This window comes from Camellia sinensis, chromosome 3, assembly GCF_055761805.1.
Source record: "Camellia sinensis isolate YWXY chromosome 3, ASM5576180v1, whole genome shotgun sequence".
In the NCBI taxonomy this organism is placed as follows: Eukaryota; Viridiplantae; Streptophyta; class Magnoliopsida; order Ericales; family Theaceae; genus Camellia; species Camellia sinensis.
This window is the reverse complement of record NC_138963.1, coordinates 131,520,385-131,808,742: the sequence shown is the minus strand read 5'-3', so window position 1 is coordinate 131,808,742 and position 288,358 is coordinate 131,520,385. Positions and strand designations below refer to the sequence as shown.

The 288,358-nt window shown below is 38.4% G+C and overlaps 3 protein-coding genes and 5 long non-coding RNA genes across 21 annotated transcripts; all 8 read right to left on the bottom strand.

Moving 5' to 3' along the window:
• Positions 1-7,642: 7,642 nt before the first annotated feature.
• On the bottom strand, positions 7,643-19,933 carry LOC114295119 (uncharacterized). Its single transcript, XM_082918406.1, has 13 exons — positions 19,859-19,933; positions 17,432-17,539; positions 16,901-17,024; positions 16,570-16,712; positions 15,990-15,992; positions 15,745-15,818; positions 15,519-15,607; positions 15,345-15,404; positions 14,733-14,783; positions 9,727-10,220; positions 9,368-9,585; positions 8,165-9,314; positions 7,643-8,065 (listed from the first exon to the last, which is right to left on the bottom strand). The coding sequence occupies exons 1-13, from the start codon at positions 19,931-19,933 to the stop codon at positions 7,643-7,645; spliced, it is 3,012 nt and encodes a 1,003-aa protein (XP_082774532.1).
• LOC114284769 (uncharacterized) lies at positions 11,483-52,706 on the bottom strand. Of its 4 annotated transcripts, XM_082920823.1 has the most exons (16): positions 52,576-52,706; positions 52,334-52,426; positions 52,140-52,178; positions 51,398-51,487; positions 27,144-27,237; positions 23,307-23,411; positions 23,089-23,164; positions 22,319-22,415; positions 21,317-21,396; positions 20,514-20,583; positions 19,859-20,419; positions 15,732-17,450; positions 15,519-15,587; positions 14,668-14,783; positions 14,534-14,570; positions 11,483-11,769 (listed from the first exon to the last, which is right to left on the bottom strand). In XM_082920823.1, the coding sequence occupies exons 3-11, from the start codon at positions 52,164-52,166 to the stop codon at positions 20,306-20,308; spliced, it is 753 nt and encodes a 250-aa protein (XP_082776949.1). In that variant the 5' UTR covers positions 52,167-52,178; positions 52,334-52,426; positions 52,576-52,706; the 3' UTR covers positions 11,483-11,769; positions 14,534-14,570; positions 14,668-14,783; positions 15,519-15,587; positions 15,732-17,450; positions 19,859-20,305. The 4 variants fall into 4 exon arrangements, with proteins under 4 accessions (XP_082776949.1, XP_082776950.1, XP_082776951.1 ...); XM_082920824.1 differs by lacking the exon at positions 52,140-52,178; XM_082920825.1 differs by lacking the exon at positions 52,140-52,178 and having other exon boundaries at positions 27,144-27,221.
• Positions 52,707-53,766: 1,060 nt separating this feature from the next.
• On the bottom strand, positions 53,767-73,183 carry LOC145822785 (uncharacterized). Its single transcript, XR_014364486.1, has 13 exons — positions 72,780-73,183; positions 70,836-71,001; positions 68,974-69,100; positions 66,713-66,776; positions 66,455-66,583; positions 62,594-62,698; positions 62,375-62,451; positions 60,354-60,480; positions 58,143-58,236; positions 57,882-58,010; positions 56,923-56,957; positions 53,988-54,092; positions 53,767-53,843 (listed from the first exon to the last, which is right to left on the bottom strand). It is a non-coding gene; the product is annotated as an uncharacterized LOC145822785 (long non-coding RNA).
• Positions 73,184-86,437: 13,254 nt separating this feature from the next.
• Positions 86,438-99,320, bottom strand: LOC145822784 (uncharacterized). Its single transcript, XR_014364485.1, has 4 exons — positions 98,698-99,320; positions 93,596-93,699; positions 87,355-87,387; positions 86,438-86,544 (listed from the first exon to the last, which is right to left on the bottom strand). It is a non-coding gene; the product is annotated as an uncharacterized LOC145822784 (long non-coding RNA).
• A 14,208-nt stretch (positions 99,321-113,528) lies between these two features.
• On the bottom strand, positions 113,529-169,312 carry LOC114278964 (uncharacterized). Its single transcript, XR_014364484.1, has 5 exons — positions 168,841-169,312; positions 163,317-163,420; positions 157,092-157,124; positions 156,182-156,269; positions 113,529-113,927 (listed from the first exon to the last, which is right to left on the bottom strand). It is a non-coding gene; the product is annotated as an uncharacterized LOC114278964 (long non-coding RNA).
• Positions 169,313-177,401: 8,089 nt separating this feature from the next.
• Positions 177,402-181,219, bottom strand: LOC114288751 (uncharacterized). Its single transcript, XR_014364483.1, has 2 exons — positions 180,344-181,219; positions 177,402-177,805 (listed from the first exon to the last, which is right to left on the bottom strand). It is a non-coding gene; the product is annotated as an uncharacterized LOC114288751 (long non-coding RNA).
• Positions 181,220-183,440: 2,221 nt separating this feature from the next.
• Positions 183,441-232,418, bottom strand: LOC114296333 (protein kinase and PP2C-like domain-containing protein). 11 transcript variants are annotated; one of them, XM_082920818.1, is made up of 13 exons: positions 231,845-232,416; positions 226,742-226,845; positions 221,725-221,828; positions 220,462-220,494; positions 219,569-219,656; positions 191,409-191,526; positions 190,155-190,321; positions 186,680-186,747; positions 186,333-186,544; positions 185,794-185,845; positions 184,182-184,728; positions 183,749-183,818; positions 183,441-183,640 (listed from the first exon to the last, which is right to left on the bottom strand). In XM_082920818.1, exons 6-13 carry the CDS (start codon positions 191,474-191,476, stop codon positions 183,448-183,450), a joined length of 1,377 nt encoding a protein of 458 aa, XP_082776944.1. In that variant the 5' UTR covers positions 191,477-191,526; positions 219,569-219,656; positions 220,462-220,494; positions 221,725-221,828; positions 226,742-226,845; positions 231,845-232,416; the 3' UTR covers positions 183,441-183,447. The 11 variants fall into 11 exon arrangements, with proteins under 11 accessions (XP_082776944.1, XP_082776947.1, XP_082776943.1 ...); XM_082920821.1 differs by having other exon boundaries at positions 191,483-191,526; XM_082920817.1 differs by lacking the exon at positions 221,725-221,828 and having other exon boundaries at positions 231,845-232,418.
• A 14,651-nt stretch (positions 232,419-247,069) lies between these two features.
• On the bottom strand, positions 247,070-288,101 carry LOC145822782 (uncharacterized). Its single transcript, XR_014364482.1, has 5 exons — positions 287,629-288,101; positions 282,107-282,210; positions 275,882-275,914; positions 274,972-275,059; positions 247,070-247,468 (listed from the first exon to the last, which is right to left on the bottom strand). It is a non-coding gene; the product is annotated as an uncharacterized LOC145822782 (long non-coding RNA).
• Between the last annotated feature and the right edge of the window lie 257 nt (positions 288,102-288,358).

Genomic DNA, 288,358 nt, shown 5'->3' with positions numbered 1-288,358 from the left:
TCCTTCTGACCATTCCACTAGTATTGTTACCAGTCACACTCAAATCCCTAGCTATAAGAAACCTTTCAGGTTTTTCAGCTTCTGGGCTGACCATCCTGAGTTCAAGATCATTGTGAGTGGGGTTTGGTGCAAATATGTTTAAGGGGTCTCCTTTGTTTAGAATTTGTTGTAAGCTTAGGTCTTTGAAGCCCCTCCTTAAGACTTTGAACAAAAAAGATTTTAGTGATATTTCATCTAGGGTCCTCTATGCTAGAGATGAGCTTGAGATTGCTCAAATCAAATTGAATAAGGACCCTTTAAGCTTGCAAAAACAGTCTTCTGAGCGGAATCTTTTTAAAAAGTATAGTGATCTTTGCAAAGTGGAGGAAAGTTTTGCCAAACAGAAGTGTAGAGTCCAGTGGCTTAGTCTTGGAGATAGGAATAGTAGTTTTTTCTTCAGGTCTGTCCGTAATAACATCAATAGGAATAGAATTAGTAGTGTCGTAAATGAGGTTGGGTGTCGCTTGACTAAATCTCAGGATGTTCAAGATGTAGTTGTGGAAGCTTTTAAAAACCTTTTTGGTGCCCCTTTTACAGATACCTATTCTGGTGGGGACAGGGTCAACCATCTAATCCACAGGAAGTTATCTACTGATCAGTACCATAATCTGTGTCTTGCTATCACTGATGAGGAAATTAAAGATGTTCTCTAGTCGCTCAATGCTAATAAGGCCCCGGGTCCTGATGGGTTCTCTGCTAGTTTCTTCCAAAAGTCTTAGGACATTGTTAGGAGGGAGGTTACTATTGTTGTTAAGTCCTTTTTTGAATCAAGGGAGCTCCTCAAAGAGATAAACAGTACTAGTATTGCTCTTGTCCCAAAAGTTCCAAATCCTAGTAAAGTCGGTGATTATAGACCTATATCCTGTTGCAATACCATATACGAACGTATTGCCAAAATTATTGCAAATAGGATAAAGGCTGTTTTACCCGATTTAATTGATCCTGTGCAATCTGCTTTCGTCCAAGGGGGGAGAATTGCCAATAACATTTTTCTCTCCCAAGAGCTGATGAGAGGTTACGATAGGAATTCCAATTCCCCTAGGTGTGCCATGAAAGTTGACCTTATGAAAGCTTATGATAATGTGAGATGGGATTTCCTTTTTGACATTTTGAAAGCTATGAATTTCCCGGTAAAATTCATAGGTTGGATTAAAGCTTGTGTGACTTCTGCCTCCTTCTCTATTAGTATAAATGGGAGTCTTTTTGGTTATTTTAAGGCTGAAAGGGGTTTAAGACAAGGTGATCCCATGTCCCCGTATCTTTTTGTGCTTGTCATGGAGGTCCTGGCTAGGATCACGGCTGAAAAGGCTTCTGATCCTTAATTCAAATTTCACTGGAGATGTAGTAAAACGAAGATTGTCAATCTCTGTTTTGAGGAATGATTTAATGATCTTTTGCAAAGGTGACATCAAATTTGTCCACCTTATCAAGGAAGGCCTTAATGAATTCCATAAACTATCGGGTCTTTCTCCTAATCCTTTGAAAAGTCATGTGTTCTTCTCGGGTTGCGAGAAAAAGCTTCGTGAGGAGATCTTGGGCGTCACTACATTTAAGGAGGGGCATCTCCCTGTGAGATACTTGGGAGTTCCTCTTATTCCTACTAGGCTTAAATCTAGTGACTGTCAAGGCTTGGTGTCTAGAATATCTGCTCGAATTAAGTCTTGGACTAATAAGGTGTTGACTTATGCTGGCAGAGCCCAGCTGATTAGTACCATTTTATTCTCTATGCAAGTTTATTGGTCGTCCTTATTTATCCTCCCTAAGAAGGTTATTAAGGAGGTTGAGAGCTTGTGCAGGTCTTTTCTGTGGACTGGTATTGAGCTTAAGAGCACTAGTGCTAAAGTATCTTGGGATAGAGTTTGTTCCCCTAAGAATGAAGGGGGGTTGGGTTTTAAGTCTATGGAGGTTTGGAATAGGGCTGCTATTGCTAAGCATGTGTGGGTCCTTCTTGCTGGGGGTGATCAGTCTATGTGGTGTCAGTGGGTGAAGTCCTACTTATTAAAAGGGAATAGTTTCTGGTGTGTTAAAACCCCCAGTGACCCCTCTTGGGTCTGGAGGAAGTTGCTCAATTTGAGGGTTGCCCTTTTTCCTCTCTTCAAATCTACTATTGGATCTGGTACCAATACTTTTCTCTGGTATGACAATTTGCACCCTTTGGGTTCTCTCTGGGCTAAATTTGAGGAGAGGATTATCTATGATATGGCCTTGCCCGTCAAGCTAAAATGAGTTCCATTGTTGACTCTTCTGGTTGGCATTGGCCTGTTGCTTCCTCCTGGGAGATTAGGGATTTAATTAGTAATACTCTAGCTAATTTTAATCCCTTTTACTTGTCCCCTAATAGACTGCTTTGGCTTCCTCAGAATGATGGTAATTTTACCATTGGGTCTGCCTGGGACCATTGGAGGCAAAAGTGGCCTAAGGTTGATTGGATTGGGCTCATTTGGGGGCCTCATACCATCCCAAAAGCTAGTTTTGTTGTTTGGATGGCCATCCTTGGCCGTCTAAACACTGGTGATAGATTGGTTCTATTTGGTCTTACTCATTCTCCTATTTGCCCTATGTACGGTCAAGTTGGAGAGGATTGTGATCATCTATTTTTTCAATGCCCTTTCTCATCTGTTGTATGGCAAGCTATAAAACATAAATGTAACTTGACTTGTGGTGGTACTGATTGGAACTGTCACTGAGGTGGCAAGGAAATGTAAAGGAAAATCTTTGGCTTCCATTATTAGAAAACTGAGCTTCTGTTGCACTGTGTACTATTTGTGGTTGGAAAGAAACAATAGAGTCTTCAACAAAGAAAATAAACCTGAAGAGATTGTCATTCAACAAATCATCCAGATGGTGAGATGTAGATCTATGGACCTCTCAAACATTAAGAAGTCCAGTAATGATGATTGGTTCCTCCATAAGTGAAACATTCCTAGTACCAATTGAGGATTGTGTGTGCTGTGTGCTGAGTGATTGTGAGCCTAAACAGAGTGTATTATTATATGAGAGTTACCATTTGTGGGTTGAGTGATGAGAGTTCTAAAAACCATCTACTTTTCTAACATTGTGTACTGTTTTGCAGATCCGACAAAGGAAGAGAGATGTGAGTTCAGTAAAATATGGGTTGAGTGGAGTGAGCTTCCTACATTGTGGGGTTTACTAATATATTTCTGCATATGTTTGATATTATTTGTTACAGGCACAAGAAATTCAAGCATCGAGTGGTGTGAGTTCAAAAGTTGTGGGCCAAGTGGTGTGAGAGTATATAATGAGTGTTGCGCTTTGTTATGGATGTTATATATTTGTGGGTTGAGTGATTCAGTTTATATATAAAATTAGAGAGTCTTAGATATATTCTTCAGATTGTGGTTGTTGTTTATAGTCTATTTCACTTTTTTTTTTTTTTTGGGGGGGGGGGGGTGAATATACTATTTCACTGTTGTGATTGGTCTATTTCAGGTCATTCTACAATGTATGAGGATCAAGATAAGTTTGAAGGCATCGTTGACCGTGCTGCATATCTGCGCCAGTCTCAATGCCTTGCATCTTTAGAGGATGCTTTTGTGTTTTCTATTTTACTTTCCAGTTTCAAAATAATGTATATGGAGTTTATATGGGTTTCTTCCTGTTTTGTTTTGGATTCCTTTCCTACTCTAGCGGGATGTGCTTGGGTCTATTAGGCACTATCTGCTTTTTGGATCTGGTTGGGTTCTTATGGTTTTGCTGGTGTACTTGCTCATATACAGGTTTCTTTTGTGGTGGTGGGACCTACGGCTTTTTGAGATCTATTGCTATGAACCTGCACTCAACGGGTTCCTTGTGTACAGTGATAGAATGGATGTCTTGGATGATTTTGGTTATCTCTTTGCTGTCTCTTCATGGCTGCACCGTTTAGAGTGCTTCTCTCAGTGGGTAGGATAAGTATGGTCCTCACTAAAACTCAACTCTCAATGGAAAATAGCAACACTCGAACCAGCTTGTAGCAAACTGCAAGATTAACAAACAATTAGGTAACACACAATATATACTCCCCTTCACTCAACCCATATTTGCTAGACTCACAACACTCAAAGTTCTTCTGCTTCCATCACAAGAATTCTTCTTCAAGATAGAAGTAGGCAGCCTCCATTTGCTCATAAACCAATTGTCATTAGAATGAGTTTTCAAATTGTTCATAGAAAGCATTCTAAATCGAATCATATATCTAATTTTACTGTTGGCACTCTTCCGGTGAAATACTTGGGTGTACCCTTGATTACTATGAAGCTTAAGGCTACTGATTGTCAAATTCTGGTTGACAGGATTACTAAGAGGGTCAAAAGCTGGACTAACATGCTCCTTTCTTATGCGGGTAGAGCTCAACTTATACAAACCATTCTTTTTTCTATGCAAGTATATTGGTCTTCTCTTTTTATCCTTCCTAAAAAGGTTATTAGAGAGATTGAATGTATTTTGAGATCCTTTCTTTGGTCTGGGGTTAAGCTGAAGAATCATAGTGCTAAAATTGCTTGGAAGGATATTTGTAAGCCTAAGAGTGAGAGGGGATTAGGTTTCAAAGATTTCGGTGTGTGGAACAAGGCGGCTATAGCTAAGCATGTTTGGTTCCTTTTTTTGGGGGGGGTGGGTTCGATGTGGTGCCAATGGGTTAAGTCTTACTTACTCAAAGGCAAGAGTTTGTGGTATGCTAAAATACCTTTTTTTTAGGTGGATAAGTCATAAAATAAAAGACAAAAAAACTTACACCACTACAAGGGGCATACCCCAGGCCCTAAGCCAAAGCACTATACAAGAAACAGGACCATGAGACTAAAATAAACAAACCAAAGCCGAAGGGGCCTTAACCAAACCAGTATAAACTGTTAAAACTGTTAACATAACATATCTAAGTGATCAAAAGGAAATAGAAAGAAAGAAAAAATAAAATTAAACTAAGGAACTCAATCATAGTAGAAAATAACCCAAAAAATGTGTTCATGGGCCGCATGAAGATTAGATGAGGAACATGAACACACCCATACAACTAGGTAACAAAAAGCCAAGAGTAACCAATCTGTTTTGTACCCCCGTGTACAGCCCTCACAGGTAGGCCATATACCAAAACAAACTAAGCAAAGCAACATAAAATAAAATCTTTCTTCACACAAAGAGGCGCCTCTAGCAGCCAACCATGCGAACACAGTCAGTTCCCCAACTCGAAGGAACCAAGGCTGAATCCTAAAACAGACAGCACCATCAGAAAAAGTACTGTTCTGCCACCCCATGCATCCCAAACAAAGCTTAGACATTATAGTATACCCTGTAAACAACAGATACCGAGACAAGATTATCAGGTCCACAAACCAATAATAACATGACAGGTCACATTTTACACCACACATATAGATGCTCACTACACTCAACCCACAAATATATAAGCTCACATCACTCAAGAAATATTGCTCCATATACCTGCAAAAATAACAAATACAGGAAATATATAGAAACATGTTAGTCCCTCTCAATATGGCTAGTAATATTGGGTTTGGAGTTAGTTTATTCCTCACACTATACTCAACCCTCATAAAATATGGCACACACTCAAGCTTCCCCTCGCATACCTATAACAATAACAAACATTAGGAAACCCCACATTGTATATGCTTACCATCACTCAACCCACAGTTTTTGAACTCACATCCATCTCAACAGATACAGCATGCTTCAACAGAGTATGAGGTAGTCTCCATGAGCTCAAGTACCATCTATCAGTATGGTGTGAATTCAAATTGGTAATATGCATTACCCTGAATCTAACCACGTCCACAATACACTTTATAATCACCTCTTCAAGGACCATATCCTTACTAAAGACTCTATTATTCCTAGCAATCCATAACTGGTACACAGTACAAGTAAAGGCAAGCTTGGTAATAATAGTCCCTAAAGACTTCCCTCTCACAGATTTAGCAATGAGCTAGACCAAGTCATTCCAAGGAATTGATGGCCAATCAACATTCATTTTACCTTTTACATAGGCCCAAACTCTTTTAGAGAAAGGACACTCAAAGAAAATGTGGTTGTGGTCTTCACATGGGTGTTGGCAGAAGACACACTCAGTAGATTGGGTCACACCCAAGAGTTTTAATCTATCTCCAGTGTTCAATCTACCAAGGATAGCTATCCACGCCACAAAACTCACTTTAGGGATGTTATGAGCCCCCCAAAAAATCTTAGACTAGTTCGCATGATCAAAATATTGCCTTAATGAGTGCCATGTAGACTGGATAGTAAATTTACCATTAGAAGCAGGGCTCCAACTAACATCATCTGACCCACCAGAAGGGAGAATGGTGGAAGGAGTACTAGCAATGAGGTCCATAAGCTCCCATGAAGAAGGGAAAGGCCACCTCCAAGTAGTCCCCTCCACAATCGCACTAACCTTAGCATCTAGACTCAAGGCAGAATCATAAACAATTCTAACCCCAAATCTATCCCACACAAATCCCATAGGGTGCTAGTTATCAAACCAAAGAGATACACTGGACCCATCTCCCACCCTATGTTTGATTAAAGGGTAAATGATGGGTCTAAGAGAAAGAATTTTCCTCCAAACCCAGGAGGGGTCATTTGGCACCCTAACTCTCCAAAAACTTCTACCTTTTAGAATATAAGATTTAATCCACAGGCACCACATAGATTGCTCACCCCTAGAGAAGAGGAACCAGATATGCTTAGCAATAGCAGCCTTGTTCCACACCATAAGAGATTTAAACCCCAAGCCCCCTTCATTCTTAGGGGAACACAATCTATCCCAAGACACCTTAGACCCATACTTCTTCAGCTCACAGCCAGACTAGAAAAAGGCTCTAAACAGAGTCTCTATGAAACAAATGACCTTCTTTAGAAGAATAAACAAAGAGGTCCAGAACACTTGCATAGAGAAAAGAACAAATCGTATCAGCTGGGCTCTACCAGCATAAGTGAGACACTTATTAGTCCAGCTTTTAATCCTCTTTGTTATTCTCTCCACAAGTTGAACACAATCAGTAGCTTTAAGTAGAGACTAAAGGAACCCCTAAGTACCTCACAGGCAAAGTGCCTTCACTGAAGTTACAAACCCTAAGAATCTCATCTCTTAAATTCTGTTCACACCCAGAAAAGAAAATGTGACTCTTATTAGGGCTAGGGGACAAACCAGACAAGTTTTGAAACTCCTCTAAGCCAGTTTTGATGGACTGGACAGTGAACACATCCCCTTTACAAAAGATCATCAAATCATCTGCAAAACATAAATTGACAAGTTTCGTTTTATCACACCTCCAATGGAATTTGAATTCGGGATGAGAAGCCTTCTCAGCCAAAATTCTAGAAAAAATCTCCATGACTATAACAAAAAGGTATGGAGACATGGGGTCACCTTGCCTCAACCCTCTCTCCCCCCTAAAATAGCCATGAAGACTCCCATTAATACAAATAGAATGTGTAGGGCTAGTCATACAAGCCTTTTATCCAATGGATAATATTATGAGGGAATCCCATAGCTGTTAGGACATCAAGAACAAAATCTCACCTAACATTATCGTAAGCTTTCATAATATCCACTTTCATGGCACACTTGGGAGTAGGTGATGATTTATGATAGCCCCTCATAAGCTCGTGAAAGAAAAATATTATCAGCAATTCTCCTCCCAAGGACAAAAGCTGATTGCACAGGATCAATGAGATCATGAAGAACAATTTTAATCCTATCAGTAATGATCTTAGAGATGCATTTGTATAGAGTGTTACAACATGAGATTGGTCTGAAGTCCCCCACTTTTTCAGCATTAGGGATCTTAGGAATGAGAGCAATGGAGGTACTATTCAATTCCTGAAGGAGCTCCCCAGATGTAAAAAAAGATTTAATAGCTTCAACAACCTCTCTCCCCACAACATCCCAGGCTTTAAAAAAGAAACCCGCAGAAAAACCATCAGGGCCAGGGACCTTATTAGCTTTTAGGGATTTGAAGGCATCAGTGATCTCTTTCTTAGTAACCTCCCTAGCAAGAGCTTGGTACTAAGCTTCAAACACTCTTTTGGTGACAAGGTTTCTATAGTGGTCCACAAAAGGCTTCCCAAACAGATTAGTGAATGAGTCCACAAAAGATTTATGGACCTCTTCACTTTTAGGCGCTCTAACCCCACTAGGAAGCACAACACTATGGATCCGACCCCTATTCACATTACCCTTAACAGTTCTAAAGAAGAATTTGGAATTTCTATCGCCCAAACCTAACCATTGGACACGGGATTTCTGATGAGCAAGACTTTCCTCAACTTTACTAAGATCTACATATCTACCATAGGCAGCCCTTTCCTCCTCTTGAAGAGTTAAATTCATCGGATCTTTATCAAGCTTAATCTGAGAATTAAGAAGATGATCCTTAGCAACTCCAACTCTGGTAGAAATCTCACTGAACTCCTTTTTGTTTAAAGCTTTCAAAATAGGTTTTAGAGTCTTAAGCTTTTGACAGACCCTAAACATAGGAGAGCCCCTGATGTATTTTCTCCAAACACCATGCACTCTAGGGAGGAACTCAACATGGTCAGCCCAAAAATCAAAGAACTTAAAAGGTTTTTTTAATTTGGCCTCCTCAGGACCAAGGTGTACAATCACAGGTGAATGATCAGAGACACCAAGAGGCAGGAAAAGAGCATACGAGTTGGGATTAACAGTTAACCACCTCTCGTTAACAACTCTATCAAGTTTTGAAGTAATAAAATTACCACCCCCGCGTTTATTAGACCAAGTAAACTGACACCCATTGTAACATAAGTCTTCCAACTCAGAATCCAAAACCAGATTATTAAAAGTATCATTAGCACTACACCAACCCTCCTTCCCCCCTATTTTTTCATATGAAAATCTAACAGCGTTAAAATCACCAAGGAAAATTGAGGGGTGATTAGCATGGCTGATAGCAATCTTTTTAAGATCACAAAAAAGAGGAAGTCTCAGCTCATGCTTATTTTCTGCGTACACAAAAGTAGCAAAGAAATTGAAATTACTCTCAAAAACAGTCACCTTTACAAAAATGAACTGGTTTGACTTTTGAACCACCAAAATATCACAAAAGTTTGAATCCCAACATATCCAAATTCTAGCTAGCAGATTTGGTTGTGAATTAGACAAAAATTTCCAATTTCTAAAGCTATGTTCAAAAAGTTTAGCTTCATTTTCCATTTTAATTTTTGTTTCCAAAACGCCCATGTTTCCAAAACCCTCTAACATTCCAAAAAGAGTTTTATAGACATGATAAAAATATCTAAATAAAAGAGAACACAACCAGACCACCACAAAAAGGACAACACTATTTACCTCTTTTTCTTCCTCTGGCTTCCTGAAGTTCTGCCAGAAGACTTCTGCTTAGTTGAACTACCCACCTTTGTTCCACCATCCCCTTTTCCTCCCTGTATCTCAGGTGAATTTGCCATCACTTCATCTCTTCCCGCTTGCTCAATACTTCTAATAAAGTCCTCTGCTACTGGATTTATGATTTTTGCAATCTCCACCACCTCAGCATGGAATGCAGCTATCTGATCTGTGGCTTTTTTGCATCAATCTCAGTATGGATAACAACCTCCTTACACTGGACTTCATTCACCCTGTCATTTTCCATTGTTGCAAATGCACTTGTTTCTTCGATATGGACATTGTGCTGATGGTTGGTAACCAACCTTCCTCTTACACTCATCCTTTAGTTTTGTCCAGCCCCCATCAAGTTCAACCCTTTCTTCAGTGATCTTCTGTAACTCAACAAGTTTCTCCACTTGAGCAGAGAGGTAGGTTTTAGTTTCGTGCCCAAGAACATGGCAGTGCAAACATCTAAAGGGTACACCTTGATACTCCACATGGATAGTAATAGACTCTTCACCACTAGTGATGACAAAACTGTCAAGGAAAGCAGAATCCGTAGGAATATTCACACATACTCTAGCAAAGGAAATTCGACTTCCTGAAGATGTAAGTTGATCCATAAACAAAGGTACCCCCACTGCACTAGCTATCCTACTTAAACCATCCCCATCCAAGTATTCCAGAGGAATATTGTAGAATTTCACCCAAATAGGGATAGTTTTCTTATCTTCCTTAGACAGCTTCATCATGCGATGCCACTGCTTCAGAATGAGAAGGAAACCTCCCACATACCATGGTCCTCCCTCTAAGACATCTATGCAACAATCCCGATTTTCAAACATGAAAAAAATAAAACCATCATCATTCTTCAAGATTTCCGCCAGACCCTTATTCTTCCACATATTGAGCGCGTTATTTTTAATTAGGATGTTAAAATACCTAGTGACCCCTCTTGGGTCTGGAGGAAAATTTTGTCTCTTAGGAAGATCATCTATCCTCTTATCAACTTTAAGACTGGTAATGGGGAGAATGTTTTTTTGTGGTTTGATAATTAGCATCCCTTGGTTCTCTTTGGGATAGATTTGGGCATAGGATTCTTTATGATACGGGTTTTCCTTATGATACCAAAGTTAGCTCCATTATCTCAAATTTTGCATGGAAATGGCCAACTGCTAACTCTTGGGAAATTAGGGAGTGGATCTCTTCCACTCCTCCAACATTTAGGCCTAGTAGTGAGACTCAGGATAGACCCTATTGGAAGCTTAATTCTGATGGGCTCTTTTCTATTCAATCTACTTGGGACTGTTGGAGGGATAAGGGTCCTAAAGTCCCTTGGGCTAATCTGATTTGGGGGCCTCTATTCATTCCTAGGGTTAGCTCTGTGGTTTGGCTAGCTATTCATGAGAGGTTAAATACTAGAGATAGATTGCAAATGTTTGGTCTTGTTTCTCAACCTATCTGCCCTCTTTGCCAAGCTCCTGAGGAGAATCATTCTCATCTGTTTTCACAACAAAAAACATATTTAGTGACCCAAAAATTTGTCGCCAAAAGTACAAATTTCGTCGCTAAAAGAATCGGCGACAAAATATACAATTGGTCGCCAAAGCCCTGTCACTAAAAATATTGACAACGAAATCAGAAATTATTACCGTATATAGACATTTAGCGACAAGCAAAATTGGTCGCCAAAACTCATATATTTTGTCGCTATAAAATTACAATTTGTTGCTAAAAGGTTAAAATTTGGATAGGCTTTGTAGTTTTAGCGACAAATAAATGCGTCGCCGAAAATACTATTTAACGACAAAATTAATTTGGTCGCTAAAAATCACGTTTTTAGCGACGAAAGTTTTGGTTGCTAAAAGTTCTTAGAATAACCACTAACTCTTAGCGACAAAAACAATATGTTGTCGCCAAATATATTAACAACGACAAAAACACCACCTGTCACTAAAATTCACTACACAAATTTTGATTTTAATAATTTTCCTGTTCAAAATAATCCAAAACACCTGTTTTCCTGTGCACAATATATACACAAATGTAATGTAAATAATAATACACCTGTGCAAGACATTCATACTAATTCAAAATTAACAGCTATGAAAAATCTCAATAAACATAATTACAATTCTCTGACAATCTAAAACATGCATACCAAAATACTTACAAACTACTAACATCAAACCCATAAATACATTACCAAATCCTATGTCAAAATATTTTCAAAAACACAAACTAAATATTTTGATGCTAAACATCTAATCTATAAATCATTTACCAAAATCCTATGTCCAAATATTTCCAAAAACACAAAATCAAATCTTCTGATGCAGCCCGAACTGTTTTCCACCATTGCCAATCTATCACATGAAAAAAGAAAACAATATTAGATTGACAAAAAAAAAAATCAATATGAATTTCATAATTTTGATTTTAATTTTGTAACGGAAAGTCCAATTAGGTGCTATTTGCTCATACAAGTCTATTTAGGCTTGAACAAGTTGCCCGTGCCAAGTTTCGGTGGTTTCAGTAGTCATTTTGCAATTTCGACCCCCGAACGGGCTTTTTAAGTCTTGTGTTTTACATTTTTTCTTGTAATTTTCTAACCGGAAATCCAATCGAGGTGCCGTTTGTTCCTACAAGTCTATTTAAGTTTGAACAAGCTGTCCATGCCAAGTTTTGGTGGTTTCGGTGATCATTTCGCAATTTCAGCGAAATTTCGGCTCCCGAACGGGCATTTTAAGTCTTGTGTTTTACATTTTTTCTTGTAATTTTCTAACCGGAAATCCAATCGAGGTTCTGTTTGTTCCTACAAATCTATTTAGGTTTGAACAAGCTGTTCGTGCCAAGTTTCAGTGGTTTTGGTGGTCATTTCGTAATTTTGGCCCCCGAACGAGACTTTTAAGTCTTGTGTTTTATAATTTTCCTTCTAATTTTCTAACCAGGGATCCAATCAAGGTCCCGTTTGTTCCTACAAGTCTATTTAGGCTTGAACAAGCTGTCCATGCCACGTTTCGGTGGTTTCAGTGGTCATTTCGCAATTTCGGTCCCCGAACGGGCATTTTAAGTCAGGTGTTTTACAATTTTCCTTCTAATTTTCTAACCGGAGATCCAATCGAGGTCCCGTTTGTTCCTACAAGTTTATATAGGCTTGAACAAGCTATCCGTGTCAAGTTTCGGTGGTCATTTCGCAATTTTGGCCCCCGAACGGGCATTTTAAGTCTTGTGTTTTATAATTTTCCTTCTAATTTTCTAATCGGGGATCCAATCGAGGTCCCGTTTGTTCCTACAAGTCTATTTAGGCTTGAAAAAGCTGTCCATGCCAAGTCTTGGTAGTTTCGGTGGTCATTTCACAATTTCGGACCCCAAACGGGCCTTTTTAGTCTTGTGTTTTACAATTTTCCTTCTAATTTTCTAACCGGAGATCCAATAGAGGTCCCGTTTGTTCCTACAAGTCTATTTAGGCTTTAAAAGGCTATCCGTGTCAAGTTTCAGTGGTTATTTCGAAATTTCGACCCCTGAATAGGCCTTTTAATCCTTGTGTTTTAAATTTTTCCTTACAATTTTTTAACCGGAAATGCAATCAAGGTCCCGTTTGTTCCTACAAGTCTGTTTAGGATTGAAAAAGCTGTCTGTGTCAAGTTTCGGTGGTTTCGGTGGTCATTTCGCAATTTCGGCCCCCGAACGGGCCTTTTTAGTCTTGTGTTTTACAACTTTCCTTCTAATTTTCTAACCGGAGATCCAATAGAGGTCTATTTGTTCCTACAAGTCTGTTTAGGCTTCAAAAGGTTGTCCGTGCCAAGTTTCGGTGGTCATTTCGAAATTTCGACCCCCGAACGGGCCTTTTAAGTCTTGTGTTTTACATTTTTTCTTGTAATTTTCTAACCGGAAATCCAATCGAGGTCCCGTTTGATCCTACAAATCTATTTAGTTTTAAACAAGCTGTTCGTGCCACGTTTCGGTGGTTTCGGTGGTCATTTCGTAATATTGGCCCCCGAACGGGACTTTAAAGTCTTGTGTTTTACAACTTTCCTTCTAATTTTCTAACCGGGGATCCAATCAAGGTCTCGTTTGTTCCTACAAGTCTATTTAGGCTTGAACAAGCTATCCATGCCAAGTTTCGGTGGTTTCAGTGGTCATTTCGCAATTTCGGCCCCCGAACGGGCATTTTAAGTATTGTGTTTTACAATTTTCTAACCGGAGATCCAATAGAGGTCTCGTTTGTTTCTACAAGTCTATTTAGGCTTTAAAAGGCTATCCGTGCCAAGTTTCAGTGGTTTCAGTGGTCATTTCGAAATTTCGGCCCCTGAACGGGCCTTTTAAGCCTTGTGTTTTACATTTTTCCTTATAATTTCTTAACCGGAAATGCAATAAAGTTCCCGTTTGTTCCTACAAGTCTGTTTAGGCTTGAAAAAGCTGTTCGTGCCAAGTTTCGGTGGTCATTTCGCAATTTCGGCCCCTGAACGGGCCTTTTTAGTCTTGTGTTTTACAACTTCCTTTCTAATTTTCTAACCGAAGATCCAATAGAGGTCTGTTTGTTCCTACAAGTCTATTTAGGCTTCAAAAGGTTGTCCGTGCCAAGTTTCAGTGGTTTTGGTGGTCATTTCGAAATTTCGACCCCCGAACGGGCCTTTTAAGCTTTTTGTTTTACATTTTTCCTTCTAATTTTTTAACTGGAAATGCAATCGAGGTCCCGTTTGTTCCTACAAGTCTGTTTAGGCTTGAAAAAGCTGTCCGTGCCAAGTTTCGGTGGTTTCGGTGGTCGTTTCGCAATTTCGGCCCCCGAACGGGCCTTTTTAGTCTTGTGTTTTATAACTTTCCTTCTAATTTTCTAACCGGAGATCCAATACATGTCCCGTTATTTCCTACAAGTCTATTTAGGCTTCAAAAGGCTGTTCGTGCCAAGTTTCGGTGGTTTCGGTGGTCATTTCAAAATTTCGGCCCCTGAACGGGCATTTTAAGTCTTGTGTTTTACAATTTTCCTTATAATTTTCTAACCGGAGATCCAATCGAGGTCCCGTTTGTTCCTACAAGTCTATTTACTAACATTGCAACACAGCCTTACTATGATTAAAACAAGTGATTAAAATATGAGATTTCTCATATATAATTCTAAGAGCATACCAACATCAACATAGATCCTCTTTGCTGCAGCCTTGATCTGTTATGTAGATGGAAAAAAGATAACAAGAAAAGGCAATAGTTGGTCAAGTTTTTGTACAATAAGAATATGAAAGTGAAGCTAAGTTTCAAACTACCTAATTAAAAAGTGAAGCTAAGAGGCATGTCAACCAAAGTTGAGTTTCAAAAGTCTCTTTAGAACCTGTAGATGGAAAACTGTTAAGAGGCATGTCAACCAAAGTTGTTAACCCACCTAGGGCAAACAAAAAAATGAAGACAGCAGTTAAGAGACATAGCTTGAAGAAGAAAATTCTGCAGGTGAGGAAATGAATAAAGTTCAACTTTGAGTGAGTATTTTTAACACTGACGGATCCTCTTGCAGAGCTTTTATGAACTATTACAACAAAACATAAATAATAAACTGAATTTTATTTTTAGTTTTACGATTAATTATAACTTCAAAGAAGCATTTCTTACCCTTGACATTAAAGCAAAAGAAACCAAGACACCACACATCAAATACCATAAATTATATCAGGAAGTGGAACCAAAACCATAAGAACAATAATATGCAAAAAGTCACAAGTCAGCTAAACTGATAAAACAGAAAACCAGTAAGAAAAAGAACAATTTGCAACCCAGGCATCACATCTTTATAGTTATATTTGTTTTACTAACACAAAGATACGAGAGAAAACAACAAATGAAGCTTCAGGTGCATTTGTGCTAATGCCAAATACTAATGCACCCAAAGAAGGCTTCAAAATAATTTGGAAAGCATACAACATGCAGTGGAATTCAAAAGAAAAATTACAAGTCAACAGGATAAATGTTAAATAAGACCTGGAAGAAGGTAATGAAGATAGAAGTGGAGCTGAATGAAAAGAAAGTATATCTAATATTCAAATAAATAATACTACAAAGGGGGAATAGCCAATAAATAAGAAAGTGCACAGGATCTGCCACATTCTGGTTTTAAGAAACTTACATTCAGATTCTTCCTCACTTTCATCATCACTCTCAACTTCCCATTCCGTAGATACAGCGTCAGAATCTGCTGCATTGATGAAACTGAAACTAGTAAAAAAATGATTAACAGTAGAGCTAAGAAGCAAGGACACAAGCACAAACAAAGACAGGATACAACATGTGCCACGCCAACATGGATATTTCATAAAATGCAAGACATGAGACCAAATACCTTAGTAGCTCACATGGAGTCTCTTGCCATAGAGAATAATAAATTGGTTAGCATCGCTGTCAACCGATGAACTTGAAAGAGCACATCCTATCCATTAAGAATGCCATTTTTAAATACCAAATGAAATCCAACAAGAAATAGATTCGTATCAAATAGTGTTACAAATATCTAGATGCACAAGAGTCAAAAAAAGAGCTCATCTCTAGTAGATATCGTGCCCGTCTGTAATAACCTAAAACCTGCCCACATCTTATTTACCTCCTGCACACATTAAACTAACATTTATATCTCAAGATTGTTGACACAGATTTAATCAATCAATCAACCAAACAGAGGAAGAAACGCAAACAGGACAGCCAAAGGCCTCATTTTAAAAGACAACAGATCCAAAGATCAAAAATCTGAAGAGGCCATGTCACAAACAGATCTGGGTAACCTATTTTTGGGCCCCACAAAAATGGATGACCCAGATCTATTCAACACTTACAAGAGCTCTAAGTACAAACAAAACAAGTCCAAAATCCCAAAATCCCTCTTTGAGACCTTGCCACAAACAAGTCCAGTGCATAACCAGAAACTTGTCAAAACCGCAACAACACAAAAGCTATGATGCTTGGATCATGAAGCAAACACAAACCCGCTTATCCTGAGCCTGATGCCTACAACCAACAACGCATTATAGTAAAAATAAAAAAATTAAAAAAAAATCAAGGATTCTAATATTCTTCCTTCAAGACAAAAAGGAATATTCTGCATGTAAAGAAAACAATTAATTATATCAAGCAAAGCTTGTTTGAAACAATAATACCCATCATAGAAACAAATACAGGGTACTTACAAGGCCCTTGTTCCTTCCACAGTTAATAAGTTCTCGGGAAAGATGACTTGTATCACAATGAGCAGAGAAGTTGACAACTTCCCACCGTTCTATTCGGATGGGGGTAAAGAGTTGCTTTAAAAGAATAAAACAAGAACAAGTAACTGCCAAATTAGTTCACAAAGTTCCTGAATTTAAGCAAAATAGGGAATGTAAAAGAATTATCAATTTCTGCAACCCTCCACCCTAAAGTTGGAAACACTTCTCTTCCATTATTATAACAAAACCAAGGGAATACCTTGTTAAAATTCCATCGTCCATTACGAGGTATGCAATCTTCGCCATTACCAACCTTCAACTACAAGATCAAACCTCAAGCCAAACACCACAAATAAAAACAACCAAAGGCTATCAGCAGCCACACCCAGATTCAGAGCATCACAGCCATCTGCAATATTTGTGTCTACTCTTTGCTGCTGAAAATAGTTTAGTTATTCAAATAAATAATAATAATAATAATAATAAAAAAAATAAAATGATAATGACTAGTGTTGTTTACTCCATCTAATAGAATTATAATTTTGCCCATGTACTAATTAAAAGTAAAAACTAATTAATGCCTAAGATACATAGGTAGATACATAGGTGAAATAACCAAACCATCTATGAGAATATAAAATATTGTCAAAAAGTATTAACACCATCACCTGAGGATTTCCATTCATACAATACTCATGCATTATCTATTTTGTCCACTCCCCTTTTGGTGCACGACCTGTGTGGAACACCAATGTCCTTTTTGTGCCAATCAAATTAGATCCTAACTTCACATTTCGTTCTTTCCCAGTGGCTTTCCAATAGCCAGATTCAGTTGCTCTCTTACTTTGTGAGCCATTTGGGTACTTCCTTCGACGAGAAGAAAAGAAGAACCATTATTCTCTGAAGGAATGACTGATTTAGCTGGCAATATATAAAAATCACTAACCATCCTCTGTTCACAATAAATAGGACTTTATATTCTTCAAACACAAAATAATGTATTAAAGCATGTGAACCACAAAATAAATACAAACAATGGCACTTAATACCCATAAAACAGTGAAAGTAAGGCATAATATCCAGAAGCCAATGCATAATTACTTCTATAAACATATCATTTTGTCCTATAGAAACCATACCACATGGGACACCTATAGATATAATGAAAATTCCAAGTCAATGTCATCATAAATAATTCTTATTAATATAAGTTGTAAAAGTGCATATTAGTATAAGTCTTATTAATATTAGTTCTCAAGTGTACTGCTTCACATTACTCACTGAAACCAAACTAGCGCAGGGGATGCCATTCAAACTAACATAAGAAAAAAATGAAAGTATAGACAATAGCTAGATACATAGGTGAAATAACCAAACCATTCACCAAAATCCCAAGAATGGTGAGAGAGGGGTAACGGTCTGCTAAGAAGAACAAAAAAAACAACGCTCTAACTTTTTCTAAGAATGGTGAAGATCTTTCAAGTTCCAATCTAGAAAAAAAGGGGGAAAACTTAGGGTTTTGGTTCGGGACCTTGAAATCGCCATGAGAGACAGAGAGAGAGAGGGAGATGGACAGATTGAGATAGCATTTGTAGAGTGAGAGACCTATGCCCATCTGTAGAGGGAGATGGACAATACAATGGGTTCTCAGTCCTAGTTAATTGCATTAGAGCATACATAAATAGGATAATTCTGGTACAAACAATACAATGGGTTCACTCACAAGATCACTCCATGCTTGAAGAAAAATCAATCAATTTCAAATTCATCGTTGATAAAAGTGCATTTAGTTAAAAATTTAAAAGAGCAACATATTCCAACAAAAGGGGGAAAAAATTTAAAAGACAGATTTTAATATATATTTAAAAGACAAATTTTAATCAATCCTAAAATCTGTCTCTACTCATATATTTAAAAGACAGATTTTAATATATATATATATAAAAATCGTTCAAGACAGATTTTAGGACTACAATCTATCATATATATATATATATATATAAATCCTTGAACACAGATTTTAGGACAACAATCTATCATATATTTATCATATACTCATATATATATATATATATCTGTCTTCAAAATATCAGAGAGAGAGAAGTGAATGCCATCGGTGAAAATCAATCGGTGGAGAGAGAGAGCGAGAGGAAGAGAGACGAAGACGAAAAGGAGGAGGAGGAGGAGGCGGTGTGAGAGTGAGGGGGAGGGGGAGGGGGAGAGGGAGAGGGAGACATACCTCTGTTTTGCGCCGCTTGAGGCTGTGGATTGAGAAAGAGTGAGAGTGAGAGTGAAAGGGAGAGGGAGAGTTAGAGCTTATTTGTTTATTCAATAAAAGGGTCGGTCCAGTCTTTAAAAAAAAATTGAAAAATGCAAAACGACGTAGTTTCGTTTGCAATTATTGGCGACAAAAATCCTTCGGTCGCCATAAGTACCGTTCATCTTTTCCGCGACTATTTCATTTCTATCGCCAAAACTTTACAATCGGCGACCAAAATTTCGTCGCTATATGTTAATATGGTCGTGAAAATATTTTTGGCGCTCCCGCCCCAAAAATTAATTTGGCGCCAAACCTTTTAGCGACTAAAAATCTTAACTCATTGCCAATAGTGTAATTTTTGGCGACTAACAATTAAATTGTCGCCGATTACATAAAATTGGCGACTAATTTCAGTTTGGATGCTAAAAAATGTCGCCAAAAATGTTTTTTGTTGTAGTGTTTCATTATTTTTTTCACTAAAGAATTGGGTAATTAATGATCATCATGCAATGATGTACAGATTCTTTCCCTTTTTTGGTGAGCATACCTCTTCCTAATATCTTCAAAGAAAAAAACGAAAAAAAAAAAATCAAATAACTTCATGGTGACATCATGACATGTGAGCCAAAGAAGTTCAAAACAGAGAGAGAGCTGTGATGAAAGAGCAAGTTGCATTACATGTATAAAACTAGGATTGTTGGATGGCAAACTAGAAGAGAATGATAATATGACTTCAACTTCATCAAGTAATGAAAGAAAACACTCAAGGAATGTGATGATGTTTGATAGTAACAAAAACTTCCCTTCCCTAGCTGTTATATATATTTAATTATTTACACATGTACATAACTTTTGGCAAGTTATGTAGAAAAAAAATGAATATTTAACAACCTTAATTTAAATCGCTTTAGTGTTTGTTTGATTCAACATGACTTGGATGGCAAAGCATACGTTAATATGATCTTTTGTGGGCATGGTCCCCAAAACAGGCATTTGTATAGCTTAAATCACCTGTAATATGAATAGAATGGGTGCCAACAACCATAGTTGACCGTTGACTCCAGCAATTTCTCCCCAAACATCCATTCTCCTAGCCTGTAATTAACAACGGGATCAAATGGTAAGAGTCATCTCAGACCTGTAGAGGAGAACAATTGCAATAAACATTATATGCCCACCAAAAAAAAGTTCTATCTGTATTTCGATGGGCCATAAAAAACTAACACAGATCGGCTAGAAGACAAAAACATGGTTATTGCAACTAGCAGAAGCAAAAGAACTCATTGAAGTTCTGCAAACCATGCAGGACGACAAGGTTTCACAAAGAGCACACAACCAAGTGCAGACACACACACAAAGTAGACTGCAGAAAGAACTGAAGATAATAAAGGCAAAAATGAAGCATGCACAGAAATTTGTTGGTGAAAGGAATTTTTTTTTTTTTTTTTCCCTTTTCAATTACACCTTCCCGAGTGCAATATGTGTACAAAGCCTTTGCCGTTGATATCTATTTTGTAGAAGCATTGCAACTCCTTGCATGATAGCCCATTGAAGGAACAATTGCACCTCTCTCTGCACAGTACATGTACAGTCTCACTCATTAAAAAAAAAAACAAAAACAAAAACAAAAACAAAATTTCAATATGCAGTTAAGAAGGATAATAACTTGCTTCTGGGTCTCCCAAGTGAGACTGATAAGTGCCATGGCCATTGCGAAGTAGGGATGTTTTATCCACCTACATCAGCACAAGTGCAAACATTAACATATTCTGTGGTTGTATGCATATTAATCTAGGAGGCAGATAAGAATCACAAAAAAAAAATCCAATGCATTTTCACATTTTCATCCAAGTTCTGACAGAATTCGGAAAATAAAGAGAATGAGCCTGCCAGTTGAATAAAAAGCATGATATGAGTCCAGTAATATTGAACATGGCAGAAATTCGCTGGAATTAGAATGTAGTTGCTGCTGCTGCTTATAAGAGAACAAGATACTGCCAGAAAAACTCAATTTAACAAAATTAAACATGTCTATTTGGAGTCAACTCAATGAATTCTTTTGCAACATGCAGCTCCATCTAGAGTAATATCCTCCTTTCATTATTGACAACCATTATTTTTTTCATATACTCTACCCTCTGTTCATTTTCTAATTCATTGCAATATGCAGTTTGACAACACACTGTATAAATTCATTTACTGAATATCATGCTATAATTTTAAGCATGGAAGTCAAAAGATTCTTCTGGCAACTCTATTTTATAGCATAAATTCATTGCCAGCAAAATTGCATATTCACTTTCCCTCCTGAAAGGCATGGGAGATGAAATTACTAATGTCTGACTATGAAAATATGTTTTAAAAAAATCTCAATCACAAATACACAAATAGTTTAAATGATGAAGAATAAAGGCAAGGCAATCTTAGCACAAAATTCAACTAAATGCATATAAGATCATATCAAATTACCATGGGCAAATATCACTTCCATTCACTCTAAGTATGTTCTCTCGCAAAGCCAAACCTGTGTAGAGAATTAACAACCATGCCTGAAAAACAAACTTACTTGTTAAGTCAACGAGAGATGGAAATAGCTGAACAAATGACCCAAGAGACATCAATGCTGGAAACACACTTAGAAACGATTTTTCAAATCTACATCAAAAAAGAAAACAAAAAAAAAATATATGTATGAAAGTCAGTAATGCCCTTCACTGCAGATTGAGTCCACAGTATCTCCGAAAGCATTCTTTTAGATCCTCCTTTTTGAAATTAAACATATGTGTTTAGTTGTCAAAATTTCCGTTAGGCTCAATTAGTTTCAGTACGAAATTACAATACCATATTTTGTTCCAACAAGGTCAGGAAGGTGCATAATAACTTTAAACATACAAAATAAGATGTGGCACCACATAAGCAACAAAATTTATTTCTGAAGTAGCATTGACAGGACAAAAATAAAATAAAACTACAATTATGAATACCAATATATGAAGGGTCTTTTTAACAAGTGTCCCGGGGACACGAAAAGTAGACCCAAATTTTTTTTTTTAAAACACAAGACACTTTTTATTAAATTCAATGCAGTTTTTATGGAAATTAATGCACTTTTTTAATTGTTTGACCTATTTTCAAGACACTCCTTTATTTCAATCCCAATATCCAGCACTTTTGGCATTTGTCATATACAAATATCTCGAGGACACAACAATTGCACGAATTATAACTAAGATCATTCCAATAAAATAAATTAAATATATCTTTTAAGAACAGAACCAAAAAGATGACATGAGGAACTTAGCATTAATGGGAAAAACTACAAATGCAAGACTGATGTTAGAGGAGGATAAGTTACCAAAATATTTGATATACATGTTTCATACTTCTTCTTTTCTACTTCTAAATCTGAAAATTCAGTCAAATAAAGAAACTAAACCCCAAGCAAAGAATCGTGCCAATTTCAAATCATACCTGAAGGAGAAATGTAGGGAAATTAGTTAAAAGTTTTCTCTTGTTAAGATTTCGAAAGTCCAGTGTAGCTTCAGCAACAACAGGGTCTAAAAGTTCACTGCAATCAAACATTGGAAGAGTGATTTTCAAATACGATTTATCATATGATATGCCATCATAAATAGAGAATAATTGTTAGATGAAATCATAATTTCTTTTTTTCCCCATAAATAACTTATTGTGAAAGAAGGACTACAAACATCTTTACCAGCTCAAACATGAATGAATGAATAGGGTCTTTTAATACGATGGACTCCTCCCCTCTTCAGGTGGGAAATTCTCCAAAACTGGTTTAAGACGTTGGCCAGTCACTTTAAAAACATTACCATTCTTGGGATTTTCAATTTGGGCCGCATGAGAAAAAACGGTTTTAACTATGAAACGGCCCAATCCATCTAAATCTCAATTTACCAGGAAACAAATGTAGTCTAGTTTTATACAAAAGAACCTTTTGTGAAGGATTAACAATTCCTTTTGAGAACAAACAATATTAACATTAAAAACATATCATATACAATGACACGGGGAGGACTAGTCAATCAACTAGATGCCCTTTTTTCTTCCAAAACAGCACACCTTTTCTGCTCCCTTATCAACAAAAATATCCAATCCTGCCTTTAGGCAATAGAAATATTATCCTTTATTCGATGAAAAGCTACAAACACAAGACCCTTGTGAGTAAAAAGGTATACATCTTATGTAGAGGGGTAGAAAATTAAGATAAAAATTACCATTTGTTTTGCTGAATTCGAGCAGCCCGAGCACCCTTGACAACATTGCGGTCAAATTTAGCCTTTTTGCTATTATCTAAGTCACCAAATATATATTTCATAAAAGGAACAAATAAAGAACAGAAGACGGATAGTAATTAAAAGGAAAAACAAATAAGTATTTGAAGACCAAAATCAAAATATTAAAGGACTGGAGGTACAATGAAATCTTATCTAACCTTTGAGAGAGGTTTTGTGGATGTTATGAGAAGATTTAGAAGCATACCGAGTCTTATGGGCCTTGTTGAGCAATTGATATTGGTGAAGGCTCAAATGTAGTTTTTCTACAAATTTAAATTAAATTCATTAAATCACAATTAAATACAAATTGAGAGAATGAATATAATATCCAAAATTCATAGAACTACTATGTAATTTTAAGCATTCATCACACCTCCCAACCAGCTTTATTGCTAGAACCTAGCAATTAGGGTGACTAAAATAAAATCAAAAAGTAAAATAAAAGCAACTCTAAATCACTTCTGCAAGAAATCACGATTGAATTTAGCACATGCAACAAGCCCTTAATCCAATAGGTTACCCCTCGTGGACGAGTAAAAGTCTCGTGAGGGTTTCCAAAGATGTTACCCACAAACATCCAAAAATTTCTTTACTAAAAGGATTTCTTTCATTCTCATGCCAAAGTTAAAGAACCAGCCATGAATTTCACAACCTTAACAAGATAATCAATCAAAGTTCAAGACACTAGCAGCAAATAAAGATATCTCATGACATTCAAAATTTGGAGTGTGTGAAAAAAGTTTAGCAAACACAAACACAACCTTAGCCTTAAAGTGAAATATAACCCAAATCTCTTTCTGAAACATGCTTCGACTCAAATCTCACAAGTTATTGCACTCAACAAATAAATCACTCAGAACATGGTGAAAAATTGCTCTCAATATATGTGAGTAGAACAATGTAAATCAAAGGCAAAATATCCCGCATACTAATTTTTTTTAAAAACGCTAATATGAAAGAATAAATAAATAGTCTAATGAATGGAATATCAAATACTGAGAATTAAAATTTCTAGAGAAATTACCCACAAACGTAAAAAAATTTCTTAAAAAGGATTTCTTTTGTTCTCATGCTAATGTTAAAGAACAAGTCATGAATTTCACAATCTTAACAAAATAATCAACCAAAGTTCAAGACACTAGCAGCAAGTAAAGATATCTCAAGACATTCAGAATTTGGAGTGTGTGAAAAAGTTTAGCCAACACAGACACAATCTTAGCCTTAAAGTGAAATTCTGAAACATGCTTCGACTCAAATCTCACCAGTTATTGCATTCAACAAATAAATCACTCAGAATATGGTGTGAAAATTACTCTCAATATATGCGAGTAGAATAATGTAAATCAAAGGCAAAATATCCCGCATACTAATTTTTTGGAAAAATGCCATAATAAAAGAATAAATAAATAGTCTCATGAATGGAATACCATATACTGAGAATTAAAATTACCATACCATCACGCCTATCCATCATGTCCACTTGTAAACTATACCACTCTCAAGATCAAATAGGACTTTTATTTGGTTGTAATGTTTGGGTCGAGGAATTACGAAAAAATAATAAAAACGCAAAGTTGAATAAAAAAATGGATGTCTGAGACATTATTGGCATAAAAATAAGCTCTAATCTGAGAGATTATTGGCATAAAAATAAACACAGTTAGAGCATTATTCCAAATGTTTTGCTCCTTTTGTTACTTTTTTTTTTTTTGTCTTTTTCAACTTCCTCCTGCTTTTTTTTTTCTTTTCGTTTTGCCCCCCCCCCTCTCGTTGAACACAATTTATTTCTTCTTTTTTTTCCACCTTCTCTCCTTTTTTTACATTTTTTTTTTTTCAAACAAATTTGCCATTGCCAAACTGAACTTACCCAACATACTACAAAATTGAAAAGAAAGTATGGGTTGTGGGGTTAAACAAAGAAAGGCTAACATAAAGGCTCAAATCGGTTTCTAATGAAGTAATAATAAAGGAAAGAAAAATAAATAAAAGGCTCAATGAAACAAAGATGGCCTAAACTCATCTCTCAATTCATGATCTCAAAGGAATAAAAGTATGGTAACAAATTGATTTATCCTCAACATTCAACCAAAATTAAGAAATAATGACACTAAACAAATTAATGCACTTCCAAAGAAAATTAAGAGTAGATGTATCACAACCCTCCAATAAAAGTTCAGCACAAAACTCGTAGGCTCAAAAAACTCCACTATCATTCTTCAAAATTTTCAAGTCATAACCACTAATCAACTAAAAATCATATTCATGTGGCTAAAGTGCAATGCAATGATTTCCAAATACGAACACATGGAATACTTTAACAAAGTAGCTAACATATCAAACTTCAACACAATTTCTTGAGTTAAAGCAATAAAATACTACAAGTATGCCGAATTACTCAATGCACAGAACAAAAGATTACCGTGCGCACTTTTTTTTTTTTTTTTCAAACAAAACAACTAACTCATTGTAGCAAGCAACATATAAATTCTTCTCAAGATAAGTATTTTCTCCCCCCAACCTGAACGATGCATTGTCCTCGAGGGAGTAAAAGTATGATAACAAATTGATTTATTCTAAGCCTTCAACCAAAAATGAAAAAATAATGAGACTAAACAATAAATTAATGCGTTTCCAAAGAAAAATTAAGAGTAGATGCATAATAACTCTCCAATAAATGATTGGCACAAAACTCACAGGGTTAAAAGTCTCCACTATCATTCTTCAAGATTTTCAAGTCATATCCACTTATCAATCATATTCATGTGGCAGAAGTGTAGGGCAATGATTTCCAAATATGAACACATGGAATGCTGTAACAAAGTAGCTAGCATATCAAACTTCAACACAATTCTTGAGTTAAAGTAATAAAATACCGCAAGTATGCCCAATCACCCAATGTATAGAACAAAAGATTACCATGAGCACTAATTTTTTTTTAAAAAAAAACAAAACAACTAACTCATAGCAGCAAGCAAATATATAAATTCTTCTCAAAATAAGTATTTTCTGCCCCTAACCTAAACGATGCATTGTCCTGAATGTAAAAAATAAAATCAAAAAGTATAGGAGATTACCTTAAATGATTAACCATGTCTATATGTGTCATTGCCTGCAAGGGGTTAGCGCCAAAAACACAAAGGAAAAAAAAAATACAAACGAAAAACTAACTGCTCCTAAAAGTAAAATTATTTTGAATAATATGCACAAACCGGTTCCTCAAAATAATTCTGATCAATTATTCTGAACAACTTTTTGAATGAAGTAAAGGAAGTTGGAATTGTCAATCTCTAATTATCTAAAAACTACGAAAAGTGAGTTTTTGGTTTCTATAACCCGTCACAACAAATGAAATACAAAATTCTAACAAAATTTCCACAAAAGAAAAGATTAAATTGCATAAGATAATACATGTATTAGCAGTTCGCTCTTTGCATGTTTTTTCCACATGAAACTATAAACAAAGTTTTTTTTTTTTTTTCCATTTCTTATTTCTTTCTCATACAAGATCCGCAGGATGCTTATCAAATACAGCCCGAATTATTGGAAAGGAATTTCCAAACCTCACACATATGTGGGAACACTGTAGCAATCAAAGTCAAATACTACATGGTATCAATATAAATAAATTATATATAACCACGTATATCAGTATAAGCAATTCCCCTATTTTTGTTTCATCGTAGTGTAACAGAAAAAGGCGTCAATTCAATACATTATGTAAACAAAAACATAGACGAACTACTCAATTCTCAATTCAACAGGACACCCAATTTTCAAACAACACAATTCAAATAATTTTGGTTGAAACTCATATTAAATTGTATGAATCGAATCGTGCATCATACAATTCTAACACCATACTAATTGGAACATGTAGAAGCCGTGTCAACAGAATAATTTTGATCTTTTACTTATGAAATACGATATCCATTTCCAAGAAATTGCAGCAATGTAAGTGAATTTATTCTTGAGTGACAACTGAGATTAGAAATTACCTGGTTGTCGACTCTGCCTAGATCGAATTGAAGATATGCAGGCACGCCCATCACCTTCTATCTCCACGCCCATGTCAGCTTCCAAAGAATGACGCTTTGCATCACAACATCGAAAAGGATAAATGAAAAAAATAAAAACCAAAAAAAACCTACGCCCAATTTAGTCTCCATTTCCAAGCAATGGCAGCAATGTAAGTGAAGGAATTCTTGAGTGATAACTGAGATTAGGTGGTTGTTGACACACTGTTCAGTTGAGGAATTCTTTAGTCTTTGTTAAAATCCACCTACTCTCCACCTACTTCACCCACTTAAACCTACTCCACTAAACCTAACCCACTACACCACTACCACCTCACCTACTCCACTAAACCTAACCCACTACACCACTACCACCTCCACTTCACCTACTCCTTACCTACTACACACTCACCCTCTTCTATATATAGGAATCATGAATCATTGTAATAGATATCAATATAAATCAATCAATAATACAATTCTCTATTTCTCTTTATACATTAAATTTCTACATGGTATCAGAGCAAGGTTAAGCACTTAGTATTTTTCGTTTCACCGGCGGGCGGCAACCTCGCCTTGGCCGCCCGCCGGACCTCAACCTATTCCGCTTATTTTCTACACATACCTTCCCATCACTGCCTAAATCCTCTCTCTTGAGGCCAATGTGAATTCCTCTTCTTCATAATCTGCACTAACTGTGGCATCTTTTCCTGGGGCAAACTCTGCAACCCAACACTCAATCTATGCTTCTCCTCCATGCTCATTTGCCTCTTGTTAGGATCCTTCGCCTTCGGCTTTGGTTTGGGCTTCGCCACAGCCTTGAGCTTCACTGCAGCTTTTAGCTTCACGGCAGCCTTCGGTTTCACAGCAGCTTTTGGCTTCGCAGCTGGCTTGGCCTTTGCCGCTGGCTTGGGCTTCACAGCGGCTTTAGCTTTTGGCGCAGCAGCTGTTGTCTTAGCCGGAGCCTTCTTTTCCTTTTTCGCTTTTACAGCCTTCGGCTTTGCTTCCCTCTGGTGGCTCCCCAGGTTCCACCTGAGCTGCATGATTCATTTATAGCTGCAATTGATAAGGGAAGTATTAGAACAATGCCCAATAGAAGTATGCCAGCTGCTCCTTACCCTACTCCTGGAGCACTATTAATAGGTGATGCTTTCAACATGCGTCATCCTTTAACTGGTGGAGGAATGACTGGAGCCCTGTATAAGGTGTTTTGTGCATCTCCTGATCAAGCAAGGATGGAAATGCGTGAAGCATGTTTTGATTATTTGAGCCTTGGAGGTGTGTGTTCAACAGGACTAGTGGCTTTACTCTCTGGTCTAAATCCTAGCCCATTGAGCTTGATACTCCATTTCTTTGCTATAGCCATATATGGTGTTGGCCGTCTCTTGCTACCATTTCCTTCCCCTAAGCACCTGTGGATAGCAGCTAGATTATTTTTGGGTGCATCGGCTATCATTTTTCCCCTCTTTCTCTCACATGGGCTTGTCCCCTCTCTCTCCTCCGTTTGATTTCAAAATCCATTATTTTTATTTATTTTCTCCAAACCACTTTCCTTATTTCCCCCATCTTTCATTTTGATTTCAAATATATTTTTATTATTTCTTTCTTTATTTTTCTTTCACATTATTTTTTAATCTTTTTCAAATTCCATTCATACCATATAGCTTTGCACACCAAACCATCTTTTATTCATCTCAGGGATCAACCCCGATCACAATTTTAACAAAAAAAAAAAAAAAAAAAAAAAACAACCACAACAACACAAACCACAATACCAACAGATTTGTTTTCTTTTCTGCAGACGGCCACCCACCGACCTACTCTGCCGCCGGTCTCTTCTTCTTGCCTCCGTCTTGGACAGTCCTTGACGGTGTTGCCTCCTTGTTTCCCACTCCACTGGGCACGATCACTACCCCCTGCTCCTCCACTCCAGCATATGGCGGCCTTCCAAATCGGAACATCACGGTGGCCTTCCGCTTCAGCTCCTTATTTTCCGCCTTTAGCACACTTATCTCTGCTCGCGCATCCTTATACATGCGTTGGAGCATAGCCAGTTGGGCGTTTAACTGCTGCACCTCATTTGTCCTACTCTGCAGCCGGTGCGACAAGTTTGTGACCGCAGTCATGGTTTCAACACAGGACTTCAATGTATACTGATTAGCTTCAATATCCGTTTGCACTGCCATTTTTTGCTCCACCGACCGCATCGGAAAGTTCAACGGAGCAAAACCAGAGGTGTTTGGTTGAGGTTCACTGGCCACCGCACTGGTTATCTCTCTTGTTGACTCGTTGAGGTCGGGAAAGAGAGTGAGCAGACCACGGGAAGAAGAGGCTATGTTCTAGGTAGCTGAACGGGAAGAAGAAGCCATGTTTTTGGGTTGCTGAGTGTTTCAGAGAAGGGTTGGTTACAGAATGTTACAGAGAACGAAGAGGTTTCAACTGGTTTGTTATGCTTCCAAGCCTCAGACTTCGCTTTGGTTTATAAAGACAGAGACGACGAGGCCGACACGCGCTCTGTCAATCACGTGCATCGCCGCGTGTCAGGCGCCCCTTTTGATGGCTCGACGCTTTCTGTCGGGCACGTCTTTTGATGAAGTGGGCGCGCCTTTTGATGGCACGCCTTTTTATGGATTGGACACGCCTTTTGATGGCACGCCTTTTGAAAAATTAGGCACACCTTTTGAGGGTGCGACTTTTACAAGGGTCCGACAAGACTCTGTAAACTGTCCCGACATTGATTCCGGTTAGCTCCTTTATGGGTCCGACAAGACTCTGTAAACTGTCCCGACATTGATTCCGGTTAGTTTCTATAAGGGTCCAGCAAGACTCCGTAAACTGTCACAACAACTGTCACAACATTGTCTGCTACAACGGTCCGACATGACCCCATAAACTGTCTTCTACATCGGTCTGACACCGCCATCCAGTGTCCTCTACACCGTTATGACACCACCATACAGTGTCCTCTACATGGTTATGACACCCCCATACAGTGTCCTCTACAACATTATGACACCACCATCCAGTGTCTTCACCAATGGTCTGACACGACCATACAGTGTCTCTTATCCTCTTCTATTTTTATGTATTTTCTTGTTTTGTTACTCTCTCCAAACTCAAGTTGGTTAGTTCCTATCCCCCTTGAGTTTGCGGGGGGCTGTTAAAATCCACCTACTCTCCACCTACTTCACCCACTTAAACCTACTCCACTAAACCTAACCCACTACACCACTACCACCTCACCTACTCCACTAAACCTAACCCACTACACCACTACCACCTCCACTTCACCTACTCCTTACCTACTACACACTCACCCTCTTCTATATATAGGAATCATGAATCATTGTAATAGATATCAATATAAATCAATCAATAATACAATTCTCTATTTCTCTTTATACATTAAATTTCTACAGTCTTCATCACTTGTGTTACTACTCGCTGCTCAGTTGCCAGTGAATAAAAAAAAGGTCTACATTTATCTCCCAAAAAACACGTGGATTTGTTATATATAGCCCAACAGACATCAATTATGTAGCAACTACCACCAATAAACTACTAACTTAACCCTATTTTTGTTTTTTCTTCTTTTTCTTTTTTTTTTTGGTTAAGTATGAAAGCCAATTTGTAGACATAAGCAGTAACTCAAAATTAAAATACTACTCATGCCAATTAGTTTCTCAATTTTTTCTTGACCCCAAGTTCTAAGGATTTGCAAAGCACACAAATTTCTATCCTAAAATGCCAATTGCTAAGGTTTAATTGTTCTGCAGGCTAGGCGTAAGCACTCTTTTAGAGGGGGTATTGCCTTTGGCATGTCATGAGCTTCATTGTAAATCCCCTTGTATGGCAATAAAACACTTACCCCTTAAAAAGCATAGCATGACGAACAATGCCTATGCGCCACAGAAGCTAAGAAAAGGAAAACTAACAAATATCAACTATATTCAATATTGGAAATGGAAAGAAAATAATTCTTCCAGGATATGGCTGAATTCTTTTGGATATCACAACTGTAAACATTTAGATTTAGTCAATACTATAGAATAGGAAAGTTTGTTAGGATCAAAATTAGTAGCTAAATAGTAGCTAATCAGTCCTCAGAATCAGTAGCTAATTAGTAGCTAATCAATTCCTAATTTTATGCCTTGTATCTCCTATAAATAGAGGTGCTATGTACATTGTTTAAATATGAGAATAAGAAATATTGTTCTTTCTAGCTTTCATGGTATCAAAGCTGAGGACTTATTCTCTGACCCTTCTGAGGTAATCCTAGAACCATCAAGCTGTCCTTCACCATATCAGAAACCACATCTGAATCCACTGTTACCGTTTCACCGAAAAACATTGAGAAACATGTCTCCCAACATTGATTCTCACTCGGTGCAAATCACCAGCATTAAACTCAATGGTGATAATTTCTTGCGTTGGTTTCAGTCCATCCAAATGTACATTCGGGGGCATCTGATCACATGACTTCTCTCTCTTCTTTATTCAATACTTATTTATTTTATTCTGAAAGTCAAAGAGTAGGATTGCTGATGGCAATTTCTCACCTATTGTAGGAAAAGTTCAAATAAAAATTTTAGAAAATATTACTCTTCACTCTGTCCTTCATGTTCCTAAACTGGCCTGCAAGTTGTTGTCTGCCAGTAAACTATCCAAAAACTCTCACTTTCGTGTTGTTTTCTTTGACTCTCATTGTGAATTTCAGGACCGAAACTTGGGGAGGTTGATTGGCAGTGCTAGAATGGTCAATGGTCTTTACTACTTTGATGATGACATATCCAGCAATAAAACAACTCAAGGCTATGGTTGTAGTATTAGTTCACTTTCGGCTCGCGAGCAAATAATGCTTTGGCATTTTAGACTAGGACATCCTAGTTTTTCATATCTTAAACATTTGTTTCCTAACTTGTTTAAAAATTTGGATTGTTCGTCTTTTCAATGTGAAAGTTGTTATTTATCTAAAAGTCATCGAACTACTTATCTTACAAAACCCTACCGTGCCTCTAAACCATTCTACTTAATTCATAGTGATGTGGGGTTTCTCCAAGGTTACCACCATGACTGGTGTAAAGTGGTTTGTAACTTTTATAGATGATCACACTCGACTTTGCTAGGTTTATTTGATGAAAGACAAATTTGAAGTAAAAAACGTGTTTCAAGATTTTTACAAAATGATTGACAATCAATTTCATTCAAAAATTAGTATTTTTCGAGCTGATAATGGAAAAGAGTACTTCAATAAATATCTAGGGAATTTTTTTAGAAAAAAAGTTATTTTTCATCAATCTATATGTCGTGACACTCATCAACAAAATGGTATTGCCGAAAGAAAAAATAAGCATATACTGGAAGTAGCCTGAGCCATAATGTTCTCTATGTATGTTCCCAAATATCTATGGAGAGATGCCATTTTGACAGCCTCTTATTTAATTAATAGAATGCCTACCCGGGTTTTGCAATATGTCACACCCTTTAAATATTGCAAAAAAACCTTTCTTGATTGCAGAATTAATTCAAATTTGCCTTCAAAAATTTTTTGCTACACTATTTTCGTTCACATACCCAGCCAAATTCGATCCACACTTGATCTTAGAGCAGAAAAATGTGTTTTCATTGGGTATGCTCCAAACAAAAGAGGCAACAAGTGCTATAATCCTCAAACAAAAACATTTGGGTGATTATGGATGTCTCCTTTCTTGAAACTCAATCCTATTTTACCAAAAATTCTCTTCAAGGGGAGAAAAAGAAAAAGGAAGAAAATTTTTGGCAGACAACTTCGGATCCCTTACCAAATCCTATTCAATCTCCATCCCTTGTTTTCTGAAAAACAACAACAGAAACAGGGTATTCAAGATATGGAGAACAAAGGAAATCCCAGTCCAACTTCTCCAAACATAGAAGGCTCACAAGCAGGGGGAGAAATACTACAATTAGAACAAACTGTTCCCGAACCTGAGTTTTTGGTTTATGCTCGGAAAAATACTCAAAGAAAAAGTAAAGACTAGCCAACCACTCCACCACAAAGCCAATCAGAATCTCTTAAAAGAGGTCCCTCAAGTAGTTCAGGTATTCCTAATCTGGTTCCTCCATCATCTGTCTCTACTTCATCTCCATTTCCTTCAGCGGTTTTACCTAATGTTATACCCACAGATTGTGATCTTCCTCTAGCCATTAGGAAAGGAATTCGAAAATGTACCCAACATTCCATTGCGAAATATGTATCTTTCCAAAAGTCATAGAACATTTACTTCAAAAATATCTAACCTGTTTGCTCCAAGAATTATTAAGGAAGCCTTGGATGATCCTAATTGGAAATCAATAGTTATGGAAGAGATGAATGCTCTAGAAAAGAACGGTACTTGGCTGTTAGTGAATCTGCCTAAGGACAAAAAGACAGTAGGGTGCCAATGGGTATTTACAGTGAAGTGCAAAGCTGATGGTAGCATGGAAAGATATAAGGTGAGACTCGTGGCCAAAAAGTTTACACAAACCCTCGGGATTGACTACCAAGAAACCTTTGCTCCAGTTGCCAAGATGAACTCAATTCGGGTTTTACTGTCACTAGCAGTTAATTCCAGCTGGCTTCTACATCAAATGTAAAAAATGCCTTCTTAAATGGAAATCTAGAAGAAGTCTATATGAACTTACCTCCAGGTTTTGAAAAGAAGTTTGGTATAGATAAAGTCTGCAAATTAAACAAGTCTCTATACGGCCTCAAACAATCCCCAAGGGCGTGGTTTGAACGCTTTGGGAAGGTTGTAAAAAACCTTGGATACTGTTAAAGCCAAGCAGACCATACTATGTTCTATAAACACTCAAGAGAAGGTAAAGTAGCTATCTTGATTGTTTATGTAGATGACATAATTCTAACAGGTAATGATAATGCCGAATCGAAAAAGTTGAAGAAGGGACTTGCTAAAGATTTCGAGATAAAGGTCCTGGAGCACTAAGATACTTTCTTGGAATGGAGTTCGCTAGATCTAAGGAGGGCATTTTTGTCACTCAGCGCAAGTACACAATTGACTTGCTCAAAAAAACATGTTTGCTCGGATGTAAAGCTGCTGAAACACCAACCGAGCTCAACTTGAAGCTACAGCATGCTAGAATTGAAGATGTAGTGAATATAGACCAGTTCAGAGACCTGTTGGAAGACTGATATACTAATCTCACACACGTCCCGACATAGCATTCGTAGTAAGCAGAGTAAGCCAATTCATGCATTCACCAGGAAAGGAGCACTTTGAAGAAGCATACAGGATCCTAAGGTATCTAAAGGGAACTCCTGATAAAGGCTTGATATTTAAAAAGTAAGGACATCTTCAAGTGGTAGTACATACAGATGCAAATTGGGCTGGAAGCATCACTAACCGGAAATCACATTCCTTGGGCTTCTTACATTTACTTTGGTAATCACATAACCTTTTTTTCTTTTCAGGGCCCACCAGCCATACCACCGGCCCCGGAGGTTTTTCTACTGCCATCGGAATTTCCTCAGATTCAGACGACGACAACGACGACGACCTTCCCATTGCTACAAGGGTCACAAGGTTCAAGACCGACAAGGCAGTACTTCTAGATGTTGAAGAAGAACCAAGTGCTAGAGCTGCACCAACTACTGAGGCTGAGCCAGTTGTGGAGGCTGCAGAAAATGAAGTTCCCCCTGCTGTGGAAGTTGTTGTGGGCGGCCTAGTTGGAGGGTGCAGAGCCTCTAAACCCCGCTGATTCTGTGCACTCCGACCGTTCCTCCGTCGGCAATACTTCCAAATGTTGAAGAAAAACCAAGTGCTGGGGCCGCACCAACTACTGAGGCTGAGCCAGTTGTGGAGGCTGCAGAAAATGAAGTTCCCCCTGCTGTGGAAGTTGTTGCGGGCGGCCTAGTTGGAGGGTGCAGAGCCTCCAAACCTCGCAGATTCTGTGCACTCCGATCGTTCCTCTGTCGGTGGAGGAGAGGATTTTTTCCCTGAGACCCCAAGGGAAGATAGCGGCATGAGAGAGCCTCTGGAAGTTGCACCACCTCCCTTTGGAACTGCATCTGGTGGTTCCTCCCAGTCCACTGAGTCTCCATTGGTTCAGCAGACCCCACTTTCGAACGCCCAAGTGGCGGAGGAGAGTGCAAGTGTAGCGACAGCTTCCACTGTTCCTGTTGTGGCCCCTCTAAATTTGGACCGACTTGCAAAGGTAGCTGTCACTTTAGCCACCCACACTGTTATTGCTGTCGCTGGGACCTCTGACCCAGTTGCTTCGGCAACCTTTGAACAGCTGGCAGACTTGTACCCCACTCACTTTCCAGAAGTGCCAGTTGACCTTGGGGTATCCCAAGATTTTTATACTGGAATGGATACCACTACTGTTCCAGATCTGAACGTTGGAGACTACCAGATGGATGACCTCTTTTCGGAGCGACATGACGGTGCAGGCAGCTTTAGTCTTTCTCGCGAGGCTAGTTCACCCGGTCGCCAACGTTGCATCTACCCATTCCAATGCTACTAGGCAATCATCTTCACGGGAAGTGCGTCGTCCTTAGACCTTTGGTCACTCCACCAATCTCCCTCCAGTGATTGAAGTTGGCAGGGGTGTGAGGGAGTCCCCTCAGCCCTCAGAGAAAGTTTCTTTTCTAAGTTATTGGGTCTCCCCCGCAGCTGCTCCCACTCTCGCCCCGCATCCAGGAGCTGCACCCCGGCACCTTTCCTGCTTTTAACGTTCCTGGATCTATGCTGCAGACAGCACTGCTAGAGTCACTCGCCAGCTTCATTTGCGACCTTGCTACTAAGAAGATTCTGGCCACCCCTAGCAAGTTCGTGGAAAGTGCCGAGGCAAACCTGAGCAGCTTTGAAAGGAACGGTTTAGACCTATCGTGGATGAGGGATAGGCTTCAGGTAGTCAATGGTTTCCTCGAGCATGCAGACAACGTGGCGATGATAGGGCCAGTTTTGAACCCATCATCTACTCATGTCAACTTGTAGTACCCGCTGCTGGTTACCTCAGCACCTTTGTAGGGCCTTCCTATCCTGGTGAGAACTTGGGAATTAGTTGCCCCCACATGATTTCGTCCACCGTCTTCCATACCAAGTCCCCTTTATTGAACTTCTTGTGCTGAACAGATTGATTGTAGCACGAGCTATGGATTGATGATACTTTTCCATTGCCCGCGAGGCTCAATCTCTTCTTTCTTCAGCTGCCTCTATGTCATTCTTTCTGCTGTCTGGAACTAAGTGTGCTGACATAGCCATTCTTGCTGAGGCTACTGCCAACTCAACTGGTAACACAGCTTCAGACCCGTACACTAGGGAAAATGGGGTTGCCTGAGTTGGCTTTCTCTTTGACGTTCTATACGCCTAGAGTGCTACAGGGAGTCGTTCAGACCATGTGCTTCATCCATTATTTTACTCAATATTTGGGTGATGGTTTTGTTGGTCAGCTTGTCCATTCCCTTGGGGGTAGTATGGACTAGACTTGTGCTGCTTGATCTAGTAAGTGTTCAGTAGGGATAGCAATATCAACCAGGCCCAACAGGGACCGGACCGCCCTGTCCCGATAAATCGGGTTTTCCCCGAAAATTATTCACCATAGGGCCGAGGCTGGTATTGAAAAATACATCCCCGATAATTTTTGGGCCGGGGACGGGAATAGGCTCGTCGGCCCCGGCCCCGCCCCGAAATTTCCCCGATTCATCCCCGCCTCTGTTCCTCTTAGTTGTATTATATAAATATCTATTTCACTTTTGATCTTATCTTCTCTCTCACAGACTCTCAACTATCTCACTCTCTCTGACTCCTATATTCTCCCTCTCAACTCTCTCTCTCTTCACTTTCTCGTTTTCAACACTCTCACTCTCTCAACTCAACTCTCTCACAGTCACGACACAGCGACATCGCCACCACCACCGCTGGCCCTGACCCCCTCTCTCTCTCTTCTGCTTGCCTCAGTTTCTCTTTCTCTCTCTCCACTTCGTCTCTCTCTATTCTTGAGCAGAAGGTCCATCTCTCTCACCACCACCGAACCCACCACCACAACCACCGTCGATCTCGCCATAGTGCCTGGTCATTGGCATCGCTCAGATCTGTGCCAGACGATGGAGGTGTACTCAGATCTGTTATCTCTCTCTCTCTCTCTCTCTCTCTCTCTCTCTGATCTGATGTTGTTGATTTGTATTGTTCAGAATAATTTTTTTTAATCTGTGCTAGTTATATATTGATCTGTTATATATTAAACAAAATTGATCTGTTAGATTTGTTATATATTGATTTGTTAATTTTTTTTTGATTTATGATATATATTGATTAGTCAGTGAGTTGTTGATGATTTCAGACCATGTGCTCCCTGCTTCATCCATCATTTTACTCAATATTCGAATGATGGTTTTGTTGGTCGCCTCAGCTTGTCCACTCCCTTATCGTATGGACTAGACTCGTGCTGCTTGATCTGGTAGGCGTTCAGCAGTCTTCCCACATGACGATTTACAAAGGGAGTTCCATTGTCGGACAGCATTACTTTTGGTATGCCAAACCTACAGATTATGCTTTCTCTGATGAAGTTGGCTACTCCTGCCCCGTCTGCCTTCCTCATCGGTATAGCCTCCACCCCCACGTGGTACTAACTTCAGTCGCTGCAATCTGTGGCCTTACGATTGCTGCGCTGTCAAATGCCCAAGCATGGAACAGGTAAGGGGTCTTGATGTTGTGCAGCTCAACTGCCGGTGCATGTATCAAGTTCCCAAACTTCTGACAAGATTGGCATCTCTTTACAAAGTTTTTAGCATCTTCTTCCATTGTCGGCCAGTAGTAGCCGAGGTGAATGAGATGTCCATATAATCGCTGCCCTCCATGATGTTCTATCTTGTGGGCTTCCCTTGGCACCTCATTTGCCTCATCCTTTGGTCAAGGAAGAAGCGGAGGGCCCGCCTCTTAACTCTGATTGCATCGGCTTTGTTCTCAGGCAGTGTCCCTTTTCCAAGGTAGTCGACATATGGCTGCCTCCATTCTTCACTGCTTAAGAAATGGGCTTCCTCTTCCTTAGGATGGAATTGGCATGTTGCACATTGCCTCTGTAACTTGTTGGCACCGCGAAAATTATGCAAGTTCTGCTTGTCTAATTGTTTCCTGGCCTGTTTTCAATTGTTCTGTTGGATTATATATGCTTTCCATCCCTCGCTTCTTGCTCTGTATGTTCTTCGGCTAACACTGCTGGTGTTGTTCCTTTCTCGATGACGATGGCTATACTATCATCTGGTATATCCACCTTTGCCCCCAGTGTAGCCAAGGCATCGGGGAAACAGTTGTGTGTTCGAAGGGTATGCTGGATTTGGACATCATCAAATTGAGGGAGCAACCCTTGAACCACGGTGCGATACGGGCCCAACAAAGGCTCCTTTAAGGCGAAATCACCCATTGTTTGCCTGACAACTAACTCGAAGTAGCCCAAAATTTTCGACTTGCGGAGTCCCTTCGTTTGGGCAGCGATTAGACCCAGTATCAACGCCTTATATTCAACCTCGTTGTTTGAACATTCAAAATCAAGCTTATATGATAGATGAAACTTCTCGTCTTCTTCACTGGTTAGTGTTATGCCAGCACCCGAAGCTCCATCAAATTTTAAATCCCAATAAGCGTCAACTACAGCGGCTGAGACATGGACCGCACCTGGTAGAGATACCTCTGCAGGTTCATGTTCACCAAATGGGAATTGGGCCAGTAAGTCTGCAAGTACTTGGCTCTTAATAGCCTTGGGAGTGACACAAGTGATGTCATATTCTGCTAGAGCCAAAAGCCATCCTGTCATTCTTCCAATCAGAGCAGGTTTGCTTAGCAAGTAGCGGACTGGATCACTCCGGGGTCACAACATGGATCGGGTGTGCCTAAAAATAGTGGCGCAACTTCCGTGCTGTGAAGATTAAGGCTAAACAAAGCCTCTCAATTAGGGTATATCGCGACTCGACACCATTGATTTTGCGACTGATGTAATAGACTGGCTTCTCAATGCCATCTATGTCTTAGACAAGTAAAGCCCCAATAGACCGAGGTGTAGACGTCAGGTACAGAAGCAGAGGCTTGTTGGGTTGTAGGGCAATCATTGTAAGTGCTTTCTTCACTACATCAAATGCCTGCTGGTGTTCTTGCAACCATACAAACTTCTGATTCCCTTTCAGCAGTGTCCCAAAGGAAAATGTTATCTCAGCAAGGGCTGGAATGAACCTCCTGAGATATGACACTTTGCCTAGGAATTTCTTCAAAGCCTTTTGAGAGTGTGGTGGTGGCATCTCCATGATTGATTTAATCTTATCCCCATCTACTTCAATCCCCCACCGGTGTAAAAAAAAGCCAAGGAACTTGTCGGCGGTAACTCCGAAGGCACACTTGAGAGGGTTCATCTTTAGGCAGAATTTGCGGCACCGTTGAAAAACTTTTTCCAAGTCGCAGAGGTGTCGGTTTGCCTCGGTAGACTTAACCACAAGATCATCCACATATACTTCCACTTCATGATGCAACATGTCATGAAACACTGCAGTCGTAGCCCGTTGGTAGGCTGCCCCTGCGTTTTTCAAACCGAAGGGCATCACTGTATAGAAAAAATTTCCCAAGGGTGTTTTAAATGCCGTTTTTTCTGCATCTTCTGATGCCATTTTGATCTGGTTATAACCACTGAACACATCCATAAAGGAGAACATCTTATGGCCTGTAGTAGAATCGACAAGTGTGTCAACATGGGGCAATGAAAACTCATCTTTCGGGCAGGCCTCATTCATTCAGGTCGGGAAAGTCTACGCAGACCCTGATCTGGCCGTTTTTCTTCTCCACTGGCACAATATTTGCTAGCCAAGTTGGGTACTGTATAAGCTCAATGAACTTGGCCCTCGGCAACTTTTCTACCTCTTCCTTAATCTTTGCCTCAAGGTCAGGATGATACTTTCGAGCATGCTGCTTTATTGGCTTAGAGTTGGGAAAAGTATCCAGGTGATAGGTGACAAGAGACGGGTCGAGACCAGGCATCTCATCATATGTCCAAGCAATGACGTCACTGTACCGCTTCAGTAGTGTTATCAATTCTGCCTTAGCTGTTGGAGCCATTGTGTCGCTGATGAACACGGGGCTTGCTCTGCCCTGGTAAGTTGCTGAGGTTCAGCAAGCACCTCCTGCTACGGTTTGGGTCTATCTTGCACGCATTCAGGGGCGGGCTCAGGCGTCTCCACCAACTCTTCTTGGGACTCATCATCGTCACATTTATTTGTTTCGGGGCCTTCCTCCCAAGGTATGAAGCCTGCCCTCCAAGACTCGTCTTAGGTAGTAAACTGTCTTACCGCCCTCCCGCACCTTAACAATCTTGGGCAGAGGACTTGTGGACTTGCTGCTCCTCTTCTGCCCACTACTTTCTGGAGTAGCCCCTGCATGCCGAATGCCTTCCCATTTTGGCAATTTTACTCCTGCAACTTTACCGGTCCTTGGAGTTTCACCCGTTGACTCAATAAAGAAAACTGCATCCGAATAGTGTGCCTCCTCAACCCCAAATGGCTGTTCAGACGCATTTATATGGTTACTGTGCGCTTTCCCAACTTTGCCTTCACGCATTGGTGATAACTCGATGGGATAGCTCCATATCGGTGCATCCAAGCTCTGCCAAGCATCATGTGGCAATTTGTGCCCGCTTCAATCACATGAAACTTGGTTGCGGAACGGATCTCACCAACTGGTAAGTCCACGACCACATGACCCTTGGTATCTTTTTTCTAGCTGCCAAAACCCGTCAAACCATCCTGGACTCTAGGATCCCAGCCTTTGCAAAGGTGTCAGTAGTGATGATGTTTATGGACGCCCCCGCCATCAAGGAAAGCACGCTTGAACTCTACATCATTGATGTATGCTGTGACAAAAAAGGGCGATTATGGGGAAATAGGTATGCTCTGTCTGCCTCTGAAAAGTAATGGCCCCATAAGCTTCCTAAATGCGCCAAGGCACATACTCCTTAGCCTCAGCAACTTCATCACGGTGCACTTCAAAAATGAGGGCTTCCAACCTAGCAACTTGGCTCAGCCCCAACTGGTCAAAGAAGGCGCAAAACTTAATAGAGTTTTGTAAGGCCTGGGCATTAACATCCTCTGTGAATTTTGCCTCTGCAGGTACTGTCTCAGGGAGCTGGCCGGTTGCAATTTCTTCTAACTCATCATAGTAAGACGCCATATGCACTTGATCACGCACAGGCCCGAGATAGCCAATCATATATGTATATTCTTCCCCTTCTCCTTGTGGTTAGGATAAGGGTCCTTCTATACATCACGGTTACCGGCATCTTTGAACTTCGGCTCATTTGCGTCAACTTTCTTCTTGAAGATACTTTTCAAAGTCCAACAGTCCCTAGTAGGGTGTCTGGTGGTTCTGTGATAGACACAATAATCCGGGCTTTCTTTGTCCTTCTTTGTTGAAAGGACATCAACTGGAGCCAAGGTAAGTTCACCATCAGCTACCCATTCTTTAACCAGAGCCTCAACATTCTCAAGGCGGCAAGGACATAGATTTCTGTCCTCATAACTCTCTCTTCCGAAATGACGTCGCCTATCCTTGCGAGCGGCTCCCTCCTGCAAAGGTTACCGCAACAACCACTGCGAGGGTAGCGGTGGCTGTCACGAGATCTGTGCAAGGGACCAGTGGTACTGAGGTTCCTAGCTGCCTCAATCAAGGCTGAAATGGTAGGCAGATTATGATTCACCAAGAAAATTTTGTAGTCGCGTATGGCACCCCTCCACACATATGCTGACTAAATGGGCCTTATCCACTGGTTCATAACAATCAATAGCCTTATCTTGGAACCACTTAACATAGTCCAGTCTATCTTCGCCCTCCTTTTGGACATCTCGCCCAAGGGTGAGGGTTGTAACTTTCTCTTTGTTCAACATCTCCTCCCAACTTGATAGCCAAGTTTACATACCAGCTGCAAGCCCTTTCAGTAAGTGGACTTGGAGAACTCCCGAAGGCGCAGAGTGGTCACTGCCATGGACACCAAGAGTTTCAATGAACCTCACCACCTGTTCTCTGGCATTGCCTTGTTTCCCATCAAACTTAATAAACTTGGGCACTGCATACCCAGTTGGGTATGTGGCATGGTCAATATCTCCCCAGAGTATGGGGCCCTCACATATGAGTCGGGGAGAGATGGGAGTTGTTTCTTGCTACGCTCTTGCTCGAGCATAACTTGTACATCGGCTAGACTAAAAAAGTGAGTGGGCCGGAATGGTCCAGTCTGCTCCTGGGTAGCTGAACCAGCGGCCGCACCGTTCGCCTGAAGTACCACTGGAGGAACCTGGATCAGAGCCCGAACCTCAGGGAACAGGTTAGGCACTGGGTTTGGGACTGCTACAGGCAGAGGTGCTTGCGCTGGAGCTGGTCGAGAAGCCATGGCCATAACAGCCTCAGTGAGAGTTTGCAAAGCTGCCAGGATCTCCCTCTGCGTATCCTGGAGTGACTGAACTGCCTCAATCACAACACTGTGGTCACGGTCCTCCGCATGTGCTGCTCCGCCAATTGAAGAGCTTTACTAAACTTCATCCTCTGCCATTTTTTTCCAATGAGGTGTGTAAACCACTGCGGTATGAACCATCAACAAAGCAGCCTTCCCAACGGAGTCGCCAGAAATGTAAAGGGGTTCGAGGCAGTTCAGTCAAAATTTCTATTGTTGAACCTTGGGAAATGGGTCCTATTTATAGGCTTTTCCTTGGTACCAAGAGCACACCAAGTGGCCAAATAGAGAGAGGACATGTGTCCTAGAGGATCACATGGAATATTCTGCCTTGAGCCACCAGGCAGAACGTGCCACGTGTCCTTCTACATGTGTTGTGTACTATCTGTTTGCTTCCGCAACTACCTTTTTGAGCCTCAACAAGTGTAGTTGCGACAGGAGTGTTTGGCGTTGCAACTCCCTCTTGAGCCTCAGCAAGTGCAGTTGCGACGGGAGCGTTTGCTGCTGCACTTACCTTCTTAGCTCAAACACCTCAGCAAGGCACTTGCAGCGGTAAACCTTGCTGCTGCACTTGCCTTCTCAGTTCTACTTGGCCACTACATGCATTCTCAAGACTTCATTAGTCTACTATCGACTATGTTCGTGCTCACTGCAGCGAAGCCTTCACCCTTAGCCACCTAACCACAAACTCCCCAGCTTCCCAGGGCGAAGGCCACAGCCAAGCCTGCTATCAGCCATGCTGTTCCTTAGTACCAACCCCAAGGGGCTTCCTTAGTCCTGCCTGTGCGACCAAGGCAGGTCTATGACCTAGGTAATGGAAAGGGAGTCCCTTATGCTCGGGCTACCCTACTCCCATTGTCGCGGGATCGCCGTGGTAAACTAATACCTGGGACCTGCTATCAGTGCCAAGTTAAATGAATTTTGGGGCCTGCTATCAGCGCCAGGCATTACCCTCTACTTGCAGAGGGGAATCTTTTTCCAAAGGCTGCTATCACCTTGGCGGGATGTTCCCTCCGCAAGTTGGTTGCTGCGGTAGTCATTTCCCGTGGCAAGTTCAAATGACATAACCGACAATATTGGAGATGGCGATGCCGACAAAGTGCCTATGCAACTTGGGCGCCTCTGCAACTTGGTAGCTTCGGTTCTCTTCTTCCCTCAGCAACTCCATGTGGCGACGGAACTGAGAATACTAGGAATGGCGGCGCTAAGACAAAGTGCCTCCGCAACTTGGTCGTCGCAACTGTCGCCTCTGCAACTTAGTTGGTTTGGCTTTCTCTTTCCCTCGTCAACTTTGGATGGCGGCGGAGCCAAAGATATTAGGAATGGCGGCGTTGAGGCAAAGTACCTCAACAGCTTCCCCGCTGCAAGTATTCCCTCTACAACTTGACCGTCACATGTGTTCCCGCTGCAACTTGACTTGGTCATTTTTCCTTCGTGGAGTCTGTTTGGGGTCGGACCTACTCCGGCCCACTTCCCTTGGACTTTTAGCCCATGGTCCTTTTTTATTCCTAGTCGCCTCTTTGGGGCGACCTCAGTACTTAGGCCCATACTTAGTCGCCTCTTTCTGACCCTCTACATTTGCCCCCTGCCCCAATGCGGAACGTGTCGGCGCCCTTTTGCTACTTTCTTTATAAATAGCGCCCATGGGTCCACTGGTCCCCCACTTCCGCCCAAACACACTTTCTGTCTCCTTGTCTTCTTCTCTTCCTTGACCCACTTTCCAAAGTCGTCTTTACTTTTCTTTATACTTCCTTATGGCTAGCACAAGGTTTCTACCAGACAGGGCTGACCCACCCCCTACTGAATGGAGGAGAGCCTCATACTTCAGAGGGCTAGCTGACCCTTTCTGGAAGGCCGTTGACTCCTTCGTTCCTGATGCCCTTCCTTTAGAGGAGCCTCGGCTTCCTTTTAGTGAGGCTACTTTCGATGATGCTGACATGGTGAACCCAGTCTCCATGCTGCGGTTTCGCGTCGAGCGTGGTGACTTTCCCCATTCATACATCTACTATCGCACTCACTCGGGCCCTTCAACAGGCTGGTCCCTCTGGGTTGATGACATCATTGCAGATGGTGGGTTCAAGCAGCAATTGCGGGATGTTCATCTCTACAATGCCGTTTCGATTTCGAGGGTGTTATCAGTGCACAAAGTACAGACCAACACTGATATGGTTGTCTCTTGCTGGAGCCACGACACTCACACTTTTTCTTTGGCATGGGGGGAGATAACTCCAACCCTTGAAGATGTTACCGTCCTTCTACGCTTGAGCACTCATGGAGATCACCCTTTCGATCCAGCGTCCCTGACTCTTGCAGAACAAGTTTCTGTCACTGCCCTCCAAGGAGCCTTTCGAGAGGCGCGGAAGTATGGCTCTTGGTCTGATCTTAGGACTGGGGAACTACTCCAGGAGAGGCCCAAGAGGGACAAAACCACTAATCTTTCTGGCTGAAGCATTTCTTCAAGGACCTGCAACCAGTTGTGGGCGACATCACAGAGGAGAGTCGCAACTCCGTAGTTGGGCCGGGCTACCGCAGCGACTTGTACTTGGCCGCCTTCGTCAATTACTTCATTTTTTTTTTTTCTTCCCCAGCAACCCTGCTGGGAGTATTAACCCTCTGGGGTTCCCTTTGGCTGTCAAACTTTGCAGCAGCAGCCAAATCCCACTGGCCCCCCTCTTCTTGGGGAACTTATACTTCTGCTTGATCTCATCCATACGGACATGGAGCGATCCATGGGCCCGCTATGATGTGTAGAGCTTTGTGCACACTCAGTTCCTGACCGCTTTCTTCTAAGAGAGATTCCCTGTCACGGGCCCCGTCCCTAAAGAACATGAGCCTTTCTTCACAGACGACGTCCTTGATGCAGAGGGTCGTCCTGTTCTAGATGCAAAGGTCGACCTGTCACGAGGCAAGTGCGCCACTCCCTTCCTCCCTCGCATCTCTCAGTGGTCTGGTCTTGGCACCAACAGACCCTTTGCAGATTATGTAGACCGCATGGAGGAATGTGTGTGCCTTTCACTCAGCTTCTTCCAGGCATTTATGTGGTTCCATTCTATTTTTCCGAGGCTCGCCATGTTGATTTCTCCCACGACAGTGTCCAGGCCAACTCTTATTGTTGCCATGATACGCCCCGAATTTCTCCCCGTGTGGAACGAGAAGGGCATGTCCAGCGTCATCTATCGACCGAACAGGGTCCCTGAGCAGTTCGGCATGGATCAGGGCGTCCCACATGCCCCTCCGCTTCAGACTGATTACCACCAGAGCTTTCAGCGATTTGCCCGTGATTATACCGCTCTACTTGTGGAGGGCTTAGGCTTCATGGAGCTTCCCTCACTTGGAAGAGAGGGCGCCTTTACTCACAGTAAAAGGCTGTTCTAGCACCGCAACCTCAATTCTTTCTTCAACTTTTGCAACATTGCTCCCGTAGTCCCTGCGATGGAACCCATCCCGCAGCCTGACTTATCTCTTCGTCTGCCCTCTGGCCGAGGGAAACAAACCAATATATTCTGTCGCTTCAAGCTTCTATCCCTGACTACCGTGGAGAAGCCTCACCCGTCTGGAGCAAATTGCTCCCCCTCAAGTCGGCACGACAGTTACGGACGACCCGCTCCAGACTAAGGGCAGCCTAAGAGGTAGCGGCATCAGTTGCCGAGGCACGTGCCTCACCAAGTAGGAAGAGACTCCGAAACGTACCCATACTTAGAAAATATTTTGCATTGCTTCCTTGGACTTCTCACGTTTACTTTGGTAATCACATAACCTGTTTTCTTTTCAGGGCCCACCGGCCATGCCACCGGCCCCAGAGGTTCTTCTACTGCCATCGGACTTTCCTCAAATTCAGACGACGACAACAACGACGACCTTCCCACTGCTACAAGGGTCACAAGGTTCAGGACCCGCAAGGCAGTACTTCCAGATGTTGAAGAAGAACCAAATGTTGGGGCGGCACCAACTACTGAGGCTGAGCCGATTGTGGAGGCTGCAGAAAATGAAGTTCCCCCTGCTGTGGAAGTTATTGCGGGCAGCCTAGTTGCTGAGGGTGCAGAGCCTCCAAACCCCGCTAATTCTGTGCACTCCGACCGTTCCTCTGTCGGCGGACATGATTTTTTCCCCGAGACCCCAAGGGAAGATACCGGCATGAGAGAGCCGCTGGAAGTTGCACCACCTCCCTTTGGAGCTGCATCTGGTGGTTCCTCCCAGTCCACTGAGTCTCCATTGGTTCAGCAGACCCCACTTCCGAACGCCCAAGTGTTGCAAGTGTAGCGGCTGCTTCCACTGTTCCTGCTGTGACCCCTCTAAATTTGGACCGACTTGTATAAGTAACTGTCACTTTAGCCACCCACACTGTTACTGTTGTCGCTAGGGCCTCTAACCCAGTTGCTTCGGCAACCTCTCAACAACTGGCAGACTTGTACTCCACTCACTTTCCGGAAGTGCCAACTGACCTTGGGGTATCCCAAGATTTTTATACTGGGATGGATACCACTACTGTTCCAATTCTGAACGTTGGAGACTACCAGATGGATAACCTCTTTTCGGAGCGACATGATGGTGCAAGCAGCTTCAGTCTTTCTCGCGAGGCTAGTTCACCCGGTCGCCAACGCTGCATCTACCCATTCCAATGCTGCTGGGCAATCATCTTCAGGGGAAATGCGTCGTCCTCAGACCTTTGGTCGCTCCACCAATCTCCCTCCAGTGATTGAAGCTGGCGGGGGTGTGAGGGAGTCCCCTCAGCCCTCAGAGAAAGTTTCTTTTCTAAGTTATTGGGTCTTCTTCGTAGCTACTTCCACTCTCACCACGCATCCAAGCGCTACACCCCAGCATCTTTACTGCTTTTAACGTTCCTGGATCTATGGTGCAGACCGCACTGCTGGGGTTACTCGCCAGCTTCATTCGCGACCTTGCTACTAAGAAGATTCTGACAACCCTTAGCAAGTTCGTGGAAAGTGCCGAGGCAAACCAGAGCGGCCGTAAGAGGAACGGTTTGGACCTATCGTGGATGAGGGATAGGCTTCAGGCAGTCGATAGTTTCCTCAAGCATGCAGACAACGTGGCAATGATAGGGCCAATTTTGAACCCATCATCTACTCTTGTCAACTTGTAGTACCCGCTGCTGGTTGCCTCAGCAACTTTGTAGGGGCCTTCCCATCTTGGTGAGAACTTGGGAATTGGTTGCCCCCGCATGATTGCGTCCACTGCCTTCCATACCAAGTCCCATTTATTGAACTTCTTGTGTGTTGAACAGATTGATTGTAGGCACGAGCTACGGATTGATGATACTTTTCCATTGCCCGCGAGGCCCAATCTCTTCTTTCTTCAGCTGCCTCTATGTCATTCTTTCTGCTGTCTGGAACTAAGTGTGCTGACATAGCCATTCTTGCTGAGGGTACTGCCAACTCAACTGGTAACGCAGCTTCGAACCCGTACACTAGGGAAAATGGGGTTGCCGGAGTTAGCTTGGAGAACTCCCGAAGGCGCAGAGAGTGGTCACTGCCATGGACACCAAGAGTTTCAATGAACCTCACCACCTGTTCTCTGGCATTGCCTTGTTTCCCATCAAACTTAATAAACTTGGGCACTGTATACCCAGTTGGGTATGGCATGGTCAATATCTCCCCAGAGTATGGGGCCTTCACATCTGAGTCGGGGAGAGATGGGAGTGGCTTCTTGCTACGCTCTTGCTCGACCGTAGCTTGTACATCGGCTAGAGTAAAAAAGTGAGTGGGCTGGAATGGTCCAGTCTGCACCCCAGTAGCTGAACCAACGGCCGCACCGTTCGCCTGAAGTACCGCCGGAGGCACCTAGATCGAAGCCCGAACCTCAGGGAACAAGTTAGGCACTGGGTTTGGGACTGCTACGGCCAGAGGTGCTTGCGCTGGAGCTGGTCGAGAAGCCATGGCCATAACAGCCCAGTGAGAGTTTGCAAAGCTGCCAGGATCTCCTTCTGCGTATCCTGGAGTGACTGAACTACCTCAATCACAACACTGTGGTCACGGTCCTCCGCATGTGCTGCTCCGCCATGTGAAGAGCCTTGCTAAACTTTATTCTCTGCCATCTTTTTCCAGTGAGGTGTGTAAACAACTGCGGGTATGAACCATCAACAAAGTAGCCTCCCCAGCGAAGTCGCCAGAAATGTAAATGGGTTCGAGGTTAGAGAAGGTAATTAGAGAGGCAAAACTATGCTAATGGTCCAAGAATGGTGGAAGTGGCTTGAGAATGAGCAGCAGCAACTGTCTGGAAATTGGAGAGTGTGCAGCTGGGTGAGGTTGAAGCAAGTAGCTCAAGAAGAAATGTATAGCAGTGCCAAAATGGGCAGCATCTACCCTAAATCCCCAAAATTCCTCTTGTTGAACCATGGGAAATGGGTCCTATTTATATAGACATTTCCTTGGCACCAAAAGGACACCAAGTGGCCAAATAGAGAGAGGACATGTGTCCTAGAGGATCACATGGAATATTCTGCCTTAAGCCACCAGGATGAAGGTGCCACATGTCCTTCTACATGTACTGTGTACTATCTGTTTGCCTCCGCAACTACCTTTTTGAGCCTCAACAAGTGTAGTTGCGACGGAGTGTTTAGCGCTGCAACTCCCTCTTGAGCCTCAGGAAGTGCAGTTGCGACGAGAGCGTTTGCCGCTGCACTTGCCTTCTCAGCTCGAACCTCAGCAAGTGTACTTGCAGCGATAAACTTCGCTACTACACTTGCCTTCTCAGTTCTACTTGGCCACTACATGCATTCTCAAGACTCCATTAGTCTGCTATCGACAATGTTCGTGCTCACCACAGTGAAGCCTTCACCCTTAGCCACCTAACCACAAACTCCCCAGCTTCTCCGGGCGAAGGCCACAGCCAAACCTGCTATCAACCATGTTGTTCCTTAGGACCAAGCCCAAGGAGCTTCCTTAGTCCTGCCGCCTGTGCGACTAAGGCAGGTCTATGACCTGGATAATGGAAAGGGAGTCCCTTATGCTGGGGCTACCCTGCTCCCATCTTCGCGGGATCGTCGCGGTAAACTAGTACCCTGGGCCTGCTATCAACTCTAATCAATAAGTCTTGGGGCCTGATGCCCTTGGCTAGCCTTGAGGCCTGCTATCAGCGCTAGGCATTACCCTCTCCTTGCAGAGGGGAAGCTTTTCCCAGAGGCTACTATCACCTTGGCGGGATGTTCCCTTCGCAAGTTGGTTGCGGCAGCAGTAGTTGGTACGGTAGTCATTTCCCGTGGCAACTTCAAATGGCATAACCGACAATATTGGAGATGGCGGCGCCGACAAAGTGCCTCTACAACTTGGGCGCCTCTTCAACTTAGTTGCTTCGGTTCTCTTCTTCCCTCAGCAACTCCAGGTGGCGACGGAACCGAGAATACTTGGAATGGCGGCGCTAAGACAAAGTGCCTCCGCAACTTGGTCGCCGCAACTGTCGCCTCTGCAATTCCCTCATTAACTTTGGATGGCGGCAGAGCCGAAGATATTAGGAATGGCGACGCTGAGGCAAAGTACCTCGGCAACTTCCCTGCTGCATGTATTCCCTCTGCAACTTGACCGTCGCATGTGTTCCCGCTGCAACTTGACTTGGTCATTTTCCTTCGTGGAATCTGTTTGGACCCTTGGCGGGTCGGACATACTCCGACCCACTGTCGGCCCACTTCCCTTGGACTTTAGCCCATGCTCCTTTTTCATTCCTAGTCGCCTCTTTGGGACAACCTCAGTACTTAGGCCCTTACTTAATTTGGGGTTTAATTTCTGACCCTCTAAAAAAACAGAACGTAGTGGCTAGAATTAGTGCTGAAGCTGAATTTAGATCAATGGCTCATGGAATTTGTAAAGCTTTGTGGATCGAGAGATTATTGGAAGACTTAAAAATTCCAAGAACATCACTAATGGAAGTTTACTGTAACAAGAAGGCAGCAAATGCAATTGCTCATAATCTTGTTCTTCATAACAGAACTAAGCATGTGGAAGTCGGCAAGCACTTTATCAACGAAAAGATTGAGAAGGAATTGATCTACATGTCTTATATACCCACTGTGGAGCAGATTGCAGATGTTCTTACAAAGGGACTACACAAGAGGCAGTTCGACCACCTAATCTACAAGTTGGCCATGGAAGACATATTCAAGCCAACTTGAGGGGGAGTGTTGGAAATGGGAAGAAAATAATTCTGCCAGGATATGGCTGAATTCTTTAGGATATCACAGCTGTAAATATCTAGATTTAGTCAATACTATAGAATAGGAAAGTTTATATTTAGAATTAGAATTAGTAACTAAATAGTAGCTAATCAGTCCTCAGAATCAGTAGCCAATCAATCCCTTATTTTATGCCATGTATCTCCTATTAATAGAGGTGCTGTGTGTACATTGTTTAAATATGAGAATAATAAATATTATTCTTTCTAGCTTTCATTCAAAATAATAAAATCCAGTTTTCCAACTAGTACCAAGCATGTAGATTTTGAATTTCTGAACAAATTTAATTAAGGCATTTCAAAATGGCCTATTTGACTGATCAATAAATTAATGGAAGGAAAATAACACGGTGCAGCCGTTAATAGAGTAAGTAGAACTTCAATTGGCGAACAATAATGCAAGACCCCAAATGTTCTAGCAAACACTCACATGGGTGTTGGTCCCACACCCATGTGAGTGGTAGATTTTTTGGTAAATTTTTGCGTATCCCTAGGCATTTTGCTCATTGGTGAAATATGGCAAGAGATGAAAACCACAAAAGAAAGACACGAAAAGGAGCATAATGTAACTACTAGGGAATCCTGGAAAACAAACTCACTTGGTAAGTCAACGAGAGATGGAAATAAGCTGAACAAATGATCCAAGAGACATCGATGCTAGAAGCACACTTAGAAACGATTTTTCTGATCTGCATCAAAAAAGAAAACAGAAAAAAAATATATGTATGAAAGCCGGTAATGCCCTTCACTACAGATTAAGTCCACAGTATCTCTGAAAGCATTCTTTTAGATCCTCCTTTTTGAAATTAAACATACGTGTTTAGTTGTCAAAATTTCCATTAAGCTCAATTAGTTTCAATACGAAATTACTATACCATATTTTGTTCCAACAAGGTTACGAAGGCGCATAATAACTTTAAACATACAAAATAAGGTGTGGCATCACATAAGCAACGAAATTTATTTCTGAAGTAGCATTGACCAGACAAAAATAAAATAAAACTACAATTATGAATACCAATATATATGAAGGGTCTTGCTAAAAAGTGCCCTGGGACACGAAAAGTAGACCAAAAAATAAATTTGAAAACACAAGACACTTCTTATTAAATGCAATGCACTTTTTATTGAAATTAACGCACTTCTTTTAACTGTTTGACCTATTTTCAAGACACTTCCTTATTTCAAACCCAATATTCAGCACTTTTAACATTTGTCATATACAAATATCAAGTTATAAGGACACAACAATTGCATGAATTATAACTAAGATCATTTCAATAAAATAAATGAAATATATCTTTTAAGAACGGAACCAAAAAGATGACACAAGGAACTTACTTCTCTACATTTCATGAGCTTTAGCATTAATGGGAAAAACTACAAATGCAAGACTGATGTTAGAGGAGGATAAGTTACCAAAATATTTGATATACATGTTTCATATTTCTTCTTTTCTACTTCTAAATCTGAAAATTCAGTCAAATAAAGAAACTAAATCCTAAGCAAAGAATCATGCCAATCTCAAATCATACCTGAGGGAGTAATGTCGGGAAATTAGTTAGAAGTTTTCTCTTGTTAAGATTTCGAAAGTCAGTGTAGCAGCAACAACACGGTCTAAAAACTCACTGCAATCAAACATTGGAAGAGTGATTTTCAAATATGATTTATCATACGATATGCATAAATAGAGAATAATTGTTAGATGAAATCATAATTTCATTTTTTCCCCACAAATAAACTATTGTGAAAGGACTACAAACTAAACCATCTTTACCGGCTCAAATATGAATGAATGAAGGTCCTCCTACTGCGATCAACATCATGTAGAACCACCTCTCCAAAATAAAGAAAAAATAGACGAATTTCCTAAGTAAAACTGTAGAATAAAAGAACAATGCTTACATTAGCACATATGTAAGCATAATGATGAGGGGAAGAACTAGGAGAGGTAAATATCAAGCACCAAAAATACTTCAACATTCCAAATAAATAGTAATTACAAGTTAATAACACCTACAATAAATTTATGGTCATTTTTTTCCATGTTTTGTTTGGTTCTGCTTTGAATGAGAACCATCATGGCTCGAGCTTTGACAACTTCTTAAGCTAGACAAGGTCTCTTCTTTTTTTTTTTATAACAAAACGACTAACTCATTGCAGCAAGCAAGCATATAAATTCTTCTCAAAGAAAATATTTTCTCCCCCCAACCTAAACGATGCATTGTCCTCAATGTAAAAAACAAAATCACAAAGGTTATGAGATTACCTTAAATAATGAACCATGTCTATATATATATATATATATTTTTTTTTTTTGACCGTCAACAAAAAATTTATTAAAAAAGAAAAGATGAACTATGAACCTGCATGGGATTATTGCCAATAACACAAGGGAAAAAAATTACAAACGAAAAACTAACAACTCCTAAAAGTAACATTGCTTTTATTATTATGTTTATGGGTCTCGATAAATAGGGCCTTTCAATTCAATGGACTCCTCTCCTCTTCAGGTGGGAAATTCTCCAAAACTGGTTTAAGACATTGGCCAGTTACTTTAAAAACATTACCATTCTTGGGATTTTCAATCTCAACGGCCCCATGAGAAAAAATAATTTTAACTATGAAAGGCCCATCTAGATCTCAATTTACCAGGGAACAAATGTAGTCTAGTTTTATACAAAAGAACCTTTTGTGAAGGATTAACAATTCCTTGTACAAACAATATTAACATTAAAAACATATCATATACAATGACACGGGGAGGACTAGTCAATCAACTAGATGCCCTTTTTTCTTCCAAAACAGCACACCTTTTCTGCTCCCTTATCCACAAAAATATGCAATCCTGCCTTTAGGCAATAGAAATATTATCCTTTATTCGATGAAAAGCTACAAACACAAGACCCTTGTGAGTAAAAAGGTATACATCTTATGTAGAGGGGTAGAAAATTAAGATAAAAATTACCATCTTGTTGTGCTAAATTCGAGCAGCCCAAGCACCCTTGACAACATTGCGGTCAGATCTAGTGTTCTTGCTATTATCTAAGTCACCCAATATATATTACATAAAAGGAACAAATAAGGAACAAAAGATGAGTAGTACTTAAAAGGAAAAATAAATAAATATTTGAAGAGCAAAATCAAAATATAGAAGGACTGGAGGTACAATGAAATCTTGTCTAACACCTTTAAGAGAGATTCTGTGGATGTTATGAGATGATTTCAAAGCAAACCGAGTCTTATGGGTCTGGTTGAGCAATTTATATTGTTGATGGCTCAAATGTAGTTTTTCTAAAAATTTAAATTAAATACATTAAATCACAATTAAATATAAATTGAGAGAATGAATATAACATCCAAAATTCCTAGAATAACTATGTAATTTTAAGCATTCATCACACCTCCCAACCAGCTTTAATTTTAGAACCTAGCAATTAAGGCGACTAAAATAAAATCAAAAAGAAAAATAAAAGCAACTACTCTAAACCACTTCCGCAAGAAATCACGATTGAATTTAGCACATGCAACAAGCCCTTAATCCAAAAGATTATCCCTCATGGACGAGTTAAAGTCTCGTGTTTCCAAAGATGTTACCCACAAACATCCAAAAATTTCTTTACTAAAACGACTTCTTTCATTCTCATGCCAAGGTTAAAGAACCAGACAAAAATTTCACAACCTTAACAAGATAATCAATCAAAGTTCAAAAGACTAGCAGCAAGTAAAGATATTGCATGACATTCAAAATTTGGAGTGTGTGAAAAAAGTTCAACCAACACAAACACAACCTTAGCCTTAAAGTGAAATATAACCCAAATCTCTTTCTGAAACATGCTTCGACTCAAATCTCACCAGTTATTGCACTCAACAAATAAATCACTCGGAATATGGTGCAAAAATTGCTCTCAATATATGCGAGTAGAACAATGTAAATCAAAGGCAAAATATCCCGCATACTAATTTTTTTGAAAAACGCTAATATGAAAAAATAAATAAATAGTCTCATGAATGGAATATCAAACACTGAGAAATAAAATTTCTAGAAATGTTACCCACAAACGTCAAAAATTTTCTTTACTCGAAGGATTTCTTTCGTTCTCATGCTAAAGTTCAAGAACAAGTCATGAATTTCACAACCTTAACAAGACAACCAATCAAAGTTCAAGACACTAGCAGCAAGTAAAGATATCTCATGACATTCAGAATTTGGCGTGTGTGAAAAAGTTTAGCCAACACATATACAACCTTAGCCTTAAAGTAAAATATAACCCAAATCTCTTTCTGAAACATGCTTCGACTCAAATCTCACCAATTATTGCACTCAACAAATAAATCACTCAGAATATGGTGTAAAAATTACTCTCAATATATGCGAGTAGAATAATGTAAATCAAAGGCAAAATATCCCGCATACTAATTTTTTGGAAAAACGCTATAATGAAAGAATAAATAAATAGTCTCATGAATGGAATATCAAATACTGAGAATTAAAATTACCACACCATCACCCCAATCCATCATGTCCACTTGTAAACTATACCACACTCAAGATCAAATAGGACTTTTATTTGGTTGTAATGCTTGGGTTGAGGAATTAAGAAAAAATAATAAAAAGCCAAAGGTGAAAAAAAAAAAGGACGTCTGAGAGACAATTGGCATAAAAATAAACACAATTAGAGCATTATTTCAAATGCCTTGCTCTTTCTATTACTTTTCTTTTTGTCTTTTACAACTTCCTCCTTCTGCTTTTTTTTTTTTTCTTTTTGTTTTTTTTTCCCCTTCGTTGAACACAATTTATTTCTTCTTTTTTTCAGCTTTTCTCCTTTTTTTTCTTTTTTTTTTTTTCAAACAAATTTGCCATTGTCAAACTCAAATAATCCCAACATATCTACAAAAGTAAAAAGAAAGTATGGGTTGCGGGGTTAAACAAAGAAAGGCTAACATAAAGGCTCAAATTGGTTTCTAATGGTTCATGAAGTAATAATAAAAGAAAGAAAAATAAATAAAAGGCCCAAAGAAACAAAGATGGCCTAAAATCATCTCTCAAGAATTATGGTCCTTCAACTTTCATGATCTGAAGGGAATAAAAGTGTCATAACAAATTGATTTATTCTCAACATTCAACCAAAATGAAGAAATAATGAGACTAAACAACAAATTAATGTCCTTCCAAAGAAAATTAAGAGTAGATGTATAGTAACCCTCCAATAAATGATTGGCACAAAACTCACAGGGTTAAAAGTCTCCACTATCATTCTTCAAGATTTTCAAGTCATATCCACTTATCAACTAAAAATCATATTCATATGGCTAAAGTGCAGTGCAATTATTTCCAAATACGAACACATGAAATACTTTAACAAAGTAGCTAGCATATCAACCTTCAACACAATTTCTCAAGTTAAAGCAATAAAATACTACAAGTATGCCGAATCACTCAATGCATAGAACAATACATTACCATGCACACCTTTTTTTCTATTTTTAAACAAAACAACAAACTCATTGTAGCAAGCAAACATATAAATTCTTCCCAAAATAAGTATTTTCTCCCCCCAACCTAAACGATGCATCATCCTCGAGGGAGTAAAAAGTGTGATAACAAATTGATTTGTTCTCAGCATTCAACCAAAAATGAAAAAATAATGAGACTAAACAACAAATTAATGCGCTTCCAAAGAAAAATTAAGAGTAGATGTATAATGACCCTCCAATAAATGATTGGCACAAAACTCACAGGGTTAAAAGTCTCCACTATCATTCCTCAAGATTTTCAAGTCATACCCACTTATCAACTAAAAATCATATTCATGTGGCTGAAGTGCAGTGCAATGATTTCCAAATATGAACACACGGAATACTTTAACAAAGTAGCTAGCATATCAAACTTCAAAACAATTCTCGAGTTAAAGCAATTAAATACCACAAGTATGCCCAATCACTCAATGTATAGAACAAAAGAATACCATGAGCACTAAATTTTTATTTTTTTTTAACAAAATAACTAACTCATAGCTGCAAGCAAATATATAAATTCTTCTCAAAATAAGTATTTTCTCCCCCCAAACTAAATGCATTGTCCTGAATGTAAAAAATAAAATCAAAAAGTTAAGGAGATTACCTTAAATGATTAACCATGTCTATATGTGCCATTGCCTGCAAGGGGTTAGCGCCAAAAACATAAAGGAAAAAAAATACAAATGAAAAACTAACAACTCCTAAAAGTAACATTATTTTGAATAACATGAACAAACCGGATCATTGGAAATTTTGATCAATTATTTTGAACAACTTTTTGAATGGAGTAAAGGAAGTTGGAATCCTCGATCTCTAATTATCTAAAAACTACAAAAATGGTGTTTTTGGTTTCTATGACGCGCCACAAGAAATGAAACACAAAATTCCAACAAATGAAACACAAAATTCCAACAAAATCTCCACAAAAGAAGAGATAAAATTGCATAAGATAATACATGTATTAGCAGTTCACTCTTTGCATGTTTTTTTCCACATGAAACTATTAACAAAGTTTTTTTTTTCCCACTTTTCCTTCCATTTCTTTTTCCCTTCTCATACAAGATCCACCGGATGCTTATCATGAAATATAGCCCAAATTATTGGAAAGGAATTTCCAAACCTCACACATATGTTGGAACACTATAGCAATCGCAATCAAATACTTCACAGGATCAATATAAATAAATTATATATTACATATATATAACACGTATATCAGTATAACCAATTGCCCTATTTTTGTTTCATCATAGAGTAGTTGAAAAAGGCGTCATTTCAATACATTATGTAAACAAAAACCTATGAACTACTCAATTCTCAATTCAACAGCACACCCAATTTTCAAACAACACAATTCAAATAATTTTGGTTGAAACTCATATTAAATTGTATGAATCGAATCGTGCATCATACAATTCTAACACCATACTAGTTGGAACTTGTAAAAGCGGTGTCAATAGAATTATTTTGATCAGTTACTCATGAAATACAATATCCATTTCCAAGGAATTCTAGCAATGTAAGTGAATTTATTCTTCAGTGATAACTGAGATTAGAAATTACATGGTTGTCGACTCTGCTAGCTGGTGCCGGAGGCAAGACGAGATCTACTTCAAGATCAGGTTGAAGATATGCAGGCACCTCCATCACCTTCTATCTCCATGCCCATGTTAGCTTCCCAAGAATCACGCTCTGCATCACAACATCAAAAAGGATAAATGAAAAAAATAAAAACTAAAAAAAACTAGGGCCCAATTTAGTCTCCATTTCCAAGCAATGGCAGCAACATAAGTAAAGGAATTCTTGAGTGATAACTGAGATTACATGGTTGTTGACTCACTGCTCAGTTGAGGAATTCTTTAGTCTTCATCACTTGTGTTACTACTCGCTGCTCAGTTGCCATTGAATAAAAAAAGGTCTACATTAATCGCCCAAAAAACACATGGATTTATTACATATAGCCCAACAAACATTAATTATGTAGCAACTACCACCAATAAACTACTAAGTGAATTTTAGACCATGTTGTAGAAGCTACACTGAAATTTCGAAATCTTAACAAGAGAAAACTTCTAACTAATTTCCCTACATTACTCCCTCAGGTATGATTCTTTGCTTAGGATTTAGTTTCTTTATTTGACTGAATTTTGAGATTTAGAAGTAGAAAAGAAGAAATATGAAACATGGATATCAAATTTTTTGGAAACTTATCCTCCTGTAACATCAGTCTTGCATTTGTAGTTTTCTCCATTATTGCTAAAGCTCCTGAAATGTAGAGAAGCAAGTTCCTCATGTCATCTTTTTGTTCTGTTCTTAATAGATATATGTAATTTATTTTATTGGAATGGTCATAGTTATAATTCATGTAATTGTGGTGTCCTCGAGATATTTGTATATGACAAATGCTAAAAGTGCTGGATATTAGGATTGAAATAAAGAAGTGTCTTGAAAATAGGTCAAACAGTTAAAAGAAGTGCATTAATTTCAATAAAAACTGCATTGAATTTAGTAAAAAGTGTGTTTTCAAATTTATTTTTTGGTCTACTTTTCGTGTCCTCGAGACACTTGTTAACAAGACCCTTCATATATTGGTATTCATAATTGTAGTTTTATTTTATTTTCCTCCTGTCAATGCTACTTCAGAAATAAATTTTGTTCCTTATGTGATGCCACATCTTATTTTGTATGTTTAAAGTTATTATGCACCTTCCCGACCTTGTTGGAACAAAATATGGTATAGTAATTTCGTACTGAAACTAATTGAGCTAAATGGAGATTTTGACAACTAAACACATGTTTAATTTCAAAAAGGAGGATCTAAAAAATCCTTAGAGCCTGGTGTCAAAAGAAAATTGAGAAACTAATTGGCATGAGTAGTATTTTATTTTTGAGTTACGACTTATGTCTACAAATTGACTTTCCTACTTAACAAAAAAAATAAAAATAGAATTATCTTTACCGACTCAAACATGAATGAATGAAGGTCCTCATACTAGGATCAACATCATATAGAACCACCTCTCCAAAATAAAGAAAAAATAGACGAATTTCATGAGTAAAACTATAGAATAGAAGAACAATGGTTACATCATCACATATGTAAGCATAATGATGAGGGGAAGAACTAGGAGAGAGGCATATATCAAGCACCAAAAATACTTCAACATTCCAAATAAATAGTAACTACAAGTTAATAACACCTGCAATCAATTCATGGTCATTTTTTTCCCAGTTTTATTTGTTTCTTGTTTGGTTGAAGGGCTATTTTTTATAAAATTAAACTTCTAAATAACTGAAAATCTCGGCGGTTGCCTCTCCCTCAATCTCCATCAACATCTCCAAATTACATGGACTACACTAACAGGAATTGCAATGTATGTAGAACTCTGAACGTGAAGTAAAAGCAAAATTAAATAAGATGAGACAAAAACAATACACATTTTTTAACAATGGAAAAGTGGGGACATGCATATAGGAGTCACCCAAAAAAAAAAAAAAAAAAAAAAAAAGCAACAACATTATTTAATGGGAACTTCATTTTTATAACTAAAATCTATAGCGGTAGTGATGGAAAATTATTTGTACATCCACAAGCAAAGATGTAGGCAAGTTGCAGCTTGCCATGACACAATATTCATTGAATGCTTTGATTTTCAAGCTTTTCCAATAAAAGCCTCAGAGTAATACCAAAACAAAACTTGTCTCAATTCTACTAAAATAACTTTTTTACCTCAGAAGAGAAAATTTGGTCTATAAATAGAGTAGAAGTTTTCACTGTAAGTAGGGGAACCAATGCACATATTAAAGCTGAAACACATATTAAAGCTAAAACAGAACATGAATTTCAAAATTACTATACAGAGTGAAAATATTGTGACATGCATCAAGAATAGAGTCAAAGTGAAAATATTGACATCATGCAATGCTATAGCAAAATACACATCAAGAGAGAGAGGAGAGATAGTGACAGTGGTGATTAAGAGTTTGATGAGGGTGTGTGGTCATAAAGCAATCAATGGATAGAGAAATCAATACCAGTAAAAGAAGACCACTAGAGGTTTGAGATTGCGAAATCGAAGCCACTGAGCATTGAAAAATCTTGTTAAGTTGCAGATAAACCCTAGCTCTGAAATCTTCAACACACTTCATGAAGCTTGTTCACCTGATCATATTGAAATCACATAAACAAAAATAATCACAAGAATAATCAAGCAATTTTATACAAATTTCAATTAATCTCAAGAAATTTGAAGCAAAATTTAAGCAATTCTCCATCATCAGAAAGACGATTTCAGAAAAATAAATATATAGATTTCAAGATGCATGATGGATTTCAGACGATCTCACACTTCTTCTTCTTCTACTTCGTCTTAGGGTTTGAGTGTGGTTTAGGGGGTTTCTGCTGATTCGTCTAAGGGTTTTTTTGTGCTTCGTCTTCATGTTCTCCATCTGAAAGACGATTTGAATGAGTCAATTTCAAAGGTTTTGGGTTTCTCAGATAGATAGAAGCTAGAGAGATCGAAAGGGTTTAGGTTTACAGAGAGAGAGAGCAGCGATGAAAGATAATAGAGAGAGAGAGAGGCGTCAATAAACTAAGGAGTGAAAAGAGAGAGGAGACCGTTATAAAATCCTAATTTTGAAGCGGTGGAAGATTAGCGAGAGAGAGGGGTCTAGAAACAAAGGAGGGAAAAGAGAGTGAAAGTTGTGAAATCCTAATTTTTAACACGTTACCTTGGGGGTATGTGGAAGCAAGCTTCAACCAACCAAGCTACCGTAAAATGTTGATATGGAACTGAAATTAATAATTTATATATATATATACTAGTGTATTGTTGAGATCAAAATGCAGTTATAATTTATACGCATCATGCTAAAATTTGTAAAATCTGTAACTTTTTTTGATAAAAATACTAAAAAAATATAAAGAAATATTCATCTTATGGATTAAAATATAATTTATCTAATTTGTTCCACAAAAAAAAATTTTGAGGTCAAAATATAAATAGATGGTCCGTTTGGTTTGGATTTTCAAATAATTTTATAATTAAAGTTTGGTTGTATATTTTGAAAATAATTTTTACAAATTTGAAATTCAAAACTTAATTGGTTTACAGCTTTCAAAAATAATTTTTAAAATTTTCAATCTGTATTTTATTACTTTTAGTAAACATTTTTTACTTTTTCAAATCCATTCAATCTGAATACACTTAAAAATTATAAAATTTAGAGTAATGTTATAAAATTTACACTTAAAAATTTTTAAAATAATTTTTACAAATTTAAAATAAAATTTTATAATTTTGCATGATTTATGTATTTTAAGTATTTGAACTCAAATTATAGTAAATAATACATTTTAATTATTTTTTTATATTTTATATAAAATAAATACTAACAAAAACAAAAACATAATTTGTTCCCAAGGGAGTGAGGCAACGGTGGCGGTGGCCGCAACGGACAACAAAACACACTTTGTGTCCAAGAGCCACAACAGCCCAAAAAAACAAAAAACAAAAAAAACTCTTCACCCCAACCCACCCATCCATCCTTTCTCGCTCATCTCACTTTTTCAAATTTCAAATTTTAAAACACACACTCAGTCTTTCTCTCTCTCCTCAAAACACACTGTGCTACCCCAAGAAGAAGAGGCCAAATCTATAAAGGCCAAAAAAATAATCCTGCCATATTAAGTGTTTGAGATGTGAGAGAGAGAGAGAGCGCGAAGAGTATTTGGGCGGGAATCAAATGTAGTCTAGTTTTATACAAAAGAACCTTTTTGTGAAGGCTCAACAATTCATTTGAGTACAAACAATATTAAATTAAAAACATATCATATACAATGACATGGGGAGGACAAGTCAATCAACTGGGGGCCCTTTTTTCTTTCAAAACAGCACCCCTTTTCTGCTCCCTTATCTACAAATATATGAAATCTTGCCTTTATAGGCAATAGCAATATTATATTTTATTCAATGAAAAGCTACAAACACAAGACTGTTGTGAGTAAAAAGGTATATATATATTGTAGAGGGTTAGAAAATTAAGATAAAAATTACCATCTTGTTATGCTGAATTCAAGCAGCCCAAGCACCCTTGACAACATTACGGTCAGATCTAGTGTTCTTGCTATTATCTAAGTCACCCAATATATATTACATAAAATGAACAAATAAGGAACAAAAGATGGGTAGTAATTAGAAGGAAAAATAAATAAATATTTGAAGAGCAGAATCAAAATATAAAAGGACTGGAGGTACAATGAAATCTTGTATAACCTTTGAGAGAAGTTTTGTGGATGCTATGAGATGATTTCAAAGCAAACCGAGTCTTATGGGCCTGGTTGAGCAATTTATATTGTTGATGGCTCAAATGTAGTTTTTCTAAAAATTTAAATTAAATACATTAAATCACAATTAAATATAAATTGAGAGAATGAATATAATATCCAAAATTCCTAGAATAACAACGTAATTTTAAGCATTCATCACACCTCCCAACCAGCTTTAATTTTAGAACCTAGCAATTAAGGCGACTAAAATAAAATCAAAAAGAAAAATAAAAGCAACTACTCTAAACCACTTCCGCAAGAAATCACGATTGAATTTAGCACATGCAACAAGCCCTTAATCCAATAGATTACCCCTCATGGACGAGTTAAAGTCTCGTGTTTCCAAAGATGTTACCCACAAATATCCAAAAATTTCTTTACTAAAACGACTTCTTTCATTCTCATGCCCACCAGCAATGAATTTCACAACCTCAAAGTTCAAAAGACTAGCAGCAAGTAAAGATATTACATGACATTCAAAATTTGGAGTGTGTGAAAAAAGTTCAACCAACACAGACACAACCTTAGCCTTAAAGTGAAATATAACCCAAATCTCTTTCTGAAACATGCTTCGACTCAAATCTCACCAGTTATTGCACTCAACAAATAAATCACTCGGAATATGGTGCAAAAATTGCTCTCAATATATGCGAGTAGAACAATGTAAATCAAAGGCAAAATATCCCGCATACTAATTTTTTTGAAAAACGCTAATATGAAAGAATAAATAAATAGTCTCATGAATGGAATATCAAATATTGAGAAATAAAATTTCTAGAAATGTTACCCACCAACGTCAAAAATTTTCTTTACTCGAAGGATTTCTTTCGTTCTCATGCTAAAGTTCAAGAACAAGTCATGAATTTCACAACCTTAACAAGACAACCAATCAAAGTTCAAGACACTAGCAGCAAGTAAAGATATCTCATGACATTCAGAATTTGGCGTGTGTGAAAAAGTTTAGCCAACACATATACAACCTTAGCCTTAAAGTAATATATAACCCAAATCTCTTTCTGAAACATGCTTCGACTCAAATCTCACCAATTATTGCACTCAACAAATAAATCACTCAGAATATGGTGTAAAAATTACTCTCAATATATGCGAGTAGAATAACGTAAATCAAAGGCAAAATATCCCGCATACTAATTTTTTGGAAAAATGCTATAATGAAAGAATAAATAAATAGTCTCATGAATGGAATATCAAATACTGAGAATTAAAATTACCACACCATCACCCCAATCCATCATGTCCACTTGTAAACTATACCACACTCAAGATCAAATAGGACTTTTACTTGGTTGTAATGCTTGGGTTGAGGAATTACGAAAAAATAATAAAAAGCCAAAGGTGAATAAAAAAAAGGACGTCTGAGAGACAATTGGCACAAAAATAAACACAATTAGAGCATTATTCCAAATGCCTTGCTCTTTCTATTACTTTTCTTTTTGTTTTTTTCAACTTCCTCCTGCTTTTTTTTTTTCTTTTTGTTTTTTTTTTTCCCTTAGTTGAACACAATTTATTTCTTCTTATTTTTTTCAGCTTTTCTCCCTTTTTTTTTCTTTTTTTTTTTTTCAAACAAATTTGCCATTGTCAAACTCAAATAATCCCAACATATCTAATAAAGTAAAAAGAAAGTATGGGTTGTGGGGTTAAACAAAGAAAGGCTAACATAAAGGCTCAAATTGATTTCTAATGGTTCATGAAGTAATAATAAAAGAAAGAAAAATAAATTAAAGGCTCAAAGAAACAAAGATGGCCTAAAATCATCTCTCAAGAATTAGTATGGTCCTTCAACTTTCATGATCTCAAGGGAATAGAAGTGTCATGACAAATTGATTTATTCTCAGCATTCAACCAAAATGAAGAAATAATGAGACTAAACAACAAATTAATGTCCTTCCAAAGAAAATTAAGAGTAGATGTATAGTAACCCTCCAATAAATGATTGGCACAAAACTCACAGGGTTAAAAGTCTCCACTATCATTCTTCAAGATTTTCAAGTCATATCCACTTATCAACTAAAAATCATATTCATGTGGCTAAAGTGCAGTGCAATTATTTCCAAATACGAACACATGAAATACTTTAACAAAGTAGCTAGCATACCAAACTTCAACACAATTTCTCAAGTTAAAGCAATAAAATACTACAAGTATGCTGAATCACTCAATGCATAGAACAATACATTACCATGCACACCTTTTTTTCTATTTTTAAACAAAACAACAAACTCATTGTAGCAAGCAAACATATAAATTCTTCCCAAAATAAGTATTTTCTCCCCCCAACCTAAACGATGCATCATCCTCGAGGGAGTAAAAAGTGTGATAACAAATTGATTTGTTCTCAGCATTCAACCAAAAATGAAAAAATAATGACACTAATCAACAAATTAATGCGCTTCCAAAGAAAAATTAAGAGTAGATGTATAATGACCCTCCAATAAATGATTGGCACAAAACTCACAGGGTTAAAAGTCTCCACTATCATTCCTCAAGATTTTCAAGTCATACCCACTTATCAACTAAAAATCATATTCATGTGGCTGAAGTGCAGTGCAATGATTTCCAAATATGAACACACGTAATACTTTAACAAAGTAGCTAGCATATCAAACTTCAAAACAATTCTTGAGTTAAAGCAATTAAATACCACAAGTATACCCAATCACTCAACGTATAGAACAAAAGAATACCATGAGCACTAAATTTTTATTTTTTTTTAACAAAATAACTAACTCATAGCTGCAAGCAAATATATAAATTCTTCTCAAAATAAGTATGTTCTCCCCCCAAACTAAACAATGCATTGTCCTGAATGTAAAAAATAAAATCAAAAAGTTAAGGAGATTACCTTAAATGATTAACCATGTCTATATGTGCCATTGCCTGCAAGGGGTTAGCGCCAAAAACAGAAAGGAAAAAAAATACAAACGAAAAACTATCAACTCCTAAAAGTAACATTATTTTGAATAACATGCACAAACCGGATCATTGGAAATTTTAATCAATAATTTTGAACAACTTTTTGAATGGAGTAAAGGAAGTTGGAATCGTCGATCGCTAATTATCTAAAAACTACGAAAAGGGTGTTTTTAGTTTCTACAACACGCCACAACAAATGAAACACAAAATTCCAACAAAATCTCTACAAAAGAAGAGATAAAATTGCATAAGATAATACATGTATTAGCAGTTCACTCTTTGCATGTTTTTTTCCATATGAAACTATTAACAAAGTTTTTTTTTTCCACTTTTCCTTCCATTTCTTTTTCCCTTCTCATACAAGATCCACCGGATGCTTATCTTGAAATATAGCCCAAATTATTGGAAAGGAATTTCCAAACCTCACACATATGTTAGAACACTATAGCAATCGCAATCAAATACTTCACAGGATCAATATAAATAAATTATATATTACATATATATATATATAACACCACGTATATCAGTATAACCAATTGCCCTATTTTTGTTTCATCATAGAGTAGTTGAAAAAGGCGTTATTTCAATACATTATGTAAACAAAAACCTATGAACTACTCAATTCTCAATTCAACAGCACACCCAATTTTCAAACAACACAATTCAAATAATTTTGGTTGAAACTCATATTAAATTGTATGAATCGAATCATGCATCATACAATTCTAACACCATACTAGTTGGAACCTGTAAAAGCGGTGTCAATAGAATTATTTTCATCAGTTACTCATGAAATACAACATCCATTTCCAAGGAATTCTAGCAATGTAAGTGAATTTATTCTTCAGTGATAACTGAGATTAGAAATTACATGGTTGTCGACTCTGCTAGCTGGTGCCGAAGGCAAGACGAGATCTGCTTCCAGATCAGGTTGAAGATATGCAAGCACCCCCATCACCTTCTATCTCCATGCCCATGTTAGCTTCCCAAGAATCACGCTCTGCATCACATCAAAAAGGATAAATGAAAAAAATAAAAACTAAAAAAAACTAGGGCCCAATTTAGTCTCCATTTCCAAGCAATGGCAGCAACATAAGTGAAGGAATTCTTGAGTGATAACTCAGATTACCTGGTTGTTGACTCACAGCTCAGTTGAGGAATTCTTTAGTCTTCATCACTTGTGTTACTACTCGCTGCTCAGTTGCCATTGAATAAAAAAGGGTCTACATTAATCGCCCAAAAAACGCATGGATTTATTATATATAGCCCAACAGACATTAATTATGTAGCAACTACCACCAATAAACTACTAAGTGAATTTTTAGACCATGTTGTAGAAGCTACACTGAAATTTCGAAATCTTAGCACGAGAAAACTTCTAACTAATTTCCCTACATTACTTCCTCAGGTATGATTTGAGATTGGCATGATTCTTTGCTTAGGATTTAGTTTCTTTATTTGACTAAATTTTGAGATTTAGAAGTAGAAAAAAAGAAATATGAAACATGGATATCAAATTTTTTGGTAACTTATCCTCCTGTAACATCAATCTTGCATTTGTAGTTTTCTCCATTATTGCTAAAGCTCCTGAAATGTAGTTTTCTCCATTATTGCTAAAATTCCTCATGTCATCTTTTTGTTCTGTTCTTAATAGATATATGTAATTTATTTTATTAGAATGGTCTTAGTTATAATTCGTGTAATTGTGGTGTCCTCAAGATATTTGCATATGACAAATGCTAAAAGTGTTGGATATTAGGATTGAAATAAAGAAGTGTCTTGAAAATAGGTCAAACAGTTAAAAGAAGTGCATTAATTTCAATAAAAACTGCATTGAATTTAATAAAAAGTGTCTTGTGATTTCAAATTTATTTTTTTGTCTACTTTTGTGTCCTCGAGACACTTGTTAACAAGACCCTTCATATATTGGTATTCATAATTGTAGTTATATTTTATTTTCGTCCTGCCAATGCTACTTCAGAAATAAATTTTGTTCCTTATGTGATGCCACATCTTATTTTGTATGTTTAAAGTTATTAAGCACCTTCCCGACCTTGTTGGAACAAAATATGGTATAGTAATTTCGTACTAAATCTAATTGAGCTTAATGTAGATTTTGACAACTAAACACATATGTTTAATTTCAAAAAGGAGGATCTAAAAGAATCCTTAGAGCCTGGTGTCGAGAAAATTGAGAAACTAATTGGCATGAGTAGTATTTTATTTTTGAGTTACGACTTATGTCTACAAATTGGCTTTCCTACTTAACAAAAACAATAAAAATAGAATCATCTTTACCGACTCAAACATGAATGAATGAAGGTCCTCATACTAGGATCAACATCATGTAGAACCACCTCTCCAAAATAAAGAAAAAATAGACGAATTTCATGAGTAAAACTATAGAATAGAAGAACAATGGCTACATCATCACATATGTAAGCATAATGATGAGGGGAAGAACTAGGAGAGAGGCATATATATCAAGCACTAAAAATACTTCAACATTCCAAATAAATAGTAACTACAAGTTAATAACACCTGCAATCAATTCATGGTTATTTTTTCCAAGTTTTGTTTGTTTCTTGTTTGGTTGAAGGCTATTTTTTATAAAATTAAACTTCTAAATAACTGAAAATCTCGGCGGTTGCCTCGCCCACAATCTCCATCAGCATCTCCAAATTACATGGACTACACTAACAGGAATTGCAATGTATGTAGAACTCTGAACGTGAAGTAAAAGCAAAATTAAATAAGATGAGACAAAAACAATACACATTTTTTAACAATGGAAAAGTGGGGACATGCATATAGGAGTCACCCAAAAAAAAAAAAAAAAAAAAAAAAAAAAAAAAGAGAGAGAAGCAACAACATTATTTAATGGGAACTGCATTTTTATAACTAAAATCTATAGCGGTAGTGATGGAAAATTATTTGTACATCCACAAGCAAAGATGTAGGCAAGTTGCACCCTGCCATGACACAATATACATTGAATGCTTTGATTTTCAAGCTTTTCCAATAGAAGCCTCAGAGTAATACCAAAACAAAACTTGTCCCAATTCTACTAAAATAACTTTTTTACCTCAGAAGAGAAAATTTGGTCTATAAATAGAGTAGAAGTTTTCACTGTAAATAGGGAAACCAATGCACATATTAAAGCTGAAACACATATTAAAGCTAAAGCAGAACATGAATTTCAAAATTACTATACAGAGTGAAAATATTGTGACATGCATCAAGAATAGAGTCAAAGTGAAAATATTGACATCATGCAATGCTATAGCAAAATACACATCAAGAGAGAGAGGAGAGATAGTGACAGTGGTGATTAAGAGTTTGATGAGGGTGTGTGGTCATAAAGCAATCAATGGATAGAGAAATCAATACCAATAAAAGAAGACCACTAGAGGTTTGAGATTGAGAAATCGAAGCCACTGAGCATTGAAAAATCTTGTTAAGTTGCAGATAAACCCTAGCTCTGAAATCTTCAACACACTTCATGAAGCTTGTTCACCTGATCATATTGAAATCACATAAACAAAAATAATCACAAGAATAATCAAGCAATTTTATACAAATTTCAATTAATCTCAAGAAATTTGAAGCAAAATTTAAGCAATTCTCCATCATCAGAAAGACGATTTCAGAAAAATAAATATATAGATTTCAAGATGCATGATGGATTTCAGACGATCTCACACTTCTTCTTCTACTTCGTCTTAGGGTTTGAGTGTGGTTTAGGGGGTTTCTGCTGATTCGTCTAAGGATTTTTTTGTGCTTCGTCTTCATGTTCTCCATCTGAAAGACGATTTGAATGAGTCAATTTCAAAGGTTTTGGGTTTCTCAGATGGATAGAAGCTAGAGAGATCGAAAGGGTTTAGGTTTACGGAGAGAGAGAGCAGCGATGAAAGATAATAGAGAGAGAGAGAGACGTCAATAAACTAAGGAGTGAAAAGAGAGAGGAGACCGTTATGAAATCCTAATTTTGAAGCGGTGGAAGATTAGCGAGAGAGAGGGGTCTAGAAACAAAGGAGGGAAAAGAGAGTGAAAGTTGTGAAACCCTAATTTTTAACACGTTACCTTGGGGGTAAGTGGAAGCAAGCTTCAACCAACCAAGCTACCTTAAAATGTTGATATGGAGCTGAAATTAATAATATATATATATACTAGTGTATGCCCGTACCTAAAGGCACGGTATAAATATTGTTGAGATCAAAATACAGTTATAATTTATATGTATCATGCTAAAATTTGTAAAATCTGTAACTTTTTTTTGATAAAAATACTAAAAAAATATAAAGAAATATTCATCTTATGGATTAAAATATAATTTATCTAATTTGTTGCGCAAAAAAAATTTTTGAGGTCAAAATATAAATAGATGGTCCGTTTGGTTTAGATTTTCAAATAATTTTATAATTAGAGTTTGGTTGTATATTTTGAAAATAATTTTTACAAATTTGAAATTCAAAACTTATTTGGTTTACAGCTTTCAAAAATAATTTTTAAAATTTTCAATCTGTATTTTATTACATTTAGTAAACTTTTTAAATATTTTTATCAACATTTTTTACTTTTTCAGATCCATTCAATCTGAATACACTTAAAAATTATAAAATTTAGAGTAATGTTATAAAATTTACACTAAAAAATTTTTAAAATAATTTTTACAAATTTAAAATAAAATTTTATAATTTTGCATGATTTATGTATTTTAAGTATTTGAACTCAAATTATAGTAAATAATACATTTTAATTATTTTTTTATATTTTGTATAAAATAAATACTAACAAAAACAAAAACATAATTTGTTCCCAAGAGAGTGAGGCAACGGTGGCGGTGGCCGCAACGGACAACAAAACACACTTTGTGTCCAAGAGCCACAACAGCCCAAAAAAACAAAAAACAAAAAAAACTCTTCACCCCCACCCACCCATCCATCCTTTCTCGCTCATCTCACTTTTTCAAATTTCAAATTTTAAAACACACACTCACTCTCTCTCTCTCCCCTCAAAACACACTTTGCTACCCCAAGAAGAAGAGGCCAAATCTATAAAGGCCAAAAAAATAATCCTGCCATATTAAGTGTTTGAGAGAGAGAGCGAAGAGTATTTGGGCGGGAATCAAGTGTTTGGTACATTTGAAAGGATTGATCTTAACCATTGATATACACTTAGAATTAATTTAGACCATTAAAAATCATTTTGGACATTTTTTAAAATCATCCTACCATATTATATAGATTTACCTTTGCCATTGTCACTATGTCAGGCACAATGCCTTGGGTCTCAAATCCCCAAAAATGGCTCCCAGTGTGAGCAAACCTCAGCAATACAAAGCCCTCCTGCTTTCTTAATACTGTTGTACACGGCAGGGAAGTAACCTGGGGCCAAATCAATAATTCCACCCACTCCCTGCCATTTTAGAGAGTAGTTCAAATTAGACAGTAACTCAGAAAAGGTTGTATTAATAGGAAAATGATATTCTCACACAATTTTCGTACAGAATTTAAGACAAAAATAATGTGACAATGACACTCTTGCAATTATGAACCATAGTGATGGGCATTTGACTATCAATGCAGGGATATAAATGCGGCACATCATGTTTTTAGGGTGCAAATGACTGGGAAGAGGTTGTATTTAAAGTTTCACGTATGGTCCACTGAGATGAATAACTTTTAGGGTGCAAATGACTGGGAAAGTCAGCTCTTGGGTAATTTTTTTTTTTTGTCAAGGAAAAAATTTTATTTATAAAAAAGAAAAAAAAAAAAAAAAAAAAAAAAAAAGAAGCGATTTTTACTCTTTGTCCATTCAAATGATCAGGCTCTGAATTCATGTATAGAAAACAGTAACATGAATCCCTATGTATGTATATGATAGTAATCAAATTAATTGATTCAAAGAGAAAAAACCAATACATTACATTAACATTTACAAGCAGCAGATACATTTAATTACAAACAGATTAATTAATACACACATCTGCTTATGTAAGAAATTTCTGTTTTTATGCTTTGATTTCACATACTTAAAAAATAAAAATAAAAACAGAAATATTGAAGAAGAAGAAGAAAAGATACAAAATACACAAAGATGACATAGAGATCTTGTTGAGTAACATCAAAGATCTGTTTTGTTTTGTTGAAATGGATTGGAGAGAAGAATCAGGTGGCAGTGTAGATGTGGAGATGGAGGAGGACGATGAGGATGGAGTAGAGGACGAAGAAGAGGAGAGTGTGAATAGCGATGGACTTGCCATTGGTGTTGAGGCTCCCAAATTCGACAAGGTGGTTCTTACCAGGTATCTGGAACAGCAACCCCGGTGTAAACACCACGAACAACACCACTGCTACTAGCACAGGCCCCCAGTCCGCCATTGAAATTTACAGACAGACACAGATTATCACCAACTGAACTAACAACGACTTGGATTGGACTGAAGAAGAAGACTACTAGTTACGTCTGTGGACGTGAGGACACTTACGTCTGTTCCAATCCAAATTCAAATTGACCAAACCTAACCTAACCCAACCCAACCCAACATTTTTTTTAATTAAAAAAATTCAATAAATTATAATCATAATATTAAACTTTAAATAAATACAACCTATACTAATAATAATTAATTGATATAATGAAACTTTTACAAACTGCTAACTTAATTAAATGTGTAGGTTGCTAACTCATCAATATTTTTTGTTTACAAGATTTTTGTTAAAGAAATATAAATTTAAGGATGTTCTTAGTGGTACCAAAAAAATATTAAATAAAATGATGATGATCATGATGACAATAAAAATGAACAAGCTTCTATGTCCCTGGCAACAATTATAAGAAAATCCTCCATTTAACCTGTAAGTCTGTATTGGCCACGGAATTCTAATAAAAACAGGAAATCAAACCCCAAATTACATATGTATTAATGAAATGAAGAAGAAGAACAGAGAGAGGGGGAAAAAATAACAAATAAACAACTCTAAAAATGTATGTATTCATGAAATAAAGGAGAAGAACAGGGAGAAAAGGGAAAAAATATCAAACCCACATCACACCAATCAACAAAACGTACTGCAGGAAGCCCGAAATTGGGGTAAAATACCTCTCTTCTTGAGGACGACAGTGGGGTTTAGCCAAATCAGTCAAAAACAAAAACAGAGAGAGAAGGGGTGAAAAGACTCAATCGATCTTACCTTGCGAGAGCACCGTCGGTAGCGAAGGGAGCCGAATTGAGCAGCGTAGCGAAGAGCCTGCAGAAGATTGTCTGTTCGGCACCGAAACAACGGGACCATCGAGCGGTGAACACGGACAGAGTGCAGAATCGGAAACCCTAGAGAGAGAGTGAGGGCTTGATGAGAGAGAGTAGGAGTTTGATTGTCTCAATCGGGAGGAGATTTTAGGGTTTTGGAAGGCGAATTTGTGGGGGTTTGGATCGGAGCGAGGGGATGGAGAAGGGAATGCTGGCGGAGAGTCGACGCCATGAGAGAGAGATTAGAGAGAGAAAACGGTGAAGGACTTATGAATGTAGGCATAAGGATGATTTTCAGAGAGAGAGAGTCTGAACACACCCATCTCATCTCTCTCTCAACTAGAACACATTGAGAGAATACGTGGAGAGAGAGTTAAGAGACGTTAAGAGACGTTTGGCAGACGTGGGAGAGAGAGCAGACGTGGGAGAAAGAGTAGAGAGTGTTTGGGGGGAGGAAAAAAATTAATGTCAAACCGTAGATATTGATTAAAAAAGATATTGATTAAAAATTATTTCAGTCATTCAAATAAAATTGTTTAAATAAATACATTTTAACATATTTTCAAAAGATGTTATGTCTTATAATATAGGTATTAGTTTTATCTTTATATTTTTGTATATATATAAGTTGTTTTCAATTTTTTTTTAAATAATTTTTTATTTTCTCATCTCACTCATCACTTTTAACCACCACTCACCACAACTATCAATGAATGGCGAGTTTCGACCAAACTCCGACAACTCTCTAGCAAATGGGTGATTGTCGTTGTGATTTTCAATTATCAATTGGTATTCTTCAGGTCATCTCATATTCTTCGACATCGTCCAACTACTAAATTCGACAAATAAGTTTGACTACCCATTGCTAACAGGCACCACATCTGTTCGCCCTTCATTTCTGTCCATTAAATTTGGCAACTAATCATCGCACTATTAATTTTTTTATTTAAACCCTCTCATTCTATTTCAATGCGATGTTCAAAATTTTTAATGTAAATTTAAAATTATTTTATTAAAGCCTTTCAACTTCATAATCAAGTTTGCGTAATCTAATTTATAATTAAGGCCTTACACCTTTTTTCTCTTTAACATTTTTTTAAATTTATATATAAAAAAATTACTTTTTCAGTTAAAATAATTTAAAAATAAAAGAAAGTTGAAAATATTGAAAGCAAAAATAAATAAGTAAGATAAAAAATAAATAAATAATAAAAACTGTATATTTTTAATCTTTGATGAAGTCCCTTTCATTCACTTTCTGCTCTTATTAATTTTTTTTTTTCTTTTGTATCTTTTTGTTCGTTATTGGGATATAAACTGAAGCAACGTAACTTTGAATAAATCACAAAAGTGAAATGATTTATTTATCGAATTTGTTGTCACTCGAATCGTTTGAATTTGTGCCAGCTGGGCGATTGGTTTCACCTTCGTCTACCGCAGTTGTCATCCTGTCATCTAGATGACTAGTGTGAACAAATTCATGCAATTCAAACGGCACCAAATTAGATGAATGTAACATTTCTGGTCACGAAAATGGGTCAGGGATTTGTGGGGCGGGAAAAACCGAACCCCATTAGAGGCGAGACGATGGAATAAAAATGGTCTTCATTAGGGATGAAGAATGGAAATGGAAAAAAATAATAATAATTGGAGATTGGGAACAGAGAGTGTAAAACTCACCCTTCTTGTCTCGTTGTCATTCCTATTTATAACTTCTCCAACTGGTCGAGGTAGGAGTTGAGCATTGGCCAGGTCGGACTGGACCAAAATTTTATCACTTTATAAGCAATTTGTGTTGAGCTGATGTAATCAATTTAAGTCAAATCTAAAATTAATAGTATAATATAATTTTGAATTCCAATTATTATTATTATATATATATTTTTTAAATGTGAGCGAACTAATTTTTATGAAATAAAAATTGTATTAAAAAGTCATCCAATCTAACGTTCCAACATACATAAAAATATATAATAATATTTCACTTATTACAAATACTTTAATAATTAAAATATTATGTACTATAATATTATGCATTGAAGCATGAGAATGGAGCATAGCTCGCTTTCAGAGAGTTGAGATACAGGTTTGTAAAATTAATTTAAATTGAATAGATTACAATTGTCCCTTTTTTTTGTGACAAATGCAAATTAAATAGTTTATGATTATTGAATCGATATAATTTTTCTATGTTCACGAAAGAAAAAAATGAAATGTCCAACATACTTAATAGTTCGAATTATCAAAACGATATCTATGATAGATATCACAAGACTAAACAGCGCTCTTCAATTCAAATTATGGACTGAAAAGAATTTCCTCATATAAAATAACTACGTTAGTGATCGGGTTTTTTGTTTCTTTCTCTAATTTAAGAGTGGCCCGGAGAGAATTCCCTCATATAAAATAACTACATTAGTGATTGTGTTTTTTTTTTTTTTCTCTCTCTCTAATTTCAGAGGTTTCATAGGGCATAGGGAATCGAATTAAGAGGAAGATCTGTTCCAATTTAAAATTTGGATTAGAGAGCATTGTTTTGGCCCATGAGGCCTACCACATGCCCCGTTTAGATAATCTGAATCGTTCATTTTATTAAGCACTTTGTGTATTTCATCTACACAAAAAATTAAGTCCATTTGATAACTATAACTTATTTAACTTTTGCCTTTTCACCAACAAAATTGACGACAATTGCATTCTTATCCGACATGACTGCAACACTTATTTTGAAGGGTCAATACTTCATAGCACCTAAGTCTTTGCAACAACTTTCTAAAAGTTCTTATTGACCGGTATCCGGTTTCGATCGAATAAACTTTACCATTGCCAAAAACTTTACAATGCATAAGGTTCATTCTATCTTTTGATGATTATCGATTTTTATATTTTCTTCTTATTATGTGTTTTTTATTGACATTTTTCATTTTATTTACATACTTTTATTGCTTAAGAGTTTTGTGGTCCAAACATTACAATGCATACATATGATATTAGGATAGTTAATTATTATTATTTATTTTATTTTATTTTTATCAAACTAAACTAAGCCTTGTATTTCAAACCGATCCAACCCAATAATTTGTCTGTGTATTGTCCCCTAGCACGGGACTCCCGGTTTGGAAACTAACTCCGAAACGGCACTTTTCTCGCACCTAAGCTTGAAAATAGTGCATCGGGTGGGCCAAAATCGGGTGACAGCCAAGAGAAGGTCCGGGGAACACCTCAAAACACCTAGGGAGGGACAAACGTGGGCTGTGGAAACTAACGAAACTCGCATGGGACTCCCGGTTTGGAAACTTAGTCAAAAAATGCACTTCCTAAACACTTAAGTTTGAAAATAGGCAATCGGGCGCCAAAAAAATCCTGTACCAGTCCCGAGAAGGCCCGTGGAACACCTCCAACACACCTCGAGAGAAACCAAAGTAAGTTGTGGAAACTAGCGCGGGGCTTCCGGTTTGAAAACTAGGTCGGAAAAGGTACTCTTTTCACACCGAAGCTTGAAAACAGGCCTCGGCGTGCTGGAATCGTGTAACAATCACGAGAAGGCCCGGGGAACACCCCGAACATCTGAGGAGGGACCAATTTGAGCCGTGAAAACATAACGAACAGGCACGGGGACTCCCGATTTGAAAACTAGGTCGGAAAACACACGTTTCCAACAATTAAGCTTGGAAGTAGGCCATCGGGGGCCAAAATCATGTAACAGTCGCAACAAGGGCCGGGAACACCTCAAACACCTCGAGAGTGACAGACGCGACTTGTGAAAGCTGACGGAACTAGCACGGGGACTCTCGGTTTGAAAAATAAGTTGGAAAGGGACTTTTTCCACGCTTAGGCTTGGAAATAGGACCCCGGGGAGGAGGCCAAAAACGTGTCACAGTTGCAAGAAGGACCGAGAAATGCCAAAAACACCTCGGGAGGGTCCAAGAGGTAAGCTGCGGAGACTTACGGAACTAGCACGGGACTCTCGGCTTGAGAACTAAATCAAAAAATGCACTTTTTTCACACTTAAGCTCGAAAATAAGCCGTCGGGGGCCAAAATCGTGTAACAGTCACGAGAAGGCCCGGGGAACACGTCAAACACCTCGGGAGGGACCGATGTAAGTTGTGAAAACTTACGGAACTAGCACGGGACTCCCGGTTTGGAAACTAAGTCCTAAACGGCACATTTCTCGCACCTAAGCTTGAAAATAGTGCATCGGGGGGGCCAAAATCGGGTGACAGCCAAGAGAAGGTCCCGGGAACACCTCAAAACACCTAGGGAGGGACAAACGTGAGTTGTGGAAACTAACGAAACTCGCACGGGACACCCGGTTTGGAAGCTAAGTCAAAAAATGCACTTCCTAAACACTTAAGTTTGAAAATAGGCCATCGGGGGCTAAAAAAATCCTGTAACCGTCCTGAGAAGGCCCGTGGAATACCTCCAACACCTCGAGAGAAACCAATGTAAGTTATGGAAACTAGCGCGGGACTTCCGATTTGAAAACTAGGTCAGAAAATGTACTTTTTTCACACTGAGGCTTGAAAACAGGCCTCGGCGGGCCGGAATCGCGTAACAATCACGAGAAGGCCCGGGGAACACCCTGAACATCTCAGGAGGGACCAAGTTAAGCCGTGAAAACATGACGAACAGGCACGGGGACTCCCGATTTGAAAACTACGTCGGAAAACACACTTTTCTAACAATTAAGCTTGGAAGTAGGCCATCGGGGGGCCAAAATCATGTAACAGTCGCAACAAGGGCCGGGAACACCTCAAACACCTCGGGAGTGACAGACGCAAGTTGTGAAAGCTTACGGAACTAACACGGGGGCTCCCGGTTTGAAAACTAAGTTGGAAAGAGACACTTTTTCCACGCTTAGGCTTGGAAATAGGACGCCGGGGAGGAGGCCAAAAACGTGTCACAGTCGCAAGAAGGACCGAGAAATGCCAAAAACACCTCGGGAGGGTCCAAGAGCTAAGTTGCGGAGGCTTACGTAACTAGCACGGGACTCTCGGCTTGAGAACTAAATCAAAAAATGCACTTTTTTCACACTTAAGCTCGAAAATAAGCCGTCGGGGGCCAAAATCGTGTAACAGTCACGAGAAGGCCCAGGGAACACGTCAAACACCCCGGGAGGGACCGATGTAAGTTGTGAAAACTTACGGAACTAGCACGGGACTCCCGGTTTGGAAACTAAGTCCTAAACGGCACATTTCTCGCACCTAAGCTTGAAAATAGTGCATCGGGGGGGCCAAAATCGGGTGACAGCCAAGAGAAGGTCCGGGGAACACCTCAAAACACCTAGGGAGGGACAAACGTGAGTTGTGGAAACTAACGAAACTCGCACGGGACACCCGGTTTGGAAACTAAGTCAAAAAATGCACTTCCTAAACACTTAAGTTTGAAAATAGGCCATCGGGGCCCAAAAAAATTCCTGTAACAGTCTTGACAAGGCCCGTGGGACACCACCAACACCTCGAGAGAAACCGATGTAAGTTATGGAAACGAGCGCGGGACTTCCGGTTTGAAAACTAGGTCAGAAAATGAACTTTTTTCACACTGAAGGTTGAAAACAGGCCTCGGCGGGCCGGAATCGTGTAACAATCACGAGAAGGCCCGGGGAACACCCCGAACATCTCAGGAGGGACCAATTTAAGCCGTGAAAACATAACGAACAGGCACGGGGACTCCCGATTTGAAAACTAGGTCGGAAAACACACTTTTCGAACACTTAAGCTTAGAAGTAGGACGCAGGGGGGGCCAAAACCGTGTCACAGTCGCGAGGAGGACCCAGAAATGCCCCAAACACCTCGGGAGGGTCCAAGAGGTAAGTTGCGGAGACTTACCAAACTAGCACGGGACACTCGGCTTGAGAACTAAATCAAAAAATGCACTTTTTTCACACTTAAGCTCGAAAATAAGCCGTCGGGGGCCAAAATCGTGTAACACTCACGAGAAGGCCCAGGGAACACGTCAAACACCCCGGGAGGGACCGATGCAAGTTGTGAAAACTTACGGAACTAGCACGGGACTCCCGGTTTGGAAACTAAGTCCGAAACGGCACTTTTCTCGCATCTAAGCTTGAAAATAGTCCATCGGGTGACAGCCAAGAGAAGGTCCGGGGAACACCTCAAAACACCTAGGGCCGGACCAACGTGAGCTGTGAAAACTTACGGAACTCGCATGGGACTCACGGTTTGGAAACTAAGTCAAAAAATGCACTTCCTAAACACTTAAGTTTGAAAATAGGCAATCGGGGCCCAAAAAAATCCTACAACAGTCCCGAGAAGGCCCGTAGAGATCACCTCCAACACATCGAGAGAAAACAACGTAGGTTGTGGAAACTAGCGCGGGACTTCTGGTTTGAAAACTAGGTCGGAAAATGTACTTTTTTCACACTGAAGCTTGAAAACAGGCCTCGGCGGGCCGGAATCGTGTAACAATCACGAGAAGCCCCGGGGAACACCCCGAACAGCTCAGGAGGGACCAACTTGAGCCGTGAAAACATAACGAACAGGCACGGGGACTCCCGATTTGAAAACTAGGTCGGAAAACACACTTTTCTAACACTTAAGCTTGGAAGTAGGCCATCGGGGGCCTAAAATCATGTAACAGTCGCAACAAGGGCCGGGAGCACCTCAAACACCTCGGGAGTGACAGACGCGAGTTGTGAAAGCTTACGGAACTAGCACGGGGACTCCCGGTTTGAAAACTAAGTTGGAAAGGGACTGTTTTTCCACGCTTAGGCTTGGAAATAGGACACCGGGGGGGAGGCCAAAAACGTGTCACAGTCGCGAGAAGGACCGAGAAATGCCCAAAACACCTCGGGAGGGTCCAAGAGGTAAGCTGCGGAGACTTACGGAACTAGCACGGGACTCTCGGCTTGAGAACTAAATAACAAAATGCACTTTTTTCACACTTAAGCTCGAAAATAAGCCGTCGGGGGCCAAAATCGTGTAACAGTCACGAGAAGGCCCGGGGAACACGTCACACACCCCGGGAGGGACCGATGTAAGTTGTGAAAACTTACGGAACTAGCACGGGACTCCCGGTTTGGAAACTAACTCCGAAACGGCACTTTTCTCGCACCTAAGCTTGAAAATAGTGCATCGGGTGGGCCAAAATCGGGTGACAGCCAAGAGAAGGTCCGGGGAACACCTCAAAACACCTAGGGAGGGACAAACGTGGGCTGTGGAAACTAACGAAACTCGCATGGGACTCCCGGTTTGGAAACTTAGTCAAAAAATGCACTTCCTAAACACTTAAGTTTGAAAATAGGCAATCGGGCGCCAAAAAAATCCTGTACCAGTCCCGAGAAGGCCCGTGGAACACCTCCAACACACCTCGAGAGAAACCAAAGTAAGTTGTGGAAACTAGCGCGGGGCTTCCGGTTTGAAAACTAGGTCGGAAAAGGTACTCTTTTCACACCGAAGCTTGAAAACAGGCCTCGGCGGGCTGGAATCGTGTAACAATCACGAGAAGGCCCGGGGAACACCCCGAACATCTGAGGAGGGACCAATTTGAGCCGTGAAAACATAACGAACAGGCACGGGGACTCCCGATTTGAAAACTAGGTCGGAAAACACACGTTTCCAACAATTAAGCTTGGAAGTAGGCCATCGGGGGCCAAAATCATGTAACAGTCGCAACAAGGGCCGTGAACACCTCAAACACCTCGAGAGTGACAGACGCGACTTGTGAAAGCTGACGGAACTAGCACGGGGACTCTCGGTTTGAAAATAAGTTGGAAAGAGACACTTTTTCCACGCTTAGGCTTGGAAATAGGACCCCGGGGAGGAGGCCAAAAACGTGTCACAGTCGCAAGAAGGACCGAGAAATGCCAAAAACACCTCGGGAGGGTCCAAGTGCTAAGTTGCGGAGGCTTACGTAACTAGCACGGGACTCTTGGCTTGAGAACTAAATCAAAAAATGCACTTTTTTCACACTTAAGCTCGAAAATAAGCCGTCTGGGGCCAAAATCGTGTAACAGTCACGAGAAGGCCCAGGGAACACGTCAAACACCCCGGGAGGGACCGATGTAAGTTGTGAAAACTTACGGAACTAGCACGGGACTCCCGGTTTGGAAACTAAGTCCTAAACGGCACATTTCTCGCACCTAAGCTTGAAAATAGTGCATCGGGTGGGCCAAAATCGGGTGACAGCCAAGAGAAGGTCCGGGGAACACCTCAAAACACCTAGGGAGGGACAAACGTGAGTTGTGGAAACTAACGAAACTCGCACGGGACACCCGGTTTGGAAACTAAGTCAAAAAATGCACTTCCTAAACACTTAAGTTTGAAAATAGGCCATCGGGGGCCAAAAAAATCCTGTAACAGTCCTGAGAAGGCCCGTGGAATACCTCCAACACCTCGAGAGAAACCAATGTAAGTTATGGAAACTAGCGCGGGACTTCCGGTTTGAAAACTAGGTCAGAAAATGTACTTTTTTCACACTGAGGCTTGAAAACAGGCCTCGGCGGGCCGGATCGCGTAACAATCACGAGAAGGCCCGGGGAACACCCTGAACATCTCAGGAGGGACCAATTTAAGCCGTGAAAACATGACGAACAGGCAAGGGGACTCCCGATTTGAAAACTACGTCGGAAAACACACTTTTCTAACAATTAAGCTTGGAAATAGGACATCGGGGGGCCAAAATCATGTAACAGTCGCAACAAGGGCCGGGAACACCTCAAGCACCTCGGGAGTGACAGACGCAAGTTGTGAAAGCTTACGGAACTAACACGGGGGCTCCAGGTTTGAAAACTAAGTTGGAAAGAGACACTTTTTCCACGCTTAGGCTTGGAAATAGGACGCCGGGGAGGAGGCCAAAAACGTGTCACAGTCGCAAGAAGGACCGAGAAATGCCAAAAACACCTCGGGAGGGTCCAAGAGCTAAGTTGCGGAGGCTTACGGAACTAGCACGGGACTCACGGCTTGAGAACTAAATCAAAAAATGCACTTTTTTCACACTTAAGCTCGAAAATAAGCCGTCGGGGGCCAAAATCGTGTAACAGTCACGAGAAGGCCCAGGGAACACGTCAAACACCCCGGGAGGGACCGATGTAAGTTGTGAAAACTTACGGAACTAGCACGGGACTCCCGGTTTGGAAACTAAGTCCTAAACGGCACATTTCTCGCACCTAAGCTTGAAAATAGTGCTTCGGGGGGGCCAAAATCGGGTGACAGCCAAGAGAAGGTCCGGGGAACACCTCAAAACACCTAGGGAGGGACAAACGTGAGTTGTGGAAACTAACGAAACTCGCACGGGACACCCGGTTTGCAAACTAAGTCAAAAAATGCACTTCCTAAACACTTAAGTTTGAAAATAGGCCATCGGGGCCCAAAAAAATCCTGTAACAGTCTTGAGAAGGCCCGTGGGACACCACCAACACCTCGAGAGAAACCAATGTAAGTTATGGAAACGAGCGCGGGATTTCCAGTTTGAAAACTAAGTCCGAAATGGCACTTTTCTCGCACCTAAGCTTGAAAATAGTGCATCGGGGGGGCCAAAATCGTGTGACAGCCAAGAGAAGGTCCGGGGAACACCTCAAAACACCTAGGGAAGGACCAACGTGAGCTGTGGAAACTTACAGAACTCGCATGGGACTCCCGGTTTGGAAACTAAGTCAAAAAATGCACTTCCTAAACACTTAAGTTTTAAAATAGGCCATCGATGGCCAAAAAAATCCTGTAACAGTCCCGACAAGACCCGTGGAGCACCTCCAACACCTCGGGAGAAACCAATGTAAGTTGTGAAAACTTACGCGGAACTAGCAGTTTGAAAACTAGGTTGGAAAAGGTACTTTTTTCACACTGAAACTTGAAAACAGGCCTCGGCAGGCCGAAATCGTGTAACAATCACGAGAAGGCCCGGGGAACACCCCGAACATCTTAGTAGGGACCAATTTGAGCCGTGAAAACTTAACGAACAGGCACGAGGACTCCCCATTTGAAAACTAGGTCAGAAAACACACTTTTCTAACACTTAAGCTTAGAAGTAGGCCATCGGGGGGCCAAAATCATATAACAGTCGCAACAAGGGCCGGGAAAACCTCAAACACCTCGGGAGTGACAGACGCGAGTGTTGAAAGCTTACGGAACTAGCACGGGGACTCCCGGTTTGAAAACTAAGTTGGAAAGAGACACTTTTTCCACACTTAGGCTTGGAAATAGGACACCGAGAGGGGGCCAAAACCGTGTCACAGTCACGAGAAGGACCGAGAAATGCCCCAAACACCTCGGGAGGGTCCAAGAGGTAAGTTGCGGAGACTTACGGAACTAGCACGGGACTCTCGGCCTGTGAATTAAATCAAAAATGCACTTTTTTCACACTTAAGCTCGAAAATAAACCGTCGGGGGCCAAAATCGTGTAACAGTCATGAGAAGGCCCGGGGAACACGTCAAACACCCCGGGGGGGACTGATGTAAGTTGTGAAAACTTACGGAACTAGCACGGGACTCCCGGTTTGGAAACTAAGTCTGAAACGGCACTTTTCTCGCACCTAAGCTTGAAAATAGTCCATCGGGGGGGCCAAAATCGGGTGACAGCCAAGAGAAGGTCCAGGGAACACCTCAAAACACCTAGGGAAGGACCAACGTGAGTTGTGAAAACTTACGAAACTCGCATGGGTCTCCCGGTTTGGAAACTAAGTCAAAAAATGCACTTCCTAAACACTCAAATTTGAAAATAGGCCATCGAGGGCCAAAAAAATCCTGTAACAGTCCCGAAAAGGCCCGTGGAACACCTCCAACACCTCGGGAGAAACCAATGTAAGTTTTGGTAACTTACGGATCTAGCGCGGGACTTCCGATGTGAAAACTAGGTCGGAAAAGGTACTTTTTTCACACTGAAGCTTGAAAACAGGTATCGGCGGGCCGGATTCGTGTAACAATCACGAGAAGGCCTGGGGAACACCCCGAACATCTTAGGAGGGACCAATTTGAGTTGTGAAAACTTAACGAATAGGCACGGGGACTCCCGATTTGAAAACTAGGTCGGAAAACACACTTTTCTAACACTTAAGCAAGAGCCCTCTATCAATATACGCAAGTAGAGAGATACATACATACTTATTTAGTATAAAGAAGGAAGAGCCCTCTATCAGTGTAGGTAGCAAAGAATAGAGACATGAATGTGAGTAGTGACCTATCGTTGATTATGTTATTAATGGTGGTTTAATTGGAGATAATAGGATGGTGATATAATGGTAGTTCACCTTGATGATGGACGGATATTTTGGAGGCTGTCGAAAACACACATACAATTTGGTTTGCTTGCTATGCTTTTGATTCACTTTGTCTGGTGGAAGGAGGGAGAGAGAGAGAGAGAGAGAACTAATCCATAATGTTCAGATTAATTAAGTGCTTTCTTGTACATCACCAACACACCTTATTGAACCAATTATAACTTTCTAATTTGAACCAAATCTAATTAAGCCAAGCACACGTATCTTGCCTCAACCCTAAATTATTTAACGCTTAACCCCAGTTCCAGGCTGAACAAGCAGGCTCTGTGCCAACTCCAGCTCATTATGGTCCTAAAGCTATAACAAGTGGATGATAAGGAGAAGTGCTTCTAAAGCAGTCATGTAATTGGATAGGAATTTATGGAAAATCTCCATAAGACTGCTGCATGGCATATGCTATACCATACAAAATGTTGGATGACAATAAAAAGCAAATGTAAAAATGAGGATATAGACACAGACACAGACAGGAGGGGGGCACAACAATAAGAAATGACTACATTTCTCTAAAGCTACAAGTAGCACGAAGCATAGACAATATGAGGTGCTACATTAGAGCTACAAGTAACATGAAGCATAGACAATATGAGGTGAAGGAGCACAGGATGGTTTAAGAGTAGCAACGAAGGCATAAAATATTGTCAAGAAGGAATAACAGAAACTAAGTTATAGGTGCCACAAAGACAGAAGAAAAACACACACAAAAAAAAAAAATGAGAATTGAGACCATGAGAAAGGACATAGTTATTCTAAAATTGAAAAAATTATATATGTATATATATATATGTATGTATGTGTGTGTACTCTAAGAACAACCATACGCAAGAGGAACCATGTTGCCAACCTCAACCCAAGTAACCATGATTAGTCTGAGTTCAGTACATTGGAGTATAAGAAACATCTGAACTATCAATAATACAAAAATGCGAGAAACACTTAAAAAAAAAAATACCAACAGAGCGCTTGTACATAGGTCCCACCACTTGGTATGGGATTCACCAAATATTTTGTCTAGTTGGTATGCTTGTTAGTTGTCCTAACATTTTTGTCAATAATTAAGTAACAGAGATTATATGCTATAAACCATAGAACTATTCCTTGAAAATAAACCAAATATTACAAATAGCATGTGGAATACTTAATATAAGAACAACCCTTCAGACCTCCAAATGACACGCTGCTTCCATATTGTCAATTGGAACAATTTAAAATTTTCCAAGTCAAACCACACTAGAACCAAGACAACTCCATTTGTGGCATTTGGTTAAAGTGGATCTACTTCAAATTAAACAAAAAGTTAGCTTTTTTCAGAAAAACATCCAATCATGCCTCTTAGCTTATTGGTTGTTTTGGGCCCACTGATACTTGCATTGCATTGAATTTATCAACAACAAAAAAAGAATTTATCAACAAAAAAAATTAAAAATAAAATACTTGCATTGTAGTATATTAACTTTAAAACTTGGCCCCTGGCAAAAGTTATAATTCTATATGTGACCCAATTGTAGCACTTTTTAAACAACCTTTGCCTAACACATTCCCAGCTGATTTTGTCAGCGTACCTAAATAAGCACCTTCAAATAGGTCTAGCAACCCCAAACGGACCCTCAAAGACAGTTCTAGATAAAAAATTTCAAGTTTTGATACTAGTTGCCTGCTTATCTAATACCTGTGAACTCGCATAACCCAACCATCTAAATAAGGGGAACCAACAGGTCAGTTATTCCGCTGAACGTTTCTATATACCAAATCCACATCGTTAATTTTCTTAAAGCATCAGATAGTTCTAGAATATAGCAAAAAGCAGACAATCATACATTGATAAAGAAAAAAAACCATTTTGTAATGTAGTTCTGGTGTTTAAATTTGTAGCACATTTCTGATAATTTCAATTGTAAGGCATCTGTATTACATAAGGCTGCAGTCCTGAATTTTACTTCTGCCTAAGAATTGCAAACTAGTTTCAATTGGTGTAGTAAAGCTTATCTAAAGGGCCATCTAAAGTTGTGAAGCAAAGATTTTGTCACATGACATATATGAAACGACATCAATCATCCTCAATACAAATTATCGTGACAAACATATATATATATATATATTCCATGAATTGGGACTGAAGTGGGTGTACTTTAAAGGGGACGATTGGTTTAGTGGTTTTAAATTCAGGCCTAATAACCTTGAAGTAGTGAGTGTGAATACAAGGCAGCTACTTTGTACATAATGATTAAAGGTCAGCTCTGTGCCTAGAACCCCATTAATAGGAACTAAACTATGTGTATTTCTATATATAAATATATATATATATACCTTTATTTTATCAATATAAAGTTCAAAATATTATTGATCACTTCATTATAAAATCAAAATCAAAACTCAAGAGAATTGCTTACCTCTTCTAACACCAAATTGATCCAAGAATGGCCCAGATTGCCTAACTAAAAATGCCAAAAGTTCTGGTACATCGAGCGGTGGAACTTCCTACATCATATATATAAGAAAAGCAGAAGAAAAGAAAATATTCAGCATAGTGTATTATAGATTGTAGGAAACTAGAATCATCAATATATCCAATCTATGACAAATGTCAATCAATCCTAAGGAACAAACATACTACACCACCACATATGAATTGGTCTATAATTAAACCTAGGCCTGAGGTTCAGGCATCTACGTATGTGAGATGTTAGAATGTGATAAATACTGCAACATGAAACACATATCAAGGACACAATGGCATGTCAATATCCATAACAAAATGGTGTTTAACACAACCACCTTGATAAAAGAAGAAGAAGAAGAAGAAGAAAAATGGCATTCATGTCCAATACAAACACCACATTGCAAAAAAATTTGTTTTCCCTGAAGAATGAAACACAATGCTAGCCTTTCAGTATGCACAACTACAGCAACATGAACTCCAACAGGACATGACCCTCCCAATTAATGAGTACAAACCACATATCATCCAACTAACAACTCAAACATAGGATGTAGGAAAAGGATTACAATAAACGTTGGAATCATAAGATTCATATTATTGACGGCTGAGAAAACAACTTCCAGTCAACAGTGCTTATATGACTATTATGTCATTGTTGAAACAACTCTCCATTTTTTAGAAAATAAATAAATATAGATATATATTAAATAAAATTCAATATTTTATCTCCTTTTCTTCCCCTAGTGCCTTCAGAAAGAAAATATAGATTATAGACTCAAAAAAAAAAAGTTCTAAAAAAATTAACACAATAATGAATGATACATGAAGAGGAGTAGTTCAATACTAACCTTTGAATCAGTTGGGTCCTTGCAAATTGCTTTCTGCAAAATAAATAATTGGGTAACAGATTAATAACGAACATATGAATCCAACTTGCAATTCTAACGTGAAATGAAAAATAAGTAGATACGCATCAATTACTAACAAAGATAATGATCAGGAAATTCTATCATCTAGAAACAAGGTTATACATTATTACCAAGCATTCACTTCCTATATTGGAATGAATCAAAACACATGTTATAGTTAGCAGCAACATTCGCACTAATCTTATGTTTACGGCCTTCCTTTTAATGAAAAAATGTTTATGCCTTAGCACATAACTAGTTCCTTGCTTACCTTCAATGGACATGGTATGCCACTTGATGCATAAATATTTGATCCCAAATAATAGCCAGCCTCGAAAGAACATAACAAGAGTACAAGACTGACAATGTATGAAACTTAATAGTCAAAACTACTGCATTTACTGCCATGCCAAAAAAACTCAATTCAAATGATAATGGATCTACAATGTTGACTTTCAGAAAACAACTAGTTGCGTCTCTCAAAAACGGAAGGAGTGATAAGAGTAGTAAAAACATTTTTACGCAGTTTGAACAGGGTGACAAGTAAAAACATTTTTACGTAGTTTAATTTAAACAGGAAGATCCAACCTTGTGAGATCATTCCTTATTGAATAAACCATGTTGGGAACTTTTAGAGATGCATACTTAGGTGATATACGTCCCAATGTCCCGTATTACCTTGCATGGACCAAGGATGGAAGAATAAACAGCAATCTACAACTTTAAGAAGATCATTTTTTATAGAAAATCGTAAAAGGCAATGAGTCTCATGAAGAGCCAACAAAAAATATACATAGTTTTGTAAATAAGAAAAATCCAAAAGAGCTTCAACAGGGTGCAAACCGGAGTACATGCAGAGAAGCAAAAATGACACAAAAAATATCTTTAGAATTAACCAAAAAAGTCCAATGATCGCAGCAAACCCCTATAGGCCACACAAATAAACTGCTTAAAAGAAGGGAAAAAAATGCTTCCATGGTCACAAACACCTCACTCCTTGAAATGAAGTCCTATACCTCTCCTTCCATAGACAACAAAAGAGGCATTAAGGACACACTTTTTAAACTGCATCCTCACTTGCTCACTCTAGACCAGCAACTGGAGTCCAACAACTCTTAACACAAACTTTGGCAGAAAACACGCCATTTGACAGAGGCAAAATGTAGCACGGACACGGACACGACACGGACACTCCATTCTTACATTGTGCTAATCTAACATGTATCGCCCTTAATACCAGCCATGCTTTGCCGTGGAAAAAATCATCGCAGCCACTCTATGGGAACATTTACTCTGGTGAAAGTTTCCTGCAGTTGAAATGCAAAATGTCATGCTTTTTGGTAACTATACAGTGCCATTCCTAGGGAACAAAATCTACGTATATCCCATGATCTACGTATATCCCAAATTTTAGTTGACTTGTATAAATCTTTCTTAGCCAGGCTTAAAATATAACCCTAATAAGCCCTCATCTATAAACAGGGTTTTATTTCACATCTTATGGTCAAACGACTATTGCAGTAACATTTCAAATAAAAAATTAATTTGACAATGCTAAAGATCAAGTGATTCAGATAAAGTGCTAATGCTTCACACTTAAAATGTTGTTTGGCACTTGAATAAGGTCTAGAGGAGATTTAGCCCTCAAAATGGAAAAGAATTTGCTTAGGATTGATAACATAACATGACAGAGATTATGAATTGTTCATTTTATTCAATTAAACCAGTACGAATTTGCTTTATGCCAATCAATTCTGCAATCAATATAATAATCAATTAGACACGCAAAAGGATTCCCTTTTTCTTTTCTTTTTTCCTTCTTCCTGTCGAAAATCAAAACGGACAAAAACCACAGGACCCCGTAGCCAACCAATTCACCATTAGTAAGGGAAAAAAAAAAATAGAAACAACCCAACCCTAACCCAGTTCATGTGCCTTAGGTGTTGAATCCTAAAACTTGTTAGCGTGTTTCTTATACCACTGGAAATCGGTGATGTTTGTTCCTGAATGGTTGGTAGAGTATCAAGCATCCATGATACTCTGTGAATTCACCACAAATTAAACACGATCCACCATTGACTAGGAAATCACCAAAACAAACTTAAAATGTATTAAAGTGATGTAAAACGCATATTAATCAATTGATAGTGCAAGCGAATATGGATGGTTCTCTTATTTGACAAATTTATTTTGGTTACAACTAGTTTAATTCTCCTCCCGTACGAAATTGCTGGTCCATTTTAACTATTCCAAACATCCCAAAAAATCATCTACGTTTTTTTATTTATTCTTTCTTTCAATTTGTAGGGAAAAAAATACATTATTTATTGACCCTACTAAAAGGCATGAATGCTGAAAATTGACAAACAGTTGGGGATGGAACGAGTATTTATAAATGAGATGACTTGAAGACCAATCCCATCCAAAATCCAAGTTAAAACCACCTTAGACTTTGCAAAATCGTTGGCCACTGCTCGAGCCATGAAAATCCCTAGAGACTGCCTTCCACTTGAGATCTCAGTTTTTTAATAGATTGGGTGTCTGCTTCCATTTGAGATCTCAGTTTTTTAATAGATGAAAACAAAGTTGATTGAAAACTCACAATTTTCATACAATGGAAGATTTTTTCTTTCAAGCTTGTCCCTTAGCTATCCTTCAAGTCAAAAGTTTTCCTATAAAAAATTGGATATATTGTGGCTAAGATTTTTCTTTATACTTTTGTTTGGATTTGACTTGCTTTCATATGTATTTTTTCTTCTAGGATTTTGTTAAGCAATCAAGTCACACAAGGAGGGTTCTTTCCATTCTAGTTGCTCCCAATATGTATTATTATTTCTTCTATGATTTTGCTAAGCAAACACAAAGGAGGAATAAAATGATTGATATTTGCTCCCAATAGGTATTATTTCTTCAATTGTGATTTTGAAGGTTGGAGCTAGTCCTCCTAGGCATTTGTACATCAACTTCTCAGCACACCAAAATCTCATCCAATCAATTTCCATTTGATTCAAATTCTTGTTAGCCCTCCAACACATAGGAGAATATAATGATTGATGTTGGCCCTCCAATACTACTAAATCAATGACAACCTAAGTTTTCTAATCCAAGATTAAATAGTCTGAGAATTCAACCTGACCAGCCTTAAGACAACCAACTTTATTTTGTTCATGTTGTATCTCAAGGAGGAATAATGAAGGAGAATTTTCCTCTTCCTGGTAGATAAAATCCAGAACGAGACACAAGGAGAAATCCCGGGCAAAAATTACATAAGAGGGAAAAAGGCCAAACTATACATCAGCCCATAAGCTAAATTCTTCCGGCAAATCAATCAAGAAACAAAAGAAAGAGATTCCTAATAGTATTTATCAATAGAGAGAGAGAGAGAGAGAGATTCCTAATAGTAATCTACGTTACACGGACTCGGGTGCGGGTATCGGGTGCGGGTGTGTATCTAAGGGTCAGACACTTTAAAATTAAAAATTAAGGATACGTGGATACGGATCCAAATTAGGATACAGGTATGGAGATACGTTAAATAGTTATTTTTAAATATATTTATTATATGAAGATGAGTTTAAAAAGTTTAAGGAATAACAAATTTTATTAAAAAAATAACAAATAAATAATAAATAAAAATTATAAACATTATTTTAGACATAAAATAAATTATATTATATATTATAAAATAAATTATTTTAATTTTAGACACAAAAGTTATGTTATTTACGATATATTATATTATATAATATTTTTTTGAATAAATAATATTATATAATATGAATAATATTATATTAATATAATTTATATTATACATAATTCAAATTATATTAAAAAGAAAAGTCAGAGACCTATAGAAATAAAAATTGTGTTAGCTTCGCAGAGACAACGGAAGAGGAAGACCTAGAAAATTGGTTGGTAGGGCAATGACTTCGCAGAGACGACGGAAGGGGAAGACGATGAAGAGAGTCCGAGATCGAGTTCAAATGGGAAGACGACGAAGCACAGTACATCGACTTCGCAGATCAAGCTTCGCAGATCGATCAACTTCACAGATCGATCGATGCTCTGCAACCGATTGAAGTCGAAGGCCAGGTTCTCTCCTTGCTCTCTTCTCTTTCGATTCTTCTGCCGTATCCGTTTCTAAGGAGCCGTATCCCGGCCGTATCCCGCACCCGTACCCGTACCCGTGTCGTGTCGTGTCGTGTCGACACAGGTACCTTCTAAATTCCAAAGAGTCCGTGTAACATAGGTAGAGGGACAGAAACTTGAGACAACAGAAGATGGGCAACCCACAAACACTCATCCACAGGAGCCGAAATACATAAAGAGAGGCTAGGACAACCCTCACAAGGGTCGACTAGGCCAGAGGAGCCTTCGGCTGAAGTCGAAACAGCTCTGTGGGACCTTGGCTGGTTCCCACAGAGACTCAGAGGCAACAAAAGATGGGCAACCCACAAACACTCATCCACAGGAGCCAAAATACATAAAGAGAGGCTAGGACAACCCTCATGAGGGTCGACTAGGCCAGAGGGGCATTCGGCTGAAGTCGAAACAGCTCTATGGGACCTTGGCTAGTTCCGACAGAGACTCAGGGACCAGCGATACAGGATGGGTGGTGATAGGTGATGGCTGGTTGGTGGTAGCGGCTATGTGAGTGACGATTTTTAGGGTTTTGGCTCTAATACCATATAATTTAAGAGAATACAAAGCTTGAGTGATGATTATGATATCATCACCTTTTATATTAATCAATCAACTATTACAAAAGGAAGCCCTAAGGCACTGATTAAGGAATCACCTTTTATATCACAATCACAATCTAATCTAAATAAGGAAATAAGGAAATATTCTAACAGCTTCTGCTACTATAACACCCCCATCTCAAATCATAACAATTGTTCACTTTGAGCTAGGCCCTCAAGGGTTTAAAGCATGTTGTTACTTGGAAGGAATATGAACTCATTTATATAGCCCAGGAACTTTTCCCACCTAGACGATGTGGGATTGAATGTGATGTACAATAATGAAAGTGAATTCACTTATATAGCATACTTAACCTAAAATAATAACCATATAAAAATTCTTTGACAAGGAGGAGTAATGCCCTTGGACTTCTGCACGTACTTAAGTCAATAAAGGTGAACACTTTTGCAAGTGTCCCAACAATTGTTGGGCAAGAATGGACATAAGAGCATAGTCAACAAGTATTCATTATTGTCTAAACATCTATTCAACATCAAAATTGCCAAGTGAAAGAAATGTCCTCAATATCATTACCCATTTGGGCAAGTGTACTAATGAAGTTTTACCAGTAAATACACTAGCTATGTACTAAACGGAGAGGAGGGAAAGATGAATCGAGCACTCACAATACCCATAATTACTGTAAAATCCAATGACAAATTAGCAGACGTTAATCAAGTTTTTGAATATTCTACTGAAATCAAACCTTCAAGTAGCAAGGCAAGACATTGTTGATTGCCTAAATTTCAGTTTTCCCATCCTTTCTGGATAGTTCCTAGCATCCTAAATTTCTAGATGAAATAAATGAACATTCACCTTAAACATGCTTTCATATTATGCCAGCCAAACCACATGTTATGAGTATGCTTGAAACAATGGCATTTGGATCCTGTATGCACAGCGACATGCAAATTGTCTTATTATTGACTATATTGACACTTACGATATTTAACTCGCAAAGACAACAATTCTATCAGAAATTTTATTAGTCACATTACTCTCTGGATAATTTCTGATCCAACTGAAGATGAAGCATTTTCCATGTGTCTTTTCAATAAAGTAGGTATATAAGAACAACATACAATCATTTATTTATCTGAGCTGCGAACTCCTGTCTCTGTTATTTGTTCATAGCATGTAATGGACCTCTCTAATAATAACTAAAACAAACATGCAATGTATAACAAGTATTGCAGGCATGCACAGAGTGATCTTGTATGCTCTGTGTAAACTGAAGTCTAAATGCTTCATTAGCATGTTTTTGAACAGATACTTCATTAGCCTGTTTACTAATGCCAAAATTAAGGACATTTTGCATCATCGATACTAAATGTACATCCTGGACAAAACAAATATATAAAGGGAAGGACGTGTCAATAATAGCATATGTATCAGTAATATAGTAAGTTAGAGCTTCTCGGAGCAGCAATGAACTCACCTAACATTGTTTGGGGTAAGCTCATTGAGTGCTGATTCAATAATGGTTGGGCTGAATTTAGAGGGCAAGGATGACCCCACTAGCCAATCATTAGGAGGATACAACTGCAAAATAATTTCAAACGAACAGTTGATGTCAGCAAAGCAAGTGACTGCTGAAGAAACAACATACAATCACTCAGACTGAGTTTGAACAGGATGAAGATGGGGAAAGAGAACAAAAATTCAACTATATAATTTCATGTATTTGTTTAGCAGGAGAAGGGTGGAAAATACAACAAAGTTAAATATCTTATACAACCCACACCAGAATGGCAACTTTGCTTCTAGATTCTTACAAAAAAATACAGTCACTTTTTTCTCTCATTAAAGTAGCCAACTATTGTAACTTTCTCACAAAAAATTAAACCAAATGCAAACGAGAAAATAAATTTTCCTTTCACCTTTTCTTTCACTTCACTATCTATCACTTTTGTTTTCCATCATATTTTTTACTCTAATCAAATGGACCCTCAAGATTCTCATTGAAAAGTTGAAGCGCAAAGCAAGAAGCCAAAGAAAGAGAAGCAGAGAAAAGCTGAACTTCTTAACTACATCTTGTAAAAAAATAAATAAAAAGTGAAAAAAAAAAAAAAAAAAAAAAAAGAAGAAGAAGAGAGAATCAAAAACTACACTCAAGTCAATCAAAGAAACGTCTCCAGGAAATATCGAATTAGTAGTGGCTTATCTCCAAAAACCGGCTTTGTATGAATTTTACTTGTCAAAACAAGTCTAAGCTGAGATTGAGCCTAGCTCCTATGCTACTGAACCAAGCTCAAGCTCCTTGTACTTGGCTGGCTTCATCTCATTTACAGTCTAGATGAAGTGGGAACCTTCACCTTCATCTAGCACATGTTAGCATAATAAACTGACTCAGCTTGCTTAATATTCAATGATCCAAACTCATCAAGGCAAGTGGTGGGTTGCTCTTAAATTATCCTCCAACAATGCTTCACTGCAAAAAAGTAGCATCAATCTTTGCCTACTTAAATGGTACAAAGAAAATTCCACATAAAGACTTAAATATATAAATAAAACCATCAGAGCAATCATGGCTTACTAAGCCAAACCAAGCCTTAGCAAGCTCATCAAATAAATTGAATTCTACACCATTTATAAGTGAGCTTGACTTGTGAACTAAAGCTTGTACCCTATACAGCTTTCTGTAAAGAATGCACCTCAGACAATAAAAAACAACAAACATCAGGATAAGAAGAAATTATACCATTCAAAACCAATCAACCACCTCTGAATTCAAATGACAGGACTTTTTTTTTTTTTTTATCAGCAAAAACAGAATTTATTGAATAGATCAAAAAAGAGGCAAGGATGAGGCATCCTCTACAAGTAAGAAAACACAGAAAGAAAATGCATCTCCAACAAAACAAAAAATAAAATCCAGAAACAACTCCTAATCCAATAACCACTTGCATATTCATGCCACCGTCATCCATCTAAGAATAATCATGGGGAGAATTTGGCTAACCATGGGCCATGCAACTTTTCAACCCCCAGTTAGCAGATAAGTGGGATCTCAAGGATGAAAAGTTCAAAGGATAAATTATTTATCAAAAAAAAAATTCAAAGGACAAATCAAAAGATGGGCAGCTTATTCATTATTTCATCCTCTTGGAAAGAAGATTAAAAAAAGAAGAAGACTATCAAGACATAGCACAAGGATGGTAACCGAGACTGGTACAACATCCAAAAAAATGAACATTCTGTCGACAAAAGAATTTGAAGAGGGTTGCACATGCTACTTTTATAAGTATGGTGGGAACCGTATGTTAAAAATGAAATTGCAGTTGTCATTTCCTTTTTCCATTGTTATAAAATCCTGTTTTCTCATAAAGTTTGTACAAGAGACTATCAGGTTTGAAAGAATTTTGGTCATCATTGAAAAGAATATACAAAATAAAAATAAAGAAGATAATCCAAATTCTTAATTAAAAATCGACACAAAAATAAGAAGAAAAACATCTCCACAAAGGTGAATAGCCTAAAATTGCAATGCTTTCTAATGCAATATCATGCACAAGGATCAAAATTTTGTTGCAGCATGACATTTAAAAAGATTCCGAAAAAGGAATATCTAGTAAACATGCCGCAAATGCAATGGAAATAGCAAAAAAAACTTTGAAAGACAGGTGAACACTTGAAGCACAGAAGAAGATTTATTAATGCATATTAAAATAATTTCCAACAGCGCTATTACGGCAAAAGCACACTTAGAACAGTTTCAAAGCTGATATTCTTTTGTACTATAAAATAATCATAGACAAAATATAACATCGTCATATGAACTCAACATTTTAACACAAGTAAAACAATTCAAAATAAAGGTCATAGCAATTAGAAACTAATATTCCAAAAGATCTTCCAGTTATTCTGATATTGGTTCACCTCTTCTCCTTATCTACTTATTCTCAAAGAAATTCGAGAATTTTTCATGCATATGCTTTTGGGTTCTAAAAAGTCAACAATAAGGCTAAAAGAATAATAACCTTTTGTTCTTTTTAGACTATATTGCTGTCGGCAATAAATTCAAAATAACAATAATAATAACCATCCCAAACATTTTACGAGCAGTTTTCAGTTTTTTATGAAAAGTTTACTTTTATGAATATCAGCATTTTGGTTTTGCAACCAAGCTTTATTGTACTAGAAAGCAAAGACATTCAGCTAATTCCATGCAAAGAGAATTTTCATTTCTGTGCAGATAAAATAGATTCAAAGAAACTTTGATGTCAAATGCGTTGTCTAATTCCCCTGCTAAAATGAATATAGAGACCATCACTCTGGTCCACTACTGCCATATATGACCAAGCTTTGAAACCATACTGTTTAAAGTCTCATTTTCAAAAGAGATACCTACAAAATTAGGGCCACCATTATACAGAAGCTCCAACAACACAAGGAACTAGACTATCTAAACCAGTAAAGATCATGTTATTGCCCATAAGCTACGCATGCCGACATAGGAAATTTTCAAAATATCAAGACATAACACATTAGTAATCCAAAAAAGGGCTCAATATCAAATGTTTCGACTCCAAAATAAAAACTACACCTCCATTAAAGATTCTCCTGTTGTGCTCCTAGATGCATCACCAAAAACAAATCACTGAAGACTCTGGCCCATTTCTTTCTTCTTCCCTTTTTTTTTTGACAAGTAAATATATTAGAAAGGTGCCAAAAAAAGGAGCACAGTCACCACTTTACACCGGCTATGTTTGATTTCGGTTTGGATTAGGCAGATAAGATACCCCCGAATGTGTAAGCCAGGCAAAGGCATTTTAGTCATTCACATGCAAAAGAGTTATCCCCGGTTTAACTGTCCCACCCCTAGGACAAAATAATCCCTCATATGTAGGTAAAGGGGTCACGTGGGATTAGCTATTATGAGCAACTTTTGCAGTACCAAATGTGGGATTATTTACGAAACAACACAAGGATGAGGGAGGAGTCACAAGTCACTACATCTTAGTTGCCAACTTCATATGCAAATGGAAATACAGCATGAGTTACATCAGACAGATCAGTAACAAAGGCACATATGCTTCCACAGTCCACCATTAACAGTTGGCCTCTGAAAACTCCCACTAATGAAAGCCAACATAACTTGATCATTCATTTAAGAATGGAAGTCAATGGCTTTCATGGATGAAATAAATAGACTTGGTTATCAAAAAGAGGACAAAGCATGTTGTTCTTCTCATGCAATATATATATATATATATCGAGCTTTTTTTCTCTTGCTAAAAAAATAAAAGAACAGAATTCGATGTACATCATGTACTAAACAAGCTCTCAAATACTTAACACTGATAATTAAACAGCCAAGACATAGATAAAAGATACTTGCAAACTGCCTTCAGACACAAAGAAACAAAGAAAGAAAGAAAGAAAGAAAGAAAAATTCAAAATGGTGCGAATCAAAGAGGGGCTCACTAACAATGGCATTTTAAAGAGCAGTTCTATTTTCACAAAAATCAATCACAAAAGCCGGCACAACTCTAACATGGTACAAGACCCTATTTGTGGAATTTAATAGGTTCATTTTAGCGAGTCAAAAACTACCCTTCGAATGTTCACAATAATACTAGAAGACAACATTTTTCATTCATGTCATTTTAACTAATACTATGAAACAACAACACTTTAAACATCAAGATGGTCAACAGAGAAAATTATCAAAGTGAACACAAATTAGACAAAAATAAAAACAAAGATCAAAAGCTTTCCTGATCTGCTGGATGAAATTACCCACATCATAACCCATACAAGTAACAGGGCATAGTATCCATTCTCGTATGTAGAAAATCAAAGCACAATCTAAAAAATAAGAAAATCATAACTAGAAAGGCCTCGAAATAAATAATTTCCACCGCATAAAAAAGCAATAATAACACAATGATATGGCTATGCTGCCTGGTATTGTAAGCACAGCACAATTAAAGATCTCCCCAGCTTCAACAGCCAAGTATGAGCCAAAACGTTCAAAGAATCATAGCATATCATTCTTTTGAGATGAAAAACATAAATGTTCCAAGATTCCCAAAAAAAAAAAAATTAAAGTACCAGAGAAACACGAAACAAATGCCACTAAAACAGATCAGAATATGAAAGTAATGTGGGTTAAACAATGTATAAACCAAACTAAAAAGAGAACTGCAATGCAATACCACTTTCAAATTAAACAAAGATCATTTCAAAAGATAGAGACATCTAATATGGTGAATCATTCAAAACTAGAGTCATCATGTACATCATGTACTAAACAAGCTCTTAAATAATTAAACAGCCAAGACATAGATAAAAGATATTTGCAAACTGCCTTCAGACACAAAGAAAAAAAGAAAAATAAATAAATAAATCAATGAAAAGGAAACCACAGTGCAATCAATTTCAGAGTTGGGAATTTACGAGATAACCAGAATGTTCTACGAGAATTTCACACAAATTCTACAGATACAAGTTGAGAATTCAAACAACTAAATTTGGCACAATTAATATGTATATATGTAAATATATAGCACATATTATGTATGTAAAATTACTAACCTTGCCAATTGTGGCGAAAATGGACATGTTCCGTGACCTCCCAATCCCCAGCCGCCGAATCAGACATCCGGGTGGATGCCGCCACAGCAGGAAGAAGCGATTTCCTCCCAGTTGTTTTTTTAAATTTTTTTTCCCCTAAACGTCTCTCTCTCCCCTCCCCCATTCCCCCCTCTCTCTCTCTCCCCCTCTCTGTTTCTCTCTCTAGGGTTTCCCTGCCCTCCCATGGCTTCTCACCTCTCTTCTCTGTGCAGGTTTCTCTTCAAATCTCTCTTTCTTCGAAGCCGTTTTGGGAATCTTCAACGTTTATGGAGTGAGAGACATGGTGAATTCACATAATTTGACGGGGGACGATGATGGATCTATCGTTGGGGAGAAGAGAACGGAGAGGACGTTGAATTGGGGGTTCCGTTGCCGAAGAAGGCGAGGAATGGAGGCGGATTGGTTGGGAATGTGAAGAAAGTGGAGGAGGAGGAGGGGTTCTCACTGTCGATTCGAGAGAGAGAGAGAGAGAGAGAGAGAGAAACCCTAACCAAAACTTTTCAGAGAGTTGGGTTCGGGATGTGAGCTTAATCGCAAATGAGGAGAGAGGAGCATAAAAAGATATAGCCGTTGTTGGGTACCAAAAACACACCTCAAAATTCTAATAAAAATTCCGATAACCAAATTCTTTTGAAATTGTAATTCGAATAAAAAAATTCAAAATTCTTTTCCAATTGTGTAATCAAACACACAATTTAAAATTTAATTTAAAATTCTTTTCAAAATTCGTAACTAAATTCTTTTTAAAATTTTATTTAAAGAAAAATTTAAAAAAATATTTTTTTATTTTATGTTTTAAAATAATGATTTTATTTTTTAAAATATTTAATTTTTTTTTAATTTCAAAAAAATTTGGATGGCCATATATATATCTAAACCATAACAAATTATTTGGCCAATACTTAAAGAAATAAGGGCAAATTACAAACACCCCCTCGAGGTTTGGTGAAAATACAGATTCCCCCTGAGGTTTGAGAAATTACATACCGCCCCCTGAGATTTATATTTCCATAACAAATTACCTCCTGAGGTTTTTATTTTCATACAAATTTCCTCTTAATTTGTTATGCAAATTTGACCTTCAAGGGGCAATTTATAATTTCTCAAACCTTAGGGGAATCTATATTTTCACCGAATCTCGAGGGGTGTTTGTAATTTGCCCAAAAAATAACAAAAAATATTTTTCAATAAAATATAAAAATAAAAAAAAAATATTTTGATTAAAAAGTTTTTGAATTGAGTTTTGAGTTATATGTCTGGTTATGAGTTTTAAAAATAGTTTTTGAATTGAGTTTAGAGTTATGTGTTTGCTTATGATTTGAGTGTGGAGTTGTGTTTTGAATTTAAAAATTTTACAAAAATGAAATAAAATTTTTAAAATGAAAAATAAATTTTTCTTAAAACGTTTTTAAATATTTAAAAGAAATAAATTCAAAAAATTTCAAAATACAACTCAAAATTCAAAAATTTAAAACTCAAAATACAACTTAAAACTCTTTTCAAAACTCAAAATTCTTTTCAAAATTCAAAATTCAAAAAATCAAAAATATTTTCAAAACTCATAACTAAATAAATTTTTATTTTTTTTAAACTGAACTCACAACTCCACACTTAAAATCACAATTTCACACTTAAATCATAATTATAAAATTAAACTAAATGGATTTTACCCTTAACTCTTGCACTCACTAATATGCCTTGCACGTACTCTCTCTCTCTCTCTCTCTCTCTCTCTCTCTCTCATACAGAGATGAAATTAGGATTTTATTACTACAGGGGTTAAAAGATAAATAATATTTTTTTACCGTATAGACAAATACACATATATGTACAATATTATGTATAAATTATACATATACACATAAAAAAATTTAAATATCATATAAACAATCTCTAATAGAATGAATAAATTTTTTTCTAGAAAAATAATAGAGAATAAAAGATGAGAAAAGAATGAAGTATATATCTTTTATACTACTATTTTATTTATAAAATAATACATATATATATATATATTTAGAAGTACTATGGAAAATAAAATTTTCACAGAGACAGAAGGTCATGACCCCTCATAATCTTCTCCTAGTTCTATCCCAGCACACGTACACTCACCTCATTCTTTGAATAAAAATAAAAATAAAAATAAAAATAAAAATTATCTTTATATTTTTAAATTTATTTTATTTTATTAAAATATATTTAATATTTAATATACAAATTCTATTTTTATAAAATTGATATTGTTCTAAAAATATATTTAAAATTTTAAAATGCAACTAATATTTCACATATTTAATAAAAATTTAAATTAATAATCTAAAATATATAAAAATTTATAGAATTAAAATAATTTGTATGACTTAAGTTAATATAAATAATAAATTACTTTTCTAATTAATATATATATATATATATATATATATTGGTAGGAGAAAACGTTTAGAATAATACAATTGTAAATAAAAATATATTAATTCAAACCACGCAAATAATAACTCAAACCGAAATAAAAATATAAAAAAAAAAATAGTGGCCATGTTTGATCTCACACACAAAGTAAGATTTGTCCCCACACAAACTAAACTTACACTTCACATAGACTAGACTTGTATCCCTATACATATTAGACTTGCACCCCACACCCTACATACATTAATCTCGTGTCTTACATAGATTAGACTTGCATCCCTACACAGATTCAACTTGCACGCCTCACAAATTAAACTTGCACTTCACACTAACTAAACTTTCACCTTCACAACTAACTAAACATAGTAAGAAAAATACACAAGCGGGATGCTAAAGCACAAAAACTTGCATATTTACCGACATCCTGCAAATAATTATAAAATAAAATTAATAAAACATGCATGAACCTATATACAAGATCTTATATACAAGATCCTAATGCAATTCATTCATGAAATTCAACTAAAAATCCGACTTCTAAAATATATGACATATGAATCATCTCAAGACATGAGATAGCGCACAAAATCACATAATAAGATTAAACTCATATATGCAAATTTAGCCAGATCTTAAGGTATAAAACATGGATGCAAAGCATGGATATGATAACAAGCTTGATATACTACATATGTACAAATAGGGAAAGCAAATAAAAGAACGTGATAGAAAGAAGTGGGAGTAGGGAATTATTACAACGCTTTGAATATTACAAATAAGATTTGGGGGGAAGAGCAACAAAAATGTTACAACAAAATATCCTCACAACTCTCTCTAACTAAAATAAAAGAAAAATAGGAGCTTCAGGGGGCCTCTGAGACCATCGGAGACTGTTTTTCTTGACATCGGGAGGCTGTTGGGTTTTGTCTAGAAGAGGTGGCTAGCCGACCAAAAGTTAGCCGGCCGGCCAATCAAATCAGGACAAAAACTCTATTTTGTTCAAACACCAGAAAAACAAATGAAAAATATGCAAGTGGCTCAACTAACCACTTCCAGTTAACTTACAACAGGTTTATAACATGAAATTGAAGCAAGAAAAGCAATATAAGAAAGAGAATGCAAGAAAGTAAAGAAAATGAAAATTATGTAAAATTTACCTTCCAAAGAAGAATTTGATTTCCAAACTTCCTTTTCAAGTTTATGAAGTGTGTTCTCAATTCTCAGTTCGAAAATTTGAAATTCTAGTTAGAATGGTATTTTTGGGTTGTTTAACAGTGTGTGTGTGTGGGGAGTTATATAACTTTCTGTTTTTCTCAATTTCAACAACACTCACTCTCTTTTCGATTAATGCTCAAGAATATGTCTCTTACAGAATTTCTGGGCTAGTTTTGATATATGGAAGATGGTATATTAGTGTATGGAAGCTTATAGCTCAAATGTTGAAGACTTCTCTCTTTCTCTCTATATATCTCTCTTTTTCTCTTAATTCATTCCTCTTCCCTTTCATTCATTCCTTTGTTCCTCCATATAGCCAATGATGGAAGGCCAAGTCAAGGAAGTGGGAGACAAGGTGAGAGACAAGTATAATGGGGTGACAAGGGTGGTTGTATTGGATGCTCTCTTTTGGGAAGAAGACAATCACCCTTTGACAATAGAGGCCAAATGAGGATAATAGAGGGAGTGGGTGTGTACATCGTGCATGAATGTATAAACAAAAGATCTAAAATGGCATGACCTATACCCTTTCAACAAGAATTTTGTCGAAATTGCCCTACTCCTGGGCAAATTAGCCGATCGGCCAAAAAACCTTGGCTAGCTAGCAAACTAATTGGCTGGTTGGCCGATTAATTGGCTGGCCGGCCAAAAAAGTTAGCTGTGGTTGACTATTTTGCACGAAACAAGATTTTTCAACAGAGTTATCATCATTTCCTCCTATTTCTACACTGTTCTTTACTCGTTTTCCTCATAAAAAAGTTTCATTTTGAAGTTTAAAAGTGAGCCTCGAAATACTACGAAAATATTCGGAACAAAGAGCGGAAAGAAGGTTTCGAATGAGAGTTTTGAACAAGACTTAAACACTTAGGCCAAAATAGACTTAGGGTTGGAACTAAAACATAAATTCTATATTTCTTACTGAGAATTATGCGAGAAATACATTCCTATTTTTATCATCGGGTAATCAAAAGAAAGCGCTCAAGTATTAGGGTCGGTCAAAAAGCAGACACCTCTTAAGTGTCACTTTCTCATTGATGGAGGTCTAATTAGGTAATCTCAACCATCTTTCAATTTGTTTAGTAGCAGTGGCAGACAACTATTACTCCTGAAATTTCCTATATATGGCAAGATTAATTTCTTTTCCTATTATGGAAATAAACTTTGCATATATCATATTAGTATCTATATGCAATTATTGGTCTATAAATTTGTCTAAATCTTAGAAGCCTTATTTCTCTATAAATAAGGGGTTCTTCTTCTTCTTTATTGGGGAAGCTCTTTCTCTTGAAAATCTCCGTAGTAGAAGCTCCAGTTCTTCACAAATTTAGCTTTAAGAGTTCTTTTTGAGCAAAACAAAGCCTTTTACCATTTTTTGCATATGTTTTATATCTGAATTAATCTTTGAACTTAGTCTCCTTGTTCCTACGAGAGTTTTACAGCTAAATCTCTACTACTACATTATAGTTTTCAACAGTAACATATTCTATACATATGTTCTTAACAATACACTATACCAGCTATTTTTCTGCTAATTCTGTTAATATTTTTCTGCTATTTTTCTGCTAATTCTGCTATTTTTCTGCTTAACAATACACTATACAAACATAAAAAAATACTTTAAATAAAAAAATTATAAAAATATTATTTAGAGTGAAATGTCAATGACATTTTTTAAATTATGATAACAATAATGGTTATTTTGATTGAAAATAAAGAGACTACAATAAGTCTTATTATTGTTTATGAAAATTTCAATATAGTGGTGATGTCTATTATAATTGACATGAAAAATAATTAATCTCAATAAAGATATGGAATTTATTGGATTGTTAGTTGCATTTTGACATGTGTTGTTCATCCTCCATGTATTTCTTTACTATTGATTGGTGATATCACATGTCAATGATGACGCAATATTACTATTATATTGAATTTTTACTCATATTTGGTATAAAAATTACTTTATCATTATATAATTTATCTTAAAACTTATATCCACGATTTTTTTTTTTTTTTGGTCTATGATAAACTAGTTACAAATAACATTATTTTTTTTATTTTTTATTTTTCTTGAAGTCAATCGTAAAAATTTATGTGAAATATTTTTGTAAAAGTTTTTAATGTAATAATTAATAAGTGTCTTTCTGATTTAATTTCTTGAGTCCGCCCTCATATGCCAGATCACTTAAAGCCTATTTGGACCATATTCATACATCTAAGTGCAGCATACCATGCCACGTGTCTGAGCATAACCTCAAAACACCTTTTCCCTTGAAATAAATACTTCAAACCAAATATTAATTTGTATCTTTAAAAAATACTCTTCATATATGTAATTTATTTAATTATTTGATTCATTTGGAATAGTCTAAGAATGTCAAGCCTGTTCGATTAACTGGTCTGTAGGGTCATGTTGACTTACAAATATATTACACAAAATAGTTCAATAGCAACTTAACTAATTAATTAATTAATAAATAAATTGTGTTGGGTTAATTTGACATGTGTAGCATGTTTAATGTTGGGTTGTAATGGGTAAGCTAGTACTATCTACCAATTTATTTATAACTTATTTATCACTTATATTACAATAAAGAAAATAAATTTACATCTTAACCAAATTAATCTTAGTTGTGTCTCAATTAAGTAAGGTCAATTACATGTATTATTTTTGTTATCATTCTACTTTGTCAACGAGTACACAAGTAAGGATTCAAATGGATATCTTTTCTTTCCTTCCGACTAGCTCTTAGTTTTCTCGCAGATTTAGGATTCTTATAATGTATTCTCTGCACCTTCTTTTCTATGTGGGTGTAGTAACTTTCCTTCTTCGTGGACTTAGTTAAAAAATTAAATAAGTTGTCTTTCTCTTTTTGTTTCGGAGAGTGGCAAGTCCAAAGGGAAGTAAAAGTCCCCAGTTAGATTTAACAAATTAAACTATTTTTTTTTTGTTACATATTAATTAAAGTTAGGATTGTAAAACAAAGAAAGTTGTTTGTGCTCGACTAGTATTTGACTCGTTAAAAGTTCATTCGAGAACTCCTTATGTAATCAAGCCAATTATAAACACATTTTAAATCTTATTAAGTTTTCAAATCAATCTTAAACAACCTATTATCGACTATGCACTATTAAAAAAAACTGCTCGAGCTTGACTCTTGTTCTACTACTTGTTAAAAATTTGTTCAAGATTAACTTGTTATGTAAATAAGCCAAGTTTGATCGTTGTTAAATATTTGTGCACTATAAAAACAAATAAGTTACTCGAGCTCAACTCGTATTTGACTTGTTAAAAATTTGTTTGAGATAAACTTGTTACTTAAATATACCAAGTTTGAATATGCTTTGAAAATGAACAGGTTTTCAAACCAATGTTGAACAAACTATTACTCGTTTGCAACCTAGTTAAAGTCTTTCCCTCATAATATTTTCACTTATGATAGATTATATAACTTTTTATTACCTTTAAATTTACACATATTCCTTATAGATAATCAAACCATAAACAAGCTAAGGGTTACATAGGTTAATACTTAATAGCATACATCTAATTGAACAATTCCATATCAATATTTTGTAGGTCGCATAAAAAATTATCGTCTAGAAAGGTTTGTGGTCTCCATATGTATTTAATTGAACAAATTCTATGTCAATTTTTCTGTCAGTCAAATTACCGTCTATAAAGATCTATGGTCTCCATATGTATTTAGTTGAACAAATTTTATGTCAATTTTTTTTTGTTGGTCAAATTACCGTCTAAAATTAAACAAATTTTATGCCAATTTTTTTTGTTAGTCTAATTACTGTCTACAAAGGTTCATGTTCTTCATATGTACTTAATTGAACGAATTCTATGCCAATTCTTTTGTTAGTCAAATTACTATCTATAAAGATCTATGGTCTCCATATGTATTTAATTGAACAAATTCTATTTCAATTTTTTTGTTAGTCAAATTAGTGTCCATAAAGGTCACTGGTCTCCTCATGTATTTAATTGAATAAATTGTATGTGAGTTTCTTATTAGTCAAATTACCATCTACAAAGGTTCATGGTCTCCATAGATATTTAATTGAACAAATTCTTTTGTTAATCGAATTACTGTATACAAAGGTCTGTGGTCTCTATATGTATCCAATTGAACAAATTCTATGTCAAATTTTTTTTGTTAGTCTAATCACTCTCTACAAAAAGTCCATGGTCTCCATATGTATTTAATTGAACAAATTCTATGTGAATTTTCCATTTCTTTTTCTTAGCATTCCATTATTGACTAGCATTCGATTTATGAAGTTTGTTAACATGAGCTATTAAGGTAGATGTTAGTAGGGGCAGAATAAAAAATTATGTCTAGAGGGCCAGGGTGTGGATAAAAAAAATTGAATTAGTTTTAGTATATGATTAATCGAATATAATTTCTTACTTAAACTTTGTGAAAATTATGTTATATTTCATAAGGAGAAAATTAAATAAATTTAACAAGTCATTTTTTTATAATAGTTATTTATTTATTTATTTTTATACATTATCATAGTTGTACATTATGAAGAAAAGCTTTTATATATAAATGAAAATAGATATTTATATGGTGTAACCAAAGACTCCCTAGAAAATAGATATATAGGTAACAACCTGTTCCTAGGAGTATAAAATCATCACAGCTTGGCCTTGCTTGGGCTCATGCAAAAAATCGGGTTGAACCGAATAGGTCTAGTTCTTAAAAATCTAGTCCCATGCCAAAGGATAATCAGGCTTCGAGTCTCAGCTTGGGCCTGGGCACAGGCTTTGGTCATTTCTAGGTCTAGTTCTTAAAAATCTAGTCCCATGCCAAAGCCCAGGCTCAGGGATAATCAGGCTTCGGGTCTCAGCTTGGGCCTGGGCACAGGCTTTGGTCATTTCTCGTTCGAGCTTGATTTTTTTAATTTTTTAATTTCTTTCACCAAAATAGCTTGTAGGTGTCATTGGGCCTAGGCTTCGGGGAGGGTTGAGTCAGAAAAACATGGTCCAAGCTTTAGTCCGAAAGGGTTGGGCTGGACTGGGCCTCGGGCCTAGTCAGGCCAGTTTTGCAATATAAATATATACTATACCTAGATCATAAACAAGACTGACTATTGGGATACTGTTGGAAGTGTCTTTTGAAGTCAAAGGGTTTTGCAAGTGAAAAATGACCAACACCCACGCTTCTTCTCCATGGAGCTCTCACTACTTCTACTTTTCATGGGTTGTGAGCCTCATAGAATAGAATCACCCAACCTTTATAGGGAGGACGGGTACCTGTGAGTATAGCAAGATTTGCTATCGGGCCAAACAGTGATGCTTTGGTGTACTTTTCAAGATATTTATTTATTTATTTATTTGGATTTTTGGCCGCTTTGGGCTAAAAATACGTAACATTTACTATAAAAATAAATATTATATTTCGCAAAAATACATGACAAAAACGTATATGGTACACACCTTTTAGCATTTACCCTAACAACTTTTGCATGTGATGTCTCAGTCAATTCATAACCTTTTTAGACTATTATGTAGAAAAGATAAAGAGGAGAAATAGAATTTAGTAGTAGGTAACTGACATGAAATATTGTGGGTTAATATATATGTATATATATTTTACTATTATGTCATTTCAATAATAAAGAGAGGCTATGATAGTTAAATTTTTATTTTCTTCATACATTATCATAGTTGTACATTATAAAGAAAGGATTTTATATATAAATGTAAATAAAAAATGACTTAGACCTCCGGTGGGGGTGACCCCCACCACCCCCACTGATTTTTGATTGGCTCAAAAAAAAATTATTTTTTATTTTTTGTTCTCCACTCTTTGACCCCCACGTGTATGTGGAGGTGATAGGGTCACCCCCATGTAGGGGTCTCTAGCACTGTTGAAATGTAAATAGATATTTACATGATGTAATCAAAGGCTCCTTAGAAATAGATATACAAATAAGGACCCTTTAGTAGGGGTTTAAAATCATCCCAGCCAGGCCCATTTGACCTGGCCCTGCTTGGGCTCTTGCAAAAAATTAGGCCAGATTGAGTCGGTCTAGTTCGTAAAAATCTAGGCCTAGGTCAAATCCCATGCCCAGGTGTAATCGGGCTTCAGGCCTGGGCATAGGCTTGTGTTCGGCCTGATTTATTTATTTAGTTATTTTCACCAAAATAGCTTCCAGCTGTCATTGGGTGTCAAGCAGCTCGGGCTTCGGGCTAAGTAGGGCTAGAAAAAACATGGCCCAAGCCCTAGCCTGGGGGGGTTAGGCCTTGAGCCTGGTCGGGTTGGGTCTCAGGCAGGCATGCATTTTTTTGCAATATATATAGTATGTATGTGTATATATTATATATGATACATGGATGATAAACAAGACTAGCTGTTGGGATGGTGTTGGCAGTGTCATTGGAAGCCAGAGGGTTTGGAAATGAAAAATGATCAACACCCGCACTTCTTCTCCATGGAGCTCCCATTAGTTCTGCTTTTCATGGGTGTATACCTCATAGAATAGAATCTCCCAAACTTTTAGGAAGAAGGGGTACCTACTGAGCACAATCGAATTTGTTATGGGGCCAAACAGTATGGCTTTGGTGCTCTTTAAGCCCATTTGGTGCTTTTTAAACCCCATTTTATTTTTGGCCACTTTGAGGCAAAAAATATATAATATTTGTCATAAAAATATGTAATATATATATCACAAAAATATAGAACAAAAGCGCATATGGTCTACATATTTTAGCATTACCCTAACAGCATTTGCATGTGATGTCTCTTGTTATTCATAGCCCTTTCAGACCGTCATGTAGAAAAGATAAAGAGAAAGAAGAGAATTTAGAAGTGGACAACTAACATGAGATATCGTGGATTAATATATATATATTTCACTATTGCGTTATTTCAATAAAAAAAAGACGATGATAGTTAATTTTTTTTATACATTACATAGTTGTACCTTATAAAGAATGACTTTTATGTATAAATTGAAAGAGATATTTATATGATGTAATCAAAAGCTTCTTAGAAATAGATATACAGATAACGACCCTTTGCTAGGGGTGTAAAATCGGCCTGGCTTGGCCCGTCTAGCTTGGTCCTGCTCGGGCTCTTGCCAAAAATTAGGGTCAAACCGGGGCCAGTCCAGTTCCAAAAAATTTAGGCCTAGGCCCAAGTCCAATCCTAGGGTTAATCAGACCTCGGGCCAGGGTTTGGACCTGGTGGCTTGCAAGTGATGTTGGGCGTCAGACAGTTTGGGCCTCAGGTTGGGCTGTTCAGGCTAGGTCAAGCCCAAAAAAGCATGGACCAAGCCCTAGACTGGGAGGTCGGGTTGTGTCGAATATCGGGCCGGCAGACCATTTTTACACTCATTCCCTTCCCCCTCTCCTTATTTATTTTACTTTTGCTTTAATTTTAATTTTTAATTGTTTTTTTTTTGCTTTTATTTATTTATTTGCAAAAGTTAGTGATTAATTGTTAGATTAACACCATGGAGAACTCACACCCTCTCCTTGATTAGATTAATGGTTTAACCAATGACTTGGTATAAATACAACCAAATACCATTAATCTTATCTTCCCATCTTTCAATTTTCTTTTGTCAAGTGATATTTTAAGTTAAAATATGATGTGAAAAAATTAAAGTATTTGGAAAATTAAAGCACTTCAATTTTTTTTTTTTAGAATAAATGTGTAAAAGAAATGAAAAAGAATTTTAAATTTTTTTATATGATTTTTTAACTTTTTTATTTTTTTAAATATGTTTTTAACTATTTTAACACAAAACAATTTCTTTTCAATCACAAAAGCATTGCAAACATGATTTGGCTGATTTATAGTTAAAAGCTATGCACAATAAAATTACAAGAAAATTTATAGTTGTGGGCCCTGCTAGAGTAAAGAAAATTATACATTATTAAATGTACAGATTTGGTTTTTCCCAAATCAGTAATGATACATCCCTTTAATTTGGGAGTTCTAAAAGAGCACTAATAATGCGAGAAATAAAAAAAAAAAGAAAAAAAAAAAGAAGCAAAATCAAAACATCACATCACATGAGACCTACACACCAATTAAAACTATTAAAACTCTTAATTTAGAGTTCCCAATCTTTTTTTCTTCCCCAAATACATAAGAATGTTTTGTTAATGATTTATAGTGGTGTTTGATTATCACGTGTATTGGTTGCCTTTTTTTTATTTTATTTTTTTATTTGAGTGTAGTGGTCGTCTTTGTTTTTAAATTTAGTGATGCTAGATTATGATATAGTGGTGATAGTTGTGAAACACATAAATGGACACATTAATTTTCAAATATTTAAGGGTCCGAATTAGAGATTCTTATGGTGTGATTATTTTTTTTTAAAGGGTGTGTACACTAGTCATTTCTTGAATTTTTAGATGTTTAGGTCCAAATTAACATAATGTTTTTACAAGAAAAATGATATGTCGCCATAATTTTTATATAAAATTTACTCTCAAAATGATGTAACAATGATAAAAATTACACCCATATAGCATTACTTATTTTGTTTTTATTGCAATATTTGCGTACAATTTTTTATTTTTATTTTTTATATAGCACTACTTGTTCTATAATATGAAAAAAGTATCTATATAATATTATTTTCTTTTCTATTTTTTGTTTTGCAAATATACATCTATTTTAATATTGATTGGGAAAATTATTGCATATTTAATGATATTCTTTTTTTAATTTTTTTTTATAATTATAAAAATGTATATTTTAATATATTTACGTACAATATTTTCGCTATTTCCTTCCCCTCTCTTCTCATTTATTTTACTTTTTCTTCCATCTTCAACCCTTCTTTTTTCATTGTTTTTCTGCTTTTATTTTTTATTTTCTTATTAGCAAAAATTAGTAATTAGTTATTAGATTAACATCTAAGGGAGTTGAACTCACACCTTTTACTTTTTCTTCCATCTTCAACCCTTCTTTTTTCATTGTTTTTCTGCTTTTATTTTTTATTTTCTAATTAGCAAAAATTAGTAATTAGTTATTAGATTAACATCTAAGGGAGTTGAACTCACACCTTCTCCTAACAAACACTAAAGTCTTGCCTCCAATTATACTCCTAAGAGTGTAACTCAAAATTTCTCCTTAAGAGAGACTTAGTGACCAGAGGACTAGCCACGCAAGTGGTTTAACATAGTGACTACATTGGTACAAATACAATCAAATACCATTATTCGTCTTCCCATCTTTTAATTTTCTTTTGGGAAGTGATTTATTTTTAGTAAATTTTTGATTAAAATATGAAGTGAAAAATGAAAGTGTTTGTAAATGACTCTAATTTTTATTTTATTTTTTATGGAAAATATGCAAAAAAATAAAAAATGAGTTTTTGTTTTTTATATGAGTTTTAAGCTTTTTGATTTTTGAATAAGTTTTTTAACTATTTTAATACCAAACTTCTCCCCGATCACAAAGCATTGCAAATATCATTTCGTTCGTTTATAGTTTAAAGCTATGCACAATAAAATTACAAGAAAATCTATAGCCGTGCCCCTGGTTAGAGTAAAGAAAAATCTTGCCGTCCTTGTTTGTCATCCTCTAAAAAAATTAAAAAGTCAAAAAGTTACTATTTTATTTAAGTCATATCATCTTATTTAAGTCATATCACCTCTCTATCACATCACTCCAAACCCAACCCATACCCAACTCGTATTTTATAAAAAGTCAAAAAGTGCATTTATTTAGAATATCCCAAAAGTGTACTGTTTTGATTTCCCCCAAATATTTAGGTTGTATTCGGTTGATAAATTTTAGTAAGGATTTGAAAAGAAAAAGAAAAAGTTGTGTGAAATGTCGATAAAATGTAACTATATTTTATTCGTATTTTACATACTTTTTCCCTTTCATTTGCTAAATCTCCAACCAAATTTATTAACCAAAATAATATTAGGAATGTTTGGTTAATGATTTATAGTTGTGTTTGATTATCACGAATAGTGGTGGTTGTTATTTTTTGTTTTTTTGTTTTTAGAATTGTGTATAGTAGTTGTCTTGGTTTAGAAATTTTGTGATCCTAGATTATGATATAGTAGTGATGGTTATGAAACAAATAAATGGCGGACATTAATTTTTACAGCTAGAGGGTGGGTCTAGCGGAAAGCTGAGGAGTTCGCAACAGCTAAATCACGATCTTCAGACGAGCTCATATTGACATAAGGCTGCCTATTTTCAATGCTGGGAGTGAAGCAAGAAAAATCTCTCATTTGAGGCCTTTCACGGCCATAATAATATCAACAAGCCTGAAACTCTAGTTAATAAATCAAAAGAGGGATGAACCGGATTTGGGTTAGTACACATGTTTCAGGGTCAATACTAAGATAATAAGAAGAGAAAATCTCTTTACGCTTTACTAATATAGTTATATAGGTTTTCTTGCTTTCTTCGCATGCTTTCGGGGTCGTGTTCGTGTCGTGATATTTTGAATGTGTCAAAATTATCTTAATAATAACCTAACTCATGTATTATTTCGTGTTATTGTGTCATGTCATTTCTAATTTGTATCCGATTTGTATAGTATTAATGTGTCATGTAAAAATATTTTACCATAAGCTAAAAATATCGAGTGTACAAAAAATATAAAAAAAAAAATCTTCACAATTTAATTTTTATGAAACTAATCTATATTGAATGAAATTATTCATAAGAATATTTGATTTCAATTCAATTTGATTTTCTTAATTTACAAAAACAAAATCTTATATATATATATATATATTTACTAAATTAACTCAAACAGTAGACAAATAAATTTTCAATTGAAAACAAAAACAAAACCTTTATTAGCTTTAAAATCCTATTTTACATGCTTTTTTCTTAGTTAGATGGGAGTTATATAAGAGATTAAAAAATGTCATAACACCCTTTAATAGAAATAATATTAAATATGTAACTAATTTTTCATTATAGCAATTATTCGTGTCAGCTTTGTTCTATACAAATTTGACAGTAATCCAACCTATTTAATATTCGTGCTAACGAGTTGTGCCATATACATATTCATGTAGATTTGAATCGTATTATCATATCAAAAATTCCTGCCTTAATCATGTAGTGCAGTTTAATTTTAATGAAGTGTTCATGCCTTTTTGGGGAGAGAGAGTGTGTGTGTGCGCGCGCGCGCGCACTGTGAACACATTAAACATCTGTTAGCAATATTATTCCATATATGCACATTGAAATCCAATAATACAAGCATATGCTTTGTGTAGTTTCCCACTAAAAAATGTACGCATACAATTTCCACAAGACGAGGAGGTGAACCTTTTCCTACCACCTCTGGTTCATTTCCATGTCTCACTAAATTTAATTTCATACATACAAAACAATTTGTATAAGAATACCATCAAACCTAGTAAATCCTCTCTGAAGTAGATACAGGATGCAGGAAAACGACAATAACAGTTATATTATCTTTGCTTCCACGTTCAGCAGCCTCGGTTGCCAATCTCTTTGAGCACATCCCAGACTCTTTCACTGTGTCCTTTATTATGCAAACAATCTCTGCGTTGCTCATAACATCCCAGAGCCATCGCTAGCCATAACCTGACAGTCGAACACATATTGTTACTCTCTCTATAAAAATGTGATATGCTAACAAGTCACAACCATCCGTCATAAATAAAGCAAAATTTTGAAAATGGTCTGATTACAAATGAAACATACATCATAAGCATTTGAATTAAATAAGAATTATTGGGAAAAGCATAAAGGTCGCAAAATTATCTAGGGTTTTACTTCCCACCCCCCCCCCTTTTCAACCACTGTAATTTTTTTCAAAAGATCATTTTTTAGAGATCACTAAACTAAATAATATAACTCCAAGTTCAGAAATATGAGAAGCATGTGAAGGGAGGTGTTAACAGTTGATATTGGTAATATGACAAGAAGGTTGAATATGAAGAGATAATAAAAATAGAAAAGAGTGAAGAAAGAACACAAAAAGTTAATGTGGTTCAGTCAATCTTGGCCTACGTCCACACATACAAAGCCCTATGGGCTACATCTTTTATTCACACTAGTTAATCCTCTTGATTACATGGTACACCATATATATAGTGGGAGATACAATCAAATCCCTTCAATTATGGATCTTCATATATTCTGATATCTTTAACACTATAATATTATCTCAAACTTAACCAGTCCCAAATATACTAGAGAGGTTATCTTCCTAATATTAGGTATGGACTGTATCACTTTACATGTAGTTCTATGGAAGTTCAATCGTCAGAACACTCTCTCATTCTAGGCTTACTCCACACCCTCCTTGTTTTGTCTTATTTCAATGCTTTGAAACCATGAGGTGTGAATGGGGAGGGAAGAGATAGGGCAAGGTCGCTAGAATTTTTTTATTTTTAGAACCGAAAAACAAAGGCATAAACCATAATCGTTCAAATTGTGGTATACGATCTCTTTTGAATAAGTTTGATCTGAGTGCCTACCTGTGTTATGCACTAACAAACGAAAAGCATAATACAAATTAGAATAATTACAAGTCTGCCAAGATAATTTTTTTTTTTTTTTTGATAACTCAGCATGTGGCCCATTAGACCGACTACTCCGGAAGACCAATCTCACCATCCACTAGTGGGGGGTCGGGCAAAGTCCCATATGAACTGGTCTCGAGAAATTGTTTGCACTTAGTAGATTTTGAAGGGAGCACACCCTAGGCTCAGGTCTTGACCACTAGGCCAACCCCTTGGGGTTAGTCTGCCAAGATACTTGTATTCTATTTTTAACTGTAAACATAACAAAAGAATAAAGGTTGAATTCAAGAAGCCTCAAAATGCTTCAAATGAAAGAGAAATTAGACCTATGGTTTAGTTTTGATATTGTCTATGATGCTTTTGTTGGTTATGTTTTACAGTGATATATGTTTGATATTTCACAATACAAAATTAGTGAGTGGCTAGCAAATGATAAATTTGTACTTTGAATTGTCAATATCCTTTGGTGTAAGTATTGGATAGCTTAATGAAATATGAGAATGTAACATGATTTTGTCATTAGTATTTGATGAATAATTCATTACAAAAGGAGTACAAGTGTTTTAAAAGTTTTACATTTTTCCTGCTGTAATGATTGAGATTAAAAAGCTCCAAAATAAGTCTTTGATATTTGTTTTATGATTAAATGTTCATTATCTAAATTATTTTGGAGTTAGAAAGGGTTTTGGATGAGTTTGAGATGCTTAACACGTGAAAATCTTAAAAACATTGAAGGTCTTGAGTCGACCCTGAACTCCAATTGTCGTGCAGATAAAAGGATTAGTCAACTCCTTGACAAAATAAATTGAATCCCTTAAGAAAAGTTCTGAGAGCTTCAGATTTCACCTAGATTCAAAATAAGTTGACTCCTTCGCAAAATTTAAATTCTAAAATATGCAACAGCTACTTCGTTTCAATTGCTAGAGACGCATTCACTGCACTGGACCGAAATGAGATGAAGGGCAATAAAAACAAGATTTTTACATGTCTACAAACATGGGATGAAGGATTAAATGTAATACCCATCAAGATCTTTTAAGTTTTGAGCTTCAACTTCCATATTCTTTTGCATTTGAGCTTTGTTGTTTAAATACAACTCCTTAAGAGTTTATTGTTCTAAAACCTTGTGTTACTTCTTTTCCACATCATTCGTAAACTATTGGTATTAATGGAGTGTTTGTGGGAAACACTTGGAGAAAATCTTGTTCTGTAAGGCTACAGATTTCAAACTTCAATAATATATCTCACGATTATTCTATTGTCTTGCTAATAACATTTCCATGTACGGGACCTCCTAAATTGGGGGCCTACAAATTTCAAATTGCAAGAACATGAATTGTGCTATGATCATCCAGGCACTACAGAAAATTGTGTTTGGTAATGGCATATAGAACAAATGCTTTTAAAGTGATTAAAGCAGATACAACTGCAGTTATTGAAAATTTCTGATTTCCCTAGAAACTGTACATAAAAGTCTATTTAGAAGCCACAAATCCATTTATTAGTTTGTCGTAGCACACAAATAACAAACCCCAGATAACAGAAGATTATTAGATCAAAGGACCTTACCAAGTATTCATCTTCTACATACAATATGGTCTCAGTTATCTCAGGTTCTGCAATTACAACAGGCTTCATATCATCGTCACCAATAGACCGCGTAACCAGTAAAAAATATGTGATTAATAAACTTCAAATTCAACCACAAATTATTGATTATTGCTTTCACATCATGTTGAATACTGGAAGCACGGGCAAAGAGTGGGGCCGGGCAGGGACCATGTGTTCCTGTTTCTTTATTTTTAAAATCTAGTTTACAGAAACCTCATTAAATAGAAACCAACCTTTTGTTTCTAATTCATTATTTAGAATTTAAAAAATAAAATAAATAAAATATCAGCTATTAGCTCAGTGCTATTAATACCCAAAAAGATAAGGTGCAAGGTTCAGGCCCTCCCAAGACATGAAGGGAAAATAAAAATAAAGGAATATATAACTTTAACAAATTAAAGAAAAAATGTTTGCCTACTGTAGGTGTGCTTTGTTGGTGGACATGCTAGCAAGTTTGGTTGAGAACTATGAATCTTCCTATACTCAACCTATTGTTGTATTTAATTTTAGCTACACCACACAGAGAACCAAAATCAATGTTTTAGGGTAAATCATATAAATATATATACATACATACATATATATACACATGTAGGTTTAGAGAAAAGAAACAGTTAGGGAATGAGTTAGATTTCATTCCCTTTTATATTGATAATTCTGATCAATTTCCCATTCTATCAATTTCCTATTCTAACAATATATATATTTTTAGGGTAAATTACAGTAACCCCCCTCAACTATGACCCATTGTCAAGTTAAAAATCAATGTTTAAAAATTCAACACTCAACCCGCTTATAGTTTTGTTTTGTAACTCTAAACCTCTTCTGTCATCACACCTCTTCTGTCATCACAACGGTAGTCATTTGGCATAAATGTATCATACTGTAATTAAAAATTTATGACTAAAAAAGCCTTATTATATATACATACATCGTATATATACACACAACCAGCAACTCTACATGGCCAGAAATGCCAAGCCATAACCAGAAACTCTCATGGCTAATAATACCAACTAGAGAACCCTTATTAGCCAAGCCATTATGATTTGATAAAAAAGTTCCACAGCAAAAGAATTGAGGGTTTTGATGGTGATACGTTGATTAGGTGGGGGGATTTTAGTGGACATATGTTGAATTAATATAGGGCTTTTAGTGTATTGGGGTGTTTGATCAGTGGGAGGGAGGCTGTGGGGAAGGGGTTTCGGCTTGGTGGGAATCGAAAGGGGAGGTGGTGAGTGGTGGGGGAAATAAGGTGGTGGTGCAGAGATGGGAGGAGGGAGGAACAATGAAGGAGATGCCATTGGTTAAAGAAAGAAAAAAAAAGGAGTTGGTGTAGGCTGGAAGAGGGGTTGCATGTGGCAAGTGAGATGAAGAGAGGTGGGCCATTGTCTTCAACCACTGTTGTTGCCATTGCCATTGCCATTGCCGTAAGCTGTTGTAGGCAACCCCTCATCTCTCTCTCTCTCTCTCTCTCTCTCTCTTCAATGAGTTCAAAACCCCAAGCCCTTAAACAACACCCCCATCTCCATTGCCACCCCCAAACTTCACTCCCTTTGTTGATCATTAGGTCCTGCAAAAATATGGGATTGTTGTGGTGATTCACAGTGGCTGACTTTACTCCCTTTGTCAAATGAATTTGTTGTGTTTGTTAATCGGAATTATGGAGACACTGTGGAATTAAGGATTTGGGATTGAATTGATTTGATTAGGGTTTGGAAGAAATTAGGTAGTAGTTGTAGCAATACAATTGAAGGGTAAAAGGGTAACTTAATAATTTCTGTTAACAGTGTTAATGACTTTTGCAATTCATGTACTTCAAGGGGGGTAAGTGTTGCCTTTAAAACATTAAGGGGGCAAACTCAAAAATAGGTCATAGTTGAGGGGGGTTTAATGTAATTTACCCTATTTTTTTACTGTACTGTTGTGAGCTGATTGTAAAGTGTAATGTATATACCTGAAAGTTGTACCTGTACTATTTCTTTTGTGTAATGTAATGGGATTTGAGTAGGGAGGAAAGAGAGTTCGGTGTGTGCTACTTTTATACACTAGGATTATAAACACACAATATGAAGCAAGTCTGGTTATTGAAATCTAAATCATTTGCTTTGCTATTCGTTTCCATTTTTGTTGTTGAACCCTTGAACACTAAATTAGGCTTTAAAACATACATCAATCACCCTACTCTTTTGAATCAGTCCACATCTAATATGAACTTTTTTTTTTGGGTGAATAATCTAATATGAACTTACAATAGAAGATCTCACTATTTTAACTTAATAATCTTAACTAGCCTTAAACCATCATGCCTTAGATTTCTAATATGAAATTGGGGTGGGGTGGGGTGTGACAACCTGCCACTGATTTGCCCCAAAAATCCTAACCTCAAGGAGCAACCACTCCTATTCACCAGTCTCTAGACCTCCAAAAGCCTATGCGCCCTCTGAGAGGTTGAGACTGCCCAAAAGACCTCTCTTCAGGAATTAAGAAGCTTCTTTTGAGCCAACAAAGGAACTTCAAATCCCAACATCAGGGATCTTTGCAGAGATCTACCCTTTTTCGCGACCCACATCTTCTTGCGATCAACCTCGTCAACAACCACATCGAATGCTTTCAGCCCAACTTGCATAATGTTCCTCTTCATGGTGACAACTGATGAACCCTCCATACAACTATCAGCCGATGCAGGACACAAGGAGCCTCCTCGTGTAACAATCACGAGAAGGCCCGGGGAACACCTCGAACATCTTAGGAGGGACCAATTTGAGTTGTGAAAACTTAACGAAAAGGCACGGGACTCCCGATTTAAAAACTATGTCGAAAATACACGATTTTGACCCCCAATATCCTATTTTTAAGCTTAAGTGTGAGAAAAGCAACTTTTTCGACATAGTTTTCAAACTGGGAGTCTCGTGCAAGTTCGGTAAGTTGCCACAACTTACATTGGTCGTTCTCGAGGTGTTTGAGTTGTTCCCCCGGCCTTCTCACGACTGTTACAATACTTTGGCCCCCAATGGCCTATTTTCACGATTAAGTGTGGAAAAAGTTGATTTTTTGACTTAATTTTCAAACCGGGAGTCCCGTTGAAGTTCTATAAGTTTCCACAACTTACATTGGTCACTCTTGAGGTGTTTGAGGTGTTCCCCGGAGATTCTCGTTACTGCTACATGATTTTGGCCACCGATAACCTATTTACAGGCTTAAGTGTGAAAAAGTGCATTTTTTACATTGTTTTCAAACCGGGAGTCCCGTGCTAGTTGTATAAGTTTTCACAAATTACATTGGTCCCTCCCAAGGTGTTCGAGGTGTTCTTTGGGCCTTCCCGTGATTGTTTCACGATTTTGGCACCCGATGACCTATTTTCAAGCTTAAGTGTGAAAAAAGTGCCTTTCTCGACTTAGTTTTCAAACCAGAAGTCTCGTGCTAGTTCCGTAAGTTTTCACAACTTACATTGGTGCCTCCCGAGTTGTTTGTTGTGTTCCCTGGGCCTTTTCGCGACTGTTACACGATTTTAGCCCCTGATGGCCTATTTTGAAGCTTAAGTGTGAGAAAATTGCCTTTTTGGATTTAGTTTTCAAATCGGAAGTCTCGTGCTAGTTCCGTAAGTTTTCACAACCTACATTGGTCACTCCTGATGTTTATTTTTTGAGGTGTTCCCCAGGCCTTCTCTTGACTGTTACACGATTTTGGCCTCCGATGTCCTATTTTCAACCTTAAGTGTGAAAAAAGTACATTTTTTGACTTAGTTTTCAAACCGGAATCTCGTGCATTTTTTAACTATTAGAAACGTGCATGTTTTGACTTAGTTTTGAAATCGGGAGTCCCGTGCCAGTTCCGTAAGTTTTCACAACTTACAATAGTCCCTCCCGAGGTGTTGGAGGTGTTCTCCAGGCCTTCTCATCACTGTTACACGATTTTGGCTCTGATGGCTTATTTTGAAGCTTAAGTGTGATAAAAGTGCCTTTTTTGACTTAGTTTTCAAACCGGGAGTCCCGTGCCAGTTCGACAAGTTCCCAAAACTTACATTGGTCTCTCTCGAAAAGTTCCTTTTTCAACTTAGTTTTCAAACCGGGAGTCCCGTACTAATTCTGTAAGTTTCCACAACTTGCATTGTTCCCTCCTGAGGTGTTTAACCCCGGGCCTTCTCGGGACTGTTACAAGATTTTGGCCCCCAATGGCCTATTTTCAAGCTTAAGTGTGAAAAAAGTACATTTATTGACATAGTTTTCAAATTGGGAGTCCCGTGCAAGTTCCGTAAGTTTCCACAACTTACATTGGTCCCTCCCGAGGTGTTTGAGTTGTTCCAGGGGCCTTCTCGTGATTGTTACAACAGGATTTTGGACACCGATGGCCTATTTTCAAGCTGAAGTGTGGAGAAAGTGTCTTTTTCGACATAGTCTTGAAACCGGAAGTAAAGAGATGTGCCTTTTTGGACTTAGATTTCAAACCGGGAGCCCCGTGCTACTTTCGTAAGTTTTCACAACTTACATTGGTCCCTTCCGAGCTGTTTGAGGTGTTCCACGGGCCTTCTCGTGACTGTTACACGTTTTTTGCCCCCGATAGCCTACTTTCAACCATAGGTGTGAGAAAAGTGTATTTTTTGACTTAGTTTACAAACCGGGAGTCCCGTGCTAGTTCCGTAAGTTTCAACAACTTACATTGGTCCCTCCCGAGGTGTTTGACGTGTTCCCCAGGCCTTCACCTGACTGTTACACGATATTGGCCCCGATGGCCTATTTTCTAGCTTAAGTGTGAAAAAGTGCCTTTTTTGACTTAGTTTTCAAAACGGGACTCCCGTGCTAGTTCTGTAAGTTTCCAAAACTTACATTGGTCCATCTCGAGATATTTGGGGTGTTCCGCGGGGGTTCTCGTGACTGTTACACGGTTTAAGCTCCTGATAGCCTATTTTCAAGCCTAAGTGTTTGAAAAGTGCATTTTTTGACTTAGTTTTCAAGCCGGGAGTCCTGTGCTAGTTCCGTAAGCTTTCACAACTTACATTGGTCCCTCTCGAGGTGTTTGAGGGGTTTCGATAGGGTTCTCGTGACTGTTACACAATTTTGGCCCCTGATGGCCTATTTTCAAGATTAAGTGTGAAAAAAGTGCAATTTTTGACTTCGTTTTGAAACGGCGAGTCCCGTGCAAGTTCTGTAAATTTTCACAACCTGCATTGGTCCCCCCCGAGGTGTTTGAGGTGTTGCTTGGGCCTTCTCGTGACTGTTACACGAATTTGGCCACTGATGGTCTATTTTCAAGCCTAAGTGTGAAAAAAAGTGCATTTTTTGACTTAGATTTCAAACCGGAAATCCCGTGCTAGTTCCGTAAGTTTCCACAACTTCTATTGGTCCTTCCCGAGGTGTTTGATGCGTTTCCTGGGCCTTCCCGTGACTGTTACACGATTTTGACTCCCGATGTCCTATTTTTAAGCTTAAGTGTGAAAAAAGTGACTTTTCCAACATAGTTTTCAAACCGGGAGCCCCATGCTAGTTCGGTGAGTTCCCACAACTTACATTGGTCGCTCTAGAGGTGTTAGGTGTTCCCCGGGCCTTCTCGTGACTGTTAAAAAAATTTGGCCCCTGATGGCCTATTTTCAAGCATTAAGTGAAAACATGCATTTTTTGACTTAGTTTTCAAACTGGGAGTCCCATGCTTGTTCTGTAACTCTCCACAATTTACATTGATCCCTCTAGAGGTGTTTGAGGTGTTCCCCGGAAAGTCTCGCACCTGTTATACGATTTTGGCCCCCGATGGCCTATTTTCAAGCTTAAGTGTGAAAAAATTGGCTTTTTCGACTTCGTTTTCAAACCGGAAGTGTCGTGCTAGTTCCGTAAATTTCCACAACTTACATTGGTCCGTCCTAAGGTGTTTGATGTGTTTCCCGGGCCATCTCGCGACTGTTACACGATTTTGGCCCCCGATGCCTATTTTCAAGCTTAAGTGTGAAAAAAGTGCCTTTTTCGACTTAGTTTTCAAACCGGTAGTCCTGTGCTAGTTCTGTAAGTTTCCACAACGTACATTGGTCCCCCTGAAGGTGTTCAAGGTATTCTCTGCGCTTTCTCGTGATTGTTACACAACTTTGGCGCCCAATGGCCTATTTTCATGATTAAGTGGGAAACAGTGCATTTTTTAACTTAATTTTCAAACTAGGAGTCCCGTGCAAGTTCCGTAAGCTTTCATAACTTGCATTAGTCCATCCCGAGGTGTTTGCGGTGTTCCCCGGGCCTTCTCGTGATAGTTACACGATTTTGGCCCCCGATGGCCTATTTACAAGCTTAAATGTGAAAAAATTGAACTTTTTGATATAGTTTTCAAACCAGGAGTCCCGTACTAGTTCCGTAAGTTTTCTCAACTTACATCGGTCCCTCCCGAGGTGTTTGAGGTGTTCCATGGGCCTACTCGTGACTGTTACACGATTTTGGTCCCCGAAGGCCTATTTTGTAGCTTAAGTGTGAGAAAAATGTCTTTTTCAAATTAGTTTTCAAACCGGAAGTCCCGTGCTAGTTCCGTAAGTTTCCACAACTTACATTGGTCCCTTCCAAGTTGTTTGATGTGTTCCATGGGCCTTTTCGTGACTATTACACGATTTTGGCCCCCGGATGGCCAATTTTCAAGCTTAAGTGTGAGAAACGTGCCTTTTTCGGCTTAGTTTTCAAGCCAGCAGTCCCGTGCTAGTTCTGTAAGTTTTAATAACATACATTGATCCCTCCCAAGGTGTTCCCTGCGTGTTCTACTGAATGCTACACGATTTTGACCCTCGATGGCTTATTTTTAACCTTAAGTGTGAAAAAAGTGCATTTTTTGACTTAGTTTTCAAACCGGGAGTCTTGTGCCAGTTCCGTAAGTTTGCACAACTTACATTGGTCCCTACTGAGGTGTTTGACATGTTCCCCACGCCTTCTCGTGACCGTTACGCGATTTTGGACCCCTGAGGGCCTATTTTCGAACTTAAGTTTGAAAAAAGTGTCTTTTTCCACTTAGTTTTCAAACCGGGACTCCCGTGCTAGTTCTGTAAATTTCTACCACTTATATTCGTCCCTCTTGAGGTGTTTGAGGGGTTTCGCTAGGGTTCTTGTGACTGTTACACAATTTTGGCCCATGATGGCCTATTTTCAAGATTAAGTGTGAAAAAAGTGCAATTTTTGACTTGGTTTTGAAACGAGGAGTCCCGTGCAAGTTCCGTAAATTTTCACAACCTGCATTGGTCCCTCCCGAGGTGTTTGAGGTGTTGCTTGGGCCTTTTCGTGACTGTTACACGAATTTGGCCACTGATGGTCTATTTTTAAGCCTAAGTGTGAAAAAAAGTGCATTTTTTTGATTTAGATTTCAAACCGGAAGTCTCGTGCTAGTTCCGTAAGTTTCCACAACTTCTATTGGTCCTTCCTGAGGTGTTTGATGCGTTTCCTGGGCCTTCCCGTGACTGTTACACGATTTTGGCTCCCGATGTCCTATTTTTAAGCTTAAGTGTGAAAAAAGTGACTTTTCCGACATAGTATTCAAACCGGGAGCCCCATGCTAGTTCGGTGAGTTCCCACAACTTACATTGGTCGCTCTCGAGGTGTGAGGTGTTCCCCGGGCCTTCTCGTGACTGTTACACAATTTTGGCCCTCGATGGCCTATTTTCAGGATTAAGTGTGAAAAAAGTGCATTTTTTGGCTTCGTTTTCAAGTCGGGAGTCCCGTTGAAGTTCCGTAAGTTTCCACAACTTACAATGGTCTCTCCTGAGGTGTTTGAGGTATTCCTCGGACATTCTCGTGATTGCTACATTGTTTTCAAACTGGAAGTCCCGTGCTAGTTCTGTAAGTTTTCACAGCTTACATTGGTCCCTCCTTGGTGTTCAAGGCGTTCATTGGGCCTTCTCGTGACTGTTACACGATTTTGGCACCCGATGGCCTATTTTCAAGCTTAAGTATGAAAAAATTGTCTTTCTCGACTTAGTTTTCAAACCGGAAGTCTCGTGCTAGTTCCATAAGTTTCCACAACTTACATTGGTGCCTCCCGAGTTGTTTGATGTGTTCCTTGGGCCTTGTCGTGACTGTTACACGATTCTGGCCCGCGATGGCCTATTTTCACAATTAAGTTTGAGAAAATTGCCTTTTTGGACTTATTTTTCAAATCGGGAGTCCCGTGCTAGTTCCTTTGAGGTGTTCCCCGGGCCTTCTCATGACTGTTACACGATTTTAGCCTCCGATGGCCTATTTTCAACCTTAAGTGTGAAAAAATTACATTTTTTGACTTAGTTTTCAAACCGGAATCTCGTGCCAGTTCCATAAGTTTCCACAACTTACATTGGTCCTTCCCAAGGTGTTTGAGGTATTCACTGGGCCTTCTCGTGACTGTCTCACGATTTTGGCCCCTAATGGACTATTTCCAAGCTTAAGTGTGAAAAAGGTGTCTTTTTTGTCTTAGTTTTCAAACCGGGAGTCCCGTGCTAGTTCTGTAAGTTTCCACAACTTACATTGGTCCCTCTTGAGGTATTTGAGGTGTTCCCCACACCTACTCGAGACTGTTACACGATTTTGGCTCCCGATGGCCTATTGTCAAGCTTAAGTGTGAAAAAAATGCAACTTTTGACTTAGTTTTGAAACCGGGAGTCCCGTGCTAGTTTCGTAAGTTTCCACAACTTACATTGGTCCCTTCCGAGGTGTTTGATGTGTTTCCTGTGCCTTCTCATCACTGTTACATGATGTTGGCCCCTAATGGCCAATTTTCAAGCTTAAATGCGAGAAAAGTGGCTTTTTGGACTTAGTTTTCAAACCGGAAGTTCTGGGGTAATTCCGTAAGTTTCCAAGACTTATATTGGTCCCTCCCGAGGTGTTTGAGGTGTTCCCCGACCTTTCTCGTGACTGTTAGTCGATTTTGGCCATCGATGGCCTATTTTCAACCTTAAGTGTGAAAAAAGTGCTTGTTTTGGTTTAGTTTTCAAATCGGGGAGTCCCGTGGCAGTTTTATAAGTTTCCACAACTTACATTGGTCTCTCCCAAGGTGTTTGAGGTGTTCCCCGGGACTTCTCCTGACTGTTAATCGATTTCGCTCCCCGATGGCCTATTTTCAAGGTTAAGTGTGAAAAAAAGTGTCTTTTTCGACTTAGTTTTCAAACCAGGAGTCCTGCGCCTGTTCTGTAAGTTTTCAAAACTTACTTTAGTCCCTCTCGAGGCGTCTGAGGTGTTCCTCGGGCCTTCTCGTGACTGTTACAAAAATTTGGCCCCCGATGGCCTATTTTCAAGCTTTAAGTGAAAAACATGCATTTTTTGACTTAGTTTTCAAACTGGGAGTCCCACGCTTGTTCTGTAACTTTCCACAACTTACATTGGGCCCTCTAGAGGTGTTTGAGGTGTTCCCCGGAAAGTCTCGCGCCTGTTATACGATTTTGGCCCCCGATGGCCTATTTTCAAGCTTAAGTGTGAAAAAAGTGGCTTTTTCGACTTAGTTTTCAAACCAGAAGTGTCGTGCTAGTTCCGTAAATTTCCACAACTTACATTGGTCCGTCCTAAGGTGTTTGATGTGTTCCCCGGGCCATCTCGTGACTGTTACACGATTTTGGCCCCCGATGCCTATTTTCAAGCTTAAGTGTGAAAAAAGTGCCTTTTTCGACTTAGTTTTCAAACCGGTAGTCCTGTGCTAGTTCTGTAAGTTTCCACAACGTACATTGGTCCCCCTGGAGGTGTTCAAGGTATTCTCTGGGCTTTCTCGTGATTGTTACACAACTTTGGGGCCCAATGGCCTATTTTCATGATTAAGTGGGAAACAGTGGATTTTTTGACTTAATTTTCAAACCAGGAGTCCCGTGCAAGTTCCGTAAGTTTTCACAACTTGCATTAGTCCATCCCGAGGTGTTTGCGGTGTTCCCCGGGCCTTCTCGTGATAGCTACCCGATTTTGGCCCCCGATGGCCTATTTACAAGCTTAAATGTGAAAAAAAGTGTATTTTTTGATATAGTTTTCAAACCAGGAGTCCCGTACTAGTTCCGTAATTTTTCTCAACTTACATCGGTCCCTCCCGAGGTGTTTGAGGTGTTCCACGGGCCTACTCGTGACTGTTACACGATTTTGGTCCCCGATGGCCTATTTTGTAGCTTAAGTGTGAGAAAAATGTCTTTTTCAAATTAGTTTTCAAACCGGAAGTCCCGTGCTAGTTCCGTAAGTTTCCACAACTTACATTGGTCCCTTCCATGGGCCTTCTCGTAACTATTACACGATTTTGGCCCCATGATGGCCAATTTCCAAGCTTAAGTGTGAGAAACGTGCCTTTTTCGGCTTAGTTTTCAAACCGGCAGTCCCGTGCTAGTTCTGTAAGTTTCAATAACATACATTGATCCCTCCCAAGGTGTTCCCCGGGTGTTCTACTGAATGCTACACGATTTTGGCCCCCGATGGCTTATTTTTAACCTTAAGTGTGAAAAAAGTGTATTTTTGGACCTAGTTTTCAAACCGGGAGTCCTGTGCCAGTTCCGTAAGTTTGCACAACTTACATTGGTCCCTACCGAGGTGTTTGATGTGTTCCCCACGCCTTCTCGTGACCGTTACGCGATTTTGGCCCCCTGATGGCCTATTTTCGAACTTAAGTTTGAAAAAAGTGTCTTTTTCCACTTAGTTTTCAAACCGGGACTTCCGTGCTAGTTCTGTAAATTTCTTCCACTTATATTCGTCCCTCTTGAGGTGTTTGAGGGGTTTCGCTAGGGTTCTCGTGACTGTTACACAATTTTGGCCCCTGATGGCCTATTTTCAAGATTAAGTGTGAAAAAAGTGCAATTTTTGACTTGGTTTTGAAACGAGGAGTCCCGTGCAAGTTCCGTAAATTTTCACAACCTGCATTGGTCCCCCCCGAGGTGTTTGAGGTGTTGCTTGGGCCTTTTCGTGACTGTTACACGAATTTGGCCACTGATGGTCTATTTTCAAGCCTAAGTGTGAAAAAAAGTGCATTTTTTTGACTTAAATTTCAAACCGGAAGTCTCGTGCTAGTTCCGTAAGTTTCCACAACTTCTATTGGTCCTTCCTGAGGTGTTTGATGCGTTTCCTGGGCCTTCCCGTGACTGTTACACGATTTTGGCTCCCGATGTCCTATTTTTAAGCTTAAGTGTGAAAAAAGTGACTTTTCCGACATAGTATTCAAACCGGGAGCCCCATGCTAGTTCGGTGAGTTCCCACAACTTACATTGGTCGCTCTCGAGGTGTGAGGTGTTCCCCGGGCCTTCTCGTGACTGTTACACAATTTTGGCCCTCGATGGCCTATTTTCAGGATTAAGTGTGAAAAAAAATGCATTTTTTGGCTTCGTTTTCAAGTCGGGAGTCCCGTTGAAGTTCCGTAAGTTTCCACAACTTACAATGGTCTCTCCTGAGGTGTTTGAGGTATTCCTCGGACATTCTCGTGATTGCTACATTGTTTTCAAACTGGAAGTCCCGTGCTAGTTCTGTAAGTTTTCACAGCTTACATTGGTCCCTCCCAAGGTGTTCAAGGCGTTCATTGGGCCTTCTCGTGACTGTTACACGATTTTGGCACCCGATGGCCTATTTTCAAGCTTAAGTATGAAAAAAGTGTCTTTCTCGAATTAGTTTTCAAACCGGAAGTCTCGTGCTAGTTCCATAAGTTTCCACAACTTACATTGGTGCCTCCCGAGTTGTTTGATGGGCCTTGTCGTGACTGTTACACGATTTTGGCCCGTGATGGCCTATTCTGCAATTAAGGTTAAGAAAATTGCCTTTTTGGATTTATTTTTCAAATCGGGAGTCCCGTGCTAATTCCTTTGAGGTGTTCCCTTCTCATAACTGTTACACGATTTTAGCCTCCGATGGCCTATGTTCAAACTTAAGTGTGAAAAAATTGCATTTATTGACTTAGTTTTCAAACCGGAATCTCGTGCCAGTTCCATAAGTTTCCACAACTTACATTGGTCCTTCCCAAGGTGTTTGAGGTATTCCCTGGGCCTTCTCGTGACTGTTACACGATTTTGGCCCCTAATGGACTATTTCCAAGCTTAAGTGTGAAAAATGTGTCTTTTTTGTCTTAGTTTTCAAACCGGGAGTCCCGTGCTAGTTCTGTAAGTTTCCACAACTTACATTGGTCCCTCTTGAGGTATTTGAGGTGTTCCCCACACCTACTCGAGACTGTTACACGATTTTGGCTCCCGATGGCCTATTCTCAAGCTTAAGTGTGAAAAAAATGCATCTTTTGACTTAGTTTTGAAACCGGGAGTCCCGTGCTAGTTTCGTAAATTTCCACAACTTACATTGGTCCCTTCCGACGTGTTTGATGTGTTTCCTGTGCCTTCTCATGACTGTTACATGATGTTGGCCCCTGATGGCCAATTTTCAAGCTTAAATGCGAGAAAAGTGGCTTTTTGGACTTAGTTTTCAAACCGGAAGTTCCGGGGTAATTCCGTAAGTTTCCAAAACTTATATTGGTCCCTCCCAAGGTGTTTGAGGTGTTCCCCGACCCTTCTCGTGACTGTTAATCGATTTTGGCCATCGATGGCCTATTTTCAACCTTAAGTGTGAAAAAAGTGCTTGTTTTGGTTTAGTTTTCAAATCGGGGAGTCCCGTGGCAGTTTCATAAGTTTCCACAACTTACATTGGTCTCTCCCGAGGTGTTTGAGGTGTTCCCCGGGACTTCTCCTGACTATTAATCGATTTCGTTCCCCGATGGCGTATTTTCAAGGTTAAGTGTGAAAAAAAGTGTCTTTTTCGACTCAGTTTTCAAACAGGGAGTCCTGCGCCTGTTCTGTAAGTTTTCAAAACTTACTTTAGTCCCTCTCGAGGCGTCTGAGGTGTTCCCCGGGCCTTCTCGTGACTGTTACAAAAATTTGGCCCCCGATGGCCTATTTTCAAACTTTAAGTGAAAAACATGCATTTGTTGACTTAGTTTTCAAACTGGGAGTCCCATGCTTGTTCTGTAACTTTCCACAACTTACATTGGTCCCTCTAGAGGTGTTTGAGGTGTTCCCCGGAAAGTCTCGCGCCTGTTATACGATTTTGGCCCCCGATGGCCTATTTTCAAGCTTAAGTGTGAAAAAAATGGCTTTTTCGACATAGTTTTCAAACCGGAAGTGTTTTTCTAGTTCCGTAAATTTCCACAACTTACATTGGTCCGTCCTAAGGTGTTTGATGTGTTCCCCGGGCCATCTCGTGACTGTTACACGATTTTGGCCCCCGATGCCTATTTTCAAGCTTAAGTGTGAAAAAAGTGCCTTTTTCGACTTAGTTTTCAAACCGGTAGTCCTGTGCTAGTTCTGTAAGTTTCCACAACGTACATTGGTCCCCCTGGAGGTGTTCAAGGTATTCTCTGGGCTTTCTCGTGATTGTTACACAACTTTGGCGCCCAATGGCCTATTTTCATGATTAAGTGGGAAACAGTGCATTTTTTGACTTAATTTTCAAACCAGGAGTCCTGTGCAAGTTCCGTAAGTTTTCACAACTTGCATTAGTCCATCCCGAGGTGTTTGCGGTGTTCCCCGGGCCTTCTCGTGATAGCTACCCGATTTTGGCCCCCGATGGCCTATTTACAAGCTTAAATGTGAAAAAAAGTGCATTTTTTGATATAGTTTTCAAACCAGGAGTCCCGTACTAGTTCCGTAAGTTTTCTCAACTTACATCGCTCCCTCCCGAGGTGTTTGAGGTGTTCCACGGGCCTACTTGTGACTGTTACACGATTTTGGTCCCCGATGGCCTATTTTGTAGCTTAAGTGTGAGAAAAATGTCTTTTTCAAATTAGTTTTCAAACCGGAAGTCCCGTGCTAGTTCCGTAAGTTTCCACAACTTACATTGGTCCCTCCCAAGTTGTTTGATGTGTTCCATGGGCCTTCTCGTGACTATTACACGATTTTGGCCCCCTGATGGCCAATTTCCAAGCTTAAGTGTGAGAAACGTGCCTTTTTCGGCTTAGTTTTCAAACCGGCAGTCCCGTGCTAGTTCTGTAAGTTTCAATAACATAAATTAATCCCTCCCAAGGTGTTCCCCGGGTGTTCTACTGAATGCTACACGATTTTGGCCCCCGATGGCTTATTTTTAACCTTAAGTGTGAAAAAAGTGCATTTTTTGACTTAGTTTTCAAACCGAGAGTCCTGTGCCAGTTCCGTAAGTTTGCACAACTTACATTGGTCCCTACCGAGGTGTTTGACGTGTTCCCCACGCCTTCTCGTGACCGTTACGCGATTTTGGCCCCCTGATGGCCTATTTTCGAACTTAAGTTTGAAAAAAGTGTCTTTTTCCACTTAGTTTTCAAACCGGAACTCCCGTGCTAGTTCTGTAAATTTCTACCACTTATATTCGTCCCTCTTGAGGTGTTTGAGGGGTTTCGCTAGGGTTCTCGTGACTGTTACACAATTTTGGCCCCTGATGGCCTATTTTCAAGATTAAGTGTGAAAAAAGTGCAATTTTTGACTTAGTTTTGAAACGAGGAGTCCCGTGCAAGTTCCGTAAATTTTCACAACCTGCATTGGTCCCCCCCGATGTGTTTGAGGTGTTGCTTGGGCCTTCTCGTGACTGTTACACGAATTTGGCCACTGATGGTCTATTTTCAAGCCTAAGTGTGAAAAAAAGTGCATTTTTTTGACTTAGATTTCAAACCGGAAGTCCCATGCTAGTTCCGTAAGTTTCCACAACTTCTATTGGTCCTTCCTGAGGTGTTTGATGCGTTTCCTGGGCCTTCCCGTGACTGTTACACGATTTTGGCTCCCGATGTCCTATTTTTAAGCTTAAGTGTGAAAAAAGTGACTTTCCGACATAGTTTTCAAACCGGGAGCCCCATGCTAGTTCGGTGAGTTCCCACAACTTACATTGGTCGCTCTCGAGGTGTGAGGTGTTCCCCGGGCCTTCTCGTGACTGTTACACAATTTTGGCCCTCGATAGCCTACTTTCAGGATTAAGTGTGAAAAAAAGTGCATTTTTTGGCTTCATTTTCAAGTCGGGAGTCCCGTTGAAATTCCGTAAGTTTCCACAACTTACAATGGTCTCTCCTGAGGTGTTTGAGGTATTCCTCGGACATTCTCGTGATTGCCACATTGTTTTCAAACTGGAAGTCCCGTGCTAGTTTTGTAAGTTTTCACAACTTACATTGGTCCCTCCCAAGGTGTTCAAGGCGTTCATTGGGCCTTCTCGTGACTGTTACACGATTTTGGCACCCGATGGCATATTTTCAAGCTCAAGTATGAAAAAAGTGTCTTTCTCGACTTAGTTTTCAAACCGGAAGTCTCGTGCTAGTTCCATAAGTTTCCACAACTTACATCGGTGCCTCCCGAGTTGTTTGATGTGTTCCCTGGGCCTTGTCGTGACTGTTACACGATTTTGGCCCGCGATGGCCTATTTTCACAATTAAGGTTGAGAAAATTGCCATTTTGGACTTATTTTTCAAATCGGGAGTCCCACGCTAGTTCCTTTGAGGTGTTCCCCGGGCCTTCTCATGACTGTTACACGATTTTAGCCTCCGATGGCCTATTTTCAAACTTAAGTGTGAAAAAATTGCATTTTTTGACTTAGTTTTCAAACCGGAATCTCGTGCCAGTTCCATAAGTTTCCACAACTTACATTGGTCCTTCCCAAGGTGTTTGAGGTATTCCCTGGGCCTTCTCGTGACTGTTACACGATTTTGGCCCCTAATGGACTATTTCCAAGCTTAAGTGTGAAAAATGTGTCTTTTTTGTCTTAGTTTTCAAACCGGGAGTCCCGTGCTAGTTCTGTAAGTTTCCACAACTTACATTGGTCCCTCTTGAGGTATTTGAGGTGTTCCCCACACCTACTCGAGACTGTTACACGATTTTGGCTCCCGATGGCCTATTCTCAAGCTTAAGTGTGAAAAAAATGCATCTTTTGACTTAGTTTTGAAACCAGGAGTCCCGTGCTAGTTTCGTAAATTTCCACAACTTACATTGGTCCCTTCTGAGGTGTTTGATGTGTTTCCTGTGCCTTCTCATGACTGTTACATGATGTTGGCCCCTGATGGCCAATTTTCAAGCTTAAATGCGAGAAAAGTGACTTTTTGGACTTAGTTTTCAAACCGGAAGTTCCGGGGTAATTCTGTAAGTTCCCAAAACTTATACTGGTCCCTCCCGAGGTGTTTGAGGTGTTGGGCTTATTTTTAACCTTAAGTGTGAAAAAGTGCATTTTTTGACTTAGTTTTCAAACCGGGAGTCCTGTGCCAGTACCGTAAGTTTGCACAACTTACATTGGTCCCTACCGAGGTGTTTGACGTGTTCCCTACGCCTTCTCGTGACTGTTAGTCGATTTTGGCCATCGATGGCCTATTTTCAACCTTAAGTGTGAAAAAAGTGCTTGTTTTCGTTTAGTTTTCAAATCGGGGAGTCCCGTGGCAGTTTCATAAGTTTCCATAACTTACATTGGTCTCTCCCGATGTGTTTGAGGTGTTCCCCGGGACTTCTCCTGGCTGTTAATCGATTTCGTTCCCCGATGGCCTATTTTCAAGGTTAAGTGTGAAAAAAAGTGTCTTTTTCGACTCAGTTTTCAAACCGGGAGTCCAGCGCCTGTTCTGTAAGTTTCCAAAACTTACATTAGTCCCTCTCGAGGCGTCTGAGGTGCTCCCCGGGCCTTCTCGTGACTGTTACAAAAATTTGGCCCCCGATGGCCTATTTTCAAGTTTTAAGTGAAAAACATGCTTTTTTTGACTTAGTTTTCAAACTAGGAGTCCCATGCTTGTTCTGTAACATTCCACAACTTACATTGGTCCCTCTAGAGGTGTTTAAGGTGTTCCCCGGAAAGTCTCGCGCCTGTTATACGATTTTGGCCCCCGATGGCCTATTTTCAAGCTTAAGTGTGAAAAAAGTGGCTTTTTCGACTTAGTTTTCAAACCGGAAGTGTCGTGCTAGTTCCGTAAATTTCCACAACTTACATTGATTCGTCCTAAGGTGTTTGATGTGTTCCCTGGGCCATCTCGTGACTGTTACACAATTTTGGCCCCCGATGCCTATTTTCAAGCTTAAGTGTGAAAAAAGTGCCTTTTTCGACTTAGTTTTCAAATCGGTAGTCCTGTGCTAGTTCTGTAAGTTTCCACAACGTACATTGGTCCCCCTGGAGGTGTTCAAGGTATTCTCTGGGCTTTCTCGTGATTGTTACACAACTTTGGCGCCCAATGGCCTATTTTCATGATTAAGTGGGAAACAGTGCATTTTTTGACTTAATTTTCAAACCAGGAGTCCCGTGCAAGTTCCGTAAGCTTTCACACCTTGCATTAGTCCATCCCGAGGTGTTTGCGGTGTTCCCCGGCCTTCTCGTGATAGTTACTCGATTTTGGCCCCCGATGGCCTATTTACAAGCTTAAATGTGAAAAAAAGTGCATTTTTTGATATAGTTTTCAAACCAGGAGTCCCGTACTAGTTCCGTAAGTTTTCTCAACTTACATCGGTCCCTCCCGAGGTGTTTGAGGTGTTCCACGAGCCTACTCGTGACTGTTACACGATTTTGGTCCCCAATGGCCTATTTTGTAGCTTAAGTGTGAGAAAAATGTCTTTTTCAAATTAGTTTTCAAACCGGAAGTCCCGTGCTAGTTCCGTAAGTTTCCACAACTTACATTGGTCCCTCCCAAGTTGTTTGACGTGTTCCATGGGCCTTCTCGTGACTATTACACGATTTTGGCCCCCTAATGGCCAATTTTCAAGCTTAAGTGTGAGAAACGTGCCTTTTTCGGCTTAATTTTCAAGCCGGCAGTCCCGTGCTAGTTCTGTAAGTTTCAATAACATACATTGATCCCTCCCAAGGTGTTCCCCGCGTGTTCTACTGAATGCTACACGATTTTGGCCCCCGATGGCTTATTTTTAACCTTAAGTGTGAAAAAAATGCATTTTTTGACTTAGTTTTCAAACCGGGAGTCCTGTGCCAGTTCCTTAAGTTTGCACAACTTACATTGGTCCCTACCGAGGTGTTTGACGTGTTCCACACACCTTCTCGTGACCGTTACGCGATTTTGGCCCCCTGATGGCCTATTTTCGAACTTAAGTTTGAAAAAAGTGGCTTTTTCCACTTAGTTTTCAAACAGGGACTCCCGTGCTGGTTCTGTAAATTTCTACCACTTATATTCGTCCCTCTTGAGGTGTTTGAGGGGTTTCGCTAGGGTTCTCGTGACTGTTACACAATTTTGGATCCTGATGGCCTATTTTCAAGATTAAGTGTGAAAAAAGCGCAATTTTTGACTTCGTTTTGAAACGGCGAGTCCCGTGCAAGTTCCGTAAATTTTCACAACCTGCATTGGTCCCCCCCGAGGTGTTTGAGGTGTTGCTTGGGCCTTCTCGTGACTGTTACACGAATTTGGCTATTGATGGTCTATTTTCAAGCCTAAGTGTGAAAAAAAATGCATTTTTTTGACTTAGATTTCAAACCGGAAGTCCCGTGCTAGTTCCGAAAGTTTCCACAACTTCTATTGGTCCTTCCCGAGGTGTTTGATGCGTTTCCTAGGCCTTCCCGTGACTGTTACACGATTTTGGCTCCCCATGTCCTATTTTTAAGCTTACGTGTGAAAAAAGTGACTTTTCCGACATAGTTTTCAAACCGGGAGCCCCATGCTAGTTCGGTGAGTTCCCACAACTTACATTGGTCGCTCTCGAGGTGTGAGGTGTTCCGCGGGCCTTCTCGTGACTGTTACACAATTTTGGCCCTCGATAGCCTATTTTCAGGATTAAGTGTGAAAAAAAGTTCATTTTTTGGCTTCGTTTTCAAGTCGGGAGTCCCGTTGAAATTCCGTAAGTTTCCACAACTTACAATGGTCTCTCCTGAGGTGTTTGAGGTATTCCTCGGACATTCTCGTGATTGCTGCATTGTTTTCAAACCGGAAGTCCCGGGCTAGTTCTGTAAGTTTGCACAACTTACATTGGTCCCTCCCAAGGTGTTCAAGGCGTTCATTGGGTCTTCTTGTGACTGTTACACGATTTGGGCACCCGATGGCCTATTTTCAAACTTAAGTACGAAAAAAGTGTCTTTCTCGACTTAGTTTTCAAACCGGAAGTCTCGTGCTAGTTCCATAAGTTTCCACAACTTACATTGGTGCCTCCCGAGTTGTTTGATGTGTTCCTTGGGCCTTGTCGTGACTGTTACACGATTTTGGCCCGCGATGGCCTATTTTCACAATTAAGTTTGAGAAAATTGCCTTTTTGGACTTATTTTTCAAATCGGAGTCCCGTGCTAGTTCCTTTGAGGTGTTTCCCGGGCCTTCTCATGACTGTTACACGATTTTAGCCTCCGATGGCCTATTTTCAACCTTAAGTGTGAAAAAATTGCATTTTTTGACTTAGTTTTCAAACCGGAATCTCGTGCCAGTTCCATAAGTTTCCACAACTTACATTGGTCCTTCCCAAGGTGTTTCAGGTATTCCCTGAGCCTTCTCGTGACTGTCACACGATTTTGGCCCCTAATGGACTATTTTCAAGCTTAAGTGTGAAAAAGGTGTCTTTTTTGTCTTAGTTTTCAAACCGGGAGTCTCGTGCTAGTTCTGTAAGTTTTCACAACTTACATTGGTCCCTCTTGAGGTATTTGAGGTGTTCTCCACACCTACTCGAGACTGTTACATGATTTTGGCTCCCGATGGCCTATTTTCAAGCTTAAGTGTGAAAAAAATGCATCTTTTGACTTAGTTTTGAAACCGGGAGTCCCGTGCTAGTTTCGTAAGTTTCCACAACTTATATTGGTCCCTTCCGAGGTGTTTGATGTGTTTCCTGTGCCTTCTCATGACTGTTACATGATGTTGGCCCCTGATGGCCAATTTTCAAACTTAAATGAGAGAAAAGTGGCTTTATGGATTTAGTTTTCAAACCGGAAGTTCCGGGGTAATTCCGTAAGTTTCCAAAACTTATATTGGTCCCTCCGAGGTGTTTGAGTTGTTCCCCGAGCCTTCTCGTGACTGTTAGTCGATTTTGGCCATCGATGGCCTATTTTCAACCTCAAGTGTGAAAAAAGTGCTTGTTTTCGTTTAGTTTTCAAATCGGGGAGTCCCGTGGCAGTTTCATAAGTTTCCACAACTTACATTGGTCCCTCCCGAGGTGTTTGAGGTGTTCCCCGGGACTTCTCCTGACTGTTAATCGATTTCGTTCCCCGTGGGCCTATTTTTAAGGTTAAGTGTGAAAAAAAGTGTCTTTTTCGACTCAGTTTTCAAACCGGGAGTCCTGCACCTGTTCTGTAAGTTTTCAAAACTTACATTAGTCCCTCTCGAGGCGTCTGAGGTGTTCCCCGGGCCTTCTCGTGACTGTTGCAAAAATTTGGCCCCCGATGGCCTATTTTCAAGCTTTAAGTGAAAAACATGCATTTTTTGACTTAGTTTTCAAACTGGGAGTCCCATGCTTGTTATGTAACTTTCCACAACTTACATTGGTCCCTCAAGAGGTGTTTGAGGTGTTCCCCGAAAAGTTTCGCGCCTGTTATACGATTTTGGCCCCCGATGGCCTATTTTCAAGCTTAAGTGTGAAAAAAGTGACTTTTTCGACTTAGTTTTCAAACCGGAAGTGTCGTGCTAGCTCCGTAAATTTCCACAACTTACATTGGTTCGTCCTAAGGTGTTTGATGTGTTCCCTGGGCCATCTCGTGACTGTTACACGATTTTGGCCCCCGATGCCTATTTTCAAGCTTAAGTGTGAAAAAAGTGCCTTTTTCGGCTTAGTTTTCAAACCGGTAGTCCTATGCTAGTTTTGTAAGTTTCCACAACTTACATTGATCCCCCTGGAGGTGTTCAAGGTATTCTCTGGGCTTTCTCGTGATTGTTACACAACTTTGGCGCCTAATGGCCTATTTTCATGATTAAGTGGGAAACAGTGCATTTTTTGACTTAATTTTCAAACCAGGAGTCCCGTGCAAGTTCCGTAAGTTTTTACAACTTGCATTAGTCCACCTCGAGGTGTTTGCGGTATTCCCCAGGCTTTCTCGTGATAGTTACCCGTTTTTGGCCCCCGATGGCCTATTTACAAGTTTAAATGTGAAAAAAGTGCATTTTTTGATATAGTTTTCAAACCAGGAGTCTCGTACTAGTTCCGTAAGTTTTCTCAACTTACATCGGTTCCTCCCGAGGTGTTTGAGGAGTTCCACGGGCCTACTCGTGACTGTTACACGATTTTGGTCACCGATGGCCTATTTTGTAGCTTAAGTGTGATAAAAATGTCTTTTTCAAATTAGTTTTCAAACCGGAAGTCCCGTGCTAGTTCCGTAAGTTTCCACAACTTACATTGGTCCCTCCCAAGTTGTTTGATGTGTTCCATGGGCCTTCTCGTGACTATTACACGATTTTGGCCCCCTGATGGCCAATTTCCAAGCTTAAGTGTGAGAAACGTGCCCTTTTCGGCTTAGTTTTCAAGCCGGCAGTCCCGTGCTAGTTCTGTAAGTTTCAATAACATACATTGATCCCTCCCAAGGTGTTCCCCGCGTGTTCTACTGAATGCTACACGATTTTGGCCCCCGATGGCTTATTTTTAACCTTAAGTGTGAAAAAAGTGCATTTTTTGACTTAGTTTTCAAACCGGGAGTCCTGTACTAGTTCCGTAAGTTTGCACAACTTACATTGGTCCCTACCGAGGTGTTTGACGTGTTTCCCACGCCTTCTCGTGACCGTTACGCGATTTTGGCCCCCTGATGGCCTATTTTCGAACTTAAGTTTGAAAAAAGTGTATTTTTCCACTTAGTTTTCAAACCGGGACTCCCGTGCTGGTTCTGTAAATTTCTACCACTTATATTCGTCCCTCTTGAGGTGTTTGAGGGGTTTCGCTAGGGTTCTCGTGACTGTTACACAATTTTGGCCCCTTATGGCCTATTTTCAAGATTAAGTGTGAAAAAAACATAATTTTTGACTTAGTTTTGAAACGAGGAGTCCCGTGCAAGTTCCGTAAATTTTCACAACCTGCATTGGTCCCCCCCGAGGTGTTTGAGGTGTTGCTTGGGCCTTCTTGTGACTGTTACACGAATTTGGCCACTGATGGTCTATTTTCAAGCCTAAGTGTGAAAAAAAATGCATTTTTTTTACTTAGATTTCAAACCGGAAGTCCCGTGCTAGTTCCGTAAGTTTCCACAACTTCTATTGGTCCTTCCCGAGGTGTTTGATGCGTTTCTTGGGCCTTCCCGTGACTGTTACACGATTTTGGCTCTCCATGTCCTATTTTTAAGCTTAAGTGTGAAAAAAGTGACTTTTCCGACATAGTTTTCAAACCGGAAGCCCCATGCTAGTTCGGTGAGTTCCCACAACTTACATTGGTCGCTCTCGAGGTGTGAGGTGTTCCCCGGGCCTTCTCGTGACTTTTACACAATTTTGGCCCTCGGTGGCCTACTTTCAGGATTAAGTGTGAAAAAAAGTGCTTTTTTTGGCTTTGTTTTCAAGTCGGGAGTCCCGTTGAAGTTCCGTAAGTTTCCACAACTTACAATGGTCTCTCCTGTGGTGTTTGAGGTATTCCTCGGACATTCTCGTGATTGCTGCATTGTTTTCAAACCGGAAGTCCCGTGCTAGTTCTGTAAGTTTTCACAACTTACATTGGTCCCTCCCAAGGTGTTCAAGGCGTTCAATGGGCCTTCTCATGACTGTTACACGATTTTGGCACCCGATGGCCTATTTTCAAGCTTAAGTATGACAAAAGTGTCTTTTTCGACTTAGTTTTCAAACCGAAAGTCTCGTGCTAGTTCCATAAGTTTCCACAACTTACATTGGTGCCTCCCGAGTTGTTTGATGTGTTTCTTGGGCCTTGTCGTGACTGTTACACGATTTTGGCCCGCGATGGCCTATTTTCACAATTAAGTTTGAGAAAATTGCCTTTTTGGACTTATTTTTCAAATCGGGAGTCCCGTGCTAGTTCCTTTGAGGTGTTCCCCGGGCCTTCTCATGACTGTTACACGATTTTAGCCTCCGATGGCCTATTTTCAACCTTAAGTGTGAAAAAATTACATTTTTTGACTTAGTTTTCAAACCGGAATCTCGTGCCAGTTCCATAAGTTTCCACAACTTACATTGGTCCTTCCCAAGGTGTTTGAGGTATTCACTGGGCCTTCTCGTGACTGTCTCACGATTTTGGCCCCTAATGGACTATTTCCAAGCTTAAGTGTGAAAAAGGTGTCTTTTTTGTCTTAATTTTCAAACCGGGAGTCCCGTGCTAGTTCTGTAAGTTTCCACAACTTACATTGGTCCCTCTTGAGGTATTTGAGGTGTTCCCCACACCTACTCGAGACTGTTACACGATTTTGGCTCCCGATGGCCTATTTTCAAGCTTAAGTGTGAAAAAAATGCAACTTTTGACTTAGTTTTGAAACCGGGAGTCCCGTGCTAGTTTCGTAAGTTTCCACAACTTACATTGGTCCCTTCCGAGGTGTTTGATGTGTTTCCTATGCCTTCTCATGACTGTTACATGATGTTGGCCCCTGATGGCCAATTTTCAAGCTTAAATGCGAGAAAAGTGGCTTTTTGGACTTAGTTTTCAAACCGGAAGTTCTGGGGTAATTCCGTAAGTTTCCAAGACTTATATTGGTCCCTCCCGAGGTGTTTGAGGTGTTCCCCGACCTTTCTCGTGACTGTTAGTCGATTTTGGCCATCGATGGCCTATTTTCAACCTTAAGTGTGAAAAAAGTGCTTGTTTTGGTTTAGTTTTCAAATCGGGGAGTCCCGTGGCAGTTTCATAAGTTTCCACAACTTACATTGGTCTCTCCCGAGGTGTTTGAGGTGTTCCCCGGGACTTCTCCTGACTGTTAATCGATTTCGCTCCCCGATGGCCTATTTTCAAGGTTAAGTGTGAAAAAAAGTGTCTTTTTCGACTTAGTTTTCAAACCAGGAGTCCTGCGCCTGTTCTGTAAGTTTTCAAAACTTACTTTAGTCCCTCTCGAGGCGTCTGAGGTGTTCCTCGGGCCTTCTCGTGACTGTTACAAAAATTTGGCCCCCGATGGCCTATTTTCAAGCTTTAAGTGAAAAACATGCATTTTTTGACTTAGTTTTCAAACTGGGAGTCCCACGCTTGTTCTGTAACTTTCCACAACTTACATTGGGCCCTCTAGAGGTGTTTGAGGTGTTCCCCGAAAAGTCTCGCGCCTGTTATACGATTTTGGCCCCCGATGGCCTATTTTCAAGCTTAAGTGTGAAAAAAGTGATTTTTTCGACTTAGTTTTCAAACCAGAAGTGTCGTGCTAGTTCCGTAAATTTCCACAACTTACATTGGTCCGTCCTAAGGTGTTTGATGTGTTCCCTGGGCCATCTCGTGACTGTTACACGATTTTGGCCCCCGATGCCTATTTTCAAGCTTAAGTGTGAAAAAAGTGCCTTTTTCGACTTAGTTTTCAAACCGGTAGTCCTGTGCTAGTTCTGTAAGTTTCCACAACGTACATTGGTCCCCCTGGAGGTGTTCAAGGTATTCTCTGGGCTTTCTCGTGATTGTTACACAACTTTGGGGCCCAATGGCCTATTTTCATGATTAAGTGGGAAACAGTGGATTTTTTGACTTAATTTTCAAACCAGGAGTCCCGTGCAAGTTCCGTAAGTTTTCACAACTTGCATTAGTCCATCCCGAGGTGTTTGCGGTGTTCCCCGGGCCTTCTCGTGATAGCTACCCGATTTTGGCCCCCGATGGCCTATTTACAAGCTTAAATGTGAAAAAAAGTGTATTTTTTGATATAGTTTTCAAACCAGGAGTCCCGTACTAGTTCCGTAATTTTTCTCAACTTACATCGGTCCCTCCCGAGGTGTTTGAGGTGTTCCACGGGCCTACTCGTGACTGTTACACGATTTTGGTCCCCGATGGCCTATTTTGTAGCTTAAGTGTGAGAAAAATGTCTTTTTCAAATTAGTTTTCAAACCGGAAGTCTCGTGCTAGTTCCGTAAGTTTCCACAACTTACATTGGTCCCTTCCATGGGCCTTCTCGTAACTATTACACGATTTTGGCCCCATGATGGCCAATTTCCAAGCTTAAGTGTGAGAAACGTGCCTTTTTCGGCTTAGTTTTCAAACCGGCAGTCCCGTGCTAGTTCTGTAAGTTTCAATAACATACATTGATCCCTCCCAAGGTGTTCCCCGGGTGTTCTACTGAATGCTACACGATTTTGGCCCCCGATGGCTTATTTTTAACCTTAAGTGTGAAAAAAGTGTATTTTTGGACCTAGTTTTCAAACCGGGAGTCCTGTGCCAGTTCCGTAAGTTTGCACAACTTACATTGGTCCCTACCGAGGTGTTTGATGTGTTCCCCACGCCTTCTCGTGACCGTTACGCGATTTTGGCCCCCTGATGGCCTATTTTCGAACTTAAGTTTGAAAAAAGTGTCTTTTTCCACTTAGTTTTCAAACCGGGACTTCCGTGCTAGTTCTGTAAATTTCTTCCACTTATATTCGTCCCTCTTGAGGTGTTTGAGGGGTTTCGCTAGGGTTCTCGTGACTGTTACACAATTTTGGCCCCTGATGGCCTATTTTCAAGATTAAGTGTGAAAAAAGTGCAATTTTTGACTTGGTTTTGAAACGAGGAGTCCCGTGCAAGTTCCGTAAATTTTCACAACCTGCATTGGTCCCCCCCGAGGTGTTTGAGGTGTTGCTTGGGCCTTTTCGTGACTGTTACACGAATTTGGCCACTGATGGTCTATTTTCAAGCCTAAGTGTGAAAAAAAGTGCATTTTTTTGACTTAGATTTCAAACCGGAAGTCTCGTGCTAGTTCCGTAAGTTTCCACAACTTCTATTGGTCCTTCCTGAGGTGTTTGATGCGTTTCCTGGGCCTTCCCGTGACTGTTACACGATTTTGGCTCCCGATGTCCTATTTTTAAGCTTAAGTGTGAAAAAAGTGACTTTTCCGACATAGTATTCAAACCGGGAGCCCCATGCTAGTTCGGTGAGTTCCCACAACTTACATTGGTCGCTCTCGAGGTGTGAGGTGTTCCCCGGGCCTTCTCGTGACTGTTACACAATTTTGGCCCTCGATGGCCTATTTTCAGGATTAAGTGTGAAAAAAAATGCATTTTTTGGCTTCGTTTTCAAGTCGGGAGTCCCGTTGAAGTTCCGTAAGTTTCCACAACTTACAATGGTCTCTCCTGAGGTGTTTGAGGTATTCCTCGGACATTCTCGTGATTGCTACATTGTTTTCAAACTGGAAGTCCCGTGCTAGTTCTGTAAGTTTTCACAGCTTACATTGGTCCCTCCCAAGGTGTTCAAGGCGTTCATTGGGCCTTCTCGTGACTGTTACACGATTTTGGCACCCGATGGCCTATTTTCAAGCTTAAGTATGAAAAAAGTGTCTTTCTCGAATTAGTTTTCAAACCGGAAGTCTCGTGCTAGTTCCATAAGTTTCCACAACTTACATTGGTGCCTCCCGAGTTGTTTGATGGGCCTTGTCGTGACTGTTACACGATTTTGGCCCGTGATGGCCTATTCTGCAATTAAGGTTAAGAAAATTGCCTTTTTGGATTTATTTTTCAAATCGGGAGTCCCGTGCTAATTCCTTTGAGGTGTTCCCTTCTCATAACTGTTACACGATTTTAGCCTCCGATGGCCTATGTTCAAACTTAAGTGTGAAAAAATTGCATTTATTGACTTAGTTTTCAAACCGGAATCTCGTGCCAGTTCCATAAGTTTCCACAACTTACATTGGTCCTTCCCAAGGTGTTTGAGGTATTCCCTGGGCCTTCTCGTGACTGTTACACGATTTTGGCCCCTAATGGACTATTTCCAAGCTTAAGTGTGAAAAATGTGTCTTTTTTGTCTTAGTTTTCAAACCGGGAGTCCCGTGCTAGTTCTGTAAGTTTCCACAACTTACATTGGTCCCTCTTGAGGTATTTGAGGTGTTCCCCACACCTACTCGAGACTGTTACACGATTTTGGCTCCCGATGGCCTATTCTCAAGCTTAAGTGTGAAAAAAATGCATCTTTTGACTTAGTTTTGAAATCGGGAGTCCCGTGCTAGTTTCGTAAATTTCCACAACTTACATTGGTCCCTTCCGACGTGTTTGATGTGTTTCCTGTGCCTTCTCATGACTGTTACATGATGTTGGCCCCTGATGGCCAATTTTCAAGCTTAAATGCGAGAAAAGTGGCTTTTTGGACTTAGTTTTCAAACCGGAAGTTCCGGGGTAATTCCGTAAGTTTCCAAAACTTATATTGGTCCCTCCCAAGGTGTTTGAGGTGTTCCCCGACCCTTCTCGTGACTGTTAATCGATTTTGGCCATCGATGGCCTATTTTCAACCTTAAGTGTGAAAAAAGTGCTTGTTTTGGTTTAGTTTTCAAATCGGGGAGTCCCGTGGCAGTTTCATAAGTTTCCACAACTTACATTGGTCTCTCCCGAGGTGTTTGAGGTGTTCCCCGGGACTTCTCCTGACTATTAATCGATTTCGTTCCCCGATGGCGTATTTTCAAGGTTAAGTGTGAAAAAAAGTGTCTTTTTCGACTCAGTTTTCAAACAGGGAGTCCTGCGCCTGTTCTGTAAGTTTTCAAAACTTACTTTAGTCCCTCTCGAGGCGTCTGAGGTGTTCCCCGGGCCTTCTCGTGACTGTTACAAAAATTTGGCCCCCGATGGCCTATTTTCAAACTTTAAGTGAAAAACATGCATTTGTTGACTTAGTTTTCAAACTGGGAGTCCCATGCTTGTTCTGTAACTTTCCACAACTTACATTGGTCCCTCTAGAGGTGTTTGAGGTGTTCCCCGGAAAGTCTCGCGCCTGTTATACGATTTTGGCCCCCGATGGCCTATTTTCAAGCTTAAGTGTGAAAAAAATGGCTTTTTCGACATAGTTTTCAAACCGGAAGTGTTTTTCTAGTTCCGTAAATTTCCACAACTTACATTGGTCCGTCCTAAGGTGTTTGATGTGTTCCCCGGGCCATCTCGTGACTGTTACACGATTTTGGCCCCCGATGCCTATTTTCAAGCTTAAGTGTGAAAAAAGTGCCTTTTTCGACTTAGTTTTCAAACCGGTAGTCCTGTGCTAGTTCTGTAAGTTTCCACAACGTACATTGGTCCCCCTGGAGGTGTTCAAGGTATTCTCTGGGCTTTCTCGTGATTGTTACACAACTTTGGCGCCCAATGGCCTATTTTCATGATTAAGTGGGAAACAGTGCATTTTTTGACTTAATTTTCAAACCAGGAGTCCTGTGCAAGTTCCGTAAGTTTTCACAACTTGCATTAGTCCATCCCGAGGTGTTTGCGGTGTTCCCCGGGCCTTCTCGTGATAGCTACCCGATTTTGGCCCCCGATGGCCTATTTACAAGCTTAAATGTGAAAAAAAGTGCATTTTTTGATATAGTTTTCAAACCAGGAGTCCCGTACTAGTTCCGTAAGTTTTCTCAACTTACATCGCTCCCTCCCGAGGTGTTTGAGGTGTTCCACGGGCCTACTTGTGACTGTTACACGATTTTGGTCCCCGATGGCCTATTTTGTAGCTTAAGTGTGAGAAAAATGTCTTTTTCAAATTAGTTTTCAAACCGGAAGTCCCGTGCTAGTTCCGTAAGTTTCCACAACTTACATTGGTCCCTCCCAAGTTGTTTGATGTGTTCCATGGGCCTTCTCGTGACTATTACACGATTTTGGCCCCCTGATGGCCAATTTCCAAGCTTAAGTGTGAGAAACGTGCCTTTTTCGGCTTAGTTTTCAAACCGGCAGTCCCGTGCTAGTTCTGTAAGTTTCAATAACATAAATTAATCCCTCCCAAGGTGTTCCCCGGGTGTTCTACTGAATGCTACACGATTTTGGCCCCCGATGGCTTATTTTTAACCTTAAGTGTGAAAAAAGTGCATTTTTTGACTTAGTTTTCAAACCGAGAGTCCTGTGCCAGTTCCGTAAGTTTGCACAACTTACATTGGTCCCTACCGAGGTGTTTGACGTGTTCCCCACGCCTTCTCGTGACCGTTACGCGATTTTGGCCCCCTGATGGCCTATTTTCGAACTTAAGTTTGAAAAAAGTGTCTTTTTCCACTTAGTTTTCAAACCGGAACTCCCGTGCTAGTTCTGTAAATTTCTACCACTTATATTCGTCCCTCTTGAGGTGTTTGAGGGGTTTCGCTAGGGTTCTCGTGACTGTTACACAATTTTGGCCCCTGATGGCCTATTTTCAAGATTAAGTGTGAAAAAAGTGCAATTTTTGACTTAGTTTTGAAACGAGGAGTCCCGTGCAAGTTCCGTAAATTTTCACAACCTGCATTGGTCCCCCCCGATGTGTTTGAGGTGTTGCTTGGGCCTTCTCGTGACTGTTACACGAATTTGGCCACTGATGGTCTATTTTCAAGCCTAAGTGTGAAAAAAAGTGCATTTTTTTGACTTAGATTTCAAACCGGAAGTCCCGTGCTAGTTCCGTAAGTTTCCACAACTTCTATTGGTCCTTCCTGAGGTGTTTGATGCGTTTCCTGGGCCTTCCCGTGACTGTTACACGATTTTGGCTCCCGATGTCCTATTTTTAAGCTTAAGTGTGAAAAAAGTGACTTTCCGACATAGTTTTCAAACCGGGAGCCCCATGCTAGTTCGGTGAGTTCCCACAACTTACATTGGTCGCTCTCGAGGTGTGAGGTGTTCCCCGGGCCTTCTCGTGACTGTTACACAATTTTGGCCCTCGATAGCCTACTTTCAGGATTAAGTGTGAAAAAAAGTGCATTTTTTGGCTTCATTTTCAAGTCGGGAGTCCCGTTGAAATTCCGTAAGTTTCCACAACTTACAATGGTCTCTCCTGAGGTGTTTGAGGTATTCCTCGGACATTCTCGTGATTGCCACATTGTTTTCAAACTGGAAGTCCCGTGCTAGTTTTGTAAGTTTTCACAACTTACATTGGTCCCTCCCAAGGTGTTCAAGGCGTTCATTGGGCCTTCTCGTGACTGTTACACGATTTTGGCACCCGATGGCATATTTTCAAGCTCAAGTATGAAAAAAGTGTCTTTCTCGACTTAGTTTTCAAACCGGAAGTCTCGTGCTAGTTCCATAAGTTTCCACAACTTACATCGGTGCCTCCCGAGTTGTTTGATGTGTTCCCTGGGCCTTGTCGTGACTGTTACACGATTTTGGCCCGCGATGGCCTATTTTCACAATTAAGGTTGAGCAAATTGCCATTTTGGACTTATTTTTCAAATCGGGAGTCCCACGCTAGTTCCTTTGAGGTGTTCCCCGGGCCTTCTCATGACTGTTACACGATTTTAGCCTCCGATGGCCTATTTTCAAACTTAAGTGTGAAAAAATTGCATTTTTTGACTTAGTTTTCAAACCGGAATCTCGTGCCAGTTCCATAAGTTTCCACAACTTACATTGGTCCTTCCCAAGGTGTTTGAGGTATTCCCTGGGCCTTCTCGTGACTGTTACACGATTTTGGCCCCTAATGGACTATTTCCAAGCTTAAGTGTGAAAAATGTGTCTTTTTTGTCTTAGTTTTCAAACCGGGAGTCCCGTGCTAGTTCTGTAAGTTTCCACAACTTACATTGGTCCCTCTTGAGGTATTTGAGGTGTTCCCCACACCTACTCGAGACTGTTACACGATTTTGGCTCCCGATGGCCTATTCTCAAGCTTAAGTGTGAAAAAAATGCATCTTTTGACTTAGTTTTGAAACCAGGAGTCCCGTGCTAGTTTCGTAAATTTCCACAACTTACATTGGTCCCTTCTGAGGTGTTTGATGTGTTTCCTGTGCCTTCTCATGACTGTTACATGATGTTGGCCCCTGATGGCCAATTTTCAAGCTTAAATGCGAGAAAAGTGACTTTTTGGACTTAGTTTTCAAACCGGAAGTTCCGGGGTAATTCTGTAAGTTCCCAAAACTTATACTGGTCCCTCCCGAGGTGTTTGAGGTGTTGGGCTTATTTTTAACCTTAAGTGTGAAAAAGTGCATTTTTTGACTTAGTTTTCAAACCGGGAGTCCTGTGCCAGTACCGTAAGTTTGCACAACTTACATTGGTCCCTACCGAGGTGTTTGACGTGTTCCCTACGCCTTCTCGTGACTGTTAGTCGATTTTGGCCATCGATGGCCTATTTTCAACCTTAAGTGTGAAAAAAGTGCTTGTTTTCGTTTAGTTTTCAAATCGGGGAGTCCCGTGGCAGTTTCATAAGTTTCCATAACTTACATTGGTCTCTCCCGATGTGTTTGAGGTGTTCCCCAGGACTTCTCCTGGCTGTTAATCGATTTCGTTCCCCGATGGCCTATTTTCAAGGTTAAGTGTGAAAAAAAGTGTCTTTTTCGACTCAGTTTTCAAACCGGGAGTCCAGCGCCTGTTCTGTAAGTTTCCAAAACTTACATTAGTCCCTCTCGAGGCGTCTGAGGTGCTCCCCGGGCCTTCTCGTGACTGTTACAAAAATTTGGCCCCCGATGGCCTATTTTCAAGTTTTAAGTGAAAAACATGCTTTTTTTGACTTAGTTTTCAAACTAGGAGTCCCATGCTTGTTCTGTAACATTCCACAACTTACATTGGTCCCTCTAGAGGTGTTTAAGGTGTTCCCCGGAAAGTCTCGCGCCTGTTATACGATTTTGGCCCCCGATGGCCTATTTTCAAGCTTAAGTGTGAAAAAAGTGGCTTTTTCGACTTAGTTTTCAAACCGGAAGTGTCGTGCTAGTTCCGTAAATTTCCACAACTTACATTGATTCGTCCTAAGGTGTTTGATGTGTTCCCTGGGCCATCTCGTGACTGTTACACAATTTTGGCCCCCGATGCCTATTTTCAAGCTTAAGTGTGAAAAAAGTGCCTTTTTCGACTTAGTTTTCAAATCGGTAGTCCTGTGCTAGTTCTGTAAGTTTCCACAACGTACATTGGTCCCCCTGGAGGTGTTCAAGGTATTCTCTGGGCTTTCTCGTGATTGTTACACAACTTTGGCGCCCAATGGCCTATTTTCATGATTAAGTGGGAAACAGTGCATTTTTTGACTTAATTTTCAAACCAGGAGTCCCGTGCAAGTTCCGTAAGCTTTCACACCTTGCATTAGTCCATCCCGAGGTGTTTGCGGTGTTCCCCGGCCTTCTCGTGATAGTTACTCGATTTTGGCCCCCGATGGCCTATTTACAAGCTTAAATGTGAAAAAAAGTGCATTTTTTGATATAGTTTTCAAACCAGGAGTCCCGTACTAGTTCCGTAAGTTTTCTCAACTTACATCGGTCCCTCCCGAGGTGTTTGAGGTGTTCCACGAGCCTACTCGTGACTGTTACACGATTTTGGTCCCCAATGGCCTATTTTGTAGCTTAAGTGTGAGAAAAATGTCTTTTTCAAATTAGTTTTCAAACCGGAAGTCCCGTGCTAGTTCCGTAAGTTTCCACAACTTACATTGGTCCCTCCCAAGTTGTTTGACGTGTTCCATGGGCCTTCTCGTGACTATTACACGATTTTGGCCCCCTAATGGCCAATTTTCAAGCTTAAGTGTGAGAAACGTGCCTTTTTCGGCTTAATTTTCAAGCCGGCAGTCCCGTGCTAGTTCTGTAAGTTTCAATAACATACATTGATCCCTCCCAAGGTGTTCCCCGCGTGTTCTACTGAATGCTACACGATTTTGGCCCCCGATGGCTTATTTTTAACCTTAAGTGTGAAAAAAATGCATTTTTTGACTTAGTTTTCAAACCGGGAGTCCTGTGCCAGTTCCTTAAGTTTGCACAACTTACATTGGTCCCTACCGAGGTGTTTGACGTGTTCCACACACCTTCTCGTGACCGTTACGCGATTTTGGCCCCCTGATGGCCTATTTTCGAACTTAAGTTTGAAAAAAGTGGCTTTTTCCACTTAGTTTTCAAACAGGGACTCCCGTGCTGGTTCTGTAAATTTCTACCACTTATATTCGTCCCTCTTGAGGTGTTTGAGGGGTTTCGCTAGGGTTCTCGTGACTGTTACACAATTTTGGATCCTGATGGCCTATTTTCAAGATTAAGTGTGAAAAAAGCGCAATTTTTGACTTCGTTTTGAAACGGCGAGTCCCGTGCAAGTTCCGTAAATTTTCACAACCTGCATTGGTCCCCCCCGAGGTGTTTGAGGTGTTGCTTGGGCCTTCTCGTGACTGTTACACGAATTTGGCTATTGATGGTCTATTTTCAAGCCTAAGTGTGAAAAAAAATGCATTTTTTTGACTTAGATTTCAAACCGGAAGTCCCGTGCTAGTTCCGAAAGTTTCCACAACTTCTATTGGTCCTTCCCGAGGTGTTTGATGCGTTTCCTAGGCCTTCCCGTGACTGTTACACGATTTTGGCTCCCCATGTCCTATTTTTAAGCTTACGTGTGAAAAAAGTGACTTTTCCGACATAGTTTTCAAACCGGGAGCCCCATGCTAGTTCGGTGAGTTCCCACAACTTATATTGGTCGCTCTCGAGGTGTGAGGTGTTCCGCGGGCCTTCTCGTGACTGTTACACAATTTTGGCCCTCGATAGCCTATTTTCAGGATTAAGTGTGAAAAAAAGTTCATTTTTTGGCTTCGTTTTCAAGTCGGGAGTCCCGTTGAAATTCCGTAAGTTTCCACAACTTACAATGGTCTCTCCTGAGGTGTTTGAGGTATTCCTCGGACATTCTCGTGATTGCTGCATTGTTTTCAAACCGGAAGTCCCGGGCTAGTTCTGTAAGTTTGCACAACTTACATTGGTCCCTCCCAAGGTGTTCAAGGCGTTCATTGGGTCTTCTTGTGACTGTTACACGATTTTGGCACCCGATGGCCTATTTTCAAACTTAAGTACGAAAAAAGTGTCTTTCTCGACTTAGTTTTCAAACCGGAAGTCTCGTGCTAGTTCCATAAGTTTCCACAACTTACATTGGTGCCTCCCGAGTTGTTTGATGTGTTCCTTGGGCCTTGTCGTGACTGTTACACGATTTTGGCCCGCGATGGCCTATTTTCACAATTAAGTTTGAGAAAATTGCCTTTTTGGACTTATTTTTCAAATCGGAGTCCCGTGCTAGTTCCTTTGAGGTGTTCCCCGGGCCTTCTCATGACTGTTACACGATTTTAGCCTCCGATGGCCTATTTTCAACCTTAAGTGTGAAAAAATTACATTTTTTGACTTAGTTTTCAAACCGGAATCTCGTGCCAGTTCCATAAGTTTCCACAACTTACATTGGTCCTTCCCAAGGTGTTTCAGGTATTCCCTGAGCCTTCTCGTGACTGTCACCCGATTTTGGCCCCTAATGGACTATTTTCAAGCTTAAGTGTGAAAAAGGTGTCTTTTTTGTCTTAGTTTTCAAACCGGGAGTCCCGTGCTAGTTCTGTAAGTTTCCACAACTTACATTGGTCCCTCTTGAGGTATTTGAGGTGTTCTCCACACCTACTCGAGACTGTTACATGATTTTGGCTCCCGATGGCCTATTTTCAAGCTTAAGTGTGAAAAAAATGCATCTTTTGACTTAGTTTTGAAACCGGGAGTCCCGTGCTAGTTTCGTAAGTTTCCACAACTTATATTGGTCCCTTCCGAGGTGTTTGATGTGTTTCCTGTGCCTTCTCATGACTGTTACATGATGTTGGCCCCTGATGGCCAATTTTCAAACTTAAATGAGAGAAAAGTGGCTTTATGGATTTAGTTTTCAAACCGGAAGTTCCGGGGTAATTCCGTAAGTTTCCAAAACTTATATTGGTCCCTCCGAGGTGTTTGAGTTGTTCCCCGAGCCTTCTCGTGACTGTTAGTCGATTTTGGCCATCGATGGCCTATTTTCAACCTCAAGTGTGAAAAAAGTGCTTGTTTTCGTTTAGTTTTCAAATCGGGGAGTCCCGTGGCAGTTTCATAAGTTTCCACAACTTACATTGGTCCCTCCCGAGGTGTTTGAGGTGTTCGCCGGGACTTCTCCTGACTGTTAATCGATTTCGTTCCCCGTGGGCCTATTTTTAAGGTTAAGTGTGAAAAAAAGTGTCTTTTTCGACTCAGTTTTCAAACCGGGAGTCCTGCACCTGTTCTGTAAGTTTTCAAAACTTACATTAGTCCCTCTCGAGGCGTCTGAGGTGTTCCCCGGGCCTTCTCGTGACTGTTGCAAAAATTTGGCCCCCGATGGCCTATTTTCAAGCTTTAAGTGAAAAACATGCATTTTTTGACTTAGTTTTCAAACTGGGAGTTCCATGCTTGTTATGTAACTTTCCACAACTTACATTGGTCCCTCAAGAGGTGTTTGAGGTGTTCCCCGAAAAGTTTCGCGCCTGTTATACGATTTTGGCCCCCGATGGCCTATTTTCAAGCTTAAGTGTGAAAAAAGTGACTTTTTCGACTTAGTTTTCAAACCGGAAGTGTCGTGCTAGCTCCGTAAATTTCCACAACTTACATTGGTTCGTCCTAAGGTGTTTGATGTGTTCCCTGGGCCATCTCGTGACTGTTACACGATTTTGGCCCCCGATGCCTATTTTCAAGCTTAAGTGTGAAAAAAGTGCCTTTTTCGGCTTAGTTTTCAAACCGGTAGTCCTATGCTAGTTTTGTAAGTTTCCACAACTTACATTGATCCCCCTGGAGGTGTTCAAGGTATTCTCTGGGCTTTCTCGTGATTGTTACACAACTTTGGCGCCTAATGGCCTATTTTCATGATTAAGTGGGAAACAGTGCATTTTTTGACTTAATTTTCAAACCAGGAGTCCCGTGCAAGTTCCGTAAGTTTTTACAACTTGCATTAGTCCACCTCGAGGTGTTTGCGGTATTCCCCAGGCTTTCTCGTGATAGTTACCCGTTTTTGGCCCCCGATGGCCTATTTACAAGTTTAAATGTGAAAAAAGTGCATTTTTTGATATAGTTTTCAAACCAGGAGTCTCGTACTAGTTCCGTAAGTTTTCTCAACTTACATCGGTTCCTCCCGAGGTGTTTGAGGAGTTCCACGGGCCTACTCGTGACTGTTACACGATTTTGGTCACCGATGGCCTATTTTGTAGCTTAAGTGTGATAAAAATGTCTTTTTCAAATTAGTTTTCAAACCGGAAGTCCCGTGCTAGTTCCGTAAGTTTCCACAACTTACATTGGTCCCTCCCAAGTTGTTTGATGTGTTCCATGGGCCTTCTCGTGACTATTACACGATTTTGGCCCCCTGATGGCCAATTTCCAAGCTTAAGTGTGAGAAACGTGCCCTTTTCGGCTTAGTTTTCAAGCCGGCAGTCCCGTGCTAGTTCTGTAAGTTTCAATAACATACATTGATCCCTCCCAAGGTGTTCCCCGCGTGTTCTACTGAATGCTACACGATTTTGGCCCCCGATGGCTTATTTTTAACCTTAAGTGTGAAAAAAGTGCATTTTTTGACTTAGTTTTCAAACCGGGAGTCCTGCACTAGTTCCGTAAGTTTGCACAACTTACATTGGTCCCTACCGAGGTGTTTGACGTGTTCCCCACGCCTTCTCGTGACCGTTACGCGATTTTGGCCCCCTGATGGCCTATTTTCGAACTTAAGTTTGAAAAAAGTGTATTTTTCCACTTAGTTTTCAAACCGGGACTCCCGTGCTGGTTCTGTAAATTTCTACCACTTATATTCGTCCCTCTTGAGGTGTTTGAGGGGTTTCGCTAGGGTTCTCGTGACTGTTACACAATTTTGGCCCCTTATGGCCTATTTTCAAGATTAAGTGTGAAAAAAACATAATTTTTGACTTAGTTTTGAAACGAGGAGTCCCGTGCAAGTTCCGTAAATTTTCACAACCTGCATTGGTCCCCCCCGAGGTGTTTGAGGTGTTGCTTGGGCCTTCTTGTGACTGTTACACGAATTTGGCCACTGATGGTCTATTTTCAAGCCTAAGTGTGAAAAAAAATGCATTTTTTTTACTTAGATTTCAAACCGGAAGTCCCGTGCTAGTTCCGTAAGTTTCCACAACTTCTATTGGTCCTTCCCGAGGTGTTTGATGCGTTTCTTGGGCCTTCCCGTGACTGTTACACGATTTTGGCTCTCCATGTCCTATTTTTAAGCTTAAGTGTGAAAAAAGTGACTTTTCCGACATAGTTTTCAAACCGGAAGCCCCATGCTAGTTCGGTGAGTTCCCACAACTTACATTGGTCGCTCTCGAGGTGTGAGGTGTTCCCCGGGCCTTCTCGTGACTTTTACACAATTTTGGCCCTCGGTGGCCTATTTTCAGGATTAAGTGTGAAAAAAAGTGCTTTTTTTGGCTTTGTTTTCAAGTCGGGAGTCCCGTTGAAGTTCCGTAAGTTTCCACAACTTACAATGGTCTCTCCTGTGGTGTTTGAGGTATTCCTCGGACATTCTCGTGATTGCTGCATTGTTTTCAAACCGGAAGTCCCGTGCTAGTTCTGTAAGTTTTCACAACTTACATTGGTCCCTCCCAAGGTGTTCAAGGCGTTCAATGGGCCTTCTCATGACTGTTACACGATTTTGGCACCCGATGGCCTATTTTCAAGCTTAAGTATGACAAAAGTGTCTTTTTCGACTTAGTTTTCAAACCGAAAGTCTCGTGCTAGTTCCATAAGTTTCCACAACTTACATTGGTGCCTCCCGAGTTGTTTGATGTGTTCCTTGGGCCTTGTCGTGACTGTTACACGATTTTGGCCCGCGATGGCCTATTTTCACAATTAAGTTTGAGAAAATTGCCTTTTTGGACTTATTTTTCAAATCGGGAGTCCCGTGCTAGTTCCTTTGAGGTGTTCCCCGGGCCTTCTCATGACTGTTACACGATTTTAGCCTCCGATGGCCTATTTTCAACCTTAAGTGTGAAAAAATTGCATTTTTTGACTAAGTTTTCAAACCGGAATCTCGTGCCAGTTCCATAAGTTTCCACAACTTACATTGGTCCTTCCCAAGGTGTTTGAGGTATTCCCTGGGCCTTCTCGTAACTGTTACACGATTTTGGCCCCTAATGGACTATTTTCAAGCTTTATTGTGAAAAAGGTGTCTTTTTTGTCTTAGTTTTCAAACCGGGAGTCCCGTGCTAGTTCCGTAAGTTTTCGCAACTTCTATTGGTCCTTCGCAAGGTGTTTGAGGTATTCCCTGGAAAATCTCCATAAGACGGCTGCATGGCATATGCTATACCGTACAAAATGTTGGATGACAATAAAAGGCAAATGTAAAAATGAGGATATAGACACAGACACAGACACAGACAGGAGGGGGGCACAACAATAAGAAATGACTACATTTCTCTAAAGCTACAAGTAGCACGAAGCATAGACAATATGAGGTGCTACATTTCTCTAGAGCTACAAGTAGCATGAAGCATAGACAATATGAGGTGAAGGAGCACAGGATGGTTTAAGAGTAGCAACGAAGGCAAAAAATATTGTCAAGAAGGAATAACAGAAACTAAGTTATAGGTGCCTCAAAGACAGAAGAAAAACACCCACAAAAAAAAAAAAAAAAAAAAAATGAGAATTGAGACCATGAGAAAGGACATAGTTATTCTAAAATTGAAAAAAATATATATGTATATATATATATATATGTGTGTGTGTGTGTGTGTACACTAAGAACAACCATACGCAAGAGGAACCATGTTGCCAAGTAACCATGATTAGTCTGAGTTCAGTACATTGGAGTATAAGAAACATCTGAACTATCAATAATACCAAAATGCTAGAAATACTTTAAAAAAAAAAAATACCAACAGAGCGCTTGTACATAGGTCCCACCACTTGGTATGGGATTCACCAAATATTTTGTCTAGTTGGTACGCTTGTTAGTTGTCCTAACATTTTTGTCAATAATTAAGTGATAGAGATTATATGCTATAAACCATGGAACTATTCCTTGAAAATAAACCAAATATTACAAATAGCATGTGGAACAATTTAAAATTGGAACAATTTAAAATTTTCCAAGTCAAACCACACTAGAACCAAGATAACTCCATTTGTGGCATTTGGTTAAAGTGGATCTACTTCAAATTAAACAAAAAGTTAGCTTTTTTCAGAAAAACATCCAATCATGCCTCTTAGCTTATTGGTTGTTTTGGGCCCACTGATACTTGCATTGAATTTATCAACAACAAAAAAAGAATTTATCAACAAAAAAAAATTAAAAAAAAAAACTTGCATTGTAGTATATTAACTTTAAAACTTGGCCCCTGGCAAAAGTTATAATTCTATATGTGACCCAATTGTAGCACTTTTTAAACAACCTTTGCCTAACACATGATTTTGTCAGTGTACCTAAATAAGCACCTTCAAATAGGTCTAGCAAACCCCAAACGGACCCTCAAAGACAATTCTAGATAAAAAAATTCAAGTTTTGATACTTGTTGCCTGCTTATCTAATACCTATGAACTCACATAACCCAACCATCTAAATAAGGGGAACCAACAGGTCAGTTATTCCCCTGAATCTTTCTATATACCAAATCCACATCGTTAATTTTCTTAAAGCATCAGATAGTTCTAGAATATAGCAAAAAGCAGACAATCATACATTGATAAAGAAAAAAACCATTTTGTAATGTAGTTCTGGTGTTTAAATTTGTAGCACATTTCTGATAACTTCAATTGTAAGGCATCTGTATTACATAAGGTTGCAGTCCTGAATTTTACTTCTGCCTAAGAATTGCAAACTAGTTTCAATTGGTGTAGTAAAGCTTATCTAAAGGACCATCTAAAGTTGTGAAGCAAAGATTTTGTCACATGACATATATGAAACTAAATCAATCATCCTCAATACAAATTATCGTGACAAACATATATACATATTCCATTAATTGGGACTGAAGTGGTGTACTTTAAAGGGGACGATTGGTTTAGTGCTTTTAAATTCAGGCCTAATAACCTTGAAGTAGTGAGTGTGAATACAAGGCAGCTACTTTGTACATAATGATTAAAGGTCAGCTCTGTGCCTAGAACCCCCATTAATAGGAACTAAACTATGTGTATTTCTATATATAAATATATATATATACCTTTATTTTATCAATATAAAGTTCAAAATATTATTGATCACTTCATTATAAAATCAAAATCAAAACTCAAGAGAATTGCTTACCTCTTCTAACACCAAATTGATCCAAGAATGGCCCAGATTGCCTAACTAAAAATGCCAAAAGTTCTGGTACATCGAGCGGTGGAACTTCCTACATCAGATATATAAGAAAAGCAGAAGAAAAGAAAACATTCAGCATAGTGTATTATAGATTGTAGGAAACTAGAATCATCAATATATCCAATCTATGACAAATATCAATCAATCCTAAGGAACAAACATACTACACCACCACATATGAAATTTTGACTATGCCTATTGGTCTATAATTAAACCTAGGCCTCAGGTTTAGGCATCTACGTACGTGAGATGTTAGAATGCGATAAATACTGCAACATGAAACACATATCAAGGATACAATGGCATGTCAATATCCATTACAAAATGGTGTTGAACACAACCACCTTGATAAAAGAAGAAGACGAAGAAGAAAAATGGCATTCATGTCCAATACAAACACCATATTGCAAAAAAATTTGTTTTCCCTGAAGAATGAAACACAATGCTAGCCTTTCAGTCTGCACAACTACAGCAACATGAACTCCAACAGGACATGACCCTCCCAATTAATGAGTACAACCACATATCATCCAACTAACAACTCAAACATAGGATGTAGGAAAAGGATTACAATAAACGTTGGAATCATAAGATTCATATTATTGACGTCTGAGAAAACAACTTCCAGTCAACAGTGCTTATATGACTATTACGTCATTGTTGAAACAACTCTCCATTTTTTAGAAAATAAATAAATATAGATATATATTAAATAAAATTCAATATTTTATCTCCTTTTCTTCCCCTAGTGCCTTCAGAAAGAAAATATAGATTATAGACTCAAAAAAAAAAAGTTCTAAAAAAATTAACACATTAACGAATGATACATGAAGAGGAGTAGTTCAATACTAACCTTTGAATCAGTTGGGTCCTTGCAGATTGCTTTCTGCAAAATAAATAATTGGGTAACAGATTAATAACGAACATATGAATCCAGCTTGCAATTCTAACGTAAAATGAAAAATAAGTAGATATGCATCAATTACTAACAAAGATAATGATCAGGAAATTCTATCATCTAGAAACAAGTTTATACATTATTACCAAGCATTCACTTCCTATATTGGAATGAATCAAAACACATGTTATAGTTAGCAGCAACATTCGCACTAATCTTATGTTTATGGCCTTCCTTTTAATGAAAAAATGTTTATGCCTTAGGACATAACTAGTTCCTTGCATACCTTCAATGGACATGGTATGCCACTTGATGCATAAATATTTGATCCCAAATAATAGCCAGCCTCGAAAGAACATAACAAGAGTACAAGACTGACAATGTATGAAACTTAATAGTCAAAACTACTGCATTTACTGCCATGCCAAAAAATCTCAATTCAAATTATAATGGATCTACAATGTTGACTTTCAGAAAACAACTAGTTGTGTCTCTCAAAAACGAAAGGAGTGATAAGAGTAGTAAAAACATTTTTACGCAGTTTGAACAGGGTGACAAGAGAAGTAAAAACATTTTTACGTAGTTTAATTTAAACAGGAAGATCCAACCTTGTGAGATCATTCCCTGTTGAATAAACCATGTTGGGAACTTTTAGAGATGCATACTTAGGTGATATACGTCCCAATGTCCCGTATTACCTTGCATGGACCAAGGATGGAAGAATAAACAGCAATCTACAACTTTAAGAAGATCATTTTTTATGGAAAATCGTAAAAGGCAATGAGTCTCATGAAGAGCCAACAAAAAATATACATAGTTTTGTAAATAAGAAAAATCCAAAAGAGCTTCAACAGGGTGCAAACCGGAGTACATGCAGAGAAGCAAAAATGACACACAAAAAATATCTTTAGAATTGACCAAAAAAGTCCAATGATTGCAGCAAACCCCTATAGGCCACACAAATAAATTGCTTAAAAGAAGGGAAAAAAATGCTTCCATGGTCACAAACACCTCACTCCTTGAAATGAAGTCCTATACCTCTCCTTCCATAGACAAAAAAAGAGGTATTAAGGACACACTTCTTAAACTACATCCTCACTTGCTCACTCTAGACCAGCAACTGGAGTCCAACAACTCTTAACACAAACTTTGGCATAAAACACGCCATCTGACAGAGGCAAAATGTAGCACGGACACGGACACGACACGGACACTCCATTCTTACATTGTGCTAATCTAACATGTATCGCCCTTAATACCAACCATGCTTCGCCGTGGAAAAAATCATCGCAGCCACTCTATGGGAACATTTACTCTGGTGAAAGTTTACTGCAGTTGAAATGCAAAATGTCATGCTTTTTGGTAACTATCCAGTGCCATTCCTAGGGATCAAAATCTACGTATATCCCATGATCTACGTATATCCCAAATTTTAGTTGACTTGTATAAATCTTTCTTAGCCAGGCTTAAAATATAACCCTAATAAGCCCTCATCTATAAACAGGGTTTTATTTCACATCTTTTGGTCAAACGACTATTGCAGTAACATTTCAAATAAAAAATTAATTTGACAATGCTAAAGATCTAGTGATTCAGATAAAGTGCTAATGCTTCACACTTAAAATGTTGTTTGGCACTTGAAAAAGGTCTAGAGGAGATTTAGCCCTCAAAATGAAAAAGAATTTGCTTAGGATTGATAACATAACATGATAGAGATTATGAATTGTTCATTTTATTCAATTAAACCAGTACAAATTTGCTTTATGCCAATCAATTCTGCAATCAATATAATAATCAATTAGACACACAAAAGGATTCCCTTTTTCTTTTCTTTTTTGCTTCTTCCTGTTGAAAATCAAAATGGACAAAAACCACAGGACCCCGTAGCCAACCAATTCACCATTAGTAAGGGAAAAAAAAAAAAAAAAGAAACAACCCAACCCTAACCCAGTTCATATGCCCGAGGTGTTGAATCCTAAAACTTGTTAGCGTGTTTCTTATACCACTAGAAATCGGTGATGTTTGTTCCTGAATGGTTGGTAGAGTATCAAGCATCCATGATACTCTGTGAATTCACCACAAATTATCCACCATTGACTAGGAAATCACCAAAACAAACTTGAAATGTATTAAAGTGATGTAAAACGCATATTAATCTATTGATAGTGCAAGCGAATATGGATGCTTCTCTTATTTGACAAATTTATTTTGGTTACAACTAGTTTAATTCTCCTCCCATACGAAATTGCTGGTCCATTTTAACTATTCCAAACATCCCAAAAAAATCATCTATGTTTTTTTATTTATTCTTTCTTTCAATTTGTAGGGAAAAAAATACATTATTTATTGACCCTACTAAAAGGCATGAATGCTGAAAATTGACAAACAGTTGGGGATGGAACGAGTATTTATAAATGAGATGACTTGAAGACCAATCCCATCCAAAATCCAAGTTAAAACCACCTTAGACTTTGCAAAATCGTTGGCCACTGCTCGAGCCATGAAAATCCCTAGAGATTGGGTGTCTGCTTCCACTTGAGATCTCAGTTTTTTAATAGATTGGGTGTCTGCTTCCACTTGAGATCTCAGTTTTTTAATAGGTGGAAACAAAGTTGATTGAAAACTCACAATTTTCATACAATGGAAGATTTTTTCTTTCAAGCTTGTCCCTTAGCTATCCTTCAAGTCAAAAGTTTTCCTATAAAAAATTGGATATATTGTTTTCTTTATACTTTTGTTTGGATTTGACTTGCTTTCATATGTATTTTTTCTTCTATGATTTTGCTAAGCAGTCAAGTCACACAAGGAGGGTTCTTTCCATTCTAGTTGCTCCCAATATGTATTATTATTTCTTCTATAATTTTGCTAAGCAGACACAAAGGAGGAATAAAATGATTGATATTTGCTCCCAATAGGTATTATTTCTTCAATTGTGATTTTGAAGGTTGGAGCTAGTCCTCCTATGCATTTATACATCAACTTCTCAGCACACCAAAATCCCATCCAATCAATTTCCATTTGATTCAAATTCTTGTTAGCCCTCCAACACATAGGAGAATATAATGATTGATGTTGGCCCTCCAATACTACTAAATCAATGACAGCCTAAGTTTTCTAATCCAAGATTAAATAGTCTGAGAATTCAACATGACCAGCCTTAAGACAACCAACTTTATTTTGTTCATGTTGTATCTCAAGGGGGAATAATGAAGGAGAATTTTCCTCTTCCCGGTAGATAAAATCCAGAACGAGACACAAGGAGAAATCCCGGGCAAAAATTACATAAGAGGGAAAAAGGCCAAACTATACATCAACCCATAAGCTAAATTCTTCCGGCAAATCAATCAAGAAACAAAAGAAAGAGATTCCTAATAGTATTTATCAAAAGAGAGAGAGAGAGAGATTCCTAACAGTAATCTACGTTACACGGACTCGGGTGCGGATATCGGGTACGGGTGTGCATCTAAGGGTCGGACACTTTAAAATTAAAAATTAAAAATACGTGGATACGGATCCAAATTAGGATACGGATACGGAGATACGTTAAATAGTTATTTTTAAATATATTTATTATATGAAGATGAGTTTAAAAAGTTTAAGGAATAACAAATTTTATTAAAAAAAATAACAAATAAATAATGAATAAAAATTATAAACATTATTTTAGACATAAAATAAATTATATTATATATGATAAAATAAATTATTTTAATTTTAGACATAGAAGTTATGTTATTTATGATATATTATATTATATAATATTTTTTTGAATAAATAATATTATATAATATGAATAATATTATATTAATATAATTTATATTATATATAATTCAAATTATATTAAAAAGAAAAGTCAAAGACCTATAGAAATAAAAATTGTGTTAGCTTCGCAGAGACGACGGAAGGGGAAGACCTAGAAAATTGGTTGGTAGAGCAATGACTTCGCAGAGACGACGGAAGGGGAAGACGACGAAGAGAGTCCGAGATCGAGATCAAAGGGGAAGACGACGAATCACAGTACATCGACTTCGCAGATCAAGCTTCGCAGATCGATCGATGATCTGCAACCGATTGAAGTCGAAAGCCAGGTTCTCCCCTTGCTCTCTTCTCTTTCGATTCTTCTGCCGTATCCGTTTCTAAGAAGCCGTATCCCGCACCCGTACCCGTGTTGTCTCGACACAGGTACCTTCGAAATTCCAAAGAATCCGTGTAACATAGGTAGAGGGAAAGAAACTTGAGGCAACAGAAGATGGGCAACCCACAAACACTCATCCACAGGAGCCGAAATACATAAAGAGAGGCTAGGACAACCCTCACAAGGGTCGACTAGGCCAGAGGAGCCTTCGGCTGAAGTCGAAACAGCTCTGTGGGACCTTGGCTGGTTCCCACAGAGACTCAGAGGCAACAAAAGATGGGCAACCCACAAACACTCATCTACAGGAGCCAAAATACATAGAGAGAGGCTAGGACAACCCTCACGAGGGTCAACTAGGCCAGAGGGGCATTCGGCTGAAGTCGAAACAGCTATATGGGACCTTGGTTGGTTCCGACAGAGACTCAGGGACCAACGATACAGAATGGGTGGTGATAGGTGATGGCTAGTTGGTGGTAGCGGCTGTGTGAGTGACGGTTTTTAGGGTTTTGGCTACCATATAATTTAAGAGAATACAAAGCTTGAGTGATGATTATGAAATCATCACCTTTTATATTAATCAATCAACTATTACAAAAGGAAGCCCTAAGGCAATGATTAAGGAATCACCTTTTATATTGATTGATTGACTGACTGATTAAGGAATCACAATCAATCAATCACAATCACAATCTAATCTAAATAAGGAAATATTCTAACAGCTTCTGCTACTATAACACCCATCTCAAATCATAACAATTGTTCACTTTGAGCTAGGCCCTCAAGGGTTTAAAGCATGTTGTTACTTGGAAGGAATATGAACTCATTTATATAGCCCAGGAACTTCTCCTACCTAGACGATGTGGGATGGAATGTGATGTACAATAATGAAAGTGAATTCACTTATATAGCATACTTAACCTAAAATAATAACCATATAAAAATTCTTTGACAAGGAGGAGTAATGCCCTTGGACTACTGCACGTACTTGAGTCAATAAAGGTGAACACTTTTGCAAGTGTCCCAACAATTGTTGGGCAAGAATGGACATAAGAGCATAGTCAACAAGTATTCATTATTGTCTAAACATCTATTCAACATCAAAATTGCCAAGTGAAAGAAATGTCCTCAATATCATTACCTTCCATTTGGGCAAGTGTACTAATGAAGTTTTACCAGTAAATACACTAGCTATGTACTAAACGGAGAGGAGGGAAAGATGAATTGAGCACTCACAATACCCATAATTACTGTAAAATCCAATGACAAATTAGCAGACGTTAATCAAGTTTTTGAATATTCTACTGAAATCAAACCTTCAAGTAGCAAGGCAAGACATTGTTGATTGCCTAAATTTCAGTTTTCCCATCCTTTCTGGATAGTTCCTAGCATCCTAAATTTCTAGATGAAATAAATGAACATTCACCTTAAACATGCTTTCATATTATGCTAGCCAAACCACATGTTATGAGTATACTTGAAACAATGGCATTTGGATCCTGTATGCACAGCGACATGCAAATTGTCTTATTATTGATTATATTGACACTTATGATATTTAACTCGCAAAGACAACAATTCTATCAGAAACTTTATTAGTCACGTTACTCTCTGGATAGTTTCTGATCCAACTGAAGATGAAGCATTTTCCATGTGTCTTTTCAATAAAGTAGGTATATAAGAACAACATGCAATCATTTATTTATCTGAGCTGCGAACTCCCGTCTCTGTTATTTGTTCATAGCATGTAATGGACCTCTCTAATAATAACTAAAACAAACATGCAATGTATAACAAGTATTGCAGGCATGCACAGAGTGATCTTGTATGCTCTGTGTAAACTGAAGTCTAAATGCTTCATTAGCATGTTTTTGAACAGATACTTCATTAGCCTGTTTACTAATGCCAAAATTAAGGACATTTTGCATCATCGATACTAAGTGTACGTCCTGGACAAAACAAATATATAAAGGGAAGGAAGTGTCAATCATAACATATGTATCCGTAATATAGTAAGTTAGAGCTTCTCGGAGCAGCAATGAACTCACCTAACATTGTTTGGGGTAAGCTCATTGAGTGTTGATTCAATAATGGTTGGGCGGAATTTAGGGGGCAAGGATGACCCCACTAGCCAATCATTAGGAGGATACAACTGCAAAATAATTTCAAACGAACAGTTGATGTCAGCAAAGCAAGTGACTGCTGAAGAAACAACAATCACTCAGACTGAGTTTGAACAGGATGAAGATGGGGAAAGAGAACAAAAATTCAACTATTTAATTTCATGTATTTGTTTAGCAGGAGAAGGGTGGAAAATACAACAAAGTTAAATATCTTATACAACCCACACCAGAATGGCAACTTTGCTTCTAGATTCTTACAAAAAAATACAGTCACTTTTTTCTCTCATTAAAGTAGCCAACTATTGTAACTTTCTCACAAAAAATTAAACCAAATGCAAATGAGAAAATAAATTTTCCTTTCACCTTTTCTTTCACTTCACTATCTATCACTTTTGTTTTCCATCATATTTTTTACTTAATCAAATGGACCCTCAAGATTCTCATTGAAAAGTTGAAGTGCAAAGCAAGAAGCCAAAGAAAGAGAAGCAGAGAAAAGCTACACTTCTTAACTACATCTTGTAAGAAAATAAATAAAAAGTGAAAAAAAAAAAAAAAAAAAAAGAAGAAGAAGAAGAAGAAGAGAAGAGAGAATCAAAAACTGCACTCTAGTCAATCAAAGAAACGTCTCCAGGAAATATCGAATTAGTAGTGGCTTATCTCCAAAAACCGGCTTTGTATGAATTTTACTTGTCAAAACAAGTCTAAGTTGAGATTGAGCCTAGCTCCTATGCTACTGAACCAAGCTCAACCTCCTTGTACTTGGCCGGCTTCATCTCATTTACAGTCTAGATGAAGTGGGAACCTTCACCTTCATCTAGCACAAGTTAGCATAATAAACTGACTCAGCTTGCTTAATATTCAATGATCCAAACTCATCAAGGCAAGTGGTGGGTTGCTCTTAAATTATCCTCCAACAATGCTTCACTGCAAAAAGTAGCATCAATCTTTTCCTACTTAAATGGTACAAATAAAATTCCACATAAAGACTTAAATATATAAATAAAACCATCAAAGCAATCATGGCTTACTAAGCCAAACCAAGCCTTAGCAAGCTCATCAAATAAATTGAATTCTACACCATTTATAAGTGAGCTTGACTTGTGAACTGAAGCTTGTACCCTACACAGCTTTCTGTAAAGAATGCACCTCGGACAGTAAAAAACAATAAACATCAGGAAAAGAAGAAATTATACCATTCAAAACCAATCAACCACCTCCGAATTCAAATGACAAAACTTTTTTTTTTTTTTTTTTTGATCAGCAAAAACAGAATTTATTGAATAGATCAAAAAAGAGGCAAGGATGAGGCATCCTCTACAAGTAAGAAAACACAGAAAGAAAATGCATCTCCACAAAACAAAAAATAAAATCCAGAAACAACTCCTAATCCAATAACCACTTGCATATTCATGCCACCGTCATCCATCTAAGAATAATCATGGGGAGAATTTGGCTAACCATGGGCCATGCAACTTTTCAACCCCCAGTTAGCAGATAAGTGGGATCTCAAGGATGAAAAGTTCAAAGGATAAATTATTTATCAAAAAAAAGTTCAAAGGACAAATCAAAAGATGCGCAGCTTCTTCATCATTTCATCCTCTTGGAAAGAAATTAAAAAAAAAGACTATCAAGACATAGCACAAGGATGGTAACTGAGACTGGTACAACATCCATAAAAATGAACATTCTGTCGACAAAAGAATTTGAAGAGGGTTGCACATGCTACTTTTATAAGTATGGTGGGAACCGTATGTTAAAAATGAAATTGCAATTGTCATTTCCTTTTTCCATTGTTATAAAATCCTGTTTTCTCATAAAGTTTGTACAAGAGACTATCAGGTTTGAAAGAATTTTGGTCATCATTGAAAAGAATATACAAAATAAAAATAAAGAAGATAATCCAAATTCTTAATTAAAAATCGACACAAAAATAAGAAGAAAAACATCTCCACAAAGGTAAATAGCCTAAAATTGCAATGCTTTCTAATGCAATATCATGCACAAGGATCAAAATTTTGTTGCAGCACGACATTTAAAAAGACTCCGAAAAAGGAATATCTAGTAAACATGCCACAAATGCAATGGAAATAGCAAAAAAAACTTTGAAAGACAGGTGAACACTTGAAGCACAGAAGAAGATTTATTAATGCATATCAAAATAATTTCCAACAGCGCTATTACAGCAAAAGCACACTTAGAACAGTTTCAAAGCTGATATTCTTTTGTACTATAAAATAATCATAGACAAAATATAACGTTGTCATATGAACTCAACATTTTAACAACATTTTAACACAAGTAAAACAATTCAAAATAAAGGTCATAGCAATTAGAAACTAATATTCCAAAAGATCTTCCAGTTATTCTGATATTGGTTCACCTCTTCTCCTTATCTACTTATTCTCAAAGAAATTCGAGAATTTTTTATGCATGTGCTTTTGGGTTCTAAAAACTCAACAATAAGGCTAAAAGAATAATAACCTTTTGTTCTTTTTAGACTATATTGCTGTCGACAATAAATTCAAAATAATAATAATAATAACCATCCCAAACATTTTACGAGCAGTTTTCAGTTTTTTATGAAAAGTTTATTTTTATGAATATCAGCATTTTGGTTTTGCAACCAAGCTTTATTGTACTAGAAAGAAAAGACATTCAGCTAATTCCATGCAAAGAGAATTTTCATTTCTGTACAGATAAAATAGATTCAAAGAAACTTTGATGTCAAATGCGTTGTCTAATTCCCCTGCTAAAATGAATATAGAGACCATCACTCTGGTCCACTATTGCCATATATGACCAAGCTTTGAAACCATACTGTTTAAAGTCTCATTTTCAAAAGAGATGCCTACAAAATTAGGGCCACCATTATACAGAAGCTCCAACAACTCAAGGAACTAGACTATCTAAACCAGTAAAGATCATGTTATTGCCCATAAGCTACGCATGATACGAACATGCCGACACAGGAAATTTCCAAAATATCAAGACATAACACAATAGTAATCCAAAAAAGGGCTCAATATCAAATGTTTCGACTCCAAAATAAAAACTACACCTCCATTAAAGATTCTCCTGTTGTGCTCCTAGATGCATCACCAAAAACAAATCACTAAAGACTCCGGCCCATTTCTTTCTTCTTCCCTTTTTTTTTTTGACAAGTAAATATATTAGAAAGGTGCCAAAAAAAGGAGCACAGTCACCACTTTACACCGGCTATGTTTGATTTCGGTTTGGATTAGGCAGATAAGATACCCCCGAATGTGTAAGCCAGGCAAAGGCATTTTAGTCATTCACATGCAAAAGAGTTATCCCCGGTTTAACTGTCCCACCCCTAGGACAAAATAATCCCTCATATGTAGGTAAAGGGGTCACGTGGGATTAGCTATTCTGAGCAACTTTTGCAGTACCAAATGTGGGATTATTTACGAAACAACACAAGGATGAGGGAGGAGTCACAAGTCACTACATCTTAGTTGCCAACTTCATATGCAAATGGAAATACAGCATGAGTTACGTCAGACAGATCAGTAACAAAGGCACATACGCTTCCACAGTCCACCATTAACAGTTGGCCTCTGAAAACTCCCACTAATAAAAGCCAACATAACTTGATCATTCATTTAAGAATGGAAGTCAATGGCTTTCATGGATGAAATAAATAGACTTGGTTATCAAAAAGAGGACAAAACATGTTCTTCTTCTCATGCAATATATATATATATATATATATCGAGCTTTTTTTCTCTTGCTAAAAAAATAAAAGAACAGAATTCGATGTACATCATGTACTAAACAAGCTCTTAAATACTTAACACTGATAATTAAACAGCCAAAACATAGATAAAAGATACTTGCAAACTGCCTTCAGACACAAAGAAAGAAAGAAAGAAAGAAAAAATTCGATGAAAAGGAAACCACAGTGCAATCAATTTCAGAGTCGGGAATTTACGAGATTACTAGAATGTTCTACGAGAATTTCACACAAATTCTACAGATACAAGTTGAGAATTCAAACAACTAAATTTGGCACAATTAATATGTATATATGTAAATATATAGCACATATTATGTATGTAAAATTACTAACCCCGTCAATTGTGTCAATTAATATGTATATATGTAAATATATAGCACATATTTATTGATAAGGATGGGGGCCTATTAAACTACTACCATCAACATCAAATTGCAAAATTAACACCAACTTATATTTACATATGTATCCACCGAAATTTTCCATTATTAGGGTGAGCAAGTTTGATTATCGTGCCATGTCAAGTTTTGATACATTTTTTTTTGAAACATGATTTAATTTTTATTTTTAAATAGATCCGGCTGTATAAATAAATAATGTAACAAAAGGCCATAATGTTGAGATTAGGATTTATGGAAACTAGTACTAAGTACATAAGGTTGAGATTAGGGTTTCAAGGAAATGGATTCCCCAAAATCAAATTATGAAAGGTTGGTCCCCCTAATGCAATCCTTGAAGTCTGCAACTTTTCCTCAAGTCACAAAAGAGATAATCATAGTAAACCAAAAGCATTTTAGATTCTCAAAAGCCTATACCCCAAGCCCATTAAACTAAAATAATCAACCCAAACAAACTTTTTAATCCCAACTAAAAAAAATCTCAACTCTAAAAAGCCAATTAAAATTTTTTTTGCCAAACCACAACATAATATAGATATAATATTTATTGGTGGGCCAGTTTTCTAATTGAATCTTTGTGTAATGGGTGCAAGCCACGCACCCATTAAACTGAAAGACTAAAATCTTTATTATCTGCTTGGTTTGTATGATATTTGGTAGCTTACCTAACTTAGTGTGATTTGATTGTTTCCATCATGTAAACAAAAATTGGATGTAAAACACAGAAAATTTTCTATTGTTGATAGATTACCCTTTGGGGCTTTGTCATTGAAAAGATGAATATTATCAGAATTTGATATGGAAAAACAAAACCATGGTGTATTAATTTGTTAATCTACTCTCAGAAAGACACAGCAGCGTGGGGATCAAAGGGCTGAACCTGTCAAACTTTGAGCAGTCAATGGCACCAACAACAAGTGTAATTCAAGATTTCCGGTATATATATGAACTATCGTTTTTATTCCGTTTTTATTATGTCCATGTTATCTTAGGTTAACAACAATGTGATTTGGGATTGCAGGATTCAAAACAAAGGTGAAAAAGATACTTGCAAACTGCAATCAATTTCAGACACAAAGAAACAAAGAAAAAAAAAAAAAAAAAAGTCAATGAAAAGGAAACCACAGTGCAATCAATTTCAGAGTAGGGAATTTACGAGATTACCAGAATGTTCTACGAGAATTTCACACAAATTCTACAGATACAAGTTGAGAATTCAAACAACTAAATTTGGCACAATTAATATGTATATATGTAAATATATAGCACATATTATGTATGTAAAATTACTAACCCTGTCAATTGTGGCGAAAATGGACGTGTTCTTGAAATCCCCCGTGACCTCCCAATCCCCAGCCGTCGAATCAGCGCAGACGACATCTAGGGTTTCCCTGCCCTCCCATGGCTTCTCACCTCTCTTCTCTGTGCAGGTTTCTCTTCAAATCTCTCTTTCTTCGAAGCCGTTTTGGGAATCTTCAACGTTTATGGAGTGAGAGACATGGTGAATTCACATAATTTGACGGGGGACGATGCTGGATCTATCGTTGGGAGAAGAGAACGGAGAGGACGTTGAATTGGGGGTTCCGTTGCCGAAGAAGGCGAGGGATGGAGGCGGATTGGTTGGGAATGTGAAGAAAGTGGAGGAGGAGGAGGACGACTGTCCATTCTAGAGAGAGAGAGAAACCCTAACCAAAACTTTTCACATGTGAGCTTAATCGCAAATGAGGAGAGAGGAGCATAAAAAGATATAGCCGTTGTTGGGGACCAAACACCCACCTCAAAATTCTAATAAAAACCCTCATAACCAAATTCTTTTGAAATTGTAATTCTAATATAAAAAAAAATCAAAAATCAAAATTCTTTTTTAAATGTGTAACCAAACACACAACTTAAAATTTAATTTAAAGTTCTTTTCAAAACTCTCGTAACTAAACTCTTTTTAAAATTTTATTTAAAGAAAAATTTTAAAAAATATTTTTTTATTTTATGTTTTAAGATAATGATTTTATTTTTTTAAATATTTAATTTTTTTTTAATTTCAAAAAAAAATTGGATGGCCATATATATCTAAACCATAACAAATTATTTGGCCAATACTTAAAAAAATAAGGGCAAATTACAAACACCCTCTCGAGGTTTGGTGAAAATACAGATTCCCCCTGAGGTTTGAGAAATTACATCCTGCCTCCTGAAGTTTATATTTCCATAACAAATTGCCCCCTGAGGTTTTTATTTTCATACAAATTTCTCCCTAATTTGATATGCAAATTTGACCTTCAGGGAGCAATTTGTAATTTCTCAAACCTTAGGGAGAATCTGTATTTTCACCAAACCTCGAGGGGGGTGTTTGTAATTTGCCCAAAAAATAACAAAAAATATTTTTCAATAAAATAAAAAAATAAAAAAATATATTTTGATTAAAAAGTTTTTGAATTGAGTTTTTAGTTTTGAGTTATATATTTGGTTATGAGTTTTAAAAATAGTTTTTGAATTGAATTTGGAGTTATGTGTTTGCTTATGATTTGAGTGTGGAGTTGTGTTTTGAATTTAAAAAATTTACAAAAATGAAATAAAATATTTAAAATGAAAAATAAATTTTTCTTAAACGTTTTTAAATATTTAAAAGAAATAAATTCGAAAAATTTCAAAATACAACTCAAAATTCAAAAATTTAAAACTCAAAAATACAACTTAAAACTCTTTTCAAAACTCAAAATTCTTTTCAAAATTCAAAATTCAAAAACTCAAAAATATTTTCAAAACTCATAATCAAATAAATTTTTATTTTTTAAAAACTGAACTCACAACTCCACACTTAAAATCACAATTTCACATTTAAATCATAATTATAAAATTAAACTAAACGGATTTTACCCTTAACTCTTACACTCACTAATATGCCTTGCACATACTCTCTCTCTTTCTCTCTCTCTCTCTCTCTCATACAGAGATGAAATTAGGATTTTATTACTACAGGGGTTAAAAGATAAATAATATTTTTTTACCGTATAGACAAATACACATATATGTGTAATATGATATATAAATTATATGTATACACATAAAAAAATTTAAATATCATATAAACAATCTCTAATAGAATGAATAAATTTTTTTCTAGAAAAATAACAGAGAATAAAAGATGAGAAAGGAATGAAGTATATATCTTTTATACTAAGATGCTATTTTATTTATAAAATAATACATATATATATATATATATATATTTAGAAGTACTACGGAAAATAAAATTTTCACAGAGACAGAAGGGTCATGACCCCTCATAATCTTCTCCTAGTTCTATCCCAGCACTCATACACTCACTTCATTCTTTTAATAAAAAAAAAAATTATCTTTATATTTTTAAATTTATTTTATTTTATTAAAATATATCTAATATTTAATATACAAATTCTATTTTTATAAAATTGATATTGTTCTAAAAATATATTTAAAATTTTAAAATGCAACTAATATTTCACATATTTCATAAAAATTTAAATTAATAATCTAAAATATATAAAAATTTATAGAATTAAAATAATTTGTATGACTTAAGTTAATATAAATAATAAATTACTTTTCTAATTAATATATATATATATATAGGTAGGAGAAAACGTTTAGAATAATACAATTGTAAATAAAAATATATTAATTCAAACCACGCAAATAATAACTCAAACCAAAATAATAATATAATAAAAAAAATAGTGGCCATGTTTGATCCCACACACAAAGTAAGACTTACACCCACACAAACTAAACTTACACTTCACATAGACTAGACTTGTATCCCTACGCATATTAGACTTACACCCCACACTCTACATAGATTAAACTCGTGTCCTACATAGATTAGACTTGCATCCCTACACAGATTCAACTTGCACCCCTCACAAATTAAACTTGCACTTCACACTAACTAAACTTTCACCTCCACACAGATTCAACATAAACGCCAACACAGACTAGACTTGCACTACTACACAGATTTGACTTGCACACCCTACGCATACTGAATATGCATCCCTACATAGACTAAGGTCTCGTTTGGCAAGTGGTGATTTTAGTCAAAAAGTCAAAAAGTCACTAAAAAAATCAAAAAATCAACAACTTATACCAAAAAGTCAAAGATTTCATTTTCCTCTCTATTTAATATTTATTGCACATCTTTTCATAAAAAAACCAAAAACTCATCTCAAACATTCTAGTTTTTTTTATGTCATATTTTAGCCAAAAAGTCAAAAATTACTAAAAAAGCCTGTTCCCAAACGAGGCTTAAACATGCGCCCCACACAAATTAGATTTGCACCCTTACACAAATTCAATTTGCACCCTTCATAGATTTAATTGCACCCTACACAGACTAAGCTTGTATTCCCATATAGATTTGACTTGCACGCCAACACAGACTAGACTTGCGCAACTACAAAGATTTGACTTGCATACCACATAGACTAAACTTGCACCCTTACGTAAATTCGACTTGCATGCTAACACAGACTAGACTTGCACCACTACATAGGTTTAACTTGGACACCACACATACTAAACTTGCACCTACACATAATGAACATGTACCCCCACACATAATAGACTTGCACCCTACAAAGTACTTTAAAAAATATATATACATCTGAGTTATTTATAAATGAAAAAGATATTACAAAAATATTTCTAATATTTTATATTATTTTTTTAAAATTAATTTTTAAATAAAAAATGTTATTTTATTTGCGAAGAAAAAACGTAGAGACTAATAAAAATATTAACTCAAATTATACAATTAATATAAAAATATTATTCAAACATACAAATATTATTTTCATTAAAAACAAAAATAGAATCATATGAAAATGAAAACGATATTTTTTTTATCAAGCTACTTTTAATTTTTTTTTAAAAAATAAAAGACAAAATTTAAAAATTCAACCAAACAGTTTACGTTTCAAACTTAAAACTAGTTTAAAAAAAATTAATCGCACAGCATATTTCAATTTTATAAATAGTTGTAAAAATTAGTCACGGGGAAAAAAAAATCACATAATATTGTAGACACCCTATTTTGACCGGCCCTAAGACTTAGGCGCTTTCTTTTAATTACCTGATGATGACAATCAGAATGTGAAGAAGGGGTATACCTCATAGAATAGAATCTCCCAAACTTTTAGGAAGAAGGGGTACCTGCTGAGCACAATCGAATTTGTTATGGGGCCAAACAGCATCACTCTGGTGCTCTTTAAGCCCATTTGGTGCTTTTTAAACCCCATTTTATTTTTGGCCACTTTGAGGCAAAAAATATATAATATTTATCATAAAAATATATAACAAAAGCGCATATGGTTTACATATTTTAGCATTACCCTAACAACATTTGCATGTGATGTCTCTTGTTATTCATAGCCCTTTCAGACTGTCATGTAGAAAAGATAAAGAGAAAGAAGAGAATTTAGAAGTGGACAACTAACATGAGATATCGTGGATTAATATATATATATATATATTTCACTATTGCGTTATTTCAATAAAAAAAAGACGATGATAGTTAATTTTTTTTATACATTACATAGTTGTACCTTATAAAGAATGACTTTTATGTATAAATTGAAAGAGATATTTATATGGTGTAATCAAAAGCTTCTTAGAAATAGATATACAGATAACGACCCTTTGCTAGGGGTGTAAAATCGGCCTGGCTTGGCCCGTCTAGCTTGGTCTTGCTCGGGCTCTTGCCAAAAATTAGGGTCAGACCGGGGCCAGTCCAGTTCAAAAAAATTTAGGCCTAGGCCCAAGTCCAATCCTAAGGTTAATCAGACCTCGGGCCTGGGTTTGGACTTGGTCTTGGGCTTAGCTTGCAAGTGATGTTGGGCGTCAGACGGTTTGGGCCTCAAGTTGGGCTGTTCAGGCTAGGTCAAGCCCAAAAAAGCATGGACCAAGCCCTAGACTGGGGGGTCGGGTTGTGTCGAATATCGGGCCAGCAGACCATTTTTACACTCATTCCCTTCCCCCTCTCCTTATTTATTTTGCTTTTGCTTTAATTTTAATTTTTTTAATTTTTTTTTTTGCTTTAATTTATTTATTTGCAAAAGTTAGTGATTAATTGTTAGATTAACACCATGGAGAACTCACACCCTCTCCTTGATTAGATTAATGGTTAAACCAATGACTTGGTACCATTAATCTTATCTTCCCATCTTTCAATTTTCCTTTGGCAAGTGATTTTTTTAGTAAATTTTTTAAGTTAAAATATGATGTGAAAAAATTAAAGTAATTGGAAAATTAAAGCACTTCAATTTTTTTTTTTTAAGAATAAATGTGTAAAAGAAATGAAAAAGAATTTTAAAATTTTTTATATGATTTTTTAACTTTTTTATTTTTTTCAATATGTTTTTAACTATTTTAACACCAAACAATTTCTTTTCAATCACAAAAGCATTGCAAACATTATTTGGCTGATTTATAGTTAAATGCTATGCACAATAAAATTACAAGAAAATTTATAGTTGTGGGCCCTGCTAGATAAAGAAAATTCTGCATTATTAAATGTACAGATTTGGTTTTTCCCAAATCAGTAATGATACATCCCTTTAATTTGGAAGTTCTAAAAGAGCACTAATAATGTGAGAAATAAAAAAAAAAGAAAAAGAAAAAAACCAAAATCAAAAATCACATCACATGAGACCTATACACCAATTAAAACTATTAAAACTCTTAATTTAGAGTTCCCAATCTTTTTTTCTTCCCCAAATACATAAGAATGTTTTGTTAATGATTTATAGTGGCGTTTGATTATCATGTGTATTGGTTGCCTTTTTTGTTTTTTATTTTTTTATTTGAGTGTAGTGGTCGTCTTTGTTTTTAAATTTAGTGATGCTAGCTTATGATATAGTGGTGATAGTTGTGAAACACATAAATGGACACATTAATTTTCAAAAATTTAAGGGTTAGAATTAGAGATTCTTATGGTGTGATTATTTTTTTTAAAGGGTGTGTACACTAGTCATTTTTTGAATTTTTAGATGTTTAGGTCCAAATTAACATAATGTTTTTACAAGAAAAATGATATGTCACCATAATTTTTATATAAAATTTACTCTCAAAATGATGTAACAATGATAAAAATTACACTCATATAGCATTACTTATTTTGTTTTTAATGCAATATTTGTGTACAATTTTTTATTTTTATTTTTTATATAGCACTACTTGTTCTATAATATGAAAAAAGTATCCATATAATATTATTTTCTTTTCTATTTTTTGTTTTGCAAATATACATCTATTTTAATATTGATTGGGAAAATTATTGCAAATTTAATGATATTCTTTTTTTAATTTTTTTTTATAATTATAAAAATGTATATTTTAATATATTTACGTACAATATTTTCGCTATTTCCTTCCCCTCTCTTCTCATTTATTTTACTTTTTCTTCCATCTTCAACCCTTCTTTTTTCATTGTTTTTCTGCTTTTATTTTTTATTTTCTTATTAGCAAAAATTAATAATTAGTTATTAGATTAACATCTAAGGGAGTTGAACTCACACCTTTTACTTTTTCTTCCATCTTCAACCCTTCTTTTTTCATTGTTTTTCTGCTTTTATTTTTTATTTTCTTATTAGCAAAAATTAGTAATTAGTTATTAGATTAACATCTAAGGGAGTTGAACTCACACCTTCTCCTAACAAACACTAAGTCTTGCCTCCTATTATACTCCTAAGAGTGTAACTCAAAATTTCTCCTTAAGAGAGACTTAGTGACCAAAGGACTAGCCACGCAAGTGGTTTAACAATAGTGACTACATTGGTACAAATACAATCAAATACCATTACTCGTCTTCCCATCTTTTAATTTTCTTTTGGGAAGTGATTTATTTTTAGTAATTTTTTATTAAAATATGAAGTGAAAAATGAAAGTGTTTGTAAATGACTCTAATTTTTATTTTATTTTTTATAGAAAATATGCAAAAAAATAAAAAATGAGTTTTTTATTTTTTATATGACTTTTAAGCTTTTTGATTTTTTAATAAGTTTTTAACTATTTTAATACCAAACTTCTCCCCGATCACAAAGCATTGCAAATATCATTTCGGTCGTTTATAGTTTAAAGCTATGCACAATAAAATTACAAGAAAATTTATAGTCGTGCCCTTGGTTAGAGTAAAGAAAAATCTTGTCGTCCTTGTTTGTCATCCTCTAAAAAAATTAAAAAGTCAAAAAATCACTATCCTATTTAAGTCATATCATCTTATTTAAGTCATATCACCTCTCTATCACATCATTTCAAACCCAACCCATACCCAACTCATATTTTATAAAAAGTCAAAAAATGCACTTATTTAGAAGTCATATCACCTCTCTATCACATCACTTTAAACCCAACCCATACCCAACTCATATTTTATAAAAAGTCAAAAAGTGCACTTATTTAGAATATCCCAAAAGTGTATTGTTTTGATTTTCCCCAAATATTTAGGTTGTATTCGGTTGATAAATTTTGTAAGGATTTGAAAAGAAAAAGGAAAAGTTTTGTGAAATGTAGATAAAATGTAACTATATTTTATTCGCATTTTACATACTTTTTCCCTTTCATTTGCTAAATCTCCAACCAAATTTATTAACCAAGATAACATTAGGAATGTTTGGTTAATGATTTATAATTGTGTTTGATTATCACGAATAGTAGTGGTTGTTATTTTTTGTTTTTAGAATTGTGTATAGTAGTTGTCTTGGTTTAGAAATTTTGTGATCCTAGATTATGATATAGTAGTGATGGTTATGAACCAAATAAATGGCAGACATTAATTTTTACAGCTAGAGGGTGGGTCTAGCGGAAAGCTGAGGAGTTCGCAACAGCTAAATCACGATCTTCGGACGAGCTCATATTGACACAAGGTTGCCTATTTTCAATGCTGGGAGTGAAGCAAGAAAAATCTCTCATTTGAGGCTTTTCACAGCCATAATAATATCAAGCAGCCTAAAACTCTAGTTAATAAATCAAAAGAGAGATGAACCTGAGAGATAATAAGAAGAGGAAATATCTTTACGCTTTACTAATATAATTATATAGGTTTTCTTACTTTCTTCGCATGCTTTCGGTGTCGTGTTCGTGTCGTGACATTTTGAATGTGTCAAAATTATCTTAATAATAACCTAACTCATGTATTATTTTGTATTATTGTGTCATGTCATTTCTGATTTGTATCCGATTTGTATAGTATTAACGTGTCATGTAAAAATATTTTACCATAAGCTAAAAATATCAAGCGTACAAAAAACAAAAAAAAAAAATTCTTCACAATTTAATTTTTATGAAACTAATCTATATTGAATGAAATTATTCATAAGAATATTTGATTTCAATTCAATTTGATTTTCTTAATTTACAAAAACAATATCTTATTATTATATATATATATATATATTTTTACTAAATTAACTCAAACAGTAGACAAATAAATTTTCAATTGAAAACAAAAACAAAACCTTTATTAGCTTTAAAATCCTATTTTACATGTTTTTTTCTTAGTTAGATGGAGTTATATAAGAGATTAAAAAATGTCATAACACCCTTTAATAGAAATAATATTAAATATGTAACTAATTTTTCATTATACCGATTATTCGTGCCAGCTTTGTTCTATACAAATTCGACAGTAATCCAACCTATTTAATATTCGTGCTAACGAGTCGTGCCATATACATATTCATGTAGATTTGAATCGTATTATCATATCAAAAATTCCTGCCTTAATCATGTAGTACAGTTTAATTTTAATGAAGTGTTCATGCCTTTTTGGGGGAGAGAGAGAGAGTGTGTGTGCGCGCGCGCGCACTGTGAACACATTAAACATCTATTAACAATATTATTCCATATATGCACATTGAAATCCAATAATACAAGCATATGCTTTGTGTAGTTTCCCACTAAAAATAAATGTACACATACAATTTCCACAAGACGAGGAGGTAAACCTTTTCCTACCACCTCTGGTTCATTTCCATGTCTCACTAAAATTAATTTCATAGATACAAAACAATTTGTATAAGAATACCATCAAACCTAGTAAATCCTCTCTGCAGTAGTTACAGGATGCAGGAAAACGACAATAACAGTTATATTATCTTTGCTTCCACGTTCAGCAGCCTCGGTTGCCAATCTCTTTGAGCACATCCTAGGCTCTTTCACTGTGTCCTTTATTATGCAAACAATCTCTGCGTTGCTCATAACATCCCAGAGCCATCGCTAGCCATAACCTGACAGTCGAACACATATTGTTACTCTCTCTATAAAAATGTGATATGCTAACAAGTCACAACCATCCGTCATAAATGAAGCAAAATTTTGAAAATGGTCTGATTACAAATGAAACATACATCATAAGCATTTGAATTAAATAAGAATTATTGGGAAAAGCATAAAGGTCGCAAAATTATCTAGGGTTTTACTTCCTACCCCCCTTTTCAGCCACTGTAATTTTTTTCAAAAGATCATTTTTTAGAGATCACTAAACTAAAAGAATATAACTCCAAGTTCAGAAATATAAGAAGCATGTGAAGGTAGGTGTTAATAGTTGATATTGGCAATATGACAAGAAGGTTGAATATGAAGAGATAATAAAAATAGAAAAGAGAGAAGAAAGAACACAAAAAGTTAATGTGGTTCAGTCAATCTTGGCTTACGTCCACACATACAAAGCCCTATGGGCTACATCTTTTATTCACACTACTTAATCCTCTTGATTACATGGTACACCATATATATAAAGTGGGAGATACAATTAAATCCCTTCAGTTATGGATCTTCATATATTCTGATATCTTTAACACTATAATGTTATCTCAAACTTAACCAGTCCCAAATATACTAGAGAGGTTATCTTCCTAATATTAGGTATGGACTGTCTCACTTTACATGTAGTTCTATGGAAGTTCAATCGTCAGAACACTCTCTCATTCTAGGCTTACTCCACACCCTCCCTGTATTGTCTTATTTCAATGCTTTGAAACCATGAGGTGTGAATGGGGAGGGAAGAGATAGGGCAAGGTCGCTAGAATTTTTTTATTTTTAGAACCGAAAAACAAAGGCATAAACCATAATCGTTCAAATTGTGGTATGCGATCTCTTTTGAATAAGTTTGATCTGAGTGCCTACCTGTGTTATGCACTAACAAACGAAAAGCATAATACAAATTAGAATAATTACAAGTCTGCCAAGATAATTTTTTTTTTTTTTTTTTTTGATAACTCAGCATCTGGCCCACTAGACCGACTACTCCGGAAGACCAATCCCACCATCCACTAGTGGGGGGTCGGGGCAAAGTCCCAGAAATTGTTTGCACTTAGAAGATTTTGAAGGGAGCACACCCCAGGCCCAGGTCTTGACCACTAGGCCAACCCCTTGGGGTTAGTCTGCCAAGATGCTTGTATTCTATTTTAACTGTAAACATAACAAAAGAATAAGGGTTGAATTCAAGAAGCCTCAAAATGCTTCAAATGAAAGAGAAATTAGACCTATGGTTTAGTTTTGATATTGTCTATGATGCTTTTGTTGGTTGTGTTTTACAGTGATATATGTTTGATATTTCACAATACAAAATTAGTGAGTGGCTAGCAAATGATAAACTTGTACTTTGAATTGTCAATATCCTTTGGTGTTAGCTATTGGATAGCTTAATGAAATATGAGAATGTAACATGATTTTGTCATTAGTATTTGATGAATAATTCATTACAAAAGGAGTACAAGTGTTTTAAAAGTTTTACATTTTTCCTGCTGTAATGATTGAGATTAAAAAGCTCCAAAATAAGTCTTTCATATTTGTTTTGTGATTAAATGTTCATTATCTAAATTATTTTGGAGTTAGAAAGGGTTTTGGATGAGTTTGAGATGCTTAACACGTGAAAATCTTAAAAACATTGAAGGTCTTGAGGCGACCTCAAATAAATGATTCGACCCTGAACTCCAGTTGTCGTGCAGATAAAAGGATTAGTCAACTCCTTGACAAAATAAATCGAATCCCTTAAGAAAAGTTCTGAGAGCTTCAGATTTCACCTAGATTCAAAATAAGTTGACTCCTTCGTCGCGAAATTTAAATTCTAAAATATGCAACAGCTACTTCGTTTCAACTGCTAGAGACGCATTTACTGCACTGGAATGACCAAAATGAGACGAAGGGCTATAAAACAAGATTTTTACATGTCTGCAAACATGGGATGAAGGATTAAATGTAATACCCATCAAGATCTTTCAAGTTTTGAGCTTCAGCTTCCATATTCTTTTGCTTTTGAGCTTTGTTGTTTAAATTCAACTCCTTAAAAGTTTATTGTTCTAAAACCTTGTGTTACTTCTTTTCCACATCATTCGTAAAAGGGTTTTTAAACTATTGGGATTAATGGAGTGTTTGTGGGGAACACTTGGAGAAAATCTTGTTCTGTAAGGCTACAGATTTCAAACTTCAATAATATATCTCAGGATTATTCAATTGTCTTGCTAATAACATTTCCAAGTACGGGACCTCCTAAATTGGGGGCCTACAAATTTCAAATTGCAAGAACATGAATTGTGCTATGATCATCCAGGCACTACAGAAAATTGTGTTTGGTAATGGCATATAGAACAAATGCTTTTAAAGTGATTAAAGCAGATGCAACTGCAGTTATTTAAAATTTCTGATTTCCCTGGAAACTGTACATAAAAGTCTATTTAGAAGCCACAAATCCATTTATTAGTTTCTCGTAGCACACAAATAATAAACCCCAGATAACAGAAGATTATCAGATCAAAGGACCTTACCAAGTATTCATCTTCTACAAACAGTATGGTCTCAGTTATCTCAGGTTCTGCAATCATAGCAGGCTTCAGATCATCATCACCAATAGACCGCGTAACCAGTAAAAAATATGTAATTAATAAACTTCAAATTCAACCACAAATTATTGATTATTACTTTCACATCATGTTGAATACTGGAAGCACGGGCAAAGAGTGGGGCCGGGCAGGGACCATGTGTTCCTGTTTACCCATCCTCTACTTGTTTCTTTATTTTTTAAATCTAGTTTACAGAAACCTCATTAAATAGAAACCAACCTTTTGTTTCTAATTCATTATTTAGAATTTAAAAAATAAAATAAATAAAATATCAGCTATTAGCTCAGTGCTATCTCTTAATACCCAAAAAGATAAGGTGCAAGGTTCAGGCCCTCACAAGACATGAAGGAAAAATAAAAATAAAGGAATATATAACTTTAACAAATTAAAGAAAAAATGTTTGCCTACTGTAGATGTGCTTTGTTGGTGGACATGCTAGCAAGTTTGGTTGAGAATTATGAATCTTCCTATACTCAACCTATTGTTGTATTTAATTTTAGCTACACCACACAAAGAACAAAAATCAATGTTTTAGGATAAATTATATTAATATATATACATACATACATACATATATATACACATATGTAGGTTTAGAGAAAAGAAAGAGTTAGGGAATGAGTTAGACTTCATTCCCTTTTATATTGATAATTCTGATCAATTACAGGCATAATTCAAGCAACTAAAAAAGGAATAAATAAGAATACAATTCATTATTTCCTATTCTACCAATTTCCTATTCTAACAACATATATATTTTTAGGGTAAATTACAGTAAACCCCTCTCAACTATGACCCATTGTCAAGTTAAAAATCAATGTTTAAAATTCAACACTCAACCCGCTTATAGTTTTGTTTTGTAACTCTAAACCTCTTCTGTCATCACACCGGTAGTCATTTGGCATAAATGTATCATACTGTAATTAAAAATTTATGACTAAAAAAGCCTTATTATATATACATACATTGTATATATATACACAACCGGCAACTCTACATGGCCAGAAATGCCAAGCCATAACCAGAAACTCTCATGGCTAATACCAACTAGAGAACCCTTATTAGCCAAGCCATTATGATTTGATAAAAAAGTTTCACAGCAAAAGAATTGAGGGTTTTGATTAGGTGGGGGGATTTTAGTGGACATATGTTGAATTAATATAGGGCTTTTAGTGTTGAGGGGTTTCAATGTGTATTGGGGTGTTTGATCAGTGGGAGGGAGGCTGTGGGCAAGGGGTTTCGGCTTGGTGGGAATCGAAAGGGGAGGTGGTGAGTGGTGGGGGAAATAAGGTGGTGGTGCAGAGATGGGAGGAGGGAGGAACAATGAAGGAGATGCCATTGGTTAAAGAAAGAAAAAAAAAGGAGTTGGTGTAGGCTGGAAGAGGAGTTGCATGTGGCGAGTGAGATGAAGAGAGGTGGGCCATTGTCTTCAACCACCGTTGTCGCCATTGCCATTGCCATTGCCATAAGCTGTTGTAGCCACTGCCAACCCCTCATCTCTCTCTCTCTCTCTCTCTTCAATGAGTTCAAAACCCCAAGCCCTTAAACAACACCCCTATATCCATTGCCACCCCCAAACTTCACTCCCTTTGTTGATCATTAGGTCCTGCAAAAATATGGGATTGTTGTGGTGATTCACAGTGGCTGACTTTACTCCCTTTGTCAAATGAATTTGTTGTGTTTGTTAATCGGAATTGTGGAGACACTGTGGAATTAAGGGTTTGGGATTGAATTGATTTGATTAGAGTTTGGAAGAAATTAGGTAGTGGTTGAAGAAGATAATGGTAGTCTGGTAGCAATACAATTGAAGGGTAAAAGGGTAACTTAATAATTTCTGTTAACAGTGTTAATGACTTTTGCAATTCATATACTTCAAGGGGGGTAAGTGTTGCCTTTAAAACATTAAGGGGGCAACTCAAAAATAGGTCATAGTTGAGGGGGGTTTAATGTAATTTACCGTATTTTTTTATTGTACTGTTGTGAGCTGATTGTAAAGTGTAACGTATATACTTGAAAGTTGTACCTGTACTATTTCTTTTGTGTAATGTAATGGGATTTAAGTAGGGAGGAAAGAGAGTTCGGTGTGTGCTACTTTTATACACTAGGATTATAAACACACACACATATGAAGCAAGTCTTGTTATTGAAATTTAAATCATTTGCTTTGCTATTCGTTTCCATTTTTGTTGTTGAACCCTTGAAACATACATCAATCACCCTACTCTTTTGAATCAGTCCACATCTAATATGAACTTACAATAGAAGATCTCACTATTTTAACTTAATAATCTTAACTAGCCTTAAACCCTTAACCATCATGCCTTAGATTTCTAATATGAAATTGGGGTGTGACAACCTGCCACTGATTTGCCCCAAAAATCCTAACCTCAAGGAGCAACCACTCCTATTCACCAGTCTCTAGACCTCCAAAAGCCTATGCGCCCTCCGAGAGGTTGAGACTGCCCAAAAGACCTCTCTTCAGGAATTAAGAAGCTTCTTTTGAGCCAACAAAGGAACTTCAAATCCCCATCAGGGATCTTTGCAGAGATCTACCCTTTTTTGCGACCCACATCTTCTTGCGATCAACCCCGTCAACAACCACATCGAATGCTTTGAGCCCAACTTGCATAATGTTCCTCTTCATGGTGACAACTGATGAACCCTCCATACAACTACCAGCCGATGCAGGACACAAGGAGCCTCCTCGCTACGCTCAGAAGTTGGAGTAGGATTCGAGGACCAACTCCTTACCTTTTATATTTTCGCTCATGTTTTAGTGATCATAAGTATTTTTGATAATCATAATGCTCAAGATATCCCTAGATATGGGTTGTAGTGGTGGTTCATGTGTCTTAATACTTGGTGCAAAAAGAATTTGACGAAACAAATAAGTTTATATTATATACTTCCTCACAATAGACAACCATATTAGAAGACAATAGTCTACACATTTTTCTAGAATATCGTTAAGCAAAGGATAAGAAGAAAACCTGGAGAGGTCCATGTTTTATTCTAATAGAATGTTTCAACTACACAGTCATTGCCCTGCAATCGCCAGCATTATCAACAAAAAGCTTGTTTCTGACTACAAGAGCCACAATGGCTGTGCAACCAGGATGCCAGTCTTTCTGAATAACTCCCTTAGATTTACGATGGGAATCCAATTCATTCCTGAATGCAACATCTGTCTTGACAAATGCTTCTAGTAATGCATCGGACGGACTGCATTGTTATCAAATACAAAATAAAAATATGTACTTCTTATTAAATACATTCATATATAGATTATAGAATGTAAAGAGCCCACGAGAATAATAGAATGGAAGAAACCTTTTTATGGAACCAAGACTTTGCAAAAATCCTGGTAGAGCTCGAGCAGAAAACTCAGCAGCTGCTGCACCTGCATTTGATCTTGCCATTTTTATTGTAATCTAGAGCAACTAATGCACGACACATAGGCTATGTTTGGAAACAACCAAAAAGAATTATAAAAAAAAAAGGAATTCTTCAAGAATTTAAACATTAATTTCTTAAAACTAATTTCCAAATAATTCCATTTTGTAATAGTTGGGCTTTGTAATGCTCATTATGTCATTCTGGTTTCATTAAGAAACACTTCAAGTGATGCCCAAGCAATTGTTTATTAATTAATATTGTGATCACCCACATGAGCTTTAGTTCTCATTAAAATCCACTGTTGCTTGAGTTTGGTACCAAATACACCAATAGGATGAAAATAAGTAGCTCTTAATTTATGACGCACCTCGATGACCATCAAAGATTCCAAACACATGGATATCCTTCTCACCGCACATATGGGGCATAAGAAAGTGAGTGTCCTCCATTGTCTCCCTTCTCCCACAAGTACCGAAGGATCCCCAAGACAACACTGGATGGTATGCTGAAGGATCAGTAAAAGGATCAGGCCAAATTCTGACACCAGAATCAGCTGCGAGACAAGATCTCTTTGACAGGTTTTCACCCTCAGTAAACCAGTTAATACCTTTTTGATAAGCAAGAAGGCTCGGGATGCCCTCATCACCAAGAGGGATAGAGGGGTCAACAAGTGCCTTTTCCTTTTCGTCTTCCTCTACTCTCTTTCTGCATTCCAAGATGGGATCAAGTTCCAGAATAATATCATCAAAAGAAGGCCTATTTTGGGGATTTGCATCCCAACATCTCTGTATCAAGGACGGGAAACCTGTTGGTGCAGACGAGCTGTGACCAGCAAGAGCAGGTCGCAATCCTTCAGACACCACGGCTGCTGTAAGTTGCTGTTCAGTACAGTTCATTTCCAGCACAGCGTGGGCCTGCAAGCAGATCACATGATGCACAACCATGTTAAAAAGCATAGTTGACAGGTCAAATGATTAGGGGGCATTCAGTCAGATTAAGATGTAAGATATTATCTGTGAAGAATTGGACGTCCAGAACTTAACTTCAACAGAAACCTTTTTTTTTTAATACAATTTTTAGAATATGAAAATTATATGGGAAACCTGAACCCTGATAAGCAGTTATATGCATGAACATATGTGTGCTCATAAACTGAATGACAAGAAAAATGAGGAATGGTATGAGAAGTAATCTAGAAAGCAGGAAGAGAAATCCCACTAGATGTTAAATGAGATTGAACAACACAGAGTGGCTGAAAATGAGAGAGCTTAGCGTGGTGGTCAAACTACATGACCTTCAACACAGAGTGGCAGGAAATATACCCCAAGTCCCAGAAAATGAGTTCATGCCACGCTTGCCTGAAACTGCTGTGGTTAAACTGCAGGATTCAAGTGTTCCACTTGTCTTAATCACCATGGTGGTCAAACTACATGTCCTTCAACTCTGCGATAGTAACACTGTGCCATTCGTCCAATAGCCAAGTCAAAGAGGCAGGACTTATATATGCTGAAGTATTCAACATAGCACCTCGGAAGATTTTGTGGTTTGGTGGCTAGAGACTAAAGTGTTGATCACTACGACACCCCCGTGAGTGCCACTTAAGCCAGCCTTACTGAGAGAGAGAGATACCACACCATTGGACCTTTTGTGTGGATGCTCAGGGATCAAGGCAAATCCTAAGGGATTGATACACAGCCACATGTTGTGGCATATCCTAATGGAATACAGAAATATCTAGGAAATTTGTTATGGGTCTTGTGACCCCCCTCTTATAAATAGGAGTTAGCACCCCTTACATCACCAGCACTTTCGGGGCACGTAACATCAACATCAAGGAGGTGCCAAACTCCTTAGACATTTACTTCATCTATGCTATTACTGGCCCACACACATTTCTACACCTCCACTCGCAAGAGTGATAATTTAACAGCCATATAGCCATGTAAACAGTGAGTTATAGTAAAAGGAAAAAGTCAAACCTGCACTTCTGCACGAAGATCAGTATATGGGACAACACCAGTAAGCAGTTCACTGCAACACATCGAAATCAAATTTCATGTTTATATGAAATTATATAAAATAAATTCTTCTACATGTCATTGCAAATGATAATGATCTATCAAATCCCAAGTTCTACGACAAGTTAGGACTGTAAGAGAAATAAGCTGCCTAGATAACAAAGCAAAAGACTCGGTCTATACATACTATCTAGCATTGAAATGTTATCCCCGAATCTAACAATATAAAGTACATGCATACCCTTCTTGTTATTACATTGCCACGAAATTTGTTAGATAAAGTGAATTAAGGCATTCATGAATGATCAAGATGACCAATCATTCTATTTGCTTTTCGACAAGTACGACATGAAAATAGTCAGCCCAAGAAAATAGTGTTTAATCCATTATTAGACACTCTAAGAAGTATGGACATGGACAAGAGACACGATAGAGATATGACATGGACACGCTAGCACAACAAATTTCAAAAAATGCAAGATGCAACACGTGAAGGACACCTGCAACTATATACATCTAACTTTTCATTATGTATCTCCTTTCTCAATATTTCAGGCGCCATATAAATGAGTGTGCCGACCATATTCTTTTTATGGAAACCACCAGTTGGCTTTCCAAATGACCTCCAGTTCTCCATAGAAACTCGTTTAAGATCTTTCTTGTATTCTGCTAAACCAAAGTCTGCCAGATGTGGACGAAGGTTTTCATCAAGCTGCCAAAAAAAAAAAAACAGAGGCACCAGCAGCATATTATTCAACCACTTCAATAGGAAACACAAAATCTTACCCACAAAAAGATCAGAAACAAAACAAAACAAAACAAATCAGAAAATGATGATGGCCTTTACAAGAATATTTGCTAGTTTTACATCCCTGTGTACAATCCCAAGTTTATGTAGATGTTGCAGAGCTTTAGCTGTAAAATAGGAAACATGATCATTATAACTTTAGTATAAACCTTATCATACGTTCATAAAACAGAGAATCAAAACAAAGGGACAGACATACAGCAATAAGCTTATCCAATGCCAGTAATCAGCAATCAATCTTTTCCTATGGGACCACATTACATCAAACCCCTCTTGTCGGAGAAAACCCATCTCGAGTTTGAAGAGATGTTTACGTTTCAAAAAATTGCTCCAAAGTTTCTCCTTCCTATGAACTCGGATTTAGCTTAGTTTGGTACTTTGGTTAGAAAAAATTTCAAGTGATATAACTCAAATGGAGAACTTTACTACATTCAGCCCAAACTCCCAAACAAGTAAACTGGTTTCTCACAGGAATTCCATCAAAACACATATGTGGTACCAAGCAAAGAGTAAACAAATTAAGTAATTGGACACGAATGAAATCCTCATCATCATCATCATCAGCAGCAGCAGCAGCAGTAGAGAAGAAAGAGAGAAGGCAACATCAGTGACAGAGGAAAGATCCAACAACAGTTACGGAGAAGAGAAAACAACAGCTACAACAGAGAACAGACAGATCAGCAGTAGCAGGAGTAGTAGCAGACGCGGGGAAGTAGATAATAGATTCAAAGAAGAAGCAGAGAATAGAAGCAACATCAGTGAAGAAGAAGAAAGAGAAAGCAACAGGGGAGAGGAAGAAGAAACCAGCTGGGAAGATGAAGAAGAAGCGAAGCTAAGCTATGCAGAGAAGGAGAAAGAACCAGGGAAGATGTAGAAAAGAGAAGAATATGCAGAGAAGAGAGAGACAAAGGAAGCAGAAGATGTTGAGAGAAAGAAACAGAGAAGAAGCAGCGAGAGCTGAAACCAAAACAAATTTGGAATTTCTAAATTAATGAGACGAGTAATCTGAAGAGGTTCAGTAGTTACCATTAAATCCATAAAGTAATTCCAAGAATTTTCAGCTGAAACTTAAAGAGGTATCTAATTAGGACGTCTACCTAAGATGCTGAGTAGCAATACCAAATTTTAAAATTGGCGAGGTTTTTTTCCTTTTGGATGATGAAGAACCTCTCCAAGACAGGGTCTAGATGCCAGCAAGAGCTGAACCCAAAACATCTGAGTTTATATCTCACTCCTTTGACTACTAGGCTATCCATGCAGGTTAAATTGGTGAGATGTTGGAAATAATTTAGAAAAATTAATAGTATTTGCATTATTTATTCATGAATGTTTTAAAAATTGAAATCATATTCCACGTTAGCTATTCCCATGTTTTACAGAAATTCAAGGATATTTATCAAAATTTTTGAAGAGCATTATGTCCATCGTGACATAAATACTTCATTATCATCACTCATATGTTTAGACATTCTTATAAATCTTGTGCAACATGCTAAAACTTACCAACAAGTTAATCTCTTTATTTTATTTTGGTCAATGGTCAATAACCTAATCTAAGTTTGGGTTCCCTTCTCTAGATGCATCAGGAATAATCTATTCAAAATTGACAAAAAACACTACTAATTCCTATATGTTGAAAAAAACAATACTTAAGAACACAACATGGTAGTAGATTGCACATCCTTAATCATTGACAACGTATGTTTTATGGAATGTGTGTAAAATCTAAGCCAATGCTATCAAAAGCGTGCTTAGGCACGCACCTAGGCACAAAGTGTAGTAAGGTGCACTTGAGGGCCAGGGTAGGGTAAACTATAGCGGTAGGTAGGTCAAAATTGTCAGGTTTATAGTAAAGTAAAGTATAAAATTGTATCACTAAATTAATTAAGTTTAAAAGCAAGAATTCACACTCAAAACCCGATCCATTGCCATCCTTGAGGTGAGATGACATTAACGAAGCGCATCCGAGGCATGCGCCTATTTCAATTGCTCCTAATTTGTTAAAGACATGATATCAACCCTTCAATCAAATGAAGTCCATTGTAATTTCATTTGTTCCTATAAAAGCCTCCCGAATAAATAGAAAACTCCAACCTTAATCAACAAAATAAAGTTACATACCAAAGCATTTACATTTTGACTTTCATATCATATTTTTAAATTTTTTTATTACCTTTTTTCCCTCTAGACGGTGACAATCGTCAAATAGTAATTTACAGCCTTAAGTGTTTATCTATGAAGCATGGGTGCGGGTATGGGTACGATACGGGTACACCGATACGGAAAATTCTTTAAAAAGTAGGGTACTAGTATGGCTGGGTACATCAATTTTTTTTAATTTTTTTAAAAATTTATAGCCAAACATCCAACATACAAATCAAAATTTCAATATCAAAACTAAAAAGAGAATAACTTGTCTAAAAAGTTATACAATTATTTTTTTTTCTTTTTTGATTGTCTAAAACAGGATACAAAAGAGACCAAAACCATGACTCATAGGTAAAGAGTGTTGGAAATAAATTACTTGATATTTTCAAAATTGAAAGAATAATAATAAAGGCTGCAATAAATTCTAGCATCTGAGGGGGAAAAAAAAAAAATTCATTTTGCCGTACTGGTGTCGTACCCATGCCGTACCCACAATGTACCCATGACGTACCCAAATGTATTTGCCGTACACGGCATGTATTCGGCGTACCCGGTACGTGTACTGCCGTACCGGTACTCGTACCCGCACCCGGTAAGTACCCAGTACTCGTACGACACCATTTTTGGAGTATCGTACTTCATAGGTGTTTATTGTTTAATGGCTTAATTTTTATAATTGTTATTATTATTTTTTTTGATAAATATTATTATTATCATTATTATTATTATTATTATTGCTAGGGGTTGTTGGAGTTTTGCTCCTGACACAAATCTATGATTTAAGTTACAATTTTACTCCTTCAATTGCATCTAAACAAAAACTAGGGCTAAAATTTTTGTTTTCGTCCAGAATTGAAAAGATGCTTTGAAAACAATTTAGGTTCAATAGAAGGCTCTGTTTAAAGGATTTAGTACATTTCTTTATTTATTATTTTTCCAAAAAAGACTAAATGTCCAAGAATTTCGAAAATTTATCATTTGTAATAATTGTAGCAAGAAAAAAGAGACTTCAAGCAAGAAAAACACCAATGGAAAGATTCACTATATAACTTTACAGTAGTTAGAAACCTAAACTTGAAATCTACACCACATCACTAACATGTCATCAATGTGAACTAAGCACCTATAAGAATCATCTCAAGTATTTCATATTACCTAAACAAATCATAACAGGTAATAAAACACTATGAGTCTATGAGTGTCATGTTCAGCCTAATCTATACTACTTATTTACCCTTAATAAGAGGAATTTTGCACATAATATCACAAAGAAAATACAAAGAATTTCAATGACGAGTAAGGAATTAAGGTTTACTTCACAAAATTAAAACAAACTCAAATGAAGCCAAGATCATCAAAGACATACCTAACTGGACTGAGATGGTGAGCACTTGATCAAAAGTTGGATTCCACTCTTCCACGTGTAGTTTCTCTGCCAAATTTAGGGACTCGTAGAATTTGAAGAAAAACATGTAATTTGGAGGCTTTGCATGTGCTGCAACCAATGTGGCGATTCCTGGATGATCTAACTTGCTTCATCATCACATCATATAACCAAATTGTCAAAAAAGAATCCCGCATATCACATGTAGACATTCAAATAAACAAACCAAATACACATACATAAACATCTACACACATAAATTCATATATAAGCGCATATTTTATACTATTATTAGAAGGAAACACCTTAATTGATGTCCCTGACAGATTTTTAGTATGCCTGAATTACCCCGTGCTCAAACATCTTTGGATTCTATTTTGATTTGCACAGAATGATAAAATGGTAAAACTACCTAAAACCACCTCAACATCCTTTTCTAGAACCAATATCCCTCTCCTCCCCAAAATGCATCATGGCCAGCCCCAACCTTGAGGCAAGACCACCAAGGGCCTCCAAATTTTAACAAAATTTAGGGGCCCCTAATTAATTTTAACTCTTATAGCATTAGTAGGCTCAAAAATAAGGATTCAGTACAACTAATCTAAGTTCACAATCTAAACTAAAGGGTCCTTACAGATTATTATGCAAGCTTAATTAGTAATTTTGCATTAAAAAATGTGAGAAAAGTAATATTTAACTGATACACTGTTGTAGTTGGTTCAATTTTTATTTGGTATTATTTAACTGATACCTTTTTGTAAACTGAATTTGGTCAAATTATAAAACTAACAAGACAATATTCTTATCATTTTGAGCTCTTGTAATGATTTTTCTTCGTGTCTTAATTTGTGTAAGTAAATTTTAGTAATTATATCTGCAAGCTAAATTTGTGTGGGTAATAGCAAATTTAAATATATATATATATATATAAAATGTAAATACTTACTATTTTACATGCAATTTTTTTAATGATTATATATAAAAGGCTCCAATTTCAAGAGTCCTCTTAGGGCTCCAACAACTCAGGGTAGGCCTTGATCATCGCACTATAGTTGGTTACTTACATAGTGAGACACACACACACATGTATATACACACAAAAAGGGGTTTTGCTAATTTGGAATTCACGTAAGGCAGAGATAGAAAATGAGAAAAGGTGGAGAATATTTGTGTGCTAAATAGGACAAAATGAGCTACTGTATATATGGAGAGAGAGAGAGAGAGAGTAGAAATGACCATCGCATTTGCAATTCCTTGTGGAATTTATCAATGTGATCAGAGGTAGACAAAATGGGGATTTTCATAGCAACCTTGTTTCCATCCAAAACAGCTTCATAAACCACACTTTCTGCTCCTGAAACAGAATGAATACACACCAATTCAGTTTCACATTCACAACAACAAAGCCAATGTGAGAGCAAAGTCAAAGAGGGGTACAAATTAAGGGCCACAAATTAAGCTTTCTCTTTGAATTGCAATTGAGAAACAAAAAAACAAATACACACATATATATATTGATTGATACCTCGAGCAATTGGGTTTAAGAGAGAGTAGGAAGAAGGTGGGAGATGTAGAGGAATTGAGTCGCTCCGGCAGCAACCCCGAATGCATGTGTTTGGCTCCACAATCTCCACCCCCATATCTCTCTCTCTCTCTCTCTCTCTCTCTCTCTCTCGCCTCTCACCCATGTATATATTTATATGTTTATGTATATGTAGAAGAGGGTGGAAAAACGAAGCTTCGGGTTGGGGCTGGGATGGAGAGGATGAAGACAGATTATTTTGGTAGGTCGGTTAAAAAGTTGAATTTTTATTTTATTTTATTAAAATTGTACGAGCACGAAATAATCTGTCTCGTATAATTCTGTTGATTAAGTTTACACTCCTTCAAACGTCCTCGTCTTATCACCTGAAAATACAAACGTGAGTTAGCTGGTGGGTGTGTGTCGGAAACCCTTTCGATGCCTAAGTCAGCAAATAGACTATAGACACAAAAGCTCTGTGTATTTGAGAATAAGAATTGTGATACCTGTACGTAGGTCCTATCATGAGCTTTTATAGATTCCACCTGGCACAATCTTAGTAGGACTCCAGCTCTCCTTATAAGAGTCCTCCTAATAATCACACTCCCAAGGATAATCCCTATCCTCATAACATCCTACTCACTACCAACCAAGTGAGACGGCTCTAACCTCCTGCCTTAGCTCGGTAGTACACTCAATCGAGCTAGCCTGCCCCTGCTCTACATTGGATAGAACCAAGATGGTATTCGACTGAGATAACCTTCAGTCCAGTATGCTACAAATATACCCCAGTCCGAGTTGCTGTTTACATCTAGCCAATCTGCTCCAGTCCTTGGACTGATATCTGTACACCACAAGACCGAGCTATAAAAGCTCTTAGCTCGGCCGCAAGGGCGCCCTTACGAATTGTGGAGTCTACTTAGCTAGGCCCAATACTTAAATCAAATGGACCTAGCTCGGCCCGGTTTATGCATATAAATTATCCTCTCAATTGGCCCTTAGTTCCATCTGTGAAGCATGACTAGGATTATTACCTTCAAACCGTGCTAAGATATTAGCCAAAGGGAAGTACTTCGGCTAGCCGAGCTACAAAACCCACTCGGTTTTCCCGTCTTTGACGTAGTACAACCCGCTTTTTCCACGCTGCAGACACCACGCCCTTACTTGAAAATAGTGCATCGGGGGGGCCAAAATCGGGTGACAGCCAAGAGAAGGTCCGGGGAACACCTCAAAACACCTAGGGAGGGACCAACGTGAGTTGTGAAAACTTACGGAACTCGCACAGCACTCCCGGTTTGGAAACTAAGTCAAAAAATACACTTCCTAAATACTTAAGTTTGAAAATAGGCCATCGGGGGCCAAAAAAATCTGTAACAGTCCCGAGAAGGCCCGTGGAACACCTTCAACACCTCGGGAGAAACCAATGTAAGTTGTGGAAACTAGCGCGGGACTTCCGGTTTGAAAACTAGGTCGGAAAATGTACTTTTTTCACACTGAATCTTGAAAACAGGCCTCGGCGGGCCAGAATCGTGTAACAATCACGAGAAGGCCCGGGGAACACCCCGAACATCTCAGGAGGGACCAATTTGAGCCGTGAAAACATAACGAATAGGCACGGGGACTGCCGAATTGAAAACTAGGTTGGAGAACACACTTTTCTAACACTTAAGCTTGGAAGTAGGCCATCGGGGTGACAAAATCATGTAACAGTCGCAACAAGGGACGGGAACACCTCAAACACCTCGGGAGTGACAGACGCAAGTTGTGAAAGCTTACGGAACTAACACGGGGACTCCCGGTTTGAAAACTAAGTTGGAAAGTGCCACTTTTTCCACGCTTAGGCTTGGAAATAGGACACCGGAGGGAAGGGCCGAAACCGTGTCACAGTCGCGAGAAGGACCGGGAAATGCACCAAACACCTCCGGAGGGTCCAAGAGGTAAGTTACGGAAACTTACGGAACTAGCACGGGACTCTCGGCTTGAGAACTAAAACAAAAAATGCACTTTTTTCACACTTAAGCTCGAAAATAAGCCGTCGGGGGCCAAAATCGTGTAAAAGTCACGAGAAGACCCGGGGAACACATCAAACACCCCGGGAGGGACCGATGTAAGTTGTGAAAACTTACGGAACTAGCACGGGACTCCCGGATTGGAAACTAAGTCCGAAACGGCACTTCTCTCGCACCTAAGCTTGAAAATAGTGCATCGGGGGGGCCAAAATCGGGTGACAGCCAAGAGAAGGTCCGGGGAACACCTCAAAACACCTAGGGTGGGACCAACGTGAGTTGTGGAAACTTACGGAACTCGCATGGGACTCCCGGTTTGGAAACTAAGTCAAAAAATGCACTTCCTAAACACTTAAGTTTGAAAATAGGGTATCGGGGGCCAAAAAAATCCTGTAACAGTCCCGAGAAGGCCCATGGAACACCTCCAACACCTCGGGAGAAACCAATGTAAGTTGTGGAAACTAGCGCGGGACTTCCGGTTTGAAAACTAGGTCGAAAAATGTACTTTTTTCACACTGAAGCTTGAAAACAGGCCTCGGCGGGCCGGAATCGTGTAAAAATCACGAGAAGGCCCGGGGAACACCCCGAACATCTCAGGAGGGACCAATTTGAGCCGTGAAAACATAACGAACAGGCACGGGGACTGCCGATTTGAAAACTAGGTTGGAGAACACACTTTTTTAACACCTAAGCTTGGAAGTAGGCCATCGGGGTGACAAAATCATGTAACAGTCGCAACAAGGGACGGGAACACCTCAAACCCCTCGGGAGTGACAGACGCAAGTTGTGAAAGCTTACGGAACTAACACGGGGACTCCCGGTTTGAAAACTAAGTTGGAAAGTGCCACTTTTTCCACGCTTAGGCTTGGAAATAGGACACCGGGGGGAAGGGCTGAAACCGTGTCACAGTCGCGAGAAGGACCGGGAAATGCACCACCTCGGGAGGATCCAAGAGGTAAGTTGCGGAGACTTACGGAACTAGCACGGGACTCTCGGCTTGAGAACTAAAACAAAAAATGCACTTTTTTCACACTAAAGCTCGAAAATAAGCCGTCGGGGGCCAAAATCGTGTAAAAGTCACGAGAAGACCCGGGGAACACGTCAAACACCCCGGGAGGGACCGATGTAAGTTGTGAAAACTTACGGAACTAGCACGGGACTCCCGGTTTGGAAACTAAGTCCGAAACGGCACTTCTCTCGCACCTAAGTTTGAAAATAGTCCATCGGGGGGGCCAAAATCGGGTGACAGCCAAGAGAAGGTCCGGGGAACATCTCAAAACACCTAGGGAGGGACAAACGTGAGTTGTGTAAACTAACGAAACTCGCACGGGACTCCCGGTTTGGGAACTAAGTCAAAAAATGCACTTCCTAAACACTTAAGTTTGAAAGTAGGCCATCGGGGGCCAAAAAAATCCTGTAACAGTCCCGAGAAGGCCCGTGGAACACCTCCAACACCTCGGGAGAAACCAATGTAAGTTGTGAAAACTAGCGCGCGACTTCCGGTTTGAAAACTAGGTCGGAAAATATACTTTTTTCACACTGAAGCTTGAAAACAGGCCTTGGCGGGCCGGAATCGTGTAACAATCACGAGAAGGCCCGGGGAACACCCCGAACATCTCAGGAGGGACCAATTTGAGCCATGAAAACATAACGAACAGGCACAGGGACTCCCGATTTGAAAACTAGGTCGGAAAACACACTTTTCTAACACTTAAACTTGGAAGTAGGCTATCGGGGGGACAGAATCATGTAACAGTCGCAACAAGGGCCGGGAACACCTCAAACACCTCGGGAGTGACAGACGCGAGTCGTGAAAGCTTACGGAACTAGCACGAGGACTCCCGGTTTGAAAACTAAGTTGGAAAGAGACACTTTTTCCACGCTTAGGCTTGGAAATAGGACACCGAGGAGGAGGCCAAAAACGTGTCACAGTCGCAAGAAGGACCGAGAAATGCCCCAAACACCTTGGGAGGGTCCAAGAGGTAAGTTGTGGAGACTTACGGAACTAGCACGGGACTCTCGACTTGAGAACTAAATCAAAAAATACACTTTCTTCACACTTAAGCTCGAAAATAAGCCGTTGGGGGCCAAAATCGTGTAACAGTCACGAGAAGGCCCAGGGAACACGTCAAACACCCCGGGAGGGACCGATGTAAGTTGTGAAAACTTTTGGCGCACAGGACACCCGGTTAGGAAACTAAGTCCGAAAGGGCACTTTTCTCGCACCTAAGCTTGGAAATAGTGCATCGTGGGGGGGCCAAAATCGGGTGACAGCCAAGAGAAGGTCCGGGGAACACCTCAAAACACCTAGGGAGGGACAAACGTGAGTTGTGGAAACTAACGAAACTCGAAAGGGACTCCCGGTTTGGAAACTAAGTCAAAAAATGCATTTCCTAAACACTTAAGTTTGAAAATAGGCCATCGGGGGCCAAAAAAATCCTGTAACAGTCCCGAGAAGGCCCGTGGAACACCTCCAACACCTCGGGAGAAACCAATGTAAGTTGTGGAAACTAGCGCGAGACTTCAGGTTTGAAAACTAGGTCGGAAAATGTACTTTTTTCACACTGAAGCTTGAAAACAGGCCTCGGCGGGCCGAAATCGTGTAACAATCACGAGAAGGCCCGGGGAACTCCCCGAACATCTCAGGAGGGACCAATTTGAGCCGTGAAAACATAACGAACAGGCACGGGGACTCCCGATTTGAAAACTAGGTCGGAAAACACACTTTTCTAACACTTAAGCTTGGAAGTAGGCCATCGGGGGCCTAAAATCATGTAGCAGTCGCAACAAGGGCCGGGAGCGCCTAAAACACCTCGGGAGTGACAGACGCGAGTTGTGAAAGCTTACGGAACTAGCACGGGGACTCCCGGTTTGAAAACTAAGTTGGAAAGAGACAGTTTTTCCACGCTTAGACTTGGGAATAGGACACCGGGGGGAGTCCAAAAACGTGTGACAGTCGCGAGAAGGACCGAGAAATGCCCAAAACACCTCGGGAGGGTCCAAGAGGTAAGCTGCGGAGACTTACGGAACTAGCACGGGACTCTCGGCTTGAGAACTAAATCAAAAAATGCACTTTTTTCACACTTAAGCTCGAAAATAAGCCGTCGGGGGCCAAAATCGTGTAACACTCACGAGAAGGCCCAGGGAACACGTCAAACACCCCAGGAGGGACCGATGCAAGTTGTGAAAACTTACGGAACTAGCACGGGACTCCCGGTTTGGAAACTAACTCCGAAACGGCATTTTTCTCGCACCTAAGCTTGAAAATAGTGTATCGGGGGGGCCAAAATCGGGTGACAGCCAAGAGAAGGTCCGGGGAACACCTCAAAACACTTAGGGAGGGACAAACGCAAGTTGTGGAAACTAACGAAACTCGCATGGGACTCCCGGTTGGAAACATAGTCAAAAAATGCACTTCCTAAACACTTAAGTTTGAAAATAGGCCATCGGGCGCCAAAAAAATCCTGTACCAGTCCCGAGAAGGTCCGTGGAACACCTCTAACACCTCGAGAGAAACCAATGTAAGTTGTGGAAACTAGCGCGGGACTTCCGGTTTGAAAACTAGGTCGGAAAATGTACTTTTTTCACACCAAAGCTTGAAAACAGGCCTTGGCGGGCCGGAATCGTGTAACAATCACGAAAAGGCCCGGGGAACACACCGAAAATCTCAGGAGGGACCAATTTGGGCCGTGAAAACATAACGAACAGGCACGGGGACTCCCGATTTGAAAACTAGGTCGGAAATCACACTTTTCTAACACTTAAGCTTGGAAGTAGGCCATCGGGGGGCCAAAATCATGTAACAGTCGCAACAAGGGCCGGGAACACCTCAAACACCTCGAGAGTGACAGACGCGACTTGTGAAAGCTGACGGAACTAGCACGGGGACTCTCGGTTTGAAAAATAAGTTGGAAAGAGACACTTTTTCCACGCTTAGGCTTGGAAATAGGACACCGGGGAGGAGGCCAAAAACGTGTCACAGTTGCAAGAAGGACCGAGAAATGCCAAAAACACCTCGGGAGGGTCCAAGAGGTAAGCTGCGGAGACTTACGCAACTAGCACGGGACTCTCGGCTTGAGAACTAAATCAAAAAAAGCACTTTTTTCACACTTAAGCTCGAAAATAAGCCGTCGGGGGCCAAAATCGTGTAACAGTCACGAGAAGGCCCGGGGAACACGTCAAACACCCCGGGAGGGACCGATGTAAGTTGTGAAAACTTACGGAACTAGCACGGGACTCCCGTTTTGGAAACTAAGTCCGAAACGGCACTTTTCTCGCACCTAAGCTTGAAAATAGTCCATCGGGGGGGGCCAAAATCGGGTGACAGCCAAGAGAAGGTCCGGGGAACACCTCAAAAAACCTAGGGAGGGACCAACGTGAGTTGTGGAAACTTACGGAACTTGCATGGGACTCCCGCTTTGGAAACTATGTGAAAAAATGCACTTCCTAAACACTTAAGTTTGAAAATATGCCATCAAGGGCCAAAAAAATTCTGTAACAGTCCCGAGAAGGCCTGTGGAACACCTCCAACACTTCGAGAGAAAGCAATGTAAGTTGTGGAAACTAGCGCGAGACTTCCGGTTTGAAAACTAGCTCGAAAAAGGAAAATTTTCACACTGAAGCTTGAAAACAGGCCTCGGCGGGCCGGAATCGTGTAACAATCACGAGAAGGCCGGAGAACACACCGAACATCTCAGGAGGGACCAATTTGAGCCGTGAAAACATAACGAACAGGCACGAGGACTCCCGATTTGAAAACTAGGTCGGAAAACACACTTTTCTAAAACTTAAGCTTGGAAGTAGGCCATCGGGGGGCCAAAATCATGTAACAGTCGCAATAAGGGCCGGGAACACCTCAAACACCTCGGGAGTGACAGACGCGAGGTGTGAAAGCTTACGGAGCTAGCACGGGGACTCCGGGTTTGAAAACTAAGTTGGAAAGAGTCATTTTTTCCGCGCTTAGGACACCAGGGAGAGACCAAAAACGTGTCACAGCCGCGAGAAGGACCGAGAAATGCCCAAAACACCTCGGGAGGGTCCAATAGTTATGTTGCGGAGACATACGGAACTAGCACGGGAGCCTCGGCTTGAGAACTAAATCAAAAAATGCATTTTTTTCAAACTTAAGCTCGAAAATAAGCCGTCGGGGGCCAAAATCGTGTAACAGTCACGAGAAGGCCCGGGGAACACGTCAAACACCCTGGGAGGGGCCGATGTAAGTCGTGAAAACTTACGGAACTGGCACGGAACTCCCGGTTTGGAAACTACGTCCGAAATGGCACTTTTCTCGCACCTAAGCTTGAAAATAGTGCATCGGGGGGGCCAAAATCAGGTGACAGCCAAGAGAAGGTCCGGGGAACACCTCAAAACACCTAGGGAGGGACAAACGCAGGTTGTGGAAACTAACGAAACCCGCATGGGACTCCCGGTTTGGAAACATAGTCAAAAAATGCACTTCCTAAACACTTAAGTTTGAAAATAGGCCATCGGGGGCCAAAAAAATCCTGTAACAGTCCCGAGAAGACCCGTGGAACAACTCCAACACCTTGGGAGAAACCAATGTAAGTTGTGGAAACTAGTACGGGACTTCTGGTTTGAAAACTAGGTCGGAAAAGGTACTTTTTTCACACTGAAACATGAAAACAGGCCTTGGCGGACCGGAATCGTGTAACAATCACGAGAAAGCCCGGGAAACACCCCGAACATCTCAGGAGGGACCAATTTGAGCCGTGAAAACATAATGAACAGGCACGGGGACTCCCGATTTGAAAACTAGGTCGGAAAAAAAACTTTTCTAACACTTAAGCTTGGAAGTAGGCCATCGGGGGGCCAAAATCACGTAACAATCGCAACAAGGGCCGGGAACACCTCAAACACCTCGGGAGTGACAGACGCGAGTTGTGAAAGTTTACGGAACTAGCCCGGGGACTACCGGTTTAAAAACTAAGTTGGAAAGAGACACTTTTTCCACGCTTAGGCTTGGAAATAGGACATCGGGGAGGAGGCCAAAAACGTGTCACAGTCGCAAGAAGGACAGAGAAATGCCAAAAACACCTCGGGAGGGTCCAAGAGGTAAGTTGCGGAGGCTTACGGAACTAGCACAGGACTCTCGGCTTGAGAACTAAATCAAAAAATGCACTTTTTTCACACTTAAGCTCGAAAATAAGCCGTCGGGGGCCAAAATCGTGTAACAGTCACGAAAAGGCCCAGGGAACACGTCAAACACCCCGGGAGGGACCGATGTAAATTGTGAAAACTTACGAAAATAGCACGGGACTCCCGGTTTGGAAACTAAGCCCTAAATGGCACATTTCTCGCACCTAAGCTTGAAAATAGTTCATCGGGGGGGCCAAAATCAGGTGACTGCCAAGAGAAGGTCCGGGGAACACCTCAAAACACCTAGGGAGGGACAAACGTGAGTTGTGGAAACTAACGAAACTCGCACGGGACACCCGGTTTAGTGGAGTAGGTGAGGTGGTAGTGGTGGTAGGTTTATGGTAAATTCTAACAGCCCCCCGCAAACTCAAGGAGGATAGAAACTAACCAACTTGAGTTTGAAGAGATGAACAAAACAAGAAAATACATAAAAATAAAAAAGGATAGGAGACACTGAATGGTCGTGTCAGACCGTTGGTGAAGACACTGAAAGGTGGTGTCATAACCATGTAGAAGACAGTTTATGGGGTCATGTCGGACCGTTGTAGAAGACAGTTTACGGGGTCATGTCGGACCGATGTAGCAGGACAGTTTACGGGGTCATGTCGGACCGTTGTAGCAGACAGTTTACGGGGTCATGTCGGACCGTTGTAGCAGACACTGTTGTGACAGTTGTTGTGACAGTTTACAAAGTCTTGTCGGACCCTTGTAGAAACTAACCGGAATCAATGTCGGGACAGTTTACAGAGTCTTGTCGGACCCATGAAGGAGCTAACCGGAATCAATGTCGGGACAGTTTACAGAGTCTTGTCGGACTCTTGTAGAAATTAACCGGAAACAATGTCGGGACAGTTTACAGAGTCTTGTCGGACCCTTGTAGAAACTAACCGGAATCTATGTCGGGACAGTTTACAGAGTCTTGTCGGACCCTTAAAAAGTCGCACCCTCAAAAGGTGTGCCCAATTTTGTCAAAAGGCGTGCCATCAAAAGGCGTGCCCAATTCATCAAAAGGTGTGCCGGACATGATGGCGAGGCACGTGGGCGCCTTGGCTTGCGTGCCCGTTTGTCGGCTGGTGGTAAGAGGCGCGCGATGCGCGTGGCTGCCTCGGCTATAAGACAGAGGCTGAGGCTGAGGCAAAAAAACTGCGAGAGATATTCTAAGAGAGATTCTGTAACACTCTGTTTTCTGAGAGAGAATTCTGAGAGAGATACTGTGTAACACTCTGGTGCCTAGAAAATGGCTTCATCGTCTTCCCGCGGGCTACTCACCCTCTTTCCCGACCTCAACGAGTCAACGAGAGAGAGAACTGGTGCGGTGGCACTGGAAACTCAACCAAGCGCCCCGGAGTTTGCTCCGTTGAACTTTCCGATGCGGTCGGTGGAGCAAAGAATGGAAGTGCAGTCGGATGTGGAGGCCAATCAGTATACTCTGAAGGCATATGTGGAAAGCATGACGGCGGTCACAAACTTGTCGAACCGGCTGCAGAGTAGGACAAATGAGGTGCAGCATTTAAACTCCCAGCTGGCTCTGCTCCAACGCATGTATAAGGATGCGCGAGCAGAGATAAGTGTGCTGAAAGCAGAAAATAAGGAGCTGAAGCGGAAGGCCACTGTGATGTTCCGATTTGGAGGTCCGCCGTATGCTGCTGTGGAGGAGCAGGGAGTAGTGATCGTGCCCAGTGGAGTGGGAAACACGGAGGCAACACCGGCAAGGGCCGCCCAGGACGGAGGCAAGAAGAAAAGACCGGCGGCTGAGTAGAGAAGAAAAATCCCACTGTGGGTGTGGTAGTTTGTTTGTATTTTTTTTTTAAAATTTTTTTTTAAATTTTTTTTATTTTTTATTTTTTTTTATTTTTGTATTTTTTTTTTTTTTGTAAAATTGTGATCGGGGTTGATCCCTGAGATGAATAAAATATGGTTTGGTGTGCAAAGCTAGATGGTATGAATGGAATTGGAAAAAGAGTAAAAATAATGTAAAAGAAAACTAAAGAAAGAAATAATAAAAATATATTTGAAATCAAAAAAGAAAGATGGGGGAAAGAAGGAAAGTGGTGTGGAGAAAATAAATAAAAATAATAGAGTTTGAAATCAAACGGAGGAGAGAGGATGATGTTTGTTTGTTTGTTTGTTTTTTTTTTTTTTTTTTATTTTATAATAAAAAGAGATATATAGATATATATATAAAATAAAGAAAATGGGGAACAAGGAGTGCACCAATTAAGCTTTTAGAATAAAAAAAAATTTTGGGCGGTTGATGCAATGTGCTGATGGTGTTGGGTGGAAAATAGTTTAAAATGGAAAAGTATATATATAAGTAGAAGAAGAATAGTGAAGTGGGTGTAATAATAATAATAATAATAATAATAATAAAAGAAGAGAGAGTGGGGGACATGATGATGAGGATAAAAGGAATAAAACAAAAAAGTGGTTGTGATGTGGTTGATGTTTGTGCTCGGTGGAATAGGATAGTGGAGGTTAAGATATTATAATGGATTGGTATAGGGCAAGTGATTTTGCGGCACCCTTGACAGCTGTTCCACTGACATTTAGACTTGGAGCTAATGCCATCCTAAACTTCTCCCCAACATTAATAGGATACAGCTCCGTATTCACATCTAGCAGCAGCTGCATATCATAATCCTCACTCTGTGGATCGCTGCTGAACTGAAAGTGAAGGCTTTAAAAGAGCCAGCTGGGTCATGTATTTAAAAGTGAAGGCTTCAACTTCTGTTCATATTGCTGTTCGGAAAGAGCATACTGATCAGCAAGCTGCTTCAAATTACTTCTTAACCTCATAAAGGTGACTTCACTTCACAGAGAGAGTGACTTCAAAAAAAAAAAAAAAAAAAAAAAAAAAAAAAAAACAGATGTCAACATCGTCATCATGCTCATCGGGAACAAGACTGATTTGAAGCATCTCAGAGCGGTTGCTACAGAGGATGCCTAAGGTTTTGCTGAGAAAGAAGGCCTTTCCCTTTGACTTTCCGTGTGGGTTTGGCTCCTTTGGGCCTTACTCGGATCTGAGTTCGCCGGTGGAGTCTGTGATGAGCTCCACCGAGACAGATAGTGATGAGGAAGGTATGTGTAGAAAATAAGCTGAATAGGTTGAGGCCCGGCGGGCGGCCAAGGCGAGATTGCCGCCCGCCGGGGAAGCGAAACTATTAGGTTCTAAACCTGCTCTGATACCATGTAAAGATATATGTATTATTGATTGGTATTGATTGATAAATATTGTTTGATATCCTGTCTATTACAAATGGTTCCTTATATAGATGTAGGTGTAGTGGATGGTGGTAGTGGTGTAGTGGGTTAGGTTTAGTGGAGTAGGTGAAGAGTAGGTGAAGTGGAGGTGGTAGTGGTGTAGTGGGTTAGGTTTAGTGGAGTAGGTGAGGTGGTAGTGGTGGTAGGTTTATGGTAAATTCTAACACTTAGTCAAAAAATGCACTTCCTAAACACTTAAGTTTGAAAATAGGCAATCGGGGCCCAAAAAAATCCTACAACAGTCCCGAGAAGGCCCGTGGATCACCTCCAACACATCGAGAGAAAACAACGTAAGTTGTGAAAACTAGCGCGGGACTTCTGGTTTGAAAACTAGGTCGGAAAATGTACTTTTTTCACACTGAAGCTTGAAAACAGGCCTCGGCGGGCCGGAATCGTGTAACAATCACGAGAAGGCCCGGGGAACACCCCGAACATCTCAGGAGGGACCAATTTGAGCCGTGAAAACATAACGAACAGGCACGGGGACTCCCGATTTGAAAACTAGGTCGGAAAACACACTTTTCTAACACTTAAGCTTGGAAGTAGGCCATCGGGGGCCTAAAATCATGTAACAGTCGCAACAAGGGCCGGGAGCACCTCAAACACCTCGGGAGTGACAGACGCGAGTTGTGAAAGCTTACGGAACTAGCACGGGGACTCCCGGTTTGAAAACTAAGTTGGAAAGGGACAGTTTTTCCACGCTTAGGCTTGGAAATAGGACACCGGGGGAGGCCAAAAACGTGTCACAGTCGCGAGAAGGACCGAGAAATGCCCAAAACACCTCGAGAGGGTCTAAGAGGTAAGTTGCGGAGACTTACGGAACTAGCACGGGACTCTCGGCTTCTAAATCAAAAAATGCACTTTTTTCACACTTAAGCTCGAAAATAAGCCGTCGGGGGCCAAAATCGTGTAACAGTCACGAGAAGGCCCGAGGAACACGTCACACACCCCGGGAGGGACCGATGTAAGTTGTGAAAACTTACGGAACTAGCACGGGACTCCCGGTTTGGAAACTAACTCCGAAACGGCACTTTTCTCGCACCTAAGCTTGAAAATAGTGCATCGGGTGGGCCAAAATCGGGTGACAGCCAAGAGAAGGTCCGGGAAACAACTCAAAACACCTAGGGATGGACAAACGTGGGTTGTGGAAACTAACGAAACTCGCATGGGAGTCCCGGTTTGGAAACCTAGTCAAAAAATGCACTTCCTAAACACATAAGTTTGAAACTAGGCAATCGGGCGCCAAAAAAATCCTGTATCAGTCTCGAGAAGGCCCGTGGAACACCTCCAACACCTCGAGAGAAACCAAAGCAAGTTGTGGAAACTAGCGCGGGACTTCCGGTTTGAAAACTAGGTCGGAAAAGGTACTCTTTTCACACCGAAGCTCGAAAACAGGCCTCGGCGGGCTGGAATTGCGTAACAATCACGAGAAGGCCCGGGGAACACCCCGAACATCTCAGGAGGGACCAATTTGAGCCGTGAAAACATAACGAACAGGCACGGGGACTCCCGATTTGAAAACTACGTCGGAAAACACACTTTTCTAACAATTAAGCTTGGAAGTAGGCCATCGGGGGGCCAAAATCATGTAACAGTCGCAACAAGGGCCGGGAACACCTCAAACACCTCGGGAGTGACAGACGCAAGTTGTGAAAGCTTACGGAACTAACACGGGGGCTCCCGGTTTGAAAACTAAGTTGGAAAGAGACACTTTTTCCACGCTTAGGCTTGGAAATAGGACGCCGGGGAGGAGGCCAAAAACGTGTCACAGTCGCAAGAAGGACCGAGAAATGCCAAAAACACCTCGGGAGGGTCCAAGAGCTAAGTTGCGGAGGCTTACGGAACTAGCACGGGACTCTCGGCTCGAGAACTAAATCAAAAAATGCACTTTTTTCACACTTAAGCTCGAAAATAAGCCGTCGAGGGCCAAAATCGTGTAACAGTCACGAGAAGGCCTGGGGAACACGTCAAACACCCCGGGAGGGACCGATGTAAGTTGTGAAAACTTACGGAACTAGCACGGGACTCCCGGTTTGGAAACTAAGTCCTAAACGGCACATTTCTCGCACCTAAGCTTGAAAATAGTGCATCGGGTGGGCCAAAATCGGGTGACAGCCAAGAGAAGGTCCGGGGAACACCTCAAAACACCTAGGGAGGGACAAACGTGGGCTGTGGAAACTAACGAAACTCGCATGGGACTCCCGGTTTGGAAACTTGCTCAAAAAATGCACTTCCTAAACACTTAAGTTTGAAAATAGGCAATCGGGGGCCAAAAAAATCCTGTACCAGTTCCGAGAAGGCCCGTGGAACACCTCCAACACACCTCGAGAGAAACCAAAGTAAGTTGTGGAAACTAGCGCGGGGCTTCCGGTTTGAAAACTAGGTCGGAAAAGGTACTCTTTTCACACCGAAGCTTGAAAACAGGCCTCGGCGGGCTGGAATCGTGTAACAATCACGAGAAGGCCCGGGGAACACCCCGAACATCTGAGGAGGGACCAATTTGAGCCGTGAAAACATAACGAACAGGCACGGGGACTCCCGATTTGAAAATTAGGTCGGAAAACACACGTTTCCAACAATTAAGCTTGGAAGTAGGCCATCGGGGGCCAAAATCATGTAACAGTCGCAACAAGGGCCGGGAACACCTCAAACACCTCGAGAGTGACAGACGCGACTTGTGAAAGCTGACGGAACTAGCACGGGGACTCTCGGTTTGAAAAATAAGTTGGAAAGAGACTTTTTCCACGCTTAGGCTTGGAAACAGGACACGGGGGAGGAGGCCAAAAACGTGTCACAGTTGCAAGAAGGACCGAGAAATGCCAAAAACACCTCGGGAGGGTCCAAGAGGTAAGCTGCGGAGACTTACGGAACTAGCACGGGACTCTCGGCTTGAGAACTAAATCAAAAAATGCACTTTTTTCACACTTAAGCTCGAAAATAAGCCGTCGGGGGCCAAAATCGTGTAACAGTCACGAGAAGGACCGGGGAACACGTCAAACACCTCGGGAGGGACCGATGTAAGTTGTGAAAATTTACGGAACTAGCACGGGACTCCCGGTTTGGAAACTAAGTCCTAAACGGCACATTTCTCGCACTTAAGCTTGAAAATAGTGCATCGGGGGGGCCAAAATCGGGTGACAGCCAAGAGAAGGTCCGGGGAACACCTCAAAACACCTAGGGAGGGACAAACGTGAGTTGTGGAAACTAACGAAACTCGCACGGGACACCCGGTTTGGAAGCTAAGTCAAAAAATGCACTTCCTAAACACTTAAGTTTGAAAATAGGCCATCGGGGGCCAAAAAAATCCTGTAACCGTCCTGAGAAGGCCCGTGGAATACCTCCAACACCTCGAGAGAAACCAATGTAAGTTATGGAAACTAGCGCGGGACTTCCGGTTTAAAAACTAGGTCAGAAAATGTACTTTTTTCACACTGAGGCTTGAAAACAGGCCTCGGCGGGCCGGAATCGCGTAACAATCACGAGAAGGCCCGAGGAACACCCTGAACATCTCAGGAGGGACCAATTTAAGCCGTGAAAACATGACGAACAGGCACGGGGACTCCTGATTTGAAAACTACGTCGGAAAACACACTTTTCTAACAATTAAGCTTGGAAGTAGGCCATCGGGGGGCCAAAATCATATAACAGTCGCAACAAGGGCCGGGAACACCTCAAACACCTCGGGAGTGACAGACGCAAGTTGTGAAAGCTTACGGAACTAACACGGGGGCTCCCGGTTTGAAAACTAAGTTGGAAAGAGACACTTTTTCCACGCTTAGGCTTGGAAATAGGACGCCGGGGAGGAGGCCAAAAACGTGTCACAGTCGCAAGAAGGACCGAGAAATGCCAAAAACACCTCGGGAGGGTCCAAGAGCTAAGTTGCGGAGGCTTACGTAACTAGCACGGGACTCTCGGTTTGGAAACTAAGTCCTAAACGGCACACTTAAGCTCGAAAATAAGCCGTCGGGGGCCAAAATCGTGTAACAGTCACGAGAAGGCCCGGGGAACACGTCAAACACACCGGGAGGGACCGATGTAAGTTGTGAAAACTTACGGAACTAGCACGGGACTCCCGGTTTGGAAACTAAGTCCTAAACGGCACATTTCTCGCACCTAAGCTTGAAAATAGTGCATCGGGGGGGCCAAAATCGGGTGACAGCCAAGAGAAGGTCCGGGGAACACCTCAAAACACCTAGGGAGGGACAAACGTGAGTTGTGGAAACTAACGAAACTCGCACGGGACACCCGGTTTGGAAACTAAGTCAAAAAATGCACTTCCTAAACACTTAAGTTTGAAAATAGGCCATCGGGGCCCAAAAAAATTCCTGAAACAGTCTTGACAAGGCCCGTGGGACACCACCAACACCTCGAGAGAAACCGATGTAAGTTATGGAAACGAGCGCGGGACTTCCGGTTTGAAAACTAGGTCAGAAAATGAACTTTTTTCACACTGAAGGTTGAAAACAGGCCTCGGCGGGCCGGAATCGTGTAACAATCACGAGAAGGCCCGGGGAACACCCCGAACATCTCAGGAGGGACCAATTTGAGCCGTGAAAACATAACGAACAGGCACGGGGACTCCCGATTTGAAAACTAGGTCGGAAAACACACTTTTCGAACACTTAAGCTTGGAAGTAGGACGCAGGGGGGGCCAAAACCGTGTCACAGTCGCGAGGAGGACCCAGAAATGCCCCAAACACCTCGGGAGGGTCCAAGAGGTAAGTTGCGGAGACTTACCGAACTAGCACGGGACACTCGGCTTGAGAACTAAATCAAAAAATGCACTTTTTTCACACTTAAGCTCGAAAATAAGCCGTCGGGGGCCAAAATCGTGTAACACTCACGAGAAGGCCCAGGGAACACGTCAAACACCCCAGGAGGGACCGATGCAAGTTGTGAAAACTTACGGAACTAGCACGGGACTCCCGGTTTGGAAACTAAGTCCGAAACGGCACTTTTCTTGCATCTAAGCTTGAAAATAGTCCATCGGGTGACAGCCAAGAGAAGGTCCGGGGAACACCTCAAAACACCTAGGGCCGGACCAACGTGAGCTGTGAAAACTTACGGAACTCGCATGGGACTCACGGTTTGGAAACTAAGTCAAAAAATGCACTTCCTAAACACTTAAGTTTGAAAATAGGCAATCGGGGCCCAAAAAAATCCTACAACAGTCCCGAGAAGGCCCGTAGAGATCACCTCCAACACATCGAGAGAAAACAACGTAGGTTGTGGAAACTAGCGCGGGACTTCTGGTTTGAAAACTAGGTCGGAAAATGTACTTTTTTCACATTGAAGCTTGAAAACAGGCCTCGGCGGGCCGGAATCGTGTAACAATCACGAGAAGGCCCGGGGAACACCCCGAACATCTCAGGAGGGACCAACTTGAGCCGTGAAAACATAACGAACAGGCACGGGGACTCCCGATTTGAAAACTAGGTCGGAAAACACACTTTTCTAACACTTAAGCTTGGAAGTAGGCCATCGGGGGCCTAAAATCATGTAACAGTCGCAACAAGGGCCGGGAGCACCTCAAACACCTCGGGAGTGACAGACGCGAGTTGTGAAAGCTTACGGAACTAGCACGGGGACTCCCGGTTTGAAAACTAAGTTGGAAAGGGACTGTTTTTCCACGCTTAGGCTTGGAAATAGGACACCGGGGGGGAGGCCAAAAACGTGTCACAGTCGCGAGAAGGACCGAGAAATGCCCAAAACACCTCGGGAGGGTCCAAGAGGTAAGCTGCGGAGACTTACGGAACTAGCACGGGACTCTCGGCTTGAGAACTAAATAAAAAAATGCACTTTTTTCACACTTAAGCTCGAAAATAAGCCGTCGGGGGCCAAAATCGTGTAACAGTCACGAGAAGGCCCGGGGAACACGTCACACACCCCGGGAGGGACCGATGTAAGTTGTGAAAACTTACGGAACTAGCACGGGACTCCCGGTTTGGAAACTAACTCCGAAACGGCACTTTTCTCGCACCTAAGCTTGAAAATAGTGCATCGGGTGGGCCAAAATCGGGTGACAGCCAAGAGAAGGTCCGGGGAACACCTCAAAACACCTAGGGAGGGACAAACGTAGGCTGCGGAAACTAACGAAACTCGCATGGGACTCCCGGTTTGGAAACTTGGTCAAAAAATGCACTTCCTAAACACTTAAGTTTGAAAATAGGCAATCGGGCGCCAAAAAAATCCTGTACCAGTCCCGAGAAGGCCCGTGGAACACCTCCAACACACCTCGAGAGAAACCAAAGTAAGTTGTGGAAACTAGCGCGGGGCTTCCGGTTTGAAAACTAGGTCGGAAAAGGTACTCTTTTCACACCGAAGCTTGAAAACAGTCCTCGGCGGGCTGGAATCGTGTAACAATCACGAGAAGGCCCGGGGAACACCCCGAACATCGGAGGAGGGACCAATTTGAGCCGTGAAAACATAACGAACAGGCACGGGGACTCCCGATTTGAAAACTAGGTCGGAAAACACACGTTTCCAACAATTAAGCTTGGAAGTAGGCCATCGGGGGCCAAAATCATGTAACAGTCGCAACAAGGGCCGGGAACACCTCAAACACCTCGAGAGTGACAGACGCGACTTGTGAAAGCTGACGGAACTAGCACGGGGACTCTCGGTTTGAAAAATAAGTTGGAAAGGGACTTTTTCCACGCTTAGGCTTGGAAATGGACCCCGGGGAGGAGGCCAAAAACGTGTCACAGTTGCAAGAAGGACCGAGAAATGCCAAAAACACCTCGGGAGGGTCCAAGAGGTAAGCTGCGGAGACTTACGGAACTAGCACGGGACTCTCGGCTTGAGAACTAAATCAAAAAATGCACTTTTTTCACACTTAAGCTCGAAAATAAGCCGTCGGGGGCCAAAATCGTGTAACAGTCACGAGAAGGCCCGGGGAACACGTCAAACACCCCGGGAGGGACCGATGTAAGTTGTGAAAACTTACGGAACTAGCACGGGACTCCCGGTTTGGAAACTAAGTCCTAAACGGCACATTTCTCGCACCTAAGCTTGAAAATAGTGCATCGGGGGCGCCAAAATCGGGTGACAGCCAAGAGAAGGTCCGGGGAACACCTCAAAACACCTAGGGAGGGACAAACGTGAGTTGTGGAAACTAACGAAACTCGCACGGGACACCCGGTTTGGAAGCTAAGTGAAAAAATGCACTTCCTAAACACTTAAGTTTGAAAATAGGCCATCGGGGGCCAAAAAAATCCTGTAACCGTCCTGAGAAGGCCCGTGGAATACCTCCAACACCTCGAGAGAAACCAATGTAAGTTATGGAAACTAGCGCGGGACTTCCGGTTTGAAAACTAGGTCAGAAAATGTACTTTTTTCACACTGAGGCTTGAAAACAGGCCTCGGCGGGCCGGAATCGCGTAACAATCACGAGAAGGCCCGGGGAACACCCTGAACATCTCAGGAGGGACCAAGTGAAGCCGTGAAAACATGACGAACAGGCACAGGGACTCCCGATTTGAAAACTACGTCGGAAAACACACTTTTCTAACAATTAAGCTTGGAAGTAGGCCATCGGGGGGCCAAAATCATGTAACAGTCGCAACAAGGGCCGGGAACACCTCAAACACCTCGGGAGTGACAGACGCAAGTTGTGAAAGCTTACGGAACTAACACGGGGGCTCCCGGTTTGAAAACTAAGTTGGAAAGAGACACTTTTTCCACGCTTAGGCTTGGAAATAGGACGCCGGGGAGGAGGCCAAAAACGTGTCACAGTCGCAAGAAGGACCGAGAAATGCCAAAAACACCTCGGGAGGGTGAGCTAAGTTGCGGAGGCTTACGTAACTAGCACGGGACTCTCGGCTTGAGAACTAAATCAAAAAATGCACTTTTTTCACACTTAAGCTCGAAAATAAGCCGTCGGGGGCCAAAATCGTGTAACAGTCACGAGAAGGCCCAGGGAACACGTCAAACACCCCGGGAGGGACCGATGTAAGTTGTGAAAACTTACGGAACTAGCACGGGACTCCCGGTTTAGAAACTAAGTCCTAAACGGCACTTTTCTCGCACCTAAGCTTGAAAATAGTGCATCGGGGGGGCCAAAATCGGGTGACAGCCAAGAGAAGGTCCGGGGAACACCTCAAAACACCTAGGGAGGGACAAACGTGAGTTGTGGAAACTAACGAAACTCGCACGGGACACCCGGTTTGGAAACTAAGTCAAAAAATGCACTTCCTAAACACTTAAGTTTGAAAATAGGCCATCGGGGCCCAAAAAAATTCCTGAAACAGTCTTGACAAGGCCCGTGGGACACCACCAACACCTCGAGAGAAACCGATGTAAGTTATGGAAACGAGCGCGGGACTTCCGGTTTGAAAACTATGTCAGAAAATGAACTTTTTTCACACTGAAGGTTGAAAACAGGCCTCGGCGGGCCGGAATCGTGTAACAATCACGAGAAGGCCCGGGGAACACCCCGAACATCTCAGGAGGGACCAATTTAAGCCGTGAAAACATAACGAACAGGCACGGGGACTCCCGATTTGAAAACTAGGTCGGAAAACACACTTTTCGAACACTTAAGCTTGGAAGTAGGACGCAGGGGGGGCCAAAACCGTGTCACAGTCGCGAGGAGGACCCAGAAATGCCCCAAACACCTCAGGAGGGTCCAAGAGGTAAGTTGCGGAGACTTACCGAACTAGCACGGGACACTCGGCTTGAGAACTAAATCAAAAAATGCACTTTTTTCACACTTAAGCTCGAAAATAAGCCGTCGGGGGCCAAAATCGTGTAACACTCACGAGAAGGCCCAGGGAACACGTCAAACACCCCGGGAGGGACCGATGCAAGTTGTGAAAACTTACGGAACTAGCACGGGACTCCCGGTTTGGAAACTAAGTCCGAAACGGCACTTTTCTCGCATCTAAGCTTGAAAATAGTCCATCGGGTGACAGCCAAGAGAAGGTCCGGGGAACACCTCAAAACACCTAGGGCCGGACCAACGTGAGCTGTGAAAACTTACGGAACTCGCATGGGACTCACGGTTTGGAAACTAAGTCAAAAAATGCACTTCTTAAACACTTAAGTTTGAAAATAGGCAATCGGGGCCCAAAAAAATCCTACAACAGTCCCGAGAAGGCCCGTAGAGATCACCTCCAACACATCGAGAGAAAACAACGTAGGTTGTGGAAACTAGCGCGGGACTTCTGGTTTGAAAACTAGGTCGGAAAATGTACTTTTTTCACACTGAAGCTTGAAAACAGGCCTCGGCGGGCCGGAATCGTGTAACAATCACGAGAAGCCCCGGGGAACACCCCGAACATCTCAGGAGGGACCAACTTGAGCCGTGAAAACATAACGAACAGGCACGGGGACTCCCGATTTGAAAACTAGGTCGGAAAACACACTTTTCTAACACTTAAGCTTGGAAGTAGGCCATCGGGGGCCTAAAATCATGTAACAGTCGCAACAAGGGCCGGGAGCACCTCAAACACCTCGGGAGTGACAGACGCGAGTTGTGAAAGCTTACGGAACTAGCACGGGGACTCCCGGTTTGAAAACTAAGTTGGAAAGGGACTGTTTTTCCACGCTTAGGCTTGGAAATAGGACACCGGGGGGAGGCCAAAAACGTGTCACAGTCGCGAGAAGGACCGAGAAATGCCCAAAACACCTCGGGAGGGTCCAAGAGGTAAGCTGCGGAGACTTACGGAACTAGCACGGGACTCTCGGCTTGAGAACTAAATAAAAAAATGCACTTTTTTCACACTTAAGCTCGAAAATAAGCCGTCGGGGGCCAAAATCGTGTAACAGTCACGAGAAGGCCCGGGGAACACGTCACACACCCCGGGAGGGACCGATGTAAGTTGTGAAAACTTACGGAACTAGCACGGGACTCCCGGTTTGGAAACTAACTCCGAAACGGCACTTTTCTCGCACCTAAGCTTGAAAATAGTGCATCGGGTGGGCCAAAATCGGGTGACAGCCAAGAGAAGGTCCGGGGAACACCTCAAAACACCTAGGGAGGGACAAACGTGGGCTGTGGAAACTAACGAAACTCGCATGGGACTCCCGGTTTGGAAACTTAGTCAAAAAATGCACTTCCTAAACACTTAAGTTTGAAAATAGGCAATCGGGCGCCAAAAAAATCCTGTACCAGTCCCGAGAAGGCCCGTGGAACACCTCCAACACACCTCGAGAGAAACCAAAGTAAGTTGTGGAAACTAGCGCGGGGCTTCCGGTTTGAAAACTAGGTCGGAAAAGGTACTCTTTTCACACCGAAGCTTGAAAACAGGCCTCGGCGGGCTGGAATCGTGTAACAATCACGAGAAGGCCCGGGGAACACCCCGAACATCTGAGGAGGGACCAATTTGAGCCGTGAAAACATAACGAACAGGCACGGGGACTCCCGATTTGAAAACTAGGTCGGAAAACACACGTTTCCAACAATTAAGCTTGGAAGTAGGCCATCGGGGGCCAAAATCATGTAACAGTCGCAACAAGGGCCGGGAACACCTCAAACACCTCGAGAGTGACAGACGCGACTTGTGAAAGCTGACGGAACTAGCACGGGGACTCTCGGTTTGAAAACTAAGTTGGAAAGAGACATTTTTTCCACGCTTAGGCTTGGAAATAGGACCCCGGGGAGGAGGCCAAAAACGTGTCACAGTCGCAAGAAGGACCGAGAAATGCCAAAAACACCTCGGGAGGGTCCAAGTGCTAAGTTGCGGAGGCTTACGTAACTAGCACGGGACTCTTGGCTTGAGAACTAAATCAAAAAATGCACTTTTTTCACACTTAAGCTCGAAAATAAGCCGTCTGGGGCCAAAATCGTGTAACAGTCACGAGAAGGCCCAGGGAACACGTCAAACACCCCGGGAGGGACCGATGTAAGTTGTGAAAACTTACGGAACTAGCACGGGACTCCCGGTTTGGAAACTAAGTCCTAAACGGCACATTTCTCGCACCTAAGCTTGAAAATAGTGCATCGGGTGGGCCAAAATCGGGTGACAGCCAAGAGAAGGTCCGGGGAACACCTCAAAACACCTAGGGAGGGACAAACGTGAGTTGTGGAAACTAACGAAACTCGCACGGGACACCCGGTTTGGAAACTAAGTCAAAAAATGCACTTCCTAAACACTTAAGTTTGAAAATAGGCCATCGGGGGCCAAAAAAATCCTGTAACAGTCCTGAGAAGGCCCGTGGAATACCTCCAACACCTCGAGAGAAACCAATGTAAGTTATGGAAACTAGCGCGGGACTTCCGGTTTGAAAACTAGGTCAGAAAATGTACTTTTTTCACACTGAGGCTTGAAAACAGGCCTCGGCGGGCCGGAATCGCGTAACAATCACGAGAAGGCCCGGGGAACACCCTGAACATCTCAGGAGGGACCAATTTAAGCCGTGAAAACATGACGAACAGGCAAGGGGACTCCCGATTTGAAAACTACGTCGGAAAACACACTTTTCTAACAATTAAGCTTGGAAATAGGACATCGGGGGGCCAAAATCATGTAACAGTCGCAACAAGGGCCGGGAACACCTCAAGCACCTCGGGAGTGACAGACGCAAGTTGTGAAAGCTTACGGAACTAACACGGGGTCTCCAGGTTTGAAAACTAAGTTGGAAAGAGACACTTTTTCCACGCTTAGGCTTGGAAATAGGACGCCGGGGAGGAGGCCAAAAACGTGTCACAGTCGCAAGAAGGACCGAGAAATGCCAAAAACACCTCGGGAGCGTCCAAGAGCTAAGTTGCGGAGGCTTACGGAACTAGCACGGGACTCACGGCTTGAGAACTAAATCAAAAAATGCACTTTTTTCACACTTAAGCTCGAAAATAAGCCGTCGGGGGCCAAAATCGTGTAACAGTCACGAGAAGGCCCAGGGAACACGTCAAACACCCCGGGAGGGACCGATGTAAGTTGTGAAAACTTACGGAACTAGCACGGGACTCCCGGTTTGGAAACTAAGTCCTAAACGGCACATTTCTCGCACCTAAGCTTGAAAATAGTGCATCGGGGGGGCCAAAATCGGGTGACAGCCAAGAGAAGGTCCGGGGAACACCTCAAAACACCTAGGGAGGGACAAACGTGAGTTGTGGAAACTAACGAAACTCGCACGGGACACCCGGTTTGCAAACTAAGTCAAAAAATGCACTTCCTAAACACTTAAGTTTGAAAATAGGCCATCGGGGCCCAAAAAAATCCTGTAACAGTCTTGAGAAGGCCCGTGGGACACCACCAACACCTCGAGAGAAACCAATGTAAGTTATGGAAACGAGCGCGGGATTTCCAGTTTGAAAACTAAGTCCGAAATGGCACTTTTCTCGCACCTAAGCTTGAAAATAGTGCATCGGGGGGGCCAAAATCGTGTGACAGCCAAGAGAAGGTCCGGGGAACACCTCAAAACACCTAGGGAAGGACCAACGTGAGCTGTGGAAACTTACAGAACTCGCATGGGACTCCCGGTTTGGAAACTAAGTCAAAAAATGCACTTCCTAAACACTTAAGTTTTAAAATAGGCCATCGATGGCCAAAAAAATCCTGTAACAGTCCCGACAAGACCCGTGGAGCACCTCCAACACCTCGGGAGAAACCAATGTAAGTTGTGAAAACTTACGCGGAACTAGCGGTTTGAAAACTAGGTTGGAAAAGGTACTTTTTTCACACTGAAACTTGAAAACAGGCCTCGGCAGGCCGAAATCGTGTAACAATCACGAGAAGGCCCGGGGAACACCCCGAACATCTTAGTAGGGACCAATTTGAGCCGTGAAAACTTAACGAACAGGCACGAGGACTCCCCATTTGAAAACTAGGTCAGAAAACACACTTTTCTAACACTTAAGCTTAGAAGTAGGCCATCGGGGGGCCAAAATCATATAACAGTCGCAACAAGGGCCGGGAAAACCTCAAACACCTCGGGAGTGACAGACGCGAGTGTTGAAAGCTTACGGAACTAGCACGGGGACTCCCGGTTTGAAAACTAAGTTGGAAAGAGACACTTTTTCCACACTTAGGCTTGGAAATAGGACACCGAGAGGGGGCCAAAACCGTGTCACAGTCACGAGAAGGACCGAGAAATGCCCCAAACACCTCGGGAGGGTCCAAGAGGTAAGTTACGGAGACTTACGGAACTAGCACGGGACTCTCGGCCTGTGAATTAAATCAAAAAATGCACTTTTTTCACACTTAAGCTCGAAAATAAACCGTCGGGGGCCAAAATCGTGTAACAGTCATGAGAAGGCCCGGGGAACACGTCAAACACCCCGGGGGGGACTGATGTAAGTTGTGAAAACTTACGGAACTAGCACGGGACTCCCGGTTTGGAAACTAAGTCTGAAACGGCACTTTTCTCGCACCTAAGCTTGAAAATAGTCCATCGGGGGGGCCAAAATCGGGTGACAGCCAAGAGAAGGTCCAGGGAACACCTCAAAACACCTAGGGAAGGACCAACGTGAGTTGTGAAAACTTACGAAACTCGCATGGGTCTCCCGGTTTGGAAACTAAGTCAAAAAATGCACTTCCTAAACACTCAAATTTGAAAATAGGCCATCGAGGGCCAAAAAAATCCTGTAACAGTCCCGAAAAGGCCCGTGGAACACCTCCAACACCTCGGGAGAAACCAATGTAAGTTTTGGTAACTTACGGATCTAGCGCGGGACTTCCGATGTGAAAACTAGGTCGGAAAAGGTACTTTTTTCACACTGAAGCTTGAAAACAGGTATCGGCGGGCCGGATTCGTGTAACAATCACGAGAAGGCCTGGGGAACACCCCGAACATCTTAGGAGGGACTAATTTGAGTTGTGAAAACTTAACGAATAGGCACGGGGACTCCCGATTTGAAAACTAGGTCGGAAAACACACTTTTCTAACACTTAAGCAAGAGCCCTCTATCAATATACGCAAGTAGAGAGATACATACATACTTATTTAGTATAAAGAAGGAAGAGCCCTCTATCAGTGTAGGTAGCAAAGAATAGAGACATGAATGTGAGTAGTGACCTATCGTTGATTATGTTATTAATGGTGGTTTAATTGGAGATAATAGGATGGTGATATAATGGTAGTTCACCTTGATGATGGACGGATATTTTGGAGGCTGTCGAAAACACACATACAATTTGGTTTGCTTGCTATGCTTTTGATTCACTTTGTCTGGTGGAAGGAGGGAGAGAGAGAGAGAGAGAGAGAGAGAGAACTAATCCATAATGTTCAGATTAATTAAGTGCTTTCTTGTACATCACCAACACACCTTATTGAACCAATTATAACTTTCTAATTTGAACCAAATCTAATTAAGCCAAGCACACGTATCTTGCCTCAACCCTAAATTATTTAACGCTTAACCCCAGTTCCAGGCTGAACAAGCAGGCTCTGTGCCAACTCCAGCTCATTATGGTCCTAAAGCTATAACAAGTGGATGATAAGGAGAAGTGCTTCTGAAGCAGTCATGTAATTGGATAGGAATTTATGGAAAATCTCCATAAGACTGCTGCATGGCATATGCTATACCATACAAAATGTTGGATGACAATAAAAAGCAAATGTAAAAATGAGGATATAGACACAGACACAGATAGGAGGGGGGCACAACAATAAGAAATGACTACATTTCTCTAAAGCTACAAGTAGCACGAAGCATAGACAATATGAGGTGCTACATTAGAGCTACAAGTAACATGAAGCATAGACAATATGAGGTGAAGGAGCACAGGATGGTTTAAGAGTAGCAACGAAGGCATAAAATATTGTCAAGAAGGAATAACAGAAACTAAGTTATAGGTGCCACAAAGACAGAAGAAAAACACACAAAAAAAAAAAATGAGAATTGAGACCATGAGAAAGGACATAGTTATTCTAAAATTGAAAAAATTATATATGTATATATATATATGTATGTATGTGTGTGTACTCTAAGAACAACCATACGCAAGAGGAACCATGTTGCCAACCTCAACCCAAGTAACCATGATTAGTCTGAGTTCAGTACATTGGAGTATAAGAAACATCTGAACTATCAATAATACAAAAATGCGAGAAACACTTAAAAAAAAAAATACCAACAGAGCGCTTGTACATAGGTCCCACCACTTGGTATGGGATTCACCAAATATTTTGTCTAGTTGGTATGCTTGTTAGTTGTCCTAACATTTTTGTCAATAATTAAGTAACAGAGATTATATGCTATAAACCATAGAACTATTCCTTGAAAATAAACCAAATATTACAAATAGCATGTGGAATACTTAATATAAGAACAGCCCTTCAGACCTCCAAATGACACGCTGCTTCCATATTGTCAATTGGAACAATTTAAAATTTTCCAAGTCAAACCACACTAGAACCAAGACAACTCCATTTGTGGCATTTGGTTAAAGTGGATCTACTTCAAATTAAACAAAAAGTTAGCTTTTTTCAGAAAAACATCCAATCATGCCTCTTAGCTTATTGGTTGTTTTGGGCCCACTGATACTTGCATTGAATTTATCAACAACAAAAAAAGAATTTATCAACAAAAAAAATTAAAAATAAAATACTTGCATTGTAGTATATTAACTTTAAAACTTGGCCCCTGGCAAAAGTTATAATTCTATATGTGACCCAATTGTAGCACTTTTTAAACAACCTTTGCCTAACACATTCCCAGCTGATTTTGTCAGCGTACCTAAATAAGCACCTTCAAATAGGTCTAGCAACCCCAAACGGACCCTCAAAGACAGTTCTAGATAAAAAATTTCAAGTTTTGATACTAGTTGCCTGCTTATCTAATACCTGTGAACTCGCATAACCCAACCATCTAAATAAGGGGAACCAACAGGTCAGTTATTCCGCTGAACGTTTCTATATACCAAATCCACATCGTTAATTTTCTTAAAGCATCAGATAGTTCTAGAATATAGCAAAAAGCAGACAATCATACATTGATAAAGAAAAAAAACCATTTTGTAATGTAGTTCTGGTGTTTAAATTTGTAGCACATTTCTGATAATTTCAATTGTAAGGCATCTGTATTACATAAGGCTGCAGTCCTGAATTTTACTTCTGCCTAAGAATTGCAAACTAGTTTCAATTGGTGTAGTAAAGCTTATCTAAAGGGCCATCTAAAGTTGTGAAGCAAAGATTTTGTCACATGACATATATGAAACGACATCAATCATCCTCAATACAAATTATCGTGACAAACATATATATATATATATATATATTCCATGAATTGGGACTGAAGTGGGTGTACTTTAAAGGGGACGATTGGTTTAGTGGTTTTAAATTCAGGCCTAATAACCTTGAAGTAGTGAGTGTGAATACAAGGCAGCTACTTTGTACATAATGATTAAAGGTCAGCTCTGTGCCTAGAACCCCATTAATAGGAACTAAACTATGTGTATTTCTATATATAAATATATATATATATACCTTTATTTTATCAATATAAAGTTCAAAATATTATTGATCACTTCATTATAAAATCAAAATCAAAACTCAAGAGAATTGCTTACCTCTTCTAACACCAAATTGATCCAAGAATGGCCCAGATTGCCTAACTAAAAATGCCAAAAGTTCTGGTACATCGAGCGGTGGAACTTCCTACATCATATATATAAGAAAAGCAGAAGAAAAGAAAACATTCAGCATAGTGTATTATAGATTGTAGGAAACTAGAATCATCAATATATCCAATCTATGACAAATGTCAATCAATCCTAAGGAACAAACATACTACACCACCACATATGAATTGGTCTATAATTAAACCTAGGCCTGAGGTTCAGGCATCTACGTATGTGAGATGTTAGAATGTGATAAATACTGCAACATGAAACACATATCAAGGACACAATGGCATGTCAATATCCATAACAAAATGGTGTTTAACACAACCACCTTGATAAAAGAAGAAGAAGAAGAAGAAGAAAAATGGCATTCATGTCCAATACAAACACCACATTGCAAAAAAATTTGTTTTCCCTGAAGAATGAAACACAATGCTATCAGTATGCACAACTACAGCAACATGAACTCCAACAGGACATGACCCTCCCAATTAATGAGTACAAACCACATATCATCCAACTAACAACTCAAACATAGGATGTAGGAAAAGGATTACAATAAACGTTGGAATCATAAGATTCATATTATTGACGGCTGAGAAAACAACTTCCAGTCAACAGTGCTTATATGACTATTACGTCATTGTTGAAACAACTCTCCATTTTTTAGAAAATAAATAAATATAGATATATATTAAATAAAATTCAATATTTTATCTCCTTTTCTTCCCCTAGTGCCTTCAGAAAGAAAATATAGATTATAGACTCAAAAAAAAAAAGTTCTAAAAAAATTAACACAATAATGAATGATACATGAAGAGGAGTAGTTCAATACTAACCTTTGAATCAGTTGGGTCCTTGCAAATTGCTTTCTGCAAAATAAATAATTGGGTAACAGATTAATAACGAACATATGAATCCAACTTGCAATTCTAACGTGAAATGAAAAATAAGTAGATACGCATCAATTACTAACAAAGATAATGATCAGGAAATTCTATCATCTAGAAACAAGGTTATACATTATTACCAAGCATTCACTTCCTATATTGGAATGAATCAAAACACATGTTATAGTTAGCAGCAACATTCGCACTAATCTTATGTTTACGGCCTTCCTTTTAATGAAAAAATGTTTATGCCTTAGCACATAACTAGTTCCTTGCTTACCTTCAATGGACATGGTATGCCACTTGATGCATAAATATTTGATCCCAAATAATAGCCAGCCTCGAAAGAACATAACAAGAGTACAAGACTGACAATGTATGAAACTTAATAGTCAAAACTACTGCATTTACTGCCATGCCAAAAAAACTCAATTCAAATGATAATGGATCTACAATGTTGACTTTCAGAAAACAACTAGTTGCGTCTCTCAAAAACGGAAGGAGTGATAAGAGTAGTAAAAACATTTTTACGCAGTTTGAACAGGGTGACAAGTAAAAACATTTTTACGTAGTTTAATTTAAACAGGAAGATCCAACCTTGTGAGATCATTCCTTATTGAATAAACCATGTTGGGAACTTTTAGAGATGCATACTTAGGTGATATACGTCCCAATGTCCCGTATTACCTTGCATGGACCAAGGATGGAAGAATAAACAGCAATCTACAACTTTAAGAAGATCATTTTTTATAGAAAATCGTAAAAGGCAATGAGTCTCATGAAGAGCCAACAAAAAATATACATAGTTTTGTAAATAAGAAAAATCCAAAAGAGCTTCAACAGGGTGCAAACCGGAGTACATGCAGAGAAGCAAAAATGACACAAAAAATATCTTTAGAATTAACCAAAAAAGTCCAATGATCGCAGCAAACCCCTATAGGCCACACAAATAAACTGCTTAAAAGAAGGGAAAAAAATGCTTCCATGGTCACAAACACCTCACTCCTTGAAATGAAGTCCTATACCTCTCCTTCCATAGACAACAAAAGAGGCATTAAGGACACACTTTTTAAACTGCATCCTCACTTGCTCACTCTAGACCAGCAACTGGAGTCCAACAACTCTTAACACAAACTTTGGCAGAAAACACGCCATTTGACAGAGGCAAAATGTAGCACGGACACGGACACGACACGGACACTCCATTCTTACATTGTGCTAATCTAACATGTATCGCCCTTAATACCAGCCATGCTTTGCCGTGGAAAAAATCATCGCAGCCACTCTATGGGAACATTTACTCTGGTGAAAGTTTCCTGCAGTTGAAATGCAAAATGTCATGCTTTTCGGTAACTATACAGTGCCATTCCTAGGGAACAAAATCTACGTATATCCCATGATCTACGTATATCCCAAATTTTAGTTGACTTGTATAAATCTTTCTTAGCCAGGCTTAAAATATAACCCTAATAAGCCCTCATCTATAAACAGGGTTTTATTTCACATCTTATGGTCAAACGACTATTGCAGTAACATTTCAAATAAAAAATTAATTTGACAATGCTAAAGATCAAGTGATTCAGATAAAGTGCTAATGCTTCACACTTAAAATGTTGTTTGGCACTTGAATAAGGTCTAGAGGAGATTTAGCCCTCAAAATGGAAAAGAATTTGCTTAGGATTGATAACATAACATGACAGAGATTATGAATTGTTCATTTTATTCAATTAAACCAGTACGAATTTGCTTTATGCCAATCAATTCTGCAATCAATATAATAATCAATTAGACACGCAAAAGGATTCCCTTTTTCTTTTCTTTTTTCCTTCTTCCTGTCGAAAATCAAAACGGACAAAAACCACAGGACCCCGTAGCCAACCAATTCACCATTAGTAAGGGAAAAAAAAAAATAGAAACAACCCAACCCTAACCCAGTTCATGTGCCTTAGGTGTTGAATCCTAAAACTTGTTAGCGTGTTTCTTATACCACTGGAAATCGGTGATGTTTGTTCCTGAATGGTTGGTAGAGTATCAAGCATCCATGATACTCTGTGAATTCACCACAAATTAAACACGATCCACCATTGACTAGGAAATCACCAAAACAAACTTAAAATGTATTAAAGTGATGTAAAACGCATATTAATCAATTGATAGTGCAAGCGAATATGGATGGTTCTCTTATTTGACAAATTTATTTTGGTTACAACTAGTTTAATTCTCCTCCCGTACGAAATTGCTGGTCCATTTTAACTATTCCAAACATCCCAAAAAAATCATCTACGTTTTTTTATTTATTCTTTCTTTCAATTTGTAGGGAAAAAAATACATTATTTATTGACCCTACTAAAAGGCATGAATGCTGAAAATTGACAAACAGTTGGGGATGGAACGAGTATTTATAAATGAGATGACTTGAAGACCAATCCCATCCAAAATCCAAGTTAAAACCACCTTAGACTTTGCAAAATCGTTGGCCACTGCTCGAGCCATGAAAATCCCTAGAGACTGCCTTCCACTTGAGATCTCAGTTTTTTAATAGATTGGGTGTCTGCTTCCATTTGAGATCTCAGTTTTTTAATAGATGAAAACAAAGTTGATTGAAAACTCACAATTTTCATACAATGGAAGATTTTTTCTTTCAAGCTTGTCCCTTAGCTATCCTTCAAGTCAAAAGTTTTCCTATAAAAAATTGGATATATTGTGGCTAAGATTTTTCTTTATACTTTTGTTTGGATTTGACTTGCTTTCATATGTATTTTTTCTTCTAGGATTTTGTTAAGCAATCAAGTCACACAAGGAGGGTTCTTTCCATTCTAGTTGCTCCCAATATGTATTATTATTTCTTCTATGATTTTGCTAAGCAAACACAAAGGAGGAATAAAATGATTGATATTTGCTCCCAATAGGTATTATTTCTTCAATTGTGATTTTGAAGGTTGGAGCTAGTCCTCCTAGGCATTTGTACATCAACTTCTCAGCACACCAAAATCTCATCCAATCAATTTCCATTTGATTCAAATTCTTGTTAGCCCTCCAACACATAGGAGAATATAATGATTGATGTTGGCCCTCCAATACTACTAAATCAATGACAACCTAAGTTTTCTAATCCAAGATTAAATAGTCTGAGAATTCAACCTGACCAGCCTTAAGACAACCAACTTTATTTTGTTCATGTTGTATCTCAAGGAGGAATAATGAAGGAGAATTTTCCTCTTCCTGGTAGATAAAATCCAGAACGAGACACAAGGAGAAATCCCGGGCAAAAATTACATAAGAGGGAAAAAGGCCAAACTATACATCAGCCCATAAGCTAAATTCTTCCGACAAATCAATCAAGAAACAAAAGAAAGAGATTCCTAATAGTATTTATCAATAGAGAGAGAGAGAGAGAGATTCCTAATAGTAATCTACGTTACACGGACTCGGGTGCGGGTATCGGGTGCGGGTGTGTATCTAAGGGTCAGACACTTTAAAATTAAAAATTAAGGATACGTGGATACGGATCCAAATTAGGATACAGGTATGGAGATACGTTAAATAGTTATTTTTAAATATATTTATTATATGAAGATGAGTTTAAAAAGTTTAAGGAATAACAAATTTTATTAAAAAAATAACAAATAAATAATAAATAAAAATTATAAACATTATTTTAGACATAAAATAAATTATATTATATATTATAAAATAAATTATTTTAATTTTAGACACAAAAGTTATGTTATTTACGATATATTATATTATATAATATTTTTTTGAATAAATAAAATTATATAATATGAATAATATTATATTAATATAATTTATATTATACATAATTCAAATTATATTAAAAACAAAAGTCAGAGACCTATAGAAATAAAAATTGTGTTAGCTTCGCAGAGACAACGGAAGAGGAAGACCTAGAAAATTGGTTGGTAGGGCAATGACTTCGCAGAGACGACGGAAGGGGAAGACGATGAAGAGAGTCCGAGATCGAGTTCAAATGGGAAGACGACGAAGCACAGTACATCGACTTCGCAGATCAAGCTTCGCAGATCGATCAACTTCACAGATCGATCGATGCTCTGCAACCGATTGAAGTCGAAGGCCAGGTTCTCTCCTTGCTCTCTTCTCTTTCGATTCTTCTGCCGTATCCGTTTCTAAGGAGCCGTATCCCGCACCCGTACCCGTACCCGTGTCGTGTCGTGTCGTGTCGACACAGGTACCTTCTAAATTCCAAAGAGTCCGTGTAACATAGGTAGAGGGACAGAAACTTGAGACAACAGAAGATGGGCAACCCACAAACACTCATCCACAGGAGCCGAAATACATAAAGAGAGGCTAGGACAACCCTCACAAGGGTCGACTAGGCCAGAGGAGCCTTCGGCTGAAGTCGAAACAGCTCTGTGGGACCTTGGCTGGTTCCCACAAAGACTCAGAGGCAACAAAAGATGGGCAACCCACAAACACTCATCCACAGGAGCCAAAATACATAAAGAGAGGCTAGGACAACCCTCATGAGGGTCGACTAGGCCAGAGGGGCATTCGGCTGAAGTCGAAACAGCTCTATGGGACCTTGGCTAGTTCCGACAGAGACTCAGGGACCAGCGATACAGGATGGGTGGTGATAGGTGATGGCTGGTTGATGGTAGCGGCTATGTGAGTGACGATTTTTAGGGTTTTGGCTCTAATACCATATAATTTAAGAGAATACAAAGCTTGAGTGATGATTATGATATCATCACCTTTTATATTAATCAATCAACTATTACAAAAGGAAGCCCTAAGGCACTGATTAAGGAATCACCTTTTATATTGATTGATTGACTGACTGATTAAAGAATCACAATCAATCAATCACAATCACAATCACAATCTAATCTAAATAAGGAAATAAGGAAATATTCTAACAGCTTCTGCTACTATAACACCCCCATCTCAAATCATAACAATTGTTCACTTTGAGCTAGGCCCTCAAGGGTTTAAAGCATGTTGTTACTTGGAAGGAATATGAACTCATTTATATAGCCCAGGAACTTTTCCCACCTAGACGATGTGGGATTGAATGTGATGTACAATAATGAAAGTGAATTCACTTATATAGCATACTTAACCTAAAATAATAACCATATAAAAATTCTTTGACAAGGAGGAGTAATGCCCTTGGACTTCTGCACGTACTTAAGTCAATAAAGGTGAACACTTTTGCAAGTGTCCCAACAATTGTTGGGCAAGAATGGACATAAGAGCATAGTCAACAAGTATTCATTATTGTCTAAACATCTATTCAACATCAAAATTGCCAAGTGAAAGAAATGTCCTCAATATCATTACCTTCCATTTGGGCAAGTGTACTAATGAAGTTTTACCATTAAATACACTAGCTATGTACTAAACGGAGAGGAGGGAAAGATGAATCGAGCACTCACAATACCCATAATTACTGTAAAATCCAATGACAAATTAGCAGACGTTAATCAAGTTTTTGAATATTCTACTGAAATCAAACCTTCAAGTAGCAAGGCAAGACATTGTTGATTGCCTAAATTTCAGTTTTCCCATCCTTTCTGGATAGTTCCTAGCATCCTAAATTTCTAGATGAAATAAATGAACATTCACCTTAAACATGCTTTCATATTATGCCAGCCAAACCACATGTTATGAGTATGCTTGAAACAATGGCATTTGGATCCTGTATGCACAGCGACATGCAAATTGTCTTATTATTGACTATATTGACACTTACGATATTTAACTCGCAAAGACAACAATTCTATCAGAAATTTTATTAGTCACATTACTCTCTGGATAATTTCTGATCCAACTGAAGATGAAGCATTTTCCATGTGTCTTTTCAATAAAGTAGGTATATAAGAACAACATACAATCATTTATTTATCTGAGCTGCGAACTCCTGTCTCTGTTATTTGTTCATAGCATGTAATGGACCTCTCTAATAATAACTAAAACAAACATGCAATGTATAACAAGTATTGCAGGCATGCACAGAGTGATCTTGTATGCTCTGTGTAAACTGAAGTCTAAATGCTTCATTAGCATGTTTTTGAACAGATACTTCATTAGCCTGTTTACTAATGCCAAAATTAAGGACATTTTGCATCATCGATACTAAATGTACATCCTGGACAAAACAAATATATAAAGGGAAGGACGTGTCAATAATAGCATATGTATCAGTAATATAGTAAGTTAGAGCTTCTCGGAGCAGCAATGAACTCACCTAACATTGTTTGGGGTAAGCTCATTGAGTGCTGATTCAATAATGGTTGGGCTGAATTTAGAGGGCAAGGATGACCCCACTAGCCAATCATTAGGAGGATACAACTGCAAAATAATTTCAAACGAACAGTTGATGTCAGCAAAGCAAGTGACTGCTGAAGAAACAACATACAATCACTCAGACTGAGTTTGAACAGGATGAAGATGGGGAAAGAGAACAAAAATTCAACTATATAATTTCATGTATTTGTTTAGCAGGAGAAGGGTGGAAAATACAACAAAGTTAAATATCTTATACAACCCACACCAGAATGGCAACTTTGCTTCTAGATTCTTACAAAAAAATACAGTCACTTTTTTCTCTCATTAAAGTAGCCAACTATTGTAACTTTCTCACAAAAAATTAAACCAAATGCAAACGAGAAAATAAATTTTCCTTTCACCTTGTCTTTCACTTCACTATCTATCACTTTTGTTTTCCATCATATTTTTTACTCTAATCAAATGGACCCTCAAGATTCTCATTGAAAAATTGAAGCGCAAAGCAAGAAGCCAAAGAAAGAGAAGCAGAGAAAAGCTGAACTTCTTAACTACATCTTGTAAAAAAATAAATAAAAAGTGAAAAAAAAAAAAAAAAAAAAAAAAGAAGAAGAAGAGAGAATCAAAAACTACACTCAAGTCAATCAAAGAAACGTCTCCAGGAAATATCGAATTAGTAGTGGCTTATCTCCAAAAACCGGCTTTGTATGAATTTTACTTGTCAAAACAAGTCTAAGCTGAGATTGAGCCTAGCTCCTATGCTACTGAACCAAGCTCAAGCTCCTTGTACTTGGCTGGCTTCATCTCATTTACAGTCTAGATGAAGTGGGAACCTTCACCTTCATCTAGCACATGTTAGCATAATAAACTGACTCAGCTTGCTTAATATTCAATGATCCAAACTCATCAAGGCAAGTGGTGGGTTGCTCTTAAATTATCCTCCAACAATGCTTCACTGCAAAAAAGTAGCATCAATCTTTGCCTACTTAAATGGTACAAAGAAAATTCCACATAAAGACTTAAATATATAAATAAAACCATCAGAGCAATCATGGCTTACTAAGCCAAACCAAGCCTTAGCAAGCTCATCAAATAAATTGAATTCTACACCATTTATAAGTGAGCTTGACTTGTGAACTAAAGCTTGTACCCTATACAGCTTTCTGTAAAGAATGCACCTCAGACAATAAAAAACAACAAACATCAGGATAAGAAGAAATTATACCATTCAAAACCAATCAACCACCTCTGAATTCAAATGACAGGACTTTTTTTTTTTTTTTATCAGCAAAAACAGAATTTATTGAATAGATCAAAAAAGAGGCAAGGATGAGGCATCCTCTACAAGTAAGAAAACACAGAAAGAAAATGCATCTCCAACAAAACAAAAAATAAAATCCAGAAACAACTCCTAATCCAATAACCACTTGCATATTCATGCCACCGTCATCCATCTAAGAATAATCATGGGGAGAATTTGGCTAACCATGGGCCATGCAACTTTTCAACCCCCAGTTAGCAGATAAGTGGGATCTCAAGGATGAAAAGTTCAAAGGATAAATTATTTATCAAAAAAAAAATTCAAAGGACAAATCAAAAGATGGGCAGCTTATTCATTATTTCATCCTCTTGGAAAGAAGATTAAAAAAAGAAGAAGACTATCAAGACATAGCACAAGGATGGTAACCGAGACTGGTACAACATCCAAAAAAATGAACATTCTGTCGACAAAAGAATTTGAAGAGGGTTGCACATGCTACTTTTATAAGTATGGTGGGAACCGTATGTTAAAAATGAAATTGCAGTTGTCATTTCCTTTTTCCATTATTATAAAATCCTGTTTTCTCATAAAGTTTGTACAAGAGACTATCAGGTTTGAAAGAATTTTGGTCATCATTGAAAAGAATATACAAAATAAAAATAAAGAAGATAATCCAAATTCTTAATTAAAAATCGACACAAAAATAAGAAGAAAAACATCTCCACAAAGGTGAATAGCCTAAAATTGCAATGCTTTCTAATGCAATATCATGCACAAGGATCAAAATTTTGTTGCAGCATGACATTTAAAAAGATTCCGAAAAAGGAATATCTAGTAAACATGCCGCAAATGCAATGGAAATAGCAAAAAAAACTTTGAAAGACAGGTGAACACTTGAAGCACAGAAGAAGATTTATTAATGCATATTAAAATAATTTCCAACAGCGCTATTACGGCAAAAGCACACTTAGAACAGTTTCAAAGCTGATATTCTTTTGTACTATAAAATAATCATAGACAAAATATAACATCGTCATATGAACTCAACATTTTAACACAAGTAAAACAATTCAAAATAAAGGTCATAGCAATTAGAAACTAATATTCCAAAAGATCTTCCAGTTATTCTGATATTGGTTCACCTCTTCTCCTTATCTACTTATTCTCAAAGAAATTCGAGAATTTTTTATGCATATGCTTTTGGGTTCTAAAAAGTCAACAATAAGGCTAAAAGAATAATAACCTTTTGTTCTTTTTAGACTATATTGCTGTCGGCAATAAATTCAAAATAACAATAATAATAACCATCCCAAACATTTTACGAGCAGTTTTCAGTTTTTTATGAAAAGTTTACTTTTATGAATATCAGCATTTTGGTTTTGCAACCAAGCTTTATTGTACTAGAAAGCAAAGACATTCAGCTAATTCCATGCAAAGAGAATTTTCATTTCTGTGCAGATAAAATAGATTCAAAGAAACTTTGATGTCAAATGCGTTGTCTAATTCCCCTGCTAAAATGAATATAGAGACCATCACTCTGGTCCACTACTGCCATATATGACCAAGCTTTGAAACCATACTGTTTAAAGTCTCATTTTCAAAAGAGATACCTACAAAATTAGGGCCACCATTATACAGAAGCTCCAACAACACAAGGAACTAGACTATCTAAACCAGTAAAGATCATGTTATTGCCCATAAGCTACGCATGCCGACATAGGAAATTTTCAAAATATCAAGACATAACACATTAGTAATCCAAAAAAGGGCTCAATATCAAATGTTTCGACTCCAAAATAAAAACTACACCTCCATTAAAGATTCTCCTGTTGTGCTCCTAGATGCATCACCAAAAACAAATCACTGAAGACTCTGGCCCATTTCTTTCTTCTTCCCTTTTTTTTTTGACAAGTAAATATATTAGAAAGGTGCCAAAAAAAGGAGCACAGTCACCACTTTACACCGGCTATGTTTGATTTCGGTTTGGATTAGGCAGATAAGATACCCCCGAATGTGTAAGCCAGGCAAAGGCATTTTAGTCATTCACATGCAAAAGAGTTATCCCCGGTTTAACTGTCCCACCCCTAGGACAAAATAATCCCTCATATGTAGGTAAAGGGGTCACGTGGGATTAGCTATTATGAGCAACTTTTGCAGTACCAAATGTGGGATTATTTACGAAACAACACAAGGATGAGGGAGGAGTCACAAGTCACTACATCTTAGTTGCCAACTTCATATGCAAATGGAAATACAGCATGAGTTACATCAGACAGATCAGTAACAAAGGCACATATGCTTCCACAGTCCACCATTAACAGTTGGCCTCTGAAAACTCCCACTAATGAAAGCCAACATAACTTGATCATTCATTTAAGAATGGAAGTCAATGGCTTTCATGGATGAAATAAATAGACTTGGTTATCAAAAAGAGGACAAAGCATGTTGTTCTTCTCATGCAATATATATATATATATATATATCGAGCTTTTTTTCTCTTGCTAAAAAAATAAAAGAACAGAATTCGATGTACATCATGTACTAAACAAGCTCTTAAATACTTAACACTGATAATTAAACAGCCAAGACATAGATAAAAGATACTTGCAAACTGCCTTCAGACACAAAGAAAGAAAGAAAGAAAGAAAGAAAGAAAAATTCAAAATGGTGCGAATCAAAGAGGGGCTCACTAACAATGGCATTTTAAAGAGCAGTTCTATTTTCACAAAAATCAATCACAAAAGCCGGCACAACTCTAACATGGTACAAGACCCTATTTGTGGAATTTAATAGGTTCATTTTAGCGAGTCAAAAACTATCCTTCGAATGTTCACAATAATACTAGAAGACAACATTTTTCATTCATGTCATTTTAACTAATACTATGAAACAACAACACTTTAAACATCAAGATGGTCAACAGAGAAAATTATCAAAGTGAACACAAATTAGACAAAAATAAAAACAAAGATCAAAAGCTTTCCTGATCTGCTGGATGAAATTACCCACATCATAACCCATACAAGTAACAGGGCATAGTATCCATTCTCGTATGTAGAAAATCAAAGCACAATCTAAAAAATAAGAAAATCATAACTAGAAAGGCCTCGAAATAAATAATTTCCACCGCATAAAAAAGCAATAATAACACAATGATATGGCTATGCTGCCTGGTATTGTAAGCACAGCACAATTAAAGATCTCCCCAGCTTCAACAGCCAAGTATGAGCCAAAACGTTCAAAGAATCATAGCATATCATTCTTTTGAGATGAAAAACATAAATGTTCCAAGATTCCCAAAAAAAAAAAAAATTAAAGTACCAGAGAAACACGAAACAAATGCCACTAAAACAGATCAGAATATGAAAGTAATGTGGGTTAAACAATGTATAAACCAAACTAAAAAGAGAACTGCAATGCAATACCACTTTCAAATTAAACAAAGATCATTTCAAAAGATAGAGACATCTAATATGGTGAATCATTCAAAACTAGAGTCATCATGTACATCATGTACTAAACAAGCTCTTAAATAATTAAACAGCCAAGACATAGATAAAAGATATTTGCAAACTGCCTTCAGACACAAAGAAAAAAAGAAAAATAAATAAATAAATCAATGAAAAGGAAACCACAGTGCAATCAATTTCAGAGTTGGGAATTTACGAGATAACCAGAATGTTCTACGAGAATTTCACACAAATTCTACAGATACAAGTTGAGAATTCAAACAACTAAATTTGGCACAATTAATATGTATATATGTAAATATATAGCACATATTATGTATGTAAAATTACTAACCTTGCCAATTGTGGCGAAAATGGACATGTTCCGTGACCTCCCAATCCCCAGCCGCCGAATCAGACATCCGGGTGGATGCCGCCACAGCAGGAAGAAGCGATTTCCTCCCAGTTGTTTTTTTAAATTTTTTTTCCCCTAAACGTCTCTCTCTCCCCTCCCCCATTCCCCCCTCTCTCTCTCTCCCCCTCTCTGTTTCTCTCTCTAGGGTTTCCCTGCCCTCCCATGGCTTCTCACCTCTCTTCTCTGTGCAGGTTTCTCTTCAAATCTCTCTTTCTTCGAAGCCGTTTTGGGAATCTTCAACGTTTATGGAGTGAGAGACATGGTGAATTCACATAATTTGACGGGGGACGATGATGGATCTATCGTTGGGGAGAAGAGAACGGAGAGGACGTTGAATTGGGGGTTCCGTTGCCGAAGAAGGCGAGGAATGGAGGCGGATTGGTTGGGAATGTGAAGAAAGTGGAGGAGGAGGAGGGGTTCTCACTGTCGATTCGAGAGAGAGAGAGAGAGAGAGAGAGAGAAACCCTAACCAAAACTTTTCAGAGAGTTGGGTTCGGGATGTGAGCTTAATCGCAAATGAGGAGAGAGGAGCATAAAAAGATATAGCCGTTGTTGGGTACCAAAAACACACCTCAAAATTCTAATAAAAATTCCGATAACCAAATTCTTTTGAAATTGTAATTCGAATAAAAAAATTCAAAATTCTTTTCCAATTGTGTAATCAAACACACAATTTAAAATTTAATTTAAAATTCTTTTCAAAATTCGTAACTAAATTCTTTTTAAAATTTTATTTAAAGAAAAATTTAAAAAAATATTTTTTTATTTTATGTTTTAAAATAATGATTTTATTTTTTAAAATATTTAATTTTTTTTTAATTTCAAAAAAATTTGGATGGCCATATATATATCTAAACCATAACAAATTATTTGGCCAATACTTAAAGAAATAAGGGCAAATTACAAACACCCCCTCGAGGTTTGGTGAAAATACAGATTCCCCCTGAGGTTTGAGAAATTACATACCGCCCCCTGAGATTTATATTTCCATAACAAATTACCTCCTGAGGTTTTTATTTTCATACAAATTTCCTCTTAATTTGTTATGCAAATTTGACCTTCAAGGGGCAATTTATAATTTCTCAAACCTTAGGGGAATCTATATTTTCACCGAATCTCGAGGGGTGTTTGTAATTTGCCCAAAAAATAACAAAAAATATTTTTCAATAAAATATAAAAATAAAAAAAAAATATTTTGATTAAAAAGTTTTTGAATTGAGTTTTGAGTTATATGTCTGGTTATGAGTTTTAAAAATAGTTTTTGAATTGAGTTTAGAGTTATGTGTTTGCTTATGATTTGAGTGTGGAGTTGTGTTTTGAATTTAAAAATTTTACAAAAATGAAATAAAATTTTTAAAATGAAAAATAAATTTTTCTTAAAACGTTTTTAAATATTTAAAAGAAATAAATTCAAAAAATTTCAAAATACAACTCAAAATTCAAAAATTTAAAACTCAAAATACAACTTAAAACTCTTTTCAAAACTCAAAATTCTTTTCAAAATTCAAAATTCAAAAAATCAAAAATATTTTCAAAACTCATAACTAAATAAATTTTTATTTTTTTTAAACTGAACTCACAACTCCACACTTAAAATCACAATTTCACACTTAAATCATAATTATAAAATTAAACTAAATGGATTTTACCCTTAACTCTTACACTCACTAATATGCCTTGCACGTACTCTCTCTCTCTCTCTCTCTCTCTCTCATACAGAGATGAAATTAGGATTTTATTACTACAGGGGTTAAAAGATAAATAATATTTTTTTACCGTATAGACAAATACACATATATGTACAATATTATGTATAAATTATACATATACACATAAAAAAATTTAAATATCATATAAACAATCTCTAATAGAATGAATAAATTTTTTTCTAGAAAAATAATAGAGAATAAAAGATGAGAAAAGAATGAAGTATATATCTTTTATACTAAGATGCTATTTTATTTATAAAATAATACATATATATATATATATATATTTAGAAGTACTATGGAAAATAAAATTTTCACAGAGACAGAAGGTCATGACCCCTCATAATCTTCTCCTAGTTCTATCCCAGCACACGTACACTCACCTCATTCTTTGAATAAAAATAAAAATAAAAATAAAAATAAAAATTATCTTTATATTTTTAAATTTATTTTATTTTATTAAAATATATTTAATATTTAATATACAAATTCTATTTTTATAAAATTGATATTGTTCTAAAAATATATTTAAAATTTTAAAATGCAACTAATATTTCACATATTTAATAAAAATTTAAATTAATAATCTAAAATATATAAAAATTTATAGAATTAAAATAATTTGTATGACTTAAGTTAATATAAATAATAAATTACTTTTCTAATTAATATATATATATATATATATATTGGTAGGAGAAAACGTTTAGAATAATACAATTGTAAATAAAAATATATTAATTCAAACCACGCAAATAATAACTCAAACCGAAATAAAAATATAAAAAAAAAAATAGTGGCCATGTTTGATCTCACACACAAAGTAAGATTTGTCCCCACACAAACTAAACTTACACTTCACATAGACTAGACTTGTATCCCTATACATATTAGACTTGCACCCCACACCCTACATACATTAATCTCGTGTCTTACATAGATTAGACTTGCATCCCTACACAGATTCAACTTGCACCCCTCACAAATTAAACTTGCACTTCACACTAACTAAACTTTCACCTTCACAACTAACTAAACATAGTAAGAAAAATACACAAGCGGGATGCTAAAGCACAAAAACTTGCATATTTACCGACATCCTGCAAATAATTATAAAATAAAATTAATAAAACATGCATGAACCTATATACAAGATCTTATATACAAGATCCTAATGCAATTCATTCATGAAATTCAACTAAAAATCCGACTTCTAAAATATATGACATATGAATCATCTCAAGACATGAGATAGCGCACAAAATCACATAATAAGATTAAACTCATATATGCAAATTTAGCCAGATCTTAAGGTATAAAACATGGATGCAAAGCATGGATATGATAACAAGCTTGATATACTACATATGTACAAATAGGGAAAGCAAATAAAAGAACGTGATAGAAAGAAGTGGGAGTAGGGAATTATTACAACGCTTTGAATATTACAAATAAGATTTGGGGGGAAGAGCAACAAAAATGTTACAACAAAATATCCTCACAACTCTCTCTAACTAAAATAAAAGAAAAATAGGAGCTTCAGGGGGCCTCTGAGACCATCGGAGACTGTTTTTCTTGACATCGGGAGGCTGTTGGGTTTTGTCTACAAGAGGTGGCTAGCCGACCAAAAGTTAGCCGGCCGGCCAATCAAATCAGGACAAAAACTCTATTTTGTTCAAACACCAGAAAAACAAATGAAAAATATGCAAGTGGCTCAACTAACCACTTCCAGTTAACTTACAACAGGTTTATAACATGAAATTGAAGCAAGAAAAGCAATATAAGAAAGAGAATGCAAGAAAGTAAAGAAAATGAAAATTATGTAAAATTTACCTTCCAAAGAAGAATTTGATTTCCAAACTTCCTTTTCAAGTTTATGAAGTGTGTTCTCAATTCTCAGTTCGAAAATTTGAAATTCTAGTTAGAATGGTATTTTTGGGTTGTTTAACAGTGTGTGTGTGTGGGGAGTTATATAACTTTCTGTTTTTCTCAATTTCAACAACACTCACTCTCTTTTCGATTAATGCTCAAGAATATGTCTCTTACAGAATTTCTGGGCTAGTTTTGATATATGGAAGATGGTATATTAGTGTATGGAAGCTTATAGCTCAAATGTTGAAGACTTCTCTCTTTCTCTCTATATATCTCTCTTTTTCTCTTAATTCATTCCTCTTCCCTTTCATTCATTCCTTTGTTCCTCCATATAGCCAATGATGGAAGGCCAAGTCAAGGAAGTGGGAGACAAGGTGAGAGACAAGTATAATGGGGTGACAAGGGTGGTTGTATTGGATGCTCTCTTTTGGGAAGAAGACAATCACCCTTTGACAATAGAGGCCAAATGAGGATAATAGAGGGAGTGGGTGTGTACATCGTGCATGAATGTATCAACAAAAGATCTAAAATGGCATGACCTATACCCTTTCAACAAGAATTTTGTCGAAATTGCCCTACTCCTGGGCAAATTAGCCGATCGGCCAAAAAACCTTGGCTAGCTAGCAAACTAATTGGCTGGTTGGCCGATTAATTGGCTGGCCGGCCAAAAAAGTTAGCTGTGGTTGACTATTTTGCACGAAACAAGATTTTTCAACAGAGTTATCATCATTTCCTCCTATTTCTACACTGTTCTTTACTCGTTTTCCTCATAAAAAAGTTTCATTTTGAAGTTTAAAAGTGAGCCTCGAAATACTACGAAAATATTCGGAACAAAGAGCGGAAAGAAGGTTTCGAATGAGAGTTTTGAACAAGACTTAAACACTTAGGCCAAAATAGACTTAGGGTTGGAACTAAAACATAAATTCTATATTTCTTACTGAGAATTATGCGAGAAATACATTCCTATTTTTATCATCGGGTAATCAAAAGAAAGCGCTCAAGTATTAGGGTCGGTCAAAAAGCAGACACCTCTTAAGTGTCACTTTCTCATTGATGGAGGTCTAATTAGGTAATCTCAACCATCTTTCAATTTGTTTAGTAGCAGTGGCAGACAACTATTACTCCTGAAATTTCCTATATATGGCAAGATTAATTTCTTTTCCTATTATGGAAATAAACTTTGCATATATCATATTAGTATCTATATGCAATTATTGGTCTATAAATTTGTCTAAATCTTAGAAGCCTTATTTCTCTATAAATAAGGGGTTCTTCTTCTTCTTTATTGGGGAAGCTCTTTCTCTTGAAAATCTCCGTAGTAGAAGCTCCAGTTCTTCACAAATTTAGCTTTAAGAGTTCTTTTTGAGCAAAACAAAGCCTTTTACCATTTTTTGCATATGTTTTATATCTGAATTAATCTTTGAACTTAGTCTCCTTGTTCCTACGAGAGTTTTACAGCTAAATCTCTACTACTACATTATAGTTTTCAACAGTAACATATTCTATACATATGTTCTTAACAATACACTATACCAGCTATTTTTCTGCTAATTCTGTTAATATTATGTTATATTTAGCCTAAATAACTGCATTATTCACATTCTTTGAGGCGTAAGACCACTTGTACACTTTCGTAGATGAAAATAGAGGATGGTAGGGGTTAAACATGCCTCTCTAACATCATAAGAATCGTGCTCAACTCCATCTGAACCCAAAGGTGTTTCTTCAGCAGTAATTTAGGAACCTTCCAAAGGCATTTTGGCTAGCCTTTCAAGCTTCCTGAACACTGTCTAACAACTCTAACGATATTTGTACACTCTGCTTAAGAAGGATCAACTAACCACATATATTTGATATGCTAGATTAGCCTTTTAGTACCATCTCAATGACCTCCAGTAGTAAGCCCCACAAGCCCAACCACATCGGTAGTTGTCAGTAGTTGTCAGCGGCGGAGGCAAAGAGGGTCTAAGGGTCACGTGCCCCCTTGAGTTTTGGATTTTTTTTTTTACAAACATAAAAAAATACTTTAAATAAAAAAATTATAAAAATATTATTTAGAGTGAAATGTCAATGACATTTTTTAAATTATGATAACAATAATGGTTATTTTGATTGAAAATAAAGAGACTACAATAAGTCTTATTATTGTTTATGAAAATTTCAATATAGTGGTGATGTCTATTATAATTGACATGAAAAATAATTAATCTCAATAAAGATATGGAATTTATTGGATTGTTAGTTGCATTTTGACATGTGTTGTTCATCCTCCATGTATTTCTTTACTATTGATTGGTGATATCACATGTCAATGATGACGCAATATTACTATTATATTGAATTTTTACTCATATTTGGTATAAAAATTACTTTATCATTATATAATTTATCTTAAAACTTATATCCACGATTTTTTTTTTTTTTTTTGGTCTATGATAAACTAGTTACAAATAACATTATTTTTTTTATTTTTTATTTTTCTTGAAGTCAATCGTAAAAATTTATGTGAAATATTTTTGTAAAAGTTTTTAATGTAATAATTAATAAGTGTCTTTCTGATTTAATTTCTTGAGTCCGCCCTCATATGCCAGATCACTTAAAGCCTATTTGGACCATATTCATACATCTAAGTGCAGCATACCATGCCACGTGTCTGAGCATAACCTCAAAACACCTTTTCCCTTGAAATAAATACTTCAAACCAAATATTAATTTGTATCTTTAAAAAATACTCTTCATATATGTAATTTATTTAATTATTTGATTCATTTGGAATAGTCTAAGAATGTCAAGCCTGTTCGATTAACTGGTCTGTAGGGTCATGTTGACTTACAAATATATTACACAAAATAGTTCAATAGCAACTTAACTAATTAATTAATTAATAAATAAATTGTGTTGGGTTAATTTGACATGTGTAGCATGTTTAATGTTGGGTTGTAATGGGTAAGCTAGTACTATCTACCAATTTATTTATAACTTATTTATCACTTATATTACAATAAAGAAAATAAATTTACATCTTAACCAAATTAATCTTAGTTGTGTCTCAATTAAGTAAGGTCAATTACATGTATTATTTTTGTTATCATTCTACTTTGTCAACGAGTACACAAGTAAGGATTCAAATGGATATCTTTTCTTTCCTTCCGACTAGCTCTTAGTTTTCTCGCAGATTTAGGATTCTTATAATGTATTCTCTGCACCTTCTTTTCTATGTGGGTGTAGTAACTTTCCTTCTTCGTGGACTTAGTTAAAAAATTAAATAAGTTGTCTTTCTCTTTTTGTTTCGGAGAGTGGCAAGTCCAAAGGGAAGTAAAAGTCCCCAGTTAGATTTAACAAATTAAACTATTTTTTTTTTTTTGTTACATATTAATTAAAGTTAGGATTGTAAAACAAAGAAAGTTGTTTGTGCTCGACTAGTATTTGACTCGTTAAAAGTTCATTCGAGAACTCCTTATGTAATCAAGCCAATTATAAACACATTTTAAATCTTATTAAGTTTTCAAATCAATCTTAAACAACCTATTATCGACTATGCACTATTAAAAAAAACTGCTCGAGCTTGACTCTTGTTCTACTACTTGTTAAAAATTTGTTCAAGATTAACTTGTTATGTAAATAAGCCAAGTTTGATCGTTGTTAAATATTTGTGCACTATAAAAACAAATAAGTTACTCGAGCTCAACTCGTATTTGACTTGTTAAAAATTTGTTTGAGATAAACTTGTTACTTAAATATACCAAGTTTGAATATGCTTTGAAAATGAACAGGTTTTCAAACCAATGTTGAACAAACTATTACTCGTTTGCAACCTAGTTAAAGTCTTTCCCTCATAATATTTTCACTTATGATAGATTATATAACTTTTTATTACCTTTAAATTTACACATATTCCTTATAGATAATCAAACCATAAACAAGCTAAGGGTTACATAGGTTAATACTTAATAGCATACATCTAATTGAACAATTCCATATCAATATTTTGTAGGTCGCATAAAAAATTATCGTCTAGAAAGGTTTGTGGTCTCCATATGTATTTAATTGAACAAATTCTATGTCAATTTTTCTGTCAGTCAAATTACCGTCTATAAAGATCTATGGTCTCCATATGTATTTAGTTGAACAAATTTTATGTCAATTTTTTTTTGTTGGTCAAATTACCGTCTAAAATTAAACAAATTTTATGCCAATTTTTTTTGTTAGTCTAATTACTGTCTACAAAGGTTCATGTTCTTCATATGTACTTAATTGAACGAATTCTATGCCAATTCTTTTGTTAGTCAAATTACTATCTATAAAGATCTATGGTCTCCATATGTATTTAATTGAACAAATTCTATTTCAATTTTTTTGTTAGTCAAATTAGTGTCCATAAAGGTCACTGGTCTCCTCATGTATTTAATTGAATAAATTGTATGTGAGTTTCTTATTAGTCAAATTACCATCTACAAAGGTTCATGGTCTCCATAGATATTTAATTGAACAAATTCTTTTGTTAATCGAATTACTGTATACAAAGGTCTGTGGTCTCTATATGTATCCAATTGAACAAATTCTATGTCAAATTTTTTTTGTTAGTCTAATCACTCTCTACAAAAAGTCCATGGTCTCCATATGTATTTAATTGAACAAATTCTATGTGAATTTTCCATTTCTTTTTCTTAGCATTCCATTATTGACTAGCATTCGATTTATGAAGTTTGTTAACATGAGCTATTAAGGTAGATGTTAGTAGGGGCAGAATAAAAAATTATGTCTAGAGGGCCAGGGTGTGGATAAAAAAAATTGAATTAGTTTTAGTATATGATTAATCGAATATAATTTCTTACTTAAACTTTGTGAAAATTATGTTATATTTCATAAGGAGAAAATTAAATAAATTTAACAAGTCATTTTTTTATAATAGTTATTTATTTATTTATTTTTATACATTATCATAGTTGTACATTATGAAGAAAAGCTTTTATATATAAATGAAAATAGATATTTATATGGTGTAACCAAAGACTCCCTAGAAAATAGATATATAGGTAACAACCTGTTCCTAGGAGTATAAAATCATCACAGCTTGGCCTTGCTTGGGCTCATGCAAAAAATCGGGTTGAACCGAATAGGTCTAGTTCTTAAAAATCTAGTCCCATGCCAAAGGATAATCAGGCTTCGAGTCTCAGCTTGGGCCTGGGCACAGGCTTTGGTCATTTCTAGGTCTAGTTCTTAAAAATCTAGTCCCATGCCAAAGCCCAGGCTCAGGGATAATCAGGCTTCGGGTCTCAGCTTGGGCCTGGGCACAGGCTTTGGTCATTTCTCGTTCGAGCTTGATTTTTTTAATTTTTTAATTTCTTTCACCAAAATAGCTTGTAGGTGTCATTGGGCCTAGGCTTCGGGGAGGGTTGAGTCAGAAAAACATGGTCCAAGCTTTAGTCCGAAAGGGTTGGGCTGGACTGGGCCTCGGGCCTAGTCAGGCCAGTTTTGCAATATAAATATATACTATACCTAGATCATAAACAAGACTGACTATTGGGATACTGTTGGAAGTGTCTTTTGAAGTCAAAGGGTTTTGCAAGTGAAAAATGACCAACACCCACGCTTCTTCTCCATGGAGCTCTCACTACTTCTACTTTTCATGGGTTGTGAGCCTCATAGAATAGAATCACCCAACCTTTATAGGGAGGACGGGTACCTGTGAGTATAACAAGATTTGCTATCGGGCCAAACAGTGATGCTTTGGTGTACTTTTCAAGATATTTATTTATTTATTTATTTGGATTTTTGGCCGCTTTGGGCTAAAAATACGTAACATTTACTATAAAAATAAATATTATATTTCGCAAAAATACATGACAAAAACGTATATGGTACACACCTTTTAGCATTTACCCTAACAACTTTTGCATGTGATGTCTCAGTCAATTCATAACCTTTTTAGACTATTATGTAGAAAAGATAAAGAGGAGAAATAGAATTTAGTAGTAGGTAACTGACATGAAATATTGTGGGTTAATATATATGTATATATATTTTACTATTATGTCATTTCAATAATAAAGAGAGGCTATGATAGTTAAATTTTTATTTTCTTCATACATTATCATAGTTGTACATTATAAAGAAAGGATTTTATATATAAATGTAAATAAAAAATGACTTAGACCTCCGGTGGGGGTGACCCCCACCACCCCCACTGATTTTTGATTGGCTCAAAAAAAAATTATTTTTTATTTTTTGTTCTCCACTCTTTGACCCCCACGTGTATGTGGAGGTGATAGGGTCACCCCCATGTAGGGGTCTCTAGCACTGTTGAAATGTAAATAGATATTTACATGATGTAATCAAAGGCTCCTTAGAAATAGATATACAAATAAGGACCCTTTAGTAGGGGTTTAAAATCATCCCAGCCAGGCCCATTTGACCTGGCCCTGCTTGGGCTCTTGCAAAAAATTAGGCCAGATTGAGTCGGTCTAGTTCGTAAAAATCTAGGCCTAGGTCAAATCCCATGCCCAGGTGTAATCGGGCTTCAGGCCTGGGCATAGGCTTGTGTTCGGCTTGATTTATTTATTTAGTTATTTTCACCAAAATAGCTTCCAGCTGTCATTGGGTGTCAAGCAGCTCGGGCTTCGGGCTAAGTAGGGCTAGAAAAAACATGGCCCAAGCCCTAGCCTGGGGGGGTTAGGCCTTGAGCCTGGTCGGGTTGGGTCTCAGGCAGGCATGCATTTTTTTGCAATATATATAGTATGTATGTGTATATATTATATATGATACATGGATGATAAACAAGACTAGCTGTTGGGATGGTGTTGGCAGTGTCATTGGAAGCCAGAGGGTTTGGAAATGAAAAATGATCAACACCCGCACTTCTTCTCCATGGAGCTCCCATTAGTTCTGCTTTTCATGGGTGTATACCTCATAGAATAGAATCTCCCAAACTTTTAGGAAGAAGGGGTACCTACTGAGCACAATCGAATTTGTTATGGGGCCAAACAGTATGGCTTTGGTGCTCTTTAAGCCCATTTGGTGCTTTTTAAACCCCATTTTATTTTTGGCCACTTTGAGGCAAAAAATATATAATATTTGTCATAAAAATATGTAATATATATATCACAAAAATATAGAACAAAAGCGCATATGGTCTACATATTTTAGCATTACCCTAACAGCATTTGCATGTGATGTCTCTTGTTATTCATAGCCCTTTCAGACCGTCATGTAGAAAAGATAAAGAGAAAGAAGAGAATTTAGAAGTGGACAACTAACATGAGATATCGTGGATTAATATATATATATTTCACTATTGCGTTATTTCAATAAAAAAAAGACGATGATAGTTAATTTTTTTTATACATTACATAGTTGTACCTTATAAATAATGACTTTTATGTATAAATTGAAAGAGATATTTATATGATGTAATCAAAAGCTTCTTAGAAATAGATATACAGATAACGACCCTTTGCTAGGGGTGTAAAATCGGCCTGGCTTGGCCCGTCTAGCTTGGTCCTGCTCGGGCTCTTGCCAAAAATTAGGGTCAAACCGGGGCCAGTCCAGTTCCAAAAAATTTAGGCCTAGGCCCAAGTCCAATCCTAGGGTTAATCAGACCTCGGGCCAGGGTTTGGACCTGGTGGCTTGCAAGTGATGTTGGGCGTCAGACAGTTTGGGCCTCAGGTTGGGCTGTTCAGGCTAGGTCAAGCCCAAAAAAGCATGGACCAAGCCCTAGACTGGGAGGTCGGGTTGTGTCGAATATCGGGCCGGCAGACCATTTTTACACTCATTCCCTTCCCCCTCTCCTTATTTATTTTACTTTTGCTTTAATTTTAATTTTTAATTGTTTTTTTTTTGCTTTTATTTATTTATTTGCAAAAGTTAGTGATTAATTGTTAGATTAACACCATGGAGAACTCACACCCTCTCCTTGATTAGATTAATGGTTTAACCAATGACTTGGTATAAATACAACCAAATACCATTAATCTTATCTTCCCATCTTTCAATTTTCTTTTGTCAAGTGATATTTTAAGTTAAAATATGATGTGAAAAAATTAAAGTATTTGGAAAATTAAAGCACTTCAATTTTTTTTTTTAGAATAAATGTGTAAAAGAAATGAAAAAGAATTTTAAATTTTTTTATATGATTTTTTAACTTTTTTATTTTTTTAAATATGTTTTTAACTATTTTAACACAAAACAATTTCTTTTCAATCACAAAAGCATTGCAAACATGATTTGGCTGATTTATAGTTAAAAGCTATGCACAATAAAATTACAAGAAAATTTATAGTTGTGGGCCCTGCTAGAGTAAAGAAAATTATACATTATTAAATGTACAGATTTGGTTTTTCCCAAATCAGTAATGATACATCCCTTTAATTTGGGAGTTCTAAAAGAGCACTAATAATGCGAGAAATAAAAAAAAAAAAGAAAAAAAAAAGAAGCAAAATCAAAACATCACATCACATGAGACCTACACACCAATTAAAACTATTAAAACTCTTAATTTAGAGTTCCCAATCTTTTTTTCTTCCCCAAATACATAAGAATGTTTTGTTAATGATTTATAGTGGTGTTTGATTATCACGTGTATTGGTTGCCTTTTTTTTATTTTATTTTTTTATTTGAGTGTAGTGGTCGTCTTTGTTTTTAAATTTAGTGATGCTAGATTATGATATAGTGGTGATAGTTGTGAAACACATAAATGGACACATTAATTTTCAAATATTTAAGGGTCCGAATTAGAGATTCTTATGGTGTGATTATTTTTTTTTAAAGGGTGTGTACACTAGTCATTTCTTGAATTTTTAGATGTTTAGGTCCAAATTAACATAATGTTTTTACAAGAAAAATGATATGTCGCCATAATTTTTATATAAAATTTACTCTCAAAATGATGTAACAATGATAAAAATTACACCCATATAGCATTACTTATTTTGTTTTTATTGCAATATTTGCGTACAATTTTTTATTTTTATTTTTTATATAGCACTACTTGTTCTATAATATGAAAAAAGTATCTATATAATATTATTTTCTTTTCTATTTTTTGTTTTGCAAATATACATCTATTTTAATATTGATTGGGAAAATTATTGCATATTTAATGATATTCTTTTTTTAATTTTTTTTTATAATTATAAAAATGTATATTTTAATATATTTACGTACAATATTTTCGCTATTTCCTTCCCCTCTCTTCTCATTTATTTTACTTTTTCTTCCATCTTCAACCCTTCTTTTTTCATTGTTTTTCTGCTTTTATTTTTTATTTTCTTATTAGCAAAAATTAGTAATTAGTTATTAGATTAACATCTAAGGGAGTTGAACTCACACCTTTTACTTTTTCTTCCATCTTCAACCCTTCTTTTTTCATTGTTTTTCTGCTTTTATTTTTTATTTTCTAATTAGCAAAAATTAGTAATTAGTTATTAGATTAACATCTAAGGGAGTTGAACTCACACCTTCTCCTAACAAACACTAAAGTCTTGCCTCCAATTATACTCCTAAGAGTGTAACTCAAAATTTCTCCTTAAGAGAGACTTAGTGACCAGAGGACTAGCCACGCAAGTGGTTTAACATAGTGACTACATTGGTACAAATACAATCAAATACCATTATTCGTCTTCCCATCTTTTAATTTTCTTTTGGGAAGTGATTTATTTTTAGTAAATTTTTGATTAAAATATGAAGTGAAAAATGAAAGTGTTTGTAAATGACTCTAATTTTTATTTTATTTTTTATGGAAAATATGCAAAAAAATAAAAAATGAGTTTTTGTTTTTTATATGAGTTTTAAGCTTTTTGATTTTTGAATAAGTTTTTTAACTATTTTAATACCAAACTTCTCCCCGATCACAAAGCATTGCAAATATCATTTCGTTCGTTTATAGTTTAAAGCTATGCACAATAAAATTACAAGAAAATCTATAGCCGTGCCCCTGGTTAGAGTAAAGAAAAATCTTGCCGTCCTTGTTTGTCATCCTCTAAAAAAATTAAAAAGTCAAAAAGTTACTATTTTATTTAAGTCATATCATCTTATTTAAGTCATATCACCTCTCTATCACATCACTCCAAACCCAACCCATACCCAACTCGTATTTTATAAAAAGTCAAAAAGTGCATTTATTTAGAATATCCCAAAAGTGTACTGTTTTGATTTCCCCCAAATATTTAGGTTGTATTCGGTTGATAAATTTTAGTAAGGATTTGAAAAGAAAAAGAAAAAGTTGTGTGAAATGTCGATAAAATGTAACTATATTTTATTCGTATTTTACATACTTTTTCCCTTTCATTTGCTAAATCTCCAACCAAATTTATTAACCAAAATAATATTAGGAATGTTTGGTTAATGATTTATAGTTGTGTTTGATTATCACGAATAGTGGTGGTTGTTATTTTTTGTTTTTTTGTTTTTAGAATCGTGTATAGTAGTTGTCTTGGTTTAGAAATTTTGTGATCCTAGATTATGATATAGTAGTGATGGTTATGAAACAAATAAATGGCGGACATTAATTTTTACAGCTAGAGGGTGGGTCTAGCGGAAAGCTGAGGAGTTCGCAACAGCTAAATCACGATCTTCAGACGAGCTCATATTGACATAAGGCTGCCTATTTTCAATGCTGGGAGTGAAGCAAGAAAAATCTCTCATTTGAGGCCTTTCACGGCCATAATAATATCAACAAGCCTGAAACTCTAGTTAATAAATCAAAAGAGGGATGAACCGGATTTGGGTTAGTACACATGTTTCAGGGTCAATACTAAGATAATAAGAAGAGAAAATCTCTTTACGCTTTACTAATATAGTTATATAGGTTTTCTTGCTTTCTTCGCATGCTTTCGGGGTCGTGTTCGTGTCGTGATATTTTGAATGTGTCAAAATTATCTTAATAATAACCTAACTCATGTATTATTTCGTGTTATTGTGTCATGTCATTTCTAATTTGTATCCGATTTGTATAGTATTAATGTGTCATGTAAAAATATTTTACCATAAGCTAAAAATATCGAGTGTACAAAAAATATAAAAAAAAAAAATCTTCACAATTTAATTTTTATGAAACTAATCTATATTGAATGAAATTATTCATAAGAATATTTGATTTCAATTCAATTTGATTTTCTTAATTTACAAAAACAAAATCTTATATATATATATATATATATTTACTAAATTAACTCAAACAGTAGACAAATAAATTTTCAATTGAAAACAAAAACAAAACCTTTATTAGCTTTAAAATCCTATTTTACATGCTTTTTTCTTAGTTAGATGGGAGTTATATAAGAGATTAAAAAATGTCATAACACCCTTTAATAGAAATAATATTAAATATGTAACTAATTTTTCATTATAGCAATTATTCGTGTCAGCTTTGTTCTATACAAATTTGACAGTAATCCAACCTATTTAATATTCGTGCTAACGAGTTGTGCCATATACATATTCATGTAGATTTGAATCGTATTATCATATCAAAAATTCCTGCCTTAATCATGTAGTGCAGTTTAATTTTAATGAAGTGTTCATGCCTTTTTGGGGAGAGAGAGAGTGTGTGTGCGCGCGCGCGCGCACTGTGAACACATTAAACATCTGTTAGCAATATTATTCCATATATGCACATTGAAATCCAATAATACAAGCATATGCTTTGTGTAGTTTCCCACTAAAAAATGTACGCATACAATTTCCACAAGACGAGGAGGTGAACCTTTTCCTACCACCTCTGGTTCATTTCCATGTCTCACTAAATTTAATTTCATACATACAAAACAATTTGTATAAGAATACCATCAAACCTAGTAAATCCTCTCTGAAGTAGATACAGGATGCAGGAAAACGACAATAACAGTTATATTATCTTTGCTTCCACGTTCAGCAGCCTCGGTTGCCAATCTCTTTGAGCACATCCCAGACTCTTTCACTGTGTCCTTTATTATGCAAACAATCTCTGCGTTGCTCATAACATCCCAGAGCCATCGCTAGCCATAACCTGACAGTCGAACACATATTGTTACTCTCTCTATAAAAATGTGATATGCTAACAAGTCACAACCATCCGTCATAAATAAAGCAAAATTTTGAAAATGGTCTGATTACAAATGAAACATACATCATAAGCATTTGAATTAAATAAGAATTATTGGGAAAAGCATAAAGGTCGCAAAATTATCTAGGGTTTTACTTCCCACCCCCCCCTTTTCAGCCACTGTAATTTTTTTCAAAAGATCATTTTTTAGAGATCACTAAACTAAATAATATAACTCCAAGTTCAGAAATATGAGAAGCATGTGAAGGGAGGTGTTAACAGTTGATATTGGTAATATGACAAGAAGGTTGAATATGAAGAGATAATAAAAATAGAAAAGAGTGAAGAAAGAACACAAAAAGTTAATGTGGTTCAGTCAATCTTGGCCTACGTCCACACATACAAAGCCCTATGGGCTACATCTTTTATTCACACTAGTTAATCCTCTTGATTACATGGTACACCATATATATAGTGGGAGATACAATCAAATCCCTTCAATTATGGATCTTCATATATTCTGATATCTTTAACACTATAATATTATCTCAAACTTAACCAGTCCCAAATATACTAGAGAGGTTATCTTCCTAATATTAGGTATGGACTGTATCACTTTACATGTAGTTCTATGGAAGTTCAATCGTCAGAACACTCTCTCATTCTAGGCTTACTCCACACCCTCCTTGTTTTGTCTTATTTCAATGCTTTGAAACCATGAGGTGTGAATGGGGAGGGAAGAGATAGGGCAAGGTCGCTAGAATTTTTTTATTTTTAGAACCGAAAAACAAAGGCATAAACCATAATCGTTCAAATTGTGGTATACGATCTCTTTTGAATAAGTTTGATCTGAGTGCCTACCTGTGTTATGCACTAACAAACGCAAAGCATAATACAAATTAGAATAATTACAAGTCTGCCAAGATAATTTTTTTTTTTTTTTTTGATAACTCAGCATGTGGCCCATTAGACCGACTACTCCGGAAGACCAATCTCACCATCCACTAGTGGGGGGTCGGGCAAAGTCCCATATGAACTGGTCTCGAGAAATTGTTTGCACTTAGTAGATTTTGAAGGGAGCACACCCTAGGCTCAGGTCTTGACCACTAGGCCAACCCCTTGGGGTTAGTCTGCCAAGATACTTGTATTCTATTTTTAACTGTAAACATAACAAAAGAATAAAGGTTGAATTCAAGAAGCCTCAAAATGCTTCAAATGAAAGAGAAATTAGACCTATGGTTTAGTTTTGATATTGTCTATGATGCTTTTGTTGGTTATGTTTTACAGTGATATATGTTTGATATTTCACAATACAAAATTAGTGAGTGGCTAGCAAATGATAAATTTGTACTTTGAATTGTCAATATCCTTTGGTGTAAGTATTGGATAGCTTAATGAAATATGAGAATGTAACATGATTTTGTCATTAGTATTTGATGAATAATTCATTACAAAAGGAGTACAAGTGTTTTAAAAGTTTTACATTTTTCCTGCTGTAATGATTGAGATTAAAAAGCTCCAAAATAAGTCTTTGATATTTGTTTTATGATTAAATGTTCATTATCTAAATTATTTTGGAGTTAGAAAGGGTTTTGGATGAGTTTGAGATGCTTAACACGTGAAAATCTTAAAAACATTGAAGGTCTTGGGTCGACCCTGAACTCCAATTGTCGTGCAGATAAAAGGATTAGTCAACTCCTTGACAAAATAAATTGAATCCCTTAAGAAAAGTTCTGAGAGCTTCAGATTTCACCTAGATTCAAAATAAGTTGACTCCTTCGCAAAATTTAAATTCTAAAATATGCAACAGCTACTTCGTTTCAATTGCTAGAGACGCATTCACTGCACTGGACCGAAATGAGATGAAGGGCAATAAAAACAAGATTTTTACATGTCTACAAACATGGGATGAAGGATTAAATGTAATACCCATCAAGATCTTTTAAGTTTTGAGCTTCAACTTCCATATTCTTTTGCATTTGAGCTTTGTTGTTTAAATACAACTCCTTAAGAGTTTATTGTTCTAAAACCTTGTGTTACTTCTTTTCCACATCATTCGTAAACTATTGGTATTAATGGAGTGTTTGTGGGAAACACTTGGAGAAAATCTTGTTCTGTAAGGCTACAGATTTCAAACTTCAATAATATATCTCACGATTATTCTATTGTCTTGCTAATAACATTTCCACGTACGGGACCTCCTAAATTGGGGGCCTACAAATTTCAAATTGCAAGAACATGAATTGTGCTATGATCATCCAGGCACTACAGAAAATTGTGTTTGGTAATGGCATATAGAACAAATGCTTTTAAAGTGATTAAAGCAGATGCAACTGCAGTTATTGAAAATTTCTGATTTCCCTAGAAACTGTACATAAAAGTCTATTTAGAAGCCACAAATCCATTTATTAGTTTGTCGTAGCACACAAATAACAAACCCCAGATAACAGAAGATTATTAGATCAAAGGACCTTACCAAGTATTCATCTTCTACATACAATATGGTCTCAGTTATCTCAGGTTCTGCAATTACAACAGGCTTCATATCATCGTCACCAATAGACCGCGTAACCAGTAAAAAATATGTGATTAATAAACTTCAAATTCAACCACAAATTATTGATTATTGCTTTCACATCATGTTGAATACTGGAAGCACGGGCAAAGAGTGGGGCCGGGCAGGGACCATGTGTTCCTGTTTCTTTATTTTTAAAATCTAGTTTACAGAAACCTCATTAAATAGAAACCAACCTTTTGTTTCTAATTCATTATTTAGAATTTAAAAAATAAAATAAATAAAATATCAGCTATTAGCTCAGTGCTATTAATACCCAAAAAGATAAGGTGCAAGGTTCAGGCCCTCCCAAGACATGAAGGGAAAATAAAAATAAAGGAATATACAACTTTAACAAATTAAAGAAAAAATGTTTGCCTACTGTAGGTGTGCTTTGTTGGTGGACATGCTAGCAAGTTTGGTTGAGAACTATGAATCTTCCTATACTCAACCTATTGTTGTATTTAATTTTAGCTACACCACACAGAGAACCAAAATCAATGTTTTAGGGTAAATCATATTAATATATATACATACATACATATATATACACATGTAGGTTTAGAGAAAAGAAACAGTTAGGGAATGAGTTAGATTTCATTCCCTTTTATATTGATAATTCTGATCAATTTCCCATTCTATCAATTTCCTATTCTAACAATATATATATTTTTAGGGTAAATTACAGTAACCCCCCTCAACTATGACCCATTGTCAAGTTAAAAATCAATGTTTAAAAATTCAACACTCAACCCGCTTATAGTTTTGTTTTGTAACTCTAAACCTCTTCTGTCATCACACCTCTTCTGTCATCACAACGGTAGTCATTTGGCATAAATGTATCATACTGTAATTAAAAATTTATGACTAAAAAAGCCTTATTATATATACATACATCGTATATATACACACAACCAGCAACTCTACATGGCCAGAAATGCCAAGCCATAACCAGAAACTCTCATGGCTAATAATACCAACTAGAGAACCCTTATTAGCCAAGCCATTATGATTTGATAAAAAAGTTCCACAGCAAAAGAATTGAGGGTTTTGATGGTGATACGTTGATTAGGTGGGGGGATTTTAGTGGACATATGTTGAATTAATATAGGGCTTTTAGTGTATTGGGGTGTTTGATCAGTGGGAGGGAGGCTGCGGGGAAGGGGTTTCGGCTTGGTGGGAATCGAAAGGGGAGGTGGTGAGTGGTGGGGGAAATAAGGTGGTGGTGCAGAGATGGGAGGAGGGAGGAACAATGAAGGAGATGCCATTGGTTAAAGAAAGAAAAAAAAAAAGGAGTTGGTGTAGGCTGGAAGAGGGGTTGCATGTGGCAAGTGAGATGAAGAGAGGTGGGCCATTGTCTTCAACCACTGTTGTTGCCATTGCCATTGCCATTGCCGTAAGCTGTTGTAGGCAACCCCTCATCTCTCTCTCTCTCTCTCTCTCTCTTCAATGAGTTCAAAACCCCAAGCCCTTAAACAACACCCCCATCTCCATTGCCACCCCCAAACTTCACTCCCTTTGTTGATCATTAGGTCCTGCAAAAATATGGGATTGTTGTGGTGATTCACAGTGGCTGACTTTACTCCCTTTGTCAAATGAATTTGTTGTGTTTGTTAATCGGAATTATGGCGACACTGTGGAATTAAGGATTTGGGATTGAATTGATTTGATTAGGGTTTGGAAGAAATTAGGTAGTAGTTGTAGCAATACAATTGAAGGGTAAAAGGGTAACTTAATAATTTCTGTTAACAGTGTTAATGACTTTTGCAATTCATGTACTTCAAGGGGGGTAAGTGTTGCCTTTAAAACATTAAGGGGGCAACTCAAAAATAGGTCATAGTTGAGGGGGGTTTAATGTAATTTACCCTATTTTTTTACTGTACTGTTGTGAGCTGATTGTAAAGTGTAATGTATATACCTGAAAGTTGTACCTGTACTATTTCTTTTGTGTAATGTAATGGGATTTGAGTAGGGAGGAAAGAGAGTTCGGTGTGTGCTACTTTTATACACTAGGATTATAAACACACAATATGAAGCAAGTCTGGTTATTGAAATCTAAATCATTTGCTTTGCTATTCGTTTCCATTTTTGTTGTTGAACCCTTGAACACTAAATTAGGCTTTAAAACATACATCAATCACCCTACTCTTTTGAATCAGTCCACATCTAATATGAACTTTTTTTTTTGGGTGAATAATCTAATATGAACTTACAATAGAAGATCTCACTATTTTAACTTAATAATCTTAACTAGCCTTAAACCATCATGCCTTAGATTTCTAATATGAAATTGGGGTGGGGTGGGGTGTGACAACCTGCCACTGATTTGCCCCAAAAATCCTAACCTCAAGGAGCAACCACTCCTATTCACCAGTCTCTAGACCTCCAAAAGCCTATGCGCCCTCTGAGAGGTTGAGACTGCCCAAAAGACCTCTCTTCAGGAATTAAGAAGCTTCTTTTGAGCCAACAAAGGAACTTCAAATCCCAACATCAGGGATCTTTGCAGAGATCTACCCTTTTTCGCGACCCACATCTTCTTGCGATCAACCTCGTCAACAACCACATCGAATGCTTTCAGCCCAACTTGCATAATGTTCCTCTTCATGGTGACAACTGATGAACCCTCCATACAACTATCAGCCGATGCAGGACACAAGGAGCCTCCTCGTGTAACAATCACGAGAAGGCCCGGGGAACACCTCGAACATCTTAGGAGGGACCAATTTGAGTTGTGAAAACTTAACGAAAAGGCACGGGACTCCCGATTTAAAAACTATGTCGAAAATACACGATTTTGACCCCCAATATCCTATTTTTAAGCTTAAGTGTGAGAAAAGCAACTTTTTCGACATAGTTTTCAAACTGGGAGTCTCGTGCAAGTTCGGTAAGTTGCCACAACTTACATTGGTCGTTCTCGAGGTGTTTGAGTTGTTCCCCCGGCCTTCTCACGACTGTTACAATACTTTGGCCCCCAATGGCCTATTTTCACGATTAAGTGTGGAAAAAGTTGATTTTTTGACTTAATTTTCAAACCGGGAGTCCCGTTGAAGTTCTGTAAGTTTCCACAACTTACATTGGTCACTCTTGAGGTGTTTGAGGTGTTCCCCGGAGATTCTCGTTACTGCTACACGATTTTGGCCACCGATAACCTATTTACAGGCTTAAGTGTGAAAAAGTGCATTTTTTTACATTGTTTTCAAACCGGGAGTCCCGTGCTAGTTGTATAAGTTTTCACAAATTACATTGGTCCCTCCCGAGGTGTTCAAGGTGTTCTTTGGGCCTTCCCGTGATTGTTTCACGATTTTGGCACCCGATGACCTATTTTCAAGCTTAAGTGTGAAAAAAGTGCCTTTCTCGACTTAGTTTTCAAACCAGAAGTCTCGTGCTAGTTCCGTAAGTTTTCACAACTTACATTGGTGCCTCCCGAGTTGTTTGTTGTGTTCCCTGGGCCTTTTCGCGACTGTTACACGATTTTAGCCCCTGATGGCCTATTTTGAAGCTTAAGTGTGAGAAAATTGCCTTTTTGGATTTAGTTTTCAAATCGGAAGTCTCGTGCTAGTTCCGTAAGTTTTCACAACTTACATTGGTCACTCCTGATGTTTATTTTTTGAGGTGTTCCCCAGGCCTTCTCTTGACTGTTACACGATTTTGGCCTCCGATGTCCTATTTTCAACCTTAAGTGTGAAAAAAGTGCATTTTTTGACTTAGTTTTCAAACCGGAATCTCGTGCATTTTTTAACTATTAGAAACGTGCATGTTTTGACTTAGTTTTGAAATCGGGAGTCCCGTGCCAGTTCCGTAAGTTTTCACAACTTACAATAGTCCCTCCCGAGGTGTTGGAGGTGTTCTCCAGGCCTTCTCATCACTGTTACACGATTTTGGCTCTGATGGCTTATTTTGAAGCTTAAGTGTGATAAAAGTGCCTTTTTTGACTTAGTTTTCAAACCGGGAGTCCCGTGCCAGTTCGACAAGTTCCCAAAACTTACATTGGTCTCTCTCGAAAAGTTCCTTTTTCAACTTAGTTTTCAAACCGGGAGTCCCGTACTAATTCTGTAAGTTTCCACAACTTGCATTGTTCCCTCCTGAGGTGTTTAAGGTGTTCCCCGGGCCTTCTCGGGACTGTTACAAGATTTTGGCCCCCAATGGCCTATTTTCAAGCTTAAGTGTGAAAAAAGTACATTTATTGACATAGTTTTCAAATTGGGAGTCCCGTGCAAGTTCCGTAAGTTTCCACAACTTACATTGGTCCCTCCCGAGGTGTTTGAGTTGTTCCAGGGGCCTTCTCGTGATTGTTACAACAGGATTTTGGACACCGATGGCCTATTTTCAAGCTGAAGTGTGGAGAAAGTGTCTTTTTCGACATAGTCTTGAAACCGGAAGTAAAGAGATGTGCCTTTTTGGACTTAGATTTCAAACCGGGAGCCCCGTGCTACTTTCGTAAGTTTTCACAACTTACATTGGTCCCTTCCGAGCTGTTTGAGGTGTTCCACGGGCCTTCTCGTGACTGTTACACGTTTTTTGCCCCCGATAGCCTACTTTCAACCATAGGTGTGAGAAAAGTGTATTTTTTGACTTAGTTTACAAACCGGGAGTCCCGTGCTAGTTCCGTAAGTTTCAACAACTTACATTGGTCCCTCCCGAGGTGTTTGACGTGTTCCCCAGGCCTTCACCTAACTGTTACACGATATTGGCCCCGATGGCCTATTTTCTAGCTTAAGTGTGAAAAAGTGCCTTTTTTGACTTAGTTTTCAAAACGGGACTCCCGTGCTAGTTCTGTAAGTTTCCAAAACTTACATTGGTCCATCTCGAGATATTTGGGGTGTTCCGCGGGGGTTCTCGTGACTGTTACACGGTTTTAGCTCCTGATAGCCTATTTTCAAGCCTAAGTGTTTGAAAAGTGCATTTTTTGACTTAGTTTTCAAGCCGGGAGTCCTGTGCTAGTTCCGTAAGCTTTCACAACTTACATTGGTCCCTCTCGAGGTGTTTGAGGGGTTTCGATAGGGTTCTCGTGACTGTTACACAATTTTGGCCCCTGATGGCCTATTTTCAAGATTAAGTGTGAAAAAAGTGCAATTTTTGACTTCGTTTTGAAACGGCGAGTCCCGTGCAAGTTCTGTAAATTTTCACAACCTGCATTGGTCCCCCCCGAGGTGTTTGAGGTGTTGCTTGGGCCTTCTCGTGACTGTTACACGAATTTGGCCACTGATGGTCTATTTTCAAGCCTAAGTGTGAAAAAAAGTGCATTTTTTGACTTGGATTTCAAACCGGAAATCCCGTGCTAGTTCCGTAAGTTTCCACAACTTCTATTGGTCCTTCCCGAGGTGTTTGATGCGTTTCCTGGGCCTTCCCGTGACTGTTACACGATTTTGACTCCCGATGTCCTATTTTTAAGCTTAAGTGTGAAAAAAGTGACTTTTCCAACATAGTTTTCAAACCGGGAGCCCCATGCTAGTTCGGTGAGTTCCCACAACTTACATTGGTCGCTCTAGAGGTGTTAGGTGTTCCCCGGGCCTTCTCGTGACTGTTAAAAAAATTTGGCCCCTGATGGCCTATTTTCAAGCATTAAGTGAAAACATGCATTTTTTGACTTAGTTTTCAAACTGGGAGTCCCATGCTTGTTCTGTAACTCTCCACAATTTACATTGATCCCTCTAGAGGTGTTTGAGGTGTTCCCCGGAAAGTCTCGCACCTGTTATACGATTTTGGCCCCCGATGGCCTATTTTCAAGCTTAAGTGTGAAAAAATTGGCTTTTTCGACTTCGTTTTCAAACCGAAAGTGTCGTGCTAGTTCCGTAAATTTCCACAACTTACATTGGTCCGTCCTAAGGTGTTTGATGTGTTTCCCGGGCCATCTCGCGACTGTTACACGATTTTGGCCCCCGATGCCTATTTTCAAGCTTAAGTGTGAAAAAAGTGCCTTTTTCGACTTAGTTTTCAAACCGGTAGTCCTATGCTAGTTCTGTAAGTTTCCACAACGTACATTGGTCCCCCTGAAGGTGTTCAAGGTATTCTCTGCGCTTTCTCGTGATTGTTACACAACTTTGGCGCCCAATGGCCTATTTTCATGATTAAGTGGGAAACAGTGCATTTTTTAACTTAATTTTCAAACTAGGAGTCCCGTGCAAGTTCCGTAAGCTTTCATAACTTGCATTAGTCCATCCCGAGGTGTTTGCGGTGTTCCCCGGGCCTTCTCGTGATAGTTACACGATTTTGGCCCCCGATGGCCTATTTACAAGCTTAAATGTGAAAAAATTGAACTTTTTGATATAGTTTTCAAACCAGGAGTCCCGTACTAGTTCCGTAAGTTTTCTCAACTTACATCGGTCCCTCCCGAGGTGTTTGAGGTGTTCCATGGGCCTACTCGTGACTGTTACACGATTTTGGTCCCCGAAGGCCTATTTTGTAGCTTAAGTGTGAGAAAAATGTCTTTTTCAAATTAGTTTTCAAACCGGAAGTCCCGTGCTAGTTCCGTAAGTTTCCACAACTTACATTGGTCCCTTCCAAGTTGTTTGATGTGTTCCATGGGCCTTTTCGTGACTATTACACGATTTTGGCCCCCGGATGGCCAATTTTCAAGCTTAAGTGTGAGAAACGTGCCTTTTTCGGCTTAGTTTTCAAGCCGGCAGTCCCGTGCTAGTTCTGTAAGTTTTAATAACATACATTGATCCCTCCCAAGGTGTTCCCTGCGTGTTCTACTGAATGCTACACGATTTTGACCCTCGATGGCTTATTTTTAACCTTAAGTGTGAAAAAAGTGCATTTTTTGACTTAGTTTTCAAACCGGGAGTCTTGTGCCAGTTCCGTAAGTTTGCACAACTTACATTGGTCCCTACTGAGGTGTTTGACATGTTCCCCACGCCTTCTCGTGACCGTTACGCGATTTTGGACCCCTGATGGCCTATTTTCGAACTTAAGTTTGAAAAAAGTGTCTTTTTCCACTTAGTTTTCAAACCGGGACTCCCGTGCTAGTTCTGTAAATTTCTACCACTTATATTCGTCCCTCTTGAGGTGTTTGAGGGGTTTCGCTAGGGTTCTTGTGACTGTTACACAATTTTGGCCCATGATGGCCTATTTTCAAGATTAAGTGTGAAAAAAGTGCAATTTTTGACTTGGTTTTGAAACGAGGAGTCCCGTGCAAGTTCCGTAAATTTTCACAACCTGCATTGGTCCCTCCCGAGGTGTTTGAGGTGTTGCTTGGGCCTTTTCGTGACTGTTACACGAATTTGGCCACTGATGGTCTATTTTCAAGCCTAAGTGTGAAAAAAAGTGCATTTTTTTGATTTAGATTTCAAACCGGAAGTCTCGTGCTAGTTCCGTAAGTTTCCACAACTTCTATTGGTCCTTCCTGAGGTGTTTGATGCGTTTCCTGGGCCTTCCCGTGACTGTTACACGATTTTGGCTCCCGATGTCCTATTTTTAAGCTTAAGTGTGAAAAAAGTGACTTTTCCGACATAGTATTCAAACCGGGAGCCCCATGCTAGTTCGGTGAGTTCCCACAACTTACATTGGTCGCTCTCGAGGTGTGAGGTGTTCCCCGGGCCTTCTCGTGACTGTTACACAATTTTGGCCCTCGATGGCCTATTTTCAGGATTAAGTGTGAAAAAAGTGCATTTTTTGGCTTCGTTTTCAAGTCGGGAGTGCCGTTGAAGTTCCGTAAGTTTCCACAACTTACAATGGTCTCTCCTGAGGTGTTTGAGGTATTCCTCGGACATTCTCGTGATTGCTACATTGTTTTCAAACTGGAAGTCCCGTGCTAGTTCTGTAAGTTTTCACAGCTTACATTGGTCCCTCCTTGGTGTTCAAGGCGTTCATTGGGCCTTCTCGTGACTGTTACACGATTTTGGCACCCGATGGCCTATTTTCAAGCTTAAGTATGAAAAAATTGTCTTTCTCGACTTAGTTTTCAAACCGGAAGTCTCGTGCTAGTTCCATAAGTTTCCACAACTTACATTGGTGCCTCCCGAGTTGTTTGATGTGTTCCTTGGGCCTTGTCGTGACTGTTACACGATTCTGGCCCGCGATGGCCTATTTTCACAATTAAGTTTGAGAAAATTGCCTTTTTGGACTTATTTTTCAAATCGGGAGTCCCGTGCTAGTTCCTTTGAGGTGTTCCCCGGGCCTTCTCATGACTGTTACACGATTTTAGCCTCCGATGGCCTATTTTCAACCTTAAGTGTGAAAAAATTACATTTTTTGACTTAGTTTTCAAACCGGAATCTCGTGCCAGTTCCATAAGTTTCCACAACTTACATTGGTCCTTCCCAAGGTGTTTGAGGTATTCACTGGGCCTTCTCGTGACTGTCTCACGATTTTGGCCCCTAATGGACTATTTCCAAGCTTAAGTGTGAAAAAGGTGTCTTTTTTGTCTTAGTTTTCAAACCGGGAGTCCCGTGCTAGTTCTGTAAGTTTCCACAACTTACATTGGTCCCTCTTGAGGTATTTGAGGTGTTCCCCACACCTACTCGAGACTGTTACACGATTTTGGCTCCCGATGGCCTATTTTCAAGCTTAAGTGTGAAAAAAATGCAACTTTTGACTTAGTTTTGAAACCGGGAGTCCCGTGCTAGTTTCGTAAGTTTCCACAACTTACATTGGTCCCTTCCGAGGTGTTTGATGTGTTTCCTGTGCCTTCTCATGACTGTTACATGATGTTGGCCCCTGATGGCCAATTTTCAAGCTTAAATGCGAGAAAAGTGGCTTTTTGGACTTAGTTTTCAAACCGGAAGTTCTGGGGTAATTCCGTAAGTTTCCAAGACTTATATTGGTCCCTCCCGAGGTGTTTGAGGTGTTCCCCGACCTTTCTCGTGACTGTTAGTCGATTTTGGCCATCGATGGCCTATTTTCAACCTTAAGTGTGAAAAAAGTGCTTGTTTTGGTTTAGTTTTCAAATCGGGGAGTCCCGTGGCAGTTTCATAAGTTTCCACAACTTACATTGGTCTCTCCCGAGGTGTTTGAGGTGTTCCCCGGGACTTCTCCTGACTGTTAATCGATTTCGCTCCCCGATGGCCTATTTTCAAGGTTAAGTGTGAAAAAAAGTGTCTTTTTCGACTTAGTTTTCAAACCAGGAGTCCTGCGCCTGTTCTGTAAGTTTTCAAAACTTACTTTAGTCCCTCTCGAGGCGTCTGAGGTGTTCCTCGGGCCTTCTCGTGACTGTTACAAAAATTTGGCCCCCGATGGCCTATTTTCAAGCTTTAAGTGAAAAACATGCATTTTTTGACTTAGTTTTCAAACTGGGAGTCCCACGCTTGTTCTGTAACTTTCCACAACTTACATTGGGCCCTCTAGAGGTGTTTGAGGTGTTCCCCGGAAAGTCTCGCGCCTGTTATACGATTTTGGCCCCCGATGGCCTATTTTCAAGCTTAAGTGTGAAAAAAGTGGCTTTTTCGACTTAGTTTTCAAACCAGAAGTGTCGTGCTAGTTCCGTAAATTTCCACAACTTACATTGGTCCGTCCTAAGGTGTTTGATGTGTTCCCCGGGCCATCTCGTGACTGTTACACGATTTTGGCCCCCGATGCCTATTTTCAAGCTTAAGTGTGAAAAAAGTGCCTTTTTCGACTTAGTTTTCAAACCGGTAGTCCTGTGCTAGTTCTGTAAGTTTCCACAACGTACATTGGTCCCCCTGGAGGTGTTCAAGGTATTCTCTGGGCTTTCTCGTGATTGTTACACAACTTTGGGGCCCAATGGCCTATTTTCATGATTAAGTGGGAAACAGTGGATTTTTTGACTTAATTTTCAAACCAGGAGTCCCGTGCAAGTTCCGTAAGTTTTCACAACTTGCATTAGTCCATCCCGAGGTGTTTGCGGTGTTCCCCGGGCCTTCTCGTGATAGCTACCCGATTTTGGCCCCCGATGGCCTATTTACAAGCTTAAATGTGAAAAAAAGTGTATTTTTTGATATAGTTTTCAAACCAGGAGTCCCGTACTAGTTCCGTAATTTTTCTCAACTTACATCGGTCCCTCCCGAGGTGTTTGAGGTGTTCCACGGGCCTACTCGTGACTGTTACACGATTTTGGTCCCCGATGGCCTATTTTGTAGCTTAAGTGTGAGAAAAATGTCTTTTTCAAATTAGTTTTCAAACCGGAAGTCCCGTGCTAGTTCCGTAAGTTTCCACAACTTACATTGGTCCCTTCCATGGGCCTTCTCGTAACTATTACACGATTTTGGCCCCATGATGGCCAATTTCCAAGCTTAAGTGTGAGAAACGTGCCTTTTTCGGCTTAGTTTTCAAACCGGCAGTCCCGTGCTAGTTCTGTAAGTTTCAATAACATACATTGATCCCTCCCAAGGTGTTCCCCGGGTGTTCTACTGAATGCTACACGATTTTGGCCCCCGATGGCTTATTTTTAACATTAAGTGTGAAAAAAGTGTATTTTTGGACCTAGTTTTCAAACCGGGAGTCCTGTGCCAGTTCCGTAAGTTTGCACAACTTACATTGGTCCCTACCGAGGTGTTTGATGTGTTCCCCACGCCTTCTCGTGACCGTTACGCGATTTTGGCCCCCTGATGGCCTATTTTCGAACTTAAGTTTGAAAAAAGTGTCTTTTTCCACTTAGTTTTCAAACCGGGACTTCCGTGCTAGTTCTGTAAATTTCTTCCACTTATATTCGTCCCTCTTGAGGTGTTTGAGGGGTTTCGCTAGGGTTCTCGTGACTGTTACACAATTTTGGCCCCTGATGGCCTATTTTCAAGATTAAGTGTGAAAAAAGTGCAATTTTTGACTTGGTTTTGAAACGAGGAGTCCCGTGCAAGTTCCGTAAATTTTCACAACCTGCATTGGTCCCCCCCGAGGTGTTTGAGGTGTTGCTTGGGCCTTTTCGTGACTGTTACACGAATTTGGCCACTGATGGTCTATTTTCAAGCCTAAGTGTGAAAAAAAGTGCATTTTTTTGACTTAGATTTCAAACCGGAAGTCTCGTGCTAGTTCCGTAAGTTTCCACAACTTCTATTGGTCCTTCCTGAGGTGTTTGATGCGTTTCCTGGGCCTTCCCGTGACTGTTACACGATTTTGGCTCCCGATGTCCTATTTTTAAGCTTAAGTGTGAAAAAAGTGACTTTTCCGACATAGTATTCAAACCGGGAGCCCCATGCTAGTTCGGTGAGTTCCCACAACTTACATTGGTCGCTCTCGAGGTGTGAGGTGTTCCCCGGGCCTTCTCGTGACTGTTACACAATTTTGGCCCTCGATGGCCTATTTTCAGGATTAAGTGTGAAAAAAAATGCATTTTTTGGCTTCGTTTTCAAGTCGGGAGTCCCGTTGAAGTTCCGTAAGTTTCCACAACTTACAATGGTCTCTCCTGAGGTGTTTGAGGTATTCCTCGAACATTCTCGTGATTGCTACATTGTTTTCAAACTGGAAGTCCCGTGCTAGTTCTGTAAGTTTTCACAGCTTACATTGGTCCCTCCCAAGGTGTTCAAGGCGTTCATTGGGCCTTCTCGTGACTGTTACACGATTTTGGCACCCGATGGCCTATTTTCAAGCTTAAGTATGAAAAAAGTGTCTTTCTCGAATTAGTTTTCAAACCGGAAGTCTCGTGCTAGTTCCATAAGTTTCCACAACTTACATTGGTGCCTCCCGAGTTGTTTGATGTGTTCCTTGGGCCTTGTCGTGACTGTTACACGATTTTGGCCCGTGATGGCCTATTCTGCAATTAAGGTTAAGAAAATTGCCCTTTTGGATTTATTTTTCAAATCGGGAGTCCCGTGCTAATTCCTTTGAGGTGTTCCCTTCTCATAACTGTTACACGATTTTAGCCTCCGATGGCCTATGTTCAAACTTAAGTGTGAAAAAATTGCATTTATTGACTTAGTTTTCAAACCGGAATCTCGTGCCAGTTCCATAAGTTTCCACAACTTACATTGGTCCTTCCCAAGGTGTTTGAGGTATTCCCTGGGCCTTCTCATGACTGTTACACGATTTTGGCCCCTAATGGACTATTTCCAAGCTTAAGTGTGAAAAATGTGTCTTTTTTGTCTTAGTTTTCAAACCGGGAGTCCCGTGCTAGTTCTGTAAGTTTCCACAACTTACATTGGTCCCTCTTGAGGTATTTGAGGTGTTCCCCACACCTACTCGAGACTGTTACACGATTTTGGCTCCCGATGGCCTATTCTCAAGCTTAAGTGTGAAAAAAATGCATCTTTTGACTTAGTTTTGAAACCGGGAGTCCCGTGCTTGTTTCGTAAATTTCCACAACTTACATTGGTCCCTTCCGACGTGTTTGATGTGTTTCCTGTGCCTTCTCATGACTGTTACATGATGTTGGCCCCTGATGGCCAATTTTCAAGCTTAAATGCGAGAAAAGTGGCTTTTTGGACTTAGTTTTCAAACCGGAAGTTCCGGGGTAATTCCGTAAGTTTCCAAAACTTATATTGGTCCCTCCCAAGGTGTTTGAGGTGTTCCCCGACCCTTCTCGTGACTGTTAATCGATTTTGGCCATCGATGGCCTATTTTCAACCTTAAGTGTGAAAAAAGTGCTTGTTTTGGTTTAGTTTTCAAATCGGGGAGTCCCGTGGCAGTTTCATAAGTTTCCACAACTTACATTGGTCTCTCCCGAGGTGTTTGAGGTGTTCCCCGGGACTTCTCCTGACTATTAATCGATTTCGTTCCCCGATGGCGTATTTTCAAGGTTAAGTGTGAAAAAAAGTGTCTTTTTCGACTCAGTTTTCAAACAGGGAGTCCTGCGCCTGTTCTGTAAGTTTTCAAAACTTACTTTAGTCCCTCTCGAGGCGTCTGAGGTGTTCCCCGGGCCTTCTCGTGACTGTTACAAAAATTTGGCCCCCGATGGCCTATTTTCAAACTTTAAGTGAAAAACATGCATTTGTTGACTTAGTTTTCAAACTGGGAGTCCCATGCTTGTTCTGTAACTTTCCACAACTTACATTGGTCCCTCTAGAGGTGTTTGAGGTGTTCCCCGGAAAGTCTCGCGCCTGTTATACGATTTTGGCCCCCGATGGCCTATTTTCAAGCTTAAGTGTGAAAAAAATGGCTTTTTCGACATAGTTTTCAAACCGGAAGTGTTTTTCTAGTTCCGTAAATTTCCACAACTTACATTGGTCCGTCCTAAGGTGTTTGATGTGTTCCCCGGGCCATCTCGTGACTGTTACACGATTTTGGCCCCCGATGCCTATTTTCAAGCTTAAGTGTGAAAAAAGTGCCTTTTTCGACTTAGTTTTCAAACCGGTAGTCCTGTGCTAGTTCTGTAAGTTTCCACAACGTACATTGGTCCCCCTGGAGGTGTTCAAGGTATTCTCTGGGCTTTCTCGTGATTGTTACACAACTTTGGCGCCCAATGGCCTATTTTCATGATTAAGTGGGAAACAGTGCATTTTTTGACTTAATTTTCAAACCAGGAGTCCTGTGCAAGTTCCGTAAGTTTTCACAACTTGCATTAGTCCATCCCGAGGTGTTTGCGGTGTTCCCCGGGCCTTCTCGTGATAGCTACCCGATTTTGGCCCCCGATGGCCTATTTACAAGCTTAAATGTGAAAAAAAGTGCATTTTTTGATATAGTTTTCAAACCAGGAGTCCCGTACTAGTTCCGTAAGTTTTCTCAACTTACATCGCTCCCTCCCGAGGTGTTTGAGGTGTTCCACGGGCCTACTTGTGACTGTTACACGATTTTGGTCCCCGATGGCCTATTTTGTAGCTTAAGTGTGAGAAAAATGTCTTTTTCAAATTAGTTTTCAAACCGGAAGTCCCGTGCTAGTTCCGTAAGTTTCCACAACTTACATTGGTCCCTCCCAAGTTGTTTGATGTGTTCCATGGGCCTTCTCGTGACTATTACACGATTTTGGCCCCCTGATGGCCAATTTCCAAGCTTAAGTGTGAGAAACGTGCCTTTTTCGGCTTAGTTTTCAAACCGGCAGTCCCGTGCTAGTTCTGTAAGTTTCAATAACATAAATTAATCCCTCCCAAGGTGTTCCCCGGGTGTTCTACTGAATGCTACACGATTTTGGCCCCCGATGGCTTATTTTTAACCTTAAGTGTGAAAAAAGTGCATTTTTTGACTTAGTTTTCAAACCGAGAGTCCTGTGCAAGTTCCGTAAGTTTGCACAACTTACATTGGTCCCTACCGAGGTGTTTGACGTGTTCCCCACGCCTTCTCGTGACCGTTACGCGATTTTGGCCCCCTGATGGCCTATTTTCGAACTTAAGTTTGAAAAAAGTGTCTTTTTCCACTTAGTTTTCAAACCGGAACTCCCGTGCTAGTTCTGTAAATTTCTACCACTTATATTCGTCCCTCTTGAGGTGTTTGAGGGGTTTCGCTAGGGTTCTCGTGACTGTTACACAATTTTGGCCCCTGATGGCCTATTTTCAAGATTAAGTGTGAAAAAAGTGCAATTTTTGACTTAGTTTTGAAACGAGGAGTCCCGTGCAAGTTCCGTAAATTTTCACAACCTGCATTGGTCCCCCCCGAGGTGTTTGAGGTGTTGCTTGGGCCTTCTCGTGACTGTTACACGAATTTGGCCACTGATGGTCTATTTTCAAGCCTAAGTGTGAAAAAAAGTGCATTTTTTTGACTTAGATTTCAAACCGGAAGTCCCGTGCTAGTTCCGTAAGTTTCCACAACTTCTATTGGTCCTTCCTGAGGTGTTTGATGCGTTTCCTGGGCCTTCCCGTGACTGTTACACGATTTTGGCTCCCGATGTCCTATTTTTAAGCTTAAGTGTGAAAAAAGTGACTTTCCGACATAGTTTTCAAACCGGGAGCCCCATGCTAGTTCGGTGAGTTCCCACAACTTACATTGGTCGCTCTCGAGGTGTGAGGTGTTCCCCGGGCCTTCTCGTGACTGTTACACAATTTTGGCCCTCGATAGCCTACTTTCAGGATTAAGTGTGAAAAAAAGTGCATTTTTTGGCTTCATTTTCAAGTCGGGAGTCCCGTTGAAGTTCCGTAAGTTTCCACAACTTACAATGGTCTCTCCTGAGGTGTTTGAGGTATTCCTCGGACATTCTCGTGATTGCCACATTGTTTTCAAACTGGAAGTCCCGTGCTAGTTTTGTAAGTTTTCACAACTTACATTGGTCCCTCCCAAGGTGTTCAAGGCGTTCATTGGGCCTTCTCGTGACTGTTACACGATTTTGGCACCCGATGGCATATTTTCAAGCTCAAGTATGAAAAAAGTGTCTTTCTCGACTTAGTTTTCAAACCGGAAGTCTCGTGCTAGTTCCATAAGTTTCCACAACTTACATCGGTGCCTCCCGAGTTGTTTGATGTGTTCCCTGGGCCTTGTCGTGACTGTTACACGATTTTGGCCCGCGATGGCCTATTTTCACAATTAAGGTTGAGAAAATTGCCATTTTGGACTTATTTTTCAAATCGGGAGTCCCACGCTAGTTCCTTTGAGGTGTTCCCCGGGCCTTCTCATGACTGTTACACGATTTTAGCCTCCGATGGCCTATTTTCAAACTTAAGTGTGAAAAAATTGCATTTTTTGACTTAGTTTTCAAACCGGAATCTCGTGCCAGTTCCATAAGTTTCCACAACTTACATTGGTCCTTCCCAAGGTGTTTGAGGTATTCCCTGGGCCTTCTCGTGACTGTTACACGATTTTGGCCCCTAATGGACTATTTCCAAGCTTAAGTGTGAAAAATGTGTCTTTTTTGTCTTAGTTTTCAAACCGGGAGTCCCGTGCTAGTTCTGTAAGTTTCCACAACTTACATTGGTCCCTCTTGAGGTATTTGAGGTGTTCCCCACACCTACTCGAGACTGTTACACGATTTTGGCTCCCGATGGCCTATTCTCAAGCTTAAGTGTGAAAAAAATGCATCTTTTGACTTAGTTTTGAAACCAAGAGTCCCGTGCTAGTTTCGTAAATTTCCACAACTTACATTGGTCCCTTCTGAGGTGTTTGATGTGTTTCCTGTGCCTTCTCATGACTGTTACATGATGTTGGCCCCTGATGGCCAATTTTCAAGCTTAAATGCGAGAAAAGTGACTTTTTGGACTTAGTTTTCAAACCGGAAGTTCCGGGGTAATTCTGTAAGTTCCCAAAACTTATACTGGTCCCTCCCGAGGTGTTTGAGGTGTTGGGCTTATTTTTAACCTTAAGTGTGAAAAAAGTGCATTTTTTGACTTAGTTTTCAAACCGGGAGTCCTGTGCCAGTACCGTAAGTTTGCACAACTTACATTGGTCCCTACCGAGGTGTTTGACGTGTTCCCTACGCCTTCTCGTGACTGTTAGTCGATTTTGGCCATCGATGGCCTATTTTCAACCTTAAGTGTGAAAAAAGTGCTTGTTTTCGTTTAGTTTTCAAATCGGGGAGTCCCGTGGCAGTTTCATAAGTTTCCATAACTTACATTGGTCTCTCCCGATGTGTTTGAGGTGTTCCCCGGGACTTCTCCTGGCTGTTAATCGATTTCGTTCCCCGATGGCCTATTTTCAAGGTTAAGTGTGAAAAAAAGTGTCTTTTTCGACTCAGTTTTCAAACCGGGAGTCCAGCGCCTGTTCTGTAAGTTTCCAAAACTTACATTAGTCCCTCTCGAGGCGTCTGAGGTGCTCCCCGGGCCTTCTCGTGACTGTTACAAAAATTTGGCCCCCGATGGCCTATTTTCAAGTTTTAAGTGAAAAACATGCTTTTTTTGACTTAGTTTTCAAACTAGGAGTCCCATGCTTGTTCTGTAACATTCCACAACTTACATTGGTCCCTCTAGAGGTGTTTAAGGTGTTCCCCGGAAAGTCTCGCGCCTGTTATACGATTTTGGCCCCCGATGGCCTATTTTCAAGCTTAAGTGTGAAAAAAGTGGCTTTTTCGACTTAGTTTTCAAACCGGAAGTGTCGTGCTAGTTCCGTAAATTTCCACAACTTACATTGATTCGTCCTAAGGTGTTTGATGTGTTCCCTGGGCCATCTCGTGACTGTTACACAATTTTGGCCCCCGATGCCTATTTTCAAGCTTAAGTGTGAAAAAAGTGCCTTTTTCGACTTAGTTTTCAAATCGGTAGTCCTGTGCTAGTTCTGTAAGTTTCCACAACGTACATTGGTCCCCCTGGAGGTGTTCAAGGTATTCTCTGGGCTTTCTCGTGATTGTTACACAACTTTGGCGCCCAATGGCCTATTTTCATGATTAAGTGGGAAACAGTGCATTTTTTGACTTAATTTTCAAACCAGGAGTCCCGTGCAAGTTCCGTAAGCTTTCACACCTTGCATTAGTCCATCCCGAGGTCTTTGCGGTGTTCCCCGGCCTTCTCGTGATAGTTACTCGATTTTGGCCCCCGATGGCCTATTTACAAGCTTAAATGTGAAAAAAAGTGCATTTTTTGATATAGTTTTCAAACCAGGAGTCCCGTACTAGTTCCGTAAGTTTTCTCAACTTACATCGGTCCCTCCCGAGGTGTTTGAGGTGTTCCACGAGCCTACTCGTGACTGTTACACGATTTTGGTCCCCAATGGCCTATTTTGTAGCTTAAGTGTGAGAAAAATGTCTTTTTCAAATTAGTTTTCAAACCGGAAGTCCCGTGCTAGTTCCGTAAGTTTCCACAACTTACATTGGTCCCTCCCAAGTTGTTTGACGTGTTCCATGGGCCTTCTCGTGACTATTACACGATTTTGGCCCCCTAATGGCCAATTTTCAAGCTTAAGTGTGAGAAACGTGCCTTTTTCGGCTTAATTTTCAAGCCGGCAGTCCCGTGCTAGTTCTGTAAGTTTCAATAACATACATTGATCCCTCCCAAGGTGTTCCCCGCGTGTTCTACTGAATGCTACACGATTTTGGCCCCCGATGGCTTATTTTTAACCTTAAGTGTGAAAAAAGTGCATTTTTTGACTTAGTTTTCAAACCGGGAGTCCTGTGCCAGTTTCTTAAGTTTGCACAACTTACATTGGTCCCTACCGAGGTGTTTGACGTGTTCCACACACCTTCTCGTGACCGTTACGCGATTTTGGCCCCCTGATGGCCTATTTTCGAACTTAAGTTTGAAAAAAGTGGCTTTTTCCACTTAGTTTTCAAACAGGGACTCCCGTGCTGGTTCTGTAAATTTCTACCACTTATATTCGTCCCTCTTGAGGTGTTTGAGGGGTTTCGCTAGGGTTCTCGTGACTGTTACACAATTTTGGATCCTGATGGCCTATTTTCAAGATTAAGTGTGAAAAAAGCGCAATTTTTGACTTCGTTTTGAAACGGCGAGTCCCGTGCAAGTTCCGTAAATTTTCACAACCTGCATTGGTCCCCCCCGAGGTGTTTGAGGTGTTGCTTGGGTCTTCTCGTGACTGTTACACGAATTTGGCTATTGATGGTCTATTTTCAAGCCTAAGTGTGAAAAAAAATGCATTTTTTTGACTTAGATTTCAAACCGGAAGTCCCGTGCTAGTTCCGAAAGTTTCCACAACTTCTATTGGTCCTTCCCGAGGTGTTTGATGCGTTTCCTAAGCCTTCCCGTGACTGTTACACGATTTTGGCTCCCCATGTCCTATTTTTAAGCTTACGTGTGAAAAAAGTGACTTTTCCGACATAGTTTTCAAACCGGGAGCCCCATGCTAGTTCGGTGAGTTCCCACAACTTACATTGGTCGCTCTCGAGGTGTGAGGTGTTCCGCGGGCCTTCTCGTGACTGTTACACAATTTTGGCCCTCGATAGCCTATTTTCAGGATTAAGTGTGAAAAAAAGTTCATTTTTTGGCTTCGTTTTCAAGTCGGGAGTCCCGTTGAAATTCCGTAAGTTTCCACAACTTACAATGGTCTCTCCTGAGGTGTTTGAGGTATTCCTCGGACATTCTCGTGATTGCTGCATTGTTTTCAAACCGGAAGTCCCGGGCTAGTTCTGTAAGTTTGCACAACTTACATTGGTCCCTCCCAAGGTGTTCAAGGCGTTCATTGGGTCTTCTTGTGACTGTTACACGATTTTGGCACCCGATGGCCTATTTTCAAACTTAAGTACGAAAAAAGTGTCTTTCTCGACTTAGTTTTCAAACCGGAAGTCTCGTGCTAGTTCCATAAGTTTCCACAACTTACATTGGTGCCTCCCGAGTTGTTTGATGTGTTCCTTGGGCCTTGTCGTGACTGTTACACGATTTTAGCCTCCGATGGCCTATTTTCAACCTTAAGTGTGAAAAAATTGCATTTTTTGACTTAGTTTTCAAACCGGAATCTCGTGCCAGTTCCATAAGTTTCCACAACTTACATTGGTCCTTCCCAAGGTGTTTCAGGTATTCCCTGAGCCTTCTCGTGACTGTCACACGATTTTGGCCCCTAATGGACTATTTTCAAGCTTAAGTGTGAAAAAGGTGTCTTTTTTGTCTTAGTTTTCAAACCGGGAGTCCCGTGCTAGTTCTGTAAGTTTCCACAACTTACATTGGTCCCTCTTGAGGTATTTGAGGTGTTCTCCACACCTACTCGAGACTGTTACATGATTTTGGCTCCCGATGGCCTATTTTCAAGCTTAAGTGTGAAAAAAATGCATCTTTTGACTTAGTTTTGAAACCGGGAGTCCCGTGCTAGTTTCGTAAGTTTCCACAACTTATATTGGTCCCTTCCGAGGTGTTTGATGTGTTTCCTGTGCCTTCTCATGACTGTTACATGATGTTGGCCCCTGATGGCCAATTTTCAAACTTAAATGAGAGAAAAGTGGCTTTATGGATTTAGTTTTCAAACCGGAAGTTCCGGGGTAATTCCGTAAGTTTCCAAAACTTATATTGGTCCCTCCGAGGTGTTTGAGTTGTTCCCCGAGCCTTCTCGTGACTGTTAGTCGATTTTGGCCATCGATGGCCTATTTTCAACCTCAAGTGTGAAAAAAGTGCTTGTTTTCGTTTAGTTTTCAAATCGGGGAGTCCCGTGGCAGTTTCATAAGTTTCCACAACTTACATTGGTCCCTCCCGAGGTGTTTGAGGTGTTCCCCGGGACTTCTCCTGACTGTTAATCGATTTCGTTCCCCGTGGGCCTATTTTTAAGGTTAAGTGTGAAAAAAAGTGTCTTTTTCGACTCAGTTTTCAAACCGGGAGTCCTGCACCTGTTCTGTAAGTTTTCAAAACTTACATTAGTCCCTCTCGAGGCGTCTGAGGTGTTCCCCGGGCCTTCTCGTGACTGTTGCAAAAATTTGGCCCCCGATGGCCTATTTTCAAGCTTTAAGTGAAAAACATGCATTTTTTGACTTAGTTTTCAAACTGGGAGTCCCATGCTTGTTATGTAACTTTCCACAACTTACATTGGTCCCTCAAGAGGTGTTTGAGGTGTTCCCCGAAAAGTTTCGCGCCTGTTATACGATTTTGGCCCCCGATGGCCTATTTTCAAGCTTAAGTGTGAAAAAAGTGACTTTTTCGACTTAGTTTTCAAACCGGAAGTGTCGTGCTAGCTCCGTAAATTTCCACAACTTACATTGGTTCGTCCTAAGGTGTTTGATGTGTTCCCTGGGCCATCTCGTGACTGTTACACGATTTTGGCCCCCGATGCCTATTTTCAAGCTTAAGTGTGAAAAAAGTGCCTTTTTCGGCTTAGTTTTCAAACCGGTAGTCCTATGCTAGTTTTGTAAGTTTTCACAACTTACATTGATCCCCCTGGAGGTGTTCAAGGTATTCTCTGGGCTTTCTCGTGATTGTTACACAACTTTGGCGCCTAATGGCCTATTTTCATGATTAAGTGGGAAACAGTGCATTTTTTGACTTAATTTTCAAATCAGGAGTCCCGTGCAAGTTCCGTAAGTTTTTACAACTTGCATTAGTCCACCTCGAGGTGTTTGCGGTATTCCCCAGGCTTTCTCGTGATAGTTACCCGTTTTTGGCCCCCGATGGCCTATTTACAAGTTTAAATGTGAAAAAAGTGCATTTTTTGATATAGTTTTCAAACCAGGAGTCTCGTACTAGTTCCGTAAGTTTTCTCAACTTACATCGGTTCCTCCCGAGGTGTTTGAGGAGTTCCACGGGCCTACTCGTGACTGTTACACGATTTTGGTCACCGATGGCCTATTTTGTATAAAAATGTCTTTTTCAAATTAGTTTTCAAACCGGAAGTCCCGTGCTAGTTCCGTAAGTTTCCACAACATACATTGGTCCCTCCCAAGTTGTTTGATGTGTTCCATGGGCCTTCTCGTGACTATTACACGATTTTGGCCCCCTGATGGCCAATTTTCAAGCTTAAGTGTGAGAAACGTGCCCTTTTCGGCTTAGTTTTCAAGCCGGCAGTCCCGTGCTAGTTCTGTAAGTTTCAATAACATACATTGATCCCTCCCAAGGTGTTCCCCGCGTGTTCTACTGAATGCTACACGATTTTGGCCCCCGATGGCTTATTTTTAACCTTAAGTGTGAAAAAAATGCATTTTTTGACTTAGTTTTCAAACCGGGAGTCCTGTACTAGTTCCGTAAGTTTGCACAACTTACATTGGTCCCTACCGAGGTGTTTGACGTGTTCCCCACGCCTTCTCGTGACCGTTACGCGATTTTGGCCCCCTGATGGCCTATTTTCGAACTTAAGTTTGAAAAAAGTGTATTTTTCCACTTAGTTTTCAAACCGGGACTCCCGTGCTGGTTCTGTAAATTTCTACCACTTATATTCGTCCCTCTTGAGGTGTTTGAGGGGTTTCGCTAGGGTTCTCGTGACTGTTACACAATTTTGGCCCCTTATGGCCTATTTTCAAGATTAAGTGTGAAAAAAACATAATTTTTGACTTAGTTTTGAAACGAGGAGTCCCGTGCAAGTTCCGTAAATTTTCACAACCTGCATTGGTCCCCCCCGAGGTGTTTGAGGTGTTGCTTGGGCCTTCTCGTGACTGTTACACGAATTTGGCCACTGATGGTCTATTTTCAAGCCTAAGTGTGAAAAAAAATGCATTTTTTTTACTTAGATTTCAAACCGGAAGTCCCGTGCTAGTTCCGTAAGTTTCCACAACTTCTATTGGTCCTTCCCGAGGTGTTTGATGCGTTTCTTGGGCCTTCCCGTGACTGTTACACGATTTTGGCTCTCCATGTCCTATTTTTAAGCTTAAGTGTGAAAAAAGTGACTTTTCCGACATAGTTTTCAAACCGGAAGCCCCATGCTAGTTCGGTGAGTTCCCACAACTTACATTGGTCGCTCTCGAGGTGTGAGGTGTTCCCCGGGCCTTCTCGTGACTTTTACACAATTTTGGCCCTCGGTGGCCTATTTTCAAGATTAAGTGTGAAAAAAAGTGCTTTTTTTGGCTTCGTTTTCAAGTCGGGAGTCCCGTTGAAGTTCCGTAAGTTTCCACAACTTACAATGGTCTCTCCTGTGGTGTTTGAGGTATTCCTCGGACATTCTCGTGATTGCTGCATTGTTTTCAAACCGGAAGTCCCGTGCTAGTTCTGTAAGTTTTCACAACTTACATTGGTCCCTCCCAAGGTGTCCAAGGCGTTCAATGGGCCTTCTCATGACTGTTACACGATTTTGGCACCCGATGGCCTATTTTCAAGCTTAAGTATGACAAAAGTGTCTTTTTCGACTTAGTTTTCAAACCGAAAGTCTCGTGCTAGTTCCATAAGTTTCCACAACTTACATTGGTGCCTCCCGAGTTGTTTGATGTGTTCCTTGGGCCTTGTCGTGACTGTTACACGATTTTGGCCCGCGATGGCCTATTTTCACAATTAAGTTTGAGAAAATTGCCTTTTTGGACTTATTTTTCAAATCGGGAGTCCCGTGCTAGTTCCTTTGAGGTGTTCCCCGGGCCTTCTCATGACTGTTACACGATTTTAGCCTCCGATGGCCTATTTTCAACCTTAAGTGTGAAAAAATTGCATTTTTTGACTAAGTTTTCAAACCGGAATCTCGTGCCAGTTCCATAAGTTTCCACAACTTACATTGGTCCTTCCCAAGGTGTTTGAGGTATTCCCTGGGCCTCTCGTAACTGTTACACGATTTTGGCCCCCAATGGACTATTTTCAAGCTTTATTGTGAAAAAGGTGTCTTTTTTGTCTTAGTTTTCAAACCGGGAGTCCCGTGCTAGTTCCGTAAGTTTTCGCAACTTCTATTGGTCCTTCGCAAGGTGTTTGAGGTATTCCCTGGAAAATCTCCATAAGACGGCTGCATGGCATATGCTATACCGTACAAAATGTTGGATGACAATAAAAGGCAAATGTAAAAATGAGGATATAGACACAGACACAGACACAGACAGGAGGGGGGCACAACAATAAGAAATGACTACATTTCTCTAAAGCTACAAGTAGCACGAAGCATAGACAATATGAGGTGCTACATTTCTCTAGAGCTACAAGTAGCATGAAGCATAGACAATATGAGGTGAAGGAGCACAGGATGGTTTAAGAGTAGCAACGAAGGCAAAAAATATTGTCAAGAAGGAATAACAGAAACTAAGTTATAGGTGCCTCAAAGACAGAAGAAAAACACCCACAAAAAAAAAAAAAAAAAAAATGAGAATTGAGACCATGAGAAAGGACATAGTTATTCTAAAATTGAAAAAAATATATATGTATATATATATATATATATGTGTGTGTGTGTGTGTACACTAAGAACAACCATACGCAAGAGGAACCATGTTGCCAAGTAACCATGATTAGTCTGAGTTCAGTACATTGGAGTATAAGAAACATCTGAACTATCAATAATACCAAAATGCTAGAAATACTTTAAAAAAAAAAAATACCAACAGAGCGCTTGTACATAGGTCCCACCACTTGGTATGGGATTCACCAAATATTTTGTCTAGTTGGTACGCTTGTTAGTTGTCCTAACATTTTTGTCAATAATTAAGTGATAGAGATTATATGCTATAAACCATGGAACTATTCCTTGAAAAATAAACCAAATATTACAAATAGCATGTGGAACAATTTAAAATTGGAACAATTTAAAATTTTCCAAGTCAAACCACACTAGAACCAAGATAACTCCATTTGTGGCATTTGGTTAAAGTGGATCTACTTCAAATTAAACAAAAAGTTAGCTTTTTTCAGAAAAACATCCAATCATGCCTCTTAGCTTATTGGTTGTTTTGGGCCCACTGATACTTGCATTGAATTTATCAACAACAAAAAAAGAATTTATCAACAAAAAAAAATTAAAAAAAAAAACTTGCATTGTAGTATATTAACTTTAAAACTTGGCCCCTGGCAAAAGTTATAATTCTATATGTGACCCAATTGTAGCACTTTTTAAACAACCTTTGCCTAACACATGATTTTGTCAGTGTACCTAAATAAGCACCTTCAAATAGGTCTAGCAAACCCCAAACGGACCCTCAAAGACAATTCTAGATAAAAAAATTCAAGTTTTGATACTTGTTGCCTGCTTATCTAATACCTATGAACTCACATAACCCAACCATCTAAATAAGGGGAACCAACAGGTCAGTTATTCCCCTGAATCTTTCTATATACCAAATCCACATCGTTAATTTTCTTAAAGCATCAGATAGTTCTAGAATATAGCAAAAAGCAGACAATCATACATTGATAAAGAAAAAAACCATTTTGTAATGTAGTTCTGGTGTTTAAATTTGTAGCACATTTCTGATAACTTCAATTGTAAGGCATCTGTATTACATAAGGCTGCAGTCCTGAATTTTACTTCTGCCTAAGAATTGCAAACTAGTTTCAATTGGTGTAGTAAAGCTTATCTAAAGGACCATCTAAAGTTGTGAAGCAAAGATTTTGTCACATGACATATATGAAACTAAATCAATCATCCTCAATACAAATTATCGTGACAAACATATATACATATTCCATTAATTGGGACTGAAGTGGTGTACTTTAAAGGGGACGATTGGTTTAGTGGTTTTAAATTCAGGCCTAATAACCTTGAAGTAGTGAGTGTGAATACAAGGCAGCTACTTTGTACATAATGATTAAAGGTCAGCTCTGTGCCTAGAACCCCCATTAATAGGAACTAAACTATGTGTATTTCTATATATAAATATATATATATACCTTTATTTTATCAATATAAAGTTCAAAATATTATTGATCACTTCATTATAAAATCAAAATCAAAACTCAAGAGAATTGCTTACCTCTTCTAACACCAAATTGATCCAAGAATGGCCCAGATTGCCTAACTAAAAATGCCAAAAGTTCTGGTACATCGAGCGGTGGAACTTCCTACATCAGATATATAAGAAAAGCAGAAGAAAAGAAAACATTCAGCATAGTGTATTATAGATTGTAGGAAACTAGAATCATCAATATATCCAATCTATGACAAATGTCAATCAATCCTAAGGAACAAACATACTACACCACCACATATGAAATTTTGACTATGCCTATTGGTCTATAATTAAACCTAGGCCTCAGGTTTAGGCATCTACGTACGTGAGATGTTAGAATGCGATAAATACTGCAACATGAAACACATATCAAGGATACAATGGCATGTCAATATCCATTACAAAATGGTGTTGAACACAACCACCTTGATAAAAGAAGAAGACGAAGAAGAAAAATGGCATTCATGTCCAATACAAACACCATATTGCAAAAAAATTTGTTTTCCCTGAAGAATGAAACACAATGCTAGCCTTTCAGTCTGCACAACTACAGCAACATGAACTCCAACAGGACATGACCCTCCCAATTAATGAGTACAACCACATATCATCCAACTAACAACTCAAACATAGGATGTAGGAAAAGGATTACAATAAACGTTGGAATCATAAGATTCATATTATTGACGTCTGAGAAAACAACTTCCAGTCAACAGTGCTTATATGACTATTACGTCATTGTTGAAACAACTCTCCATTTTTTAGAAAATAAATAAATATAGATATATATTAAATAAAATTCAATATTTTATCTCCTTTTCTTCCCCTAGTGCCTTCAGAAAGAAAATATAGATTATAGACTCAAAAAAAAAAAGTTCTAAAAAAATTAACACATTAACGAATGATACATGAAGAGGAGTAGTTCAATACTAACCTTTGAATCAGTTGGGTCCTTGCAGATTGCTTTCTGCAAAATAAATAATTGGGTAACAGATTAATAACGAACATATGAATCCAGCTTGCAATTCTAACGTAAAATGAAAAATAAGTAGATATGCATCAATTACTAACAAAGATAATGATCAGGAAATTCTATCATCTAGAAACAAGTTTATACATTATTACCAAGCATTCACTTCCTATATTGGAATGAATCAAAACACATGTTATAGTTAGCAGCAACATTCGCACTAATCTTATGTTTATGGCCTTCCTTTTAATGAAAAAATGTTTATGCCTTAGGACATAACTAGTTCCTTGCATACCTTCAATGGACATGGTATGCCACTTGATGCATAAATATTTGATCCCAAATAATAGCCAGCCTCGAAAGAACATAACAAGAGTACAAGACTGACAATGTATGAAACTTAATAGTCAAAACTACTGCATTTACTGCCATGCCAAAAAATCTCAATTCAAATTATAATGGATCTACAATGTTGACTTTCAGAAAACAACTAGTTGTGTCTCTCAAAAACGAAAGGAGTGATAAGAGTAGTAAAAACATTTTTACGCAGTTTGAACAGGGTGACAAGAGAAGTAAAAACATTTTTACGTAGTTTAATTTAAACAGGAAGATCCAACCTTGTGAGATCATTCCCTGTTGAATAAACCATGTTGGGAACTTTTAGAGATGCATACTTAGGTGATATACGTCCCAATGTCCCGTATTACCTTGCATGGACCAAGGATGGAAGAATAAACAGCAATCTACAACTTTAAGAAGATCATTTTTTATGGAAAATCGTAAAAGGCAATGAGTCTCATGAAGAGCCAACAAAAAATATACATAGTTTTGTAAATAAGAAAAATCCAAAAGAGCTTCAACAGGGTGCAAACCGGAGTACATGCAGAGAAGCAAAAATGACACACAAAAAATATCTTTAGAATTGACCAAAAAAGTCCAATGATTGCAACAAACCCCTATAGGCCACACAAATAAATTGCTTAAAAGAAGGGAAAAAAATGCTTCCATGGTCACAAACACCTCACTCCTTGAAATGAAGTCCTATACCTCTCCTTCCATAGACAAAAAAAGAGGCATTAAGGACACACTTCTTAAACTACATCCTCACTTGCTCACTCTAGACCAGCAACTGGAGTCCAACAACTCTTAACACAAACTTTGGCATAAAACACGCCATCTGACAGAGGCAAAATGTAGCACGGACACGGACACGACACGGACACTCCATTCTTACATTGTGCTAATCTAACATGTATCGCCCTTAATACCAACCATGCTTCGCCGTGGAAAAAATCATCGCAGCCACTCTATGGGAACATTTACTCTGGTGAAAGTTTACTGCAGTTGAAATGCAAAATGTCATGCTTTTTGGTAACTATCCAGTGCCATTCCTAGGGATCAAAATCTACGTATATCCCATGATCTACGTATATCCCAAATTTTAGTTGACTTGTATAAATCTTTCTTAGCCAGGCTTAAAATATAACCCTAATAAGCCCTCATCTATAAACAGGGTTTTATTTCACATCTTTTGGTCAAACGACTATTGCAGTAACATTTCAAATAAAAAATTAATTTGACAATGCTAAAGATCTAGTGATTCAGATAAAGTGCTAATGCTTCACACTTAAAATGTTGTTTGGCACTTGAAAAAGGTCTAGAGGAGATTTAGCCCTCAAAATGAAAAAGAATTTGCTTAGGATTGATAACATAACATGATAGAGATTATGAATTGTTCATTTTATTCAATTAAACCAGTACAAATTTGCTTTATGCCAATCAATTCTGCAATCAATATAATAATCAATTAGACACACAAAAGGATTCCCTTTTTCTTTTCTTTTTTGCTTCTTCCTGTTGAAAATCAAAATGGACAAAAACCACAGGACCCCGTAGCCAACCAATTCACCATTAGTAAGGGAAAAAAAAAAAAAAAAGAAACAACCCAACCCTAACCCAGTTCATATGCCCGAGGTGTTGAATCCTAAAACTTGTTAGCGTGTTTCTTATACCACTAGAAATCGGTGATGTTTGTTCCTGAATGGTTGGTAGAGTATCAAGCATCCATGATACTCTGTGAATTCACCACAAATTATCCACCATTGACTAGGAAATCACCAAAACAAACTTGAAATGTATTAAAGTGATGTAAAACGCATATTAATCTATTGATAGTGCAAGCGAATATGGATGCTTCTCTTATTTGACAAATTTATTTTGGTTACAACTAGTTTAATTCTCCTCCCATACGAAATTGCTGGTCCATTTTAACTATTCCAAACATCCCAAAAAAATCATCTATGTTTTTTTATTTATTCTTTCTTTCAATTTGTAGGGAAAAAAATGCATTATTTATTGACCCTACTAAAAGGCATGAATGCTGAAAATTGACAAACAGTTGGGGATGGAACGAGTATTTATAAATGAGATGACTTGAAGACCAATCCCATCCAAAATCCAAGTTAAAACCACCTTAGACTTTGCAAAATCGTTGGCCACTGCTCGAGCCATGAAAATCCCTAGAGATTGGGTGTCTGCTTCCACTTGAGATCTCAGTTTTTTAATAGATTGGGTGTCTGCTTCCACTTGAGATCTCAGTTTTTTAATAGATGGAAACAAAGTTGATTGAAAACTCACAATTTTCATACAATGGAAGATTTTTTCTTTCAAGCTTGTCCCTTAGCTATCCTTCAAGTCAAAAGTTTTCCTATAAAAAATTGGATATATTGTTTTCTTTATACTTTTGTTTGGATTTGACTTGCTTTCATATGTATTTTTTCTTCTATGATTTTGCTAAGCAGTCAAGTCACACAAGGAGGGTTCTTTCCATTCTAGTTGCTCCCAATATGTATTATTATTTCTTCTATAATTTTGCTAAGCAGACACAAAGGAGGAATAAAATGATTGATATTTGCTCCCAATAGGTATTATTTCTTCAATTGTGATTTTGAAGGTTGGAGCTAGTCCTCCTATGCATTTATACATCAACTTCTCAGCACACCAAAATCCCATCCAATCAATTTCCATTTGATTCAAATTCTTGTTAGCCCTCCAACACATAGGAGAATATAATGATTGATGTTGGCCCTCCAATACTACTAAATCAATGACAGCCTAAGTTTTCTAATCCAAGATTAAATAGTCTGAGAATTCAACATGACCAGCCTTAAGACAACCAACTTTATTTTGTTCATGTTGTATCTCAAGGAGGAATAATGAAGGAGAATTTTCCTCTTCCCGGTAGATAAAATCCAGAACGAGACACAAGGAGAAATCCCGGGCAAAAATTACATAAGAGGGAAAAAGGCCAAACTATACATCAACCCATAAGCTAAATTCTTCCGGCAAATCAATCAAGAAACAAAAGAAAGAGATTCCTAATAGTATTTATCAAAAGAGAGAGAGAGAGAGATTCCTAACAGTAATCTACGTTACACGGACTCGGGTGCGGATATCGGGTACGGGTGTGCATCTAAGGGTCGGACACTTTAAAATTAAAAATTAAAAATACGTGGATACGGATCCAAATTAGGATACGGATACGGAGATACGTTAAATAGTTATTTTTAAATATATTTATTATATGAAGATGAGTTTAAAAAGTTTAAGGAATAACAAATTTTATTAAAAAAAATAACAAATAAATAATGAATAAAAATTATAAACATTATTTTAGACATAAAATAAATTATATTATATATGATAAAATAAATTATTTTAATTTTAGACATAGAAGTTATGTTATTTATGATATATTATATTATATAATATTTTTTTGAATAAATAATATTATATAATATGAATAATATTATATTAATATAATTTATATTATATATAATTCAAATTATATTAAAAAGAAAAGTCAAAGACCTATAGAAATAAAAATTGTGTTAGCTTCGCAGAGACGACGGAAGGGGAAGACCTAGAAAATTGGTTGGTAGAGCAATGACTTCGCAGAGACGACGGAAGGGGAAGACGACGAAGAGAGTCCGAGATCGAGATCAAAGGGGAAGACGACGAATCACAGTACATCGACTTCGCAGATCAAGCTTCGCAGATCGATCGATGATCTGCAACCGATTGAAGTCGAAAGCCAGGTTCTCCCCTTGCTCTCTTCTCTTTCGATTCTTCTGCCGTATCCGTTTCTAAGAAGCCGTATCCCGCACCCGTACCCGTGTTGTCTCGACACAGGTACCTTCGAAATTCCAAAGAATCCGTGTAACATAGGTAGAGGGAAAGAAACTTGAGGCAACAGAAGATGGGCAACCCACAAACACTCATCCACAGGAGCCGAAATACATAAAGAGAGGCTAGGACAACCCTCACAAGGGTCGACTAGGCCAGAGGAGCCTTCGGCTGAAGTCGAAACAGCTCTGTGGGACCTTGGCTGGTTCCCACAGAGACTCAGAGGCAACAAAAGATGGGCAACCCACAAACACTCATCTACAGGAGCCAAAATACATAAAGAGAGGCTAGGACAACCCTCACGAGGGTCAACTAGGCCAGAGGGGCATTCGGCTGAAGTCGAAACAGCTATATGGGACCTTGGTTGGTTCCGACAGAGACTCAGGGACCAACGATACAGAATGGGTGGTGATAGGTGATGGCTAGTTGGTGGTAGCGGCTGTGTGAGTGACGGTTTTTAGGGTTTTGGCTACCATATAATTTAAGAGAATACAAAGCTTGAGTGATGATTATGAAATCATCACCTTTTATATTAATCAATCAACTATTACAAAAGGAAGCCCTAAGGCAATGATTAAGGAATCACCTTTTATATTGATTGATTGACTGACTGATTAAGGAATCACAATCAATCAATCACAATCACAATCTAATCTAAATAAGGAAATATTCTAACAGCTTCTGCTACTATAACACCCATCTCAAATCATAACAATTGTTCACTTTGAGCTAGGCCCTCAAGGGTTTAAAGCATGTTGTTACTTGGAAGGAATATGAACTCATTTATATAGCCCAGGAACTTCTCCTACCTAGACGATGTGGGATGGAATGTGATGTACAATAATGAAAGTGAATTCACTTATATAGCATACTTAACCTAAAATAATAACCATATAAAAATTCTTTGACAAGGAGGAGTAATGCCCTTGGACTACTGCACGTACTTGAGTCAATAAAGGTGAACACTTTTGCAAGTGTCCCAACAATTGTTGGGCAAGAATGGACATAAGAGCATAGTCAACAAGTATTCATTATTGTCTAAACATCTATTCAACATCAAAATTGCCAAGTGAAAGAAATGTCCTCAATATCATTACCTTCCATTTGGGCAAGTGTACTAATGAAGTTTTACCAGTAAATACACTAGCTATGTACTAAACGGAGAGGAGGGAAAGATGAATTGAGCACTCACAATACCCATAATTACTGTAAAATCCAATGACAAATTAGCAGACGTTAATCAAGTTTTTGAATATTCTACTGAAATCAAACCTTCAAGTAGCAAGGCAAGACATTGTTGATTGCCTAAATTTCAGTTTTCCCATCCTTTCTGGATAGTTCCTAGCATCCTAAATTTCTAGATGAAATAAATGAACATTCACCTTAAACATGCTTTCATATTATGCTAGCCAAACCACATGTTATGAGTATACTTGAAACAATGGCATTTGGATCCTGTATGCACAGCGACATGCAAATTGTCTTATTATTGATTATATTGACACTTACGATATTTAACTCGCAAAGACAACAATTCTATCAGAAACTTTATTAGTCACGTTACTCTCTGGATAGTTTCTGATCCAACTGAAGATGAAGCATTTTCCATGTGTCTTTTCAATAAAGTAGGTATATAAGAACAACATGCAATCATTTATTTATCTGAGCTGCGAACTCCCGTCTCTGTTATTTGTTCATAGCATGTAATGGACCTCTCTAATAATAACTAAAACAAACATGCAATGTATAACAAGTATTGCAGGCATGCACAGAGTGATCTTGTATGCTCTGTGTAAACTGAAGTCTAAATGCTTCATTAGCATGTTTTTGAACAGATACTTCATTAGCCTGTTTACTAATGCCAAAATTAAGGACATTTTGCATCATCGATACTAAGTGTACGTCCTGGACAAAACAAATATATAAAGGGAAGGAAGTGTCAATCATAACATATGTATCCGTAATATAGTAAGTTAGAGCTTCTCGGAGCAGCAATGAACTCACCTAACATTGTTTGGGGTAAGCTCATTGAGTGTTGATTCAATAATGGTTGGGCGGAATTTAGGGGGCAAGGATGACCCCACTAGCCAATCATTAGGAGGATACAACTGCAAAATAATTTCAAACGAACAGTTGATGTCAGCAAAGCAAGTGACTGCTGAAGAAACAACAATCACTCAGACTGAGTTTGAACAGGATGAAGATGGGGAAAGAGAACAAAAATTCAACTATTTAATTTCATGTATTTGTTTAGCAGGAGAAGGGTGGAAAATACAACAAAGTTAAATATCTTATACAACCCACACCAGAATGGCAACTTTGCTTCTAGATTCTTACAAAAAAATACAGTCACTTTTTTCTCTCATTAAAGTAGCCAACTATTGTAACTTTCTCACAAAAAATTAAACCAAATGCAAATGAGAAAATAAATTTTCCTTTCACCTTTTCTTTCACTTCACTATCTATCACTTTTGTTTTCCATCATATTTTTTACTTAATCAAATGGACCCTCAAGATTCTCATTGAAAAGTTGAAGTGCAAAGCAAGAAGCCAAAGAAAGAGAAGCAGAGAAAAGCTACACTTCTTAACTACATCTTGTAAGAAAATAAATAAAAAGTGAAAAAAAAAAAAAAAAAAAAAAGAAGAAGAAGAAGAAGAGAAGAGAGAATCAAAAACTGCACTCTAGTCAATCAAAGAAACGTCTCCAGGAAATATCGAATTAGTAGTGGCTTATCTCCAAAAACCGGCTTTGTATGAATTTTACTTGTCAAAACAAGTCTAAGTTGAGATTGAGCCTAGCTCCTATGCTACTGAACCAAGCTCAACCTCCTTGTACTTGGCCGGCTTCATCTCATTTACAGTCTAGATGAAGTGGGAACCTTCACCTTCATCTAGCACAAGTTAGCATAATAAACTGACTCAGCGTGCTTAATATTCAATGATCCAAACTCATCAAGGCAAGTGGTGGGTTGCTCTTAAATTATCCTCCAACAATGCTTCACTGCAAAAAGTAGCATCAATCTTTTCCTACTTAAATGGTACAAATAAAATTCCACATAAAGACTTAAATATATAAATAAAACCATCAAAGCAATCATGGCTTACTAAGCCAAACCAAGCCTTAGCAAGCTCATCAAATAAATTGAATTCTACACCATTTATAAGTGAGCTTGACTTGTGAACTGAAGCTTGTACCCTACACAGCTTTCTGTAAAGAATGCACCTCGGACAGTAAAAAACAATAAACATCAGGAAAAGAAGAAATTATACCATTCAAAACCAATCAACCACCTCCGAATTCAAATGACAAAACTTTTTTTTTTTTTTTTTTGATCAGCAAAAACAGAATTTATTGAATAGATCAAAAAAGAGGCAAGGATGAGGCATCCTCTACAAGTAAGAAAACACAGAAAGAAAATGCATCTCCACAAAACAAAAAATAAAATCCAGAAACAACTCCTAATCCAATAACCACTTGCATATTCATGCCACCGTCATCCATCTAAGAATAATCATGGGGAGAATTTGGCTAACCATGGGCCATGCAACTTTTCAACCCCCAGTTAGCAGATAAGTGGGATCTCAAGGATGAAAAGTTCAAAGGATAAATTATTTATCAAAAAAAAGTTCAAAGGACAAATCGAAAGATGCGCAGCTTCTTCATCATTTCATCCTCTTGGAAAGAAGATTAAAAAAAAAGACTATCAAGACATAGCACAAGGATGGTAACTGAGACTGGTACAACATCCATAAAAATGAACATTCTGTCGACAAAAGAATTTGAAGAGGGTTGCACATGCTACTTTTATAAGTATGGTGGGAACCGTATGTTAAAAATGAAATTGCAATTGTCATTTCCTTTTTCCATTGTTATAAAATCCTGTTTTCTCATAAAGTTTGTACAAGAGACTATCAGGTTTGAAAGAATTTTGGTCATCATTGAAAAGAATATACAAAATAAAAATAAAGAAGATAATCCAAATTCTTAATTAAAAATCGACACAAAAATAAGAAGAAAAACATCTCCACAAAGGTAAATAGCCTAAAATTGCAATGCTTTCTAATGCAATATCATGCACAAGGATCAAAATTTTGTTGCAGCACGACATTTAAAAAGACTCCGAAAAAGGAATATCTAGTAAACATGCCACAAATGCAATGGAAATAGCAAAAAAAACTTTGAAAGACAGGTGAACACTTGAAGCACAGAAGAAGATTTATTAATGCATATCAAAATAATTTCCAACAGCGCTATTACAGCAAAAGCACACTTAGAACAGTTTCAAAGCTGATATTCTTTTGTACTATAAAATAATCATAGACAAAATATAACGTTGTCATATGAACTCAACATTTTAACAACATTTTAACACAAGTAAAACAATTCAAAATAAAGGTCATAGCAATTAGAAACTAATATTCCAAAAGATCTTCCAGTTATTCTGATATTGGTTCACCTCTTCTCCTTATCTACTTATTCTCAAAGAAATTCGAGAATTTTTTATGCATGTGCTTTTGGGTTCTAAAAACTCAACAATAAGGCTAAAAGAATAATAACCTTTTGTTCTTTTTAGACTATATTGCTGTCGACAATAAATTCAAAATAATAATAATAATAACCATCCCAAACATTTTACGAGCAGTTTTCAGTTTTTTATGAAAAGTTTATTTTTATGAATATCAGCATTTTGGTTTTGCAACCAAGCTTTATTGTACTAGAAAGAAAAGACATTCAGCTAACATGCAAAGAGAATTTTCATTTCTGTACAGATAAAATAGATTCAAAGAAACTTTGATGTCAAATGCGTTGTCTAATTCCCCTGCTAAAATGAATATAGAGACCATCACTCTGGTCCACTATTGCCATATATGACCAAGCTTTGAAACCATACTGTTTAAAGTCTCATTTTCAAAAGAGATGCCTACAAAATTAGGGCCACCATTATACAGAAGCTCCAACAACTCAAGGAACTAGACTATCTAAACCAGTAAAGATCATGTTATTGCCCATAAGCTACGCATGATACGAACATGCCGACACAGGAAATTTCCAAAATATCAAGACATAACACAATAGTAATCCAAAAAAGGGCTCAATATCAAATGTTTCGACTCCAAAATAAAAACTACACCTCCATTAAAGATTCTCCTGTTGTGCTCCTAGATGCATCACCAAAAACAAATCACTAAAGACTCCGGCCCATTTCTTTCTTCTTCCCTTTTTTTTTTTTGACAAGTAAATATATTAGAAAGGTGCCAAAAAAAGGAGCACAGTCACCACTTTACACCGGCTATGTTTGATTTCGGTTTGGATTAGGCAGATAAGATACCCCCGAATGTGTAAGCCAGGCAAAGGCATTTTAGTCATTCACATGCAAAAGAGTTATCCCCGGTTTAACTGTCCCACCCCTAGGACAAAATAATCCCTCATATGTAGGTAAAGGGGTCACGTGGGATTAGCTATTCTGAGCAACTTTTGCAGTACCAAATGTGGGATTATTTACGAAACAACACAAGGATGAGGGAGGAGTCACAAGTCACTACATCTTAGTTGCCAACTTCATATGCAAATGGAAATACAGCATGAGTTACGTCAGACAGATCAGTAACAAAGGCACATACGCTTCCACAGTCCACCATTAACAGTTGGCCTCTGAAAACTCCCACTAATAAAAGCCAACATAACTTGATCATTCATTTAAGAATGGAAGTCAATGGCTTTCATGGATGAAATAAATAGACTTGGTTATCAAAAAGAGGACAAAACATGTTCTTCTTCTCATGCAATATATATATATATATATATATATCGAGCTTTTTTTCTCTTGCTAAAAAAATAAAAGAACAGAATTCGATGTACATCATGTACTAAACAAGCTCTTAAATACTTAACACTGATAATTAAACAGCCAAGACATAGATAAAAGATACTTGCAAACTGCCTTCAGACACAAAGAAAGAAAGAAAGAAAGAAAAAATTCGATGAAAAGGAAACCACAGTGCAATCAATTTCAGAGTCGGGAATTTACGAGATTACTAGAATGTTCTACGAGAATTTCACACAAATTCTACAGATACAAGTTGAGAATTCAAACAACTAAATTTGGCACAATTAATATGTATATATGTAAATATATAGCACATATTATGTATGTAAAATTACTAACCCCGTCAATTGTGTCAATTAATATGTATATATGTAAATATATAGCACATATTTATTGATAAGGATGGGGGCCTATTAAACTACTACCATCAACATCAAATTGCAAAATTAACACCAACTTATATTTACATATGTATCCACCGAAATTTTCCATTATTAGGGTGAGCAAGTTTGATTATCGTGCCATGTCAAGTTTTGATACATTTTTTTTTGAAACATGATTTAATTTTTATTTTTAAATAGATCCGGCTGTATAAATAAATAATGTAACAAAAGGCCATAATGTTGAGATTAGGATTTATGGAAACTAGTACTAAGTACATAAGGTTGAGATTAGGGTTTCAAGGAAATGGATTCCCCAAAATCAAATTATGAAAGGTTGGTCCCCCTAATGCAATCCTTGAAGTCTGCAACTTTTCCTCAAGTCACAAAAGAGATAATCATAGTAAACCAAAAGCATTTTAGATTCTCAAAAGCCTATACCCCAAGCCCATTAAACTAAAATAATCAACCCAAACAAACTTTTTAATCCCAACTAAAAAAAATCTCAACTCTAAAAAGCCAATTAAAATTTTTTTTGCCAAACCACAACATAATATAGATATAATATTTATTGGTGGGCCAGTTTTCTAATTGAATCTTTGTGTAATGGGTGCAAGCCACGCACCCATTAAACTGAAAGACTAAAATCTTTATTATCTGCTTGGTTTGTATGATATTTGGTAGCTTACCTAACTTAGTGTGATTTGATTGTTTCCATCATGTAAACAAAAATTGGATGTAAAACACAGAAAATTTTCTATTGTTGATAGATTACCCTTTGGGGCTTTGTCATTGAAAAGATGAATATTATCAGAATTTGATATGGAAAAACAAAACCATGGTGTATTAATTTGTTAATCTACTCTCAGAAAGACACAGCAGCGTGGGGATCAAAGGGCTGAACCTGTCAAACTTTGAGCAGTCAATGGCACCAACAACAAGTGTAATTCAAGATTTCCGGTATATATATGAACTATCGTTTTTATTCCGTTTTTATTATGTCCATGTTATCTTAGGTTAACAACAATGTGATTTGGGATTGCAGGATTCAAAACAAAGGTGAAAAAGATACTTGCAAACTGCAATCAATTTCAGACACAAAGAAACAAAGAAAAAAAAAAAAAAAAAAGTCAATGAAAAGGAAACCACAGTGCAATCAATTTCAGAGTAGGGAATTTACGAGATTACCAGAATGTTCTACGAGAATTTCACACAAATTCTACAGATACAAGTTGAGAATTCAAACAACTAAATTTGGCACAATTAATATGTATATATGTAAATATATAGCACATATTATGTATGTAAAATTACTAACCCTGTCAATTGTGGCGAAAATGGACGTGTTCTTGAAATCCCCCGTGACCTCCCAATCCCCAGCCGTCGAATCAGCGCAGACGACATCTAGGGTTTCCCTGCCCTCCCATGGCTTCTCACCTCTCTTCTCTGTGCAGGTTTCTCTTCAAATCTCTCTTTCTTCGAAGCCGTTTTGGGAATCTTCAACGTTTATGGAGTGAGAGACATGGTGAATTCACATAATTTGACGGGGGACGATGCTGGATCTATCGTTGGGAGAAGAGAACGGAGAGGACGTTGAATTGGGGGTTCCGTTGCCGAAGAAGGCGAGGGATGGAGGCGGATTGGTTGGGAATGTGAAGAAAGTGGAGGAGGAGGAGGACGACTGTCCATTCTAGAGAGAGAGAGAGAGAAACCCTAACCAAAACTTTTCACATGTGAGCTTAATCGCAAATGAGGAGAGAGGAGCATAAAAAGATATAGCCGTTGTTGGGGACCAAACACCCACCTCAAAATTCTAATAAAAACCCTCATAACCAAATTCTTTTGAAATTGTAATTCTAATAAAAAAAAAAATCAAAAATCAAAATTCTTTTTTAAATGTGTAACCAAACACACAACTTAAAATTTAATTTAAAGTTCTTTTCAAAACTCTCGTAACTAAACTCTTTTTAAAATTTTATTTAAAGAAAAATTTTAAAAAATATTTTTTTATTTTATGTTTTAAGATAATGATTTTATTTTTTTAAATA

Excerpts from the sequence above, each read along its gene's own strand:
- LOC114295119 (XM_082918406.1), bottom strand. The coding sequence starts at position 19,933 with ATGGATGTTTGGGGAGAAATTGCTGGAGTCAACGGTCAACTATGGTTG. Across the intron at positions 14,784-15,344 it reads AACATTTATCCTGTTGACTT|GTGGGTTAACAACTTTGGTT; the intron begins GTAATTTTTCTT and ends TGTTTGCCCTAG. Across the intron at positions 10,221-14,732 it reads TAACAGTTTTCCATCTACAG|ATGTCTTAGAGGGAGGACCA; the intron begins GTTCTAAAGAGA and ends ATTGTTGCATAG.
- LOC114284769 (XM_082920823.1), bottom strand. The coding sequence starts at position 52,166 with ATGCTAAAGCTCATGAAATGTAGAGAA. Across the intron at positions 23,412-27,143 it reads TAGGCAGAGTCGACAACCAG|AAAAACTACATTTGAGCCTT; the intron begins GTAATTTCTAAT and ends TTAAATTTGTAG. Across the intron at positions 20,584-21,316 it reads GGAAGTGATATTTGCCCATG|GTGGATAAAACATCCCTACT; the intron begins GTAATTTGATAT and ends GTGCTGATGTAG.
- LOC114296333 (XM_082920812.1), bottom strand. The coding sequence starts at position 231,871 with ATGTCCATTTTCGCCACAATTGGCAAG. Across the intron at positions 190,322-191,408 it reads AAGGAATTGCAAATGCGATG|CAAGTTAGATCATCCAGGAA; the intron begins GTCATTTCTACT and ends GTGATGATGAAG. Across the intron at positions 183,641-183,748 it reads AGTCTTGGTTCCATAAAAAG|TCCGTCCGATGCATTACTAG; the intron begins GTTTCTTCCATT and ends ATAACAATGCAG.